Raw genomic sequence first — 278648 nt, 5'->3', positions numbered from 1 at the left:
CGGTGCGGGCGCCAGGAGCTCTGGCTCTCAGGTCTCCGTGTCCCCCTCCACCAGTGTCCGGAGTGGCTGAGGCATCCAGAGCAAGGAGACTATGCGATGCTTCAGTGACAGCCTGGCCTCCTGCCTGGAGAGGGTGAGGAGCCTGGAGGCTGATAATCAGAGACGGAGGCTGGGGAGCAAAATGGGAGGAACCCCAGATCAGAGACAAGGGGCATTGCTTCAAGACCAGAGACAGAGAGCGAGGCTTTCAGGGAGGAGCTGCTGTTCATGAAGAAGAACCACGCAGAGGAAGTAAACTGTCAGATTGCCAACTCTTTCTTGACTGGGGAGTTGGATGCCCCCAAATCTCAGGACCTCAGCAAGATCATTGCCCTGACAGGTTTGGCTCAGTGGCTAGAGTGTCGGCCTGCGGACTGAGGGGTTCCGGGTTCGATTCTGGTCAGGGGCATGTGCCTTGGTTGCGGGCACATCCCTAGTGGGGGGAGTGCAGGAGGCAGCTGATCAATGTTTCTCTCTCATCGATGTTTCTGACTCTCTATCCCTCTCCCTTCCTCTCTGTAAAAAATCAATAAAATATATATTTTTTTTAAAAAAAGACCATAGCGGACAACTGGGCCCAGGATGACAAGCTGGCTCAGAAGAACCAAGAGAAGCTAGACGCGTACTGGTCCCAGCAGACTGAGGAGGGCATCACAGTGATCACCTCGGAGGCCGCTGAGACAGGGGCTGCTGAGAGGACACAGAGCTGAGACGTACGGTCCAGTCCTTGGCGATTGACCTGGACTGGATGAGAAATCTGGGAGAACAGTCTGGGGGAGGTGGAGATGCGCCACGCCATGCAGATGGAACAGCTCCACGGGATCCTGCTGCACCTGGGGTCAGAGCTGACCCAGACCCCAGCAAACAGGCAGTGTCAAGTCCAGGAGTACGTACGAGACCCTGCTGAACATTAAGATCAAGCTGGCAGCTGAGATCACCACCTACCAGCACTTGCCGGAAGAAGGGCACCTCTTTGAGGGGCAGGAGGCCAATAAAAAGTTCAAAGATCATTGAACATAAAACAAGGAAAGAAAAAAGAATACAGCAATCTTAGAGCAGCCACCTCTAGAGATGAGTCTGACATGCATTATCTCATTTAATTCCCATCTGGGGAGTAGGTATTATTATACCCATTTTACAGAAGAGGAAATGGGTTCCACGGGCTTAAATAACATGCCCAAAGGTTGCACAGCCCAAAGGTAGTAGAGCCAGGTTTTGAATCTGGGTAGCTGCTGCTTTAACCACTGCCCCATCCAGGGGAAGGGTAGGCAAGGGGCTGTTGTGCAGGGCACCTACCCCCTGACCCTGGCAAGGACAGAATCAGTTGGTCTGTTTGACACTTTGGGGGACACCTGCTTCCCACCGGTCCCTTCAAAGGGCCTCTCCCCAAAGGTTCCTCAGACATGAGCTCACCTTCCCTCCTGACGGAAGCGGCTGGCATTACTGAAACAAACGGGAAATGTCCTCTCACCTGCTTGCCTGGCCGCCCACAGCTGCTGTTGCCCAATTGCCTTTTGGCCAGTCTGGGAGGAACAGCTGTAGCCAACCTGATTTCCTGGGAAGATCCAGCCCCTTCTGCCCGCCTCCTTCTCTCAGATCCCATCCTCTCCTTGACTCCCCTGGACATTGGCCCAAGAGCTACTCTGGGCTACTCTTGTACCCGGGTCCTCCCTGCCAGATGTGGACTTCTTGGCCTCTTGGTCTTGATGCCTGCCCTTGAGAAGCGGGTCCAGGCATCTCCCCTAGAGAGGGGAGGGCTAATTACAAGTGTCAGGGGTAGTGTAATTAAAGCCTTTGACCAAGATTGTGGGAGGAGAGTCTTGGTCTTCCGAGAGTGTGTGCAAGTGCCCGTGAGAGTGAGTGTGTGAGTATGTGGGCGTATTGGTGTATGTGTGCATGTGTGTGTGAGCATGTGTGGACAGGAGAGGGTTTGGGTATGAGTGTGAGGGTGCCATACTTGGCAGTGGTAGCGAACATAGACTAAGGAGTCAGCCTAAAGTTTTTGAAATTTCACTTCTTAGAGTCTCATGTTGCTCATCTGGAAGATGTATAAACCTACCTACTTCAGAGATCAAATAAGGTCATGCATGTAAACTACATGGGCCATGACTACAGAATGCACTTGTTAACTCTCAGCTGCTATTATAGTTACACATGGTAGAGCCAAAGGAAGCAACATCTGGGGTGGGTGGGGCATTGGTATGCACGGGCACTTCATTGGCCCATGGAGAGAGAGAGAGAGAGAGAGAGAGAGAGAGAGAGAGAGAGAGAGAGAGAGATGGTATGTGTCACTGGACAAGGACCAGGAGGCCTAGAGCATGTCTGCCTCAGGCTGGCCATAGTGTGTGGGTTCTTGACCTCAAGCAGGAAAGATTTCACAATATGAGTCCAGGTGATTTTGCGAGCACGTTTATTAAAGCTGGGGACAGTGAAAAACAGGAAGGGCTTAGGGTGGAAGAAGCATCAGGAGGGAGCCTAGGCAGTGCTCTGCTCTGGCTCCCTAGAAACCTTACAGGAAAGAAATGAGCCTGGGTGGGGCTGCTGTCAGCTCATCGGAAAGTCTGAGAAGAAGGGGACCTTGGGGGCAGGTTCAGGGGGTAAGCCTGGGGCAAGCTGCCGCTGCCCACTGCTCCCCTGGTTGCAAGTCTCGTGGGGACCCTGAGAGTTTAGGAGAAAGAAAGTAAAACGTTCATGCCCCAGAACAGGCGTGGGTGCTGTAGAGAGACCCCCAGGGGGGCCTTTGTCTTAGGGTTTTTACCTTTCTTCTGAAGGCAGATGAGCACCTAAGTGGAAGATCTTAGTGGAATATTCACCAACTTTTCAGGTGCGTTTTTAGTATGCGAATGCATTGAAATGAGCCCATAGAGGAGTTTGGGGTTATTCTTTGGTCGGCTTTACTATTTCACTTTTATCTTGGGTCTCTCTGGCTCTACTTGGGTTTTTGTTGTGTGTTCCCCTAACTTCAGCCATCCTTGGGTTTGCCTGACACAAATAGCATGAACTGGGTGTCTGTCCTCTGTCTCCTCAGCCAGGGTGACTGAAGCCATGTATTCTCTGGTTAGGGAGGACAGGTAGAAACTATTTGTTCTCAAGTGTCCTTGGGGAACATAAGGTCTTATGCGTCACCAGCTGGCTGTGAATTGTTCAAATTGTTTGACCTTGTTTAACTATCTTGTCTAATTTTCACCATTCCACTTGCCCAGGAATTTTCCTAGTTTCTTACTGTCCTGCCTCAGAATGAATAAGTATTTTGCATATTGTGTTGGACCTCGGGGCTACAGACACTGTGTGGTGGGCATAACATGTCATGTGTGCCTGACTCAGTGGTTGAGCGTCGACCTACGAACCAGGAGGTCACGGTTCAGTTCTCAGTCAGGGCATATGCCCAGGTTGTGGGCTCCATCCCCAGTTGTGGGGTGTGCGGGAGGCAGCTGATTGATGATTCTCTCTCATCATTGATGTTTCTATCTCTCCCTCTCCCTTCTGCTTTGAAATCAATAAAAATATATTTATAAATAAATAAACACATAAATAAATACATAAAATAAAATGTCATGTGTGCTGTATGTAAGGTTCTGTCTGTACCTGTGTGTTACATGCCATTTGCAGGCTCTGCATGTTCAATGTGTCGCTAGAATATATGTTCCAAGAGGGCAGGGATGTTTATACAAAACAGAGAGTGCCTGACACAAAGCAGGTATTCAACAATGAATGAATTAATACATAATGCGTGAATGAAAGTATTGGCAAGTTCTATGTTGCGTGAAAGTCTCTGGGTGTTGGCTGGTCCCTGTGTGGCATGCGCGGGTTTCCATGCATGACTCTAAGAAGTTGAACCCTTGTGCCTGGGGTGCAGACAGGCCCTGCGGGCTGTGTGGGCTCTGTGCCCGGGGGTATGTGCCCAGCTAGGGGCAGAGAGCTCAGAACTGGGTGTCGCTCATCTATGACATGCCATGTGAGCAGAGACCTGTGGGAAGGGTAGTGTGTGAGGTGACCGGAGGGTGTGGGGTAGTGGCAGCTCCTGGTCTTTGGTCATGTACCTGGTGACACCAACTCTTCCCTCTCTTCCTGTTCCAACCCGGAGTCCTTCCCGCTCTGGGTGACTGGATGCTGAGAAGGAAAGTTCTTCGGTGAGTCTTATAACGCGGCACTGAACAGTGGTATTTATAGTGACATAATAAGCCCTAATGGAGATGGAATTACCCCATAAAGGCCCCAAAGAGCCCTCAGGGCCGGAGTGCCACTGCAGCCAGCGCGGCTCTGGTGCAGGCAGGTGGAGCTGGGCGCGCTTGTGTGTGGGTGCCGCCTCACCTGCTCACCCCACCTACAGCCCACCAGCCTTGTTCAGGACTTGGCTGGGGGCTGGGGCAAGCAGAGGGCAAAGATAAATGTTCAAACACAAATTTCACCTACCCCACCTTTGCTCTGTGCCTGCCTCTGGTCACAAGAGAAAAAAAAAAAAAAAAAAAAAAGCCCTGACTGGTTTGGCTCAGTGGCTAGAGTGCCGGCCTGCAGACTGAAGGGTCCCAGGTTCGATTCCGGTCAGGGGCATGTACCTTGGTTGGGGGCGCATCCCCAGTGAGGGGCGTGCAGGAGGCAGCTGATCGATGTTTCTCTCTCATCAATGTTTCTAACTCTCTCTATCCCTCTCCCTTCCTCTCTGTAAAAAATCAATAAAACATATTTTTTTAAAAAATCCTTATAGTCAATACTTAGAAAGCGCTTCCTCCGGGCCAGGCCCATTCTAGGCACCACACTGAGCCCTTTACTTCTCATCATGGCCCCATGAGGCGGGCACGGTCACTGTCCCCATTTTGCAGAGGAACAAACTTGCTTGTGAAAGTGGGAGCTGGCATTCTAGCCCACAGTCTGGATCCGGCTCCCACCCTCACAGGTCCCTCGCTTGTCCACTGCCTCTCGGAGCACTGGAGCCCACAGGACCCAGAGAAGCGTCCCCCAGCCTGGAATGCTGCGCCCGCTCTCTGATGCCACAGAGCCTTCAGGCCAGTCTAATGGCCAGCTCCCAGGAGCTTGAGCCCCGGGAGCACCCGTACCACATGGCCCCCTGGACCCTGGCCTCAGCCAGCTGAACTCTGCCTTCCAGAGCCTCGAACTGTCTCCCTGAGAGAGCCCGTGAGCTCCCCAAGGCAAGGAGTGAGTCAGACATCCCTTTGCATTCCTGGCACCAGCTAGTGCGTGTACACAGGAGTCATTCAGCAGGTGCTCACCCTGGATGGTGACGCTCGAAATCAGTCCCCTCCATGTAGTTCAGTTCACATTTCTTAAAGGCCTACTGTGTGCCACGCCGCTCTCACCATAGTGAACTCATTCACCCCTCCCCGCAGCCCTGGCAGGAGAAGCCGGTACCGTCCCTATTTTTGCAGGTGAAGATGTGGACCTGGGAATGGTTTCACCCTCAGGACTGCTGCTGGATTAAATGAGGTTATATATGTAAAGGCCTAGCACAGCCTCTGGCATACTCTAAGTGCGTGCTAAATCTTAGCTATTATTACCTTCACCGTCAAAAGTCACATCTGGCCTGCCTGATGTAGCTCAGTGGTTTTGTGCATGGACCTATGAACCAGGAGGTCATGGTTCGATTCCTGGTCAGGGCACATGCCCGGGTTGCTGAAAGATCCCCAGTGTGGGGTATGCAGGAGGCAGCTAATCAATGATTCTCTCTCATCACTGTTGTTCCTATCTCTCTCCCCCTCTCCCTTCCTCTCTGAAATCAACTTAAAAATATATATACATGTATATTTCTTTAGAGTCACTTCTGAAAAGCCAGCTGAGATCTCCCAGGTCAAATAAATCCCAGCTCTTCGCCCGGGTCTCCCCTTTAGGCAGGGAACTCCTTGAGGCACAGGGCCCCGGTTTTAACCCATCTTGCCATACAGCAGGCGCTCACTAACTGTTTGTGGGTTGCACACACATGGGGCTACCAGGGCCCCATCTTTTTCAAAAGAACACATTCCCAAGTGGCAGCTGCAGAGGGAAGCTCAGCGTTCGGCGTTGCAGGTGAGGTTTTTGGCGTGAACTCGCCTGAGCAGTTAGTGAGGCCGGGGAGGAGAAACTTAAAATGTGGGCTCCCGCATTTGGAGGGGGGCCGCGTGGGAGGAAGCCCTCCCATAATTGCGGGGCTTCCCCCACCCCCAGAGCTGGGTTAGAGGCTGCGCCGCTTCCTTTGGGGGTTGCTGGAGCTTCCTGCAGCTTCCTGGGACCCTTTGAAGTGGGTTCCGGACAAATCCTGCCCGCGGGGCCTGGATTCGGGGCGGGGCCTCCGGGCGGGGCGGGGCCTCAGCCTGAGCCCGCAGCTGGGGGGTGGGGGTGGGGTTCCGCCGCCTCTGTCGCTGGGGCAGCTCCTCCCATTCACTCCTGGATCCAGGCTTTCACCCCTCATTCCATTCCTCTTGGCCTTCCCTTCCCCACCTGGCCACATCATCCTGCCCTTCCAAACTCAGCTTAGACCCCCTCCCCCTTCCCCAAAGCCTTCCCTGACCACCCATCGCTGGCCTTTCTCCCTCCTCTGAGCGCCAACCTTTAACCAGGTGTTCTAAAAATCAAGGTACATAAAGACCGCGTGATCTCACTCATTTGTGGAATGTAAAGACCATTATAAACTGATGATCAAAAATAGATACAGAGGCAAAGAAGCATCGAACAGACTGTCAAACTGCAGCGAAAGGCAGGGGAGGGTTGGGGGGGTGTGGTAAGAGATCAACCGAAGGACTTGTATGCATGCATATAAGCATAACCAATGGCCGCAAGACATTGGGGGTGGGGGAGGGGTGGGGGTGGGGGAGGCCGGGGGAAGATCAGTGGGGGAATAAAGGAGACACGTACTATTTGTAATACTTTAAACAATAAAATAAAATTAAAAAAATAAAAATAAATCAAAGTACAGGGCCTGGCTGGTTTGGCTCAGTGGATAGAGCGTTGACCTGCAGACTGAAGGGTCCTGAGTCAGATTCTGGTCAAGGTCCTGGGTTCGATTCCGGTCAAGGGCACATGTTGTGAGTTCAATCCCCAGTGGGGGGCAGGAGGCAGCCGATCAGTGATTCTCTCTTATCATCGGTGTTTCTATCTCTCCCTCTCCCTTCCTCTCTGAAATCAATAAAAATATATTTATTTAAAAAATAAATAAAATAAAAATCAAAGTACAGGTAGTGGCCCACTTGTTGAGCCCTGATTTTGAGCCAGGCCCTGGGCTAAGAGCTTTGCAAGCACCACTTCATCTCATGCACACAAGCACCCTGAAAAGGAGGGACTCTACCCTCACGTTGCAGGTGACAACTTTGAGGTTCAGAGGATTCAGTCACTTGCTCAAGGTCAGAAGCCTGAAGGGGCTGCCCCGGTGGCCTTACCTGAGTTCCAGGGTCCCCTGGGGTACTCTGACTTGCCAGGGGCTTTTCCTACATTTATCTTTTTTCATCCTCACAACAGTGCCTGTGAGTGGCATGTTCCCCATTTCACAGACAAGGACACTGAGGCTGATTCAGATAAAGGGACTGCTCAAAGTAAGTGCACAGGCAGGATTTGAATCCAAGCCCACCAGGCTGCACCCATTGCTCCTAAGCTAACTGCGTGAGTGACCTCCCTGTCTTTCTCCTCCCTGGTCCCCTCCCTGCTCTGTGTCCCGATGGGCCAGCCTGACCAGCAGAGTCCCCCGGGCAGATGTGCTGAGGAGGCTGGGGCTGTGGGAGGCCAGGGGCTCGGGCACCTTCTGGCTTCCCGGTGTCATCACTTACTGTGCGGCCCGAGGGCGGAGCTTCACGCTCACTCAGAGCTTCTGTTTTCTTCCCGATCAAGTGGGGGTAAAAATAATGCACTACCCACCTTGTGGGGGAGCCATGAAAGTGTGAAAGGCTCCTGGCACCACGCCTGGCACATGGCAAGCCCTCTGTAAATGTCAGCTGTGATTATTTTTATCACTGACACCATATTTGGGGGCCCGGGCTGGCACAGTACCTGCCAGGTGCCACCCGCTTCCTGAGCCCTGACAGTTTGGCGGTTGGCCTGCTGGAGGCTCAGGAGGGAGAAGGGAGGAAGGGGAGGGAAGCTGTTCGGTTCCTCTTCTGAGACCCTCCAAGTCTGACCCCTCCCGCTCCCTGATAAACCCACCGGGACCAACCCAGCCCCCAGGGAGGGGCAGGGAGCACACATTCCAGGCGCCCATTCCCTCACCCATCACCAGGCCTGTGTCCTCACAGTTCCACACACACACTGGAGAGTGCTGAAAACACAGCACATGTCTGCACACACACACACACACACACACACACACACACCCCTTCCCCACACGCAGGTCTCAGGGGATCTGTAGGGACCACCTCAGGACAGGGTGGGGCTCCTACCCCACCAAGCCCCCCCTTCCTGCCTGTCTCCCTCCACGTGTCCGTCCGTCTCTATCAACCAGTCAGCCAGTTCCAGTGGGACCCTGGTCACTCCTCCCCTCCCCACCCACCCACCCATCAATCTGTGAGTCCGTGTGTCTGCCTGCAGCCAGCCCAGCCGTGAGCAATCCATCCTCACCCAGTCCTATGCATCATCTGCCACAACCGCCCCAGCAAGGCCCCTTCCCCTCTCCCAGCAGGGTCTCTCATCACTCCTCTGCCACCCCTACCCATCCATCCCCACCCCCTCATCTGTCTCCCTCATCTGTCAGTCTGTCTGTCCATCTAGCCATCCTGACTTCCTTCCTTCCCCCATCTGCCCGGCCCCTCTCAGTCCTCTGTGTCCCATCCATCACTTTCAAGACAGCCCTTCCCAGCCAGGTAGTCACCTCCTGGCGGCTCCCGGCTGTCCATCAGTCTGTCCCCCGGCCCATCCATCCATCCGTCTGTCATCCCATCCATCATGCCACAGTCACTTGTCCATACTTGCCACCAATCACACATTCCCAGGTTGGGCCCCCTGAGGTGGGTGTATGTGTGTATGGACACACGTGTTCACATCGGTAGGTGGTGGGTATCTCTGTGGCCTCTGACACCCACTGTGTTGAATTCTGTGCTGAGCCTGAGGGGACTAGGGACTTGGACACAGCCCAGGCCTGGGAGTCCCTGCCTGAGGCCATTCGGTCCTCTCCCCCTCCTGGTCCTGCTGCAGAGAGACATACCCCGAGGGACAGAGACAGGAGGTGGAAACGTGGAGGGAGCCCCGAAAAGCCCCTGAGCGAGCCAGGCCAGGTGGAGAGGCCGAGCCTGGAGGAGGCAGGAGGGAGAGAGGCGGAGCGAGACAAGGGAGGTGGCGGGCCTGGAACTCGGGTGCCCTGCGGGCTGCAAGCTCCTGCCCCCCGCCCCCCCCCCCCACCTGGAGCGGGGCGGGTGAATAAGGGGCCGCGCTTTGTAGAGGCGGGCGAGGCAGGGGGGCTGGCCAGGCCCTGCCCCAGGACACCCCCCCTCGCCGTCTCACACCCTGGCCGCCCCGGCTTCCGGCCCCGCAGGTGCTGCCTTTGAGGGTCGCCGCGCGCGGTTTACAGCCCGGCCGAGCCCCTTCCCCGCTGCGAGGAACCGCCGGTGCACCTTGTAAAAGAGGGGGGGCGCGGGAAGGGGCGGCCCGTCGCCATGGGAACGGGGGCAGCCCTGGGGACGGCGAAGGGGGACCGGGGCACCCTGGTGCGGTGGGCGGAGACACTTGGCAATTAGTTTGCTTGTTCTTCCCCTCGGATCCCAGCCCAGCCTCCCTCCCAGGTCCCCCTAACTCCAGCCGCCCCGTTAACACCTCCACCTGAACCCAGGCCTCGCGGTGCCCAACAGCAGACATAATTAGTCTAAGAACCGCGCACCTGCTGAGCTTCCGCTCTGTGCCAGGCAGCGGACTGCGCGCTTCACACCCGTCGCCAGGTCCATCATCATCGGGCCTCCTACCAACCTCGAACCCCAAGCGAGCGGAAAGCTACCCCGGCAGACAGTCCGCTCAGGCCTCCCGGCCAGAAAGCTGCCACCTTCTTCTGCCCTCAGTTTCCCATCTGTAGAGGGGAAGGGTGTGCTTAGAGCTCGCCTGCTGACCAGCCAAGGGCAGGCGCTAGACCCAGGCTTGTCTGGGACGGTGGACGGAGTGTAAAATCCTGACCTTGAAGGTCTTTGGATGGAACACGCAGGCTTCGGTGTATCCTGGCGCCTGCACTTCAGGCCCACTCCCATCCTGTGATCCTGAGCGGGTCCTCCAGGCCGAGCCCCTGATGACTCAAGAGCCATCTCCAAGGGGCCTCCAGCTCCAACATGCTGGGGAGTCTTAGGTCATCCCGAGTGTGACTTGCTGTACTGCCTCCCCCCTCTGACTAGATGCTCCTGGGAAGATGGGCTGTGCCTCTCCCAAGGGCAAGTACATCTCTGCCTGCCCCCCAACCCCTCCAGGTCTGTGGTCGCCAGAAATTCAAAGACCCGGGTGGCTGACCGCATCTGCCCATGGACAAGCACATCCTGGGGGTCCACCCAGCACCTGGTCCTGCCCCTGAGACCTGGGGTCCATGTGACGGGGCTCCTGGTGAAGAAATGCAGGCTCTGCTATGGAAACAGACAACCTCATCCCAGACCCTCAGACTTTCCCCAACACAGGCTCAGAGAGGGGCCCCAGGACCACCTCCCGGGGAGCAACCACACAGAACCATCCACCTTCTGCTTAGTGAGCTATGCCCAGCGCCCCCAAAATGTGGACAGCAGTCCAGTGAGCTGGTTGTGTTCATGTCTACTTTGTAGAGGGGAAACCGAGTCTCCAAGAGGGAAAACCAAATCTCAATATCAGGGGTGAACTTGACTAAGATCACCCCCAATTCTTTCTCTGGCACCCCGCAGCCTGCCTCTCTGTTTGTCTCCCAGCACACCCCATTCTGACTTGAAACTGGCTGCTGACTCTTCATCTCCAGGTTGGGGTGAGCATCTTGAGGGCAGGGAAGAAGGTTTGGTTTTGCTTTGCTTTGTTTTAAGTCTGAGGCCCCAGGGTCCGGCCCAAGGCCTGGAACATAACAGGTTCGGTGAACACACCTGATACTATCTGTTACCTTCCACACTCCAGGAAGGAAGGCACTGCCTCCCAGTCAACCCAGCCAGCATTTATTGAGCATCTACCAGGTCCTGGGCACGTCACACACATCACACTTCATATAGACCAGCTTATAGACTGGACCCCTGTCGTGTGACCTCTCAATGGCTATTCATGTCCCCATTTTACAGAGAAGGAAACCAGGGCTTAGGGCCAGAGTTGGCATTTGAAGCCAGATCTGCATGTCTTTCACACACAACCTTGCCAAACTGGCATTTTCCTAGGAGAGAGGGTAAGGTCCGCACCGAGCCTGCCTGGGGCCTGGCTGACTTGGAGGTCCACCCCAGAGACAGAAGGCTGCTGGTGGAGGAGTGAAGGCTCCATGTGGGGTCCTGGGAATCCTGCCACAGCCCCCCAACTTCACATACAAAGTATGTGCTCTCCCATGACGGTTTACAAGCAAGGATGTGTGGGCATGTTGCATGTGAGGGGGGATCTGAGCAGGGCTGCATGGGCATGTGTGTGTGCCCAGGTGAGTGTGCAGGAATGCATATGTGCCCATGTCTAAATGTCCCGGGGAAGGGGCTGTGGGGGAGGGAGGGCTGGCATAGGCTGATAGTGTAGATCCAGGTGTGCGTGCCATTATGATCCTCATGGTATCCTCAGCACCAGCTTAGGGAGGTGAAGGAACTTGCTCAACTAACGTGTCTGTCTGCGTGTGTGTGCAGGTGTGTGTGTGTGTGTGTGTGTGTGTGCATGCCTGAGCGGTGGGCAGGGTGGGGTGTGCAGGGTGGGGTGAGGCGGGAGGGCTGCAGCTCCAACCCTATAATAGACCCTCCCTGTCTCGCCGCCGGGAGGAGCGAGCAGTAATAACTGTTTTGCACAGAGGATCCACCTCATGTCACAGCCTGAAAGGTGCCTCTCGGCCCGTCTGACGGAGACCCCCTCCCCAACCCGGGCCTGACCCCAGAATGATCCTGGGCGGGGGGAGGGGGGGTGAGGGAACTGGGAGGGGGGCATCTCTGGATCCTGCCTGCTTTCCTCATCTTCAAAAGGGCCTGGCCAGGCTCAGCAGGTGAAGGGCCAGAGCGAAGCAGTCCTGCCAGTTAGCATCGGCCTGCCTGCCTCTACCTTCAGACTGTGAACCCACCAAGGGAAGAGGCCAGAACTCCTCCAGCAGATTGGGTTGCTGTTGTTGTTTTAATATCTTTTATTGATTTCAGAGAGGAAGGGAGAGAGAGAGAGACAGAAACATCAATGATGAGAGAGACTCCTCTACACCAGGGAGCCACACGGGGGATCGAGCCTGCAGCCCGGACATGTGCCCTGATTGGGAATCGAACCAGAGACCTCCTGGTTCATAGGTCAACGCTCAACCGTTGAGCTATACTGGCCGGGCTGGCCTGGGTTTTTTGAGGAATGGAGTGTGTGCCCCTCTCAGAGTAGAGACATTCCCATCAGACTGGGACCTCCCCCAGCCCATGAGGGCTAGGGCGCACACCGCAGAGGAGGTACCACGGCTCTTCCTCTTTCAGCCCTGACCCCCCAAGTCACTGTCATCTTTGAGAGTCCCCTCCCCCTAGGCCTGACCGGGAGCCAGGGCAGGGGGACAAAACTGCTAAGGAGTCTGGGAATCAGCCCCCGTCCCTCTCCCCCGCCACCCTTGCCCAGCCGGCTCCCACGGACTTTGACCACCCCTTATTTCTCTTATCAAAAAGCCACCAAAACTAGCCATCGAAACTCCTGGCCTCCTGGCCTCCTGACCCCCTCACCCCACCCTGCCTGTGCCCTCGTCTTCCCCATCCTGGCACCCAGTGCCCACACCCCATCAATTCTGTTCCAAGGAGGACGGGGCGGGAAAGAACTGGCACCACAAGACCCCTCCAAGGCCCCACCCCTCCTGGCACCGTCCCTCCACCACTCTTTTCTATTTGTTTGTCTTTAATCCTCACTTGAGAAGTGAGGCTATTTTTTTCCATTGATTTTTTTGCAGGGCGTGTGGAAGAGAGGGGGGAGAGAGAGAGAAACATCCGTGTGAGAGAGACACATCCATTGATTGCCTCCCACACGTGCCCCGACTTGGGGGCAGGGATCAAACCTGCAACCCAGGTAGGTGCCCTTGACCAGGAATCAAACCTGAGACCCTCTGGTGCGCAGGCCGAGGCTCTAACCACTGAGCACGCCGGCCAGGGCTCCACCACCACTCTTGCTTCTCCTGAGGGGGGTGGGGTGGGGTGAGGTGGTGCCCACGGCAGTGCCCATAAAGATACAGGAATCTGAAGGCAGCAAGAAGATCAAAGTCTGGCCGCAGGGTGAGACCCATTCAGAGGAAGTGGCTTGTCCCTTATCAAGAGCAAATAGTGCTGAGGTGGAAGCTGTGGGGCACTCACCGCCTTTCCCCATCAGGGCTTGGGCAGACCCGCAGCTGAAAGCAGCAACGTTGGGAATCTGAGGCCCGGGGCAGGGCTAGTCCAGGCTCTCAGAGCCAGGCCAGGCGGAACAGGCCCTGCCATTGCCCGCCACTCACTCACGGGCTGCCTGCACGTGAGCGGTGGAGGGTCGCCAGAGCCAGCCAGTTTTATTACAGGAGATAAGAGAACCGGGCCAAGCAGCCAGCGCGGCGCCTGGCACATCGAAGGCGCTTAGGAAAGCACAGTTGCCTGAGGTCCAGTCTGAAGTCCTCACGCTCAACCTGAGCTCACTGCCCCCCGCTTCTCTGCAGGGGGGCAGGGGGGTGAGAGCGGTGGAGGGGGTGGGGAGTGGGGAGTGGGGAGTGAGGGGGCGTGTCTTGCCTCCCCCATGCAGACCTCCTCCTCCTCCCCCTACTCCCAGCCTGTGTCCTCAGGTGTGAACCCCCAGGCACACCCCCTCCCATTCAAGGGAAGTAGAGCTTCCTCTTCCCCTCCTGCCACCGCCTGGCCTTCCCGGTGAGAGGGATTTGCGGAGGGAGTGACGGGCTGCCCAGCCTGCTGACTCAGCGCTGGGAGCGGGCCTTGCTTAGCAACAGGCCCAGGCCCTGGGCAAACAGAGCCTGGGGCGGCCACACCCCCACCACAGGAATGCGGCAGATTCCTGGGGGTACAGTGGCTCTGGGCCTGCAGTTGGGGGTGGGGCAGGTAGGCACCTTCCTCTGCCACCTTGGCATGGGGTGGGGGTGGGGGGATGTTCTCAAACCAGGTTCCAGGGCCCCACAGCCACCCAGGCCCTCAGGCCAGCCAGCCGGCCGAGGTCCGGCCCACAGACAGGGCCTGGCATCCTGAGGGAGGGGGAAGGGGCAGAGTGGGGCCATGAGACTCTGAAATCTCTATAAGCTGTCTGACCTTGAACAAGGCCTCTCTGAGCCTCAGTTTCCTCATCTGTCAAGTGGGCAGGAAAGAGCAGCAGCCTCCTGGGAACTACGTGAGGGTTAAATGAAAGCACGCAGGGCACAAGCCCTCAGTAGCAAGCCCACGTCCCCGGGAGGGGGTGCTGGGGCCCTAAAGGGAGACTGACCGAAGCCCAAGGAGGGAGTTGTACCTCCCTGAGGCCACACCCCAGGGCCCACCGGCCTGTCACTCTGCTCTTCCAGTCCTCTACGCCCTCCCACAGCCACCACTAGCGAGACCCACTCCCCCTTCCCGCCTGGGCCAGTCCGAGTCCCAGGGCTGTGAGCACCCCCAGGTCCCACTCCCAGCCCTGCCAGGGGCAGACTGGCTGCAGGAGGCGGGTGGGGACCCTGCCCTTCCTCTGCCCTGAGCCCAGACCGGGCATTGCCTGGGGCAGGGCCAGTGCCACTCCGGTGCTCACTCGGCCCCCAGGGTCCCACTCAGGCGGTCAGGGGAAGCCCCACAGGAGACCCACTCCCTTCTGTGCCAGCCCCTGCCAGCTGGTGTCCCACCCCCCACCCCCTCTGTCTGCCTTTGTCCTCTGCCTCTGGAAGAGGCCACAGGACAGGGTGTCTTCAGCACAGAGGAACCATGTCGCATGAAAAAAGCCCTGACGGGGAGCGGGGTCACCTGGATTTGCGCCTCGGTTCTGCCTCTGACTTGCTGTGTGACCTTGGGCAAGTGCCTTCCCCTCTCTGGCCTTCTATTTCCCATCATCCCATCCATTGCCATGAGGACTCCACAAGATCAGGAGGTGCCCAGCACATAGTAGGGAGTTCCATGTGAGTCCCCCAGCCCCTCCAGCTCGCCCCCGCCTCTCTCTGTCTCTTTAATCCCCCTGATCTGCCCGCCTTTGATACTCCTGTCGGTGGCTGAGCCGGGTTCTGAATAGGAAGCTGAGGGCTCACAGCCGCGGGGAAGCAGGCAGGAGCAGAGCCTGCCAGGCCTGCCCGCCGGAGGGGACTGTGGGCCCCTTACCATTCACCACTAAGCCTGGATCCGGACGCCTTTGTGCCAAGAACAAAACCCAGAGGATCAGCTGTTCGCAGACCTGCCTCTCTCAGCTCCGGAAGGGACCCGGAGCCCCGGCCTGAGGGTAACTGTGCTCTCTCCATGGGCCCTGGGATGCCAGGGTGGCCCCAAACCCCAGACACTCCCCACTACCCCAGGGTGTGGGGCTGTGGTGGGTGAGCAAATCTGGATTCAAATCCCACATCTTACTCATCATGAGACTTGGGAAAGTGCGCTGACGGCTCTGAGCCTCAGTTTCACAATCTGTGAAGTGGACAGTGTGCTGGCCCGACCTCATGGAGTCTGAGGCTGACATGAGATGATGTGTTGCGTGCTCAGCAGTGCCTGGGGCCCGGAAGGTGCTCTACAGACTGTCGCTGCTGTTGGGCCACCTTCATTCTTGCCTGGAAACGAACGTGGAGCTTAGGGCAGATCAAATATAGGGTCTGAGTGCAAAATACAGGGTGTCCCCCCAACGTTTAAAAATGTATATACACATTGATTATAAAGTCAGTCTTTATTAACATTCAGCTCCTTTTCAAGATTTAAAAGAATCTACAGCAATGAATGATTTTTTGGTCGATGCCTGTTTTCACACCGGTCCCGGCACAGCTGATGACGCAAAGCGGTGGAATCACAACCATCAAGAATCATTTCGTTCCGTATTTGTGCGCCCTCCATTCGTCGACTGTTTTGGTTTTGCGCCGTAAACTTTACCTTTTATGTATCCCCATAAAAAGCAGTCTAGTGGCACTTTAGGATAAAGTTTCTTTGTTCAAAGCCTACTAGTAGTCTGGCTTCCCCCATTATTTCAAATCAGTTAAACCTGAAAAGGAGTGTAAATTAAGTGAGTTACCAGCTGTTAAAGTGTGCATACATTTCTCGAGGACACCCTATATAGGTGGTGTGCGTGTGTGTGTGTGTGTGTGTGTGTGTGCGCGCGCACACGAGCGCATGTGTGTGACCTGGGGCTCTAAGCAAGCCTGACCAGGTGTCCTGGGAGACAGCCCCTGCCTGCTCTGCCTCCTGTAGCTCCCTCCACAGTCCCCTGGCGCATGGCTCACCCAACCAAGTGCCTGGGCCTGGGGCTGCAGGGACCTAGACTGTGTCCCTGAAGAGGCGGGGTGAGGGCCTCGGAGCCTCTGGGGAATGCGGGACCCCTGCTGACCAGGCCCCCAAAAGTAAAGCGGTCCCTGCTCAGGCCCTCCTCCTGGCCGCAGTCCTTGGCCTGGCCCTCAGCCCCAGGCCTCAAGGTGGCTGTTTGCTGTCAGCCAGATGGCCGAAGGCTTAGCAGGGGGAGCCCCCGGGGCCCTGCTCAGGGGTCTCTCCGGGGACCCCCAGCCGGAGCCAGCCTCAGGGGACAGGCAGTGTGGCAGAGGCCACCGAGAGCAGGCCCAGCAGCTAGTAGCTGAGTTTCCCAGGCAGAGGGCCAGAGGCCTGCGGTCACGCTCAGCCGGGGCCTGGGCTCCGGCCAACCGTCAGCGGCAGAGATTATTGGGTCGGTTTTATTTTAAACAAAAAACAACGTTGAGTGGAAACATGTGTCCCTTCTTCTCCCCCTGGCCAGCTCTCCCTCCCTTTCTCTCTCCATTTCGTTTCCAAATATTTCTCTTTTTTGGTGCCTCTCTTTCTCTGTTTGTTTTCCTCTGTCTTGCTCTATTTCTGTCTCTATCTCTCTCTCTCTATCTCTTGATTTCTCTGCCGCTCATCTCTTCCTCTCCAGCTTTCAGGGGTCAGGAGTGGCACGCTTGGGTGTGGCCCAGGCCCCTGGCATTGCCACCTCCTTGCAGATGAGGTGTGGGGGGGGGCGGGGGGGGCGGGGGTTATGGCCCCAGGCAGGAGTTCTGCTCGGGGAGGGCCGAGTCCCCTCCAGGGCACCGGGTGTCAGAGCAGCATGGGCTCCAGGGCCCAGCTCCTCCACCCTCCTGTCCTCCTCCTTCCAAGCCCCAGCTTCCCCGAGACCCACCCTTCTTGCGTTTCGTTCCATACCAGCATCTAGAAGTAACTCTGCAGCTTAAAACAAGTTTTCAAACCCCTGCTCCCGTCCAAACCACCCATTGTGCAGCCAGAGAGATTGGTGGCAAGGGGACCATAACTTGCCCAGAACCACACAGAGGATTCGGGGGGGGGGGGGGGGGAGGTGGGCGGGCCCAGTTCCCCACTGAAAGCAGCACCACAGACCCCTCAGCAAGGGGCGTGTCCCCCCACCCAGATTCACAGTCACACCGCTCTCAGGTCCGGGGTCTTCCAGGGGGTGGCCAGCTTCTTGGGGAGGGACCAGCTTTCCCTGAAGTGGTCACCAGCACGAGTGTCCCCCTGAGAAATCACAGGCCTTGGCTGGTCACCTTGCCCCAGGACAGCCATGTGGCTGGACCCCTCCCTCCAGCCCTTCTGCTGCTCACCAGGCAGCAAAGAAGAGAGACCAGCCATCCAGGCATCGGGTCCAGGTCTCTGCTCAGCCTCTGAGTCCTTGTGTGCCTGTGCACGTGAGCCTTCCCCTTGCTGGCCTCAGCTTCCCCACCTTTGTTAGCAGGAGGCTTGTCTCTGCCACTAGGCGCCTTTCTCCCTAATGTTTTGTGTTCTCGTCTCTAGAACCCCTGGCCAGGAATGCAGTCTTCGCTCCCAGCGTGAGGCTGACCCTTCTCACCGTGACCAGCTCCCCTCAACTTCCAGGATCACTGACCCCTGGGTACAAGCACCTTAGATGCCACAACCAAGAGGAGAGACGCGGAGTGGGGGGCGTCACCATGACCTGGTACCCGATTGTCAAAGGTGTGCCCCTGGGGGGCCCAGGGCACTCAGGCAGGGAGAGGAGGGGAAGGGGGAGGGATCCCAGGGGGTCCCTGCCTGGGTGGCAGAGGGGAATTTCTCCCCTCTCCTGTGGTGCCAGGAGTTAAGCCAGATAAATGAGGGGGATTAGCCAACCTGGGGCAGGTGAGCCTGTCTTTCCAGGTTTGGGCGAACTCTGTCATCACCACTGGGCTGCTCTGCCCGCCCCTTCCCCGCCCCCCAGCTTGGCTGCTGGAAGTGGCCCAAAGGGAAGGGCAGGGGGCTGCCTAGTCACCTCCTCTAGGCATCCCAGGAATCCTTGGGCCAGGGGTCAGGAAGGAAAGAGGCGCTGCCCCGGAGCCCAGGGATGGGAAGGGGATGAGGTACCCCCAACATGCCCCAGGGGCTCAAAGGTGTGGCCTTCCACCAGCCTTGCTGCTCTCCTCACCTCTGGGGAGGAGCATGGAAGTGATTCCTCTCATCCTCGCCCGCAGGTAGGAACCATTCGCCCCTACTTTACAGATCAGGAAAATGAGGGGGGGTGGGGGAGGCTTGCCCGAGTGCACACAGACCCAGTGACTCAGAGAGAGCAGGTTGATACATTCTTATGGGTTTTGGGAGCCAGGTTTCATGGGTACCTTGAAATCAACTGTGAGCGGAAGTATTTACACCACAGCAATCGGCCAATGATACAAATCTGGGTGTTTTTTGTTTTCGATCAGAGAGCGAGCTGTTAAACATTTAACAGCTCACCACTAGCTGGAGGCCACAGCTTTTATAGTGTCTCAAAAAGGTCCCCAGTTTAGAAAGTTTAAGAGCTTAGCAAGACTGCTCCCTTGTCTCAGGACCTGCGACAGATCTGAGCCTGTCTGACTCCAAAGCCAAAGAAATTCCTCCCTTTCCCTCCTGACGCCAAGGGTTAGCTTCCCTGTCTACGCCACCATGAAAACTTCCTGTCCAGGGCAAGAAACTGTCCTGGCTGTCCCTTGGAGCAGGGATTAAAGGTATACAGGGTTCAGAGTGCAGGGCCAGCATGCCCTGCCCTCAGACACCGTGCGCTCAATTCCATAAATATTTACCAAGCACCTCACTTAACCTCCCTGAGCCTGTTTCTTCAGCTACAAAACGAGGCTCTTCAACCTGACAGCAGCCAGCCGTCTATTCATTCAGTTAATGGCTCCCATGTGCCAGCCGATCCCTCTCTGAGTCCTGGCCTGCCCCTGGCTTCCTGTGTTACTTTGGCCTCGACTTTCCCATCTGTACAGTGGCATCATCTGTGAGGGTTCCTTGCAACCTCTCTCCCCATTTCGGGGGGAGGGGGTGGTGGTGTTGGATCCCAGGGGAGGCTGTTGGTGAAGCAGTGGTTGTCAGGGTAACGAGCCCAGCTGGGGACACAAAGCATCAGCAGTGGCTCACACCCTGGACACAGAACACACCTGTGTGAGTCATGCCAGCAGGGTCCCTGCTTCTGTTTACTTGATTGCGGAGTTCAGAGAGCAGGGAGAGTCTGGGACACTCCGGCCGGACTTCCAGATGGGGCGACAATACAGTCACAGCTAATATTTGGCGAGCACTTGCTATGCGCCGGGGCCTGTGTGCTAAGCACAGCTTTATCTCATTTAATCTTTACAACAAGCTCAGAAGGTATGATACCCATTCCTTTCGAGAAGGAAGCTGAAGCCCTGAGCAGGAAGTGACTTGACCAAGGTAACTCATTCATTAAAAAAAAAAAAAAAGAATGTGTATTGATAGGGAGTCATTGTCTCACGGGGAAGGAATTTCAGTTCGGGATGAGCAAGAGTTCTGCGGAAAGTGGCGATCATTGCAGGACGAAAGGAATCTGCTGAATGCCACTGAGCTGAGTACTTTACAGTGGTTACATGGTCAATTTTATGTATGTTTCACCACATTAAAAAAATCAATTACCAGTGTCTTTATTGATCCCCAACCACGTTCCAGGCACGTGCTGCTGGAGGCCGCGGACGGCAGCGAAAAAAGCAGAGGATGATGCCTGCCTTCGTGGGGCTGATATCCTGGAACAGGGGTGACCGAGCGCGTCCTGTGGGCGGAGGATGGACGGCTGTCCGTCCGCCCTGTGCCATCTGGTGGCTGTTTGCCACATGTGGCTACCGAGCACTTGAAATGTGGCGAGTGTCCCTGAGGAACCGACTCCCGTTTTACTTCATTTTAATTAATTACAATGTAAACAGCCACCGTGGCCGCTGCCCGCTGACCTGGCCAGCGCCGTTCCACTCCGTCCCGTGACAGTCAGCCGTCGAGCCGGGTCAGACCCCAAGGTCATCGAACGCAGCTTTGTCGGATGCAGGCTCCTCCCCGCTGAGGTTCAGCTTGGACCCCCTTCCCCGGGACCCCAGGGGAGCGAGCTGAAGGCCCAGCTTCCCCGGCTCCACCTGGGATCAGAAACGCAGAGGATGGGCCTGGGCCCAGCGTCTGTATCTGTCAGGGGCTCAGCACAAGAGGTCGAGTTGGAGACTCGTCACCCGCCTGGGGCCCGGCCTGGGCCTGCGAAGGGAGTGCCCCCTCAGGGCTTCCCCACCCAGTAACCCAGCCCTGCAGCGTCCTGGCTGCCAGCCGGGGGTTCCTGCCCACTGTTCCCGGAGGAGCAGGGCCATGGCCTTGCCCTACTCCAGGCAGAGGGCCCGGGGAGGCTCCTGATTCCCCCATCTCATCTCCCCAGTCTCTGGGGCCCCCCCAGTCAGTCAGCTGAAGGCTGGTGGGCAGCGGGAGAGAGAGGCTTGGCCTGGTGCCCCACCCTGCAGACCAGCCTGGTCAAGCGAGGGGAGGAAGGAAGCAAAGGCAGGCCAGGGGCCTGGTGGGGACAGGGGTGGGAGTGACGCAGGCCTCAGGAATTTGAAAACAAACATGTAGCCAGCGAAGGAAGAGGCTGCTGTCGTTGCTGAGCCAGATGGGCCCAGTTCCCTCCCTCCCGGGACAGGCAGGAGTGAATCCCAGCCCTGCTGGCCATGGCCCCTGTGCCCGGTGAGTTTCCACTCCACCAAGGGGATGGGAAAGCCTTTGGGGGGTATGGGGCTGCTGGGCGCTGCCCGGACACCAGAGCATCCTGGCTGGAGTGAGGAGAGGAAGCAGCAGGGAGCAGGGAGCTTCAGGAGTATCCAGGAGGCCCAGCAACAACGGGCTGCCTCATCAAGCATTTATTGAGCACCAGCGGTGTACCAAGAATTCAGAGACAAGAGTACTCCGCAGCTGGTAAGGGAAGCAGGCACAGGGGAAGGTAATACTGAGAGAAGGCCAGGAGCCTGTGGGCCTCCTGCAGAGGAAATCAGAGAAGGCTTCCTGGAAAAGGTGGCACCTGAGCTGAACCCTGAAGGACAGAATCTTATTAATCTCACCCCTCCCTCTCCCAGAGCCAACACTCAGTGAGTAGATGAGTGAGCAGGTGACTAACAGATACATGGAATGAAGAATGAATGATCCACTGAAAAATGCGAAGTCTAAAGTCTCAAGGTCCAAAGTGTAAAACCCATCTTCTCACCCCTCAGCTATGAACTCCCGTCATAGCCCTGGGGCTATGCTCCCGTTTGCTCCCCAGAGACTCTGAAGCCAGTCTGCATGGGTCCAAGTGCAGACTCAGTCACTTACCAGTTGTGTGACTTTGGGCACCGTTACTTAACTTCTCTGTGCCTGGGGCGGGGACGGAGGGTAGGGGTGTCTATTCTCTGTAAAGTGGAAGGAGTAATAGTGCCTATTCATAAAGTTTCAGTGAAGACTGAGTGAGTTCAGATTAGTAAAGTGCTAAGAACAGTGGCGGGCATGTAGTGAGAGCTGCATAGGTGTTAGTATTCCTTAGGTATTAGCTTATTCATTACTCACTCACTCATTTATTCACTGATTCACTCACTTATTCAACCCACCGTTCACACAGTTCCTCTTCACTAGTTCTTTGTTGAGCAATCCCTGTGCCCCGGCCCTCGCCTCCTTGCCTTCTGAGCCCCCTTGACCAGAAGCTGCCTGAAGCAGGGGTGACATGCTAAGGACCAGGGTGTGGGCCCCCCTCCTCCACCAAGGGCTCCTTGGCCAGGCCTCCGAGTCTGGGGGTGTCCGCTGAAGCCCTCCACGGGGCCGCCTTGCCCACTGACCTCTTTGACAGACTGGATTCTTCCAAGTCCCAACCTTGCTCAGCCGGCGGCCGCTGCAGTGCCCACTCCCAACCCACACCTCAGGCCCCGCTAAGCCAGGAGCCCCAGACCCGGGCCACAAGCCGGCTCTGCCCGAGCCAGGAGCCCAGAGAACGCTGCAGCCCGATCCCATTTCACAAGCGCGCAATTAGAGCTGAGCATCATGCGTGCGGAGCCTGATGATCGCGTGCTGATTAATGTTAGATGGGCGAGCAGAAGGTTCCACCGTTTCCTTCTTCCCACAGGCCCTGGGAGAACAGGTCATGCAGGCGGAGAGTCTGTGGAACCATTTCCTGCTTACTGGCACCCTGCTGGGCACTTTCTACCCTTTAACAGCATGGCATGACTTGAATCTCATCGATGGGGAAACTGAGGCTCAGAGAGGTCAAGGGACTTATCCAAAGACACACAGCCAATAAGTGTGGCTGTGGGATGCACACCCAGGTCTTCTAACACCTCATCTAACCCCCCAGGAACAATCAAGGTTGGTGTGAGGGGCTGGGTTTGGGCATGAGGTGATGTTTGGGCCAGAGGGTGGGTGTGGCAAGAGAGAAGGAGAGCGAGAGAGGCAGAGCCAGGCAGGAACACTGGTGCAGGGCGGGTAACGGGAGCCTGGCCAGGTCCGGGGCTCCTGGGCAGGCCCCGCTGGGCCCTGGAAGCAGCAGGCTCACCCTGTAGAGCTGCCAGGGTGATACCAACTCGACCTGCCAACTCAGCGATTGCATCGGTTTTCCTGGAAAACAGCAGACGCGGTGGGGGTGTCCAGGAGGGAGTCACCTGCTTGGGAAAAGGAGGCGTGGGCAACCCATCGTGCCCTGCAGCTCCTCCCCCAGCCAGTCTGTAAGGACTCACCTCCAGGGGCTTGGGCCAGCCCCCTACTGCGACCCCCACACCACTGGACCCAGCAGCCAGGGCTGACGGTGGAGCTGAGTCCAGCGTTCCACAGGGACCCTAGTGACCAGGGCTATAGCCGCCACTCAGCCGAGCCCTAAGCCTCCCCGGGCACGTCCACGCCTGCCTCCTGCAGCGCCTCGTTTCGCCCCACCCTACAGGGGGCAGGTGTAGACGCACGGAGGCAAGGTGAACATGACACCTTTTGGTGTCACTCTTCTTAGGAGGAGGCCCTGGGTCACAGCTTTAGGGACATCAAAGACCTCCACGGGGTCAGGTTCAAAGCATCCCCCTGCCCAGCTGGGGACTTCACTTGGGATCAGAGGAGGTGCACCCCCAGCGCACAGGTGCAGGGCGGGGCAGGGGCCCCGTCACAGGCATTTGTCACACCCTGGAGGGGATAATAAGATGATCCTCGCACCAGGCAGGACGTGACAAAGGGAGGGAGGGGAGAGGCACCGGGAGGGAGAGCCAGGCAGAGGGCCTGTGGGCAGCTCAGCCCCCCTCTCTGAGCCTTGGCGGGGAGCTGGTAAAGGATCAACGCCTGACTCTGGTGTAGGGTGAGGACGGGTTCAGGGGGCCGATGTCTGTAGTGTAAACACTCCTAACGCGGCCAGTTTCCAGCACCAGCACCAGTTCACATCACCGAATGCAGGGCGGGAAGAGCCGGTCGGAGGGTGCTGCCCCACCACGCTCCCCATTGGGGTCTGCCCACCTGGCAGAGCCGCCTGAGGCCTGGGGGGCTGGCGACACGCCTGGGCTTTGTGAGCTGGGACTCCATGCAGAGCTGGGGGAGGTGGCCCTTGTAGCAAAGGGCTTCAGAGAGTCTCCCTCACCCCCCAGTCAAGCGGGCCAGGGTTCAAAGAGGCTCTTCCGCCTCTGACTTGCTGAGGGACCTCAGGCAAGGCTCTCCCCGTCTCTGAGCCTGGGTTTTCTCCTTTGTGGGGCTCTGGGTCCAATTCAGACACTGCCCCCCCCACACACACACCTGTATTCAATAAACCGGAAGAACCCCCGAGTGCCCAGCCCATGCTGGAGCCCCCCCAAAAGTCAGAGAACACTGTCCTCAAGGTGCCAACCGTCCAGGGGGAACACAGAGATGGTGACGTGCCCTGTGACGCTGCTGCCCTGGGGGCCTGGGCAATGGGGACAGAAACGGGCTCCGGACCCAGCCCTAGGGCCAGCGGGGAGATTCCTGGAGGAGGGGCCATGGCCAGCCACCACCTTGTTTGTCAGACCTTTTCCTCTCGGGGCTGAGGTCAGGACTGGGCATATGATCCTATTTCCCTGAAACCATGCCCTCCCTTGCCCCCGATCCGCCTGATGCCCTGGGTCCCCACCCACCTGCACAGCTAAGCATCAGGAGGTCTCAACATCCTGGAATGCGAGGAGTGGATAGGGCACCACCCTCAGGCCCCTTGGGCCCAGCCCTGGGTGTTGCTGCCCCCTGGTGGCAGGCCTGGGACGGATACTGCTGCCACTGGGGGAAACCAGTTAATGAAGAGCAATTACCATAAAAAATAAATGATGACATTCATCACTTTAGTTTGTAATGTGCCTTCCCAGTCAATCAAAAGCTGCACAGAGTAGACTGAAATCAGATGGGGATTTACGTCCTGATTCAGTTTCCAGCTGGTTGTGTGACGTTGGGTAAGTCCTATCACCTCTCTGAGCCCCAGGCTCCTCATCTGTAGAACAGTGACCAAAACAGGGCTGTTGTAAGGATTACATGACCTGATGCGTGGCACAGAGGTTGGACTGAGGCAATAACACCACCGTCGTTATAACACTTGCCAATTGGCCATGCCCCACCTCCCCTTTGCACATGCTTTTTGCAAAGTCCTTTCTCAAGCTGTCACGTCCATCCTTGGAACCTGCATTATTTTTTTAAAGTTGTTTTTTAAAATTTTAATTTTAATATATTTTATTGATTTTTTACAGAGAGGACAGGAGAGGGATAGAGAGTTAGAAACATCGATCAGCTGCCTCCTGCACACTCCCTACTGGGGATGTGCCCGCAACCAAGGTACATGCCTTTGACCGGAATCGAACCTGGGACCCTTGAGTCCGCCGGCTGACGCTCTATCCACTGAGCCAAACCGGTTAGGGCTGGAACCTGCATTATTTTTTTTTCCCCCAAAAATTTTTTAATATATTTTGCCAGAACTGGTTTGGCTCAGTGGATAGAGCGTCGGCCTGCAGACTGAAGGGTCCCAGGTTCGATTCCGGTCAAGGGCATGTACCTGGGTTGCGGGCACATCCCCAGTGGGAGATGTGCAGGAGGCAGCTGATCGATGTTTCTCTCTCATCGATGTTTCTGGCTCTCTGTCTCTCTCCCTTCCTCTCTGTAGAAAATCAATAAAATATATTTAAAAATTTTTTTAAATATATTTTATTGATTCCTTACAGAGAGGAAGGGAGAGGGATAGAGAGTTAGAAACATCAATCAGCTGCCTCCTGCACACCCCCCATTGGGGATGTGCCCGCAACCACAGTACATGCCCTTGACCGGAATCGAACCCGGGACCCTTCAGTCCACAGGCTGAGGCTCTTTCCACTGAGCCAAACTGGTCAGGGCTGGAACCTGCATTATTATTCCCAGGTAACAGGTGAGGGGACTGAGGCTCAGAAAGGGAAGCTGCTTTCCCAGAGCATCGTGGCTTGTACGTGGTAAAACCGGACGCAAAGCCAGGTCTGCCCGACTCCAACCTCAGTGCTCACTTCCCCACACCCCACTTTGGAAAGGCGAATGCACCTGAGAATTCCCTGAGTCCTTATTGCCTCATCGAAGGAAGAGGCACAGCTCTGCCCCCTTCAGCTTCTTCCTCCACCTTCTCCCACACCCACGCCACCATCTAGAATGCCAGGCCAGCAGCTAACCCTTCCCTCCTTCCTGACCACGCCCCAGCCCTCGGGGCAGCTCGTGAGCCAAGAGCTTGAAAGCGGCTTCCGAAGGCCGTCCTGTCCATTGCCTGGCCCCACGCCCACCCCAGCGGTGACGGCGACTGTTCGTCCTGTTCCTCACGCTGCTCAGGGGAGGAGATGCCGCAATGGCCTTCCCGCCCGTGCAGGTGTTTGTCACAGCCCCACAGGCAGGAAAGTCTACTTTTTGTCTAACCAGAGTCCCTCCTGCCAAAGCCTCAGCCCACTTCCTTTTGTTCTTTCCGTCAGAAATACAATCTGGGAGGACAGTTGTGACCCTGGAATGGGGAAAGGTCACTCAGGGACAGGAAGTGAGAGCTGAGCCCAGGTTCAAATCCAGGTCAGGGTGGCAAGAGTGGCCGAGCCAGTCTCCTGGTGCTCAGGGCGGCCTCAGCCCAGGTGGGGCGGCCTCACCCGCAGCCACCCCTGGTGTGAGCCGCAGGAGCTGGGCGAGCTGGGTGCCTGCAACTCAGCCACAGCCTGCAGGCACCAGGAGACCCCCTGCCCCTGTGGCTCATGCCGGGGGCTGGAGTGGGAAGCAGAGCAGGTCTGGAGCGTGGAGAGCTCAGGCTCAGGATTCATGTGGGGCTGGGTTCGAATCCCTTCAGAACATCTCTGTACTGGGCCCTGCACTGGGCACCCAGGCCACAGCCAAGGTCCCGTGGACGGAGCTCCTGTCCTCATAGAGCTCACAGTCCAATGGGGGATGTGACAGTAACAGATTAATAAATGAACAAACAGGAAACTGAGGGTGGGGTGACCCCATTTGCCAGGGTGGTCAGGGAAGTCCCCCTGAGGAGGTGGCATTTCAGGGGAGGCCTGAATAACAAGCGGCCAGACTTCAAGATCTGACGGGAGAACATTCCAGGGAGATGCACAGCCAGGGCAGAAGCCTGAGACTGGAATGAGCTTGGAGTCTGAGAAGACCAACTAGAAGGACAGCCGGGCAGCCAGCCTGTGTGGGGCGCCAGGGTATGGGCCTGCCCAGTGCCTTGCTCTCTGATGTCAGTTTCCTTTCCTTCTTTCTTTCCACCTATTTCTACTAGAGGCCCGGCGCACGAAGTCGTGCACGGGTAGGGTCCCTAGGCCTAGCCTGCAATCAGGGCCATCTTCCGCCCGCTCGCCAGTCCCCAGTCCCACCCCACCAACGACACCAATGGCCCGCGGTTCCCCGTTGGCCATCCAGCGATCGGAGCCTGCAGGCTGGGGGTGGGACTGAGAGGGGGTCACTGCACCTCACAGCGACTGGTCGATCGGTTGTTCTGGTGGTTACGCCGTTATGGTCACTGGCCTTTTATTATATAGGATTGATTTCAGAGAGGAAGGGAGAGGGAGAGAGAGAGAAACATCAATGGTGAGAGAGAATCACCGATCGGCTGCCTCCTGCACGCCCTCTACTAGGGACTCAGCCCACAACCCACGCATGTGCCCTTGACCAGAATTGAACCTGGGACCCTTCAGTCTGCCGGCTGGCGCTCTATCCACTGAGCAAGCCAGCCAGGGCTGATGTCAGTGTTCTTATCTGTAAAATGGGGTCTCCAATACTGCCTACTATGGAGACAAACAGAGGCCTCCTCCCAGGGGGGTGACCCATATCGACTCCATCAAGGGCATCCTTCAGGGTTTCCTCTCAGTACCATCCCCCAGCCCGAAGCTGCCCCCACCACGCACACAGGGGGCTCCCCAACCATTCCAGAGTCAGGCATGGAGGGGCTTTAAGTCTCGCCCAAGTGCATTGCACGTCACAGTTTACAAAGTGCTTCCTCCGGGCCTTCCGCTGCCCTGCAGAGTTGGGTTCCTGTGGAAATCTTTGGAGTCAGCTCTGGCAAAGGGTCTGGCAGGCCCTGGCCCACAGCAGGTGCTCACAGAATGAACTTTTAAACTCAAAGGCCTTTCTCACCAAACTTCCTCCATCTGAAAAAAAGGTTCATTTTCCTGCCACACAGACCCCTAAGCCCGGAAGGCTCTGGCTCACAGCTAAGCTCTGTTGGGGTCGAAGGCAACTCTCCATCAAAAGCTAGAAAAAGTATTGGAGCAAGAAGGGTCTGTGGGTCCTCCCACAGGGATACAGAGCCGGAGCAGGCCAAGGCCAAGGTCGGGTCAAGGCGGTAAGCCACCGACTCCTCTCTTGCTCATGTCTCCTCAAGTCGCTGATTCCCAGAGGACAGATCCTGGGTCTTGACTTGGTCACGTCCCTGATCTCCCACCTCCGTTTCGGCTCTCGGGACGTAGCTTGGGTGGCACTGCCTCCAGGAAGCCTGCCCTGACCCCCTATGAGAGCTGGCTGCTCCCTTATTTGCCCACCCACAGCGCCAGGGTTTCTCCCACTAGGATACTAAGTAAAGTTTCTGTCAAAGTTTAACTCCCAGGCATAGAAGTGCAGACCTTACGCGTGCAGCTCAATGGGTTGTCCCAAAATGAACAGCCTGCGTAGACAGGAGGGGGTTGGCACTGGGTGGGGTGGGGCTGCAGGAAGCCATTGAGATGGGCTCCTGAAGTTACATGGTTTGGAAACTGGCTGAACAGACAGCCTCAGGGGGCAAAACCCCTACCACAGGCATGCCCGCCACCGCCTGTCCTGCCCAAGCACCCCCCCCCACCACCACCACCCACTCCTTCTGCAACAAGCAAAGGCAGGGCCCTGGGTGCTAGGCCAAGGCCAAATAGCAGGGCAAGGCCAGCAGGGCAGGGGCAGGTCCCGCCGAGAGAGGGGCTCTCCTAACATGCCTCGCTTGCATCTGCCTCCGGGCAGGTGAGGAATGAGGGGAGAGGGCCTGGTGTACCTCAGGCAGCCCTGCTCTCCCAGAATGACAGCATGGCCTCAGAGTCAGCGCCCCCCCACCCCCCAGCCCAGCCCCCAGGGATCTAGTCCAGATGCAGGTGTCGGCCAGAATCCAGATCCGCCAGGGCAGGTGGAAGGCAGGAGGGCTTGTTTCCTCTGCTTGGCTGACCTCGGCTCCCCCCGTCCCACCCCCACCCCCCGTGCAGACTGAGTGCTGGACAAGCAGAGGCCCCTTGGTCTTTGCTCAGTACAGGGATCCCGTTCTTGGACTTCCATTCTCAAGAGACAGAGGCCTCGCAGCCTCACAAGGGCCCCATACTCTGGCCATGCGGCCCTGACACAGTAAAAGCCACCACTTTTGGCAACTTCTTGTGGGCCAGGCACTATGTCACCCTTACTTCACAGTGGCTCCACACAGGAGGGGCAGTTATCACCATCCCCATCGTGCAGACACGCTAACTGAGGAGCAGAGCCATTGTCTGGCTTAGAATCACGCACAGACAGGTATGTCCTACCTCTGTCCAGGAGGAGAGCAAGAAGCCATGACACCTCCATAGCAATGAGCACGCCCAGCAACCAGATCTTGGTTCCTAAACACCACCCACCAATCAAAGGAACCACACACCTTAGGGAAACGGCCGATTCCACCCCGGAGGCAGGGAGACTACAAGATGAGCTTGGAGCATCTTGTAGTGCCAGGAAGCAAGGAAATGCTCAAAAAGCAAAAGGATGGGAGGATGTCACACAGACACAGGAGCTCATCGGAAAGCACGGCCAACGGCCAACACTGGAACAGTTTACACAATGAGGTCAGTACCTTGGTGTGGAATTATAACCCAGAGATAAGATAGATAAATTCACGGGCCCACGCTGATAGAAATAAATGATTGGTTGAATACATGGGGGCGGGGGCCAAATCTTTCTTTCAAGAGAATTCCAAATAATATACGTAGATCCATCCTCCAGAAGGCGGGGCCAGCCCCCCACCCCACCTCACACACACTTCAGCGGGGGCCCCACTTGCCTCCAAGGAACAAAGCCTGGCAGCCCTCGCCGGTTTGGCTCAGTGGATAGAGCATCAGCCTGCGGACCAAAGGGTTCTGGGTTCTTTTTGAGTCGAGGGCATGTACCTTGGTTGCAGGCTCCTCCCTGGCCCAGGCCCTGGTCCTGGTCGGGGCTCCCGGAGGAGGCAACCAATTGCTGTGCTTCTCTCACATCGATGTTTCTCTCTGTCTCTCCTTCTCTCTTCCACTCTCCCTAAAAATCAATGGGAAAATATCCTCGGGTGAGGATTAACAACAATCACAATGTGGCAGACACCAGCTTAACCATGTAATCAAGGTTAACATACCAGTAAGAAGTCACATGCCCCCTGAGATCATGTGATGAGAAAGGCACTGGGCCTGTGGTATTCTTGCCCCAAAACCATAACTCCTGTCTAGTCACGAGAAAAACATCGGATAAACCCAAACGGAGGGACAATCTAACAAAATACTGACCAGAACTCCTCAAAATCAGCAAGCTCATGGAAAACAAGGGGAGGCTGAGAAGCTGTCACAGGCCAGGCGAGACTAAACGCAGTGCGGGCTCCTGAACTGGGTCCTGGACAGAAAAGGGACGTTCGTGGAAAAACTGGTGAAATCCGAATACAGTTGGGAGTCAGCTAATAGTCATGTACCGATGTTGGTTTCTCAGTGTTGACAACTGTTCCATGGCAATGGAAGATGTTGACAGCAGGGAAAACTCGGAGGGGTGTATGGAACTCTCTGTACAATCCTTGCAACTTTTCTGTAACTAAAAGCTTTATTTTTTTAAAAAAAAAAAAATCACATGGGGAATAAACATCTGAACCAGAATTGAAATTCCGGTGTGCCCGCCTCCTTAGCCCACACACTCCACCCTCCTGAACCACCTCGGGTTAGAAAGGGACCCCCAAAGGTTTCTACATGGGCGTGAGCTTCTCCCCATTTGCCCATGTTTGCCCTCTGGGACCCCCCAACTCGTGTTTTCTTTGCTCCGCCACCTCCTTGAGAGGGCTGAAGGGCGCTCCCATCCCCCCAAAGTTCTCTGTTCCCTGGTCCCTCCACTCTCTTGGGAGACTTGGACTCCGATGAGTTGGCCTCCCCAGCATTTACCCTTCCTTTGCAACTGCCCCTGATTCCTCTTGCGGATCCATTCAATTTCAGGGCAGACAATTCCCTAATCTGGCTCCAGGGATATAGAGCACATGGCCTAGCCTTAGGTCCATCAGCACACACCACCCCCTGGCTTCCGTGGTCAGCCCAGAGGTAGCCACGTAATCCAAGCTCGTCCAATCAGAGAGGTCTTGGAGAAAGGGGGTGGAAGGGGGAGACAATTCTCTTCTTCCATGTTGGATGTGAATGAAGAAGCCCCTCAGAGCCTGGCCAGTGTGGCTCAGTGGTTGAGCACTGACCTATGAACCAGGAGATCATAGTTTGAGTCCCAGTCAAGGTACATGCCCAGGCTGCAGGCTAAATCTTGCAGTGGGGGGTATGCAGAAGGCAGCCAATCAATGATTCTCTCTCATCATTGATGTTTCTCTCTCTCCCTCTCCCTTCCTCTCTGAAATCAATTAAAAAAAATTTTTTTTTAAAAAAGAAGAAGCCCCTGGGAGCCTAAGGATAAAGTTGATACCAAGAATAGCAAAGTAGAGAATGTAAAGAGTTGAGTCCGCCAAAACCGGTTTGGCTCAGTGGATAGAGCATCGGCCTGCGGACTGAAAGGTCCCAGGTTCGATTCCGGTCAAGGGCATGTACCTGGGTTGCGGGCACATCTCCAGTAGGGGATGTGCAGGAGGCGGCTGATCGATGTTTCTCTCGCATCGATGTTTCTGACTCTCTATCTCTCTCCCTTACTCTCTGTAAAAAGTCAATAAAATATATAGAAAAAAAAAAAAGAGTTGAGTCCTCAGTTAGAACAATGAGCCACTGGATCGAGCCTTGCCTGAAGTCCACCTTGACGCTACACTTCTCAGATATAAGAACCGTGGTAGACGGATAAATAGTCTCCCAAAATACATCCACATTCTAATGCCTAGAACCTATGAATGTCATTTCATATGACAAAAAGAAAAAAAAAGCATGGGTCATTGTAGATGGGACTTAAGACTTAAGAAATATAAGGTGGGTTTAAGTTAAGAATTAAGAATCCCGGTGGGCCCCAAATGCAATCACATGTATCCTTATAAGAGGGAGGCAGAGAAATATTTGACATGGACACACAGAGAAGGCAATGTGACCACAGAGGCAGAGGCTGGAGTGATACAACAGCCAGCCTAGGAATGCTGGCAGCCACCAGAAGCTGAACTAGGCCAGGGACCCTTCTCCCCAGAGCATATCTCCACTCCAGACACCTGGACTTAGGCCCAGTGATGCCAACTTCAGACTTCTGGCCTCCGGCACCGTGAGAGAACAAATTTCTGTTGCTTTACATCACCTACTTCGCAGGAATTTGTTACAGAAACTGTAAGAAACAAGTGCAAGAACTAATACATTCTCTTTACTATTTAAGCCTATTTGAATCTGCTCTTTTGCTAACAGCAGCCCAGAGCAGTCTAACTGATACGCAGCCCTCTCTCACCCTCCTCTGGTTAAGAGGGGAACTCTACCAAAGGGGAATCCCCAAGGGGAGGCAGCCCGAGACCTTCCTGATCTTTAGCTGGGGAAGTGGGGCGTCGGATGGCTCACAGACTCCAAGCAATGGCATGATGGGAGTTTATTTACAGACAAGTCACAACCAGGACCCACACAGGCTCTGACCAGAAGACCCCAGATACACAGGCTGCAGGACCCATTAGTACCGGAGCCTTTCCCGGCCAGGCCCCTGGTGCAGGTACCAAGAGTCAGGCAGGGTCAAGGACACGGAAGACAGAAGGCCCCAATCCTTGCCAGATATCAGGGCCCCCGGTTGCGGCCCCCATGCCAGCGGAAGGAACCGCCCTCGGCCCTGAAGAGCGGACACCGAGAAGCAAGGGAACAGCTGTCCCCTCGATGCCGGGCCACAGAGCAGAAGTCCCAGCAGCAGAGGCTTGGGGAACGGAGACACTGCAGGTCCCCCCCGGACCTGTCCCGGAGCGGGCACGGAGCGGCGGTCCCGGCCACGGCTGCCCGTCACGCAGGGGGCTCCCCCAGTTTGCTGGTGGCACTCGTGATCCGCTTATTCTCCCGGAGGTTTCGGAGGCGGGCGCTGAGGCTGCTGATCTCTTCCACGTAGGCCTGGGGCACCCAGCCCTTCTCGCCGTCTGCCAGGCGGACGCCCTCCAGCCAGCCTGGGGGCACACAGGCCAGGAGCAGCATCAGTGGCATCCGAGGGACACCAGGGCCGGGTTGCGAGGGGACGCCTAGGCCAGTGATGGCGAACCTATGACACACGTGTCAGAGGTGACACGTGAACTCATTTTCTTGGTTGATTTTTCTTTGTTAAATGGCATTTAAATATATAAAATAACTATCAAAAATATAAGTCTCTGTTTTACTATGGTTGCAAAGATCAAAAAATTTCTATATGTGACACGGCACCAGAGTGAAGTTAGGGTGTTTCAAAATGCTGACACGCCGAGCTCAAACGTTTCGCCGTCACTGGCCTAGGCCCTGTTGCAAGCCTCGTCTGCACCCCTGGGGCCGAGGTGACACCATCTCAGCGTCTCCCAGCCCCAGGAAGGACCCTGCCTCTGGCAGTCTCGTAGAGGAACTTCTGACCTGTTTTTCCCGACATCCTCAAAGAAGGGTGTTTCCCGCTCTCCCCCGCCAGTCACTCTCAATCCTACATCTTTACAAGTAGGAAGTTCCTCCTGTTGTCTAACTTCATTCCTGCATGCTGTGGCTGATCAACACTTGCGTAACCTTTCCCTGTGATGTCATAGCCATCTAGCTACCTCCTGCCCATGAGAGCGCCATCGGGAGGCCCTCCCAGGAGGCCCCTCTCACCATCACTGGTCCGGGTCCTCACTGCCAGGATGTCAGTCTTCTCCAAGGTCAGCTCGTCCGGCTGCAGGGCCTTGTATGTCCGGACACACTGAACCTGGGGGCGGTCTGACAGCCCAAGAGAGACTGAGAGTCCCCAGGGCATGATGGGGTGGGCAGGGAGGGGCAGAGGAGGAAGTAAGGGGGCGGGAGGGTGGCCGCTGCTGCTGCTTTTCCTCTACCCCTCCCTACCCCACCCTGCCGCTCTTCTCTCTTACCCTAAACACAAGCCCCAGGAGTCCAGTCCCTCCCAGCTTCCGTTACTGTTGCTGCACCCAGAGCTCTCTCCTCCCCAGCTCAACACCTTGTCCTGACCTCCAGGACAATGTCCAACTGCCCACCGGAAACCCCCCACAAAGCAGTAATGGCCCCTTCAGTTGCCCCCTAATGCTCCCTGGTGCTCCCTCCAGACCATCCTCCTCAACTGGGATTCAAGCCACATCGCTCCCCGGTTTATAACCCTCCAGGGCTCCCTGCTCCTCTTAGAATAAAATCCAAAGTCCTCCCCACAGCCTACAAAGCCCTGTGTGGTCTGGCATGGCCCCCTTGCTAACCGCCTCTCCTTCCCTCTTCTTTCCCACTCCCCCTCGCTCATGAAGCTCAGCCACACTGCTCACCCTGCTGTTCCCAAACGCTCGAGCTCCCACCTGCCTCAGGGCCTTTGCACTGGCTGTCCCTCCTCCCAGGAGTGCTCTCCCCCAGATCTTTTCATCTCCTCCTGCCCCTCCTCATCTTTCAGGGGCCTTCCCTGAGCACCTCTTTAGAATGGGAAGCTCACCCCCCAACCTGAGCAGGATTCCTAGCTCAAGCCAGAGAATCTGTACCGGTCCAGACCCTCAGCTCTTCCTATCACACTAGATGGGCTGGTTGTATTGGGAAAACCACACAGGCCTGACTCGAATCTCAGCCCTGCCGCTTACTAGTTGGGTGAACTCAGACAAGTCACCTTACCTCTCTGAATCTCTGTTTCCTAACCTGTAAAATGGGCTTCTATGGGGATGAAATGGGAGGATATAAAAGGCTTTGTCACCTCCAGGGTGCTGTCTGTGCACGCGGGGGTCGGCCTGTCCTATGTGAATTCTGCCCATCCTTCAAGGTTCTGCAGAGCCACCCCTGACTCCCCCGGGCAGCTGAGCTCTCTCCCTGTAGCCCCGCTGGCCACCTGGCACCCAGGATTGGAGGGAAGGGGGAAAACAAGGTACCCGGCCCAGGGGATGTGGGCCTTCGAGGGAGGAGGGTGGCAGCTGCTACCTTCCCCCTCACTGATGACCTCCTTGTCTTCCTGGGGGCTGGAGGGGCACATGGCAGAGATCCACCGCTGCTTCTCACTTCTAGAAAAGGGAGGCCAAGAGATCACAACATGCAAACTGCCTTTTCCCAGGGCCAGGGGGGTGAAACAGCTGGGAAACAGGGTATGATCCAGACCCACCCAGGTCACATATGATGCCCACCCCAGGACTCACCTCACAGCCCTGTTCCCACAGCCCTGTGCCCTACTCAGCTCTGTGCATAAGAACAGAGCAACCCCAGCCCCCCGCCCCTCCCCGGGTGCCAGCTCTGCCCAAGGCCTGCCTCATGCGACTGTCCTGAAGCCAGAGAGAAAAGGCCAGCACCTGCCTGGGACGGGTCCTCTCTCCCCAGCCCCCGCCCACTCACTCCGTGCGGGCCCTCAGCAGGAACTGGTGCTTCGTGTGCTGCCCATGCAGGAGCTGAAGGAGGAACACGTGGCCAGGGATGCCCTGGGGCTTCAGGCTCAGGTCCTTCACCTGCAGCTCGGCCATCTTGGCGTGGACAAAAACGGCAAACTTGCCCAGCCTGCAGGGCCGGGGAGGCGAGGTCAGCCTGGCCCGTGCCCAGGCCCCCAGGCTCCACCCTCAGGACCAGCCAAGTTCTGATTCAAGGGCGAAGGGGTCGGCTGCCCCTCTAGCACCCTCCCCCAGGAAACTCGACTGCGCAGGGCACCACCTCCCTGGCAGCCAGCAAAGTCCGCACGAGGAATTGGGAACTCCGTTCCTACCAGATCACTGGCAGGTGGAAGCTGAGACCAGCCTCTGACCCCAGGCATGTTGTCAACTTCTCTCTGAGCCTCTGCCCTGAGCCTGTTCTAAGAGCCAACTGGGCAGCAACTCCGATGAGACCTCGGCTCTGTCTAGTGGGGTCTCGCATCAGACACACTGGGGCTCCTCCTGACCCCTGACTATCAGCTCCAAGAAACTGACAGTAATAAGGGAGCCTCCTTACCAGGGAAATATCTAGAGGGCACCAGGGAGTAATCCACATAGCACGCCTGGCACAGAGCAGGCGCACCGTGAATGCTGGCTGTTCTCATTGTGACTCGGGGAAGAGTTGGGACTCCAGGGCTGTGCTCTGATTGGCTTAAGCTCAGAGCAGCTTCAAACCCTTTGTACATAGTCCAGCCCTTGATTCTAGAAGATGAACTTGCCTTTCCTGCTGGAGCCTCCCAGGCTCAGGGTGCCCTGGCAACACCGCTCGGTGCAGGCGGGGGCTCCCAGGCCCAGGGATGGGCTGGCTGTGGGCCCATTCATGGGGAAGAAGGGAGCCCAGCTCCAGTCTACCTCCCCCCGCACCGTGCCCCGACTCACTCCTTCCGTCGGGAGAGAAGCAAGCAGTCATTGAAGAGGTGCAGGTAGACCGCCTTGCTGGACAGCTTCAGCTTGGCCGGGGGCGCCGCGGGCAGAGGGGCCAGCTCCACCAGCTCCCCGTGCCGCACCAGCCAGCGGGCCTGGGAGATCAGTGGGAAGATCTGGGCGGAAGGAGAAGGCAAAGAGGGAGAACACGTCAGACCCGGGGCAGCAGGGCAGAGAGCACCGACCAGGGAGGGGGGGGGGGGGGCAGCGAGGAATTGGCCTGCAGCCCCCAGGGAGGGAGGGAACAAGAGCTGCCCTTGGTGTGCCCACCCGCCCGTGTGGGCATGCACCTTGCCCTCAAAGTGGATCTTCTTGCTCAGGTGGATGAGCTCCTCCGTCCTCTTCATGGACTGCACACTGGCGTTGCATTCTTGCACCAGCTGGGGAGGCCATGGGTGGGTCACCTGCAGCCCCACGACCCCGGCTCCCAGAGCCCAGCCTCGGACGCCCACCTGGGGGCCTTCACAGACACACCGGGGCTCTGGGGAGGCCCTTGGGAGCCAGCAGGCCCCTGCCCTGCCCAGCTCACCTCCTTGAGCGCATTGAAGGCCTTGGTGGCCATGTCTTCGTCTTCAGAGCCCTGTGCTGTCCGCTTCAGAATGTTCTGGAGGGTGGGGTCGGTTCAATGCGGCAGGCCATGGCCTCCCCCCGTGCTCCTGCCCGCCCATGGGTGCCCGCCCAGAAGGGGCTGTGGAGGTTCACAGTGGCATCTCCTTGGCCCAGCCCTCACTGCTGCCTGTGCCCTGCAGGTACCTCCACCAGCATCTTGAGGCGGGTGATCCTCTGGAACGGCAGGATGAGGAAGGAGGTGAGGGGCAGGCGTTGGCACACGGGAGACTCCTCTAGGCGAGCCAGGATGCCAGGGAACTTGGGGTTCTCCAGGCTGGAATTTGGGGAGGGGCCTGGGGTCACAGTTGGGTCTGGACTCCTGGGGTCCATGACCCAGCCACCCCGTGGTTCCTCAGGTGCTTTCTCAGCACATCCTTCCTGCACTCGGGTCACAGAGCCCTTTACAGGGACCCCCTCCCTCACAGGCCACCCTTCCGCACCCAGGCCTCCACGCCTACTCCCACCGAGAACCTCTCTGTCCTCCCCCCTTCCCGAGGCCCCAGCCCTACAGCAGGCGCTGGTAGGTGCGCTCCTGGTAGGCCTGGTTGGTGACGTAGGGCAGGTAGACCCGGCGGAAGGCAGGGCAGTGGTGCAACACAATGTCACACACGCTGAAGCGCAGGACATCTGCCTCCAGTCGCTGCTCCAGGTCCTGCAGGAACCTGAGGGGTCAGCGAGGGGTCAGCGACAAGGTGAGACCCCAGGCCTAGGAGCCGCACCAATCTCATCCCCGCCCCCCACCAGGCCAGGCCAGTCCCTTACCTCTCGCTGGTGCTCTTGACCTCGGGCAGTTTGGAGAATAGCCACTGCTTGTCCTGCGCCCCCAGACACTCACTCAACTCAGCTGAGCCCAAGAAGTGGCCTACGGCCACCGACAGGCTGTGGATGTATGAGGCCTCGGACGTGATCAGCTCAAACTTGGCCTGAGCAAAGGCAGACGAGGGGTTGAACCGCCAGACTGGCCCACCCGGACGCCTTCTCTTGGCCCTGGACACCATCTCTTGGCCCCCACCCCTGATCTGGTGCCTGGTGGGGTTCAGGACCCATCTCCTGCCCAGCACAATTGTTCAAACCAAACTGGAGCCCTCGATGGGGCCCCTCGCCCTGGGCTTTGGGCCCTGCCGGTCATCCGATGGCCCCGCCCTCTCTCTGACCCGCCCCTTCTCTAGGCCCCGCCTGGTCCCCCGCCCACCACTCGGTTTCGTTAGGGTTGCCTCCGCAGCTTCCCGGTCCAGGCTTTCAGCGATCCCTCCCCCTCTGGCCCTGCCCTGCCCTATCCTAGGCCTCGCCCCCGTGGACCCCGCCCCTTCGCCCCGCTTCTCCACTGGCTTTCGGCTCCGAGGCTCCTCCGACTTCTGCAGCTGCCAGGCCCGCCTGGTCAGGTCCTAGCAGCCACCTGGGCATTGCCCGTCCCCTCGGTCCCGCCCTCTGCAGTTTGCAGTCCCGCCGGCCCCCGGGACCCCTGTGGTCCGGAACCGCGCTAAGTCTCCGGACCAGGTTCTCCTGGCCCCGCTTCCATATAGTCACCCCAACCCCTCTGCGCCTCGGGACCCCCTCCCACGACTGGCAGCTCTGCGGGTCCGCGCGCACCTCCTGCAGTTTGCAGTCGCGCAGGCTCAGCGTGGCCAGGACGCCGCTGCCCCGCACGTCGGGGATGTCCTGCCAGAGCGAGAAGGTGGAGCCTCGCGCCGAGCGCTGCGCGCGGAAGGAGCTGCTGGGGGAGAGGTTGGCGCGCGGCGGCCCGGGCCCCTCCTCCGCGCCCTCGGCCTCGTCCCCCGGGGCCTCCTCCTCGCGCTGCTGCCGCCGCAGCTCGCGGGCGCTGGCCACGTCGCTGTATTCCTGGTAGAGGACAGCTGGGCGGGGACAGGGCGGGGAGGCTGTGGGCGCCCGCCTGCCGCGGCCCGGCTCCTCCCGGCCCCCCCAGGGCCCCCCTCACTCAACAAGCAGCGGGACAGTGAATTCATTCATTCATTCATTCATTCATTCACTCACTCACTCACTCACTCTTTCCATAAACACTGCTTGAGCACCAGCTGCGTGCTAGCCCCGGAGCTGGGGACTGAGATCCCGTTCTCTCCCTCTCAACTCTCGGAACCCCAGCTTCCCGGCTTCCCCGGACCCGCAGCCCCTTCCTCCTCCGCCCCCTCCTGCGTACAGTTAAGGAGGAACCGTGACTGGCGTCGCTCGCTGGCGCTTCTGGAACCCTGAGCCGGCTCTTCCTGCGATTCCAGCCTAGAGAGAGAGAACGTCGGGGCTCCGCCGCGTGCGCCCCGGACTCAGACCCGACCCTGGTGGGGAGAGGTGCTACCTGGACGCGGGCCCGCTGCCGTGGCTCCCGCTGGGGTCCACAGGGGCTGCCGTCGCCGCGCCGTCCACCCTCATCTCTGCGCTGCGCGGCTCCCTGCCAGACGCTTTCCCTGGAGAAGGCGAGAGCGGAGGGTGGGTGGCCCTGGGCAGCGGGGCGCCACACTCCAGCTGAGCAGCACCCAGCCTCGCGTGTCCGGTGCGTGAGCCTTGCTCCACCCGGCACCTGGCTCCCGGGCTGCTCTGAGGGCCAAGGGGAGGCGAGGTACCTTCCCGGGCTGCTCCGGCGCCTGCCCCGTGGGCCAGGGCTCTGGCTGCGGAGTGCCGCCCCAGGCGCAGGGAGGAGTGCAGCCGGGTCATCAGCTCAGAGGCCGAGAAGCGCCTCCGCTCCGGCCCCTCCAGGCCCCCTCGGGTGGGCCCCGCCGGCTCTAGAGGCCGGGGCTCCTCTGTGCTCAGAGGCGGCTCTGCCCCCTGGCCGGGCTCCAGGAAGACAGCGTGGGCCTCGGGGCTGCCAGGGGCCTCTTCGCTCTGGTACACCCGCATCTTGCGCCCTGCAGGTGAGGTGAGAGCACAGGCTGGCGACCGCGGAGGTCTCTCCCACCTCCTCTCTGCCGCTGCCCTGTGGCCCTGAGCATCTGGGCAGCATGCCCAAGTGAAAGGGCACTGCGTTTACTGAGAGCCGGTCCCCCGAGAAATGAAATCAACAAGAGGGGCAGCGGGAACACAGTGCCTGGCTGCAGTGGGCAAAGGGTGGGCAAAGGGCCACGGTGCCCAGGACAGCCACTCACTTGCTGTGTGACTGCAGACAAGGCATTCCCCGTCTCCCTGAGTTCCAGTTCCCTATCACGAAAACCTACCACTCGTCCTGCCTGTTTTGGGGGACTCTGGGGCTTAAGAGTCCTAAAGAGCCACGCAACCTCTCCCCTACTCACCCCCCTGGGCCACCCCCACCCCCCACGCCCCCATCACCCAGAGTGACTCACAGGCTGACTTCTTCTCCGAGCCATGGCTGGCCCGGCGCTGAGGCTGTGGGTGCTGGGGACTCCAGGGTCCCTCCAGAGGTGGGGGCTGGGCACTAGGACAGTGTGGCCAGCTGCCAGCCCTGCTGGGCCGCATCCCCCCACTGGGAGAGATCTCGGTGTCTGGGATTCCTGGGGACGGTGACCATAGCAGCCCTTGGAGAGGAGCAGGGGTCCCCAGGGACCAGCGGCTGCCAGGAGCCTGCAGCTCCTCTGGGGTGACAGGGAAGAGATCCAGACACACAGAGCTTGGGGGCTGCAGGGCGGGCAACTCCACAAAGGACAGACTCTCCTGCTGGCACACAGCTACTGGGTGGCAGGCAGTACCAGGTGGTCCAGCCAGGTGGGGCTGGAGGGTGGCAGGCGGCCCACAGTCCATTCCTCCTTTGCTCTGCCAGTCACCTGGGCCTGGAGGGGAGAAGATATCAGAACCAGACACAGGACAGCAGGGCTGGCCAGGAAGCCACCACGTGCTGGAGGCCTGGACAAACCCTTATGTAGACATGTGTACACACGTGTGTACCAGCTCGCTCACACACCTAATGATATAGGAATCGCTAATACTTACCTGGCATTTAATGAATGACAGGCCAGGAGCTTTATACATTGTATCTCATCTAATCCTCACAACAACCCTGAGTTGATGCTATTATTATCCCCATCCTACAGGTGAGGAAAGTGAGGCGCAGAGGTATTTGGTGAATGGTGGAACCGGGATTCAAACCCAGGCCGTCTAGCTTCTGAGTCTGTGCTTTTAACCACTTTGTGCATTTTCTTACTCTGACATATGAGCAGATACACAGATACATACACTGTCATGTACATCCACACACATTTTCTCCCAAGTACACACACACTGACATACACAACTTCACAGATACGCTCAGACCTTTCACATTCACAGGCTCACACATTCACACACTTCTTTACACAACTACACATTTTTCACACACAGGGACCCGTCCGCTATTCACATGTCCACTCCAGCTTTCTCCCACTCCTGTTCCACTCACACGCACACACCAGGATGCAGACACAAACACACAGGCCTAGGAAGTCCTGGCTTTGGTGTTACCCAACCTCCCTTCCCATGCCCAGAGTTGCAGCTTTCCGTGCTGAGTGGTGCCCACACCCATGCCAAGCTGGCTGGGAGAGTCACAGACTGGCAGGCGCGCCACCAGGCAAATCAGGCTGGGCACTCCCAGGAGCAGGACAGGGAGGGGTCCCGGCCCCCCAGCTTGGGGTGAGAAGGGTGTCTCCCCCACCCCGGCTCCCAGCCACAGGATCAGGCCAGGCTGACCGGGTCCTCCCTGCATAGGAAGTCACCCCAGGGAGGCTGCTGGAGCCCCGGGACAGGCCTAATGACCCAGGGGTCCAAGCCCCCACAGCCCTGGCCCTCTGCCGGCGGCCCTCCTGCGCCCCTCACCTCTCCAGCTGAGGCTGCTGCTGATGGTCGGCGCTCCGGCAGGGGAAGCCCTCTCTCTGCCCAGCTGGCTGGGGGAGATCCCACCCAGACAAAGAGTTTGATTCATCAAACCCTGTGGTGAGGCAAGCGGTAGGGAGGGAGGGAGGGAGCAGGCAGCGGCTGGGCGGGGGCCTACCCTAGCCTGGCCTCGCTGTGGGCAGGCGGGGCAGCGAAGACCCCCCCCATCCCCAGAGGCCCCTCAGGCCAAAAGGGCAGTGCCCAGCCTGGCAGGGCCAGGAGGCCCCGGCGACAGAGACACAGAGAAACAGAGACCTTTCAGCGGCAGCTGAGACACTGAGACCCAAATTGCTGAGACTTTTGGGGACGCAGAGATGGAGACAGCGACGCTGACAGTTTCAGACAGACCGGATACTGTGAAGCCCAGAAAAACCCAGGGAGACAGATGGAGGAACATGTCGTGCCCTGCGGGGCTGCCAGTCCAGTAGGGGAAGCCAAAAACGAAAACAGTTACCATCCAGGTTGGCAAAAGCAGAGCCAGAGGGACCATCAGAGCAGGGTGCTGGGCTCGACTGACCTGCGCTGTCCAGGAAGGCTTCCTGGAGGAAGTAAGCGCTAACTGTTCTGACTGAAATATCTAGGGACCAATACACAGAGATTAGGGAGAAAGCTTTGGCCTGAGAGAAACAGTGACCGTGTCAGTGACCCTGGGAGGAAGGGAGAGAGGACCCAGTGCGGACAGCAGCATCTGTGACTGGACCCCACTCTCTCTGCACCCAGCCTCTCAGCTCTTTTTTTATTGATTGATTGATTGATTGATTGATTTCAGAGAGGCAGGGAAAGGGAGAGAGAGATAGAAACATCAATAAGAGAAACATCAATCATTGATCGGCTGCCTCCTACACACCTCCTACTGGGGATGGAGCCTGCAACCCGGGCATGTGCCCTGACCGGGAATCGAACTGTGATCTCCCGGTTCGTAGGTCAACCTTCAACCACTGAGCCACGCCAGCCTGGCGCTTTAGCTTGTATATTAAACCTCTGTCCATCTAAGCAAGTCTCTCAGTTTCCTCATCTGGTAACGAGGACAGTCATGCCAAACACTAATATGAGAATTAAGGATAATATAGTAGGAGCTTTGTCATTGATAGTCATTCTTCTGAGTGTTACTAGTCTTTCTCCAGTCAGGGGCTATCACACAAGTGGGGAAACTGAGGCAGTGAGGGTGAGACATACTCTACTTTGTAGAAGCATCTGGCAGGAGACAGGGGACCACTGTCCACTCAGATCTCTTTCTCTCCAGGAACCAGGAGCCCTCAACACAGAAGTCCCACTTGCTTCTGTGGGCACAGGCATGCAAGAACACTCGCATGGAAGAACACACGCATGCAAGAACACTCGCATGCAAGAACACTCGCATGGAAGAACACACGCATGCAAGAACACTCGCATGCCCCCGCTTCCTTGTATTCTGGGAGACTTTCCCCACTTGGGTTCTGCAAGCTCCTGAAGGGCAGGGAGGAACCACCCACTCCCCTGTCAGTTGCAGAGATAAATGAGCAAAACATGGCGCCCTCGGGGCAGGAACACCCCTCCTGAAGCCTCAGGGGAGAAGGCTGGGTGGTGGAAAGCTTTCTTAGGGGAGAGGGGCTGGAGGCAGGTCTCTAGGGGGGAAGCAGGGTCCAGGCCAAGTGGCAACAGGAATGACCCATCTAGCTCGGCTGCTGGCCCTGTGACCTTCCACTCTACCTCGATGCTGGGGACCCAGGAGGGGCGAGCTGTGTTTATATTGTGTGTAGCTCATCTCTGCTGGAAAAGAAAAAAGCTTCAAGAAGAGAACTGGCCAAGGGAGCAGGGATATTACCTGCCCAAGACATGACCGCAGGAGACTCTAGTGCCCACTCGGCCAGCCACAGTCCTCCTGGAACCCGCAGGGGAAAACCCCTGCCAAGGTTCAAGGCCCAGTGTGGACATGAACAAGTTGTGTGACCCTAGGCAAGTCTGTCCCTGGGCCTCAGTGTCTCCATCTGTAAATCAGGCCCCTCCGCAGGATGAGAAGGATGGTCAGGGGCTCAGAGTCCATCCAGTGGGCACTGCTAATCACAGGACAATGGATCCACTTGGCAAGGCTGGCAGAGAGGGTCTCTGGGCACTACCATAGTCCAGGGAAAGCACCTCTGGCCTCCTGTGCCCAGCTTTTCCCTGCCCCTTCCCTAGTGCCCGTTGCCCTGGTGCCCAGAGGAGTAGGGACCCAACAAGGCCCCTCAGCCCCTAAAGGGACAAAGCCAAGCGGAAGGTCATGGCTGGAAAGGGGATCCCGGCCCAGCAGGCTGTGGAGCCCCAGGAAGCCACAGTGAGTGCGGCGGGCAGCACAAAGGACTCCCTCTGGAAGACTGGCGGGAGAAGGATGGGCTGCTGGCAGCCGGGTGGGGCCCTACCTCAGCCAGGGAGCTCCTTCCGGTCCAGCCTCCGGCCCGGTCCAGGGCTCCAGGCCACCCTGGGGGCTCTGGGGTTGCAGCCAGGTCCTCAGGGGGCGATGTCAGCATGGCCCCTAAGCCCGGGCAATGCAAGCTCCTGGGTATTGTGTGGGGCAGGGAGGGGGGAGGTGAAGGCGGAGGGAACCTCGCAGGCGGGCAGGCGGCTGTCTCAACGTGCCTGCTCCCCGCCCCCCTTCCCCAGAACCGGTTTGGCCAGTCTGGGGTACAAGAGGGGGGCTGGAACAATGGAAGTCCTATGCCCAGGAGAGGCTCTGAAGGACCCCAGACCGACACCCTAAAGATGGGGAGGCACTGCTTTTCCTCCCAGGAGACAGGTCACCTTCTTCTAGAGCTTCCCAAATGTGAGGCTGCTCAAGACTTCCCTTGGGCTGGGGAGCATCCTGGGGCCTTCGCAGGGAGCCTCTCAAGCCTTGGACTCCTCAGGGACCTTGAGAACTCCTTGGTGAGCTGACCTCCCTGAGCCACTACAGCATCTATAAAATGGGAACCCTCATCTTTATGGTTGGGAGATGGAAATCATGAAGGTAGGTGATGTGATGCATCTGCCATCATCCCGGCCAGTCCTTCCACATCACCGCTCCTCATGAATAACCCATCTCATCATCTCTAACAGCCTCCTCCTCCAGGAAGTCTTCCCAGACTCTAGTCCACACCCAATGAGCCCTCCATAAACCAATTCAAACAGCCCAAGCAGAACCAGTGCCAGGGAAGGAGGGCCTACTCTGTGCCTGCCATGCAATGTTCCCAACCTGGGGAAGGGGAAGCTGCTTTCTCCCTCATGCTACCTGCCATTCCTCTGAGCATGCAGGCACTTCTGTAGCCACATGAATATGTACATACCAACTAATATTCATGTTTCTAATAACTCATACTATACACTCACTATGTGCCAGGCCCTCACTGTTCCAGATACTGTTACAACTCTCACTTCTGAGATGAGGACATGAGGCTTACAGGTTGTAATGGGCATTATCCCATTTAAATCTCTCATTAGCTCTATGAAGTCCGTATCCCAGAGATGATGAAATGGAGGCTCTAGGGATTAAATAATTTACTCAAGGTCATGCGGCTAATAAGAGTCAGAACTGATGTTCAAAATCCAGGTCTGCCTGACTCCACCACCAACCTGTGTCTTTAATCACTGCCCTGTGCCACCGCGCCAGGCTTTGGGGACAACCAGCTGGGTCAGTGATGGCGAACCTTTTGAGCTCGGCGTGTCAGCATTTTGAAAAACCCTAACTTAACTCTGGTGCTGTGTCACATATAGAAATTTTTTGATATTTGCAAACATAGTAAAACGAAGACTTATATTTTTTATATTTATTTTATATATTTAAATGCCATTTAACAAAGAAAAATCAACCACAAAAATGAGTTCGCGTGTCATAGGTTCGCCAGCACTGAACTGGGTGAAGTGTTTGAAAGTCTGCTGGGAGGTGTCTCAGCTGACCTAACTAAGTCCGTTATTATTATTCATACCCTACAGGCCTTAATGGACATATGGGGCAGGGCGTCCAGGCCCCAGGCCCCAGTGAACTCTCCCCCTATCAACTGGTGACCATTCAGTTCAAAATGAGAAGGTACCTCCACTCCCTCATATTCCTCTTGCCCGCCCTCCTCCCCCCAGCATCGTCCCATAGTGAGGAGACACTGCACACAGGTGATAGGGACAGTGTCCAGGGAGAGTCACCAAGCTGGGGCGCAGGGAGGTCTATTGCAAGCATTGCACATAGGGCAGGAGAAAGGGGGCAGAGAGAGGGAGGCAGGGCAGGACTGGGGGTCTTCAGGGAACTCTAACTCTCTCATCCCAGCTCCCGGTGACCTCGAGGACGCTGGCCAAGGTACTGTCCAGACCCCGGGCCGGAAGCAGAGAACCGTCATGAAAGGAGCATCCCTGGGGACCTAGGGTCCTGGAAGGGCAGTCCTGCCTCACTCGCTCCTGCCGCCTGGGCTCTGGGGCAGAGAGCCTCTGCGGCAGCGAACAGAAAGCACCACTGGGTCAGGCTGAGTAGGCTGCCCCCAGACGGAGCAGAGCAGACCCGCGCCCAGATAATATTTAAAAGAGGGCGTGGCGTGGCGTGGTGTGGGCGGGGCTAGGAGATAATTAGAGGTAATGCGGCCCAGTCCTCCCTCTTGGAGAGGACAGACCGGAGGCGGGGAAGAAAGCTGAGCTAAGGCCCGGGGCGGGAGAGGCGTGGCCAGAGGCAGAGGGGCGGGGTCAGGGGAGAGGGGCGTGGCCAGGGTCCCCCGGCCCTCTGACCAAAGCTGCGCCTCGCGGTTGCCCAGCGCCTGTTGAGCCAGGTAGCGCTCTCGCTTTACCTCGGTAGCCAGAACGGCTGGCACGTCAGGCACGAGCCAGGCGAGGAGGCGCAGGAGAATACCACGTGCTGGGGAGAAGCGGGGGCCAAGGAGAGAATGACTCCCGAGCAACCTTAATTCACAAGGGCTTACTGAGTGCAAGACACTATGCTGAGGGTTTTCCGGGTGCTGGTTCATTTAATCCTCACAACTCTGGGAGGCAAACACAACTACTACTCCCGTTTTACAAATGAAGGAACCGAAACGTAAGCAAGTTGTCATTTGTCCGAAGACAGAGGTATCACTAGAGCCCTTAACACAGGACCCTGTGAGAGGCAGGGCTAGGCAAAGGGGGTCTTGAGCAAGGCTGAGGGACATGCTCCCGCTTCCTCCAGGTCTGTAGCCAAGAGGTAATGGTGGTGGTGGTGATACTGACTCACTGAGCATGTACGATGTGCAAGTGCTTGACACTGAATCTTCGTAACGATCCGACGAAATAGATCCTATCCTGTAACATTTCCCCGTGTGCAGCCCGTCGGCGGCAGAGCCTGAACTTGAACCCAGGTCTGTCGGACGCTGAGCCTACCTCGAAGGTGATGGTGGAGCCCAGCGCACAGCCAGCAGCTTCCGGTAGAAGAGAGTGAGGCTCCCTCCCCTGCGTGGAGGACTTGTACCTGGGTTGCGGAGGGCGCGGGGTGCTGCCAGGCTCTGGATTCCTCTCCGGGCTCTCCCGCCCCTGCCCTGGAGGCCTGGCCCTGAGCCTCCAGCTCGGCCCACTCATCCGTTCCCCAGACTCGGCTTTCTGCCCTCCCAGCTAGGCCCCGCCCCACCCCTCCCAGACAGGTCCCGCCCTCTCTGCGACCCGCGCCCCGCCCCCTGCAGCCTGACACCCTCTTCCTGGGCCAGAAATACCCCATTGGCTTCTCATGGGTTGAGCCTTAGATTTGGGCCATGGTCCCAGAGGCCCTTGGGAACGCCACCTACTGGGTGGCGTGGTTGCCCTTGGCAAGGTAGTCTGGAGGTGCGGTTGCCAGGCTGCGCTGTTCCTACTGGTACTGGAGACCTGGCAGTCCCAGGTGAAGGCGCTGGGGAGAGCTTTCAGGGCTGGAAGGTCTTCAGGGCCCAGTTTCACCCCCTCCTGGCACTCCCACAGGCAGGATGAGCCTAAGCCTCAGGGTCCTAGCCCTCTGCCTCTATTTCCCAATCTCTGCCCGGATTTCCAGCTCCAGCCTCCATTTCCCTCCCCCTGAGCCTCCCTCCCAGTCTCTGGTCTCCATTGCTCCTGACCCTGTATTCCACTCCTTTGCCCCACACTCGCATTGACCGCGACCAAAGCAGGAGCAGCCAGATCCCAAAGCCCTGTGCCTGCTCAGCACTGGCGGCCGGAACTCACACCCGAACTTGTGGGTGTCCAGTGGGATCTCCACCCATTGCTGAGGAGGGCAAACAGGGGTGCCAGTGGGAAGGCCATCACAAGGATGGCGATGAAACTGAACTGCAGCCCCGGGAGGGGGAATGTGTCCCACAAACCTGTAGATCACTGCATCTGTGGGCCATATGCCCTCCTGCTCTGGCACCAGGTCACAGCTAAACTCCATACTGAGGCCGACCCTCTCCCCACTATGTTCCTGATCCTCTGGCCTCCCCCTCACTGGGAGCTAATGCTGGTGACAGGGCTGCTGGGGGGACTTGCCCCCTCCCCACTAGCCCCAGAGGGCCACTAGTTTCCAAGGGCTTGTGGGACCATGGCCCACATCTACTGCTAAACCCATGAGAAGCCAATGGCCCAGGAAGAGGGTGTCATGCTGCTGGGGACAAGTTCTCTGGATGATTCTCCCTCCCATTCCCACCAAATGACAAGGGCAATTTACACAGTAATACCACCTCCTGCGAGCCTAGCCCTTCAGGACTCCTAACCAGTCCTTGTTAAAAACTGGAAGCTCCCCGAGGGAATGAAAAGCTCTGGCTTACTTTTGGGTCCCCTGCATCCAGTCCAGGGTGCTCAGTGAAAGGCCAGCACAGAGATGGCAATGACCCCAAACTGCAGCAGGGAGGAGTGAGTAAATGAATGCAGGTGTTAGAATTTCACATCTGCTCAAGGAAGAGTTCGTGTGTTCCAGTTGAGAAAACTGAAGCCCAAGGAAATCAAGAACCAGCTTCAAGGTCAACAAGACGCTGATAGAGAAAAGTCTGGAGGCTCAAGGATGCTGTGCTCTGCTGGATCACCTCCTTGGGAGGCAACAGCTTCAGAGGGTAGGGGCTCCTCGCTGCCTCTGAAGAATGTCACATAGAAGGGAGAGGAACAGAAATGGATAAACTGGAAGATGAAGACTTTGAAACTGAAGGCATCTCCATGGAGGGGCTGGATTCTGTACATCTCTGGGCAAAGGGCAGAGCTGGCCACAGTTCTATTGGGTGCAAGGGGGCTGGCTAGACAGGAAAACATTTGGCAAATCTCTATAAATGGGGGCACACGTGGAGGTAGATGACAACCCATCAAGTCAGCTCATATGCTCTGTCCCCAACTCACCTCCCCCTGATACCAACCATGTGCCCCTGGCCAGCCCAGAGATAACCGGCTGGGGTGTGAGGTAGCTGAACAGGCTGGTGACACCAATGCAGGAGCTGCAAGCTCTGAGTTCCCAACTGATGCCAGGACACCACCGCGACCCCCTGCCCTCACTCACCCCTCCTGGTGAGCTGCTCAGCCAGTGAGGTGCAGACCTGGCCCAAGAGGAGGGTCAGTAGCAGTGCTGCAGGTGTTGGCAATGTTGCCAGCCCAGGCAGAGGGACAGCCATCAGCAGGGACCCAGCCATGTGATGGAAGGAACCTAGGGATCCCCACATTGGGCCTGGGGCTGGAACAGTGCTCCCACCCTCCGTCTCCCCCAGGGGCACTTACTTGGGTCATGAGCACGGGTTGCCCACATGGGACACCGCAGGGCTTATGATGCTGAGGTAAAAGACAAAAATCACCACCACACAGAGCTGGGGGCCGGCAGGGGGCGCTGTCAGAGCCACAGGGCAGGTCACCAGGGTCCCAGTTGCCCCTGGAGGGGACTGTCCTTCTAGAGGAAGGGCCCAAAGCCCCCTCACCATGATGAGGATGGCTGCAGAGCCAGTGAGTAGGCGGCAAAGGCGGGTATGGGTGGGAAGTAGGGTTCCTTCAGGCCTGTCACTGAGTTCTGTGCTATCTGCAGGGCTGGGACAGCAAACTCTGGATGTGAGCACTCCTGTCAGAGGGGTAATAAATGCTCATCCCAGGGCCCAACAAGCTGGGTGTCATGACCCTGGGGTGGGGGAAGCTCTCCACCTTATCCTTCCTGCACAGGGAGCTCTGGAAGGAAGGGAATGAGATCTAATTCATTTTTGCTTCTGCAGGGCCGTTTCCCCCAGGGCCTGGCTAGGAACCTGTGGATGGATGGATGGATGGATGGATGGATGGATGGATGGGGAAGTTAACAACAAATGTGGGAGAGGCCTGAGTAGCCTGATGGGTGAGTGAGCAGCCGATGGACAGATGGGTAACTAGACAGGAAAACAATTGGCAAATCTCTATAAAGGGGTGCACACGTGGAGGTAGATGGGCAGACTGGTAGATTGACGGACGATGGCTTGGTGGAGCGGGGGCAGATGAAAGCGTGGATGATGGACATAGGATGGATGGGTGGATGGAGGAGTAAATAGCACCTAAGTTTGTGCAGTGACTACTGACTGACTGCATCCTGCCATGCAGTGGATACTGGGTATGTCATGGTGACCAAACTGGGGAGGTGGGTGGCCAGGCTCCAAGTCCCAGCCCCATTTTCCTCCCTGCTCCGTTCTTTCCCAGGGAGATGGCGAAGGAAAATTGTTGACCCTTGATTTGGGTGAAGGTGGGTGATGAGCGATGCTCTGAGTGGAGCAGTGCTAACCAGGAGCCTGGCCTGCCCTGTTCTGTTGTGGGGAGGACCTGGGTTGTTTCTCCAGAGTAACCTTCTGGCCCTTAGCAGAGATGGTACCCAAGAAGGATCCAGAAGCTTCCTTCCTGGGGGAGTTTTAAGCCCAGAGATAACTGGCTGGGATATGGGGTAGCTGGCGCTCACAACACAGGTACCTGTAGCTGGAGGCTCATATTCAAGCCCAGAGAACACCTTCACCGGGTCCCACAGTTTGCTGCTGCCCTGGTGGGCTAAGACCAGAGGGGACCAGGCTGAAGGCCGGCTGCTTGGGAGCAGAGCTGGAGGCCACAGTGGGAAGGTCTATGGCCTACAGGCTGTGCCACCGTGAGTCCTTGTGTCCTGCTCGGGGACATTCCTTCTCTAGGGTATGAGATAAGCTCAGGCCTTAGCTGTGAACCAGAGTTGGTGGTAAGAAGATGCTGGTCAGTCCTTTAGGCCCTGGAAGGGCTGGCAAGCCTATGGACAGTGCCCAAGGTAGACAGATGTGGCAAGTGCTAGGCAGGCCGTCCGTGTGCTCAGGAGTGTGAGCAAGGGGTATGTATGAGCCTCCTGTGTGTGCCAAGAGGGGCGGGCATTTCAGGAGTGCTGGTGTGTGTGTACACATGATCACATGTGAATGTGGCTGTGCAAAGCTGTCAGTGCTGACTTCTGAAGAGGGTCTCCAAGGGCAGCTGGATTTGGAGGTCACTATACCTAGACCTCCAGGGCCCTGCCAGCTGGGTTAGACTCAGGCCAGGCCTCAGCCCAGGGGTCAAGCTATGGAGCCAGTGCAATATCATAAGGGAGTTTCAGAAAGTTTAAAGGTCCTTACCACCTTCTACCCCTCCACCCTCACTTTAGCCTACATTCACCAGTGTCAGGTGAGACACAAAAATGAGCATGTTCAGCCCTGGCATCGTCCTATGTACAGAAAGGTTGCTGGTTCAATTCCCAGAAGGGCACATGCCCAGGTTGTGGGCTCAATCCCCGGTAGGGAGCGTGCAGGAGGCAGCCAATCAATTTTTCGCTTTCACATGGATATTTCTCTCTCTCTCCTCCTCTCCCTCTCTCTCTAAAAAAATCAATAAAAATAAAAAAATATTTTTTAAAAGAGACAAGTACTTTTTTAAAAAATGAGCAAGTTCACTCATCTTCCTGCTCCTGTCCTTGCTGGCTTCCCACAGGGCAGAGCTGCCCACAGGCCAACTCACTCCCTGACCCCACCTGGTCCGTGATGCTTTCTGATTCCCCCGACTGGCAGGGCCCCTGTCCTAAGCCTAGCCTGACAGCTTCACGATCAAGAAAGGCACCGCAGCCAGAACCGGTTTGGCTCAGTGGATAGAGCATTGGCCTACGGACTCAAGGGTCCCGGGATTGAATCCGGTCAAGGGCATGTACCTTGGTTGCGGGCACATCTCCAGTGGGGGGCATGCAGGAGGCAGCTGATTGATGTTTCTCTCTCATTGATGTTTCTGGTTCTCTATCCCTCTCCCTTCCTCTCTTAAAAAATCAATAAAATATATTTTAAAAAAAAGAAAAAGAAAAAGAAAAAGAAAGGCACTGCAGAGTGAGGGGCTCACCTCCTGGACACACAGGAGGACATTTTTTCCCCAGCCTCCCCTACAACTCCATGTGAGCATGTGACTAGGGGTTGTACAACGGAATATGGACAGAAATGAGGCACACCACCCTAGGGCAGGTCCACAGAAACCTCCTGGGTGACCTCTCACTTGCACTCATTGCTCTGCTCACTGGATGGTGATGCCCCAGGGCAAACAGGGAAGCCATGTGTTGAAGATCTCAGAGCCTGGGTCTCTGAGTGAATGCATGGAGGCAAGACCCCAAAGCCACCTTCATCTCCACCTAAGGTGAGACATAAGAAAAAAACTTCTAGAGGCAAGCCACTGAGACTTCAGGGTTTTCTGGTACAGCAGATGGTATTACCTCAACTACAGGTGGGGCAAAAGGTATACAGTTGTGAGCATGTGAAACACAGAGTTTATTCTTTGTATTACTATTTATTAATTACTAGAGGCCTAGTGCACAAATTCGTGCACAGGTGGGGTCCCTCGGCCTGGCTGGTGATTGGGGCTGATTGGGGCCTTCTTGGGGCCTTCTTGCCCAGTCCTGATCAGGGCTGATCGGGGACGGCTGGAGGTAGGGACATTGGGAGGTTGGTCGGCCGCAGCTGTGGGAGCACACTGACCACCAGGGGGCAGCTCCTGCATTGAGCATCTGCTTCCTGGTGGTCAGTACGTGTCATAGCAACTGGTCGACCGGTCGTTTGGCCGACTAGTCGTAATGGTTGCATAGGCTTTTATATATATAGTCTTATTTCCCATAAAAAAGCAACTGTAGCCGAAGCTGGTTTGGCTCAGTGGATAGAGCGTCGGCCTGCGGACTGAGAGGTCCCAGGTTCGATTCCGGTCAAGGGCATGTACCTGGGTTGCGGGCACATCCCCAGTGGGAGATGTGCAGGAGGCAGCTGATCGATGTTTCTCTCTCATCGATGTTTCTAACTCTCTATCTCTCTCCCTTCCTCTCTGTAAAAAATCAATAAAATATATATATTTTTTAAAAAAGCAACTGTAAACCTACTTTTGCCCCACCCTGTAATACTGGCTCTTGATTGAAGTCACTTGAGGTGCAGGGCCCAGCTGAGACCCCCTCTCTCCCCAGTCATCTTATCTTCCCTGTGTGCTGCAGAAGGGGAGGGACAGCAGGAGGTTGGGGAGATGCTGGAAATCTGGGACCTGCCCATGCAGTTCTTCAGTTTCCAGAGCCTGGGCCCCCAGGGCCAAGGGAGAAGGCCAGAGGACCTCAAACCACTGCCCCACAAAGCCTTGTGCCTGCACCTCATGCCATGAGTTCTGCAAGGAAAGTGCTGCTGGGGCAGAGTCTTCACAGGCCACCATCCTCCCTGACCAGTCCTCAGGCTGAGATCAAGGTTCCTGACCAAGCCCTAGGTCCTGGGTCCCATCCCCTGCTCTGGGTCACCTGAGAGTCAGGAGTAAGGACCACAGGTACCACTCATGTCAGCCGGGGGCATTCTCTGCAGGGTTGGGAATCAGGCCAGCTGCTACCTGGTCCTGGTGCCACAGGTGCTCCGCCAGGCCATTGAGCACATGGGCAATGTCAGCCAGCCCAGCCCGCCCATCCAGCGTGCGCCCATCTGCCAGCCGCCGCCCTGGCACACTCTTAACCCGCAGGAGGGGCAGTTCCCAGGTCTGCCGGAAGGCTGTGAGGTCACGCTCAGGCACGTCTGTGTGCATGTACTGGTCAAACCTGGGGAAGGGTTAAGGAGCCTGGCCAGGTGACACTGCTAACCATCCCATCACACCCAGCCTCTCCCTCCCCCCTGGAGCCCCACACCCAGGGTCTGAGGGAGATCCTGTTGCAGGCTTTAAGATAGAGCCTATGGGGCTGGACCCACAGCTGGGCAGAGGTAGGCTGCATGTCTTGCCAGGTGTGGCCTCTGACAGTCCTAGGGGCCACCCAAAGGATACTTGGAGCCAACGACCATCCTGACGACACCAGGGGCCTCGCCTGCTATGCGGATCAGCTGTCCAGGGAGGTCTTCGAAGGAGGCACGGTCGGTGAAAGAGAAGAGGAAGAGGAAAGCGTCCGTCTTCTCCTTGCAAGCCTGGGATGGAGAGGCTCGCTCAAGGCTGTACCCCGGGACCAGAACCCTCCTGTCCGCTGCAGGGCCCTGAGAAGTCTCAGCACAGCCCCTCCTTTCACAGACTGGGAAACTGAGGCCCGAGCAGTGAGTGGCCGCGATCCAGTCCCCAGCGCCAGTTCAGAGCTCTCCCAGCAGGGGCAGCACCCTCAGCCCATTCAAGCCCAATTCTGGCTCCTGCAAACCAAGCAGGCCGGGCTCAGAGGCCCACCTGGGACAAGCAGCCCCGCGGGGACCCACCCAGGCCCACCAGCCTGCTCACCGGCAGCATGTGGTCGAACTTTTTGAGCGCAGACTCCCCGCAGTCCCAGAACTCAAAGCGGAACATGACGACACGCTCACTGACCTGCAGCTTGGCAGGCCAAAATACCACGGTGGTCTGGATGCCTGGGGAGGCCCGGGTCAGCCACTTAGCGTGGGAGAGGCAGAGGGGGAGAGAGGTGGGGGCCGGGAAGGAACTGGAAGAATACGTCCCTGCCCTCGAGGGTCCAAGTCTGATGGGGAAAGCACAGTCCCGGCCTGGGAGAATTCTCAGTCTGAGGGAAGCGGACCTGCCCTGGAGGAGCCTCCCGTCTACCAGGCAGATAGAGCCCTCGACCCAGCAGCCATGACAACCAAGTTCCACTCATAGGTACAAGGGGACCCAAAGCTCCCAGGACACTGGAGGATGTTGGAATGTGATGGTCAATCAGCATCCAATGGAAGGAAGCAAGAAAAGCTTAGTGTTTTCTGAGCACTTGCCTTGCGCCACCTCAATGCTAGGCATGTTACCACCACTATCCCTAGTACCAACCTCCCAACAACCCCGTGGGATGGATGCTATTATCCCTGTTGGACAGAGGAGCCAATGTAGCTCAGAGAGGTGACTTTCCAAGGCTGCAGAGTAAATGCCCTCATTTACTGGTTCAAATCCCAGATTGTGTGCTCCAGGGACAGTCTTTTCTCCACCCCAGGATGGACTCACCAGTGGTCTCATGGTGTGCCACGGGCACCTCCAGGCCAGCGAGCTTGGCCACCAGCGCCGTCTTGCCCACACCACTCTTCCCAGACACGAAAATCTTGTAGCTGGCCGTGTCAATGGCCACAGCCGGGGGCAGCACTGGTCGCTCGAGCAGCCCTGGGGCAAGAAGGGAACCATGTGGGGTCAGGTGGTCCCACCCAGCGCCTTGCCCCATCAGACCCTGGGTGGGACAACTTCCTCTCTAAGGGCTTTTTCAGCGCCAACCACCCGTGGTTCTCTGTACTCATTACCGAGGCCTGGGACACAAGCAGCATTCCTGGGTGAGCTCTGCTGAGAACACTGCTCTGTGAGCTGGGCCAAGCCCACTCCAAACAGCACCAAATTATGTTTTTAAGTTTGACGCATGAGATGGTTTGTATTGATATTATTATCACATGTCCTAGATTTCTCACATGTAAAGGTAAGGGGTTTCATAATTCTTTCCTCAGTAGAGAAATATCAGCAAAAGCATTCTCAATTACTACAAATAAACTCCTTACAGTTAATATATCAAGATCTTTACAGTTTTTTAAATTGACTTTAGAGAGTGGAAGGAAGAGAGAGAGAGAGAGAGAGAGAGAGAGAGAGAGAGAGAGAGAGAGAGGTGGATGTGAGAGACATCGATCAGTTGCGTCCTGTGCACACCTTGACTAGGGATCAAACCCACAACCTGGGAATATGCCCTGACCGGGAATCAAACCCACCACTTTCTGGTGTGTGGGATGACACTCCAACCAACTGAGCCACATCAGTCAGGGCTATGCATGTTTTTAATTTAAAACTTGCAAAATAAAAAAGTCTAAAATGATGCTACATCGATAGGCACAGGACCTCAGAGTCCTCCGTTGCGGGATGCCCTCTCATTCTCTGGTTTGAAGCTTTCTAGGGCTCTGTCTCCCCTGGTCAGAGCCGGACTCTCACAGCCCATGCCAGGCCCTTCTGCTGGCCTGTCAGCCCGGCCCCGCCTAGGGAGTTGGCTTCATCCTGGGGAACAGGAGTGTCTTATCCTGGAGCGAGCAGGATATGAAAGAGGCTTGTGTCTCCTCGCTAGTCTTAACACGTCTGTGAGATGTGCTGCGGAGAAGGTGAAACCGGAGTCTGCTGTGTCAAGTGCCCAGCAGAGGGCCTGGCATGGGGTGAGGGCTCAATCAACAGCCTCTCTGGTGACTGTAGTTTCTGGCAGGGTTTCCCCTGTTTCCATGATCCTGGCTCTCATGGTGGAATTAGCTCTAAGGTGAGTTCGGGGTGAGGGCCTCAGGGATAGACCAGAGGTCCCAAGGCTGAGGAATGCAGTGCCAAAGGCCCTCACTGCCCTGATTCTCTGCGCCCCGCCCCCCCTCCCCACGTAACACTGTTCTCCCTAAGGAATGGCAAGTGACAGGCTGGGGAGTGGGGGTGGGGGAGGGGAAGGGGTTACTTACCAAACACCCGCCTGCGGTTCTTGCGCAGGATGCAGGTCAGGCACTCCTTGCCCTCGGCGCTTTCGTGCCAGTCGGGGACAATCACTGAGCCAGGGGCGGGTGGTCTGGCCATGGCTGGGCACCGGGACGGGGTGGGAGATGGCAGAATGCTGAGGGCAGGGGAAAGGAGAGCGTTACTGTCCCAAGCTGGACCTATGAGCCCTCTTCACCTGCCCCCTGTCTCCGCGAGTCCTAGCTCCCTCCTCGGGTGGTGGAGCGGAGTGGAGCCCACCGTTCTTATTACCCCGTTAGCATCTTTCGAGTCTACGCTCCCGTCACTGTCCTGGGGGGTTACCCATCCCCCTCTACCTCGTATTAGCCAGAAAGTGTAATTCCATAGTCCCTTCTACCCCGTATTTCTCCCTGGGGGCAGCCATCCCAATATTGCCCCGAGGCCATTTACACAGCTCCTTCCTCCCCGGTCACCTCCTGGAGAGGTCACACCGCCCTGCTTCTCCTCTGCCTCCTCGATACCGACTTCCGGGGCTCCCAGCCCTCACCATCGGCACCCCCTGCGCGCCCCTTTAAAAGTCCTTCCCACGCTCCTGCTCCCCCTCCAGCCGCCCAGTCCGCTCGGCCTGCTTCTGCGGCCCGCAATCCTCTTGGCTTTGATGAGCTTCACCAGGCCAGGTCCGGGTGCAAGAGGCGCATGTGCGGAGTGTTGCCATGACGACGCGGGGGGCGGAGTTGGGTTGCCTGCTTCGGGGCGGGGCTGGAGGGTTGGTCTCTCCTACGTCGGTGGCTACCGCCGCTCAGTGACATCTTCTGACCATGGGTCCTCTTCGTTGCTGAGTCGGAGCCCTCGTCTTTCCTCTGAAACGTAATCAAATCCCCCTTCTGCAGGAGGAGAGGGTCCACTGCCTCTCCGTGCCGGTTCCCTCTTCTATAGAGGGGAGGTGAAATACTATTTCCTCCTAGGATTCTTTACAAAGCGCCCTGTCCACAGCAGTGCTCGGTGTTATTATTGTCATCACTGCATTAATCCTGCTCTGCAGGGCCCCGAGATGAGTTCAACACCGCTGCCTTCACGGGGGTGGGGGGTGGGGGGGGGGAAGCAGCTCAGGGAGATCAAAGGACTTGCTCAAGATCTTAAAAATGGCCAAAACCGGTTTGGCTCAGTGGATAGAGCATCGGCCTGTGGACTGAAAGGTCCCAGGTTCGATTCCGGTCAAGGGCATGTACCTGGGTTGCGGGCACATCCCCAGTGGGAGATGTGCAGGAGGCAGCTGATCAATGTTTCTCTCTCATGGATGTTTCTGACTCTCTATCTCTCTCCCTTCCTCTCTGTAAAAAATCAATAAAATATATATTTAAAAAAAAAAAATCTTAAAAATGAGTCAGAGGCCCACTGTCCACTGTGATTGTACCTTCCAGTCCGTCCTTCCTTCCTTCCTTCCTTCCTTTTCTTTCTTTCTTTCTAATATATTTTTATTGATTTCGGAGAGGAAGGGATAGAAACATCAATGATGACAGAGAATCATTGATCGGCTGCCTCCTACACGCCTCACACTGAGGATCAAGCCCGCAACCCAGCATGTGCCCCAACCTGGAATGGAGCTGTGACCTCTTGGTTTATAGGTCGACGCTCAACCACTGAGTCACACCGGCCAGGCTCTTCCAGTCATTTATTGATCAATTCACTCCATTCATTCAACAATAATTACTGTGCACCTACTATGTGCTCAGCCTGGTCTCTAACTGCTGGGAATACATGGGCGAAGAAGTCCCTGCCCTCCTGGAGCCAAGTTTTGGCACTGAGGCCATGAACCACTGGCCTGCTACCCAAAGGCGTGTGTTCAGTTAAATGCCTGTTGGCTGGACAGGATGCAGGTGGGGCATTGCTGAGAGATTGTCTATTACACTTAATTTTCCCAGTGTCCTCTTGCAGTGCCTTTAGGTAGGGCAAATCCCTGTTATGTAAGGAGTACCCTATGAGCCTTTACTGAAGGCCAACAGAGGTTGCCTCATTTAATTCTACAGAGAAACCTGTGTAGGAAATATTATCCCTCTTTTCTTTCACAGACAAGGAAGCTCAGAAACTACACGATTGTCTGAGGCCACACCACACAGGTGGACAGTGGAAAACCAGACTCAGAACCCAGGGTGTGAGGACTCAGAAGTACTAGTATGTACCTTTTCTGCCAGAGTGGACCTTATGTTTTTAAAATTTTGCCCCAGCCACTGGAGGGCGGCTCCTAGTAAAGCTGGAAGCAGCCAGAGGACCGAAACCCACAAATCACAGAGGCCCATTATATCCAAGAGGGTGGAGGGGACGAGGAGGTGTAAGGCAGGGCACCTCCTTCACCTGCTTCCGCAGCAGCTGGGCAGAGATACGACACATGCATAACCACTCCTACAGGATTCTGTGCGTGAAACTTGCCCCCACTCCCCGGTCGCTCAGTGCCCCTTCCTGCAGTCCTTACGGGATCTGCCGGGAGGCAGGTTATTCACAGCCATCGTCTCTCCACGTGCCAGGGCTCAGAGCTGACTTACCTCTGGGTTTCCAGGCTCCACATCCAGTCCTGTGCTCGCTGGCCTCGTGGTGGAGGGCTCAGGGAGAGTGTGAGGAAATGGAGCAAGTTGGCAGAATGAACTCGCCAGTTGACCTGGAGGCCAGAGAAGATGTGAGGTCTTCACGCACAGAGAGGGAGGCTGGTGGTCAGAGGAGCTGGTGGCCAGAGGGTTAGCTTTTGGAATCAGTCTTCACTGCCCTCAGGAGCTCATGGGGCACCAGGAACTCATTCCAAACATGGATTCTTGGGCTCCATCCCCCAGATTCTGCTTTGGGGTGTTCGATGAGTCTGTGAGCCGCACCTGTAAGGAGAGCGTTGGGCAGCCGGGGAAGTTAAGCTCTGGATCCGTCTGCTTGAGCTGCCATAGCAGATTACCACAGACTGGGGGGCTTACACAACAGAAATTTATCTTCTCACAGTTCTGGCAGCTAGACGTCCAAAATCAAGGTGCCCCAGGGTTGGTTTCTGGTGAGGCCTTTCTGCCTGGCTTGCGGGAGGCTGCCCTCTCCCTGTGTCTGCACGCACTCTTGGTGTCTCTTCCTTTCTTTATAAGGACACCGGTGGTAGTGGACTCGGGCCCCACAATGATGACCTCATTTAACTTTATCTCCTTGAAGACCCTATCTCCAAATAAGTCATATGGGGGCCCTATCTGACTTAGGGCTTTAACATATAGATTTGGTGTGTGTGTGGGGGGGGGGAGGGGGGGTGTACACAAGTCAGTCCATGATAGAGTCAACAGACCTAATTTAGATAAACACTGCTGCTGGGGACAGGAAGCCAGACAGCAATTGGTACCTGGGAACGAGGTGGTTAGGAGTGCATTTCAGAAGGAAGCTTGTGAACCATCTTGGTCTAGTGAGTTCCCCTCTCCATTGATTTTTAGAGAGAGTAGAAGGGAGAGGGGAACAAGGGAGAGAGAGAGGAGAAGTGGGGAGAGAGAAGGAGAGTGAGTGAGAGAGAAACATTGATGTGAGAGAGAGATATCCATTGATTGCCTCTCACATGCACTCGGACCCAGGCCTGGGATTGACCTGCAACCCAGGTTCATGCCCTTGACAGGGAATTGAACCCAAGACCTTTCAGTGAGGGGGGTAGGGGGGGGAGTAGGAGGGCACACTAACCACTGAGAAATGCCAGCCAGGGCCCCTGGCCTTTTCCTGTTCCTTTAGGGCAGGAGTGGGGAACATCCTTATAAAGCTCGCGAAATCATTTCATCTGGCCCTGCCAAGGCATTAGGAGTGAGTTAATTAAATGTTTGACCAAACACAGCAGGCTAATGTATAAGTTGATAGTTTTGTATGGCCTGAGAATGATGTTATAAATATCCAAATGGCCCTTGGCAGATAAAAGGTTCCCCATCCCTGCTTTAGGGCTTCTGCATTGCAGTTCCCAACCCCTGAAGCTCTCTGCACCGCCCCCAGGAGCTCACATGGACGCTGCTTCTCCCACTCAGGTCTCTGGGTGAATGTCACCTGCACAGAGAGTCCTTCCTTCTCCACTGCTCAAGGATTTGCCCCGGGACCCCAGGCTCACTCTTTCATATCATTCTGTTCTTGGTCCTGAAATTTAAAAATGTATCGTCTGTCTCCTTCACCGGGGGCATAAGCTCCGTGAGGCTTGCCTCATCGTTTTGCTGTTATATCCCTGTACTAGTTTCCTAGAGCTGCAGTAACAAAGTACCCCAAGGTGGGAGGCCTCAACATTTAGTTCTGGAGGTTAGAATTGGATATCAAGGCGTTGGCAGAGTTCATTCCTTCCGGGGCTGTGAGGGAAGCTGTCCCAGGCCTCTCTCTCTGGCTTGCCTGGTGCCATCTTCTCCATGTCTTCACATGGCCTTCCCTCGGTATGAGTCCGTGTCCATATTTCCTCTTCTTATGAGGAGAGCAGTCACATTGGTTTAGAGCCCACTCTAATGACCTCATTTTACTTTAATCATCTCAGTCATGATCCTATTCATGAATATAATCACATTCTGAGGTACTGGAGGTTAGCATTTCCACAAATGAACTTTTCAGGGGCATAATCCGGCCCATAATAATCCCTACTAACGTAGAAATATGTCTGAAATATAGTAAAAACTTACTAAAAATGTGTTGACTGACAAACTGGCTGTGGCTCCAGCTTGGAGAATGGCCTGAAGAGGGTGAGCCTGGGAAGACAGTGGGAAGCAGCGCGAACATTCCAGGTATGAGTGGATTAGGACATGTATTTGTCAGATATTCCTGAGCACTCGTGCCCGGCCAGACACTGGGAGGAAGTAGTGAGATGCGGACCGTGCCCTTGGGCATGCCACACTTGGGAATAAAGTCAAAGAACCAGGCAACTCCACTTAGAAGCGGGGCCAATTAAAAATGTCCAGATTCCATTTTTAAATACAGGATTTGGAGATCCTATATTTCATGTCCAGGGAGTTCTTTTGAGGCTGCAATATGCCAGGCCCAGGATGACAGCGTTTGTGTCCTGGACCTGGACAGCCTTGTGTGTCTGCCACTCCCCTGCCTCAAAGCCTCTGAGCACGTCCCACTGCACCTAGAGTCACGCCTGTGTGTCTCGGCACACGCTCAGGGCACGCATGCTGAGAATGAGCAAGCCCCAGGGTGGTCCTACGCCAGAGATGGCGAACCTTTTGAGCTCGGCATGTCAGCATTTTGAAAAACCCTAACTTAACTCTGGTGCCGTGTCACATATAGAAATTTTTTGATATTTGCAACCATAGTAAAACAAAGACTTATATTTTTGATATTTATATGTTTAAATGCCATTTAACAAAGAAAAATCAACCAAAAAAATGAGTTTGCGTGTCACCTCTGATACGCATGTCATAGGTTCGCCATCACTGTCCTACGCTCTCCTGGTCTTCCTATGGGGGGTGGCAACCCAGATGCCAGGCTCCGGGCCAGGAGCTTCCTTCTTCCTCCCAGGCTTCTGGCTGGTAAGGCATGGCCCTCAGCCCTCCTTCTCTTCTCTGCATGGGGTAAGCAGACAAGCTCCCTGTGTGGGGCACAACATACTCCACTGGCCTCTTAGACATTTACTTAAAACAGCTTGGCTTTGTGTATGCGGACAGGGCCTGGACCCAAAGCCCAGCCCCGTGGGGAAAACACTGGCTTTCCCACAGGTGGGGGCTGGGGCAGAGAATGCTGGCAGGCCAGCCTGGCAATGGTGCTCAGATGCACGGCAGATGCCAGAGAAGGGGTCCTACCCAGGCTTTACCAATAGAGGTCAGGGGAAAATGGGCATTTTTTTCCTCCAGTACATTGTTTCCTTCTCAAGGTTGCCTCTAGCAGAGCACCCAAGACTCAAATTCTTTCACAGGGTGCCCCCAGGTGGTTTTTTGAGGAATAACACCCACTCCATAAACTAACAATTATTGCTGGTTCCAGCTAAAATGCTAACCTGTGAGGCTGGCAGCATCATTGCTATTTTAGTGATAAAACTGAGACTCAGAGGTGGTCAAAGTGTCAGGGCCAGCTTTTGAACCAAGGTCTTTCCTGGTCAAAAGTCTGTGTGCCCTTTTCCCTGTCCTGCATTCTTTCTAGGAAGTCCTTTCAGAGTCCACAGAACGTCTCAAGGGTTGAAAGAGTGGTCCCTTGATCCCATTCTTTTTTTTTTTTCCTTTTTTTTTTTTTTTCAGAGAAGAAGGAGGGAGAGATAGAAACATAAATGATGGGAGAATCATTGATTGGGCTACCTCCTGCATGCCCACCGGGGACTGAGCCCGCAACCTGGGCATATCCCCTGACTGGGAATCGAACCATGACCTCCTGAATCACTGAACCACGCTGGCCAGGCTGGTCCTGTTCTTGATCTGATGCATAAATCACCTGTCATCCCCTCGCACAGAAGTTATCACTCCCTGATTGAACACTTCCAGCAATGGGGAAATCATTGCCTTGCAAAGAACCCACAAGAATGTTGAACTGCTTTTGTCGGTGCAGTGTAGAGGAGTGGGTAGGAAGTGATGGCCATAGAGAGCCGAAGGCAGACCTCAGCTGGGGATGCTCCCCTCTGCCTGGTGGAGGCGAGAAGGCACAGCAGAGCAAGGGTCAACCCCAATCAAGTGTGGCAGCACGATAAGCCGGCCAGCCTGCAGGGTGTCGAGGCGATGCCTCCTGTCGTGCCTGGACCTGAGGGAGCTCAAAGCCTGGTCTTCCCCAGGTCCCCTGGGTGAGGATGTGAGGCAGAGTCTCAGGCTCAGAGTAGTGACATGTGCAAGGCCTTGGTCCCGTCAGTCAGTGAGTCCTGCACGGCCTCCCCCCAGAGCCAGCTGGAGGAGCTGCGAAGACCCGAGGAGAAAGGACAGTCTGGAGCTGCCCTTCCCCTAGCTAGATGCTGTAACTTAGACCCAAATGCATGGGAGTGGCCAGGGAGTGCCGTGCTAGGTCTGTGAGGCCTTGGGTGAGTCATGGATCTTCCCTGAGCTGTATTCTTGACATTAAGGTTTCCACCCAAATCAGCAAGTCCTTCTTCTCTGCTCCCACACACCCTCTGACCTGGAGCCAATCACGTTGCTGCTTTCCCGTTCTGATCTCCTTCAGAACAGAAACATGCTCAGCGGTCAGGAGCGTGGCCTCTGGCACAGGCAGACTGCGTTCGGATGCTGTCAGGGAGCCATCAGGACTGACCTCTGGGCTGGGCATGTGGAGTCTTCCCCAGGCACCGATGTTTCCTCCTTCTCAGGACCACCAAGCATCACTGGCACCCTATGCACTGCCTCCTCTACAACATCCCATAGACTGGCAATCCAGACAATGCTTGAATTCCTCCAGTGATGCCAAACTAGTTCCACCCATTACACAGAGCTCTGACTGTAACAGCTCTTCCCACTGACCCTGACATCTCTTTTCTAGAGCTTCCAGCCCCTTGACCTTGTACAGCCCAACCCTTCCTCAAGGGCAACTGTGGAAGCATTCGAAACTATCATTTACCCCCATCACCACCAACTCAGTAGCTGTCAGCACATGGTGCTGGGCCCTCTGCACCCAAGGCCCTCCCTCACGTCACAGTCTAGTTTGCTGTGTGCCTCAAAGCACAGTGAACAGCAGAGACAGCATTGGACCACATGCTGTTAGAAATGGGAGTTTCATATTGCAGCCTGGGACAAGAGCTGTAGGCCTAGAGCAGTGGTTCTCAACCTTGGCTGCACATTAGAATCACCTGGGAATCTTTTTAAAATCCTGATTTCTGGGCCTCATCCTCCGGAAATTCTGTTTCTTTGTTATCGGATGGGGCCACAACATTAGTAACAAAGGAACAGAATTTCTGGAGGATGAGGCCCAGAAATCAGGATTTTAAAAAGATTCCCAGGTGATTCTAATGTGCAGCCAAGGTTGAGAACCACTGGCCTAGAGCTTGAGCCTGGGACAGGTTGATGTTCAATATGTACTGAATGAAGAGAAAGCACTTGGCACAAAGACCCAGGGGTATCGCCAGACAATTGGCACATACTCAGCAAATGGCTTCAGGGCTGTAGCCATCTGTTCTTATGGTGTCTGGCTCCTCCCAGGCCCCCACACAGGTGGGCACACTTATGTCATCAGCCCCCAACTGATACTTCCAGATTGGGAGCTAACTAAATGTGCCTTTAAATCCAGGCAGAAGAATGTGCTGGAGGCCAAATTTGACTGGCAACCCAAAGAATAAGTCTAAAAGGGAGATTAAACAACTGAGACAATTCTGACCTGATTTATGGCAACAGCTGCTACTTACTGCTCTCGAGAAGCAAAACCCTCTGAGGTTCTCATGACATCTAAAAGATGACCCAGACAACTGTGGACACACATGATCCACAGCACGGGCATGCTAACAATGGACACACTGGGCTCTGCTTTTCCTTCAAGAGCTAATTATAAGAGCCACCATTTTTTGAGCAGCTACTATGTGCCAGGCACTGTGCTAGTGTTTTTCACATCCAACTTCAGTTAATACTCATGATCCTATAACAGTGGTTCTCAACCTTGGCTGCACATTAGAATCACCTAGGAATCTTTTTAAAATCCTGATTTCTGGGCCTCATCCTCCGGAAATTCTGTTTCTTTGTTACTAATGTTGTGGCCCCACCCCATAACAAAGAAACAGAATTTCCGGAGGATGAGGCCCAGAAATCAGGATTTTAAAAAGATTCCCAGGTGATTCTGTGTGCAGCCAAGGTTGAGAACCACTGTCCTATAAAACAGAAACTATGTTCACGGGTAAGAAAAGTTGCATCACAAGGCTGTCGTAAACAGGGGAAGGCAGGGAGTAGAGCCCAGGCCTGCAGGGCTTCTGGCCTGTGTTCCCAATCACCACTTGCTATGCTATTTCAAGACCCTGGAGCCTTGTGTCGCCACCTTTCCTTAGGCCACTGATGGTGCAGATGTCAACCTGGCCCCTGGGTCTCTGCTTCAAGCTCATCACCTCTCTTGGGTCTCCACTGCCCGGTACTGAGGGTCTGAAACACCAAGTCCTTCAAAGCTGACTGAGAGCTGCTTTAGCATTCAACGACCTCGTCCTCAGGGAAGAGCAACTCTCCATCTCTACCCCCAAACACAACCTTCCTGAAGCAGAGAGAGCTTTCCAACTACTCTGCTTCCAACTTTAACTTCTAACCTCAATTGCTTCCCATCACAGTTTTGTTTCTTGTCTACCAATAAAACAGTTAAGACAATTCTGTCCATTTTGTTTTATTTGTTAAATTGCTAAAAAGTCATCAGGGAAGACAACAAAAAAATGAAATTGACAGTGATTTAAATATCAATGAAATCAAATCCACTTTTCATTCCTACACCATTATGCGCCTAAAATGAGCATCTCAGGATAGGCCACCCGGACCCCTGAGTTGTATGGGAAACATCACTCAGCACCAGCTTTGCCAGGGCACACAGGGGGGTGCGCTGACATAAACCCTGGTTGGTGGGAGGGGAGCTGAGCAAGGAGAGAGAGTACAGATGGAGGCAAAGCCTCAGGATTGTTCTCACTTGACAATGATCATGGTGAGGGAGCCACTTACTGGTGACCATGCAGAACATGCCTTCTGCAGTCTGTGGGAGGCTGCACAGGACCCAGGCCTCAGAATTCAGCTTTCTTGCCCCCGGATGTGTTCGGATCCTCCCCACTGACTTGTGTGCTGGTAAGAGACCACAGATAATGCAAAGCAGAGCACATCACCATGCCAGGATCACCACAAGGACAAGGACAGACAGACAACCCAACCAGGAATATCACTTTTAAGGGGAAGGAAAGAAGCAAAGCAGAAGAAAACCCAGAAAGATAGCATGAGATAGAAGGGAAACATCCCTTTGTTCTCCATCAGCTGGTGGCTTTCTGTTCTCCAAAGCCAAGATTTCTTGTTAGTTTTCTTTCCTCCCCTTGTTTCTTTATTTTAAAGAGTTCCAACTCAGTTCCTAGGATAGTTCATGGTTTCAGCTCTTGATATAAAACTCAAACATTAAAATAAAATCAATCCAGAAGGGTTGAAACGAGAGCAAGCCCAAGATGGCCTTACAACTAAATTTAAGCTTGTTTCGACACCTGTTTGTGCATCCAAAATGTGGGGTAGGTGGGGACTGTGGAGCCCACCACCCAAGTGTACAACATGAACAAAAAGACAGAGCCCTCTCTGCCGCCCAGACTGCAGAATGAGAAAACAGGAAGCTCTGTCCACGAGGGTAAGAGACTAAAATTCCCACTGAGGGCAACAAGGTGGTGGGAGGTCAATATGATACAGGGGCTCTCAAAGGCACACTTGCAGGAATGGAAGGGGTTAAAGCTTCAAGTAGAAACAAAATGTACTTTAAATACTTAAATACTGATAAATATTTGCTTTAGGTGCTCCTGAGGGTTAAAAAAAATATGTTGTCTCATTTTTCTCAGTGACTTTTAAGACAAAAATTGGCCTCATATCAAAACCAGAGTTGTGGTTGAACCTGGTCTGACTGAAGCATCGCGGTGCTGCAGAGACGGCCACCTCAGCTGAGCGCCTGCAGTTCCAGCACGGTGGCTTCACAGGCCTGCGGAGGCAATCGCCTTGACTGTGCGGAGTCGCTCTCCCAAGGTTCACGCCCACACTGCCCAGGAGTCACCAAGACAGACACCACTGGGTGGAGACGAGGCAGATTTTTCGTAAAGGGCTGTAAACGGACAGTCTGGTTCCAAGTGGTGTGGGTAATACTGGGATGCCAGGGAGTTCTGAGGAGCCGGGTTACTTTCTGAAGGGATCCTCTCTGTTACCTGCCTCCCTGGGGAAAGCAGGAGGCATCAACAAATTAACAGTTGGCTTAGGAAGGCCACAGGACAGAGGGAAAGATTACAGAGTTGGAATCTGCACTTTCAGGCTTCCAAATACTTTATATTTAAATAGAACTGCGTTTGGAGGCACTGTCCATGCACAAGTGCAATGTCATAAACATGGTTCAGCAACATCAATAATGCCAAAATTGCTAATCTTCTAGGCTAGCTTTCTCTCGATCTAACAGTCTTTGCCAAAGAAGGACCGGCAGCAGCCCCAAAGCACGGAGTCTGGAAAGCTAAGTGCTGAGCTGTGAGCAGCTGGACACCATAGTTAGTAGGCACATGGTAGTTCCCTCACCCAAGGGAGCACATAGAGCAGTTTCTGAAACACACATCCCTCCCTGTGAGCTGCCCCTTTCCTGGGCTTGGCACCACGGGGACTTTCCCACCAAGACCACATTGTAAAAGCTGATGGCGAGGGAAAAGGACTCAACATGATGTAACAGGAGAAAACATACACATCAGACAGCCTGCTGCGTGCTGGCTGAAAGCCAGGACCCAGGGCCAGCTGCAGCAGGCTTGTGCTTGGGAAATGTGAACAAGAAAAAGGGGAGAGTGGGGATGGGAAATGCAATGTTTTGAAATTTAAATCCTAAAGACAAAATAAAAATCCTCTTTCCATTGATGAGAAATCACACACACAAAAAATAAAAATCCATATTGAAGTGGTTCCAATGTGCCCAGGCCATAGTTTTCGAGACGATGTATCACCAAAGGTGGTTGCATCTTATCTCAGAAATGACATGAAAGTAAAAAGCCAAGCCTTGTCTGGGTGACACATGAATGAGACCATGACAGGAGCTGCTTCCAAGGTCAGGCATACTTTAAAGTGGTCAAGCACACGTTATTGAACCCAATCACCGGTTAATAGCCAGGCAGAAAATGCATGTCACGACAAGGGCAAAATAATTTCTAGAAGAAAATGTTACTGGGATTCCCTTTCAGGATCAATTTCCACATTTTATAAATATGGACGGATGGGCCCACTGTGCTTTGGAAGTAAAAAGCAGCTCGTAAGGAAAAACAGTTTCTTCTGATGCTTCAAGTATCTCTCACGATACTGGCATTTGGAATTCTCTACTGGCCCCTTAGTGACACCAGAGAAAGTGTTCCAGAAATTTCTAAGATATTTCTCTGGGCACTTGAGCTTTATAAAAGAAAACAAAGAAATGAGAAAGGTTTTAGGACATTAAAAAATCTGCCTATGAAAAAAAGGTGGGAGAAGAAAAGGCAGCTTCTGAAGATCCAGTTTTAAAGGAAGGAAAGGAGAACAAATGTGGTTTTTGGCAACTTGCAACCAAATGTGATTGTCAGGATATTTCATAAAATCAGACACCAAAATGTTTTCTGAGACACGGAGGGAGCACTCAGAAGACCAGTGGATACTAGGTGGACAGGTGTCGCTGCACACACATTGTTTCACGATGGTCCGGGCACGCGAACGTGGAACAAAATCCCTTGCTGGGTAACTGCCCTCCGTCACAAAGGGCAGAATGGGGCCAGCCTTAGGGCATTACTGCGAAGAGAGGTTTTCACAGGTCCTCTGTGGTTTTAAGAGAAGGAGAGAACACTTTTCTACAGGTTATTCTTACCCTGCCAGCACCTGAAGCACGCGAATCTGAACCGCTACCTGTGCATCCTGCCTTTCTTTTTCTAACTCTGAGAAGGCCACATAAAGATTTACAGGGGGCTCTTCAGTTTCTGGAGGAAAGTTCTGATATTAGTCTGTTCCCTAAATTCTTGGTCTAGTTATCAGCAAAGTAGAAAAGGCAGCACAGCCTCTGCTAAAACACAGCAACAATTTTATCTGAACCAGGACGGAGATCTCTCCCTCTTTGTAAACAGAGTTGGCTATATAATATACATTTATATATATATTTTTTCCTAATGGAGATTTGATCCCAGCCTGGAGTGAGTGAGGTTGGAAATTGGGGTTTTGGTTTATGGGAGTAATTTTGTCCTTTGTTTTCCTAATTCTCAGTCCAAATGCTTGCCCGCTGGAAAATTCCAAATTAAAAGCCACAGAAAGGGAAAGGGGTTTAGAACATTATCTCTTTGCTCGCACAAAGTACAAGGCGTTTGTTTTTGGATAGTACTTCACATTCTGTTTCTTGTCCATCAGTCCTCCAAATATGATGAGCTCACCCCTGCCCTGTACCACTGTATGCAGGCTGGTTTCAGGAGGTCCAACCACAGAACTGCTAGTAAATACTTTCCATTTGACCCGCCCCTTCTCCTTGGTGTCTTTAATGTCCAGCACATACATCTGCATGGGCTTGCAGTTCATACTCTGGTACAAGGGTTTGCCAACATTGAGGGACTGTGGAGGGTGGTGGCCCAGGCGGCGGGCAATGGGAGGTAAGGAATGTCCATCTCCTTGGGCTGGCCCTGGCCGGGGAACGGGCACCGTTTCTCCACTGCTCAGGTTCTGACTCCCAGGGGAGCCTGGAGAAGATCCCAGAGGAGGACTTAGTGCTGCAGAGGCTGAGGGGCCCTTGGACGACATTGCTTTGATGGCTTCTAGGCTCCGGCGAAGGGCACCTGGGGAGACAGCTCCTGCAAGGGCGCTGGCCACATGTGGTGGGGTATGCACACCGTTCGTCTGTTCAGGAAGGTGTCTCATGCTTCCCCCAGCTGTCCTGTTGTCCACACCATCCATGTGATTGCTACTAGAAGCAGGTTTCAGGTCCCAATTCAGCTCTATTGATCCTAATCTCAGATCTTTCTGATCTGGTAGTGATCCTCGTCGAGGAGCTAAAGAAAGTCCCATTTTTAGGTCATATCCTTCAGTGGTAGATGGAGTGCTAGGAGATATGGCCTGTACAGGGCTGTCCAAGGAAGAGCCACCTACAGCTGCTGTTCCTGGAGATAAACTCCCACCATTGAGGACAGGAGAGCCATCTCCTCTGGCTGGGGAAAGGCTCCCTTCCCGGGAACCTGAGGGGGTCTGCCTCTGAGCTCTGGGTCTCAGTGTCCCCCAGCGGCCGTTAACACACGGAGCTTCATCCATGCTCCTTACTGGAGACTGAGAGCGGTACTCTCGGGTTTCAGGAACCAGGGCTGGAGGAGTGGCACTGATAGGTGATGGGCGAGAGTTCAAACTCGGGCTGAGTGGCGCTCTCCCACTGGGAGCCTGGCTAAAGACCACCACACACTGTCCCACCTGGAAGGCAAAAGACTTGTGCTCACTTCTGATCATTCATTCAACTATCAAACATTTATGCATGACCCGGGCATTTCATAGGCGCCTGAGATACAGAGATGAAAATAATGTAGGCTGCTTTCTAGGCTAAAGGGGAGATGGACGTGTGCTATTACTAGAATTATGTCTACAGAATAAAGATAGAGTGGAGGGGAGTCATTTTTTGTTGGGGGTTCCTGGGGAAAGTTTTATAGACAAAGAGATGCGTAAAGCTGGGACATAAAAGCATGGCCGGGGCCGCTGAGTTTTCTCTTCTAGGGATTCGTATACGTGAGAAACTCCCAAGGGCCACGGTTAATGTCCACCTATTTTGTGACATCAAAGTGTTTTCATTTTCCTTACAAATTTGCTTGGAAATCTGACAATTAATTTGGTTTCACAGTTTAGGATCTCCCCTCCTGCTGGCCTGTCAGTTCCCCGCTTACCCGGCAAGCTGGATGGCACCACAGTTCTGGGGCCCCATGATCTTCATTTTCTACCTTGAGTGGCTGCCAGGCCCAGGGACCTGGGTGCATGTGCAACAGCCAAGCATCCTTGAATAGCTGTAAGAGAAGGACCAACAATAGGACTCAAGTGTGATTCATGTTACAAAACACACACACACAGAACTGGAATCTCAAAGTTGTGCTGTCTGGTCTAGAGAGGGTATGGGCTATTCAGAAAGAAAAGAAAAATCTTTGGTTATTCATTCATCCCTGCCTTTATTCACTCATATATCACCACTGGCAGGAACAAGAAATTGTTCTTGTGACTCATTAATTGATTTTAAGTGGTTCTGAATTTTGCCTGTGGTTGTACATGCGTGCATGTGAGGGTAGGGAGTGGGGAGGTAGATAATACGTATCCATAACTTTCTGAACCTGCATTCTTAAAATGAATTCCATGTGCACTCAGACAGCTATCAACCTGCCTTTCTGTCCCATCCCTCCTTGAAAGAAATGACAGCAGCAAACCTTATAGCCAAAAGAGGAAGTGAGAGTAGGAAGAATATAGGTATAAATATTCAAGAGAAGAATGTCACTGATTAAAATTACCCACCCCACCCCCCAAAAAAGCAGAGAAAAAGGCCAGAAAATACAAAGACTATATACCCAAATGGGAAAGGTACTCTCTAAATGAAAATGTCACAAAAACAATCCTATAAGAGGAGAAGGGGAAGCAAGTTTGAACACTTAGCAGCAGGTGCATCGGGAATGCCACAGCAGCAATACTTACAGCATTGGGACCGCCACACCCTCCAAGGATTAAGATAGTTGCATCATCTATGACAATCTGGGGACAGGAAGAAATTTAAAATAAAACTATAAAGACAGAGGCATCTGACCTCCTATGCTTCAGTTGTATATGAAAATAGCCTTCCCCGCTCCCAAATGAGAGGATTACTTCTAATAACCATAAGCTCTCCATTCTCCCATGTCAAATTTGATCCCTGTGAACAAATGATGAGTCACCTGAATGGATATATTCTTTTTTGATCAAATATTAACATAAGAATGTCAACCACATTAAATGCAGGGTTCTCTTAAGAAGTGAAACAGCAAAGTAAATGCTTTGGGGAGAGGCATAATTATAAAGCCACTAAAAATAAATATAACCCATTAGAAGTTGAAAAGCAAATACCAGAAAAATAATGACAAATTCTCTTTTGGCTTATGCATGTTGGCATCTTACCAGATTCCCTCTCCTCCCTCTCCCATCCTAACAGAAAGATGCTACAGTATTTGCTAAATAGTTATTTTAATACCTGAGATTGGCCACCTCGAGGATGAGGACTGGGGCCAGAGATGTTTGGCTTGGACCACGCCCACTGCTCAAGGTCTAGGACCCAGACATCATTGCTCCTGTAAGATAAGGACATAAAAATGAAGGAGGTGGGAGCTACTGATATAATAAATAAAGTTACATTTATAAAGATGCCCCACAAAGCTCATAGTTAGCACTTAAACTATATTTTTTTCTGCTCCTTTCCCTGGAACCCATCTCAAGACCTTCAAACCTTTGTTCTTTCCAACTCACTCTGAAGTCACATACTAATACCTAAAGAGTTAACTGATGATAGCAGGAAATAGCTACTGGTCAAGATATAGTCTTTCTTTTTTAAAATTTATTGATTAATTTTAGAGGAAGAGAGGGAGGGAAAATGGGAGGGAGGGAGGGAAGGAAAGAAGAGAGAGGGGGGGAAGGGGAGAAGAAAGAGAGAGACAGAGAGAGAGAGAGAGAGAGAGAGAGAGAGAGAGAGAGAGAGAGAACATCGATTTATTGTTCCATCTAATTATGCATTCAGTGGTTGATTCTTCTATGTGTCCTGCCGGGGATCAAAGCCACAACCTTGGCGTATTGGGACGATGCTCTAACCAACTTAGCTACCCGACCAGGGCCAAGATATAATAGTTTTTCAAAAGTAAAAACCAGAAGGAAGAAAAAAAAATTATTCAAGTCAGCTCTTTCATTGTTAGGAGAAATTGATTTATCGATTCTGGCTACAAAAAGTAATTTCACCATGGCTAATGAGAGCTGTGGTTTTATCAAAGACAAACTGGCATCTCCAATCCCCAAGGGAACAGTATGGCAAGGACAGACTCCTAGATGGCAGTGAATATTTCACAGTCCCCTCTATGAGGTCATTTATTCACACTGGGAACACAGGAATAAGAGCACCAATACCTTAAGCCTTAAACCTCCTCACCTGGAGGATAGCTCACACTGCTAAACCAGATAGTGATTCAGATGGAGTGTTCTGGCTCTTGACTCTGGCCTGAGTTGGCCAGAGGTGGAGAGGACAGTGGGTATGGAGAACAGCAGAAGTGTGTTAGGCCTGTCACAGTCTTCTTGCTCCTACCCACTCTTCCACCTCATCCCATTTGGAGAGTGAACCATTCCCACCTGTCTTGTTAATCTACCTCTTTCCTTCCCTAAAGCCCCAAAGAGCATGAACTGGTTCATAAAGGACAGGACTCTCTGTTCCTTGGAAGGTGGCTTTCTGTAGGCACAGACAGAAGCAGACAAAGTGGAGGTTCCATCAGAATTTGATCCCACCAAATAGAACCACATACCAAACAAAGATAGACTACACAGACCTGATTCTATGAAGCAAGTTTTCATCTTAGTGATATGTGACTAGGCAGGGGTGGGCAAACTTTTTGACTCAAGGGCCACAATGGGTTCTTAAACTGGACCGGAGGGCCAGAACAAAAGCATGGATGGGGTGTTTGTGTGAACTAATATAAATTCAAAGTAAACATCATTACATAAAAGGGTACGGTCTTTTTTTTTTTTTTTTAGTTTTATTCATTTCAAACGGGCCGAATTCGGCCCGCGGGCCGTAGTTTGCCCACGGCTGGACTAGGGGATCAAAAAATGAATGCTAGGGTGTGATAACTAAACGGATTCATCAGAACCATGTTCACGAATACTGACCCTGACTGTTATTCCCAGGAGTGTTTACCTTCAGAGTGACAGGAAGCAAATCAATATACTTACATTTGCCGGGATCCTAAGGAGCCACCAAAGACAATCATTTTATCATCTATCACACAGGAGGAATGGCCGGCCATGGGAGGTGGCCCATGGGTCGTCACAATGCAGTTCCACCTAATATAAAGACAGGAGGGAGCCAAGAAGTCAGGAATCATCTGGATCCACAGCACTCCTGGAAGCTTAGTAGCCAAAACTGAAGAGTTCCCTGTTCTTCAACAGGCTCATTCATTTTTCTTGAAAGAGGAATTAATCTCTTCTACTTTTTTTCTTTGAAATAAGGGTTCTTAACTTTAGATTTTAAGGGTCCTGGAAACCTAAACTGTAGGCAAAATCTATAAATATGTAAAATTATTTTTCTGGGAAGAGTCCATAGCTTTCATCAAATCCTCAAGGAGATTTCTATACACAAAAGAGACAAGTAATCCATTCATTTAAAACATTTTATTCCAGATTGAAAAGATCTTATCTTTGTGGCTTACCAGTTTTTAGAGGGTGAGTAAGTGTGTATTTCATCAAAAAACCTCTCAGGTTGGTGTAGAGGATAAGGGCTTGGCCGTGTCCAGCCACCAAACAGCACCAGCAGGTCCTTGTACACGACCAGAGTCGCTCCGGCTTTGGGGGAAGGATAGGACCCTGGGAAAAGTCAATAATAGCATAGTTAGGATTCAGGTTCTTACAAGCCATGGGTAGGCTGTCTATGGGTAAACTTTCCCTGGAAGAGTAACAAAACGGGAACCAATTCTACAAAGAATAAGAGAAAGGGGGAGATAAAACTGGGTTTGCAGGTCTGAGAGAAAACCATCACCAATTTATACATCTTTTATAATTAAAACAGAGAAACCTGAGTTAGAGGGAAGTTAGCCTCTCTCAGTCTTTTTTTGCTCACCTGAAATTGGAATCAGAGTACCTCGATTATTAGATTGTTTTGTGTATTAAATACTACATTCAAAGCACCTAGCACAGTGCCTGGCACATAGCAGGTGCTCAATAAATGTTGATTCTCCTGCCCATCCCTTTACTACACCTAATGGAGAGCACAAAGGAAAGAATGTAAGGGATCCAGGGAGAAGTATGTATATATAGAGGCTAGGTACCTGGGTGCCACTTAAAAATAACTGCTGCCGCCCTAACCGGTTTTGCTCAGTGGATAGAGCGTCGGCCTGCGGACTGAAAGTCCCAGGTTCGATTCCAGTTAAGGGCATGTACCTTGGTTGTGGGAACATCCCCAGTAGGAGGTGTGCAGGAGGCAGCTGATTGATGTTTCTCTCTCATCAATGTTTCTAACTCTCTATCTCTCTCCCTTCCTCTCTGTGAAAAATCAATAAAATATATTAAAAATAAAATAAATAACTGCTGCTGGGGGGGGGGGGCTATAGGGAGGGTAAGGATACATATGTAATACCTTAATCAATAAAGAAAGAAAAAAATAACTGCTGCTACCAAACATAGGTAAAAAAGGAGGTAGAATGCAGTCCTCATTTGTCCTATGAGTGAAATGTTAACACAGTGACCTCTAGGCCCTTAGCTATGGGCCTCAGTAGCGCCAATGGGAGCAGACTTTCAAGGCTTGACATGAGGAATTCCAATGAAACTGTAGGCCTCACAACAACAGTGGCTACTAAGGCCCTCTAGGCTGGACCTCTGAGCTAGCTATGTTCACTAAATTTTGAAACAACAGAAATTTGGCTTATGCTGGAAAACTTTAGGGATAACAAATGTCCCACAGGAGCATAATTCTCAGAGTTTTTGTCTTTGAAACAATTGCTATTTCTTTCAATCCCTTACTCTACATGCCACCATTTGTTTTCTGAAGACCAAAGTATTTTATCTCAAAATCCAGATGTCAGGAAATTTGTTGTTGCTGTTGTTAAAGATACAGGGTCCATTTTTCAAAGGAAATCTTAAGCAGAAGGAATCACAATAGTATATTAAGCTGATAGCAGTTGAGGTGTTCCAATTTGGGTGGATAGCTTGGCCTCCTCCTTCAGCAAGAGTTATGGGAACATGGGTTGAAAAGTCCTACTCACGCTGCTTTAATGGTGTCAATTACAGTGTCTGAGGTTGAAAACGTAGAGCAGAGGACTGTCTTCCTTGGGATCCAACTTACGAGTAACTTTACATAATTTACTGAGAAGGTACCAGTCCTCAGAATATGGAGTAAGTAAGCATCTAAGAATACTTTGTGGCATCAGCTTTTTTGAACATTTTCCTAATAGAATAGACATTAAAGCAACAAGATCTCACCATGGAAACAAACCTTCTCTAGGAACAGCTCTTGTCAATCAGTTAGTTCTTACCTCCTATCCCACAGGAATCATGACTACTCATGATCTGTTGTCCTTCATAGAGTCTCATGATTTCTGGTTAAAAATTTCTACCTTTCTAAGAGGAAGCTCCCTAGCCCACCGAGAATCACTAACTAAATATAATGGCCTAGTTAAAATGCTTTTGTTACCCAAAGATGATTTCTTTTATGAAATAACAAATAAAGCTTCAAGTTCTTGTCCCTACCCTGGAACTCACAAGTTCTGTGAACAAGTTGGAAAAGTAAAGAATATATCTATATATACAGACTTCAGCAGAAAAACCTTCCAGAATGAAATTTGGATTTGAGATATTGAAAATCCTGGCTTTTAAAATCAAGTGTATAAAGTGAAGCAGCCGACCTAACGGTCCATTAAATAACAAAAGCATAGAAACAAAAAAGTTATAATGTAAACTGGGCAATTTGCATAAAAAAATTTGTAAGTGCATATACTTTAAATCAGCAATTTAATTTCTAAAAGTTAATCTAATGAGATAGCTTGACAAACAAAAAAAGGATGTTCATTTGCAGTGTTTCAATAGATAAAGGAATATCCATATAAAATAATATTATGTGACAATTAAAAATATTATGTGGCTCTCTGTATCTGTCTTAGAATAATGCCCATGCTCTATTAAGTAAACACTAAAAGGGGCAAAACATGGAACAATAACAGCTAACAGCTGATGGGCACTACGCTTCTGGCACAGTTCCTAGTGCTTTACACATAATTAATTCACTTAATCCTTTCAAAAACCCTAGGAGATAGTAGGCACCATTACAATCTCCACTGATAGGATAAATAAACTGAGGCACAGAGTGGTTACCGTCCTCAGGACACACATCCAATGAGTGTCAGAGAAGGAATTTTAATCTAGGCAAATTGAGCCCATTAAAAATAATCTATTTTCCTATAGGAGTTCATTACACATAAAGAAAGTCTAGAAGGCCTATAAATAGTTGATCTCTCTGAATGGTAGGATTACAGATGATTTTCACTTTCTTCTTTATAAAAGCTTTTCTGTACTGGCTGAATTTGCAAAAAGTGATACATGCAACTCTCTTTTCCTGCACCTTACCTAAACTCACTCCATTTGGTGAAGGCCTTTGTATGAGTAGAGTAGCTTCTCAATCCCTTATTCAAAATTCATTTGGTGACAATAAACTTGACCTAAAATGACGAGGCTATTGATAGTCTATTTAATCTACTCAGTGTGAGTATTCACTACGTGTTGATGCAGAAATATTAGTAAGTTTGATTATAGGGTGCTGTTCCAGACTCCACCAGAAGCATTAGAAAGGCATATGCATCATATTCCAATTCTAAAATAGAAAAATTCTGAATTCCAAAATACAATTAGTACCAAAGGTTTAACATAAGGAACTATGGTTAAGACCACAAGTGCTAACACCAGCCTCCCTGGGTCAGATCCCAACCCTGCTACATAACTAACTGTGAAACTCAGGCCTGTTACCAAATCTCTCTCTGCCTCAGCTTGTGTGTCTATAAAATGGAATTAAAGGACAGCATTTGCCTCATAGAGTGGTTGTGAAAATTAAATGAATTAAGTCATGGAATGTATTTATAACAGTGCTTGGTACTGTAATTGTTATTAAAGCAAATTAATATTAAGTTAATAACAGGTCAATTAGTCATAGACCTCTGACAATATGGCCACCTACATGGCACAGTTTATGAGAAAAGAAAAGAACTGGACATACTTAATTACTAGTATATAGTTAGAGTATTCCTGGCAGAATAACTTATTTTACTCAAGAATTATAACAAATAAAATTGTAACTAACATGATATGAAAGGGAACTTATCCCAAGTCCCAGGAACGTAAATAAAGTGCATCAAATGTGATGTGGAAGCAAAAATCAATGGTTAACATAAGACTAGATTGGATTTGTTCTTTTCATGTGTACTAGGTGTTTCCTGTAACACCTTTTAAAATAAATGATCAATGAATTTTCAGGATAGCCCTCATTTATTTGGGCAGGCCTTTAAACAGCCCAAAAGGCCCTTTACAGGCACCGGCTTTTGGCCGGGAGCCGGTCCATGCTTGCTGTTTCAAGGGACCTGGCATATATGGCATACTGTTCTTAATATGTTTGCTCACCTTCTTGGCACTATGTGTTTTAACCAAGGTCTCTGAGAAAGGTTGTTTCCCCAGGTAGGGATTTTCCCCTGAAGTTAGGGAGGGAATAAAACCTCTTAACTAAGTGCCAGGCGGGTAATTAATCACTTTAACTATGAACAATCATGCTTAAGCTACATAATCTTTACTTCCTGGAATGGAGATAAGAAACGCCCTAACCTTTGGAATAGAGATTGATAGGATTGGAATCAACTGGTATAAATACAGATGTAACAAGACAGAAAGACACAGAACTTAGAACACAGAACTTAGAAGACAGAACGCACACAGAACCTAGAGACAGAAGAACTTCGCTGGAGAGAACAGGGCAAAAGATCCTGGACTGAACCTGACTACAGAAATTGGCAAGAGAAGCTGACTAGAACCTGGTGACTGAACCTGGCTGGAGAACCTGGACAGAACCTGGCTGGAGAGCCTAGCGAGGGAACATGGCTACAGAACCTGGCTGGAGAACCTAGCAAGAGAACATGGACACAGAACCTGGCTGGAGATCCTAACCAGAACTTCGCTGGAGATCCAGAGCAGAACCTCTCTGGAGATCCAGACCAGAACTTGGCTGGAGATCCTGGCTGGAGATCCTGGCTAGGTTGCTGATCAACTGAACACTGTCTCTGTATCCTTCCTTCTTCGCTGACTCCGTCCACACCTTTGGGGACCCCTGGACCCGCTGGCGTTGGACCCCGGCAGCCTTTAAGTCTCCCAACAGGTCAGCAGCATCACTCCTAGATCCATCTGTCTCGAGTAAGCCTTGAATTGGCCAGCACAGGAGGTGGACGAAGCTGCACTGCCACCAACTAAATCACCGATTCCTACTCGTATGAGCCTCTAGAGCAGTGGTTCTCAACCTTCCTAATGCCGCGACCCTTTAGTACAGTTCCTCATGTTGTGGTGACCCCGAACCATAAAATTATTTTTGTTGCTACTTCATAACTGTAATTTTGCTACTGTTATGAATCGCAATGTAAATATCTGATATGCAGGATGTATTTTCATTGTTACAAATTGAACATAATTAAAGCATAGTGATTCATCACAAAAACAATATGTAATTATATATGTGTTTTCCGATGGTCTTAGGTGACCCCTGTGAAAGGGTCGTTCGACCCCCAGGTTGAGAACCACTGGGTCTGAAACTCTAGAGGATCTGAAACTTCTCTTTCTAAAGAATCCTAGAGAGTCATCAAGTGCCAGATAAGTAACATACTCTGGTATTCCTAGATAAACATTATTTTCATTTTTCTATAATAGTTCTTATTCTGTCTTTTCATAAGTGTCACTAGAACCCTCGGCTGGTACCTGGAGGAAACCTCTCTGCCCTTGCTGGGACCCAGAAAAACCATAAGATGCTCCTACTTATAACTCCTTTCTGTATCCCTGGTATAGAAAATTACTCAGCTATACTGGCTCCCCAATCCCTAACTACTAAGTATGCTATAAGCAGCCCAACTCAGGGTCAAATATATATCCTTCTCAGAGTAAAATGTGCTGAATCTTAGTCTATAGGACGGCTTATACTACCACTACCACCAATCAAATCAGGACCACTTTTCAAATTTCTGAGAATACTGACCAGGACATGGTCCTTACTCGCAGAGAAGCCCTTGACTGAACAGGGCAAAGTGTGTACCATGAATAACACTTCTTGCTGTAAAGAAGTTTTCTTCAGCTTGGCTAAAGAAACGGGCTTCACAATCTCTTGCCCCAGAGGTCTGGGCATCAATTAAAGATATAATACCATCCCTGTTAGCTACCTCCCCTTCTCAGACCTTGGTTTATACTGTTTTTATTACTCATCTTTAACCATTACCTATTTAACCTTTGGTATGTTTCATATCCTCCCATCTAGAAGCCCTAAAGCTACAAATGGTCTTCCACCTGGAACTGCAAATGGAGGCCGCTATATCCATCTTCCGTGGACCCTTAGATCGCCAACTTCCAATAGGACCCTGACTGCTGTCCTCAAACGACAGCCCAGTTGTCAGCAGGAAGCAGCCAGACAGACACCCCTGTCCCTAATGGCAGTTGGGGTTTCCTAATCGAAGGGGGGTCTGAAAGGAATTTTTAGGGGTGAAATAGGCAGGTTTAGAAAATTTTAGGAATTAAGGGTTTCATGGAAAAAAACACAGAGCTACAGAGTTGCAAAATGGTACATTGCCATAAGACAAGGGAGCTGGGAGCAGCAGAAGTTACATTTTCATATGATAAGGGAGCTGGAAGTAGCAAAAGGTAAACATCCTATCTAATAAAGGAGAAACATGGTAATTAGCCATACATCCACTACCCTTCCCATTGGCTAATCAGGGCGATATGCAAATTAACTGCCAGCCAAGATGGCAGCCGGCAGCCAGGCAGCTTGAAGCGCACATGAGGCTTGCTTGCTTCAGTGACAGAGGACTCCAACGTTCTCCACCTGCCGCTGCCGGCCTCTGAGCTTGCAGTTTGAAACATTGTTACAAATATAGAAGCTAAACAAAACCCCAGAAACCTGCTTTCAGCCAGCCGGAATCTCAGAGCTGGAGTTGAAACAGTGCTTCGATATAGAACCCAAACAAACCAGATACCTGCTTTCAGCAGCAGAGGCCTAAGAGCTGGAGCCAAGCCTCAGAGCTAAAGCTGGCCCAGAATAAAAAGAAAAAAAGAAAAAAAGGAGCAGTTGGGAGCTTCAGTCGCCTGCCAGCCTGAAAACAGCCCTCAGCCCCTCACCCAGACTGGCCAGGCACCCCAGTGGGGACCCCCACCCTGAAGGGTGTGTGACCAGCTGCAAACAGCCATCATCCCCTCATCCAGGCTGGCCAGGCACCCCAGTGAGGACCCCCACCCTAATCCAGGACACCATTCAGGGCAAACCAGCCGGCCCCCACCCATGCGCCAGGCCTCTATCCTATATAGTAAAAGGGTAATATGCCTCCCGGCACCGGGATCAGCATGACAGGGGGCAGTGCCCAAACCCCCTGATCGCCCTGCGGCTCTATGTGTGATAGGGTGTGGCGCCCCAACCCCCTGATCGGCCCTGCTCTGTGTGTGACAGGGTGCGGCGCCCCAACTCCCCAATCAGCCCTGCTCTGAGCCCGACCAGGGGCTGCACCTAGAGATTGGGCCTGCCCTCTGCCACCCGGGAGCAAGCCTAAGCCAGCAGGTCGTTATCTCCTGAGGGGTCCCAGACTGCGAGAGGGCACAGGCCCGGCTGAGGGACCCTCCCCCGCCACCCCAAGTGCACAAATTTTTGTGCACCGGGCCTCTAGTTTATAAAATAAAGGGAGGAAGAAAGCCCATGGGGCAGTGATGGCAAACCTTTTGAGCTCGGTGTGTCAGCCTTTTGAAAAACCCTAACTTGCCGAGGCCAGTTTGGCTCAGTGGATAGAGCGTCGGCCTGCGGACTGAAAGGTCCCCAGTTCGATTCCGGTCAAGGGCATGTGCCTGGGTTGCGGGCACATCCCCGGTGGGGGGTGTGCAGGAGGCGGCTGATCGATGTTTCTCTCTCATCGATGTTTCTAACTCTCTGTCTCTCTCCCTTCCTCTCTGTGAAAAATCAATAGAATATATTTAAAAAAAAAAAAAAGAAAGAAAAACCCTAACTTAACTCTGGTGCTGTGTCACATATAGAAATTTTTTGATATATGCAACCATAGTTAAACAAAGACTTATATTTTTGATATTTATTTTATATATTTAAATGCCATTTAACAAAGAAAAATCAACCAAAAAATGAGTTCGCGTATCACCTCTGATGCGCGTGTCATAGGTTCGCCATCACTGCCATAGGGAATAGGAGAACAATAAGGGTGAAGGAGGGAACCTCGCGTACTTCACGAGAGACTTGAGCTCAGAAGTTGCTATAGTGACCAAATCAAAGGGGAATAGTGACCACTCAGAGGGGATATTGAGGTACAAAAAAACTGCAGCCTTTATAAATTGTAGGAAAAAGGGACTCAGTGGGACTCTGTACTTGTTCTCCAATAAATTTCCATCTTTGCTATAAAAATAAAATAAAATAAAATAAATAATCAATGCCTGGCCAGTTGGTTGAGCATCATGCCATGCACCAAGAGGTCAACAGTTCAATTCCTAGTCAGGACATATGCCTAGGTTTTGGGCTCTATCCCTGGTGGGTACACAGGAGGCAACCAATCGATGACACTCTCTCATTGATATTTCTATCTCTCTCTCCTTCTCCCTTTCTCTTTCTATAAAATCAACAAAACATATTTTTTAAAAAATATCAATACTTTATGAGGCAAAGCAAATCAATATTTACCAGTTCTGGGTTCAAAGACATTACAAATGTAGTATAAGAATACTTACCTCTTAAGGGGAAAAAACTAATCATAGAATTAAGGAGTGTTGGGCCCAGCGGGCCTGGCTCAGTGGTTGAGCATTGACCTATGGACCAGAAAGTCACGGTTCAATTCCTGGTCAGGGCACATGCTCAGGTTGCAGGCTTGATCCCCAGTAGGGGGCATGCAAGAGGCAGCCAATCAATGATTCTCTCTCATCTTTTATGTTTCTATCTCTCTCCCTCTCCCTTCCTCTCTGAAATTAATAAAAAAAATTATATATACTTTTCATTGATATAAAGAGCGTTGGTAAAACACAGTATGTATAATCAAACCAGTGAAAATTCTATATATTAGACCTGCACCATCCAATACAGTCAACATTAACCACATGTTAGTGGCTATTGAATTGGAAAGCACAGATATAGAATACTGCCATCCTATATAATAAGAGGCTAATATGCAAATAGACCGAACGGCAGAAGAACCAGAACAACCAAACAACCGGTCACTATTATGTGCACTGACCACCAGGGGGCGTGCACAAAACATGGTGGGCGTTGGCCACAGCCGGATCGTGAAGCTGGTGGTGGTGGTGGGGGGGGAGGGCACGCCAGACCAAGGTGGGGCACTGGTCGCTGTCATCGGGGCAAACCTCTGGTGGTTACTGAAAATTCTTTGCTCCCATGTGCTGCGGTCCCGCCCGGCTCTCGCACCTGCTGCCGACGCCGGCCCCGCTCGCACCCACTGCCAGTGCTGTAGCCCCCACTCGCACCCACTGCTGACGTACAGCACTGGTCCCAATCACTCAGCACCATCAGCGGGTGTAAGCAGGGCTGGTGCCGTCAGCGTGTGAGAGCAGCGGCAGCGGGAGTGGGTCTGCCAGCAGAGGGGACTGGGGGCTACAGCAGGAGGGGCCAGGCAGGGGCACGGAGGATGGGCCGAGACCCATCCGTGTGCCCACTGCAGCCTTGCAGCCCACAGTTCCTTTCAACATGCATGAATTTGTGCACTGGGCCCCTAGTCATTACATAAAGTTCTACTGGACAGAGCTACTTTAGACAAAGGATTTTAACTTTATAAACTGTGCCCATGTTTACAGGAAATGGGGAAGGTGGTAGAGTTGAGTGGGTAATTTAACTTCTAAGAGACATTACAATTACTGCTACTTATAGCTGTTACTACTGCTACTGCACTAAAGATAATGACAATATTTATTGAGCATTTACTATACGCTAGGCACTTTTCTAAGTGTTTTGCATGTATTAAACTAATTTAACCCCTAGAGTGCCCGGAGCGCCATCGCACTCCTCCTGTCTTTTGCCAAAAGTGCCGGGAGCTCTATCGCGCTCCTCCTGCAGTGTCACTATTAGATGCTAATAGTTCACTCTTTATTGACAGATGGCACCTAAGTGCAGATTACTTATGATGCCGAATGTTTGTAGTTCTAAAATTGACCACTGGCATTTATCTGCCTAATTTTTTTACAGGTACTACGATTTTATGAAGTTTACTCAGATTTTGTAGCCCTAAAACTTCAAAATGGCGTCCAGTTCTAAGTCTGCTTTTATTAGTGATGATGATATTGCTAAATGTGTCAATTCTTGCTGTGAAGATGACGATTTTGTGGAAGATATTGGAGAAGGGTGTCCCTCTATTTTAACATTATATGTTTTGTTCAAATATTTTTCTACTAGTATTTTATAATACAATCAGCAAACAATATATGTCAAAGATGAAAACAAATGTAGTAAAGGTTTCCTTAAGTTTTTGAATATGTAACTTCATTTACTTGGGATTCATAATTTTTTTCCTAAACTGCTGTAAAATCAGCAAAAATGCCTTGGCAATTTTAGCATAGTTCCTAGGATATTGGTTGGCACTCAAAGGGTTAACCCTTCCCAAACTCCTAGTTTTATTCCCATTTTACAGATGAGAATACTGAAGCAAAGCTCACTTAAATAACTTGCCCAAGGTCACAGAACTAGTAAGTAGCGGGGCCAGAATTCCAATCCATTTTCTCTGGATTTAAAACTCATTCTCTTAACCTTTATAACAGACTGCTCTTCATGCATACAGATACATTCATTTCGAGTAGTTGTCACAAACAAGTCAGATACCTTACAGTGGTTCTCAACCTTCTAGCCCTTTAAATACAGTTCCTCATGTTGTGACCCAACCATAAAATTATTTTCGTTGCTACTTCATAACTAATGTTGCTACTGTTATGAATCGTAATGTAAATATCTGATATGCAGGATGGTCTTAGGCTACCCCTGTGAAAGGGTCGTTCAACCGCCAAATGGATCGCGACCCACAGGTTGAGAACCGCTGCCTTAGAAGGTATGAGTGCTTTAAAGCTGAAAGAGCAGCTCTTTCCTAAATCTTTTTTTTTTTTTTAAATATATTTTATTGATTTTTTACAGAGAGGAAGGGAGAGGGATAGAGAGTTAGAAACATCGATGAGAGAGAAACATTGATCAGCTGCCTCCTGCACATCTCCTACTGGGGATGTGCCCGCAACCCAGGTACATGCCCTTGACCGGAATCGAACCCGGGACCTTTCAGTCCGCAGGCCGACGCTCTATCCACTGAGCCAAACCGGTTTCGGCACTTTCCTAAATCTTAATTAGGTAAGCTACAGCCATAGAGTAGACAGAGAGATAAATACATTGAATAGAAGGCTATTCTTATGACCTCTTTTTCTCCACCAGGCTCTGGGTCACACTCTGTCACTACGACAGCACCCTTTACTTGTTCTCTGGACTCTCCAAAGGAAAGGTAAACTGGGGAAAGTGACCATGATAAACGAATTCTGAAGGATGATCTTGGGTAAGGGCTTTCCAAAATGACTTTTCAATATGTTTATATTGTAGGAAGCCAAAATCTCTCCCTCTACTTACCCCAAGGAGTGGGAGAACTCCTTCATCCAGCATTTCCAAGGTCTGTTTTATGTCACAAATAGAAGCTTTAATTTCAGTATCTTTACTTTCAGAGTCAATGGTGTGAGTCCTTCATAAAGAGTCTCTACTTTTATTATTTCCAAAAATCTACATATTTTATATTTTGAATTTGTTTAAAGCAGAGCGGCTTTACTTCCCCTTCCAAGTATCTTTTTAAAAATATATATGTTTTTATTGATTTTTAGAAAGAGAAAGGAAAAGAGAGAAACATCAATGACAGAGAAATGTCAACTGGCTGCCTCCTGCACGCCCCCTACTGGGGATTAAGACCAAAACCTGGGCATGTGGCCTGATCAGGAATCCAACCAGTGACTTCTCAGTGCATGGGACAATGCTCAACCAACTGACCCACACCAGCCTGGACACCTTCCAATTAATTATCTTAATGCAAGGTCCAGATCAAAAGAATTAAATTTATGGTGAGGTCAGAGAACTTTAGTAACTTCTATACCTTAAATAGCTTCTTTAGCCAAATGGAGTTCTGGAAAGCAAACAATAAATATTTAATAGATTTTTTTTTTTGTGGGGCGGCGGGGGGGACAGGGGACGGGAGAATACAAGAAAATTCATGTTCAAATTACATACTTTTATTCATTGTTTTAAAGTTCTAATTACTAATAAACTTTCTAAAATAAAACCCACATGACCATACATTCTTAGACCAGGGAAACAACTAACTTAGACATGGAATAGCCCTCAATAAAACGTCAGGCCCTGAAGTTTGAAGAATCGCACCTATGTGCATGCAGCTCATTCCATACAGTAGCTAAAATGATGTCATGCAGTTGTTTAACAAATTACTATTAAAACACACCCCACTACTACATTAGAGACTGACTGATTTACTGAAAATCTTGTACAATATAGGGTACTTTGATAACAGCAGACCATCCATAGCTAAAAGGCCCATCATCATCACGGTGACATGAAATAAACACCCTCCCCTCAAGAACAAATTAAAGTTTTACACTCATTAGGACATTTCTTGGCCTGCTTTCAAAATATTGAGGCTACTGGGCCTCTACACAAAGTCTAAATATTGTTGTATCACAAAAGTAGAGGAAGAAAGGGTGTTGCTCCCATGTAGCTTCTCACCAAGCACCACAGGACAAAATGTGCCTATATCAAGATCGGACGGACATGTTACTCAAGCCTGTTCCTCCAGAGCCAATGTTCTCCTCACAGGCTTTATTCCCCAAACATAGCAAAGGCCTCCTAATCAACACAGCAGATATGATCAATGGAGCAAATTCAAAACAAGGCACAAGCCAAAAAGGCAACTGTGGGAAACTGCATGATCAGATAGGCACTCTATACACAGAACTAGGATTCCTTAAAATTGCTAATTGGTTCAGCTGTTTCCCAAGATTCCTATGAATCAGAAGAAAGTTTCACATGCAAAAGACAGTGGTAGAATTACAAGGCATTCTTGTTTACTTTTGCAAAGAATATGGCAAAACAGTGAAGCAATTCCTAATTCTGGTTTGGTTTCTATGCCATTTCCCCACAATTGCAGTTTCTATTCATTCAGATACTAGGGCTACAAGAGTAGCTCAACTGACACAAGGTAAAATAAGAACATGTTTTCACTGGGGAATGTAGTTTATGCATGACTAAAAATTATTTTTATATCTATTTATTATTAGTTTATTAAGATGTTATAAATAACTAGAGGCCCAGTGCACAAAATTTGTGCACTGGAGGCCTGTGTGTATATGTGTGTGTGTGTGTGTGTGTGTGTGTGTGTGTGTGTCCCTCAGCCAGATGTGCACCCTCTCGCAATCCAGGAGCCTTCAGAGGATGTCTGACTGATGGCTCATCCTTAGCGCTGCCATGGCTGCTGAGCTCACCAGCCCTGAGTCCGGCTTCTGGCTGAGTGGCGCTCCCCCTGTGGGAGTGCACTGACCACCAGGGGGCAGCTCCTGCATTGAGCGTCTGCCCCCTGGTAGCCAGTGCGCATCATAGCAACTGGTCGTTTGGTCAATTTGCACATTGTCCTTTTATTATACAGGATTATATAGGATAGTTACATTCTCCTACAGATGTAATTCTTTTTAAAAAAATATATATTTTATTGATTTTTTACAGAGAGGAAGGGAGAGGGGATAGAGAGTTAGAAACATCGATGAGAGAGAAACATCTATCAGCTGCCTCCTGCACAGCCCCCACTGGGGATGTGCCCACAAACAAGGTACATGCCCTTGACTGGAATCAAACCTGGGACCCTCCAGTCCACAGACCAATGATCTACCCACTGAGCCAAACCGGTCAGGGCCAGATGTAGTTCTTAAACTTTAGCTACATCAGAAGTAGTTGAGGTCTAGTTACAATAGGCTGCTGGGACACCCTTCTGAGTTTCCTATTTAGGAGGAAGGGGTGGGGTCACAGGTTGCATTTCTAACAAGCTCCCAGGTGATTGGTGTTAGGGGACTAGACTTTAAAAACCATATTATATAGCGTTAAATAATCCTTGAGTGCACCTGTTAGACAATGCTCCAATAGGACTTAAGAAGGCATGCAGTCATCCTTTTGCCTTATATTCAAGTTTAGATGATTCTTCTTCCTTTTTTTTAATCTTCACCTGAGGATATTTTTGTATTGATTTTTAGAGAGAGGGAAAGACAGAGAGAAATATCGATGTGAGAGAAATATATCGATTGGTTACCTTCTGCACAAGTCCCAACCAGGGCCCTTGACCGGAATCAAATTCGGGACCCTTCGGTCCACAGGTCGATGCTCTAGCCTCTGAGCCAGACCAGCTAGGGCTAGATGATGATTCTTAACCCTGAATCGATCCTTAATCTATCCCGTGCATCCACGCTACATATGACTATATAGAAGAACCCTTTATTTGGATAGCAGAGTAAGGATGAGGATCCAAGGTCAGTTTTCCTTGACAAATGCTTTGATTGAAGGGGCGCTGAAAGGAACTATTTTAACATTTTCAATATACAAACATTTCCCTGGTTGGCCTCATCTACATGTCACTGAACCCACACTCTATAAAATAAATTTTAAAATGTGGCCGAAGCCGGTTTGGCTCAGTGGAGAGAGCGTCAGCCTGTGGACTGAAGGGTCCCGGGTTCGATTCTGGTCAAGGGCATGTACCTGGGTTGCAGGCATATCCCCAGTGGGGGATGTGCAGGAGGCAGCTGATCGATGTTTCTCTCTCATCGATGTTTCTGACTCTCTATCTCTCTCCCTTCCTCTCTGTAAAAAATCAATAAAATATATTTAAAAAAATAAAAATAAAAATAAAATAAAATGTGTTCCACCTACTGGCTTTCTGGCAAATCACTTTAAGACTTACATATAACAACATAAGTGACTCTGAAAATAGAAAGATTTAAAACTAGAAATTAGGGACTTATAAGAGATAAAGTTTGAAAATAAGAAAACTATGAGCATGAAAAATTTAACTGTGGGACTCACTAGCATGCCAATGAGTCCAGAAGAAAGGTTCTGGACAAAAACATCTCCACTTCGCTCATGAAATTGTGGAATGTTTTCGTGTGTTTCCTTTTAAAGGGAGCATGGTCTAAATTGCTTCTTAACTGGCAGTCAAACATTTTTCCCTGAATACTTTCAAATTATGTTACAGAAATGATGCCAAAGGGGACATTAAAGAATGAATAACGGTACTGACGCTTCAGTTCATATTCTCCATTTCATATTAACAACCTTCACATGTACTGACTTTCTCAGGGTAGGTCCAATGAAAGGTATTCACTCCATATGTACTACACTAGTCCTCTCCACACAAAACTGGCCTTGAGGGCAAAATGAGACCAGGCAGATCAGATTAACCAACAACCTTTCCTCACAGTTTCTTTTGTGTGGGTATTTTCCTGTACCAGTGAGGAGCCTTGAGTTGGTGTGTGCATGGGAGAGAGCTGTGGGGAGAGATTAATTTTGCTGATAGGACCCAAGCTGGGTCTTGGGAAGCTTATCAAGTCTTGGGCTAGACAGAGCTGTCATTATGGTGGTGTGTGAAGAGACTGACCTTGATAGAACTAACAGTTCTCATAGATATAACGAAATTCAGGGAAAAACTACATAAGTAGGCAGGAGAAGAGGATTCTAGCCCAGGCTCTGCTACTAAATGAGTCTTAACATTTTCGCACAATCTTTAAGAGACCCTTTAGTTTTTCTTCAAACTACTGGAGTTAACATTTAACTGCTTACATCTCTGTTTTAACGTTATAGGTAACACTTGGTAATGGAAACAAGAAAAGCGTGTGTCACAATTTTCTGATTTGAGGAATAAGGAGGTAAAAGCAAACTGAGAACACTTCACAGTTCATGAGTATAAAAGACCCTTCTTGGGCTGTAAACATCTTGAAGACAAATAACTATTCAGAATGGTCTCCAAAGTAGGCAGCCAGGACCACTGGGGTTCTATCTAGAATAGGTATCAATTTCTCTTCTGATGTTGAAAATACTTCCATGTTAATATCAATGTGGCCAATAATAATTACAATAAGTCTTTGCATTTAGATAGATGCCCACAGAAGATACAAAAACATGCTTATTGTAAAGAAAGGAAGTAGGAGGCAAATATAAAGTTATTCTTTGGCAAAGTCACTACAGAAGCTCTAACTCCTGCTTTCTAAGACTTGGTTCTAGTCAAGTGTGCTCTTTTAACTTAGCCTAAAATAGGGATTTAAGTTAGTCCCAAAGGACATGGTAGTGGAATCAAAAGAAATATATCATTCTGCATAGATGTGGCTTTTTTCAGGATCTCTGCCAGCACCATCTCTCTCTCTTTTTTTAAAATAAATCTTTATATATATATATATATATATATATATATATATATATATATATATATATTATTGATTTTTTTACAGAGAGGAAGGGAGAGAGATAGATAGTCAGAAACATCGATGAGAGAGAAACATAGATCAGCTGCCTCCTGCACATCTCCCACTGGGGATGTGCCCGCAACCCAGGTACATGCCCTTGACCGGAATCAAACCCGGGACCTTTCGGTCCGCAGGCCGACGCTCTATCCACCGAGCCAAACCAGTTTTGGCAATTAATAAATCTTTATTGTTCAGGTTACAGATGTTCCTCTTTTTTCCCCCATAGCTCCCCTCCACCTGGTTCCCACCTCACCCCATGCCCTTACCCCCTGCCATTGTCCTCATTCATAGGTCTAAGATTTTTGTCCAGTCTCTTCCCGCACCCCCCACACCTCCTTCCCCCCAAGAATTGTCAGTCCAGTCCCTTTCTATGCCCCTGCTTCTATTATATTCACCAGTTTATTCTGACTTAATTTTTAGGTTCACTTGTTGATAGATATTTATTTGTTGTCACTTTGTTGTTCATAATTTTTATCTTTACCTTTTTCTTCTTCCTCTTCTTAAAGAATATCCTTCAGCATTTCATATAATCCTGGTTTGGTGGTGATGAACTCCTTTAGCTTTTTCTTATCTGTGAAGCTCTTTATCTGACCTTCAATTCTGAATGATAGCTTTGCTGGGTAGAGTAATCTTGGTTGTAGGTTCTTGGCATTCACCACTTTGAATATTTCTTGCCACTCCCTTCTGGCCCGCATGGTTTCTGTTGAGAAATCAGCTGACGGTCCTATGGGTATTCCCTTGTAGGTAACTGAGTTTCTTTCTCTTGCTGCTTTTAAGATTCTCTCTTTGTCTTTAGCCCTTGGCATTTTATTTATTTATTTATTTATTTATTTATTTATTTATTTTGTTTAGGGTTTTTTATTGTTTTTTTTATTATTATTATTATTAGTTAAGGTATTACAAATGTGTCCTCATCCTCCCCATTAACCCCCAACCTCCCCCCCACCACCCGCCCTGAACACTGATGATCCCATCCCCCTGTTGTCCATGTCCATTGGTTTGGCTTATATACATGTATACAAGTCCTTCGGTTGACCTCTTCCCCTTACCCCCGCCCTCCCCTACTTTCCTTCTGGGGATTGATAGCCTGATCGCTGTTTCTCAGTCTTTGGATCTGTCCCTTTTCATCAGTCTATGTTGTTCTCTATAATCCACAAATGAGTGAGATCATGTGGTATTTATCTTTCTCTGACTTAGCTATGATGTGTCTTGGTGTGGTCCTCTTTGGATTCCTCTTATTTGGGATTCTCTTCACTTCCTGGACTTGTAAGTCTATTTCTTTCATCAGGTAGGGGAAGTTTTCTGTCATGATTTCTTCTAATAGGCTTTCAGTATCTAGCTCTCTCTCTTCTTCTGGCACCCTGAGAATTCGGATGTTGGTACGTTTGAAGTTGTTCCAGAGGCTCCTTACAACTATCTTCATATTTTTTGATTCTTTTTTCATTTTGCTTTTCTGGATGGGTGTTTTTTGTTTCTTCGTATTTCAAATCTTTGACTTGATTCTTGAGTCTGCTGTTGGATCTCTGTATATTATTTTTAATTTCAGTCAGTGTATGTTTAATTTCTGACTGGTCCTTTTCCATTTTTTTGGCATTCTCATTAAGATCCTCGAAGGTCTCACTAAGTTCCTCGGAGGTTCGTAGAAGATTCTTGAGTAACCTTATAACTGTGGTTCTGAACTCTATGTCCTCCATTAGTTTGCTTTCCTCCATTTCTTTCATTTGTGACATGTTTCTTTGTCTCTGCATTTTTGGCTGACTGTGATGACCCACTGTGTCTACAGTGGAAGAACTGCTGTGCTGGAGACACCCTTATGGGGTAGGACTTGCTTCAGTGGGGCTTTGGTGCTCACTGAGTCTGTTTCTTGAGTGTGTCCCCTATGGATGTGAAGAGTTGAAATCTAGTGTATGACCAGGGGTACCCTGGCTCCTGGATCTCCAAGTCAACCACTATGTGAGTCCACCCAGCAGGAGCCACAGCGATATTAGCAGATTTCTCCTCTTTGTTTGGGGTTTGGAAGTTTTGGAGTTCTCTGACCCAGCTGCAGCTTGTTAGGTTAGGCTGCAAAAGTGCAGGTGATTCCTTTGCACCACTGTGCACAGCTGGGGTGGGGATGTAAATTGAGTGGGGCGGGGTCTCAGAGAATCACCAGGGCGGAGCAAGCAGCAATGGCTGTCATCAGCCGTCTCCACGACTCTGTGTCTCTGCGTCCCTGAGTCCCGCGCCCCCACAGCAACAATGATCCCTGCGAGCAGCTCTGCAAGAAAGTCACCCTTGCTTTCCGACCCACTGCAAGACAGACCAGTTTCTCCCCATAGGAGTCTGGGACCCCAGAGTCTCGCTGTAAATGAGTTCAGTGCATTCGAGAGCTTGTATCCCTTCCCGATTGAAAAAAACTGCGCACCAGGTACAGCCGCCTCGCGTGCGCCTCTGTACCTCTGTTCTTGGCGCCTCTGCAACTCCTACCCAGTCTCAATGCACTTTTTTCTTTCCTTCTAGTTGTAGAACTTCCACTCAGCCAGCTTTCCCGTGGTTCTGGATGATAGCTGTTTTGTCTTATAGTTGTAGTTTTAATGTTGTTGTGGGAGGCAGCACATACAGGTTTGTACCTTATGCCGCCATCTTGGTTCTCCTGAACCAGCACCATCTCTTTCCAAGTGGGGCTAAAGGCCTTCCTAGGAGGAGTGGATGGGGAGGGGACATCCCTTGTTTACCTCAATTAGCATTTAGCACACTGTGTTGAAATTATCTAGTTAGAGTCTCCCAATAAGATTATATGTACTACTAGAGGCCCGGTACACGAAATTCCTGCACTGGAGGGGGTGTCCCTCAGCCCAGCCTGCACCCTCTCCAATCTGGAATCCCACAGGGATCGGGCCTAAACCGGCAGTCAGACATCCCTCTCACAATCCAGGACTGCTGGCTCCCAACCACTCACCTGTCTGCCTGCCTCACTGCCCCTAACCACTTCAGCCTGATCAACCCCTAACCACTCCCCTAACAGCCTGATCAAAGCCTAACTGCTCCCCTGCCGGCCCGATCGCCCCCCAACTGCCCTCCCCTGCTAGCTTGGTCGCACCTAACTGCCCTCCCCTGCAGGCCTGTTACCCCTAAAGGCCCTCCTCTGCAGGCCTGGTCACCCCCAACTGCCCTCCCCTGCCAGCCTGGTTGACCCGAACTGCCCAACCCTGCAGGCCTGGTCCCCCCGCAACTGCCTTCCCCTGAAGGCCTGGTCACCCCAACTGCCCTCCCTGCAGGCCTGGTTGCCCTCAACTGCCCTCCCCTGGAGGACTGGTCCCACCCAACTGCCCTCCCCTGCCAGCCATTTTGTGCGAGGGCATGGTGGTCAATTTGCATATTACCTCTTTATTATATAAGATGCTAGAGAACAGGAACTATTTTTTCTGAAAAAGTTTACTGAACTGAACCAACTCATGGAAGCAAATGGTTAGAACCCTCATGAGTTGGGATGTAAACTGGTTCCAGTTAATCACAACCTACACTGGAGGCATCAGTGTGCCTTTCAGCAGGGGAAAGGTTAAGCACTTCGGAAGTTTAATTATCCCACACTCTTTTTTTCCTTTTCTTATTTTATTCCTCTATTGTAACATGACCAGAAATTTACTGGTTGATATAAAAACAACTAACTGATATAAAACAAAGCCTGTCTGGATCTCAGGCTTCAGGGCACATATTTTTATTATTAAAACTAGAGGCCTGGGGCATGAAAATTCATGCACTGTAGGGGAGGTCCCTCAGCCTGGCCTGCCCCCTCTCACAGTCTGGGAGCCCTCAGGGATGGGAGGTGACCCGGTGATCAGGGGAAGGCGATGCCCCATCACACCTCTGCTGCTGCAACTGCCAGCAGCGCAAGCCTCGGCCAGCCCTGGCTACTTGCGCCTTGAGCCGGGCAGCTGGGCAGCCGCCATCTGAGGCTTGCCTGAGCCTCGGGCCGGCCCTGGACAGCTGGGGGGCTGAGGGGACTGGGGGACTCTGGAGGCAGGTGCACAGAGCTTGCCGCACGCCTGCCACCTTGGTGGGGCTAAGGAGACTGGGCGCCGCCATCTTGTGGCTGTGGGCACCGCCATCTTTGAAGGCATGGCAGTCAATTAGCATATTCCCTCCTTACTGGCTGTGGGCACCGCCATCTTTGAAGTTATGGCAGTCAATTAGCATAATCCCTCCTTATTGGCTGTGGGCGCTGCCATCTTTGCAATGGTGTGAGGGTCAATTAGCATATTCCCTCTTTATTAGATAGGATTACTGTATTATGTTTCATATGAACAGCTGTAAACCTATTTTTGCCCTACCTGGTATATTTGGACATCAACTATAAGATTATATTGTTCATATTGTCTATTTTTTTTTAAATAGTAAATTTTATGTTTGGTATATTTTACCACAATAAGACAAACCAACTGTAGACATAGTGTGATTTCAATAATGAAAATAATAGATATAGGAGATAAGAGTGATTACTATTATATGATTATAAACATAACTCCCTGGTTTTTAACAGAACATCCAAAACAAGAGGAACTTTTATAATGGGCACAAGAAACTTTTAGATCCTATATAACTATATATGCCACAGGCAGGGACAAACGAAATTCCCTATTGGCATTGTTTTCACTTCTAAACAAACCCACACAACAGACCCATGCTGTTTGATGAATAGGGTAGCACTTATCAGCTAAAAATTAACAACATGAAAACCAGTAATAGTTCCTTGTTACCATTTCAAGTAGACTTTTGATTCAATTTCTGGGGAAGGAGAGGAGGTCCAGAGTCTCAGTTTAATCTGATAAATTGTTAATTGCAGTTCTAAGCGGGTGGGGGTACTTTTTGTAAGTGGCTCTGTTTAGAAGTGAAAACAATGCTACTAGTCATACAGTGTCTGGCCTGGTGTCAAAACAGGAAAATCCTGGTTAGACGGGAGAGAGCCAAACTGAAATATAGCATAATCTTATTTATTCTCTCCCCCAAAGTATCAAAAGTTTACTCAGATTTGTGCTATGCATTTTCCCACTCTTCTCTCCAGCAGGAGAGAATATGTACCCACCTTAGAAAAGCATGTATTCTGGAAAAATCCCAGGATCTGAACTTTATAAACAAACAGGAAGGATTCCTTCCTTTCCTAGGGGAACCCACTGGCTCTGCGCTCATTCACATCTCCCGAGACCACCACAGATCCAGGCTGTTCCAGGATTGCATGGGGCTAAAGGAGACAAGGAGAAATCACCAACTCATAAAGAAGATTAACCAGGACCTGGTCCATGGATCTGGAAGAAGCTAATACAACAAAGAATTTAGCCACCTAAGTAACATCTTATGCCTTCTTCATAGAGATTAGCATATGTAAGTGGTATTTGGGTAATTGGGTGTCTTCCTTCTATGAAAATTAAAAAAATGTAGGTGGAGATTCAAATACTTCATAGTTATTTTCATCAAATATATAATCTTAATGAAAACAATCAGCCTTAAAAATAAACTGTAACAAATTGTTAACAGACTCCTAATGGTTAGTTTGCTACTTTTCTCCTCACAGATCAGATTTCCTTTCAAATATAAGTCCTGGCTCTATACATATTTTATAACTTATTTTAAACATCCCATCTAGTCTCTTGCATTACCAGTTATTTTCTTCTTAGTTCTTTATGTTTTCTTTGTATTGATTTATCTGTTTATTCTGTCTTCCCCCAGTAGACCCTGCTTCTTGTTCACACCTGTATCTTTAGTACTTATAACAGCACTGGGCATAAACACTCAATAAATAAAGGCATGAAAATGAATAAACAAAGCAATGAATGCAGTCACTTTTTAAGCTTTGAGAACTGGAAGATAACTTATAACCACTCTCCACTCCTTGTCTAGTACTTCATTTTCTACATCCCTCTCCATCTGAATATTATATTGTATATAATCTTAACAAAAATTATGAAAGGTTGATATTATCATCTCTACCCTGAAGGTGACGCAAATGAGATGTTAAATAATCTAAAGTCACCCAGTTACTAAGCAACAGAGATCTGGATGAAAACCTGTGGTTGCCTGGCACAAAAATCATGCTCGTAATGGTATTACAAACTAGCCTCCTTCCCTCTCACAACATATTCCTCCCATCACTTTAGGTCATGAGGTTCTTAAATAATGAATAGTACCTTTAATTATTAGCCAAATAGTCTTTCCTCCCCAAATCTCAGATCTTCCTAGTAGAGCAGGACTAAGTGAATGGAGAAATCTCTGGGATACTTACATCTAAAATATTTCTTCAGGTTAAGTAAGTCTTAAGTAAGAAATGAGTGCTTATGGCCACAAACAAACTTATATAACCCAAGTACCCATCAATAGGAGAATGGTGTAAAAATAAAGTGGTATATTCACATTGTGGAACACTCATAGCATTTAACTACTGATAGATGGATCTCAAAAAAAAAAAAAAAAGATGAATCTCAAAAAAGAAAGTTTGAAGTCAGAATAGTGGTTACATCTGTGGAGAGTGGTATTAGCAGCAGAGGGGGCATGAGAGAACTTTTTGAAGTGATAAAAGTATTTTGTATCTTGATCTAGGTCAGGGTTGGGGAACCTTTTTTCTGCCAAGGGTTATTTGGATATTTATAATATCATTTGTGGGCCATACAAAATTATCAACTTAAAAATTAGCCTGCTATATTTGGTCAACCACTTAGTTAACTCACCCCTGATGCCTTGGCAGGGCCAGATAGACCAAACGACTTCTTGGGCCCACGGATCAGGTGCTCCCCACCTGATCTACGTGATGATCACATAGCTGTATACATATGCAAAAAGTCTTTGAGTTGTACACCTAAGATTTGTTCATTTTACTATATGTAAATTATGTCTTAATAAAATATTATTAAGAAGAATGGCTAGTTCAAAGCTGGTAGAGTGAATTATAAACCCTGTTTACACTGTTGTCACATGCCATCACCTACTACTTTCACCAGTAAACAGAAATAGCAGCAACCCATTGTCAGAATTAAAATTCATTATGTGAGGTCTTCAAAAACACATTACTCACTTAAAATGCACCTACCCTATAACTCATAGATGTAACTCAAACAGTTAGCAACATTTCAAGATTGGGCTATGGGATTTCAGAAAGCTTATTAAAATGGGAGAGAAGGCAAAAAAGAGCACAGTATAAAAGCCAACACCTCCAATATAAAATCTATAACCCATAATCACTACCAGAGAAAACTATGAAAAAGAAGAAATTATCAAGGCACTGCTTTTTTGAAAAGTATAATTAATTAAAGCATTGTTAAGAGTTCATCTCCCAAAGAAGAAATGAAAGGTAACTACTGAGATTTGAAAAGACAAAGAAGCCTCCCAGAATTCAAGTTAATATTTTTAAGTTAATAAATGACCAATCACAATTCTCATCCACCTAGAAAAAACACCCTGTAGATTCTTTACAAAATCTCTTCAAATTCACAAGAGCTAGAAAACTTGAGCAATGGGCCTGATCCTGATTATATAGAGAATAAAGATCAATGTGCTCTAGGCCTGAGGATATATGGCACTGCTGAGTATCCTGGAAACCAACAGTCATTCATGGGGAAGAAGTTAGAAATGACTTCTAACTTCTTTTGCGTTCTCCCAATTCGGATTAGATTTCTACAATTTCATTCAAACATAAAATAAAGTTAATATATCTGTGCATTGGGGATATACAGGGATAGGGCATCAAGCAAAATGAAGTTCATTGTAGTCATAAAACACAAAGTGCTGTGGTGCGATTATGTGGATATCTGAGAATAAACAGAGACACTACAAAGTCTGAGAGCAACCAAAAATTGCTTGAGATGGTAGGCAGACAGGATCACAATGTAAGATATGAAAGCTCAGAATTCTAAGGACAGTCACTGCCTGTTCTCAGCGACATTCTGGATTTCTGTCTCAAATAAGAAAAGTTTTAAAGGGTTTTAAGAAAGGAGAGAAAGGGCTCATGAGTTGGACCAAATGAATAAAAGTTAAAGGATGCTGGATTTTCAACATGGAGAGATAAAGCTAAGGTCAGATTTTAGTATATTTTGGTAATCAATACATTTGATAATCAAGAAAAGATCTGTAAGGTAGAATTAACTGGCTTTCACATTCACAAAAATATTAAAACTGTGAGCTCAATGATCTGCTTTTAGAACAGAGAATAGAAACTTGCAGTGTATTTGAAAGGCAAGTATATCCTCTGGTTACATGGTTCAGTATTTACCAGTTGATAAGCATCCACTTCTCACGCATCTACAGAGACCTGGCATTCTCATAACATATCTGCGTATAATGGTAATTTTAAAAAATGTATAAAGTGCTTTAATGTAAAACAGAATCTAGACAGCCAGTTGGCCTGGAGGTCAAATCCCCCTAATATTAACTACAACAATCAAGGCTTAACTACAACAAGACTGCGCACAAAGACCACTAGGAGGTGCACCAAGAAAGCATAAAAAATGCGGAGACAAAGAAACAGGACAAAACTGTCAATGGAGGATATTGAGTTCAGAACCACACTTTTAAGGTCTCTCAAGAACTGTCTAGAAGCCGCCGATAAAGTTATTGAGATCCTCAAGAAATCTAATGAGACCCTCGATGTTGTGATAAAGAACCAACTAGAAATTAAGCATACACGGACTGAAATAACGAATATTATACAGACTCCCAACAGCAGACCAGAGGAGCGCAAGAATCAAGTCCAAGATTTGAAATGCGAAGAAGCAAAAAACACCCAACCAGAAAAGCAAAATGAAAAAAGAATCCGAAAATACGAAGATAGTGTAAGGAGCCTCTGGGACAGCTTCAAGTGTACCAACATCAGAATTATAGGGGTGCCAGAAGATGAGAGAGACCAAGATATTGAAAACCTATTTGAAGAAATAATGACAGAAAACTTCCCCTACCTGGTGAAAGAAATAGACTTACAAGTCCAGGAAGCGCAGATAACCCTAAACAAAAGGAATCCAAAGAGGACCACACCAAGACACATCATAATTAAAATGCCAAGAGCAAAAGACAAAGAGAGAATCTTAAGAGCAGCAAGAGAAAGAAACTCAGTTACCTACAAGGGAATACCCATACGACTGTCAGCTGATTTCTCAACAGAAACTTTGCAGGCCAGAAGGGAGTGGCAAGAAATATTCAAAGTGATGAATGCCAAGAACCTACAACCAAGATTACTTTATCCAGCAAAGCTATCATTCAGAATTGAAGGTCAGATAAAGAGCTTCACAGATAAGGAAAAGCTAAAGGAGTTAATCACCACCAAACCAGTATTATATGAAATGCTGAAAGGTATCCTTTAAGAAGAGGAAGAAGAAGAAAAAGGTAAAGATACTAATTATGAACAACAAATACGCATCTATCAACAAGTGAATCTAAGAATCAAGTGAATAAATAATCTGATGAACAGAATGAACTGGTGATTATAATAGAATCAGGGACATACAAAGGGAAAGGACTCACTATTCTTGGTGGGGAAAGGGGTGTGGGAGATGCGGGAAGAGACTGGACAAAAATTGTGCACCTAGGGATGAGGACAGTCGGAGGGGTAAGGGCAGAGGGTGGGGTGGGAACTGGGTGGAGGGGAGCTATGGGGGGAATAAAAGATGAACAAATGTAATAATCTGAACAATAAAGATTTACTAAAAAAAAAAAAAAAAAAGAATTGACCAAAATAAATAAATAAATAAATAAAAAGGAAGATAGGTGCTAAAAAAAACAAAACAAAACAAAAAAAAACAGAATCTAATGATTACGGGTATACTAATACATTCTAAAAAATTCCGCATGCAGCTATTTCAATGACAGCATTGACACCTGGGACCTAAGCCAAGGGAAGAACTAGGTCATCTTTCCCAGAACAGACTCTCCTGTGGGCTGTTTTGGGTATACCTGGTGCCAGGTACCAGTTGCAGACTCGTTTGTTTGTTTTGACATTTCCTGATGCCATAACCCAAGGCTCAAGGAGGGCAGTAGAGAACCGAAGACTAAGCTTTTTCATTAGACACAGAACAGAAAGCTTCATCCATAGATCCAAGAGCCCTACGTGCATAATTTTTAAGGTATCATTTACATAGTCAGAAAAACAATGATACTGTGGGCAGTTATCTCTGGACAGTTCTAGCACTTTCCAGCTGCTAAGGATGTCCTGGCTTTCCTACAGATATCCAATATAACCAATACTTTTTCCTGCCCCTAACTCCAAAAGTAAACTAGCTTTGCTGAAGGATTACTCAGTGATTTTGGAAGATGTGATTATTCTTTTAGGGAATAGTCTTAAAGGAACAAAATTATTTCCATCAGAGCTTCTTATTCTGTATAGCTAGAAAGATCTTGATTGTGTTAGGTCATAATAAGAGATATGTTGTCTGCTCTGGCCTATGTGGCTCAGTTGGTTGAGTGCCGTCCTATGCACTGAAAGGTCACCAGTTGGATTCCTGGTTGGGACACATGCCCAGGTTTGGGGCTGGATTCCTGGTCGGGGTGTGTGTGGAGGCAGCCGATTGATGTTTCCACCTCACATCGATATTTCTCTCTTTTCTCTCCCTCTCCCTTCTTCTCTCTCTGAAATCAATAAAAAACATATTGAAAAATAAAAGATATGTTGTCTTCAACATCCTGCTCCCCACCAAAAAATTTGAAGAGGCAAGCCATATTGATGTTAAAAAATTCTCTAAGCTGTGAAAAGGTTACTTCAGATGACATACTTTCTGCTCATTATCCTTTCCTGATTCTGATGGTAGACATACTGGCCGGAGAGCTTAGCTGTTCCCCCCAAATTCAATGGAATATAAAGGAACAAGGGCAACTACAAACAAAGAAAAGGAAATTACAGGAAAAGAAAGAAAAATGCACGACAGAAAAGAATTTTAAACGAAGGAAGGGGAGTAATTTTACAGTGGAGAAATCTAATAAACACTATCTCAGGTGATCAAAGTTAACAACAGGGATAAGTCGTATGGACAGTATGTACCCTTGATATGATGTGAAGAGAAGGGCACTTTACCTCCATGGACTTCCTCCCCAAAACTTGTAATTCTAGTCTAACCACAAGAAAAACATCAGACAAACCCAAACCCAATGACAGTCCAAAATATATCTGACAGTACTCCTTGAAACTATCAAGGTCATCAAACAAGGAAGTCTGAACTACTGTCACAGCCAAGAGAAAAATTAAGGAGACACGAAGACTAAATGTAATATATCCTGGAAGGGATCTTGGGACAGAAAACGGACATATTTATTTTTATTTATTTATTTTTTTAAAATATATTTTATTGATTTTTCACAGAGAGGAAGGGAGAGAGATAGAGAGAGTTAGAAACATCGATAAGAGAGAAACATCGATCAGTTGCCTCCTGCACATCCCCCACCGGGGATGTGCCTGCAAACCAGGTACATGCCCCTGACCGGAATCGAACCCGGGACCTCTCAGTCCGCAGGCTGACGCTCTATCCACTGAGCCAAACCGGTTTCGGCCATATTTTTTTTAAAAAAAGGAAATCTGAATAAAGTATGAACTTTAATTGATAATAATGCATCAATATTGGTTCATTAACTGTTACAAATGCAATATTAAGACTAGATGTTAACAATAGGGAAAACTGGAGGTGGGGTAGATGGGAATTCTCTGTTCTATTCTAAAATTAGAAAGTTTATTTTAAAAAATGGAGAAATATGAAATAAATTATAGAAAAGATTAAACTACTCACAGCATGGCATAGTAGAAAATACAAGACTTTAGAGACAAAATCTTGGGTTTCAATCACTGCTCCATTATCTATTGGTTGTATGATCTTTAGTAAATTACTAGGTGATTCTCCGAGCTTTTGTTTCCTCATCTGTAAAATGGATATAATAGTAGTGCCAACCTAAATGGGTTGGTTTGAAGGTTAGAGAGTATGTACGCAGAATCTGGGGTAACCAACACCCTACCCTCAAAGCCAGCCGTGGGCAAACTACGGCCCGCGGGCCGGATACGGCCCGTTTGAAATGAATAAAACTAAAAAAAAAGACCGTACCCTTTTATGTAATGATGTTTACTTTGAATTTATATTAGTTCACACAAACACTCCATCCATGCTTTTGTTCCGGCCCTCCGGTCCAGTTTAAGAACCCATTGTGGCCCTCGAGTCAAAAAGTTTGCCCACCCCTGCTAAGCCCTCTCCATAAGCATTTCCTCTGACAGTAGACCACTACTGACTGACTAGGGTAAAAGCAGCAGCTAAGATTGCAAGGAGCAGCCATCCTTCTTCCTTAACAATTGTTTGGCACGTTATACACCTACCTAATAGACTGTGATAACAGAGTGAAGTCACAGACTGCAAAATAAGAAAGCAAGATGTCTTAGGGATCCAGGATTTCCAAATTTAGCTAGGTTTAGAATCAACTGGGACATTTTCTCTCTCTCTTTTTTTAGAGAGAGTGAGAGGGAGGGGAGGGAGAGAGAGATATCATTGAGAGAGAGACACGTCGATTGGTTGCCTCCCTCACACACCAGACCAGGCCAGGGATCAAACCTGCAACAGGTATGTGCCCTTGACTGGGAATTGAACCCAAGACACTTCAGTTGGGGGGGGGATGCACTCTAACCACTGAACACCACAAGCCAGGGCAATTTTCTCTTTTTCTTAAAAATACAGATCCATTACCCTATCCCCAATCCTTTGAGATTATGTGAGTGAGTCTGCTGTGAGGCCAAGGAATCTATAGAGTGGGCAAAAATAGGTTTATAGTTGTGAGTATGCAAAACACAGTTTATTCTTATATTATTATTTGTTAATTACTGTATAAGTAGAGGCCCAGTCCATGAAATTTATGCAGGGGGGGGTGTGGCGCCCTCGGCCCAGCCTGCACCCTCTCCAATCCAGGACCCCTTAGGGGATGCCCGACTGCCGGTTTAGGCCCAACCCGTGGGATTGGGCCTAAACCGGCAGTCGGAAATCCCTCTCACAATCCTGGACTACTGGCTCCTAATCGCTCACCTCCCTGCCTGCCTGATCGCCCCTAACTGCCCCCCACGTTGCCCCCAACTGCCCCCTCCCTGCCACCCTGGTTGCTCCTAACTGCCCCCACCCCCTGCTGGCCTAGTCACCCCTCACTGCCCCCCCTGCCAGCCTAATCGCCCCCAACTGACCCCTGCCAGCCTGGTCACCCCCAATTGCAACCCCCCTACCAGCTTGGTCACCCCTAACTGCCCCCCCGCCGCCTGGTCGCCTCTTACTGCCCCCCCTGCCAGCCTGGTTGCCCCCAACTGCCCCCCTCTGCTGACCTGGTTTCCCCTAATTGCCGCCCCCCCCCCGCCCCCGCCAGCCTGGTTGCCCTCAACCGCCCTCCCTGCTGGCCTAGTCGCCCCATGCAGCCTGCTGTTCAGACATTTGGTCGTCCCTCACTAACCCCCCTGCTGGCCTGGTCATAGGCAGCCATCTTGTGAGGGCGTGAGGGTCAATATGCATATTACCTCTTTATTATATAGGATTTTCCATATAAACAACTGTAAACTTACTTTTGCCTCACCCTGTATATATATATTTTTTAATTTAAATGCATTTTATTTTTAGACAACCTACATGACATGTTTTTTTCTTAAAAACAATGCCTCCGCTCCAAATGAATCAAGGTCAAAATAAATGAAGAGCTCAAGATAACATCAGTCCCATTTGTCCTAGTCTTGGTGTGTGGATGAAAAGCAGCAGCCAGTTACCATGAGAGGTGATGGAGCCAAACTGCCCAATTTGTTAACATTTTTCCATTTCTAAACCATCCTTAAAGAAAATCATATATGGGGTCACACCATCCTCACGGCAGTCCAGCAGAGCAACCATGCTGTCTGGATTCATGTTTTCACCAATAAAGAACTGGTAGGTTTCGAAATTGGCAAGGATGTGCTTGATTTGTTCTGCAGCCTCTGTCATAAAAGGCTTTACTCTTTCTGGTCTCTGTTCTTCAACCTTCCCTTTGATTGATTTCATGTAATCTTTGGTGTACTTGTTGTCGGCTTCTTTTGTGAAGCTAGTTTCCTGCAAGTGATGGTTCATGACAATGTCAACACCAGTGATTACTGTGCTTTCAGTACCTTCGCCCTCAGGGCCTTCAGCGGAGGCATTTCCACCATTAAGCCAGTCATCAGTGTTACCCTCTGTCCCACTGACCATTTTCCCTCTACCTCCAGGCACAGCCTGTCCACGATCTCCCAGGTCTTGTAGATATCGGATAACATCTCATCATGGCTGATGAGGTCCCGGTAGATGATCATGATGGCGGCTGGAAGGAGATGGAAGCGCTGCCTTAGCAGGAGCGCTCGGTGCAAGCGTGGTGCAGCCGGAGCGGCGCTGGGGGGGGAGCGGGGAGCGGGCGGAAAAGTTCACCCTGTATATTTTAAGTAAGCTTCCCAGTGATTTGTAGAAAAGTGAACTGCTATATGGTTTTTAGACCAGTGGTCTTGTCTCTTCCTCTTTTTAGAGAGAAGGAAATCGAGACCCAGAAAGTGAAGAAGTGATTAGGTTGAGAGGCAAGTAGCTCGGGAGTGGCAAGGCCAAGATTGGGACAAGCATTTAATTTGTATATCTCTGTCCTTGAGGGTGTTTGTAAAGGGCCTGAACCACAAGCCATCACTTGGAATTGCATGTGTGACTAAAAGAGAAGAAACTCGAAAGAAAAAAATAAATCCTTGGGAAAGATGATTCTATGGGGAGAATGTGGTGGGAAAATCAACTGAGCTCCAGGACTAGTTAACTGAGATGACAGGCTGAGCTTTAAATCTTTACCTACCATTTATAGACTCTCCCAATGTTAACAGACTCTCCTAACTGAAATGGGTGTGGGCTAATATTTAAGACGTTTTGAAATCAGACCACCACTCTAATTCCAAGTGTAAGAACTTCTACTTGAAAACTTTATCTTGATTTAAAGCTACCAAAAAAGGCTGTGACTTACGATATTACATATTAAACAGATGCCAAAATTAGCCTCAGTTTGAATAAAGGGCATTTTAGAAACAGTGGTTTAAACATTTGTCTTTTGAAATACCTATCCCAAGAACTACTCACTTGATCTGGGAATTGACCACAGACTGAGTCAAACTAACTGATTAAGAATTAAGGTGTTACTTTAGGATAATACCAGAAGGGGAAATACTCAACTTCCTAGAATCACCTGGCAAAGACTACAATGTACACAATTGTACATTCATAAGCACTGGCCAGGATTTCCAACGGCTTCTGTTCTGTCCTACCCTTTTTTTTTTTTTTTTTTTTGATAAAGCAATCAGTAGAGAACTGCCACCAGCTCCCAGATTTAGCCATTCACCAGCATACAGTAATCATATATTCCTTTCCTGTTCCTTTGGATAAACAGTAAATGTTCCCATTTATGGCCAATCTCTCCACTTATATAGTAGATTCTGCCCTGCTCACTACTCAAGGACACCACTCTAACAATTCTTCCTTTCAATCCAAATCATTCCCAATAGCATATAAACAAGCCATATAACCTGCCATCTTAAAAAACACACAAAAAAACCCTGTTAATCCATCTCTACTTAGCATCTCATTTCTCAGCTCTCCTTTATAGCAAAATTCTTCAAAAAAATTAATGTACTGCTTATACTACTGTCTTCAACTCCTCTCTTCCCGTTCTTATAAAAAAAATAGTTTGTTAATTTTTAGAGAGAGAGGAAGGGGAAGGGAGAGAGATAAAAATTGATGTGAGAACACAACATCAATTGGCTGCCTCCTGCATGCCCCCTACCACGGACTGAGCCTGCAACCTGGGTATGTGCCCTTGATCAGGAATTGAACTGGCAACCTCCTGGACAATGCCCAACCAACTAAGCCACACCAGCCAGGGCTCTTCCCATTCTTTTATAACCATTCCAAATAGACTTTCTTTCTTACCACTCATTGAAAACACTCTATTAGCCCTATCTGGTTTGGCTCAGTATATGGAGCGGCAGTCTGTGGACTAAAGAGTCCCAGGTTCAATTCCGGCCAAGGGCACATGCCTGGGTCACGGGCTCAATACCCCCCAATAGAGGGCGTGCAGGAGGCAGCCAATCAATGATTCTCTCTCATCATTGATGTTTCTATCTCTCTATCCCTCCCCCTTCCTCTCTGAAAATAAAAATATTTTTAAAAAATACTCTTAAATTCAAGGTCATTCTCGGTCCTCATATGACTTGACATGGTTGATTATTTCCTCCTCTCCAGAAAACACTTTCAAGTATGGTGGCTTCCAAGATGCCACATTCTCCTGGTTTTCTCCTACCTCTCTGGTGCTCCTCTTCTAGTCTTCTGCTATTTCCTCCCTGATCTCCAAATGCTGGAGTCTCCCAGACTTAACCTCCTCTTCTTCACTCACTCTCTTAGTAATCTCATCCAGTCTCATGGCTTTAAATCCATCTGACACTAATGAATCCCTCTTGGCTCTCTAGGCAAATGTCTCTAACCTGCACCTCTCCCTGGAACTCCAGACACATAATGTGCATTTCAGCATTAATATGTTTCAAACTGAACTTTTTCTCTCTCCTGTACTTTGACAACCTTGACCACCCATAGTCTTACCTATTTCAGTTAATGGAAACGCCATTCAAATGCCCAGACAAAAATCCTTAGAGCAATCCTTTAAAAAAAAGATCATTTAAAACTAGAGGCCCAGTGCACAAAAATTCATGCACTGGTGGGGGGGTGTCCCTCAGCCCGGCCTGCCCCCTCTCACAGTCTGGGAGCCCCCAGGGGAAGTCCAGCTGCAGTCTGGCCTCCCTCTGCGGGAGGCGACTGGGCCGATCAGGGGAAGGCACCACCCCCATCACCCCGCTGCTGCTGCCACTGCCAACCCTTGGCCCTCACTTCTTAGCACTGGCCCTGCCCCCCGCCCACTGGTGGCTGGGGGGTGATCTGAGGCCAGGCCAGCTGGGGTAGGGGCTGTGGGAGGTTGAGGCACAGCACCCCATCCAGCCTCTGTGGAGGCGTGGTGCCAGGACTAGGCCCATGCTGCTGCCTCTGTGGCTGTTTCTGCGGAAGGTGCAGCACTGGGACCGGGATCTCACAGCCCCTTTCCCTGCTGCTTCTGCAGAAGGGACTGCAGTGCTGGACTGACCCGCACCGCCAGCCCTTGGCCCTTGCAGGTACTGTGGCTTTGTCCAGAAGGACGTCCAGAAGACGTCCCATCTATCTGGTCTAATTAGCATATTACCCTTTTATTAGTATAGATTGATTTTTTTTTTTTTTAGAGCGCGAGAGAGACATCAATTGGTTGTCTCCTGCATGCCCCCTACCAGGGATTGAGCCTGAAACCTGGGCATGTGCCCTGACCAGGAAATGAACCAGCATCCTTTCAGGATGTCCAGTGCACAGGACCCTGCCCAACCAACTGAGCCACACCAGCTAGAATCTCAGAGCCATCCTTGACTCCTATCTTTCTCTCTTTTTTAAAAATATATTTTTGTTGATTTCAGTGAGGAAGGGAGAAAAAGAGAGAGGTGAGAGAGAATCACTAATTGGCTGCCTCCTGCACGTTCCCTACTGGGGATCAAGCCCGCAACCCAGGCATGTGCTCTTGTCCAGAATTGAACCTGGGACCTGTCCATCTGCAGACAAGGCTCTATCCACTGAGCCAAACTGGCTAGGGCATCTCCTCTCTTTCTCTTTCTCACTCCACATCCAAACCGTGGGCAAATCCCATTGGTTCTAGCCAATCTATCCAGTTTTTATCTTTTTGTTAACATACCAGTTCAAGTCTCCATCATTTCTCATTTCTCACCTAGATTACTGATGCCACCTCTTAACTCATCTCCTCATTTCCACACTTGCCCCCTTACACAGTCTTCTCAGAAACCCAAATGACCAGCCATTTCACTCTGGCCTTTACAATGACCAGAAAGGCTTACATGAATGCATCCCTCTCCTTCATTATTTGTCAAACCTCCTCTCCAAGTATATTCCCCTTTGTTCACACTGTTGCAGTCACACTGGATTTCTCATGATCCCTTGACTATCCCAAGCACACTACCACACCTGGATCTTTGCACTGGTTATTCTGTCTGGAATGTTCTTTCCTTAGATATCCACATGGTTCACTTCTTGAACCCAGCAAGTCTTTGTTTTAACATCACCTTCTCGATGAGGTCTACCCTGATCACCCTAGATATAACCACCCCCCCAGTCTAGAGTCCTCCTTACCATGCTCTAGTTTTGATTCAATAGCATTAATCATCTTCTATTACATACTTGTCTTTTTTGGGGGGGAGAGGGCGATTGGTTTATTCTGCTTAATCTGATACAAGAATCATGGCTAAAATGGTCTTAAATAGTCTTGAGTGGCTTATCATTCATGGGCAAAAATGTATAGACAGAGAGTGGAAGGGAGAGGAGGAGTGAGATAATCCAATTAGCGCTAATGCCAGCAGTGGTCCAACTGGAAGTGTGTGATAAGGGCACACTCACCATCAGTTACATGTCCTGCATATGTGTGCCCTCTCTTCCAGGAGGGACAGCGTTAGAGCTCGTGATGATTTATTTGCAAGTGGTAGGAGGAGGCTTTACAGAGCAGAGACAGTATGCCCTGCCCCCTCAATGATAAATGGAGTTAATGAGACAGATCTTCAGGCCTGCCTGTGGCCCAGGTTCCAGTTATCTTCGAGGCAAAAGGGAAGGCGCTGTTATGCAAACAGGCACACGCACACAGAAGCATGCATAGCTGCACCTGCGCACCCATACACACACTATATTTGTCATTTTTTATATCTGTGTTCTCTCATTTAAATTTAATCTCCATTAGAAGTGGACTTTTGTCTGTTTTATTAAGTCATGTATCCCTGGCATCTAAAACAATACCAGGCACAGAGTAGGCAATCCATAATTATTTGCTTTATGAACAAATGAAGGATGAGAGAAGAATTAACTGAACAAAGGAAAGACTATGCTGTCAGTTAAGGGAAGTCAAGCCCTGTTTTAAATGTCAAACTCTCAAAACAACTAATGACTTGATACCACCACTTAAATTTTGAAATGTTTTAAAATGAAACTTCTTCCAAATATTTATTCTCCACATCAGCAAATACTAACTACTTAGCTGCATAAACCTGAAATATAAGTCAGCCTGTATGACCCTCTCATCCTCCCATATCCAATCTATACAGAAGCCCCATTAATTTTAACATAAAAGTTCAGCTCAATTTCATCCACTTCTATCTCCTCTACTAGGACTCTAGTCCAAGCCATAACAGTCCTCACCTGTACTATTCTGATAGCCTATCTGTTCTCTTTTATTTTCTCGCCTACTTCAATTTACTTCCTTCATAGAAGCAGAAGTGTTCTTTAAAATCCAAATCCTATATAATAAAAGCCTAATGTGCAAACCGACTGAACAGTGGAATGACCAGTCGCTATGACTCATACTGACCACCAGGGGGCAGATGCTCAACACAGGAGCTGCCCCCAGCCTGCAAGCCCCAGGCCAGCCAAGGTGGGTGCCAGCGGAGGCCCCCAATCGTGCCACCAGTTTTCCCGCAGAGGGAGGTGACTGGCAGCAGTGGTGGGGGGCAGGGCCAGCAAGCGGGTGGCGCCAGGCCAGCCAAGGCGGGTGCCAGCGGGGGCCCCCAATCGCCTCATCACTTACCTCAAAGATCAGTCCTGATCGCCAGCCAGGCCTAGGGACCCCTAGTTGGGCCATAATGCTCCTCTGCTTAAAATCTCAAATGTTCACAAAATTTGGTCTGTAAGTGAGTTGGCTCCTGTCTACATATCAACTCCATCTGTGCCACTCTATTCCTTGATCATTATGCTACATCCACAAAGGGCTGATTTCAGATCTTCCAGCATGTCTGATTTTTTGCTGCTCTTGAGTCTCCGCACATGCTGTTCTCACTTCCCTCCACTCTTCATCCTTCAGAACTCAGTAAAAAATGTTGCCTCCTGTTTAAAGTAGCTCTCCCCCTCCTTGTATCTCATTCCTTGTTTGTTCCCTTAATAATTTCTCAATTTGCTTGTTTTTTGTTTCTTCCCCACTATAATATAAGCTCCATGAGGGTAGGGACCACAATAGCAAGTGTAAAAGGTAGGATATAGATGCCTCTTTGGAAATGCCTGAGAAGTATAGCTGTATGTAGGTCTCTCTCAGCTCTAAGAGCTGCCATTCCAACACTCATCACCCTCCAGATGGAGCATGTGTATGATTTCAAAAGGAATTAATAAAGACAAGGTTTCATTGCAACTCACATTAATTCCAACTGCTATGGACCAAACTATATCTCTCCCAAAATTCATATGTGAAAGCCCTAATCCCAATGCAATGGCATCTGGAGATGGGATTTTAGGGAAATAATTAGGTTTAGGTGAACTCATGAGTGGTGGGGCCCTTATGATGGGATCAATGTTCTTAACTAAAAGAAGAAAAAACACCAGGACACTCTCTCTGCTATGTGAGGATGGAGCAAGAAGGCAGCTGTCTGAAAGCCAGGAAGACAGCCCTCACCAGCACCCTGATCTCAAGACGCCTAGCTTCCAGAATGGAGAAATAAATTTCTGTTGTTGAAACCAACCCGTCTATGTATGCTATTTTGTTATGGCAGCCTGAGCTGACTAAGTAAGACACCAGCCAAATAAGAAGGCTCCATTCACAATATAACCAAATAAACATGTAAAAAGATACCTGGCACAGTAGCAATGTCTATCAAGATTCCCACCCCATACTGTTCCACTGCTTGTTTGATGTTCTTCCCCAAATAGCTACATATTTGAAGACTAAATACTGTTAAAGCTATTGCTTTAAATGCTCATCACTTATAAATACTCAAATGCTAGAGGAAGACTTCACAGCTGGTACGAAACGGTGTTGAGTAGCACCTTCCCTCAGGCACACTCCCCTCCCCACCCTCCATGCACTAAAACGGGTGACTCAGGCACACCAAGACATAGCAACACTGTTCTATTCGCAACGACTCACTGATGTTTCAGTTAGGAAGTAATTTTGGCTGGGACTCATGACAGCATATAGAAACATTTCCTCAGGCAATCTTCCCATGGGATTTCTGTCTAAATGAGAATCTCAGGGGCTCTTTATTAAACTGTTTGTTTGCTTTTCTTTTTAAGTATAGACATTTCAAAAATCTGAGTTTCCCTCTAAAACTAGGTTCTAATTGTAGATTAGAGCGGTAGAGCAACTAGATTCTTTGAGATACTTTGTTAGAAAATTACTTTAAACATTCAGGAGCTTACAGGATTTATAAAAGGAAACAGGCTAACACTGTATTTTTAAAAATTCAGTTATTTCTCTGATACCAAGTCAGTTATTACTCTGATACTTTCTACCTTGGAAATCTCAAAACACAGTCTTAAAAACAGTGGCTTTAAAAAAACACTGGGGGGAGGAAGGGGAGAAAGATAAAAACAAAACACCACTCATTCCTATCTATTAGGGAGAAATAAGGAAAAATAAGCAAAGTAGTTGGCAACAGGTTATGAAGATGCCAAAGTCAGAGAGCTCCACTTTACAAGACAGAGCTACACCTATGCCAAATAATCAGAAGTATAAAGTTTGGTTATAAAACAGAGACAGGCAGTATGAGTATTTTGCAAATGGAACAATCAAAGCTGTTCTGGGGACACCAAGTACAGGCAATAAGTTGGGTAAGCTGAACAGACTCTACATTTTAGAATCCTTGATTCCAAATATTAATCAATATTGTACTAAGTGCAATAGGAGACAAAGGGCTAAAAAAGGAAACTTTCCAATATACAAATTTCTGAGGGCCCTAAAATAGTACTAACTCTCAAAAAAAATTTTTTTTTCAAAATTTTTTTAAAGATTAACACTTGTTCGTCTTTCTAATCCTATATGATAAAAGCCAAATATGCAAATCGACTGAACAGTGGAAGGACCGGTTGCTATGACACGCACTGATCACCAGGGGGCAGATGCTCAATGCAGGAGCTGTCCCCAGCTCACAGGCCCCAGGCCAGCCAAGGATGGGTGCCAGCAGGGCCACCCCCGCCCCCATCACCCTGATGGTCGCCCCACAGAAGGAGGCAACCGGCAGCGGGGGGCGGGGCCAGTGAGTGGGCAGCGCCAGACCAGCCAAGGCAGGTGCGGGGGGAAGGGGGGGCCCAATCGCCCTGCCGGTAGCCCCACAAATCAGCCCTGATCGCCGGCCAGGCCTAGAGACCCTACCCGTGCACAAATTTCATGCACCGGGCCTCCAGTACTTTTAATAAAGAGCTTCATCTGTACAACAGCAAGTCCCACCTATGAATCTCCACTGTCAGTGTGCTCCTCCCTCCTCTATTTGACTATTGCAGGGGGTAGGTATAGGAGCTCAAAGTTTGGGGAAGCAAATTGCAGCTGTTTTGATTCCTGGTCAGGGCACATACCCAGATTGTGGGCTCGATCCCCAGTGGGGGGCATACAAGGGGCAGCCAACAGATGTTTCTCTCTCATCAATGTTTCTATCTCTCTATCCCTCCCCCTTACCCTCTCTCTAATATCCATAAAATATTTTTTTTTAAAAACATGTCTTCTTACTCTTAGTCCAGTGCCCTTTCTAATACACCAGGTTGCTTCCCATTTAATAATCAAAGTAGTAGCCCTAGCCAGTTTGGCTCAGTGGCTAGAGCATCGGCCTGCGAACTGAAGGGTCCCAAGTTCAATTCCGGTCAAGGGCACATGCTTGGGTTGTGGGCTTGATCCCCACTGGGGGACTTGCAGGAGGCAGCCGATCCATGATTCTCTCTCATTGTGGATGTTTCTCTCTCTCTCTCCCTCTCCCTTCCTCTCTGAGATCAATAAAAATAAATATAAAAAAATAAATTAAGGCCTTCACTTCTTAAAAAAAAAAATCAAAGTCGTAAATCAAGGCTGAAATAAATAGGAAATGTGCATAAGAAAAACCTGAGTCACCTTAGTTCTGGAGTGAATTCCAAACTTGAAAAGCCAAATGACTACACAATGGAATACTATGCTGCAGTAAAAAAGAACAAATTCTTACCATTTGCAACAGCATGAATGAAACCGGAGAGCATTATGCTAAGTGAAATAAGCCAGTCAGAGAAAGATAAATATCACATGATCTCACTCATTTGTGGAATATAATGAACAACATAAACTGATGAACAAAAACAGATCCAGAGACAGAGAAGCATCGATCAGACCATCAAACCTCAGAAGGAAAGTAGGGGAGGAGAGGGGTAAGGAGGAGAGATCAACCAAAGGACTTGTATGCAAGCATATAAGCCTAACCAATGGACACAGACATCAGGGGGGTGAGGACCTGAGTGGGGGGGGGGGTGAGGCAATGGGGGGCTAAAGTCACATATGTAATACCTTAATCAATAAAGAAAAAGTAAATAAAGACTGCAGAGAGAGAAAAAAGAAACCTTATTTTGGTTAGTCCTTTTCTGAAGAAAACAAAAAAGCCAAATGAATATTTGGGGAAAGCCGGCCAACAAATCTAGCAGAATACTTCATACTCAGTGGGCTCTATTTCTCTATTACATCAGCCCCTCAAATCTTTTAACTGTGCCTTTTCAAACTGATACAACTCATGAGTGCAAAAACAATGTTTTTGTGTTTTTTTACCCCAAGAAAATTTAGGTTAAAAAAAAAAAGGAGAAAATAATCACGATTCTTTCTGCCAGAATTCTGGCATAGTGGGACTATGCAGGAACGCATCTCATGTGGAATCTTCCCACACTCGAGTTGTTAAGAGTAACCAGCAGAGGCATGTTCCATACACTCCCCAAATATCTGAGCTGGAAACAACAAAAGATATTCAGAGATCTTAGCCCTGGGACAATAGCTCTGTCAGTCCACTACAGTTCTCAAGACTCTGTGTTTTTGCTCTTCAATTTCATACCAAAGAGCATGTTACACCGCACAAGTACTTGAGAAAACCACACAAGTGAATTCACACAGTAATATATAACAATTTTGGCAGGGCACCAATATGAATAATAAAATATAAATTTTTTTAAAATTCAAACACCTTTACACAAGCATATTACCTTTAGCATTTACATAGCATATTGGACAAAGAACCCGGGGCCCTAATAACCTCCCTTGAGACCAACACCAAAAAGGATTGCGGCCCTAGCCAGTTTGGCTCAGTGGATAGAGCGTCGGCCTATGGACCGAAGAGTCCCAGGTTCAATTCCGGTTAAGGACACATACCTAGGTTGCAGGCTCCTCCCTGGCCGGGCCCTGGCCAAGACCCGTACAGGAGGCAACCAATCCATGTGTTTCTCTCACATCGATATTTCTCTCTGTCTTTCCCTCTCTCTTCCACTCTCTTTAAAAATCAATGGAAAGATACCCTTGGGTGAGGATTGGGAGAAAAATAAAAGGACTGGGCAGTTTCCATGCAAAGGGAATTACCTGGTAAGAAGGCAAAGATGAGCATTTTATCTCTTACCTGAAGCCAAAGGTCGGATCCACTCTTTGCTATTCAGGTCAAGTCTCCAGAGGTCATTGAAAGCAGCATTGCAGCTGCTTTGGGTACAGCCTCCAAACACATACATAGACTGATTAGCATCATAATAGCATGCACCTAGAAAGAAAACAATAAATAAATAACTGATGTTTAATTTTGAGGCTCCTTTAATACCTTAACTATAGCCCCTATCTTTCAAGGACCAATTATTTCACAACTCTTTTACCAGGTACCAATTTTCTATAACCAGCCTGTTCTCCTCAGATTGGTCAGTATCACGTTAACCTTTAAAATAAGGCCCAGAGCCTTAGCTGGTTTGGGTCAGTGGACAGAGCAGCGGACTGAAGGGTCCAGGGTCGATTCTGGTCAAGTGTACATGCCCAGGTTGCAGACTCGATCCCCAGTGGGGGGCGTGCAAGAGGTAGCCAGTCAATAATTCTCTCTTATCATTGATGTTTCTATCTCTCCACCTCTCCCTTCCTATCTAAAATCAATAAAAAAAATATATTTTAAAAAATAAGGCCCAGAGAAAATGTTATTTCTGAGCACACTAAAGCAAAGTGACAATGATGTTATTAAATAAGACAGTATAACCCCAGCAAGAGTACACAAGAATTTAGATGTAGGGTGCTCAATGAGTGAAATTTCAGCACAGCTGCATAATGAACCTATATCTGCATCACCTGCTAGGGTTAGGGAAAGATAGTGCTAACAGATGTACTGTCCCCGCATTTCTCTCCTCCAGTCTTCCTCTTATCGTTTTTGTTTTCAAATGAAAACCAAAGCACAAACCAATAAACAAATCTTTATATGAAGGAGAATGACAGAAACTTTTTTTTTTAATATATTTTATTGATTTTTTACAGAGAGGAAGGGAGAGAGATAGAGAGTCAGAAACATCGATGAGAGAGAAACATCGATCAGCCGCCTCCTGCACATCTCCTACTGGGGATATGCCCGCAACCAAGGTACATGCCCTTGACCCGATTCGAACCCGGGACCCTTCAGTCCGCAGGCCGACGCTCTATCCACTGAGCTAAACCAGTTTCGGCAAGAATGACAGAAACTTTTAATCAGTGCCATGAAATAACCACACATAAAGACCAATGTAGCCCAGCCGGCGTGGCTCAGTGGTTGAGCATCGACATATGAAACAGGAGGTCACAGGTTTGATTCCCTGTGCACGTGACAGGGTTTCGGGCTCGAACATCAGTAGGGGGCATGCCGATCCATGGTTCTCTCTCATCATGGATGTTTCTCTCTCTCTCTCCCCCTTCCTCTCTGAAATCAATAAAAATATATTAAATTTTAAAAAAAAGAACAATGTAGCTCAGAGATATCAGGAATAATATGGACACGCTATAAATGAGAAAAAAAACCCATGAAAGTCATTAAGCTCCTAGGTATAACCAGAAGCCAACAAGACAGGCTAGGTCAGTGATGGTGAACCTATGACACGCGTGTCAGAGGTGACACATGAACTCATTTTTTTGGTTGCTTTTTCTTTGTTAAATGGCATTTAAATATATAAAATAAATATCAAAAATATAAATCTTTTACTATGGTTGCAAATATCAAAAAATTCCTATATGTGACATGGCACCAGAGTTAAGTTAGGGTTTTTCAAAATGCTGACACGCTGAGCTCAAAAGGTTTGCCATCACTGGGCTAGTTGGTACTGAACAGAAAACCAGTGCTGTAACACTGAAAAAGCCACAAGGTCTCTGAGAAGAGCCTTTTTTTTTTATTTTTTTTTATAAAGATCTGATATTTATTTATTTATTTCGTTAAGCCTCATCTGAGGATTTTTTTCCATTGATTTTTAGATAGAGTGGAAGGGAGGGGGACTGAGCTTGCAACTGAGGTATGTGCCCTTTACAGAGTTACATGGTCTCGACTGGAATCGAATCCAGGACCCTTCAGTCTGCAGGCTGACACTCCAACCACTGAGCCAAACCAGTTAGGGCAGAAAAGCCTTTTAAATTAGTTGATTATATACTAATTAAATATATACCTCACCAATGGGCATCATTCTGAAGAAAAGAGGCAATGATTACGAGAGGTACTGTTCCTTTAAAATTAGGAAGATCAGAGCTAGAATCTAGATAAGAGGCTTGAGAGCTAAGTTCTGTTACCTTGCTTCTTTCTCACTAAAACCTCATTTAGTCTCTATCCCTTGGAAAAGATGACCACACTCCTCATACTCTTGCATTTAACATCCTGGATCTCAGGAAGAAGGCCGAGCAAAACTTCCCTTTCTATTCATTTCATGCATACTAGTGGGGAAAAAAAGACCTCTCAAAGTTCACGTGAAACTAGGCTTAAACAGTTAAGGGTCACATAAAAGGAAGGGGAAAAGGAAAAGAAATTGAGAGATTCAACCCACTAGTGCAGGGTTTCAGTGATCGTTCAGCTTATTTATAGGTCTAGTTCGATTTAGCATGCCACTGTTTGTAAGATCTCTTCGGAACCCTGGCACCACTTATTCAAGTTCAGAAAAAGGGAAATGCCTCTGCTATAATTACCTCTGTAATATGTACTAACTCTGGGAATAACTCTTCCTTTTTTTCTTCTTAAGTGAGCCCACCCTATAGGCTTTTTAAAGAATCTCTACACTAGAAAGGCCAAGTCAGAAAACTGCATGAGTTAAGAGCCAATAAAGCAGTGTGTTTAGTCACTTACACCCAATAATCTCAATCAGTGGAAGAAGTACATCCAAACCATCAGACCTCTGACACTGCAGTAATGGAGCTGCACACTTTTCAAATTAACAAAGAAATTAAAGAGAATAGAGATGTGAAGAAATGAAATACTATCGCCTGGCCGGCGTGGCTCAGTGGTTGAGTGTCGACTTATGAACCAGGAGGTCAGGGTTCCATTCCTGGTCAGGGCACATGCCCAGGTTGCAGGCTCAATCCCCAGTGGGGAGTGTGCAGGAGGCAACCAATCAATGATTCTCTCTCATCATTGATGTTTCTATCTCTATTTCCCTCTCCCTTCCTCTCTGAAATAAATAAAAATATATCCTATCTAATAAAAGAGAAACATGGTAATTGGTGTACGACCGCTACCCTTCCCATTGGCTAATCAGGGCAATATGCAAATTAACTGCCAGCCAAGATGGCGGCCGGCAGCCAGGCAGCTTGAAACTAACATGAGGCTTGCTTACTTCGGTGACGGAGGACTCCAACATTTCCCGCCTGCCACTGCAGGCCTCTGAGCTACAACTCTAAGGAACTATGTAACAAATATAGAAGCTAAACAAAACCCCAGAAACCTGCTTTAGTCCGCTCCGGGCTTCAGCCAGCAGGATCGCAACACTGTAAGCAAAGGCCAGAAACCTACTTTCAGCAGCGGAGGCCTAAGAGCTGGAGCCAAGCCTCAAAGCTAAAGCTGGCCCAGAATAAAAAAGAAAAAAAGAAAAAAGGAGCGGTTGGGAGCTTCAGTCACCCCCAGCCTGAAAACAGCCCTCAGCCCCTCACTCAGACTGGCCTGGCACCCCAGTGGGGACCCCCACCCTGAAGGGTGTGTGACCAGCTGCAAACAGCCATCATCCCCTCACCCAGGCTGGCCAGGCACCCCAGTGGGGACCCCCACCCTGATCCAGGACACCCTTCAGGGCAAACCAGCCGGCACCCACCGTGCACCAGGCCTCTACCCTATATAGTAAAAGGGTAATATGCCTCCCAGCACCGGGATCAGCGGAGCCGCGAGGCCTCCCAGCACCGGGATCAGCATGACAGGGGGCAGCGCCCAAACCCCCTGATCGCCCTGCGGCTGTGTGTGTGACAGGGGGCGGGGCCACAACCTCCCTATCCACCCTGCTGTGTGTGTGACAGGGGAAGGCGCCCCAACACCCCCCCCCCACGGGCCCTGCTCTGTGTGTGACGGGGTAGAGCCATAACCTCCCCATCGGCCCTGCCCTGAGTGTGAGAGTGGCGGCACCCCAACCCCCTGATCAGCCCTGCTCTGTGGGTGTTAGAGCACGGCACCCAACCCCCAAATGGGCCCTGCTCTGTGCGTGACAGGGGGCAGCGCCCCAACCCCCTGATTGGCCCTGCTCTGTGCATGACAGGGTACAGAGCCCCAACCCCCCTGATGGGCCCTGCTCTGTGAGTGACAGGGGGCAGTGCCCCAACCCCCTGATTGGCCCTGCTCTGTGCGTGACAGGGGGCAGCGCCCCAACCCCCTGATTGGCCCTGCTCTGTGCATGACAGGGTACAGAGCCCCAACCCCCCTGATGGGCCCTGCTCTGTGAGTGACAGGGGGCAGTGCTCCAACCCCCTGATTGGCCCTGCTCTGTGCGTGACAGGGGGTGGTGCCGCAACCTCCCCATCGACCCTGCCTTGAGTGTGACAGGGGACGGTGCCCCAACCCCCCAATAGGCCCTACCCTGAGCGTGACTGAGGGTGGCATCACAACCTCCCGATCCCCCTGCTCTGTGCATGACAGGGGGCGGCGCCCCAACTCCCCAATCGGCCCTGCTCTGAGCCCGACCAGGGGCTGCACCTAGGGATTGGGCTTGCCCTCTGCCACCCGGGAGCAGGCCTAAGCCAGGAGGTTGTTATCTCCCGAGGGGTCCCAGACTGCGAGCGGGCACAGGCCGGGCTGAGGGACCCCCCTCCCCGCCGAGTGCACAAATTTTTGTGCACCGGGCCTCTAGTATACATATAAAAGAAATGAAACACTATCTAATCACCAATAGGCTCACACCTGCAAAATAGTCAATATATTCCCAGAACTCAAACACACTAGAATGGTATATGAAGATTTAAATGATCTCACAACTTCCACTGACTGTATTTGTCTTTGAAAGTAACTTCTAATCTATATCTAAATCAGTTTTTTTGTCCACATCCCAAAAACAAAGTCTACTGAGAAGTAAAATCCTATGAAATTACATTGCCCATGCCTCAAATTAAAAACTACAAATAGCAAAGGATCAAATTAGATGACATTAGACAAACAAAAAGAGTAATTACTGAAGCCACATTTTAATCTCCACTAAAGGAGCTAAATTAAGATATTCTGGTCTTCTCATACCTTTCTTAAACTGACTATTTCAACAAATGGGAAAATTTTGAACTGAACCAACTAGTGCCGGGCAAAAAAAGAACATTCTTTTCCTCTTGATAATCCATGCCTCCAGAACAGAAATTAGCAATGTCGTATGGCTTCTGAAACCTTAAGTTGTGTCCATTTTAACAATGTTTAATAAACAAGTTCATGATTTCATAACTAAAAGAGTCAGAGCTCATTTATGTCACACCATTCCTCACACATCAACTCTTAGCAGCTGCTTCCTTCGTGTAGCAAAAGAGTACAGTGCCTTTATTTATCAAAGAGGTAGCAAACATTCTTCTTCTCTATTTGGATTGAAAACCCAGCTGGCAGCTGGGCCCCATGAGGTTCTTAACCACGTGTATTTTAATCCTATACTAAAATAAGGCAGTCGGCATTTTCCTGCTTCTCTTTGAGCAAACAAAGGTTTCTGCAAGAGGAAGGCACAGCCCAAACTCCGCAAAGATAATAGGACTGAAAGGACAAGTTTCACACATTTTATTTTCAATGTCCAGCAGTCAATTATCAACGAAGCTTGGAAAGGAAGGGAGTCAATTTAGGCAGCTAAGTTTAGAACTCAGATATAATGGAATGAGAAAATGGCCATCAATAATACACTCAAATATTTTAGGCATCCTAATGAACTTTGTTTAATGTCTATTTTTATTTAAGACACTATATGTTGGTCTGGGTGGGGGTGGGGAAACCGGACAAGTTCAATGGGTCTTGTAGAAAAAAATAAGAATTTAAGCAAATACCAGTGCTCAAGTAGTCATTTCCCTTTTACCAAAGTTCTCCACCCAAAGAGAATATTTTTCTTTCAGAACATCTAGACCATTGGAATGTGCCAAACCAAAGTTACAGTTCATAGTACAGTATGAATACTCTGCTAAGAAATAACATTAAAAATGTTTATTCCAATTGCTAAACCTCTTCAACCTTTGGAAATGGGCTTGATTGTTCCATGAACAATTATTGCAAGACACATCCCGCAAATTAATACCTAATAATCCCTATTCAAAGGCAAGTCAAATATTCACAATTACACAAACAGCAAGCAAATGACTCTCAGCATTCTGAATACTTCCCTCCTATATTACATTCCTCTCAAGTGTAAGATCTTCCAGGTGTTTCATATTTTCCATGGTGCCTGGTAGTCACTCAATAAACGTCCACTCTAACTTCTGCACTTCCGGTTGTTAAAGTCTCTTTTGTTTCCCCCACTTGTCTCCAGAGAAAGGGCCTGAGGCATTTATCCCATGCTTAAAGAGACTATGCTGTCATGTGGCTCACATCCACAAGCCAGGACATATTTGATAGGGCCTGTAATTACATAACTATGGAACAAGCAAGGTTGGTTACCCAGTCTGGGCCTGCTGGCTATTGCAGGAACACAATTTGCATGTGTGTGAAATGACCTGACCACATCTGGAGCCTAAACACTAAAACTTTTTTCAAGGCATGATGCTGGGGACTCAACAGACCACTACATCCTTCTGAAAAGGACACCCTACAATCTGAAAAGGACCGCCTACATTAATCAAGGCTTGCATGATTGGTCATGAACTCACCAAAAAAAAGGGGGGTGGGGGAGGAAGAACTGGCTTTATTTTACTTCCCCTGCCTTTTCTGTCCCAGATATTTTTTATTATTTTTTATACTTAGGAAAGAAGCAGTACTGCTCATATCTCTGTTACATTTAATTTCACAGAATTTAATAAATTATCAACTATGATCATTTTGCAATTTAAAACATAGTTTTTAGCAAGTGTTCCTTTAATTCAATTTCCTAGCAACTCTGTGGCATAAGAACTTGTCATACACATTTTACAGATGAAGAAATTAGGGTGAGAAGGGTCAAAGAACTTGCTTCCCAAGTCCAAAGTTCTTTTGCATGCAGTCTCTCATATATAGGTAATTATGGTAAGACACAGATGATTATAAATAACTAGATGCCCGGTGCACAAAATTCGTGCATGGGTGCAGTCCCTAGGCATGGCAGGTGATCGAAGCGTGAGTGTCTGGCATAGAAGAGCAGGTCCCAGCTGACCTCTGGGCCCTGGGCAGCACCTGGGCCACCGCACGCCCCCCTCCGCCTGAGTCATGGCGCCCAAGTCCCCACGCAGAGATGCAGTGAGTGTGGCCAAACGCTGCAGGCCAGGGCGCAGTGTAGGCCGCCCAGCGGCGTGCATGGAAGCCAGGCAGGCAGCACGTTCTCTCCCAGCCGGCCTTGCAGACCATTCCTGCACGAACCTACAGGGAGCCCAACCAGCCCCTGCAGCCCCGGCAACGGTGGCCGGGTTAACCTGAAAGAGGCTGTGCAGGTGTGTGGTAGGATCCTCACGGGTGCCCAGTACCTGAGCACCTGAGCATGGGGGCTTCCCCAGCGTGCAAGCCCTGGTGTCCTAGGGGAGGGAGAGCAAGCTCAGCGGACACCCGCATTCTCACTGCACCTCCGTCCCCGTCACCCCCATCCCCAGGTAGCCAGTGAGAGGTCGCAGCGCGTGGCCAAAGCCCGCCATTTTCCGTGCCGCCCCCTGGTGGTCAGTGCACGTCATAGCAAGGGGTTGAACTCCCGGTCTCCCGGTCAAACTCCCGGTTGAATGACTGCCCAACGGGACAATTTGCATATTAGGCTTTTATTACATAGGATAAGAGGAAAGTATGAAGTGTATTAGAGGAGTATAAGCAAAGGAAGAAAGCGCTTAATCACCATGGTGGGGAATTTGAGAGTAGTTTTTGAAGAAGATGGCTTTTGGCTTTGTTTATTTCTGAGATAGGTTTTAGAGGATAGGACATTTTCAGTAAATTAATGAGGGGCAACCAAGACTGGTATAGCAAAAGAGGAGGAGGGAAAGGGAAAATGAAATCAGGGCATCCAAGGAAAGAAATGAAGTAGTGAGTTTAAGAAATCACAAGGAGTCTTGTGTGGTCTGACTGCGTAAGGAGGCAATAGCAGTGAGTTAGGCTGAAAAGGTAAGGTGGAGCCTTGAAAGCCAGATGGAGTGGAAACTTCTACACGTAGTGCAAAGAGACTGAGGCTTTTTGGAAATGGAATGACAAGGCTGGTTTTATATTTCAGATTTGCTCTGTTTCCCGACAGGAGCTCCTGTCATTTCGAGCATGCCAATTCTTTATATATAGGATCATCCCAGTCACTGCAGGACATTTGCCTGGTCTTTGCCTACTAAATGCTTATAGTACTTTCTAGTCGAGACGATAAACAATGACTTTACATATTTCCAAATACCCTAGGAGGTGGCACTGTCCCCAGTTTTAGAGATGATTGCCAACAGTGTCTAGTCCAGATTCAAATGAAGAGAAAAGGAAGGCAAGAAAACTATTTAGACAAAACTTAGGAAAGATGGAATGATTAGATTATACATGGGAATAATGGGGAAACAAAGGAAACATAATGAGAGAGATTGCTAAGACAGAACAAAATCAACAGGATTTTACTTTTATTGTTGAGAGAAAGAGAGGAACTGAGAATGAATCCAAGTTTTCAAGCTTGTATAATTGAAAGCATGATAAATGCCATTAACTAAATTAGGGAGAGGAGAAAATTTGGAGGGTACTACTGAATTCGGCTTTTAGCTGACTAAACATGGAACATCTGTGTATCTCTACGGCACTAGGAGCAAAGAATTAGAAATGCAGATCTCGAGCTCAACATGAGCTGAGAATAAGAAATAAAGTTGATCTCAAGGTATAAATACAAGGTTGAAAGAGGAAGAAACTAAGGAAAGAAATTCCTTGTTTTCAACCCGTTTTGAAAACTGTTATCTCTCTGTAACAGTCCTCTTTAGTTCGCCAGTTAGACAACATGTAGACAGATGGAAAGAAACATGAGAGGCCAAAAGAGACAATAAGACACAGAGGCACCTCTTTAAAAAAATCTATGGCACCTTTTTTCAGATTTCAAGTAGATATGAAACAATTTTTAAGTAAAAACAACTATCAAAACCCACCAATCTCCGAAATTCTGGGAGCTTACTCACTGTACTATTCCTTTCTATTTCCCCCTTCAAATAACTGCCTCTATTTTATGATACTTGTTCAAAAGCTAGTTAACTGAGAAAAAGTTTTTCCCCTTTTCTCATCAGAAAGCTAAACTATGGCTATGATAAATATTCATCTCTGAATATTTCCTACTCTGGTTTTTATTTCACCTAGATTCATTCTATTTTCCTCACAGTTTAAAAATCTAAAAAAAGAGCCAAAACCGGTTTGGCTCAGTGGATAGAGCGTCGGCCTGCGGACTGAAAGGTCCCAGGTTCGATTCCAGTCAAGGGCATGTACCTGGGTTGCGGGCACATCCCCAGTGGGGGATGTGCAGGAGGCGGCTGATCGATGTTTCTCTCTCATCGATGTTTCTGACTCTCTATCTCTCTCCCTTCCTCTCTGTAAAAAATCAATAAAATATATTTTAAAAAAATAAATCTAAAAAAAGAGAGAAACCAAGATGGCGGCATAGGTAAACACCAAAGTTTGCTGCCTCGCACAACAACTTCAAAAATACAACTAAAAGACGGAACAGACATCATCCAGAACCACAGGAAGGATGGCTGAGTGGAAATTCTACAACTAGAAGGAAAGAGAAAAGCTTACCGAGACTCAGAGGAGGAGCGGTGCGGAAGTAAAATACTAAGGTACAGAGGCGCACGAGGAGCAGGCTGGTGGCTGAGGGCGCAGTTGTCTTTTGCAATTGGGAGGGAGTCTCAGGCTCTGAGTTCCAGTTCTGGGCAAGTCTCTGGGGACCCACACTCAAACAGGAGAAGCGGGACTGTCTGGCATCGGTCGGAACTCGAGGGCAGCTTTCTCTCCGAGGTACTTGCAGCGGTTGCTGGGACACTGAGAGGCAGAGCCTCTGGGGACAGGACTGAGAGCAGCCATAACTGCTAGCCCCGCCCTGTTGATCCCGTGAGACCCACCCTGCCCAAGCCCTGCATGGAGGCTTTTGCTAGGTAGCCTCAGGCAAAGGCTAGATTAGCACCTCCCTTGAGACCAGGAGCGAGTGTGCCCAGTGGTCAGAGTGGGACCATCCAGTTTGCACCTCCTCGGACCCTTAAAGGACACACTCAGGGGGCAGACTCAGTGAGCACCAAAGCCCCATTGAAGCAAGTCTTGCCCCGGAGGGGTGCCTCCAGCACAGAAGTTCTCCCACTGCAGACACAGCTATTTCTCACAGCCAATTGGCCTGGAGGTCAATTCCCCCCAGTGACAGCTACAACAATCAACGCTTAACTACAACAAGACTGTGCACAAAGACCACAAGGGGGTGCACCAAGAGTGTCCTCCTCAGGTAATTGGGGAGGCTGAACCACTGGGCCCTAGAGGACACTTAGCACAGAAAACCACTTTATCAACACAGGGAAGCATAAAAAAATGCGGAGACAAAGAAACAGGACACAAATGACAGAAATGGAGGAAAGCAAACTACTGGATATAGAGTTCAAAATCACAGTATTAAGGTTTTTCAAGAACTTTCTAGAAGCCGCCGATATATTTAGTAAGACCCTCAAAAAGACTGGTGAGACCGCCAATAAATGTAGTGAGATCCTCAAGAAATCTAGTCAGACCCTCAAGGTTATGATAAAGGACCAACTGGAAATTAAGCATACACTGACTGAAATAGAGGACATTATACAGACTCCCAACAGCAGACTAGAGGATCACAAGAATCAAGTCAAAGATTTGAAATACGAAGAAACAAAAAACACCCAACCGTAAAGCAAATGAAAAAAGAATCCAAAAATACGAAGATAGTATAAGGAGCCTCTGGGACAGCTTTAAGCGTACCAACATTCGAATTATAGGGGTGCCAGAAAAAGAGACAGAGCAAGATATTGAAAATCTATTTGAAGAAATAATGACAGAAAACTTCCCCTACCTGGTGAAAGAAATAGACTTACAAGTCCAGGAAGCGCAGATAACCCTAAACAAAAGGAATCCAAAGAGGACCACACCAAGACACATCATAATTAAAATGCCAAGAGCAAAAGACAAAGAGAGAATCTTAAAAGCAGCAAGAGAAAGAAAGTCAGTTACCTACAAGGGAGTACCCATATGACTGTCAGCTGACTTCTCAACAGAAACTTTGCAGGCCAGAAGGGAGTGGCAAGAAATATTCAAAGTGATGAATGCCAAGAATCTACAACCAAGATTACTTTATCCAGCAAAGCTATCATTCAGAATTGAAGGTCAGATAAAGAGCTTCACAGATAAGAAAAAGCTAAAGGAGTTAATCACCACCAAACCAGTATTATATGAAATGCTGAAAGGTATCCTTTAAGAAGAGGAAGAAGAAGAAAAAGGTAAAGATACAAATTATGAAAAACAAATACGCATCTATCAACAAGTGAATGTGAAAATCAAGTGAATAAATAATCTGATGAACAGAATGAACTGGTGATTATAATAAAATCAGGGTCACAGAAAGGGAATGGACTCACTATTCTTGGGGGGGAAAGGGGTGTGGGAGATGCGGGAAGAGACTGGACAAAAATTGTGCGCCTATGGATGAGGACAGTGGGGGGGTAAGGGCAGAGGGTGGGTTTGGAACTGGGTGGAGGGGAGCTATTGGGGGGAAAAAAGAGGAACAAATGTAATAATCTGAACAATAAAGATTTAATAAAATAAAAAAAAAAGATTCAAATAAAAAATAAATAAATAAATAAATAAATAAAAATAGCTCCTTGAGAGAACTAAAACCACAGCAATAGTTTGGCCTGTTCCTTTGATCTATTTAGATCCAATTCAAACAAAATAATGAGTTATAATTATTTATTAAACTATCTTCTGCATACAGAGTATAACAGATGATCTGGAGTAGCCTCCAATGATCCTCACTTCCTGGTATTTATACATTTGGACAATCTCTATGTGACCAATAGAATACAGCAGAAAAGACAGTATTCATCTCAGAGATTAGGTTGTAAAAGACACCACTGCTTTTGTCTTGGTGTCTATCTCTGTCTCTTTCAGATCATTTATTCTGTGGGAAACCAGCTGCCCAGTCGTGAGCAGCTCTAAGCAGTCTATGTTAGTAAGGAACTCCTCCTGTCAGTTACTTGCTTGAGCTTGGAAGCAGATCCCCCAAGGCCCCAGTCAAGCCTTCAGGTGACTATCGCTTTGGCTGTCAACTGACCGCAACCTCGTAAGAGTCCCTGAGCCAGAATCTCCTAGGTAAGCCACTCCCAATTTCGTGACCCTCGGGAACTCTGTGAGATAATAAATGCTGTTTTAAACTAAGATTTGGGGTATTTTTTACGCAACATGGATAACCAATATACTCTCCTTCCCCTCAAGAGTTCAAAATATAGTTTTGTGTGTGTGTGTTTTTAATACATTTCGTTACTGATTTCAGAGAGGAAGGGAAAAGGAGAGATAGAAACATCAATGATGCTCTAACCGGTTTGGCTCAGTGGATAGAGCGTCGGCCTGCAGACTCAAGGGTCCCAGGTTTGATTCCGGTCAAGGGCATGTACCTTGGTTGCGGGCACAACCCCATTAGGGAGTGTGCAGGAGGCAGCTGGTCGATGTTTCTCTCATCAATGTTTCTAACTCTCTATCCCTCTCCCTTTCTCTCTGTAAGAAATCAATAAAATATAGTTCTTTAAAAAAAGAAATATCAATGATGAGAAGGAATCATCGACCGACTGCCTACTGCACAAGCCCACTGGGGATCAAGCCCGCAACCCAGGCATGTGCCCTGGGCCAGAATCGAACCTGGGACCCTTCAATCTGCAGGCTGATGCTCTATCCACTGAGCCAAGCTGGCCAGGGCAAAAAATAGTTTTTTTTAAAAAGACACATACATATAAGCTAAAAATGAAAGACATTAAGTGCCAAATTAGAATTCCAGGCAACATAAACATAAGCTCAGAACAGAAAAATATTTCCTATGGGCTAGAGAGTTGAGAAAAGGTTTCATGAAGGAGCTAGAACTTGAACTGAATCTTCAAGGAGAGGCAAGCTTCTGCTAAGTGGATGGGAATACTCCAGGAAAAAACAAGTATGACAAAGTGATACTTGAAAGAGGAGAGCTCTTGGGAAAAGTTGGGAGATGAAGTGGTGAATTTAGACATAGGTCAAAAGAAAAAGGGCTCTGAATATCAGACTAAGTTTAGCTTTTATCTTGTAGGCAATAGACAGGTACTGAAAGTTTCTGAAAAGGGAAATAATATAATTAAAGCAGTAATTATGAGAACTTTCTAAAAGGCACTCCTCTCCCTCGGTGAGCTCTCTCTTTGCAGACCCATTAATAAATGCACCTTTACTGGCCTATAATATACATCTCAATTTCACTTTGATGGAAGGATATGAATCACAATAGAATAAAATGTGTCTACAAAAATCAATTAAAATAGAGTTAATTCTAGAATAATTTTAAAACTCTATATCTATTTGCCAGGACATTTTATTTGTAATTTTACTATTTAAATTTATATTTTATAATCAATAATCTTCACATTCAAAAACTCTGTGTGACTCCAGGCAAATTCGTGTTTGCTGAACATACACTAAGTTAAAATAAAGAGTTATTGTAAAACTCTGGAGCAAAATCTAGAAATACTCTCGTGTATGTTGTTCCTTGGTTTTCGTCTTACATGATGTCAGATGTTTAAAAGTCTAAGCATAACACCTTGACCTCTTTGGAGTAGAAATACTACAAAAAAATCAATGAAAAGCAAAATATAAAATTATACCAAAGTACCAACAATGTATTTAGGCTCATGTTCTTCCCTAATTCTGATTGTAAAATTAATGTAAGTCCTCATTTTACATTCTCATCATTAAAAGGTCAGACAAAATACATGTTTCCAAAGTAGTTTTTGGAAACACAGGCAGGGTGGGATCTGCTTTCTCAGTAAATACTTACTGTGTGAGAACCGCTGAGTGATCGGGGTTCCAGGATAAGGGTAAGTCCGACTCTCCCACTGAATGTTTCCTTCCTGAACAGCCTTTATGAAACCATGATAACACTGGTGAGCTACACCTAAAGACAAAAGTAACAAAGGCCTCAGCCTAGACACTTCACTTGTAAATCAAATTATTAAAACCATTTAAGTGTTTTATAATTTTATAAAACATAAGTCTCTTTGAAAAACTCCAAATTTCTTTGATTTTCCATTCAAAGAAAGAAAACAGAGACCTGGCCTGGCAGCTTAGTTCATTAGAGCATCGTCCCGATATGCCAAGGCTTCAGGTTCAATCTCCGGTTAGGGCACACACAAGAATCAACCAATAAATACATAAATAAGTGGAACAACAAATCAATGTTTCTCTCTCTCTCTCTCTCTCTCTCAAAATCAATAAATAATTTTATTTTTTTTAAAAAGAAAGAAAATAAAATCATAGAGTTTTAAAACTGGAAGATCCAATCCTTTCATTTACCAAGTTCAGGAAGGTTAAATGACTTGCTCAAAGTTACAAAATTAGCTCACTCTGTAACTCTGCTCCCCTTTATGTTATATCATGATGCAACACATCAAAATAACTGGTGTTATTTACTACAAAGTAAAGGGACTGGCAGACAATTTAGCTTAGTGATAAAGAGTATGGTAAAACAGTACCTGGAATATAATAGGTGTTCAGTAAATATCTATCATTAGGCCATGGCAACTAAGCATTCTCCATCTTAAACAAGGAGATAATAATTAGTTTATAATGGACTATTATTATTTATAACTGAATTATTTATAATTAAGAAAGTCTGTTTTAAAAAGTCAAAGTGTGCCCAGCTTGTATGGTTCAATGGTTGAGCACTGACCTATGAACCAGGTCATGGTTTGATTCCTGGTCAGGGCACATACCGAGATTGTGGGTTCAATCCCTGGTGGTGGGAGGGGTGTACAGGAGGCAATCTACTGAGAAGCAATTGATTGATATTCCCCTGTCACACTGATGTTTCTCTCTCCCCACTATTCCCCCTCTCTAGAATCAATGAAGAAAAACAAACAAACAAATATATCCTCAGGTGAGAAAATCCTATATAATAAAAACCTAGGTGGCGTCACGTATGATGTCATCACAAGATGGCTGGCAGGGGAGGGCAGTTGGGTGCAACCAGGCCAGCAGCGGAGGGCAGCTGGGGGAAACCAGGCTTGCAGGAGAGGGCAGTTGGGGGCGACCAGGCCGGCAGGGGAGGGCAGTTGGGGGCAAGATCAGGCCGGCAGGGGAGGACAGATGAGGGCGACCAGGCCAGCAGGGGAGGGCAGTTAGGGGTGACCAGGCTGTGGAGGAGGGCAGGTAGGGGTGACCAGGCCAGCAGGGGAGGGCAGTTGGGGGAGATTGGGCCGGCAGGGGAGGGCAGTTGCGAGCGATCAGGCCGGCAGGGAAGCAGTTAGGCATCAATCAGGTTGGCAGGGGAGCGGTTAGGGGGCGATCAGGCTGGCAGGCAGAAGTGGTTAGGGGCAATCAGGCAGGCGAGCGGTTAGGAGCCAGCAGTCCCAGACTGTGAGAGGGATGTCCGACTGTCCAACCCGGCAGTCGGACATCCCCCAAGGGGTCCCAGATTGGAGACGGTGCAGGCCGGGCTGAGGGACACCGCCCCCCCCCCCCCCCGCACGAATTTCGTGCACCGGGCCTCTAGTAAATAAGTAAATGCCCGATAATATGTTCATACATGTGATTAGATCAGAGCCCCTCATCCATGATCCTTCCACCTCTATTTAAGAGGTGAAACCATCTATTTCCACAGGGTAGGGAGCCAATCTCTCCTGAAGAGTCCACTAACTCTTCTGACAGAAGCAGGTTGTGCATACTAGTATTACTTGTTATAAGCAGCTTCAACAAAGCTGGTCCTTAGACCTCCAGGATAGAGTTGGATAAGTGACAAGACCCACATTCCCCATGAGAACCACTCTGATGCTAGGAAAAGCTTTTAAGGCTGATTCTTACGTACAGGTTTTTCTCTTTCATATTTCTGGCTGCCTTGCTCCACCAGAAAAGAAGCAATTGATAGAACCCTTTAATCAAAGATCATTCAACTGGCTTGGTCATCTTTATTTTTTTAAAAAAGGGGTGGGGGCTTTCCACCTAAAATAGAATGAAGCCAAATAACTGCTATCGATTAATTAAAAATAAAATACAGCCAGTAATTTCAACATTTAGCTAAAGTTGAAATCTTGATTAGAAAACAGAGAGGAAAAAGGGAGAAACTCATTTTTAAAAGTAAAAGATATCCATAAGGCCTGTGTTGTTTAGAGATAAAATCAAGGGGTAAATGCTTTCACAAATCCCTATTTGCCACAACTAGCCACTTTGAGAGATAATATGGTATCATCATGGACTTTAAAGACAGACTGCCTGTGAATCTTTGATCCTCCGTTTAGTATCTGTGTGACTGTGGTTAAGTTACTTACCTGTGCCTCACTCAGTTTCTCCATCTATTATAGCTTGCTGAGAGGATTGTAAGCAGTTACAATAGTGCCTGACAATGGTAAGAGCTATATTAATGTTAGCTATTACTGTTATCCCATATCCATCCCTACTTTGCCTGTTCAAGAACAAGACAACTTACCAGATCAACTCTAAGAATATGCAGAAGAAAAACTGCAAACTGATTAAATACTATAGTATTCAAGCTGTTCATAAAACTATTCAGGATAAAAAGAAAAGGGAAATGTACAATATTAACTAACACTAAATTTCAGAACCATAGTAAATTTAAGAAAAAAAAGAGAAAAAAGCCCTGGCCAGGTGGCTCAGTTAGTTGGAGCGTCATCCAGTACACCAAAAGGTTGAGGGTTCGATTCCCAGTCAGGGCACATACCTAGGTTGCAGGGTTGATCCCCAGTTGGGATGCTAGGGAGGGAGGGGGGGGGGGGCAATTGATGTTTCTCCCTCACATCTTTTTTCTCTCTCTCTCCCCCTTTCTCTCTCTCTCCAATCAGTTAAAAAAAAAAAATAAGAAAATTAAGGAGAAAATAAAATTTAGAGTTTAAAAATAATTCACTCAAACGCATTTTAAATAAATAAACAACCTTTCCACATCCCACTGTCCCCCAGTACCTTTGATAAGTCGATACCATTGTTTGCAGACAAGGGCTGCAGTTTTGTGTTCTTGGTATGGTGAAAGAAAGGATAGGATGTATTCCAAAACCTCTTCAGGCAGCTCAGACATGGACCTATTATGTCTAGTCTCCTCAACCTCCAATATTGGTTGGGGCTCCTCATCTTGCTCCATTGTCCCTTCTAGCACAGTTTCTTCTTGGTCCACCGCCATGAAACTGTCATCTTCACTGTCCGAGGAACTGGCCATGACATTCACTCGACAGCTATTGTGGGAAAGAAACAAACATCAGTATACACTGCTAGCAGCTCTGAAATAACGTAGGCAAGTGCACCCAAGTTGTTCAGGATTTGTTTGAGACCCTCACTATGAAATGTGTTCTCTAGCACTTTTATACACTAGTTGTGAGCCACTTTAATTTGAGAGGCACAGCTCAAGCACCAAGCCCATCCCAAATAACTAACAATCCCTTAAGGCTTCTGGTTGTATTTTTTTCTCTCCACTGAAAACTATGATAGGTACAACTATACTAGTAAAGCCAGAAAACAGGTTCTCTAACAATTCCCCTGACTCAAGGATCTGACTGGAAGATAGCAAAGGGAATAACAATTAGCCTCCCTTAGCCAGTAACATAATTTAAGACCTCACACTCAGAAGGAAAAACTAACTGTGGTGCTACAAAGAGTAATAAGAATATTCTGAGGCCCTAGCCGGTTTGGCTCAGTGAATAGAGCCTCTGCTTGCGGACTAAAGGGTCCCGGGTTTGATTTCGGCCAAGGGCACATACCCAGGTTGCAGGCTCAATCCCCAGTAGGGAGCATGCAGGAGGCAGCCAATCAATGATTCTCATCATTGATGTTTCTATCTCTCCCTTTTCCTTCCTCTGAAATCAATAAAAATATATTTTTTTTTAAAAGAATATTCTGCCGAAACCGGTTTGGCTCAGTGGATAGAGCGTCGGCCTGCAGACTGAAAGGTCCCAGGTTCGATTCCGGTCAAGGGCATGTACCTGGGTTGTGGGCATATCCCCGGTGGGAGATGTGCAGGGGGCAGCTGATCGATGTTTCTCTCTCATCGATGTTTCTAACTCTCTATCTCTCTCCCTTCCTCTCTGTAAAAAATCAATAAAATATATTAAAAAAAAAAAAAAAGAAGAAGAATATTCTGTCCTAGCTGGTTTGGCTCAGTGGATAGAGCATTGGCCTGTGGACTGAAGGGTCGCAGGTTCGATTCCAATCAGGGGCATATGCCTGGGTTGCAGGCTTGATCCCCAGTAGGGGGCATGCAGGAAGCAGTCGATCAATGAGTCTCTCTCATCATTGATGTTGCTGTCTCTCTCTCCCTCTCCCTTCCTCTCTGAAGTCAATAAAAATATATTTAAAAAAGAGAATATTCTGATGTGATTTTAGATATAATAGTTTCTAGCTTTTACACAAGACAATTCACTTAAGAGGATAATAAATAGTACAAAAATAGGTCTAACTAGCTAAAATACCAAATACACAGCAATATTTATACTAGAAAACATCATAACAGATCCAGGAAGTAAAAAACTGGAAATAATACAAATGCCCCTCAACAATAGAACACATAAATGTGGCACATTCACAATGGAATGCTCAATGGCTCAATGGATAAAGCATCAGCCTGAAAACTGAAGGGTTCCGGGTTTGACTCCGGTCAAGGGCACATACAACAAGGAGCCACAGGGAAACACACAGGTAAGTCTCAACATGATATTGAGCAAGAAAAATTAGAAGAGTACATACTACATGACCATGCTTATGTCAAATTCAAAATTAGGCAAAATTAAGCTGTTGCAAGTGAGGGTAGTGGGTTACTTTTGGTAACTATTGGGCAGCTCCTGGGGGTGCTGGTAAAGTTGTTTCCTGATTGGGTAATGGTTACACAGATGGGTTCAGTTTGTGAAAAATTCACCAAGCTGGATACGTAATGCACTTCTCTAAAGTTTACTAAAACACGCCATGATCAAGTTACCTCTAGTAGAGGTAATTAATTTTAAAAATTATTATGGGTGATTTTAAATTTTCTTCTTTGTGCTATCATCTGTATTCCCTAAATTTTCTACAAAGAGAACATGTTAAAAATGAAAGGCGCGCCGCCCGCCTCTTCAGGCGGTGCGGGAGGAGGAGTCCGGCCACTGGGCTCTGGAACCCCTCCGCGCCCACAGTAGGGCCTGGCCTCCCCGGAGCGGGTCCGAGTGTCCGAGGGGTGGGGCCAGGCGGCGACCGACCACGGAGGAGGTCGTGGGAGCGGAAGGCCTCACTGCCTGGCTCTTTCCTCCCTTCCCCCGTGGTCGGCTCCCCACTTGCCCGCGCTGGGGCCAGGGATCTATGCGGCCCTCGGGGCCGGTCAGGGGGGCCGGGGCCTGCGTGGGCCGGCCACCGGGCCCCATGAGGCATGGCCTGGCCGTGCTGCTGGCGGCCTCAGGCATCGACTCCCCGGCCCACAGCGGGAGCCCAGCGCGGGCTGCCACCCGCCCGCTGCCCCCCGGACTGGGCCCCAGTGCGGCGGCAGCAGCGGAGTGGGGCGCGTGCCCTAGCCCGGGGAGGCCGCCGTGCTGCAGTGCGCCGCCCCGTGGGCCAGGCCTGCTCCGAGCGGATGCTGCTCCACCGGCCGCACCCCGTGTGCTGGGCCTGTGCCACCCAGACGAGCCGCTGTGGGAGTCCCGGTCCGCCCGCAGGCCGGCTGCAGGTGCTGTGCGGGAGGGCCATCCTGCCTTGCGGTGTGTTCGAGCGGCAGCAGCGGGAGCCAGGCGAGGACTGCGCCCTCCATCTTGCCTTGGGTCCTCCATTTTGGGACAGAGCCATGTGCTTCTTCCCAGAAGAAGCCACTGCTAGCCACACCCAGGATTTCTCTGGACTAACCAATAATAATCAAGGGAAGTGCACGCCACCACTATGACCACATCCTGTACCGACTGGCACCTGGCCAATCGGTGGGGCCCACAGTCCCCTCTCCTGCCCTCACTCCACTCCCCTATAAAACCCTCTGTCCCATCAGGCCTCCCTCTCTCGGCCACTGGACTTTCCATTGTGTCGGTGGGTCTGGTGAACGGGGAGTGCAAGCCGGCTTGCATTAAAAGGACTCTTTGCTTTTGCATCGGACTGACTGGCTCCCTGGGGGTCTTGGGAACCTTGAAATCTGGGCACAACAAAAAACATACACACAGGGCTCAGCCAGTGTGTCCCAGTGGTTGAGCGTACAGCTATGAACCAGGAGGTCAGGGTTCAACTCCCAGTCAGGGCACATGCCAGGGTTGTGGGCTTGATCCTCAGTAGAAAGCATTCAGGAAGCAGCCAATCAATTATTTTCTCTCATCATTGATGTCTCTCTCTCCCCCTCTCTCTTCCTCTCTGAAATCAATAAAAATATATTTTTTAAAAAACATACACACCGCCCTAGCCCATTTGGCTCAATGGATAAAGCCATCATCCTGAAAACTGAAGGGTTCCGGGTTTGATTCCCATCAAGGGCACATGCCCAGGTTGCAATCACCAGTAGGGGGCGTGCAGGAAACAGCCAATCAGTGATTCTCTCTCATGACTGATATTTCTCTCTCTCTCTCTCCCTCTCCCTTCCTCTCTGAAAAAAATATATTTTAAAAAAACCTGGCCGAAACCGGTTTGGCTCAGTGGATAGAGCGTCGGCTTGTGGACTGAAAGGTCCCAGGTTCGATTCTGGTCAACGGCATGTACCTGGGTTGCGGGCACATCCCCAGTAGGAGATGTGCAGGAGGCAGCTGATCGATGTTCCTCTCTCATCGATGTTTCTAACTCTCTATCTCTCTCACTTCCTCTCTGTAAAAAATCAATAAAATATATTAAAAAAAAAAAAACCTGGAAGAATGAGCACATTCAAGAAAATGAAAACATAAAACTAATGAAATTGCTTCCAAGACAATTTGTCTACCAAATTAGCTCATGATACGGCAATGTGTCTTAGAAAGTGGTGCTAGAATCTTGATGATGATGAACAATTGGCTAACTGGAAGTAGTGGAGCAGTCTAAATCCTCCCAGTTGGGGGAAGACGGGGTAGTGGTGAAGAAAGGACACCAGCAATTCCCTCCATTCCCCCAAAGTTAAGAAGTACTGTCATAGATAAACTGTAAGTTGTATTAGATCAGCGGTTCTCAACCTATGGGTCGCAACCCCTTTGGGGGTCGAACGACCCTTTCACAGGGGTCGCCTAAGACCATCAGAAAACACATATATAATTACATATTGTGTTTGTGATTAATCATTATGCTTTAATTATGTTCAATTTGTAACAATGAAATTGGGGGTCACCACAACATGAGGAACTGTAATAAAGGGTCACAGCATTAGGAAGGTTGAGAACCACTGTATTAGATAAAGGATCCTAGGTAGTTAGCCCCATCTGCCCCACTATGGGTGAGCTGTTTTTCCCACACTTAACTGCTAGAGGGAAGGCCTTTCCATTTCCAGCCCTAACTTCTATCCAAAAAAATATAATCATGTAAAATATAAAACAAAAATTTGAATTTTTTCCTGGCCAAAAAAAAAAGCTGCCCCTTTCTACTGGAAAAAAAATTACTTCTTATATTCCCTCTTATTCTTTCCCCTCAAGTTATTTTTTATCTCCCATTGGCTATCTTCCCAAATTTATTGATTTTTCTCGCATTTTTAACATCTACTCAGCCCTGAAATTCACCAAAGAATCCAGAAAAACCAATTCCTTGAGTTTGGCTGTATTTTTCACATTTCAGTTAATCACAGAACCTCAAATACAGATGTTCCTTATACAACTTTTTTTTTTTAATTCTCACCGGAGCATATTTTTCCATTGATTTTTAGAGAGTGGAAAGGGGGAGGGAAAGACAGAGAGAAATATCAATGTGAGAGAAACATATCAATTGGTTGCCTTGTGTATGTGCCCTGACCACGTCCAGGGAGGAGCCTGCAACCTAGGTACATGCTCTTGACTGGAATCGAACCCGGGACCCTTAGGTCCGTAGGCCGATGCTCTAGCCCAGCCGTGGGCAAACTACGGCCCATGGGCCGGATCCGGCCCGTTTGAAATGAATAAAACTAAAAAAAAAAAAAAAGACCGTACCCTTTTATGTAATGATGTTTACTTTGAATTTATATTAGTTCACACAAACACTCCATCCATGCTTTTGTTCCGGCCCTCCGGTCCAGTTTAAGAACCCACTGTGGCCCTCGAGTCAAAAAGTTTGCCCACCCCTGCTCTAGCCACTGAGCCAAACTGGTTAGGGCTCCTATACAATATTTTGACAGATTGTGAGCCTAGGGTCTGCTTCAGAACAAACTGAATCATAAAAACTGCAAAAGGATATTTTCATTACTATTTTTACCCCCAAAACAAAATAAATCTGTTTGGCTCCATAAAACAATTTACTTCTTTTCCAAATCTCAAATTAGCAAATCCAAAGAAAGGGCTCACACTTTTGTTAAATCGTTTTAAGCAATTGTCACCATTCAACCATTTCACTGCCTACACAAGCATCAAACCCTATGCCCCTGAGAGCATGCCTGCTATCTTGGCCGTGAACACAGATGCCAAAGACACAGGGATGGGCTCAGATGCAATGCCTAATTACATGCGCAGCATCAATTTGCACAGCCCTTCATTTTCACTTTCTTGATTAGGTAATGAAATCATCACTTATATTCCCAGAGGACATAGAGGCATTCCGAAACAGTTTTTCATTTTTTCATGCCAAAAGAAGCCCTACAAAACATTTCACATGTAAGTGTATTTATTTAATGAATGTGATTTTCATGAAAAGCCTTTAAAAGAAATTTTCTCACCCTTCACATTTGTGTTAGGCCTTCTCCGTTTCACCAAAGTGAGAAACCACAATTTGAAGTCAACTTACTGGACTACTGAGGGCAGAGACCATTTGCCTAGGCACCTGATTTTCTATCACTAGACATTGAAATGAGCCAAGGTTTATGGACATTTCTACTCACAAAACCCTTGTGCTGACTTCACATTATTTTATAATAGAAATGACATCATTAGTACATCCAGGAAATAGCAGATCCTACCCTTATATGTCACTGGATGTTGTCAAGATATTTTATTGGTCAGAATGAGTATACTTCTATGGTTCCTTGAATTTTGACCTTTTAAGGTGTACACTGGCTGGTCTGAGAGTCTGCTGCCAGACTCATGACCCATACCACACCCAATGCCCCCTTGCTAATTCAAGAAGAATGGTACTGAAGAAACCACTTATTAGGCCCAATAGTATTTTTTTCCTTTGAAAAAATTACTATACTACATCAACTACATTCAAACCAGTTTTGAAAATCCTTCTGAAGTACAATTAAGGTTAAGATTCTGAGACCAGGAGATTTGGCTACTGTTTCTAGCTGCAATGTTATGTGACCCAGCTAAGTAACACAGAGTAAGATAGGAAAACCTCTTTATCCCTAAGTAATGAAAGTTCCCTACCTACTTCATAAAGATTTTATAAGAATAGCAGATATCGCCGAAACCGGTTTAGCTCAGTGGATAGAGCATTGCATCGGCCTGCGGACTGAAAGGTCCCAGGTTCGATTCCGGTCAAGGGCATGTATCTTGGTTGTGGGCACATCCCCAGTGGGAGCTGTGCAGTAGGCGGCTGATCGATGTTTCTCTCTCATCGATGTTTCTAACTCTCTATCTCTCTCCCTTCCTCTCTGTAAAAAATCAATAAAATATATTAAAAAAAAAAAAGAATAGCAGATATCAACAAACTACTCTGAACTCAAAAGAAGTACACTGTAAAGAGTTAAAACAGATTCAAAGAAATTCAAGATGGGAATGAGAGTACTTTGTTTTTCACTTAAAAGTAATTGCTAGCCCCAACAGGTTTGGCTCAATAGATAGAGCGTCGGCCTTCGGACTCAAGGGTCCCAGGTTCGATTCCAGTCAAGGGCATGTACCTTGGCTGCGGGCAATCCCCAATAGGGAGTGTGCAGGAGGCAGCTGATCAATGTTTCTCTCTCATCGATGTTTCTAACTCTCTATCCCTCTCCCTTCCTCTCTGTAAAAAATCAATAAAATATATTTTTTAAATAAGTAATTGTTAGTCTTAGTATAATATTTGATTAATTGTGCCGTGCTTTCTGTACAACTGGACATTTGACGATCCTCTTGGAGTAAACACATCTTTCTGAAAATCAGAATACACTTTACTGACCTAAAGGGAAGCTGAAGATTTAAAATGCAATCAAACTTACAATCTCAAAGTTAAAAAATGCAATTAAGGGAACTTACTGACAGTAAAACAGAGCACTCAGACCCAACTACGGAATGCATGGCTGGACTGAATGGGAAGCACCCAGTCATCCCTCAGCATGAGGACTTCTGCAGTTTCAGGGCAAAGCAGCAACCTTGCACAGATACCATTAAAAACTCATGAAATTACTCACCTCAGCAGCACTGACGTGAGTTTAAAAGTATTAAATGTTACTCTTGAAAATATAAATAACTGTCGAGTGAGGATTTAAAGACCACAATATGATTCACTCTAAGATGATAATAAACCTTCGTATTAATATACTATTATTACCATCATTGTACTAAGTCAAATGAAAAAGTTATTAAAAAGTGGGAAATGGTGCCGTAGCCGGTTTGGCCCAGTGGATAGAGCATCGGCCTGCAGACTGAAAGGTTCCAGGTTCGATTCCGGTCAAGGGCATGTACCTTGGTTGCGGGCACATCCCCAGTAGGGGGTGTGCAGCAGGCAGCTGATTGATGTTTCTCTCTCATCAATGTTTCTAACTCTCTATCCCTCTCCCTTCCTCTCTGTAAAAAATCAATAAAATATTTTTTTTTAAAGTGGGAAATGGTAAAATATAAATTTCTACCTTACTGCAGGCATTCAACAAACATAAAAGGAATATCTGCTATATGTGAAAATACTGTGCTTAGATTCCCACGGGAATTACAAAAAGAAGATAAGCCACTATTTCCTCTCAAAGAGAGTAGCCCAGTTAGAGCCAAAGACAGATGTGTGATACCAAATGAGAAGCTTTAATAGTCCAGGAAAGAAAGCGATGGCTTCCAACTAGGGTGAGAAGGAAGTTAATCAGAGGCAAGCATTTGAGCTCTGAAGAACAGTAGGATTCAGAGAATGAAGTGGGAGAAGGTAAACGGATAAAAGATTTTAAAATTACTGTCCCTTGTACCGATATTCCTTGCCACTTACAGAATTACCTTTAGGACAAAAGGTAAAAACTATTTTTTACTCCATGTGTGATTTATCACACGCACATACTACTTAATATTTTATCTACATTAACAGAAGCTCATAATCTGAGACTCCTTAGATCACGACAATGTTTTGACAAAAAAAATCTAGAAATAGAATAATTTGGCATAACTATTGTTGCTATCAGAAAACTGTGAGCTATTTTGACAAGCAAATTCAGAGAGCTATTTCTATAAAGCATTCCAAATTTAATAACAGATATCAGCTGTAGTGAGGGTTTTTTTGTTGTTCTTAATCCTCACCCAAGGATCTAAAAATCAATTTTTCCATTGATTTTTAGAGAGAATGGAAAGGAGAGGGAGAGACAGAGAGAAACATCAATGTGAGAGAGATACATCGATTGCTTGCCGCCCACATGCACCTTGACCAGAGCTGGGGATCGAGCCTGCAACCGAGATACGTGCCCTTGACGGGAATCGAACCCGGGATCCTTCAGTCCACAGGCTGACGCTCTCTCCACTGAGCCAAACCAGCTAGGGCTGCAACACATTTTTTCAATGATTAAATTCATCAATATGTTATACCAATGGTCAGCAAACTCATTAGTCAACAGAGCCAAATATCAACAGTACAACGATTGAAATTTCTTTTGAGAGCCTAATTTTTTAAACTTAAGCTACATAGGTAGGTACATTGTTATTAACTTGATTAGGGTACTCCTAAGGCTTAGGAAGAGCCACACTCAAGGGGCCAACGAGCTGCACGTGGCTCTCGAGCCGCAGTTTGCCGACCACGGTGTTATACAATTAAATTTTCCCTTAATGAAATAAAAAAATAATTTCCATAAACTACACAGCAGTATACTTTATCATTGTTTACAATGGCTGATATTAAATGAAACCACTTTATGACTATTACACAGTAGTAGCAGAAATGGACCAATTCTCAGAGCCATTCTCTATATTCATATGTAGCAGCCAAAGAATAACTAAGCATAAATGGTCAAGGAAAACATACCAGCCAAAGAATTACTAAGCACAAATGGTCAAGGAAAATGTAGCAGCCAAAGAATTGCTAAGCATAAATGGTCAAGGAAAATGTACTACTTTCGATCATCAATGGAGATATTCTAGGTTCTGCAAATTCTATATGGAGAACCATACATTTTAGGTTCAGGAAAATGTTTCATTTGGTGGAAAAAGTGTAATGTAACTGTAATATCCAAATTTACATTTTATGGAAGCTTGCATATTTAGATTTTAATATACAAAGTATAGAATAATTCTGATTCTAATAATTTTTTAAAGTATATTTTTATTGATTTCAGAGAGGAAGGGAGAGGGGGAGAGAGAGAAATATCAATGATGAGAGAATTACTGATCAGCTGCCTCCTGCATGCCCCCCACCAGGGACTGAGCCTACAACCAGAGCATGCGCCCTTGACCAGAACTGAACCTGGGACCCTTTAGTCCACAGGCCGATGCTCTATCCACTGATATTCTCTCTCATCATTGATACTTCTGTCTCTCTCTCCCTCTCCCTTCCTCTCTGAAATCAATAATTTTTTTTTAAAGAAAATAAGAAAAATGCAAAAGGGGCAAATAATTACACTGTAACAGTGTATTAACTCAAAACTGACTGCATCCGGCAGCAGAAATGTTCAGAGCACAACTATCTCTTCCTCTATGCTCTCACAATACTAAGTATCTGCCTGCATACTAGCAATTACTATACACTAGTCCCCCCTTATTTGCTGGGGATATATTCCAAGACCCCAGTGGATACCTGAAACTTCAGGTAGTGTCAAACACAATATATACTATGTTTTTTCCTATGTGTACATACCTATGATAAACTTTAATTTATAAGTTAGGCACAATAAGAAATTAACAACAATCATTAATATAATAAAAGCCTAATATAACAAAAGCCAAACTGTCCCCTCGGGCAGTCGTTCAACCAGTAGTTCAACTGCTCGCTATGATGTGCGCTGATTACCAGTGGGTGGCAGTAGAGGCGCTGCCGGCCCTGATGGGCCCCAACGAGAGCTGGACTGCAGCTGGATGGTGGAGCAGGTGAGCAGGCGGCACCAGGCCAAGATGGGTGCGAGCCGGCCCGATCACCCTGCCGATCGCCCAGCAGATGGCGATCAGCGGTGGCAGCAGGGGGTGGGGAGGGAGCTGGGCGGGGGCCCAACCCCAATCAATCGCCTCACAGGCAGGATGGTGGAGCAGGTGAGGGGGCAGCACCAGACCACAGCAGGGTGCCAGGTGGGGCTGCGGGGCTGCAAGGCTGGGGGTGCAAGGCTGGGGGTGCAAGCTGGGGTCAACCCCCACAGGCCACTCCAAGGGACCCCATCTGTACACGAATTTGTGCAACAGGCCTCTAGTCCTATATAATAAAAGTTTAATATGCTAAGTGTCTGGTTGTCCGTTCAACCAATCGAAGCATAATATGCTAATGATATGCTAAGGCAGCTCAACCGCTCGCTATGATGTGCACTGACCACCAGGGGGCAGACAGTCAACTGGTCGACCAATAGCTATGACATGCACTGACCGCCAGGGGGCAGACGCTCCAACCAGTAGGTGAGCTTGCAGCTGGGGTCCAGCTGATCAGGATTGAGCGAGATGGGATGGACACAAGCTGGAGCCCTCCCGCAGTCCCTTCCCAGCTGACCAACCTCCCGCGTACCTCTCTGGCCCTGATTGTGCACCGGTGGGGGCCCTTGGCCTGGCCTGTGCCCTCTAGCAATCCAGGCTAAGGGATCCCTCCCCCTCCCACCCCCGCCCCCAAGTGTGTGAATTTCGTGCACTGGGCCTCTAGTAACTAATAATGAAATAGATTATGACAATATTCTGTAATAAAAGTTATGTGTGTGGTCCATCTCTCAAAATATCTTATTGTACTATACTCACCTTTTCATTTAAAGGATGCACTTTACAGCTTCTCTTTGTCATATCCGAATTGCCAGCAACATTACTTCTTGCACTTTGGGGTTATTATGAAGTAAAATAAGGGTTACTTGAACACAAGCACTGCAGTAACACGACAGCTGATCTGATGATGGAGGTGGCTACTAAGTGCCTAACGGGCATGGAGCATTTATAGCATGAATATGCTGATCAAAGAGATAATTCACGTACCAGGCAGGATGGAGTGGGATGGCTTGAGATTTCATCATTCTACTCAGAATGATGCACAATTTCAAACTGATGAATTATTTATTTCTGCAATTTTCCATTTAATATTTTTGAACTCTGATTAACTGCAGGAAAGCAAATCCACGGATAAAGAAGGACTACTGTACTGAAGCTGTCTATGTCTCCTCCTCTCCCTTCAGGGCACAACAGAAAATAATTCTATTTCCTGCATCCATATAAGCCCTCAGCAAAAGGCTGCTGAATGAATAAGCAAACACAGCTTTATGAATTCATTTTAGAGCCAACAACAAAACCTAAATGTTAACTCATATTCTGATGGAAAAACACTGAACCTTCATATGAAAAATTAAAATTAAAAATAAAATCAGAGTTCAGATGGTTAAAGACAAAAGACAAAACTAGAAGAGGGATGGTAAAAATGGGGTATAAAATAGGATTTTTTTTAAATTCTTATTTACTGATTTGAGAGAGACACATCTATTTGTTGTTCCACTTATTTATGCATTGATTTGCGAGAGAGAAACATCCATTTGCTGTTCCACTTATCTGTACTGCTGGGGTCCAACCCCAGCAGGTCCAGGGGTCCCCAAAGGTGCGGACGGAGTCGGCGAAGAAGGAATGACACAGAGACAGCGTTCAGTTGATCAGCAGCCTAGCCAGGATCTCTAGCCAGGATCTCTAGCCAGGATCTCCAGCCAAGTTCTGGTCTGGATCTCCAGCGAAGTTCTGGTTAGGATCTCCAGCCAGGTTCTGTGTCCATGTTCTCTTGCTAGGTTCTCTAGCCAGGTTCTGTAGCCATGTTCCCTCACTAGGTTCTCCAGCCAGGTTCTGTCCAGGTTCTCCAGCCAGGTTCAGTCACCAGGTTCTAGTCAGGTTCTCTTGCCATGTTCTATCCAGGTTCTGTAGCCAGGTTCTGTCTCTAGGTTCTTTTGCCATGTTCTCTCGCTGGGTTCTGTCTCTAGGTTCTGTGGCCAGTTTCTGTCCAGGATCTTCTGCCATATTCCCTCCAGCGAAGTTCTTCTGTCTCTAGGTTCTGTGTGTGTTCTGTGTCTAGGTTCTGTGTCTAGGTTCTGTCTTCTAAGTTCTGTCTCCTGTTGTCTTGTTACATCTGTATTTATACCAGTTGATTCAATCCTATCAATCTCTATTACAAAGGTTAGGGCGTTTCTTATCTCCATTCCAGGGAGTAAAGATTATGTAGCTTAAGCATGATTGTTCGTAGTTAAAGTGATTAATTACCCGCCTGGCACTTAGTTGAGGGGTTTTATTCCCTCCCTAACTTCAGGGGAAAATCCCTACCTGGGGAAACAACCTTTCTCAGAGAGGTGACCTTGGTTAAAACACATAGTGCCAAGAAGGTGAGCAAACATATTAAGAACAGTATGCCATATATGCCAGGTCCCTTGAAACAGCAAGGATGGACCGGCTCCCAGCAACTAACTCCCTGTTCCCTCCTCTCCCCTGGCAACTACCATTGTACTTTCTGTCTCCATGAATTGGACTACTCTAGGTACCTCATGTATGTGTAATCATACAATATTTGTTCTTTTGTGTCTGGCTTATTTCACCTAGTAAAATGTCTTCAAGATTTCATTACCATTACGTTACTTTTAAGTTAAATAAAATGTGAAATTCTAACCCATCCATCATTATGATTTATTAAGCATGCTTTTGGAAGAGAGAACTGTGTTTACTGAGAAAAAGAGGTGAGGAAGATAGACAAATAGAATCTGAAGGACCCACAGGAACGTAAAACTTCAGATTCACTAATAAGGAAGAGAGCAGCTTGTTTGATCTTCACTAGACCAAATAATCTATTTGGAAAGATGTTACTAAATATCGCAGAGCGAAAGCTAAGAAAGCAGTCTTGCAAACACAATACTGCTTGATCCCAAGACAAGCCAAGATACTGTTGCTTTTGGGCAAGAAACAGCAAGGCTAACTAGTTTAGAAAAAAAAAAAAAAAGCTTTAAGAAGAAATACTGAAATACAAGAATAAATTCCACTTTCCTTTGACTTTCATCTGAAAAGCCAGCAGATAGGAGAGGCAACCTTTAGTAAAACTATATTTATGAATTCATAACTAACACCAATCTTTCTCCAAACAATACAATAAAAGGTTCATTCTGAAAAAGATTTCTTATTCTCTAAATCACAACACAAATTAAACATTTAAAGTGAAAATAATAAAGGAAACAAAAATTTGGAGAAGTATGACATACTAGTGAGTTCCTTAAAGTAGCTGAAATAAAAACTAAAACTTGTTTGCGTTTATAGAAATTAAATGAACTACCTCAAACCTATATATTACCAAAAGATAAGAGAAAATACGTTACTGTCTAAGTTACTGTCCAGAGTAATAAAATTTTTCTCAAGTAACTATTGCTTTATATAATAACTAGAGGCCTGGTGCATGAAATTCATGCAGGGGGGCGGTGTCCCTCAGCCCAGCCTGCACCCTCTCCAATCTGGGACCCCTCAGGGGATGTCCGACTGCCGGTTCAGACCCGATCCCACAGGGATCGGGTCTAAACTGGCTGTTGCAGTCGGACATCCCTCTCACAATCTGGGACTGCTGGCTCCCAATCGCTCGCCTGCCTGCCTGCCTGCCTGCCTGATTGCCCCTAACCGCTTCTGCCTGCCAGCCTGATCAACGCCTAACCACTCCCCTGCCAGACCAATCGCCCCCAACTGCCCTCCCCTGCCATCCCGGTCATCCCCAATTGCCCTTCCCTGCCAGCCCGGTTGTTCCTAACTACCCTCCCCTGCTGGCCCAGTCGCCCCAAACTGCCCTCTCCTGCCGGCCTGGTCCCCCCCCCCACCCTAACTGCCCTCCCCTGCCGGCCTGGTCACGCCTAACTGACCTCCCCTGCCGGCCTGGTCCCCCCCCCCACCCTAACTGCCCTCCCCTGCCGGCCTGGTCACGCCTAACTGACCTCCCCTGCCGGCCTGGTCCCCCCCCCACCCTAACTGCCCTCCCCTGCCGGCCTGGTCACGCCTAACTGACCTCCCCTGCCGGCCTGGTCGCCCCTAACTGCCCTCCCCTGCTAGCCTGATCGCCCACAACTGTCCTCCCCTGCCGGCCATCTTGTGGCTGTGGGCACTGCCATCTTTGAAGGTGGAGGCCTTCAATTAGCATATTCCCTCCTTATTGGCTGTGGGCACCACCATATTTGCGACAGTGTGAGAGTCAATTAGCATATTCCTTCTTTATTAGATAGGCTATCTGCACATTTATCAGTTTTATATATATAAACAAGCATCAAAGCACCACAAGATACTTCCATCTTTGAAGCAAAACACAGACAGCAACACTGGAAAAAATTAAATAAAAACTTGGAAGAAACTTTACAAATTAAAAAGTAGAAATTTAGCCCTTGCTAGGTAGCTCAGTTGGTTAGAGCATCATCCCAATACACTAAGTTTGCAGGCTCGATCCATGGTCAGGATACATACAAGAATCAACCAATGGCCCTAACTGGTTTGGCTCAGTGGATAGAGTGTCGGTCTGAGGACTGAAGAGTCCCAAGTTCGATTCCGGTCAAGGGCATGTACCTTGGTTGCGGGCACATACCCAGTAGGGAGTGTGCAGGAGGCAGCTGATCAGTGTTTCTCTCTCATCGATGTTTCTAACTCTCTATCCCTCTCCCTTCCTCTCTGTAAAAAAATCAATAAAATATATTTTTAAAAAAGAATCAACCAATGAATTCATAAATAAGTGGAACAACAAATGTATGTCTGTCTGTCTCTCTAAAATCAATCAATAAGAAAATAAAAAGTAGAAGTTTAATACAGAAAAATCAGAATCAAAAGCAAATGTGCTCCCTGGCTGGGTGACTCAGTTGGTTGAAGCATCACCCCATATACCAAAAGGTTGCAGGTTCAATCCCCAGTTAGGGAGCATAGGAGAGGCATCCAATCGATGTTTCTCTCTCACATCTATGTTTGTTTCTCTCTCCCTTCCACTCTCTCTAAAATCAATAAAAATGTATCCTTAGGTAAGGACAAAAAAAAAAAAAGCAAATGTGCTTTCCAACAGATGCATGAGTAAGAAAAGGCAAAATTAAACATAATTTTACAAAACATCCTATCTAATAAAGACGGAATATGCAAATTGACCATCACTGCATGACAAATATGGAAACACCCACAGCCAATAAAAGGGAATATGCAAATTGGTGTGACAAAGATGGCGGCGGCTGGGCTGGGACGCTTGTGTCGTCGCCATGGCAAGCGTTCCGCCCCGTCCCGGATGCTCCGGGCCTCTGGACAGCGCGCAAAGGCGGAAGGTGGCTCTAGGCTGGAGCGAAGGTGGTGCCGGCAGCCAGGGGGAAAGAAGGCCTATTCTTACACAAATCTTTGTGCATCGGGCTTCTAGTATACTTGAGGCCCAGTTCATGACATTCATGCACTGGGGGTGTGGGGGCATCTCAGACTGACCTGCACCCTCTCCAATCTGGGAGCCCTCAGGGGAGCCCTCTCCAATTCGGGAGTTTCTGTCTGTCTTTGCAATCATATGAGCAAATTGTCTGAGACACCAACTCAGTTTGGTTTGTTGCTCACAGAATAATAGAGGCATTTTTATTTTCTTTGCTTCATTGGTGGAGATTTCCTGTAAGTTTTAGGATATCTTCCCTTTAATTTTTCCTAGACACTCTGATTTTACTTATGTCTCTCACCTTTGCTTTCCGTCCATCCCCCACCGCAACAGTAACTTGCTCCAGGCTCACTTTGCTCTAGTGCAGTGATGGCGAATCTATGACATGCGTGTCAGAGGTGACACGCGAACTCATTTTTCTTGGTTGATTTTTCTTTGTTAAATGGCATTTAAATATATAAAATAAATATCAAAAATATAAGTCTTTGTTTTACTATGGTTGCAAATATCAAAAAATTTCTACATGTGACACGGCACCAGAGTTAAGTTAGGGTTTTTCAAAATGCTGGCACACCGAGCTCAAAAGGTTCGCCATCACTGGTCTAGGAGATCCATCTGCCACCAGAACTACGATTCCCAGCATTCCTGGTGCTCCCCACGCTCTGAGCTTCTGCTTCCAGTCCTGGGGCTGCCATCAGAACTACTATTCCCATGCATCTGTTGGAAAGCACATTTTTTTTTTTTTGTCCTTACCTAAGGATACATTTTTATTGATTTTAGAGAGAGTGGAAAGGAGAGAGAAACAAACATAGATGTGAGAGAGCAACATCGACTGGATGCCTCTCCTATGATCCCTAACTGGGGATTGAACCTGCAACCTTTTGGTATATGGGGTGATGCTCCAATTCCTGGTGCTCCCAACGCTCTTGGTTTTCCCTCCCTCCTCTCTGTCCCATGGCCTCCCACTCTGCCAAGTCCTCCAAGCTGCCAGCTCTCCCTCTCTGCTCTCCGCCCGGCGGCTTGGGGGGGAGCAACCAAGGGAGCCATGTCCCCTCAAGCCACCGGCTCTCCCGCTCTGCTCTCCACCCGGCGCCTGTATGCAAATTAACCCACCATTTTGTTGGGTTAATTTGCATACACACTCCTGATTGGCTGGTGAGTGTAGTGGAGGGATGGTTAATTCACATGTTTCTTTCTTATATTAAGAAGATAATAAAACCCTAATATGCAAATCAATTAAACAGCAGAACAACAGGTCACTATGACGTGCACTGACCACCAGGGGGCAGACACTCAATGCAGGAGCTGCCCTGATGTAGGGCAGCTCCTGTGTTAAGCATCTGCCCCCACCCTCAGCCGGCCAAGGGGGAGGTGACCAAGGCGGTGATCGGGGGGCATGGCCGGCCAAGGCGGGTGCTAGTGGGCGGTGGCAGGGGGGGGGCAATCGCCCCACCTGCTGGTCACCCCGCAGATGGCCCTGACCACTGGCCAGGTCTAGGGACTCTACCCTATATATTGGGAACAGTCCCTTAGATTTAAAAATTAAAACCTAGCAAGGCTACTCTAACACTGAAAAAACAGGATGATACAGCGATGACATACATGGACTCTGGTTTGCACATTTTTTGGTCAGCCCTGATTATGACACTTACAACTGTGTGACAAAGCCAATTACTTAACTTTTCTCTGCTTCAGTTTTTCCACCCATAAGATGGGGAAAATGGTACTACTGCCTCAGAAGGATCATGTTATGTACTACTTTTTATAATCAGGGCAAAAAAATGTAGCTGCCCATACAACAGCAAGATGCCTTTCACCTGTATAAAAAGTATAGTCACTGGTACATGCAGTGTCCCGGATTGCAAGAGGGATGTCCAACTGCTGGTTTAGGCCCGGCATCCCCTGAGGGGTCCCAGATTGCGAGAGGATGCAGGCGGGCTGAGAGACTTTCCCGCCCCCCACCCCCCGACCCATGCACAAATTTCATACACTGGGCTTCTAGTTTAGAATAGTACCACAAGAAACAACATAAAAATAGGCTGTATGCCGAAACCGGTTTGGCTCAGTGGATAGAGCATCGGCCTGCGGACTGAAAGGTCCCAGGTTCGATTCCAGTCAAGGGCATGTACCTGGGTTGCGGGCACATCCCCAGTAGGAGATGTGCAGGAGGCGGCTGATCGATGTTTCTCTCTCATCGATGTTTCTAACTCTCTATCTCTCTCCCTTTCTCTCTGTAAAAAATCAATAAAAATATATTTAAAAAAATAAAAATAAAATAGGCTGTATGAAAAAAAAAAAAAAAGCTGTATGATGAGCATATACTGGGTAATTTTTTTTTCTGTTAATCTTCACCCGAGGATATTTTTCCATTGATTTTAGAGAGAGTGGAAGACAGAGAGAAACATCAATGTGAAAGAAACACATTGATCGGTTGCCTCCTGCATGCACCCTGTCCAGGGTCCGAGCCAGGGAGAGCCTGTAACCGCGGTACGTGCCCTTTACCAGAATCGAACCTAGGACTCTTCAGTCCACAGGTTGATGCTCTATCCACTGAACCAAACCAGCTAAGGCATAATGGGCAATTTTTAAGTTACTTGTATGTAGCTCATATCCTTCAACATGTTAACAACCTATCATACCACAGAAAATGAACAAACACATCCCCTCCACTTTTCTGTCAAACACAACCATTAAGCATTCATTTTCAGTTAAGACACAGATCATACATGTTCAACTAATACTGATCACTTAAAGATTCCATTCAACCTAAAAACTCATAAAATTTTTGCAATGTAGGCAACAACATGAAAATTAGTTATAAAACTACCACAGCACTAAGATGAGAAACTGGTAATGGGATACAGAAGTTCATTATCAAAGATATTAAGCTTCAATTCACACAGATTCTATAAAATAGTTTAATATAGCTCTGGCTTAAGTGGTCAGTTTCACCCAACTTTTACTTATTTTACTTATTATTGGAAGGAGGAGACAGTACTAATAACCACTTACAGTCAACATTCTGAGTGACAACTAAACATTAAACGTGATCAAATTAAAATCATACAGTGTTTCTTGTGCCAGTTTATAAAACAAAAACAAAAGCATCATCACTCTAAGTTAACACCATTCAATAATCTGAGATATTTTAATTGCAGCTGCAATGTTTGTGTTAGTTGCCTGAGTGTATGACTCACTCTCAGAAAGGTTCTCCCAAGACTTTTGGATTTTTGAGAATGCAGAAACCATAACTGGAGCATACTGTGTGGGAAGTGTCATGACAGTGAATGAATAAAAGGAGAAAAGAACTCATGATATAATTTTTGAAAAGTTTTTTATAAAAAGCAAATCACTTACAAAAGGCAGATTTTTCTGCAGAATAATAGGAAAGGCACTGAGAATACTTGGTGGGTTGGATTCAGGGCACTTATACTAGAATTAGAGGCCCAGCGCATGAAATTCGTGCACAGGTAAGGTCCCTAGGCCTGGTCTGCGATCAGGGCTGATCTCCCTGCCCGCCACTGCCACCACTTGCCCTCTGTGTGTGGGGCGACTGGCAGGGCAATCGGACCCCAGTGCCACCTGCGACCACTGCCACCCGGGAACCCTGGTTCCCGGTTCCCCATTGGGCAATTGGGGCTCATGGGCTGGGGGCAGCTCCTGCATTGAGCGCCTGCCCCTAGTGGTCAGTGCACATCATAGCTGACTGGTCATTCCACTGTCTGGTTAATTTGCATATTATGCTTTTATATATATATATAGAAGATATACAGTAACTTACTGGTGTCCTTGTCTGGCTCAACAACTAGACTGTGGGCAACCTAAGACCAAAAGCTGTATGGTCTTAGAAACATTAGTACCAACTTTCCTAAATGCCCAGCACATAGAGCGCCCTAGATAGGTGTTTTCATAAAACTGATTATTGAATAATCAATCTTACATTTGCCTTTTATTTTACAAAGCAGTTTTACAAACATTACCTTTTTTGCGCCACAAAACAATCTTGTGAAGTGGGAAGGGCATTATTTAACCAAATGGCTTTTGTTTTTATAAAGAGTTGTTAATTCACTGACCTACACAACCCTGAGACCACAAAGATAATCACATGTTTATTCATTATTGTGATGCCATCTCCTTGGGACTTCCAACATTCTTGTAAAACCCAGAGGATTTGCTAGCATGTTCTGTGCTGGCTCTTCACCACAGGTAGGAATCACACAGCTTCAAATTTTACAGAAGGGTTTTAAATACATAAAATAGTGTTTAAAGACGGGTCTTCTAGAAACCAGACATTAAGAAGCATCCTAAGTTATTTTTCCTGACCCTGTTCTTTTTGAGAAGGGAAGGAATTACAAAAGGCAAAATGCTGGAGAGTGAATGATGTCATGATTGTCATGAAGTTGCATCAATACCTAATGATGATTTAGCACAACAACGCAACACATTATGCCAAGAAGCATAATGTCAAACCACCAAGGTGTTTTACTGCATTAATTTCATGACTCTTTATTATTAGCAAATTGAAATAGAGAGTGACTCTCCAATTTTCTAAGACAGAGAAGTTGTTGGTTCAGGTTTATGTCCTTAGCAAAGGCACTAAGAAAATCTATAAATATCTATGGAGATGGCTTTAAGAAAAGGTAAAATCGCTGATATTAAGCTAACAGTTGTCATTTTAACAATTAAAAGCTTTATAAAATAGACAAAACACCCCTGGATCAATGTAGATTGAGTAATATATTTATACCAGGCATGTCGAAGGCAGTCACAGGGTATAAAATAACTACATACAAATGAAAAGATACCCAATCAGATTACACAGATGAATAGGTCAAAGTTAGGAACTTGGCACAGAGCATCATTATTCACTGTCAAAGCTACAGAGTGAATGCTGAACGTTCAAATCCAAATGATGGCACTTCCCCTGAAAGTAGCCTGTCCACATGACGTCATCATTTTAAGCACAGCAAAAACACATTGAGGTTGCAAAAGGTGCTTGGAGTGTCCAACCCAAAGCCATCCCCCTCCACCATCCCCCACAGCACAATTCCAACGGAGGCCATCAGCCCTCAAGAAAAAGACCACAAGACGTCAAACCGACTTCCCTCCTGAGAAAAACGACACCAGCCTTTTAAACGAGCATTTGGACAACAAAAAGTTGTTCTCAAAAAGGAACGAGCACAGAACAAGGTCCCTGCCAGCGAGCGAGACCCGGTAATGGGTGTGAATCTTCACCCCGCGCCATCAGAATCCTACCACAGAAAAGTCCCAAAGCGTGGCAATTAAGAAACGAAGCTTTCCTTTTTCCTGGTAAAATCCGGGAGATTTTACAGACAACAAGCAACGGGCTCTTCCCAATCTTAACCATCCAAAGGTTTCAAATGAGCGAGGACTTCATGAGCACGGAAGTTACTCTGCAGGGACTGTGAAGACCTTTTTTTTTTCTTTTTTTTTTTTTCATTCGTTTACAAATCCATCCCCACCCTCCACCGTTGCCAGTGCCCAGCCGACTCCGGCAGAGGGCTTCCCCGGCCACAACGTGGATGGCTATCGCCACCCCCGAGACCCAGTCCCCACGTCGCCGGGGTGGGGAGGGACGCACTCGGGAAGCTCAGCGGTAGGTGCTTGTGTTTTATTTTTTTTAGGCCAATTCCAAAACCTGCCCTTCGCAGCTGCAGCCTGGGCGATGCTGGCCCCTCGCCGCAGCCTCAATTTGCGAGGGCACGGACTCTGGCTTCTCGGGCAAGGCGTTCAAGGTTCGGGGGTGGGGAAAGGTTACCTGCCGTCCCTACAGCCATCCCGGCCCGGGTCACACACCCAGTCGTGGCCCCGGGGAGGGGGAGGACCGCCCCGGAGGAGAGGGGCCGGGCTCACTCCCATCCCCATGGCTGGAGGAAGGGCTCTCCTCCTCCTCCTCGCCTAACCCAGAGCGGCCGAGGATGACGACTGCAAGGTCTCCCGTCCAGCCGGCACCGACCACCGCGCGGGGAGCAGGGCCTGCGCGGGACCCGGGGTTCCCACTGCCCGCTGCGGGCCCGGGGCATAAAGGGCAGGAGGCGCCAGCTCCCTGCCGCGGCCCCGGGAGGGGAGAGACCTCACCTGGCCCAGCCCGCGCCACGCTCTCGGGTTAGCTCCGCTGACGACAGCGGTGAGGGAGCCCGGGCAGGGCCAGAGCAGAAGCGCTCCGCCTCAGGCCGTGCTTGCCGCACTCGGGGTTCCTCACAGCGGACCGGACCCCGAGCCGCCCGGAGCCGCCATCTTCCTCCACTCAAACGCCGCCGCCGGGGCTGCTCAGGCCGGGAGAAGACAGCGCGGAGTGCGCATGCGCGGGGCCCAGCGCGGAGGACACGCGCGCGCGCACACGTCGGCGGCCGGGGGCGGGGCCGTTTGGGAAAGAGGCGTGGCCCCGGGCTGAGGGTCTCCGGGAATGCAACCAGCCTCGCGGAGCGCAGCAGGAACGGAGAAACATCGCGCTTCCGCGCCCGTCTTCCTGGGGTCTCTCTCTAGAGCCAACCCAGGTCAGCACCCACCCTTCTTCTCAATGCCTGGGGCAACTGGCTTGAGACCGCGATGTTAGGCAAAAATTAACCCATTGTACGCCTGGGGGCCTGATGTGGAAGTTGGACGTGCCATTGGATGTTAACTGGAGGGAAATTCAGTTCCTTGGTTGTGCAAGCGAAGCCTCCCTTAACTATAACCACCACTGTGTGACATGTGACTAACTCCATTATTTTCAGATGAGTAAACAGGCGCAAAGAAATATCTCCTTTTCCCAAGGCCACACACCTTAAGGGACGGGAGGCAGGATAGGATTTGAAGTCAGGCTTATCTGGTTCTCAAGCTCCTGTACTTGCCACTATCGCTATCCCCAGGCTAGACAGCGGGGTCCAGCAAAATCCCCCTTCCTCGGTAGCAATCTGGTGCGTAGGTGAGAATCTTCATGGATCCATCGGGGCAGCAAGTGATCTAAGGAAATGCCAGAGATACAGAAGCCCTTGTACCGAAAACCAAAGGAACCTTGAGGTGCCAGCCCACCGCCCTGGGATATCTCTTGGGACACCGCGCTGGATCAGATCCCAAGTCCCCTCTCAAATTGGGATAGCATTGCACTAACGAGCAGACTTGAGTCATCCTAACTTTAGAAATCACTAGATCTGTGTCACCAGTCCCACCACCCCTAGTGTAGAGCTCTGTGTCACAAACACTGACCGGCTATTAAGTGCTTCCTTGTAAAAATGTTGGTTCTAGGGCCCATCTTTAGAACCTGCCTCACACTTTTTCTAAAGCTCCCTAGGGATTCTGACCCCAGTTAGGCTTGGAACTCCTGGATCATGTTAGATCAGGTTGAAATACAGAACCACTTCATTCTGAATCTCCTAGATTAAAGACAGCAGGAATTTTTAGTCTGTTTTCTTCACTATTTTATCACCTACTATGGAGACTGGCACACAGTAGGGACTCACTAAATATTTAATGAATGAATGCATGAACTGGGAATTTAACAACTAAGAGGGCAGGCAGTCAAATATTTAGTGAGCACCTACAATGTGCCAAACCATGTGATACATATAGTATCCCATGTGATATGTGATAAATGAAACTTTAAAAATTGCTGCCCTCATGAAGGGCCCCTACAGTCTACTGAGAGGCAAAGCTGGGGTCAGAGGCCAGTCTAGGTTCAGAGGCTAGGCAAAGCTCCGAGGCCAGGATGTCCTTGCTTGGTTAGGTTAGGCTCCAAGGTTAGGCTCAGCTCTCCAAGGCCCCAAGGATCAACTAGGCTTGGCTCTCTGCGGCCCTGAGACTAGGCTCTATGGCTTCCAGGCTAGACTAAACTCTGAGGACAGGCTGTCCTCCATCAGCTAGGCTAGGCTCCTAGTCCAGGTTGTCCTTGCTGGCCAGGCTAGGCCCTGAGGCGAGGCGAGGCTCTCTGAGCTTCTGAGTCTAGGGCTCTGAGGCTAGCATGCATCTTTAATGACGTCATGCTACGCATTGATAAGTCACAGGCTCTGTTCTTGTGTTGGCAGTGGCAACTTACAATGAGTCTAAAGGTCTGAGCACCAGACTGGCCTGCAGGGAACAGACACTCATTCCAAACGCCCCACCTCGCCCCCCAAATTCCTTCTGAATTCCATCGTGAGGCAAGGATTGGTTTTATTTGTGTGTACACAAACTACACAGAATTATAAAAACATATTTACAGATGTTCCACAGTGCTATAATCCGGAGCAAAGAAATACCTCCTTTTTTATAAAAGTACATTTTTATTGATTTCTGAGAGGAAGAGAGAGACAGGAACATTGATCAGCTGCTTCCTACACAGTCCCTCCAGGGAACTGAGCCCACAATCCAGACATGTGCCCTGACCAGGAATGGAACCAGCAAATTTTAGTTTACAGGATGACATCCAAACAACCGAGCCACACCAGCCGGGACAAAAAAAAATCATACTTAAAAAAAAAAGTATTTCCCAATCCCTTAGCTACCTGGTAACTTCTTTCCTCCACTGAGATGACTACTATTACAAGTTCCTGATATCTTTCCAGACATGCATACACAAACACACATATACACATATAAATAAATACACATAAAGTAGCAGCAAACTATACACACTACTCTGTACCTTGCTTTTTTTTTTTTTCTTTTTGAAGTACAGTCCCTCAGGTCATTTGATGTCAGCATATTTAGAACCATCTAAATTTGTTAACTAATTGCATTCTATTCCTTTGTATGGAGATACCATACATCTTTAAAACAAATCTTCTAGTAATAAACATTTAATCTGTCTTCATGTCTTTGTGATTATAAACAAAGTAGCAACAAATATCCTTATGTATTTGTTATACCTATAAGCAAATGTATCTACAGAAAAATTTACTAGAAATGCAATTACTGGGCAAAAGGCACATACATGCATTTTAAAAATTAAAATATAAAAATCCTCACCTGAGGATATTTTGTCTATTGGGGTTTGTTGGGTTTTTTTTGAGGGGGGGGGGCGTTGACCCTTTGATCCAAGGCCAACGCTCTAACCACTGAACAACCAGCCAGGGTGCCATTTCTTTCTTTCTTTTTTTAAAAAAATATTTTTATATTGATTTTAGAGAGGAAGGAAGAGGGAGAGAGAGATAGAAACATCAATGATGAGAGAGAATCATTGATCGGCTGCCACCTGCAAAGCCCCCTACTGAGGATTGAGCCTGCAACCCAGGCATGTGTCCTTGACTGGAACCAATCCCGGGACCCTTCAGTCTAAAGGTGATGCTCTATCCACTGGCCAAACCAGCTAGGGCAACCATTTATTTCTTAACACAACTGTCCATATAACCTTAGTTTATACATCAGATGGAAACTTTTCTCTCTATGGGCTTTATTCTTATAGTCCCCTCACATATCAGAGTGTTTTTTGCGGTGCATCTGTTCTGAGTGCCTGCTGTTCTGAGGGCAAGTCTCTAAGTTCCAAACATAAATGATGCATCAAACATATTTTACAAGAAAAAGCAGCTCATGTTTTAGGGTCTCTGCCACTGCAGGGGGCTTTCCGCCTGAGAAAGAAACCACCACTTCCTCAATTTGGAAGCTTACTTAGTCCCATCTTTTCATTCTACAGATGAGGAAGGGACTTGCCTACGGTCACAGGGCGCCTATTTGATTTACTAGGCCTGGCCTCCAGATGGATTGCTCATCTGGTGAAACAAAGGCTATTTCCTTTCATCCTCTCGGATGATCTTCAAGATCTCTATCTTTCTGGCCTCCTAGAAAATTCAGTCCCAGGAATGCCCAACTAATTCCTTTGTTAAGGCTCATTGCCAAATATAACAAAATTGTAAGAAACTATCTCCCTCTGCTGGTAACATGCTATTACGACAAAACCTAAAACTACTGAGAGTCAGTTGCATTTATGAAAATCACACCTTAAGAGTGAGACTTAGGTGATGTCTGATAGACAGTTTCCACCACCTTGCCTTCGCCAAGTCTCAATCAGGATAATTCACTTAAAAGAATGGTTCACAGGAGAATGTATTCAAAGTAAATATAGCCCTAACCGGTTTGGCTCAGTGGATAGAGCGTTGGCCTGTGAACTGAAGTGTCCCAGGTTCGATTCTAGTCAAGGGCATGTACCTTGGTTGCGGGCACATCCCTAATAGGGCGTGTGCAAGAGGCAGCTGATTGATGTTTCTCTCTCATTGATGTTTCTAACTCTCTATTCCTCTCCCTTCCTCTCTATAAAAAAAATCAATAAAATATATATTTTTAAAAAAACACAAAGTAAGATCAACTAAAGGACTTGTATGCATGCATATAAGCATAACCAATGGACATAAGACACTGGGGGATAGGGGATGCTAGGGGACTGTCTAGGGCGAGGGGATAAAATGGACACATATGTAATACCCTTTGTAATACTTTAAGCAATAAATTAAAAAAAAATAAAAAATAAAAAAAATAAAATAAAAAAACACAAAGTAAATATAGTTCCAGAGAGTGAAAAAGACAAAGCCCTTTATCTTTGGGTAAATTGGTCAGATTGTTAATAATATTTTAGACATAGAAAATTAGAGTTGCTAGTGGAATATGCATGTGGAGATGCTAATAGGAAGTCTATCTATCTGGATCAGAAATACCAGGTCAGTTCAGGGCTGGAAATCAAATTTGGGATTTTTTAGCATACAGCGGGTAGCTTACACCATGAGCATCTAAGTACAAACAGTGGACCGAGGACAGACCCAAAGATGAACAATATTTCAGAGACAAGAAATCATGAAACCAGAGAATTAGTAAGCACATCACTTTAACTTCTAAGTGAAGATTAGTAACATTTAAAACATGACTCCAATTTATTATAATCATAACTATTAGGAATACAAATTGCATAATTTCGAAACAGGAAGCTGTTCCTTCAGGAAGATGAATGACATGCTGTAAACAGATTGCAATTCAACTAACTTGATTATAGCAGCCAAATGCAACACTACTGAACGGCACATTTTTAACACTGAGCGGCCTAACATGAAACATGTCAGTGAGGATAAAAACATGGGGCTTGCCTCTTACCCTGCTCTTGTGGTTTGAGAAAGAACGCACCATCGGAGATGTAAGGATTATAAATCTACGGCAGGCAAGCCCCATAACAACAATAGGCAACCTTGAGAACTCCTACTATGGGTTCAGCGCTGTTCTCAGCTTTTCAGCATACATAGCACCTCCTCACAACCTGCTTTTGAAGAAGCCACTACTATTATTATCTCCTTTTTTTTTTTTTTTTACATTTGGGGAAACTAAGGCACAGAAACCTTAAGTAACTTAAATACGATCACACAGCAGTTCAAGTTGGAAGTTTCTGAAGTTGAACTTTAAAAGTCCAAGGTCCCCACTTCTATGTTGGAGAAAAGCAAAACAGAACATGGTTTAGGAAGATGCGTAAATACATTTTTGAGGTAATGTTAATGTTTGTGTCTGTCATTAAAGACTCGGAAGATCTTTAGTAGTTCTGGTTGCCTAGCTCAGATGCAATATTACCAGCTAACAGTAAAGTTTTTTACCTCCCAGTAGACGATATTGTTAACTGAAGCTTGGAATACTGCTTAAGAAATACTGTTATCATTATCACACTATCAGATAGAAATAACATGTTTTATGCATCAGCAAATACTTTTCATTCTTTGTTGAGGTATAAAAATATTTTCCGACTTTTGCAAAAAAACAACATGCACTCTATAAAAGCTGCTTAAAAACTCAAAAAATGTTGTTCAGTCATTGACTGCCCTTAGAAAAAATGGTCCCAAAGATCACACTTCCTGTCCTCGAGACGATTCACGTGGAGTCCATTCAGCGTAACACTTTGCCCTTAAAAAAAATGGCAGCACCCTAATTTCCTCGCCCTCTTCCAAGATGGCTTCCTTGACAATCCTGGACCCTAAGCCTGGCTCCTCTTCCGGGGCTTGGCAGGGGGCGGGGTCCATTGAGTAACTTGCGTGCTGGAGCCCGCGACGGATGCGCGTATCAGGGCGCAGGCGCGGGGAGGGGGTTGGGAGGAGGGGAAGCGGCGAGTAAGATGGAAGATGAGGAGGTCGCTGAGAGCTGGGAGGAGGCGGCAGACAGCGGGGTAAGGAGGAGCCGCCGCCCTGGGGCAGGGCCGGGAGGGACCCGGCGTGAAGGAAGCCTCCAGGGAGTGGGTCTGAGGATGGTTATCCCCAAGGAAGGGACCCACACGCCGGGCCGGGGCTGGTGGAGAGGCCCCGGTCTCTGAGCTCTGGGAAGGCCTCTTAAAGGGGCCGCGTTCCATTTCTCCCTCCACCTTTGCCCGGTGCGCCTCCTTCCGTCCCCCGACGTGCGCGTCACTCGGGGCGCCCCACCCGCCACCCAAGGCCTCTTTTCTGGGCCCCCGCGCCCGCTCGCTCGCCGGGGCCCCTTTGACCCTTCCTTTCCCGTCGGACTCTCGCCTGAGGCACCATTTTATAAAGTTCATGTGCTTTGATGAGGAGCGACACTGTGTGTCGTGGTGGGGCGAAGCGGGTGGTGGTGGGGTGCGGACCGGGGCGGCATGCCGGTCTCCGCAGAGGGGCAGGAACGGAAATAGTCTCTGGGCCCCTCAACTCTCTACTAAAAATCCCCCACTGCTCTGCGCTCTCCGCCACGGTGGGCGAGCGTGGGTTTTTTCCTTTCAGTTTTACTCTGAGAGCCCGTTGCGGACAGGTCTCCCCAGGGGACTCCGCCCGAAAGACCCTCAGCCCAGCGGGCAGCCCGTCTCCCCGGGGACCCAGCCAGCGATCTGAGCCCAGAGGGAGTGTGCTCGCCGGGGGTCGAGACGGGCGGGGTGCGATGTGCAGCGTAACGTGGCCGCATTCCAGGGAAAAGAAGGGGAAATAGTGCTCGCCTTGCTTTGGGGAGTTTTCATTGACTTCCAGAAGCTGTAGGAAAGGAGCTTATCCCAAGCCGGAGCAGCCTAATTCTCTTGGGTCCCGGATTCATTGGGCCTTTTCAGCGTCTGTGGCTTCATGATGACCCGTGGGGAGATGGGGAGATGTCTTTTTTGGCCTCCTCGTGTTTGTGTCTGCTCAGGGCAGGCTCCAGTGACAAATACCTTAGCAGCGGTTCTCAACCTGGGGGTCGAACGACCCTTTCACAGGGGTCGCCTAAGGCCATCGGAAAACACATATAGAATTACATATTGTGTTTGTGATTCATCACTATGCTTTCATTATGTTCAATTTGTAACAATGAAAATACATCCTGCATGTCAGATATTTACATAACGATTCATAACAGTAGCAACATGACAGTGATGAAGTAGCAACGAAAATAATTTTATGGCTGGGGGCCAGCACAACATGAGGAACTGTATTAAAGGGTCGCGGCATGAGGAAGGTTGAGAACCACTGCCCTGGAGGTTTCCGAGCTGGGAGAGGGGCGTGGGAAGCCGGGTGTGCGAGGGCCGCACCGGAGCTGCGTTTCCCTCTGCAAGTGCCTTTCCGGGCGCTGGTCAGCTCGGGAAGAGGCCGAGAGAATGACCCTCGCAGCGGTGGGTGATTCCGGGAATGTGGACACTTGGCTTTGAAGTTTTTTTTCTGGTGGTTCAGCATTTCCCTCACTGGTGTGTGTTTGTCCACGTAGCATGATTGAGAATTTGAAGAATTCATGCGTTCAAAAAGTAGTTAGTACAGTTCTTAGGGACTGACTGTCGTCTTTGGAATTTGTCTTGAGTAAGGAGAGCAGTTGAAAGATGCTGCCGGGAGCAGCAGGTGACATCTGGGTGTTTATTCAGTGAACAAACATTTTTGAGTGTCTGCTGTGTGCCCGGCAGTGTGTGTGCTGAGCAGTGACTTTGTGCCAGAGAATGCAAAATTTCCGGTAGAGGCATCTATCGCCTACCACTCATAGGAGTGAATCATTCGGGCACCCCTCATTCCAGCCCTCTGCGGAAAAGCGTGGCCTGCATTTTGAATGTGACTCAAATGATCAATTTCTTGAGCATCTTAGCCTTTCTTTGTTTTCCTCCATCTATTTTTGAAGGGACATGAATTTCTCATATGAAAGGTGTAAGAAAATGGAAAACAAAAGTGAATGAAGGATTCAGAAAGTGGGGATTACTTTAGTTTTTAGGATGCGTAAGTTGCTTCGAGATCAGATAGCCCAGTACTGCATTTTACAGCTAACTACTAAACCCTAGAGATGTAAGGTGTAGCTTAAAAATTTCTGGTGCTTGTCCAGTATTCTTTCTACTATGTTTTACTTTAGTAAAACCCTTTAAAAGTTCTAGGTACAGAGATGGAACCCAAACCTTGCATCATTGAGCAGTCACTACCAAAATGCAAGATCTCTTATATTATCTGTTACTTACGTGAGCCATTGCAACAATCTGTAGAGGCACTATTCTCCTTTAAAAAAAAGATATTGATGAGAGAGAGAGAAACATTGGTTTGTAGTTCCACTTGTTTATGCATTCATTGGTTGATTCTTGTGTGTGCCCTGACCAGAAACCAAACCTACAACCTTGACATATGGGATAACACTGAACCAACTGAGCTAATGCACGGGGACCATTGTCCTCCTTTATGAACAAGTAAACTGAGTCTAGGCAGTAACCTGTTCTGCTCAAGGTCACGCAGATAATGAGTAGGGAAGCTGGGGTTTGACCCCAAGCCTGTCTGACTCCAAAGCTGGTTTCTTTCTCTAGTATTTTGCTGCCTGGGGACCCGGGGAAGACTTGAGAGTTGGGCATTAACTTTCATTTTTAATGTGTTTACCTCAGACTTATATTTGAAGGCTCTTTCTTTTTTAATGTTTTTATTGATTTTAGAGAGAGGAAGGGAAAAGGAGAGAGAGAGAGGAACACCGGTGTGAGAGAGAAACATCTATCAGCTGCCTCCTGCATGCCCCCTACTCGGGATCGAGCCTGAAACCTGGGCATGTGCCCTGACTGAGAATCAAACTGGTGACCTTTTGGTGCATTGGATAATGCTCAACTAACTGAGCAACACTGGCCAGGGCTGAGGGCTCTCTTGAATTTAATTCCCTTTTAAAAATCCACAAAGGGTCTTATAAATGTGCACTTTTGAAGGAGAGGAACCAGGGAGGGGGGATTGGAGGGGGTGGTACCCATCCCATCACTGGGAAACCAACTGACTATTACATGTCTATCAGTTGCATGTTTAGTCTTAACTTCAGGTTACCCTACCTCCCAATTGATATATGGTAATGAACATTAAGTTACTCCCTCCTTGCAAATACAAAACAAAACAACAACAACAAAAAAATCTGAGTCCTGACAGGTGTATGCACTGAAAGGTTGCTGATTCAATTCCCAATCAGGGCACATGCTCAGATTTCGGGCTCTATCCTCAGTAGGGGCTGTGCAGAAGGCAACCAATCCATGTTTTACTCACATCGATGTTTCTCTCACTCCCCCTCCCTTCCTCTTTCTCTAAAAATCAATAAAAATATTTTAATTTTTTTTTTTAATTCTCACATGAGGATATGGTGGTTTTTTTAAAAATATGTTTTTATTGATTTTTAGAGAGAGAGATAGAAACATCAATGATGGGAGAGAAACAGCATTGATCAGCTGTCTCCTGCATGCCCCATACTGGGGATTGTGCCCACAACTGGGGCATGTGCCCTGAACTAGTGACCTCCTGGTTCATGGGTCGATGTGAGTCACACTGGCTTGGCAGGATATGTTTTTATTGATGAGAGAGAGAGAGAGAGAGAGAGAGAGAGAAAGAAAAACATCAATCAGTTGCCTCCCATGTGCACCCTGACTGAGGATCGAACCCACAACCTAGCTATGTGCCCTGACCGGAAATCGAACCAGCAACTTTTTGGTGTATAGTATGATGTTCCAACTAACTGAGCCCACCCGGCCAGGACTGTTGACTAATTCTTCAAGTGAACATTCAAACTTTATAAAATCCAGAGACAGTTGTAACCCTTGAAAATAGAGGCTTTTGGTGATCCTTGTCCTTCACACAAAAATGTTGACATTATGTTAGAATTTCTCTCTTGTCAGGACACCTGAGGTCATTGTTTCCTGCATATCTTCAGAATACTCAGTACAGTACTATTGTGTCATTCCAGGAAGACTAAATTTGAGAAACATCCAAAATATTCTGTAAATAGGCAGCTTTTTGCTTTTAGTTAGTATGGTGAATGCTTCTCTAATATAAAATTGTGCCTTTACCTGTTTCCTCCCAAGGAGTTACATCCCAATCAAAGGACAATTCAAGAAACATAACTTAGGCCCTGACCAGTATTTCTCAGGGGATAGAGCGTCAATCTGTGGACCAAAGGGTTCCAGGTTTGATTCTGGTCAAGGGCACATGCCCAGATTGCGGGCTTGATCCCCAGTAGGGGCCATGCAGGAGGCAGGCGATTAATGATTCTCTCATATCATTGATGTTTCTCTCTCTCCCTCTCTTTTCCTCTCTGAAATCAATAAAATATGTTTTTTTAAAAGGGGGGGGGGAAGAAATATAAGTTAGGAAATGCTTCTTTTTTTTAATATATTTTATTGATTTTTTACAGAGAGGAAGGGAGAGAGATAGAGAGTTAGAAACATCGATGAGAGAGAAACATCGATCAGCTGCCTCCTGCACATCCCCCACTGGGGATATGCCTGCAACCCAGGTACATGCCCTTGACCGGAATCGAACCTAGGACCCTTCAGTCCGCAGGCGGACGCTCTATCCACTGAGCCAAACCGGTTTCGGCAGGAAATGCTTCTTTGAAAGTATACTGCCTTTGGGAGAAATGCAAATATAAAATTGAGTTAATATTGATTCTAACTCTAAATTGTGTCCTCTGTTTTAAGCACATCTCAGGGGACAAATAGAGCATTTTGTAATTGGAAGTTATCTTGGTGCTCGCCCCCAAAATTGTATCAACAGTTTGCTCTGTTTCTGTTGGTTTGAAGCTTTATTGTAAGTATCCTGTTGTTTCCTAGTCCATCTTGTTGGTAATGAGATAACCCAAGTATCCTGTTGTTTCCTAGTCCATCTTGTTGGTAATGAGATAACCCAGTCCTGGAGGAAGGCAGGTGGTACTTAAGTGAAATTGGATTGGTAATTACTGTAAAGCATTTTCTTGCATCTCAATAGTTGCCTTTTATTCTTTTTTACAAAGGCAAGTCTTGTAGCAATTAGAAGATAATCTTTTGGACTAAGAATTCAAATTTACTTTCTGCCTTCATTGAGCCAATCAGCTGAACTTTACCACATCATTGTATAGGTATAAGCCTGTAGAAGGTGTCAGTAAACATTGAATACCTACTGTGTCCCAGGCACTTGGGCACAGTCCAGTGGAGGGCCAGACAGGTAAGGCATCACCAACTTGGAAGATGAATAGATGGGGTACCATGGCTGGCATCTTGTAGAGAAGGTGATGCCTAAACTAAGATTCAAAGGACCAGTTGACTTAAGCAGTATTAAGTTTGGGAGGAACAGGTAGAGTGTAGTGCCGATGCCTACGTAGGCAAGGAGGCAGTGAGGGAAAGAATCCAGCATTGGGAGAGCCAGTATTTCCTTCTGGCTGGAGGGTAGGGTGTTGGCAGGGCTGAGTGGAAAGAGATGAGGCCAGAGAAGTATGCAGGGCCAGATTGGGAAGGGCCTCCTTGTACTTGGTTCTGGGGAGCTTGGGCTTTTCCTGAAAGCAGAGGGGACCTTTGAAGGCTTTTTTATTTTTTAATATATTTTATTGATTTCAGAGAGGAAGGGAGAGAGATAGAAACATCAATGAGGAGAGAGAATCATTGTTTGGCTGCCTCCTGCACGCCCTCCACTGGGGATCGAACCTGCAACCTGGGCATGTGCCCTTCACCAGAATCAAATCCAGTGCCCTTTAGTCCACCGGCCGACGCTCTGTCCACTGAGCCAAACCGGCTAGGGCTTTCTTTTTCGTTTTTAAAGCAGAGTAGTAATATAGTTAGATTTTAATGTAAGAGATAAGAACTTTGATTTACTTCTCTTTCTTTAGGGAAGAGGCTGTTCTCTCTGAAGCATGGCTACAACCACACTTAGAGGAGTCTTCAACACTGCCTGTAACTGCTGTCGTTATGGAATGTATACAGTAGCTGTGGGTAGTGGGCAATTAGCAGTTATTTCAGGGCTGCCTGGTGCTGATTTCCTTATGCCTGTCTTTGTAGTAAAGAAGGCACTTAAGATTTGTGTATCTGAAAGCACAAATCCTGAAGGAGCCATTTCTAAGCTGTTCCTGGTCCTTTTGGGAAGATCGAGTGCTAGAGACTGTGAAGTCCTCCACGGGGGCTTTCTATAAAGCAATTGGCCAGTTTAGACATGATTGTGTTAAGCAGTCTGTCCCTGGAGCTCTGGAAAAAGATCGGTTTTACTGTGATTTCAAAGAAAGGAGGATAATGGCTTTTCACTAGTAACTTCTCAGCTCTTTTCATTGAGGCTGCATGGGGGGGCCTGTTCCCAGCATGCTCTGACTGTCAAGAGAGCTGCCATGGTTGCTGTGAGTTAGAAATTTGGGCAGTCACAAGCCTTCTTGCTTTCCCTTCTATAACAGGAAAGCACTTAGTGGATTGTTTTAAAACTTTTGGTAAAATTCTGCAAGAGAAAGGTACTTTTATTTAGATCTGATGACTTCAACATACTCTTTCTTTCCACCTCTACACTGTGGTGCTCTCCTCCCTCCCCTGCCCCCGCCACACACACACACACACACACACACACACACACACACACACACCACCTTTACACTGTGGTGCTCTCCTCCCTCCCCTGCCCCCGCCACACACACACACACACACACACACACACACACACACGCAGTTAAACGGCAGTTTCTGGCTGTATCAGGTAGCTAGCCTTCACAAGGTGTAGTGTGTTCTTTCCTGCATACTTTCCCACCAGGAATAGAAAATTTTTCCTGTCAGGACAACTACTGACTTGTTGGTTTCCTAGGAGAAGATTGAGTTTAGCTACTGTATCTGTGGCCAAAATGCAGAAAGAACGGGTTTTTTAAAAAGTAGTAACTGTAGAGATTTCTCTGCCTAAGTGTTTTTAACTCTGCTAGCCTCTGCCGAGCATGCTTCCCTTTAATGTGAGGTCTATGCAGGATATTGTTGTGAAGATAAAGGTTAAAACCAACTACCACAAATGTTACTAATTACCACAATTAGCAACAAATCCCAATAGTGATACAGTGTGTAGATAAAGACTATTATCACTGAGGGTAGAATATTTCAAAAAGTCCCTCACAGTAGGTCTTCCTCTCCCCACACCAAAGCTTCCTTATAAAATGAACACAGGCAATAAGTAATTCTTTTCTAAAAGGAATAATAAATATGTACTGTTAAAATTACGTTCTTCAGGGGCATGGTCCTTAGAGGAGCTTGTACAGGGCCGTGATGACTGGAGCCTGGAAAGGCCAGAACTTCCACCACTCTTCATTGACTAGAGAGCCAGATTCCCACCCCTCATGTCCTGGCCTTCTTGGCTTATAAAAGCATTTGTGACCCTCCAGAGGTCAGTTGCTTCTGCTATCTAGTTGCACATCTCACTGGTGAATGGACATTGCCCATAAGCCTGCAAGCTCCCAAATCCCATAGGCCCTTTTTTATTGTATTTTTTCTTTTTCTTTATTGATTAAGGTATTACATATGTGTCATTATCCCCCCATTGCCCCCCCCCCACATTCATGCCCTCACCCCCCTGTTGTCTGTGTCCATTGGTTAGGCTTATATTTTATTGTTTTGTTTTGTTTTGTTTTTATTGATTTCAGAAAGGAAGGGAGAGGGAGAGAGAGATGGAAACATCAATGATGAGAGAGAATCATTGATCGGCTGCTTCCTGCATGCCCCACACTGGGGATCGAGCCCTCAACCAGGACATGTGTCCTGACAGGGAATTGAACTGTAACCTCCTGGTTCATAGGTCCATGCTCAACACAGAGCCACACCGGCCCCCACAGGCCTTTTTTAGATGGCATCTTGAGGGCTCATTATAGGCCAGGTAGACTGCAGTTTTACATTCATTATCCCATTCAGTCTCAGTGGTCTCATTGGGGTGTAGATTCTATTGCTCATAGTGTTTGGGAGAGGAAATCACAGGAAGTATTCCAGCCCTGGCTGTTGGCTTCACTCTTAGTGACTTTTTTGTTTAGTTTGTTTACCTCTGCTTCTCAGCAGATAATTACATAGTTAAGCGCTTTAGTATGCTTAGTTGTTAGTTCCTTTGAAGTATTGTTTGTTTCTCTTAGGCTTAAGCGTGACCCCTGCTTCTGTAGCCTGGATGATGAGCTGATTAAGTTTTGTGTCTCTTGAGGAACTTGAACTCAAGAGCCAAAAGGACAATGCTGCTTTTAGTTGTAATAGTAAGATCAGTGACTGCAAGCGAGATAGACACTGATTGAAATCTTGACCATAGATGGGAAATAACTTTTTAACTTCTGGCCAGTGGAAAGAGACAATATAAATAATTTCTGCTCCGCTCTCTTGAGAAGACTTAACAACTCTACGATCTTAGGACCTCTGTATCTATAGTTGCAGACTGGCAGCCCCTGGGTATTTGGCCTAAGATTCTGGGGGCTTATTTCTTAAGTATTGAATACCTTTACCTGGATCTCAGTTGCTCTCCTCTCCTCCGCAGCCCCTCTCTCTACCCCCTCCCATGCTACTGTCTGTTACCTATTGTGTCCTGTTCTGCTGGCTTTAGCCCTGGAGACATTGTTTGCTGTCCCTGCTGAGTACCTTCAATGACTGCACCCTTGGGTGTTTGAATAAAACCTAGTAGTGGGGAGAAGGTCTGGTGACTTTGTTCCATCCCCCAAATCTGTTTGTCTGTTTCTTATGGGAGAGGAGCCTTGCTGTCTTCATTTTATAAAAGATAGCAAGGGTTGCCGAAACCGGTTTGGCTCGGTGGATAGAGCGTCGGCTTGCGGACTGGAGGGTCCCAGGTTCGATTCCGGTCAAGGGCATGTGCCTGGGTTGCGGGCACATCCCCAGTGGGAGATGTGCAGGAGGCAGCTGATCGATGTTTCTCTCTCATCGATGTTTCTAGCTCTCTATCTCTCTCCTTTCCTCTCTGTAAAAAATCAATAAAAAAATATATTTAAAAAAAAAAAAAGATAGCAAGGGTTACTAGTCAATAATCTTTCTCCTCCATGGCAATAGAAATCAGAAGACTAGGTTCAGGGTTCAAATGCCAGGTCTGATTTTTGGACAAATCACTGCCTGCCTTTCTCTCAGCTTCATTTTCTCATTTGTAAAATTGGATGGATCTGCCTTGCCTGGTGTTGAGAGTTAAATAATGCATCATTCACAGGCAGATGAGTGTGAGGGACATTGTTCCCTTGCTCTCCATTCACTGACAGTGTGGCCTCTGTCCAGTTAGGGTGGGAAGTTCCTAAGACTGGCTGAGGGCTAATATACTGTTTCCGCTAAAAGTTGTATTACTTAGTGTTGTATGAAAACCAAAAGGGGAAAAACAGTAATGAACCTGAAGAAAGAGGAGCCCCATTAGACTTTATCCCCTATTTTATTCCAGAGGTAGGGCTCACCACCATTACTCCCACCCCTCCTCTGCTTCTTGTTTGTTTAGCCTCACCCGAGAATATTTTTTGCATTGATTTTTAGAGAGATTGGGAGTGAGGGAAAATGGGAGTGGGGGGTGGGGGGGAGAGATTGATCGATCAATGTAAGAGAGACACATCAATTGGTTGCCTCCCAAACGTGCCCCAACCGGGGCTAGGGACGAATCTGCAACCCAGGTACCTGCCCTTGATTAGAAATCGAACCTGCGACCCTTGGGTGCAAGGGCTGACATTCTAACCACTGGGCAATACCGGCCAGGCATGCTCCACTTCTTTAAGGTAAAGTTGGCTGTATGGATTCCCTGCCTCATGGAGACCCTTTGAAGAGTCACTCAAAGCAGAACAATACACTGTCTCAATATGGCAGTTACAAAGTTTTTGAGGCCCTCCAGCCTATGATACATCTAAATTGTTAGGCCTGTTCTCTGCTGAAGAATTACATCCTTGTGGGTACTCTTCATAGATTTAAGGTCTGGACTTCCGATTTCAGCTCCTGTGGTCTGCTCCTTGGCCTGGGTGCGGGCAGGCTGTATTACTTGTCAGCCTGTATCCTACCTTATTCATTCCTGTGGCACCACCAGCCACTCTTCCGAATGTTTTTCCTTTTCCCTTTTGAGGTTTAGGGTTCAGTTCTGTTGCTTGCTAGTTGAGAGGCTTTAGGCAAATCACTTAACTTCAGAGCATGCCGCAAGGCTGCTGTATATCCCAGGGGTTGTGGTGCGGATAAGAGGTGGTAAAGGGAGGACACAGTGTCTTCCTTACACATACCTCTGGCAGGTACTTGGAGAATGCTGCTGCCACCACCACTGCTGAGAAATTCCTAAGGCAGCCTTAGCTCTTATTTTGAATATGAATAGTGTCTCTGATTTCAGACCCAGATAGACCGATTTCATATTCTGGCTTCACAAATATTACTTTCTAGTCACTAAAGATGGACAATAAACAATAATGTTCTATTTATATATATACATATATGTGTGTACTATACACACACACACACACACACACACACACAATGAAGAAAAATAAAGCAGATTAAGGGCATATAAAATGACTGGCAGGGGTGCCATTTTGTAAAAATAAATGTCTGAGGCGGCCTCAAATAAAGATAGGCAAAGCGACCTGAAGGAAGTGAGAGTGCACGCTGCACAGAAGCTGGCGGAAGTGCATTCAGGCAGAGGGAGCTGCCAGTGCAAAGGCCCTCGGACTGGAGCATGTTTGTTTTACCTGAGGAACAATCGGGGCCAATATGATGGAGTGAATTTTATTTTACATGAAAATTACCTCAGTTATAAAAAAGGGGCTCCTAGCTGGTTTAGCTCAGTGGATAGAGTGTCGGTCCGAGGACTCAAGGGTCCTGTGTTTGATTCCGGTCAAGGGCATGTGCCTCAGTTGCAGGCTCCACCCCCAGCCCTGGTTGGGGCGTATGCAGGAGGCACCCAATCCATGTCTCTTTCCCTCCCTTCCACTCTCTATAAAAATCAATGGAAAAAGATCCTCAGGTGAGGATTAACAACAACAACAAAAAGTATAAAGAAATAGGTGAAATCAATTAAAATTTTCTTATTTTTTTAAATATATTTTTTATTGATTTCAGAGAGGAAGGGAGAGAGAGAGAGAGAGAGAGAGATAGAAACATCAACAATGAGAGAGAATCATTGATTGGCCGCCTCCAGCATGCCCCCCACTGGGGATTGAGCCCCCAACCTGGGCATGTGCCCTTGTCCAGAATCGAACCTGGGACCTTTCTGTTTGTAGGCTCTATCCACTGAGCAAAACTGGCCAGGGCTAAAAAAATTTTAAATATGTTTTTTTATTGATTTCAGAAAGGAAGAGGGAGAGAGATAGAAACATCAGTGAATGGAACCTTCAAACAGACTAACTTGAATATATATTAAAAAGTCAGCTGATGAATTTATGACCTAGATATCCCCTGTAGATCCTCTTGTCTCTCAACTTACGAATTCTACTTCTTTTAACTTACCCAATCATGTTTCTCAGGAGTTGAGTTAATTCTTTGAACCTTGTGATGATCTTGAAGCATCACTGTGGAATCAAACCTGGCGTGATGTGACTGGTGCTTTAGCCAGGGAGGTAGGGTAAGCAGGAGCACTGGCGATGGCCAGCCCTACCAGGCAGGACACTGCCACACCACTGACGTAGAGAAACAAGACAGGGATGAAGCAGAATTGAACTAACCAATGTGAGAGTTGTTTAGAAAAGTCTCTATGGATTGTACATCTGAACTTGAAAATAGCCAGTGATGCATTTTAAAGGTACAAGGACCTTCCTTCCTTCCTTCCTTCCTTCCTTCCTTCCTCTCTTTCTGTCTTTCTCTTTCTTTTTTAAAATATATTTTTATTGATTTCTGAGAAGAAGGGAGAGGGAGAGAAAGATAGAAACATCAATGATGAGAGAGAATCATTGATTGGCTGCCTCCTGCACATCCCACACTGGGGATCCAGCCCGCAACCCAGGCATATGCCCTGACTGGGAATCGAACCGTGACCTCCTGGTTCATAGGTTGACGCTCAACCACTGAACCACGCCAGCCAGACGAGACCTATCTGGTAGTTTTAGACCAAATCCCATCCAGATGCGTGGTGTGGGAGACATAGGTGCTTTGCTGGGGAGACCGCTCTCCCAGGAGACCCTGTCACAAGCAACCCTGTAGCCAAGGGAATGGGTGCTGATGTCCTGTCCAAGAATTAAAGCAATTAGGACCAGCATGGGCACTGCCTGCTATGGTGGAGTTCAGGGCCAAGCTGTGTTGGAAGTTATTTCTGTCTTCTGTTGCTTCACAGGATCTTCATTTTTCTTTTCTTCTTCTTTTTTAAAATATGTTTTTATTAATTTTGGAGAGGAAGGGAGAGAGAGATAGAAACATCAATGATGAGAGAGAATCATTGATCGGCTGCCTCCTGCATGCCCTCCACTGGAGATTGAGCCCACAACCCAGGCATGACCAGGAATCGAACCATGACCTGGTTCATGGGTCGACACTCAACCACTGGGCAACACCGGCCAGGCTACTTTTTTCTAAAATGGTGGCATTGTGTTCATCAGGACCTGTCAGGCCCTGGCTCTGAGAGTCAGCCTTGTTCTACTCTCAGGGCTCATGTTTCTTCTGCAGAACCCCTACTTGTAGATGTGTGCTTCCCAATTTGGGAGAGCTGGACAAGGCCATATGAGCCTGTGGGACATAGTGGTTCACACAGCGCAAGAGGATTCCCTATTCCTTGAGTCTGAGAGAAAAATCAGAAAATGTCATCTTCTGAATTGCCAACTGACAAAGGCAAATTATCTGAGAGAAGCTACATAGTAACTATTGCTGATAAAAAGGGGTTATTTTCTAACTCAGCTGGTGCCTCTTAGACTTCCATTCACTACAAGATGACTGGATTCTTAGGGGTCTGTTAGTTGCATTGGTGACCAGAGGATTCTGGTTATCAGAGAGGGGTGCGATGGTGGAGTAGGACTTTGCTCCTTTGGCACCATGGAGGAGGCCCTGCGGAGCAGGCAGCAGCAGGTCAGGCACCCACTCCCACCACCATAGTGTAAGAGGTGCAGATTTAGGTTCGTTCACTGTCTCTTGTGAGATTGGCTAGTTTGAATCAGTCCCTAGGGCTTCATCACCCCTGGGTGAACTGATAAAATCTGTTTCTTGAACATTCAGGTCTGGACAGGACATCTGTGATGGTGCTGTACTTGCTGTACTTTGTACTTTGCCTGTTTATTTCTCTTCTCTCCTTACCTTTTTTCATCCATCTCTTGCTATTGCAGGAGCGACCCTGCCATTGTAATCTGCCTGCCCTTGCAGGTACATTCCTATTCTCTGTCTCCTTCGTTCCTCTTGAAGATTGTGGCTATGTTACAAATTAGGCTGTTTGAGGAGTCCCCAACCTTGCTCTTCCCCTCTTATGCTTCCATCCCCTAACTTTTGCCAGAGGCTCACACAAGCATCATCACTGCAAGGTTAAGGTCAGCAGCAGGCAGTGAAGCTGTGCTTTTTCCTCAGGTGAGTTGAATTTGCAGATATTGACATCTGCTATCATTCACCTTGCGGCTGTGGCCTCTCCTTTCCTCCCGCAAGGTACTTCATGATATCCTGCCTCCACTCTTTCCTCTGGTTTCGCTTTTTCTCTCAGATCAAGAAGTAGACCTCTCATTTTTGTAGAGGGGTAGCCCCACAGGGCAAGTGATACCTGTGTTTGATAACAGATCTTTTGTTTAGGGTTTTGACCCAAGGATAGGAGGCCACCCACTTACCAAAGCACAGAGCACTCCTTCGCTTCTGCAGTGTGCTCAGTGCTACTTGGCAAAAAACAGAGTCTTCCCAGGAGAAGCCATAGGAAGTCAAACTTTTTTAGCACCTTGCCTCTGATGTGCTTATGCCCTGACACTTGCCTTGTGCCGTGTGACCCTCAGAGCAAAGAGTGATGAGCTTATGGCTTTCTTTCACTAGCCATGGAGGTTCAGCTTCTAACACAGGAGGAGCCTTGACCTTGGGCTGGGGCTCTGTGCATCCTTGTAAAAGGAGAAGGTGCCCTTCCGTAGTACGATTCCTTGTTGGGGCCCACTTCTAGATGCTTCCTCACAAAACACTGAGGACTCTTTAATCCCATCGGACTGTTTGCATCTGGAGAAGATGGATATTCTCCTTGTAGTGCACACTGTCGGAGAGTTTCCATTCGATCCAGCTCTTCAGAGAACGAGTCCGAGAGCAGATTAATTGCCAGTCCTTATCCCAGTAGAGAACGGACTGACTCATGATACCTGGATAGACTCCAGAGCGAGATGCAGTGCCCTCTCCCGCTGCTGGCAGAACACTCCCTCTCCTGCTTGGACGGCTCTGAGCTCACTGGTATCCAGTGACCATCTGGAAATGGCAGGATCAGCTTTCCACCAGAGCTGCCGGTTTATATGCCACTCTAATCTGATGGAAGAATTCCTCAGCTCTGATAACCTGTCCTGTCTGATGGGTTGGAGTTTGATGGGAGTGTTAGTTATCAGTGTGCCAGGGGCCAGTGTGGAATTCAGGGGAGAGGAGGGAGTGAGGATCCGTGGCTTTACCAGCATTTCCATGGATTTGAGCAATTGTGAGCAGCATCGGGTAGGGCTCCAGAAGCTTTAGTTCTAGGGCTACCTCTTCGGTGCCTCATCTGTGACCTTGGGTAAGTTCCTTGACCTCTCCGAGCCACATCACCCTCATCTGACAAACATAAAAGCTACTTTGTCTATCACACAGGGTTGGTGTGAGCAGAAAATGAATGGGAAAGTGTATGATAACCATAAAGTATCATATTGACGTAGGCATTACTTTTATTTATTTTTTTAAATATATTTTTATTGATTTCAGAGAGGAAGGGAGAGGGAGAGAGCGATAGAAACATCAGTGTTGAGAGAGAATCATTGATTGGCTGCCTCCTGCACGCCCCACACTGGGAATCGTGCCCGCAACCCAGGCATGTGCCCTTGACTGGAATCTAACCTGGGACCCTTCAGTCTGCAGGCCAACGCTCTATCCACCAAGCCAAACCAGCTAGGGCGTAGGCATTATTTTTAAAGCCAGTAGTTTTATATTACATGCCAAGGATGCTGGTCATGTTCTAGTTTGGGGACAGAGGCACCTTTACTTAGAAACGGCCCATCTGCCCTCTTAAAGGGCTTTTCTACACTCAGGTTCCATTTCCTGGGTCTGGGCAGATTCCCTATTTTCCCTAGGACCTTAGAAAGGAAAGGTGATGAGGCCCCTCAAATTGAGCTAATGTAATGTGTATTTTACCACCGTTTTAAAAAAATCAGCTAATGTATTGGGCCCATTTGCCTATATGTCTTATTTGGCCCTCACAGTGATATTGAAAGCAAGAGTTCATGTAGCAAAGTTTAAAAATGTATAGTTTTCCCTTAAAATCTTGATAGGTTTCCTAAAATAGCAGAGCAAGTGCTCTTTAGTGCGTTTGTAGCTAGCCCCTTCACTTCCCCACTGTGCTCCCTACGTACGGAGTTCGGAGTTCGGTTACTGGCCTGTGGAGGCATTTAGTGTTAACCCTGTTAAAGGTATCTCAGGGAGCCTAAACCCCTCACATGGCAAACTTTGCATTTTGTGGAGGAACTTGAATAGGCAGTGTCATTTTTAGATTGGAGCAAAGTGATACATTGTGAAACTTTAAAACCATAAGTTATTTGTGGTAAGCCTTGAAAAGCCCTTAAAAGGTAATGGACATTAGACTAAGGTAAGACAATATTTACTTAGGCAATATCACTGGTATTAATTTTGAAAAAAACTTAGGAGAATTATAGTTCTGACAAACTGTGCTTTGGCATAGATTTTCTCTGAGTGTCTGTCAGTTCACAGAAAACGTCCAGGCCATTCCCTGACTCTAGGTGCCCCTTTTTCATTCTGTCAGTAAACAGTCACTGGGTACCACCCTGTGTTACAAGTTTGAGTGAGAGGTTTTTCATTCTAGAGGTTTCCTAGCCAGAGGGTTCATGGTACCTACCCTCAGAATATAGTCTGCTGTGCTTGCCTAAATATATTTTGGGTCTTTCATAAAACAAAATATTTTAAACAACTTAACACCAATCAAAATGAGTATCATTGTCAGACTGGATTTAAGTCTAGGTTCATGTTGTTCATAGGAGACAAAAATAAGGACATTGGAAAGATGAAAACTAAAAGAGAAACATATTCCAGGGGAATACTAAACAAAAGAAAATGGGCACAGTTTTATTAATACTAAACAATAGATTTATTTTTAGAGAGAGAAACATTGATTTCTTGTTCCACTTACTTATGCATTCATTGGTTGATTCTTGTATGTGCCCTGACTGGGGATCGAGCCTGCAACATTGGTGTATCGATCGGGTCAATGAGCTACCCAGCTTAGGCCTAAACAATAGATTTTAAGGCAAAAATGATCACTTCATAATAATAAACTGTTTAATTTACTGGAAAGAATAATTCCTGGTCCTTCACATAGTCAGTAGTTCAAACAAATTAGTAAGAATTTAGAAGATTTGAACCATACACTTAACCAGCTTGAACTGCACCTATAACTGCAGAATACAGTCATTCTCAGGACATGTAGAGCATATGGGCCATTCACTCACAATCTCAGCAGATTTCAAAGACTGTACTAAGGCAGTGATTCTTAAAATTTTGCAAGTAATATACTCCTTTGAAAAGCCCATGTATCTTATAAGTTAGGGTTTCTGAACTTCAGCACTACTGACATTTGGGACCAGATAATTCTTTGCTGTGGGGGCTGTTCTCTCTATTATAGGATTTTTACAGCATCCCTAGCCTGTATCCTCTAGATGCCAGAAGTACCACCCTTCCAGTAGTGACAACCCAAAATGTCTCCAGACTTTGCCAAACTTGCAAGGTTGGTTGGCACTATCAACCTTGGTGGAGAATTGGTGTTACAGATCTTCTCTCCAGAGAAATACATAATTTTGCATACAATTTCTTCCCTCTCCAGTATCTAGATCAGTGATTCCCAGGTGATTCTAATGTGCAGCCAAGGTTGAGAACCACTGATCTAGATGGTCTTGCTCTCACTGAAGATAGTTTAGTTGGGAAGTTTTGTAAGAAAAAGCAGCGGGTCAACCAAGGAGCCTGGACGTCTGGTCTGTGCTCTTTCCACAGCGTCCAGTGTGTAGGCTTCATGGAGTTCCTGGTGCTGAGGGTCTGAGGCTTGAGACTGCCATGGAGTTCCACTTCTGTTTTGTTCTAGGCCTTTTGCTAGGTGCTAATTACAGACAATTCATATCCATGACAGTGAAAAAAAATAAAATGTGATGCATGAAGGAATGAAAAAGGGAGACCTTATCTCTGAGGAGCAGGCAGTTTAACTATATGGGACCACAGACCTTACAAAGGAGAGGTGGACAGCCAAGCTGGGTTTTGCAGGATAAAAAGGAGTTTGCAAGGGGGAGGACATTGCAGGCAGGTGGACCAGCACCCTAGGTTCTGGGGGTTAGTAAGAGCTCAGTGTTGCTGTGGTGTAAAAAAGAAACAAAAGATAAAGAAAGGTTTGGGTGAGGTGTGCTTAGGAGCTTGGACTTGATCAGTCAAGTAGTTGAAGTATTTGAAGTGGGGAAGTGACACCATCAGACGTGTTTGAAAAGGTGGTTTGAGTGGCTCTGTGAAGGACAGCGGGGAGGCTAGGAGGCTCGTGGAAGGCAATGCGAAGAACCCAGCTGAGTGATGAGGCCTAGAACTGTCACTGCGGCTGTGGGAACGGAGGGAGATGAACCCGCAAGGAGTCAGGTCCCCAGACCCCAGAGTTTAGTAAAGGGAGCTCCACATCCATTGTTTCGAAGGCCACAGTCATGTCCCTGGCCAGAGAGGACACTGCCCTTAGCTCTGAAAATAAAGGCGTAAGTTTTTATTTGAGAGAGATTTTTTTCCACTTTTTATATACATTTTTTTCCTCTAGGAAATAGACAGACGGTTGGAAAAAAAACTGAAGATCACACAAAAGGAGAGGTAAGGCTACTGTCTGGTCTGAGGACTCATGCTCTCTGCCTTCTGAGAGCCGGGCAGTCAGTGGTGGTCTCCAGCTGGCCCTTAGGGTTAGCAGGTCAGGCTCTTGGGCAGTGAATCCTTCCCTCAGCATGTGGTGGCTTGAGGTTTGGGAGTGAGGCTGGAGTTTCCTCCCTCAGTGTGCACCGTGTGAGGTGGTTTGATGAAAGTGGGCAGGTGACAAATCAGAAGACTTGGGTGTAGGCTTGGCTCTGCTCCCCATTGCTCTGATGTTTGGGACAATCCCCCCCACCCCCACCCCCGGTCTGGACATCAGTTTCTTTCTCTCTACCATGAGGTTGGACAGATGATTTCTCTGGGCCTTCTGTGACTTGGTGGCTTAGGGCGTTATGGGTATCCTGGAAGAAAAGATTCTCAGAACTTCTTAGACCTTGAGGGATAGCTTCATCCCCCAGCTTCAAAGCAAAGGCAGTGGGTTTCCAAAGCAGGTGGAAGGTGACTTCAGCAGTCTGTCTTTGGGCTCAGGTAACCTGCCAGCTTCCCACAGGGACAAGGGAAGGAAGGAGGAAGAGAGGGCCTCTCTGGACTTGCCTAATGGGCTGCACAGATATTCCCCACCTGCCTGCCCAACAGCTTTCCTGGTTCCCTTCCTCTTAGATCAGATTGCTCGCTCCTTGTCTGTCCGCTCTTCTCAGCAACTACACTAACCCCTGGTTACAGTCCCCTTGCCATGCCAGTCCTGTCCTGCCCAGAACTTACTGTAGTTCCCCTGACAGCAGCTGGGCTCCTCCAGTGCCTACCCCTCCTGACAATCAAGAGTCTACTGACAGCCCCGTGGGCTGTCCGGTTCTGAAGAGAAGCTAGTTGACGGCTCTGGGAGGATCTTGGTGGCTGTTAAAGGGTGGTCATTCCTGCTTGGATCCCTTTCCCCTGTTGCTTTTGTTTCTTTTCCTTCCTATGTTGTTTTCCACCTCTCCTTGTGGACACATCGCCTGATGTGCACATCCACCAGCCTTGGACAATGCTCCCACTGCCAAGCGCTGTTTCTGGGATCGTCCTTCACCCCACCCCCGCCGCGTGCAGCATACCAGAGCGCCCCGGTGAGGGAGGGGTCTCTGCTCAGGAGCTCTTCTGAAGAGGTGATCCAGTTGTTTGGTGTAGCTTGTCTCTGGGAGGCACAAGTCACCAGAAGGCTGAGGCAGTTTGGTAAATCCTGTCTTGGTGCCAGGCAGGGATGGCGGAGCGGGCTCCTTGGTAGTTTGGTTTGAGCACATGTGGTGGGAGACCTTGTTGGGAGTAAACACTTTGCTGACCCCAAGCTAAGGGGCTCCCACCACACCAGCCTGTTAACACTCTGATCTGTGTAGGGAAGTTGGGATTTTAACAGAAGTCATTGGATTTTGGACCTGAAATATTTTGCCACAGGGGCCATGTAGTGGTTGATGTAATTGTAATGAACATGAATAGAAGTCCAAGAAAATGAGACGGTGTTCCAGCCCTCTTGGTCTGGGGTTAGGTCTCAGGAGCAGACCTGTGGATTGTGTGAGCTTATGGCAAGGTTGCTCTTTGAGAAACCTTCCTCAGGAATGAGAATTCTGATGTCTGGTCAGAGACCAGAGAATAATGAATAGAAATAGGAGGTGGAAAAAAGTAAAAATAAATTAAAAACGGGGCAGGGGGGAGAAATAGGAGGTGTAGGAGGAGAAAAGTGATCAGGAATGGGTGTGGGACATGGATGGGGCCTCTTCAATCAAGGATAGGAGTTGTGAAGCTGTGTTTGCTCTTTGTCAGCAGGAAATCCAAATCTCCTCCCAAAGTGCCCATTGTGATTCAGGACGATAGCCTTCCCACCGGCCCCCCCCCACAGATCCGCATCCTCAAGAGGCCCACCAGCAACGGTGTGGTCAGCAGCCCCAACTCCACCAGCAGGCCAGCCCTTCCTGTCAAGTCCCTAGCACAGCGGGAGGCAGAGTACGCAGAAGCCCGGAAGCGGATCCTGGGCAGCGCCAGCCCCGAGGAGGAACAAGAGAAACCCATCCTCGACAGGTGAGTGTAGCTGGCAGGGCTGACTGTGGACCACCCCACCAGGCCACGGGGAGGAGGAGGAGGGGTAGAGGAGGAGGAGAAGAAGAGAGCTTGGCTGCAAGCCATTGTCTCTCTAACTATTCACTTGGCAGAGAAGAAAAAGTCCATTTCCTTTAGTCTTTCATAGTAATATCAGTCACCCATTAACCACATGATTTGCAGAGAAGCAGGACAAAAGCAATGGCAGGAGCTGGCTCACTCTATTGAGCTTTGGGTTAGGAGTCTTTACCTTGGCCCAACGCTCTGGAAAGTCTGTGCTCATGGTTCTGCGAAGGATGTACTTACTGTCCATGGTCACTGCCTCTGGACAGCGTGGCCCTTGAGCACTCCCCCTGCCTCCAGATGAATGATGGTGAGTCAGACCCGGGGGACGAGTGCTACAGGTGCCAGAGGTGGACATGGGCCACCTGCCCCATTGAGGAGCTTTCCAGCCTGGAGGTGCTCCGAGTCCACTTGCCAAAGAAGCAAGCTCAGGAAGCCAGAGTTGGCTCATAGCCATTGTGACTTCTGCCCCAGCTGCAGGGGTGATTGGTTTTAAGATTTGGGGTCCTCTTTTCAATCCTTTTTCAGGCCTCCCTCTGATCTTCTTCCCTTCAGGCCAACCAGGATCTCCCAACCCGAAGACAGCAGGCAGCCCAATAATGTGATCAGACAGCCTTTGGGTCCTGATGGGTCACAAGGCTTCAAACAGCGCAGATAAATGTGGGCAAGAAAGAATGCTGCCGCCGTCACCACCTCCTGGGTCGTCCGCCACGGGTCGCACTGCCGTGGCAGACAACTGGACTTGAGCAGAGGGAAGGACCTGATTAACTTGCACTGTGATCCCTTTTGCTCCTCCCACTGTGACCTTGAACCCCATGCACTGTGACCTTCCCCTTTTCCCCCTTCCCACTGTGATTGGCATGTCTACAAGGGCTGTCCCAAGTCAATGGAAAGGGAAAGGATGGGGGTTAGGGGACCTAAGAGAGTCAGACAGTGCCACTTGGCCACTTGGGGTAAAGCCAGTGCCAGCAATAACAGTTTATCATGCTCATTAATTTGGGATTTCAAAACAAATGAGAACTCCCATCCACCCACCCCCAAGTGCATGTCTTCGTCACTTAAAAGCAAGTTCCATTTGAAAATTATCCTTTCTTTTTTTCTTTTCTTCCTATTTTTGTTTGTTTATACAAATACTGATTTGCAAGAAAAAGTGCATGGGAAGGGTTTTAGCAGTTTAATGAATTTTTAATTAAGAAAGGGTAGTTTGGTAGTCTACTTAAAAATGTTTCTGGGAAATTTACTAGAAACATTAACCAATAGGTTTTTGGTGAGCTTAGCTTCTGTATTCCTACTGCCGCCCAGAAAAGGGGCAGGGCTCTGTAGCCGCCAGGACAGATGAGCACCCCATGCCTATACCTCCCTCCCCCCAGCTAAGTCCCAGGGCATCATGGCCCTACCTGGAGACTGGGCTCGTTCTATAGGCTCAGAGAGCCTGGGGAGGGTGCCAACCCCACCTCTAGTATTTTGGGAGACAGGGAAAGTGAAGAGACTTTCCCTTCCCAATCCCCTCAGGGTGGTTTCCCTACCAGCCAGGCTTGCTACTTCTAGAAGAGAGCAGGGAGTGAGACTGCACTCCTGAGCTTAGAAGTAAATGATGCGAGGCTTGCTCAGTATTTTGCTGTCAGCACAAGGAAAGCCAGGAGAGAGTCTGGCTCCAGGGCTCAGCCTCCTGCCTAGTGCGGTCAGAAGGTGTCTGTGGAGTGCCATCTCCAGTGATGGCAGCAGCTCGGCAACGATAGCTGGTACATTTCCTTTGTGAAATCACTACCTTGGGAGCACACCATTCTGAACACATATGGGGAAAGACAAGCTGTGCATTGCAGATTGGTGATGACAGACTGGTTCCCCACAGTCCTAGGCTACCCTTCACCCTTTTTCCAGAGCAAGGGCCTGGAATGAAGGCAGTTTCCCCTCTGTCCCTGGAGCCTAGGGATTTGCTTTGGCTCCTTGAGGTGGAAGAGACGAGGAGGGCGGCTGCCCAGAGCAGCTCTGTGTGTGTCCAGCCTGGCCCTCTCAGGCTTTCTCTGGTCTCTTCTGTTGCACTGCGCCTTATTCCCCAGCCGGCCAGCCAGCCAGCCTCCCACTCAGTGGATGAGTTTTGGAGTGGCGGGTGTGATGTTTTTGTGATGAGGGCAGCTTGTGGTGGCCAAGGTGGCAAGCTAGGTTTTGGAGTCTCACTCTACCTTTGGTTCCCCTGGCTCTTGGCCTTGCCCTGTGGGAATGTAGGCCTGTGGGAATGCAAGCCATGTCCCACTCCATTTGCCCTTTAGAAGGAAGGGCCAGCTGCCAGTGAATCAGCAGCTAGTCCGCAGCACAGTCTCGTAACTGTGTGAAGCCAGGTAACTGTCTCCGAGCAGAGCTGGAACAGAGAGCTTCAGTCAGTAAGAACCTACAGGTTGTTGAGTTGTGACCGTAGACTCTTCTGGCAGGGAATTACCTCCAGGCGTGGGCAAGGGAGAAGGCTGATTGCTGTCTTGATAGTTCCACTGCCCTGACCAAGTTTCCTCATTCTAAATGTGTAGTGTCCATCCCTCATGTAATAGTGGTTTCTGGCCCAAAGGGAGAAGGGCGCAGAGGTAGGCCAGATGGAAAGGCCAGAAGTGCTGATTGCCCAGCCATTGGACCACCTGTTCTTGCCCCCGCCCCTAATGGAGCCAGCGGGAAGACTGGCTGATGGGTGTCTGTGGATGAGGATATAGTAGGGACTGGTGCTCCCACCTCCCTCTGGCCAAAGATGGGGCTCTGCCCACTGTGTGCCTGTACCTCCTTGGCTTCCCAGATGGAGAGGTAGCAAATTTTTTAAAAAGAAAAACGAAAACAGTGAACTGTTGTGTTGGGGGAGGTAGGAAGGGAGATGGGAGAACGGTTTGGGGTGGTGTGTGTGTGTGTGTGTGTGTGTGTGTGTGTGTGTGTGTGTTGGTAGTTGTCTGTAACTTTCCTTAAGTGCTTTTTTTTTTAACTTTTTTAAGTAAGCTGCGGGCTTTGGCTTAGAAAACCCCGGGGGGGTGTAGGGGGCAGAAACCTGAGGCTGCTGCCCTTTATCTGCCTTCATGGTACTGTCCCTTTCCCCCAGCTCCTCCCTGACCCCATGAGCCAGGCCTCAGACCTTCCAGCTAACTGCTTCCCATGAGCCACTACTCTGTTGTCAGCCTATAACCAAAGGAGCTGGGGGTCTGGGCCTGGTGACCAACCCTTCTCAGCCCACTCAATCAGGGTGCTCCCCACCTGCAGGCAGGAGGCAACACCCTATCTGCTACCATCAGCCCCTTCCAGAGCCCACTGCCCTGCCCTGCCCTGTCCAGTCCAGCCATACCCTGCTCTGCCCCATCTGGGGATGCTCTGCTCAGGGATGGGCCGGTAGGGCTACCCCAGCCTCCCTGCTAAGCAGAGACTCTGGAAACCTCTGGGGTCCTGTTTTCTGGCCATGTGATTCCAAGGGTGCACATGGGCCCCTTGGGTGTCTGAACAGAAGGGCATGGGAGGGAGGGCTGCACCCCTGCAGTCCTGCTCTGCTGATCTAGCGGGCAGCTGCCCACCCCACCCCGCACCGCGGGCTCCTGAGTCGGCAGATTAAGCATTTTATAAATTGTATTTTAAATACATGTTTTAAACTTGTCAGAGCCTTGTCCTCATTTCAGTCCCTGGCCTCCTAACTTCTTGCTGTGGCTGCTTATTTAACCACTGGGAGCTACCTCTGCTCGGTCCCAGGGAGGGGCTCGCTCTCTGTTAGAGAAGTAGGTCTGAGGTGGTATGTGTGTTGGGGGGTAAGGACCCACACCCTTAGGCTCCAAGGGAAGGGGACCCCTAGGCCCTGGGGCTCTGTTGGTGAGAACATGGGTGAGGCCCTTCCTGCTCTTCCATGGGGTCTGCCCCTTTCAGGGGTCTTTCCCAGGTACTTCCTTATGTTCCCCATTCTCTTTGAGCAAGGAGGGAGAATTCCTGCCCTTGGGGGGCTCTTAGTCCAAAAGGAACACCTCAGCTCAGCTGAGGAAAATCCCAGCTTTGTCCTTGAGAGTACACAGGGCCACGTCCAGCCAGAGCCCCAACCCTGGGCAGGGTTTTGAGGTACATCTTGCTTTAGGGGTTCCCAAGCCTAAGGGAAGCTGGGGCCCTGTGCCCTGAGAGCCCAGTGGAGGGATGAGAACCTGGGTGGGGGTCTTTCCTGGCACCAGGAAGCAGGTGAGTGCCCAGAGGGCAGGGGCCCCAGCACCAGGCACAAAGGCTGACGTTCTTGGTGTTTATTGGCTTACCAGGCCACAAAAGCAAAATCCAGCTGTGGTCCCTGCCTGATGACCTATCTGTCTGCAGGTCTTAGACAGCTGTCCAGAGTCAGGACTCTGCAGGGTCAGTGGGTTCGAGCCGGCACAGAGCTGAGCCACTTCCGGCCGTCAGAGCTGTGTTCCCTGGGGAGAAGGGTGGGAGGAAATGCTCCATCTCCATGTGCCCAAGGGGAGAGGACGCCTTCCCTGGGAAGCGATGAGCCAACAGTCAGGCTCAGGGGCCTGACTCCAAGTCCAGATCGCTAGAAGGGGAATGCTGCAGGGGAAGCTTCGCCCTACCCAGCTGCTACGTCTGTTTCCTGCTACACCTAACATGGAACCAGACTTGGGCAAAGGACTTGAGTGTTAAACCCCCTGATGAGAAAGGCAGGTAGTGCCAGCCTAAGAGAAAGATGATATGTACCACTGAGTCCTGGGCACAGGAAGGCATAAGTAAGTACCCTGACTCATGAATAATCCACTTGGTGCACAGTCCTTCAACAAAGGTTAGTTTTTTCCCCCCTTTGTCTTTTTTCCTCCCCGGAGCAACAGTCTCCCCGGCATCACTTCTTAGAAGGATGGATTCTTGGCTTAGGCCAAGGGCCTAGTAAGGAAGGAGGTGGATGGGCCTGGCTGGGGCCCTGGCCCTTTGGGCACCCACCTGCTTCCTGGAGATCCTGACTGGAAGTAGAGGCTATGAAAATCAGTGCTCGGGTTGGTGGGGGTGCACTGGTCCAACATGTATTGGCCGCCCTGCTTCCGGCCTACCGTCTTCTTGTCCAACCTCGGGCAGAGTGGGATGCAGGGCACCTGGGCGTAGGGGCTCTGCAGGTTGACAGCTGGCGAGGGAGGAGGAGACAGGAGAGGGAGATGTTTCAGAATACACCCCAGCCTTGGGAGGCAGTCGGACCCAGGTGAGATCCTGACTTTGCTACATTACGAGCTGGCTGAGTTTGGGCACATTACCTCTCCAGGCCTCTATGTAGGCTGGAGGTGATAGTGGTACCCACCTCACTGTGGAAGATGAGGATTAAGGGGATAGTATGTGCAAAGCGTTCAGCTAAATGCTGAACACTGCATAAGGGCTAATAACAGCTGAAAAAAGCAGATGTCTTCTGTGATGGGTCCTGGCAAAGTCTGGTTGGCACACTCCAGACTTTGGAAAGCTCCTAGCCCATCACTTGGCACTCAGTAGAAATCTAATGGTACCTACCATTATGGGAGGCCGCCTTGCCCAGTAAAAAGAGCACAGGTTTTGGAGTCAGAGCTGGGTATAAACTCCCCTTTCTGACGTGGTGGCTGTGGGGCCTTGGACAAGTTCCTTAAACTTACCCAGTCTCAGTTTTCTGTAAAATGGGGTAAATATGTGATTATGGGGATTAAGTTCTAATGCATCTGCCAAGGACCTAGCGCAGTGAGTGATGCCAATGGGTGCTCAATCGATGAGCTGGGAGCGCTGATCACCTGGCTCTTGGGACCAACCTGTGGTCAGGGCTGAGGCACTGGGAAGAGTCCATGTAGAAGGCCTGGTCAGCGGGCTGGAGATTGGGTAATGACTGTCAGCCCGCTGACTGACACAGTTAACCCAAAAGGGGGAAACCATGTCTGTCAGCCTGGTTCTGACTTCGTAGGGGCCCAGGGAACGAGGCGAGATGTGCAGGAGAGCAGAGCCCCCACCATCCCCAGGGCCCTCACCGTAGCTCTGCTGCTTCAGCCGGTTCAGGATCCTGAGGACCCTTCGTTCTGGGACTTCCAAGCCGTCTGCCTGCTGCAGGTTGCAGGGAAGCTTCTTCCGGGACCGCAGCCGGCCTATGGCCGATTCCATCTCTCGGGCCTTAGAGGTACCTTCCTTGAGCTTCTTCTGGTAATAGCTGGGGAGGCAGTGCCCACCCAGCTCAGCCTGGCCATGTTTAATTCACCCTCCTCTTCCCTCACTCTTCCTGGGGGCCTGTTCTGTCTGGCCAGCCCTGGAGCAGGAACACAGGCCCAGGAGTTGGGAGACCTGGGTTTTAGTCCCAGCTCTGCCATTTACTTCCTGTGACCATGGGCATGTCATTTCTCTGCTTTAAGCCTCAGTCACAGTCACCCCTGCGTAAAATGAGGGGAGATGGTTATCTTATCCCTGTCACTGCAAGTCACTTGACTTCTCTGAGCTTCAGGTGTCCCCCGGGTGAAAAGGATCAAAAAGTCCACACGTTATAGGGTTAAATGACTGCCCATCAAGCACTCAGCAAAGTGTGTGGTCCATGGGAAGAGCTTGGTAAATGTTACCCTTGATTTCTGTCACTGATATTTGTACTTAGATGTGCGAGTGATCTGTGCAATTAACTCCAGATCATCTTCCAGATTTCAGCTTAAGGGCAATCTCTTCCAGAAAGTTCTCTCTCCTCCCGCCGACTAGCTAGGCTCCCACTGTGGACCCCAATAACCTGTGCTTATTCCATTGTAACCCATAGCCTACTTTATTTTAACACATCACTACTTGCGCCTTTTCTCCACTAGACTGCAGCACCATTCATTCATTCATTCATTCATTCCTTCAGTAAATGTTAATGGATTGTTTACAATGTACTGACCACTCATCTAAGTACTTGGGAAAGAATGGTGCAGGGTATACTTATTTAGGGTCCCTGATCACAGTCCTTCGGCCCCACCTCTCACTGTAGCCATTGCCGCAGCAGCCACTTCCACCAGGGCTTCCACCAGGTATGCTCAAGCACAGGCTGACATGATCTTGCCTCAGGCTTGAGCCCCTTGCTTCCTGCCCCAGAGCTTCTCTGATCCATGTGCAAACCAAAGTGCAGGGGAATTAAACACCTATAGGGGGCCACATTTGACCAAAGGAGCCAACAGCTGAAGTATACTGGCTTCTCTCCCCTGACTGGTTCTGAGCCACCATTCTTAGTCTCCTCAATAGCACATCCTGATATTGGCTTCTCCTCCTTTGCTGTTCATGTCCCTTCCCCATCCCATTCACTGGAATTACTTTCTAAGTCAACTACCTAGGCTCATAGCTAGTGGAAGAGTTAGACCATAAGTTAAAAAAAACACACACACAATACCATGTCAGTAGTTACAGGTGCTCTAAGGGAAATTCAAAAGTAGGTAGTGGGTTGTGATGAGGAGCTATTTTGCTCACAGTGGTCAGCAAAAGTCTTGGAGGTGGTGGCATCTGAGCAGAATAAGGAGAAGGAGCTACCCAAATGGGTATCTAGAGGGAGTGGCATGTGAAAAGGCCAGGAGGTTGCAAAGAGCTTGGTGACCTCTAGGAATAGCAAGGAGGCAAGAGGGGCTCAAGACTGGTGTGTGAGGGAGAAGGGGAGATGTGGGGAGCAAGATGGCGAGGCCAGACAACCTGGGGCTTTGTATAAGTGGTGTTGGGAAACTCTTAGGACTTAAGCTGATGGTTCTGCTAGGGCCTCTGCCTATCCCTGGGGCCTGGAATTTTGGGGTTTATTGGGCTTCCCATAGGGAAAATAGAAAATGAATACCAGAGCCCTCACATGGAAATTGGATCTAGATCTCTGTGTAAAACTGGGACCTAAAAAGGCAGTGCACCAAATAAAAAATGGACTAGAAAATAACTTCACCCCACAGAGACCAGTAGGACATGAGCAGTGTGTGCACAACTTTGTCACAATTTCAAAGGAAATTGCCTACTTCCCAACTCTTCTTTTCCCCCTCCCTGTGGGCTTGAATTCAGGTGTGTTGCTGGTAACTTAGCTTAGGATCGACCTAGGGAATGGTGGGAAGAAACTGGGTGCTTGGGGGGACCTTGTCTTCCTGCCTGCTTCCTCCAGACTGTCAATATAAGAGAGGAATAAACTATCTTGTTTGAACTATAGAACATTGGGTCTATTCCTTAACTAAGACACCTGGAATTCTATACCCAGCTAACCTATTAAGTAAGTTTGAGGGTAGAAAAACACTTTCGCAGATTGGCAAAATCTCAAAAATTTCACCTCCCACATATGCTTGCTCAAGAAGCTACTGAAGAACACCACATGCTTTCGAAATGAAGGCATGAACCAAAAAAAGAAAAGGAAGATGTACATGCAGAAAATGGGATCTAACACAGGAGAGAGGCAAAGGTAAAGGAAGATAAAGGGAGATCCCACAATGGCAGTGCAACTGCCATAGGACAACTAGTTTAGATTGGATCTCTATAGCTTAAACGACAGAAATTTTGAGGGCCGGCATACCTGTTGTTGAAGTACTATTGCCTTTATAACCCCAAAAAGTTACTGGGCAAACATTTTCTCTTTTAGGAAAAAAACAGAGTAAGACATGCAGCAAACAGAATCCTAATTAGAGGGAAGGAAGAAAGGGTTCCTAGGATGACAAGCTCCCAAGGTGGCAGTTCTACAGCAGGCCTAAAAAGATATCCTAAGCAAGAAGAATGGAATTATTTGGAACATACCTCCATCCAAGAAAAAGGAACACTAGGAAGGTGCAGAAATGATCAGTGAGTTAAAACAAAACAAAACAAAACAAGGCAATAACCCATTTTAGGAAATTTTTAAAAAAGGAAGTGAAATTGTAGTATATGAATAAAAAACCCAAATACTTAGTAAAAAATGATGCTATATTGGAATGGGGAGTGGGAAGCTGGTGGGATAATTGTATTAGCTAAATCCTTACCATCATCGGAAGTCAATAAAAGTCTAAAAATCTAACCAAAATATCGTAGTATATGCATATTACTTAAAAGTAAGGAGGGAGCCAATGCTTGCCTTTGGAAGAAAGACTTCAAGGAGTGGGGGGTATGATATATCAGTTGAGTATTAAGCAAAAGGAAGTTGGTATAGCCATACTAATATTTTAAAAACTAGGCCTTAAGACAAAATGCATTACTAGAGACTAAATTATAAAATGTTCAATTCATCAGGGAATACAAAATTCTAGACATGAAATGTAAAGCAAAACCTAATATAACTACTAGGAGAAATAATTCCACCATCACAGAAGTGTTAATAAGTAACTATTCCACTCTGCCATTGTAGCATCAAAGAATCCATAGATGATATGTAAATGAATGGTTGAGGCTGTGTTCTGATGAAAGTTTATAAAAATAGATCAGGCTGTATGTGGCCTGCGGCCCATAGTTTGCCAACCCTTGCCTACTGTAGACCTTCCCTGAGACTAAAATCCCAGGAGAAATAACATTTGAAGTTGAGTCTTACCCAGCTAAAAAGCTTAGGAGAAATCTGGACTTTTCACAATTATGCCCTAATAAAGTAAAAAAGCAAGCCTACACAAATTCATGATAATCAGCTAGTAATTGAGCTGCCTACAAGAACAAAAATTAACACTTATTAAAGGAATAACAGAATCTAGTTTTTAAACTATATCATTCAAAATGTCTAGGAAGTAAGAAGTCACCAGACTGTAAAGAAACAGGAAAATGTGGTGCATAGTAAGGAGAAAAACAACTCATAAATAACAATCCTGAGATGGCCCCGATGTTGGATATAGTAGACAGCAGCATTAAAGGAGCTATTAAAAATATGTTCAGATAATTGAAGGAACATGTGATCTTAATGAATGAAAAGAGAAACAAACTATAAACATGAAACAAATGGAAATTCAAGAACAGAAAGTATAACTAAAATGAAAAAGTCATTGAATGAGCTTAAGAGCAGATTGGAGATAACGGAAAAAAGGAATTAGTAAACTTGAAGACAGATCAATAGAAATCCAATTTGAAGAAGAGAGGGCTGGGGGGAAGACAAATGAACAGAATTCTGTTCCTGGCCATGATGGAACAACTAGTACTGAACTTGTCCTAGTGCCATAAATAGATACATGAACAAAATACATGATGCAGTTGTCTGATACTGGACAACAGGCAGCACAAGAATGATCTATGAGAGGAGAGAAGCCATGAGGTGAGCCTTATGATCTCCCTGGAATTTTTTCTGGAGGTGCTTCCTAGACTGCAGGGCAGGAACTAATATCCCAAGCAGAAGACAATTAGGTAAGGAGACAGACATTGGAGTTTAGAAAGATGGAGGCCATCTTTAGTGTATCAGAATACCAAAGAGAGAGAAAGTTGCAAAATATGCATGGGGTACTCTAATGTGTGAACCACCAATCAGATCCCTCCTTCTAAGACTTAACTACCCTCAAGAGAGCCAATCCATGCCTTGGCTTTCTCCCACCTTCATGTAATCTTCCGTCCCCTCCTTAATTTCAAATGCATAAAAGAAGCTGCAAATTTGTCATTCTGCAGAGCATTTGAGATCTTGCTCCCCGGCATATGTCATCAGTTTGGCTCAAATAAACTCATAAAAATTCTCTAGGTTTGGGTGTTTTTATGTCAACATAAGTGTACTAGAAATTGTATAAAAATTTCTGGAAATCTGATATGCCTTGGTATAATGTTATCAGTCATAATTACAGTTATCTTAAAATGCTGTACATCACAGACACAATCAATTCTCATCAGATCTTTAACCTGGCCATTTTAAGTCTTTCCTAATTCACAGTTATTGTTTTATTGATTCTTCTCTGAAAGCCTTGACAATTAACTAAAGGTAAAAATACTTCAAGGAAATTTTTGCCAGACTCTGGTAAGTACTCTGGATTATAGGTCTCTGATAAGTTTAAGATCATACCACTGAACTGGGTGAGAATCTTCAGAATTCTGATGAAAAAGGTGATGGATTCATAAAACTGCTAACTCCAGATAAGAAGAATAGAAATCAGTTACATGAGAATGACTAATGAGGATGATTGTAATTTTATGACGTTTTTTGTTTGAAACATTGTTGGTTCCTTTTGCTTTGCAGATTTAAGAAATCCTTTTTCTCATTTAAGCTGCCTATAACTAATAACAATTGATAAATTATACCTTTGTAAACAAAATGAAAACAACTTTTTCTCCTTGCCTGATCCCTCTAGAACAGTGGCTGGCAAACTGCGGCTCGCGAGCCACATGTGGCTCTTTGGCCCCTTGAGTGTTGCTCTTCCACAAAATACTGACTTCTGCGCATGGGCCACGAAGTTTCAATCGCACTGTATGTGCGCACCCGCACATGGTATTTTGTGGAAGAGCCACACTCAAGGGGCCAAAGAGCCGCATGTGGCTCGTGAGCTGCAGTTTGCCAACCACTGCTGTAGAGCAGTGGTTCTCAACCTTCTGGCCCTTTAAATACAGTTCCTCATGTTGTGACCCAACCATAAAATTATTTTCGTTGCTACTTCATAACTGTAATGTTGCTACTGTTATGAATCATAATGTAAATATCTGATATGCAGGATGGTCTTAGGCGACCCCTGTGAAAGGGTCATTCTACCGCCAAAGGGGTCGCGACCCACAGGTTGAGAACCGCTGCTCTAGAATTAAAAACTCTTTGGAATATTTTTATTTTCCTAAGTATTTTTATTTTCATATTAATATAGTTACATAAATTTAATAAGAATCTATTCTCCTTGTTATAGAACATATGAAAAATATTGTTATCAAGGTTTTGACACTAATGTCATGTTTTTTGTTGTTAATCCTCACCCAAGGATATTTTTCCATTGACTTTTTTAAAGAGAGTGGAAAGGAGGGAGAGAGACAGAAACATTGATGTAAGAGAGAGACATTGATTGGTTGCCTCTCACACACGCCCTACCCAGGGCCAGGGATGGGATCGAGCCTGCAACTGAGGTACGTATGTGCCCTTGTTGGGAATCAAACCCAGGATCCTTCAATCCACAGGCCGACACTTTATCCACTGAGCCAAACTGGCTAGGGTGGTAATGTCATATTTGAAAATGATAAACATAGATCAGATATGACCAGGCAGTTTTAAAGAACTAAAGTTGACTTTATGGAGGTACTGCTTAGAAAGTACAGCTTAAAATACTGCCTGGTACCTGAATTTCAGAGTTCCTGGTTTTATAGGTCAGTAAAGGTCACTTCCTGGCAAGCTGAAAAATCTCAGGACATTTTTGGGGACCTCAAGAAAAGTAGAATTCACCCAAGTCTATATGTACTGCAGGCTACATCTGATAGCAAGATGATGATGATGATGAAGAAGAATAAAGTATAGTACACCCTGGTTGGTGTAGCTCAATGTCTGTTAGAGCATTGCCAGCGCACCAAAGGGTCTCGGGTTCAATTCCTGGTCAAGGGAACGTTACCTGAGTTGCACATTTGATCCCCAGCCCCAGTCAGGGCACATGCGGGAAGAAGCAACCAATGGATGCGTCTCTTTTTCACATCAATGTTTCTCTCTCCCTTTCTCCCTTCTACTCTCTCTAAAAATCAGTAGAAAAAATATCCTCAGGTGAGGATTAACAACAACATCAAAAGTGTAGTTGACATATAATAATTAATTTCAGGTGTACAACATAGTGGTTCAGTATTTATATTCCTTACGATGTGATCACCACAATCAGTCAAGTAACAAAGTTACATACAAAGTTATTATGCTAATATTGACTATTTTCCCTATGCTGTACATTTCATCCTGTGATTTTTTTTTTTAAATGACTGGAGGTTTGGCCTGGCCAGTGTGGCTCAGCAGTTGAGCATTGACCTAGGAACCAAGAGGTCACTGGTTCAATTCCCAGTCAGGACACATACCCAGGTAACAGCAAAAACGAATGAAATATGTCAACATTTGGAAGGTACACAGTATTTTCCAAATGACTAGTGCGTATTACAAAAGTATTCATGGGAAAAGACCCATTCAAACTACAAGGCTGACCAATAGATGTTTATTTTCAAGAGTCTGAAAACTTCATTGCTCTGATTTCAGATTTCATATTGCAAGCAACCTTTAAGACACTACCATTTGTCAAATTTGGTGTAGTCTCAAAGAAAAATATCCACATCATTTGTGGCTATTAAATGAAAAAGCTATTAAAAATATTCCTCTCCAATTACATATGTATGTGAGGCCAGATTTGTTCATATACTTCAAGTAAAACAACATATTGCAACAGATTGAATGCAGAAGTAGATACGAGAATCCAGCTCTCTTATGCCCAATGTTAAGAGATTTGCAATATTGTAAAAAAAATGTCATTCTTCTTACGGACCTGTTTTGTTGTTTTGGAAAACAGTTATTTTTCATTACAAATAAATAAATGAACAGGTGCCAAAACACTAGGTGCTATTTCTCTGTCCCCAGCCCCCCCCTCCCCACAGCCAGCCCTACTCACTTGGTGATCTCTTCTAAGGCTGCCTCAGGTAAGGCCAGCATCTCCACCAGCAGGGACAGGATCTCAAAGAGCAGAGTGTGGGGGTTCGGGGGAGCCGTCAGGGCGTTCTGTTCTGGGTACATGGGATGGTGGCTGCCATTACCACTTGCTCGCCCTGGGTGCACCCCACCCCACCCACCTGTTCCCTGGTTCATCCCTGCTCACCCACGGAGCAGAAGAAGCGCTTGGTGTCTGTCATTACGGCCAAGAAATCTTTGAAGCCCACGTGACCATCTCCTGTGGAAGCCGGAAGAAGACAGGGTGGGCAGGGGCCTTCCGAGCGGCTCCAGGCATGGCAACCTGGGCATGATTATTAGTATTTACTCATTGAGTCTGATTATAAAAGTAACGTATAGGTGACCAGCTGGTGTGGCTCAGTGGTTGAGCATCAATCCATGAACCAGGAGGTCACGGTTTGATTCCCAGTCAGGGCACATGCCTGGGTTGCAGGCTTGATTCCCAATAGGGGATGTGCAGGAGGCAACCAACCAATCAATGTGATTCTCTCTCATCATTGATGTATCTATCTCTCTCCCTCTCCCTTCCTCTTTCTGAAATGAATAAAAACATTTTTTTAAAGTAATGTATAGTCAATGCAAAAAGCATGGTGCACCCAGGAGAGTAGAAGGCAAAAATTACAAAAGTTACAAGCTCCCAGAACTTGAATCCAAAGGCAGTAATCCGAGTTCATATCCCAGGCCCACCACTGACTATTCATGTGATCTTGGCAAAGTCTCTTAGCATCACTAAGCCTTACTTTTCCCAACTAGAGGTGAGGATAACTATAATACCTATCTCATGGGAGATAAAATGAGGCAAAGGGCTTAGAACAGGCCAGGCATATAATAGATGCTCACTAAACGTCAGCAACTATTATTTTTTAAATCATTGGTTATTTTTAAATATATATATTTTTTATTGATTTCAGAGAGGAAGGGAGAAAGAGAAACATCAATGATGAAAGAGAATCATTGATTGGCTGCCTCTTGCACCCTCCTCCCCCACCGGGGATCAAACCCACAACCCAGGCATGTGCCCTTGACCGGAAGTGAACCCTGGACCCTTCAGTCCATAGGCCAGTGCTCTATCCACTGAGCCAAACCAGCTAGGGCATCAGCAACTATTATTATTACCATTTGATAGTCATTGCATGAGAATACATATGCATACATATACCCACTTTGGCCTTCAGGGCCCCACTAGACCTGTCTCCAACCTCCCCTAGTGCCCAGACCCTCCAGCACTAACCTGCTCTCCCACCAGGGGCCACGTCCCAGGCTGCTTCCTCGTCCTAGAATTTTCTCCACCCCCTCCAGCTCCTTTACTTAATACTTTCCCTTGACCATCCTATCCTCAGAGAAGTCAGGTCTACCCAGGTCAGATGCCCTCAAACACTCTCCTAAAACCCCCATACTTCAACCACACACTCAGAAGATCTGGAATGTAATGGAGGTTCTTTCTGGGAGGCAGGAACTGGGCCTGTTGTGTTCGGCACTGTCTTCTGGGCTTAAGACAGGTAGGTCTTAGCAACTGTTCTCTGAACTACCTGACGAATGAATGAATAATCTCCAGTCCTTAAAGGCCCCTCTGGGGGTGCTCAATTCTTATTCCCATGTCACAGATGAGGCCTGATGCACAGAGAAAAGAAGCCTGTTGCCAAGGGTCACCAAGGGGCCACGCTGGGATCAATTCCTGGCTTGAGCGTGAAGATTTGCATTTACGCGGTGATGGAGGAAGCTGTGGTCAGAAGCCCGGGCCCTCCACAGCCCACTGCTCCCCACGTCCTGCGTCTAGCCAATCAAACCATGTGTAACACTAGCAGCTAATGCCTTCTGGACGCATTCTCTGTCCCAGGTGTCTGCTCAATGCTTTGCCTGGATTATCTCATTAAATCTTTTCAGCACAGATGCGTATCGCCATCAGCTCCATTGTACAGATGGGGAAACTGAGGCCTGGTAAACTTCATTGACTCATCCAAGATCATCCAGTTGGTAAAATCACAGGGGAATGTCCGATGAAGCATGCACAAGGGCCCACAAGGAAGGGATCTCAGGTCACCGTACACCTTGGGGCGAGGAGGTAGGGCTTGGTCATCTCAGTCACCAGAACTGGCACTGAGTAGGTAGGTGCTCAGGGAGTATTACCTTTCAGGTCCAGTGCAAAATGAAAAGGCAGAAAACATTATTAAGAATTTCTAGACTGTCCCTGGCTGGGTAGCTCGGTTGGTTAGAGCATTGTCCCCAATATGCCAAGGCTGTAGGTTCGATCCCTGGTCAGGGCACATACAAGAATCCACCAATGAATACATACTTAAGTGGAACAACAAATTGACGTCTCTCTCTCTCTCTCAAATCAATAAATAAAAATTTAAATAAAATTCTAGACTGTGACAGCAGTGCATTAAACCAAGGGCAGGGCCTTTTACCTCAGAGTCCTGTGCCACTAACTGGACTGTACAGGTCTCCCAGGGCCCGTGGAGCTGGCCCTGCCTGGGACTTGGGAGGAAGCCTCCCCTCACTCACCATCAATGTCAGCACTCATCAGGGCATCCTCCACCTGGGCCGGCGTCAGGGAGATGCCCACAAGGAGCAGGACGTTCTGCAGGCTGTGTGCGTCCACCACGCCAGGGCCATTGAAGATCTCAAAGTAACTGTGGAAGGCTGGGCCGGAGTGGGGTGACGTGAAGGGGGACATTTCTGTTTCCACCATTCCTCCCCTCCCCCCTCCAGCCACCCTCTTGCCCAGTGTCCTCTACTAGCATGGCCAGGTGGCAGGACAAAGGAACTGAAAGCGTGCAAGTGGAGGGGTGTGGTCCCATCGACTCACTCCACTCTATACAAGGTCAGGCCAAGGGCTCAGCTGGTGTGGCAGAAGCTAAGCTAATTAGCAACCTTCGCTTTGCACCAGGAGCACCCCTCTGTGTGCCAGGCACCGTGCTAGGCTCTCTATAGCCAGGTTCTCGTTTAAGTCTCACGACAGCCTTGTAAGAGTAGAATGCCTTTAGCCAGTCCTTTAACCTTTAACCAATGCCTTTAACCTTTTGTGAGGTTGGGGAAACTGAGGTGACCCGACAGGCCTTTCTGACTTGGGTGCTCTGTGGGCCTTTATCGGCATGGACATGGCTTCCAGGCTTCAGTTATCTGGACCCGAGCACAGGACCAGGAAGGATGCCGAAAAAGCCCCAGAGCAGTGCCAACTGGTACAAAAGCCGTGTCCTTCCTGGTCAGAGCATGTGTGGTGTCTGGTTTCTTAGCTCACAGCAAAATGCGGGTTAGCATCAACAGACCCAGTACGAAGACTGGCTCTGAATTACTGTCGTGGGCCGAATTGTGTCCCCTAACCTCAAATTCCCGTGCTGAAGCCTTAAGGCCCAGTACCTTAGAATCCAATCTAACTGGTGTCCTTATAAGAGGAGGAAATTTGGACACACAAAGAGACACCAGGCATGTGCTCACACATACGGGAGACCATGTGAGGACACAGGGAGAAGGCAAGCCAAGCAAAGAGGCCTCGGAACACACCAAACATATCAACATCATGATCTCAGACTCCTGGCCTCCAGAGCTGGCCTGCCCTTCTCTGAGCCCCGGTTTTCTTCTCTGTAAAATGGACATAACAGCGCACCCTCCAAGAGCAGCTGTATTAATTCCGTGCCTGGCACATAATGGACTCTGTAAGTCTGTAAGCCTCTGACACAGAAGTGACTCGGGGGGAGGAGATGAGGCTGGGGTTTGGTGACGTGCTGTGAGCAGCCACATTGAAAAGGGGGAAAAAAACAGAACAACTCTCAAAAGCAAATCCCATCGTCCAAAAGGCAGGGCAGTTTGGAGCATCAGAGCAGCGTAGCCAGCTCTTTCCTCACCAGGTCGGGTCGAGGGTGGTGCTGGGAACCCTGGGTCTCTAAGCCAAAAAGGCATGCTGCCCATGAACTCTACTGGAGGAGGTGGGGCAGCGGGTCCTGTACTTAGGAAAGCCCAGCCAACAATGGCTTAGGGCAGTGGTTCTCAACCTTCCTAACGCCGCGACCCTTTAATACAGTTCCTCATGTTGTGGTGACCCCCAACCATAACATTATTTCCGTTGCTACTTCATAACTGTAATGTTGCTACTGTTATGAATCGTCATATAAATATCTGATATGCAGGATGTATTTTCATTGTTACAAATTGAACATAATGAAAGTATAGTGATTAATCACAAAAACAATATGTAATTATATATGTTTTCCGATGGTCTTAGGCGACCCCTGTGAAAGGGTCGTTCAACCTCCAAAGGGGTCGCGACCCACAGGTTGAGAACCACTGGCTTAGAGGGTCTTAATGCAGGAAGGTGTGAACTTCAAGGAGGGGGTCATAGGGAGCCAGCAAGCGCATTCAAGAAAGGCAGAGGAATGGGCGCTCTGGCCAGAGGGTCCAGGCTTTGGGAGGAGTGAAGGGTTTGGGGTGGGGGGAGACGCACACCCACTCCTTTAGGGCCAGGCTGATGAGGCCACCTCTGGAGCCCACAGAAAGCAGTGCTCCCTCCCCCTGCAGCTCAGTAGGTGGGGTCACAGGGTGTGTGTTCAGAACTTGTACATTTTGGGGTGGGAGTGGGAAATGGAGACCAGTCTAGGACAGCCAAGCACCCTGGAGGCTACTTCTAAAGAGGACCAATGGAGTGGGCTGGGGGTGGGGAGTGGAGGCTGGGGGGGTGGAGGGAGGCAGAAACGCCTCCAAAACCTGAAGTGCTTGGCAGGCTTGCTGCCATCACTCAGCGGGGTGACTGTGGAACTGGGAAGCATACTGGACCCCAAGCGAGAGGACCCAGCGTGAATTCTGGCCCCCCACCCAGCAGTGTACGTGCTTGGGTCAAGCTCCGGCCCTGCACGGTCCCCCAGCCAGGCACTCCACTGGGTCCACTGCACAGGGCTGGGTGGGCACAGGGCGGCGGTCTGGTCTGTAAACCACCCCCACCCCAGGTCTGTGAACCCCAAAGGACAGAGCGTTCTGAGGCCCCTGCAAGGGCGCCCCTGGCCGGCCTCACCTTCCTCTTGCTTCAGGGTGAGGTGCTCCTCCCAGTTCTGGTACAAGTTTAGGAGGCAGTGTTCTTCCAGGTCCTGCCTGCAGAGGACAGACCGGCCGGGTCCATATCCAGCCGCCTGCCCTGCCCACGGCTGCACCCAGAGCCAGGGCAGGGCTAGGGGGGAGCCGGGGCAGCATGGGCAGGGCCCTGGGCGAGGCTTTGAGGGGTCAGAGAGGCAGTGACCAGAGGAAGAGCGGGGCGGTGGTGAAGGACACGAGGGAGGGAGAGGGGTCAGAAATGGGAACGGAGACCTAGATATGGGGGCATAGAGCTGGGAGGGAGGACAGAAATGAGGGGAAGTGGAGAGGACACACAGGAGGAAACAGACAGGGCTACTGACAGGGACAAGAGTCTGGGAGAGAGATGCCAGGGACAAGGGGACAGAAGCTCTGAGCCTCTCTTCGGGGGGCTCCTACCGTGCCTTGACTTGGGCCAGGCTTCTCTCGCTGCTGTGGTGCAAGAACACTGTCTTTCTCCAGCCCAGGTCCAGGGTGGGCGCTGGCAGGACTGTGGCAGGTACAGAGGCCGGGACAGGGGCTCCCACAGCCGCAGGGATGGGCCCAGGGGCTGGCGACCGGACCCAGGATGGGGCCATGGCAGGGGCCGAGGCAGGGGTCTGAGGCAGTGTCAGGGGCAGGTTTGAGGCTGAGTTGCCAACCGGGGCTGAGGTGGGCACGGGGGTCAGGGTCTTGGGGGCCTTCCGGTTGGGCAGGGCCCGGGCCTTGGCGGCCCTCCGATGCATGGCCTCCTCCTCCTCCACCTCCAGCAGGCACTTCATGAAGCCCTGCCCGGTGCTCCCGAGGCTCTGGGCTCCCGTGGTCGCTGTGGGCTCCCGCGGCTGCTTCGGGGCACAGCCCGGCTCCCTTCTCTCTCCAATGTCCCTCACCTCCTGGGGACAGAATGGGGGGAGGACGTGTGGCCTCCAGCCAGCCCCACGGCCCGGCTGCACAGAGTTCCTTGGTGCCACCTACTGCCCAGGGCATCCCCACACGGCCCCTTCCTCTCTGGGCCCTGGAGCCCGTCGCCCAGACCTCACATGCATCCCAGAGGCTCCCTCCCCGGTGTCCCCAGCACTTGACTCGGGCTCTGCCGCCTCCCAGCCTTCTGAGCCGCGGTCTTGAGTTCCTCTGGGTCCCACCACCCACTTGTGTCCTTCCCTGTGATCCACGCAGCCGGCAGTGGCCTGACCAGAGACAGCCTCAGGGCCTTGCCCGCCTCCTTCACCCACATCTACCCAGCACTCGGCATAGGGGGGCACTCAATGAACTGCCACTCCTTCCTTCAGCAGTCCGACCTGCCCCTCCCATTACAGCCATCCTGCCCCTCCCCTCCCATTACAGCCACCCCTCACCTGCCCCTCCCATTACAGCCATCCTGCACCTGCCCCTCCCACTACAGCCACCCCTCACCTGCCCCTCCCATTACAGCCATCCTGCCCCTGCCCCTCCCATTACCGCCATCCTGCCCCTGCCCCTCCCATTACACCCATCCTGCCCCTGCCCCTCCCATTACACCCATCCTGCCCCTGCCCCTCCCATTACACCCATCCTGCCCCTGCCCCTCCCATTACACCCATCCTGCCCCTGCCCCTCCCATTACAGCCATCCCTCACCCTCCCCTCCCATTACAGCCATCCTGCCCCTGCCCCTCCCATTACACCCATCCTCCACCTGCCCCTCCCATTACACCCATCCCTAACCCGCCCCTCCCATTACAGCCATCCTGCCCCTGCCCCTCCCATTACACCCATCCTCCACCTGCCCCTCCCATTACAGCCATCCTCCACCTGTCTCTCCCATTACACCCATCCTCCACCTGCCCCTCCCATTACAGCCATCCTGCACCTGTCCCTAGCCCATCTCCAACCAGGCCGTGCCCTGCAGACTCCAGCACAGTCTTTGCTCTCAAAGATGCAGCTCTTGCCCTTGCTGGTTTGGCTCAGTAGATAGAGCGTCGGCCTGCGGACTGAAGGGTCCCAGGTTCGATTCTGGCCAAGGGCACATGCCTGGGTTGTGGGCTTGATCCCCAGTAGGGGATGTGCCGGAGGCAGCCGATCAATGATTCTCTCTCATCATTGATGTTTCTATCTCTCTCCCTCTCCCTTCCTCTCTGAAATCAATAATAATAAAAATAAATTTAAAAAAAATGCAGCTCTTGCCACACACCCTCTTTTCCTAAAGCATCAGCTCTACTTCGCCACCAGATTGCTCCCATCAGCCTGTAAGCATGCCACAGTATCTTCCTTCTTTTTAAAAAATATATTTTATTGATTTCAGAGAGGAAGGGAGAGGGAGAAAGAGATAGAAACATCAATCATGAGAGAGAATCATTGATCAGCTGCCTCCTGCACGCCCCCTACTGGGGGATCAAGCTGTAACCCTGGCATGTGCCCTGACCAGGAATCTAACCTGGGACCCTTCAGTCCATAGGCTAAAGCTCTAGCCACTGAGCCAAACCGGCCAGGGCTATCTTCCTTCTTTAAGAGAAAAATAGTCTCCTGACACCACAAACCTTCCAGCTACTATCCCAGTTTTCTCCTCTGATGCTTCTCGCCTTTCAGTGACACATGAGGTCAGATCACTGGCCCAGATGCATGGCGCATGGCGAGAAGAGTGCTGTTGTGAAATGACATCCTGGGGGGGAGGGGGAGGGCAGCATGGCCGGGGAACAGCAGAGGACTGCCAGGAGCTTCCGACATTAGTGGTCATTGCTGGAGAGTGAAGCCCATCAACAAGGCAGGGTTTTTCTCCAGCCGTGCTGAGCTGCTCATGTGCAGGCAGAGGGTAAGTGGGTGGCTGGTTTAGCCAGGGTTGGGGTTGGCCAGTGACTAGAGCAGAAAGGGGCAGGGGGCAGGTGAGGACTGTGCATTCACAGGCTGCCCAGAAGTGGCAGAGCTGGTGGAGAGGGGGTGCTGGGAGGGGAGTGGGAGCCCCCAGATGTTCAGGGAAGCGTTGGATTGTATGCTGTGATCGAGAGCAAATGGGTGAGAAAAAATCTATGCCAGTGTGGGAAAAGCCACGACACAACCTGGGGTGAACACAAGGGCTCCAGGGTGTAAAAGAATCCTTGACCCCCCCCCTAAGATGCACACATATACAGATGTGCAAACACACATGTACATGCATGCACATGCATGTGCACACTCACACAGGCACACACCTTCCCCAGTTTGACTCCAAATACTGTCCCATTTCTGCCTCTGCCCCCTTCCTCCTCAGGAGCCCCTCCACCTCTCCCCGTCCCCACTCTGGCTCTACTTACTGGTGGAGGAACAGGTCCCGGTGCTGGCTTGGTCTCCGCAGCCTTGACCCTAAACAAGGGAGAAACCCCAGTGGGGGAGGGGCTCAGTTTAAGGCATGGCCCTTGCACCCCCTTCTCTCAGCCCCCAGGACCCTCAGGTCCACCATCCCAGCATCACCCCCCTGGCCTTTTCATCTCAGAGGGGCTCCCATTCTCTCACACACCCCCTGTGGGGCATGACCCATAAAGTGCAGGCCCACAGAACAAACAATTTTAGTGTTAGAGCCATTGTACAGATGGGGACATTGAGACCCAGAGAGCCATGACCTGCCCCAGGCCTTCCACCAGGTCAGGAGCAGCCAGGACTAGAATTCACCTCACCTGGAATGCAGCAGAAGAGCCATCTTGCTGGGTCAGGGAGTGGGTGGGGGTCGCATCAGGGGATGGCTTACCCTTCTTTGGGTGTGTTAGGTCCTGGCGTGGATGGCGGGAAGGAGTTGCCAGTCTTCTCCGGAGTTGTGGGCATTCGGGGCATTGCTTCCTGAGAACCGTCTTTGTCTCCCCCTGGGCCAGGCTCTGGCAGGGTCCCCTGTGGCCTAAAGTATGGGGTGCCTGCCTCCTTGAGGGGCTTGTCTTCCAGGTACTGTCCACAACAGTCCAAGGTGCAAGAACGCTCTGCTGTCTGCACTATATCTGACCCATATGCTGCCTGGTGACCTGGGGTGGGCTGACGACAAGGACAGCAAATGGGGAGCCCCATCCTGGCTGATTTTCGACAAAGGTGAAAATTCAGCAGAGAAGGGCAGTCCTCAGCAAACGGTGCTGGAATGATTGCATAGCCATGTGCCAAAAACGAGCCTCGGTCCAACACTCGCACCGTTTACAAAAATCACTCACCGTACCCTAACCATCTCTCACCAGGTCCCACAAGCTAAGACACAGCTTCTAGGATATCCTGGCGTAAAGAAACCTGTTGGAGCTTTGCTGAACCCAGCATGTCCCAGTGTTAATTGTATGCAGGGCCCCGCTTACCTGCTTCCTGCCTCAGGCACCCACTGACATACCACAGGGCCACCCTGGAAACACGTCTTAAAGGCTTGCTATGGACAATCAAGACCAATGGAATATCCCAATGACCCACACAGACTGCGTGCTGGGCATCTCCGCAGCACAGAGAGGAGCAGACACAATGCACCAGTGGGGCGTGGGGGGCCCCTTCGCGTCCCTGTGGGTCAGTCATTCCCTGCCTTCCTGCCCAGTTCTCCACAAACATTACCTGGCACCTCTTGGGGGCCTGACCCTTCCCTGTCCCGGGGTTCTGCTGTCTCTCCTGCAGGTCCTTGGTCTCCTGCCCTGAGCCCTGCTGCTGCAGCCCTTCAGGTGCTAGGGAGTCCCTGGAAGGCAGCACCCCCAGCTCACTTCCTGGCTTGGCCTGATCCTGGCCTACTTGCAGCTCCTCGGGCGGTTCCTCGGGGGCCCAAGATGACAGCTTCTTCCTGGGAGAACAAAGGGACTTATCAGCTCCTGGACTGGGGCATAGTTTTATATCCTCACTGGAAGATTCATGCACATTGAAAGTAAATTAATTAGAAGGTGGCCAGCGGGGCAGGGCGGGACTGGGCGAGACAGGCCAGACACGCCCTGCAGCCAACCTTCCATGGTCCCTCCTTTGACCCAGGAGCCTTTGACCCTCCTGGCCGGCCTGCACCTGGGATGGCACCACGGCTCAAAGGGTGTCTGCAGAATGAGCGGGGTCCCTCTGGCAGGTGGGATCCCTCAGTCTGGGCTGCGGGGATTGGGCTGAAACCGGCAGTCCAACATCTCCCGAGGGGTCCATGGATTGCAAGAGGGTGGTTCTTGGATGACACACCCCGGAATTGGGCTCCCTCTACTCTGGTTCCGGGCGTGTCACCCCAAAAACCATAACTGCCAAGTCACCACAGCTTGGCAGCTCCTGTGTTGAGCATCTGCCCTCTGGTGGTCAATGCGTGTCATAGCTACCAGTCAGCTGGTCGAATGGTCGCTTAGGCTTTTATATATATAGCTACTTCTTTGTAGTTCCCAGAGCACTGGTGCAGGACCAGGCACAGCAGGGGTGCATACTTAATGCCTGGGAGAATGGATGGATTGACATGAATTCCCCAAATCATAAACACTTTGATGTCAATGTTTAAGGGAGTTAGGACTTACTATTCTTATTATTTATTCTTTTTAAGAAAAATTAAAGGGAACTGGAATTTAGAGAGGTTGAGAGACTCGAGCCTCGGGTCAAAGAGCCTAAGGGGACAGCTCGGGGTTTGAATCTGTGTCTATGGGTGTCCCTCGAATACTCTAGAGCAGTCCCCCCAGGCTTCTCCCTGTGGACATACACACATATTGGTAATGAGGATTTAATTAATTACCCTCTGCAAGTAATTGCATTATTTCACATGGTTAAAATTCTACTGCATCTACAGTTTTTCATTTAACAGTATAGCCTAAATTTTTCCCATGACAAAAGTCTTTTATAAACATGCTTTTTTATAAAAAGTCTTTTATAAACATACTAGAGGCCTGGTGCATGAAATTTCATGCACAGGTAGGGTCCCTAGGCCTGGCCAGCAATCAGGGATGATCGGGGCCTTCCGGCTGCTGGCCAGGGCCTTCCTTCTGGCTGCCAGCCAGGGCCTTCCTTCAGTCTGCATCGCCCCCTGGTGGTCAGCGCACGTCATAGCGAGTGATCAAACTTCCAGTCTCCTGGTTGAACACCGCCCCCCCCCCCGGCACTTTGCATATTAGCCTTTTATATATATATAGACTTTCTAGAGAATCATAATTTACTTAACTGTTTCTCTATTTGAGCATTTAGGGCATGTGGGCAGTTCCAATCTTTTAGTGTTTAAAAAAATGTGATGGTGAACATTTTTCTGCATAAAACTTTGCCTGACTCTCCAGTGATTTCCTTAGGGCATATTTCTGGAAATGGGTGGAAGATGGTTAGAAGTCAGTTTATTTATTTTTTGTTAATCCTCACCCAAAGATATTTTCCCATTGATTTTTAGGGAGAGTGGAAGAGAAAGAGAAAGACAGAGAGAAACATCGATGTGAGAGAAACACATCCATTGGTTGCCTCCTGCACATGCCTTGACCAGGGCTCAGGCCAGGGAGGAGCCTGCAACCAAGGTACGTGCCCTTGACTGGAATCAAACCCGGGACCCTTTGGACCTCGTGAGGGATGCTCTATCCACTGAGCCAAACTGGCTAGGGCTAGAAGTCAGCTTAAACAAATTGCCCAGTTGTTCCAGTAGAAACAATTTCTATTTCCGCCAGCATGGTATGCAGCACGTGTCTCCGGGGACTCAAACCCGGCTTTGATGGAGTCCCTTAACTTTTCGTGGAGAAGAGATTACTTAGAGGTTTTTGGTTATAATCAAATTTAAACAACAAGCTAAGCAAGCTTCACTATTACTGTTTCCCAAGTCTTTTCACTTTGCCTTTCTCTGGCTCCCTCTTGACTTGCTCTTTTTTGGAAAGAATACATTCTCACTGCAGACAAGTTTAAAACATATACCCAACATTTGGAAAACAGTAACAATAATTCCATGTAAACGTATGTTTCCTTGTCTCTCAGCCTCTCTTTTGTTCCTTTTTTAAAAAATTAATTCAGTGAATACATATTTATTGAGCAGCTACTATGCACCAGGCACAACCCCAGGCCTGAGGAATTCGAGGCGGAGCAGAACAGAAGCGTGTGGCCCAGCAGGGGAGCTCAGACAACGGCTGACACACTTATTCAGTGTGATTTGTGCGAAGAACCAGTTCAGGCGCTGTGACTGGGAGGGTCCACCTTGGTCTGGGAGTACTCCCTCCTCCCTCTCTGCGCCCCCCCCCCCCCGTGGGTCACAGGGCGTTCTCTCCTGCGCCTGCTCTCTGGGAAGTCCCCAGCTCACCCTAGGTCTGCCAGGTGTCTCTGCTCCTGGGCCCTGAGCTCCGGAGGCCCCTCCTCTGATGCTTCTCTGTGTCCGGGCGGCTTCTCGGGCCTTTCTGGGGCTGGCGAGGGCTCCCTCCCACTGCCCATCCCTGCAGCATCTGGAAACTCCACCTGGAACAAAGATGCTCTGTGAGCACCCATTCTGGAGGGATACCCCCCACTCCCTGGGCGTCCTCCTGGCCTCGGGGACAGGGAGGTTCTGTGCCTACCTGGGGAGTGTGTTGGAGAGAGGAAGAGCGGAGACAAGAGGCAGGGAGAGAGAGGCTGGGTGCAGAGCCAGCCAAGCTGAGCGGCTGTCGGGCAGTACTCGGCTCTGACAGAAACCTGGGGTCCTGAGTATTACCTGGGCCGAGGGTCTCCTGCCCAGGAAGGCTTGACAGAGCACCCGGGGGACTTGGGGACCCTCACCAGGTCCCAGCGAGGCTGCCACAGTTTCCACCATTTCAGAGCTCAGGCTCTGAAACTGGGCTGTGGTGCCCCTCTTGGTCTGTCACTCCTGGCTGGGTGACCTTGAGCCAGTGACATAGAGCCGGCTCCAAGCCTCACCTGAGTCAGCAAAATCCAGACAACCCAGCTCCTCCATCACTCGATGATAAGTGACATAAGATTCTGATGTGAGCCAACACTAACGGCGCCTACCGGAAGGCAGGGCCTGTGCCAGGTACCCAGGGATGTCACCCAGTTGGTCCTCACCATGACACACATGAACTGTGGGGCTCAAAGGGGTGCAGTGCCTTGCCCAAGGTCACGTGGCTGGTTGAGTGGGGGAGCTGGACCCCATGACTGTGCTGTTGGAAAAATGGATGGCGGGGTGAAGGAAGCCCTGACTGTTTGCCTCAGCCTCCCTTCTAGACCCTCTCACGCCCTCTCCTGCCCCCAAGCGAAGCCATGATTTATATCAGGGGCCACAGAGAGGGGGCGATACTTCACCCAAGGGAACGTTGAGCTTTTTTATGGTGACATTTCGGGCTCTGGGGTAACGAGATAGGACGGCAAGTCTCCTCTGTGCTCACAGTTTGTGCCACTTGACACTAAAGAAATTGATGGAAGGGGGCTGTGGAGTGCGTTGAAGGCTTAGGACGCAGGCTGGGGGCTGGGGAGGGGCCTGGATGGAAACCTCCAAGAGTTGTCAGGGGAATAAAGGTTATAAGGGGAGCTGGAGGCACCTAGTAGAATAAGCAATTCTTGGTTTGCTCCTGCAGCATCTCTCTGGCAACAGAAGCCAGCATCCTTTTTATGGGAACCATTCCTTCTCTATTCTGTCAGTGGGACTCAGTGGACCTCTGGCTCCATTATGCCAGGAGATCCAGGCCACTCTGCCTGCCATGGTGGCTGGTTCTGAAATAAGCACGTGAACATAATCTGGGCCAACGGCAGTGATGCCAGGCTTCCCTGAACCCTTGCAGAGGCTCTCCTCCTTCTGCTAAAGTCAGAAGACGTAAGCGAGGAAGATGTACGCCTGGAGTGGCCAGGGCAATACTTGCCATCTTGCAGGGAGAGCCTGCCTGGGAATGGTACAGAGGAAGGCGGCGCCTAGAGACACTTGTTCGGCACCTTGATCCAGCCATACCTGAAGTCCACTGATGGATTTGTCAGTTACCCAAGCGGATGTGTTCTTCTTCCTGCCTACTCCTGTTTGAATTGGGTTTCGTGTCCCTTATAACTGGGTCTTAATTGAAGCAGTTGCGGGAGGAAGCCGGGGCAGGGAAGGGGAAAGGTGTTCTTGGGAGCAGAGAGGTCAGAACATGAGGTACAGGTTCTTACCTGGTTGACTCCTGATATGGCAGGCTCAACACCAGCACTCTTTCTGGCAGTCCTCAGGCCAGGACTTGGCTGGGCCCCTGGAGACTTGATCGTATCCTCCATGTACATCTGGGCATTTCTGTTGTCCATTTTGCCAAGGCCAACGAGGGTACCACAGGGGAAATCCAATCAAAGTTCTACCTAGCCCCTGACCTAACCACCTCTCCAGGCGTCTACATGCAGCCTGTAATGTAGGGACCCTCCCTGCTCAGGGGAAGAGGCCTGGCCTGACACAGGAGGGGCACACAGCAAAACCAGAGAGGTAACCACATGCAACTTACCCACATATTTTCCCTACTTCTCACAACAACTCTGAGGAAAAGGAGACTCTAGGAAGCAAAGTGACTTGGCCAACCTCCAACACTAACTAGGTCACAGAGCAGGAATCGAACCACGGCCTGTTGCATCCCCTACAGCAAACCCATGCCCTTTCCCCTACAGCAGCATTTCCTAATGGTGTTCTTTGGAATATGAGTTGCACAAGGTGTACTGCAAGAAAAGGGTTCTTGTAGGCCAAATGTGTTTGGAGTGTGCTGAGTGGAAATTAAACAGGCTCTGTCCTGCAGGACTTGTCAGAGCCTTTAATATGCTAGCATGCATTTTAAAGAGAGCCCAAGAACATCATGGTTGCTGCTGCTATAGATGAAAACTCTTAAGTTCTTCTTGGGGCTAAGGAAGAGGAGTTGGGGCCATCTGTCTGTGGGGGACCCTAAAATCTCCAGTGACAATATGTAGTTCATCAAAGCACCCCCACCCTGCCCTGGACACGTCCCTTTCTAAAGCCTTTCTGAGCGTCTCTCCTGCCTCTCCCATCTAACTTCACTTTCTGCCGTACCGCCCTCCCCTACCCAAACATTCTGCTTTAATCTAGGCAGACTCCTGCAATCCTAATGCCTCAGCCCCCCAGCCTCTGTGCCCGCCTCCCACTTCTCGGTCCCTCCAACACCCCCCACCCCATCCTTCAAGCTCCTGCTTCTTTTCCGAGCTTCCAACCACCTCAGCCCTCTCTCCAGCCTCTGAATTCCTTTGAGGCAACATCAACACCATTTCTATGGGCACATCATGGACCCCTTTTCTAGGGGTGAATCCTACCCCTCAGTGAGACCGTGTGACCTTGAAGCTCTTGGTGGGATTTCTTCCACTTTAAATCACGGCTGGCCAGCCAGCATCCATGGAGGGACCTTCTCTATGCTGGCCGCGTTTGCTATCCACCCTGTGAGGTCGCTGTGTTGGTCCCGTGTAAGGCCCCCCAGGAACGGCCTGAGGAGCTGAAGATCTCACGTGCTGGATCTTTAAAGGAATGCCAGGACACCAAGGCTCAGAGCAGCTCAGTGTCTTGTCCAATACCACGTGGCTGGCCTGACCAGCATGGCTCAGTGGTTGAGCATCGACCTATGAACCAGGAGGTCACGGTTCGATTCCCAGTCAGGGCACATGCCCGGGTTGTGGGCTCCATCCCCAGTGTGGGCGTGCAGGGGGCAGCCGATCAATGGTTCTCTCTCACTGATGTTTCTCTCTCTCTCCCCCTCTCCCTTCCTCTGTGAAATCAATAAAAATATATTTGGGGGGGAAAAAATCCCACATGGCTGGCCTGCAGAGGAACTGGATTCAAACCCAGGCCCGTGGGACTCCCCAAACTGCCTATCCCGCCAAGTTATCTTGCCTCGAAAGCAGCTTACGCCCATGCAATCCACAATTGTCTAACGGACATGTGCTGGTGCCGGGCACTGTGCCAGGCCTTGGGAATGCACCAGGTGTTCTGCTGGCTCACACGCTTTTACCAGAAGCACAGAGGAGGAGCCCCTCACAGCCGCTGACCAAAACGCCCCCTCCCTCCCTCTTTCCTCCCAACCTTGTCTGCCCCCCAGTCCTCCCTGCAATTAGGCTTGCACCCCCACAATGCAAGCAAGACCGCTGCTCCCAGGTGACCCCGCACCCCAGGCGGCAGCTCGAGGCTCCCAAAGGCCCTAGGCTCTCACTTGGCGTGAAGAAGTCAGTATCGTGACCAAGTCCTTCTGTCTTCCCTCGGAGCGCCTCTCTCCTCCCCGCCTCTCTCCCATCAGGGCTCCCCAAGCATTCCCAGGGGTGGTGACCCCTGGGGGAAACCTCCCGCCAGGCCCCTCAAACACGCCTCCCATTGTTCACACTCCTACCTCAGAAAGCGCAGGCTCAGTCTTGGAATTCTCAGGCCCCAGTATTCCACCAGCTGAAGTTTTGGGGGGGGGTGGGCAGGGGCCCCAGAGGGCGTCCCCATCGGAAGCTTACAAACCAAGAATCTGGGCAAGAAGGGAAGCCCCACCTAGCAGGAAGGCATGGAACCTGAGGACAGAATCGAGGGGTGTGGTGGCAGCCATGGACTGTGCCCACCCCCCACCTCATTCAGGCCATTTGGTGCCCCTTTTCCCACAGCTGTGCTGAGATTTAATTCACATACCATACCCTCACTCGTTTCAAGTGTACAGTTCAATGGCTTTTAGTATATTCACAGAACTGTGCCAGCATCACCCTTAGAGGATTTTGTCACCCCAAGAAGAAAGCCCACACCCCTTAGCCATCACCTCAACCCTCGCACCTCCCCCCGCCACCACAATAACTCCAGTAACTATCTGCCATCGTAAGAAATTATTACAATAACATGACTATTCTCCCTAAGCGGTACATTACATCCAGACGACTTCTTTTTCAGATAACCGGAGGTTTGTACCCCTTATTACCCACCCCCCTCGCTTTTTACCCATTCCCCCATCCCCCCTCCTCTCTGGCAACCATCAGTTTGTTCTCTGTATTTATGAATCTATTTATTCATTTGTCTTGCTTGTCAGATTCCACATATCGACTTTGTTCTTTTCCAAGATCCTTTTGGCAGCCTTGTAAGCGTTTTCCCCATCTGAGAAAGGGGGCATTTCTCTTAGAAATGTCTAGGATGGTAGGAAAATACCACAGAGAAAGCTGACGAGTGACCTGTGGTATATATTTCTGGAGGCCAGCAAGGAAGCTGCTCGCATCAAACCCGCACCTTGGCCCTGCGCCTACCACACAGCACCCGGAGGAATCTCGGCGAGAGGAGGCACCCTGCTCACTTCCTCGCACGGGGGAGGGCGCTGCTGAGCCCCTCCTCTGCCTGGCGGGCCGAACTGAGTTCCTTGGCTAAACACCGTAGGTAACCGGTGAGGAGCGGTAGGTCCGGGTATTGTCAGCAGCAGAGGTTTAGGAAGAGATGTCAGGAATGACTGTCCAGCCTGGGACTGGGATTTGAGGGTAAGGCAAGGGACTGTCTGACCTCCAACTAGACGGCAGTGCGGTCTCCCTGGGCTTGGCACTCCTCCAGGGGCCTCCACTACACACCGAGGACAACAATCCGTGCCCTGCCCACCTCACAGGGCTGGTCCTGTCAAGACCACCTCTGCCAATAAACAAACAAACAAACAAACAAAAAATAAAATTACAAACAGCAGCAGCAACAACAAAAGATCGCCTCTTTCGGAGAGTGTTTCTCTGACTACCCCAGGCTGAGCAGGGTCTCTTCTCTTTGCTCCCTCAGCCCCTGGGAGTTCCCTCCATCAGGCACTTCTCACCCTGCATTGCAAAGGACTTTCCCCCTGTGTCTCCCACGGTATTTGAGCTCCACGAGGGCAAAAGCAGGGTGGGGCTCATCTCCGTGGCCGCATCACCGAGCACCTGCCCCTGGTAAGTGCTCAACGCCCCTCGTCTTTGTTGGCGGGAACTGAACCGCAAGTGCTCTGAGTACATTGTGAGACGTGCTGCCCCGGCACAGCGTGGCGGTTCCCTTTAGGTTCATGAGGGCAAGGTTTCCTACCTGACACAGCCACCGTGGGCCACCGTCACACGGCTGGGCCTGCAGAGTGACGGATGGAACTTGGTGCTGATAGCAGGTATCACCCCACAGTTCAGCTCTCATGAGCTGGATCGAGACGTTCTCAGAGCTGGAAGGTCCTCGGACTCCATGGGTCCAGGGGCTTTACTCCTGGGATGCCCGATTTTCCCCTGTGTTGCTGGGCACATACGGATACAAGGAGTCAGAGTGTGATAGAGAAGACATGGTGGCCCAGCCCCAAATTGGCATTGGGATGCAGCCAATTGAAAACACACACACACACACACACACACACACACACACACACACACGAGACACACTCATTCATTCATTCACTGAGCTCTTACTCTGTGCCAGGCCCTGTGCTGCTGAATCCAGGGATCCACAGGTGGCAGGGACAGGTTCCCACATCCAAGAAGCTCTCGGTTTAGTGGAACAGAAGACGTAAACAAACGCTGAGAACGGGAGGGGATAAGATTGTCCATGTGGGAGTGTGGCCTCCCCTCCCCTCTCCTCTCAATCGCTCTCCCCTTCACCTTCTAAGGGAAGTTCTGTCCTTGCCACCCCAGAAGGTTAAGAAAACGAGAGGCAGGGCCAAAGAAGTAGGAGGAAGAAATCTCATCTTCTGGGTCATTGCTCAATGTCTCCTTTGCTGTGGAGAATCAGGGTAACAAGCAGAGTTGAAATTAGAGGTTAAGTCAATTCACCTGAAGGTGTGAGGTGAACGTCACGACCTCCAGAATGGCTATTCCCAAAGAAAATGGAAAATAACAATTATTGCCCGGCCAGCATGGCTCAGCGGTTGAGCATTGACCCACGAACCCGGAGGTCAATAAAAATACATTTTTTTAAAAAAGAGAGAAGCCCTAGCCGTTTTGGCTTAGTGGATGGAGCGTCGGCCTGCGGACTGAAGGGTCCTGGGTTCACTTACAGCCAAGGGCACATGCCCGGGTTGCAGGCTTAATCCCCAGTAGGAGGCATGCAGGAGGCAGCCGATCAATGAGTCTCTCTCATCATTTATGTTTATATCTCTCTTTCCCTCTCCCTTCCTCTCTGAAATCAATAAAAAATATATTTTAAAAAATTAAAAAATATATATAATGAGAGAGAGAGAGAGAGGGAGAGAGAGAGAGAGAGAAGAGAGAAGAACCTTACTTTCCAGAGAAAAAGGAGGAAATTGGGAAGGGGTGCTTTGAAAGAAAGTCGTTGGAGGAAAGTGCTGAGTTCAGGGTGGTGATTGCTTCTCATAGATTGAATTTCAAGAGTTCCCATTGGCTGGGCTTGTTGCTGGTGGGTGGGGGGTGGCAAGGAGAAAAATCCTCCTTCCCCTACTGGGGTAGGAGAGGTCCTTCCTTGTAGGAATGCAAGGTAGCTTCTTCCTGTTAGGGCGCATGATTGAGGTGGAATGATAGTGTGTGAAGGCTCGTTCTTCTGGCCTCTTGTTATGCGAAGACCTAAGGTCCGAGAAAAACGCAGCATATTGTTTGTGGATTCTAAATGCATAACCGGGAGGACTGACTGCGAAAGACATGGGTATATTAGGACTTACATGCGACTAGTGGCAGACCCATGAAATTCTCCACCACACCAGTAGCAGCTGCCACAGGTGAAGTTTTCCATCAAGTCCCATTTGGCCTGTGGATGGGCCACACCTGGAGCAGGCTGGTGTTATTGTTTTACTGCAGCCCAGACTTTCCCAATGCAAGGTTGTATAGAGAACAGAAAACAAAGCAAAACAGGGCAGGCGGGGGAGTTTTCCATCAAGTCCATGGGTGAAGTTTTCCATCAAGTCCCATTTGGCCTACAGGGGAGGTGCCCGCAACCAAGGTACATGCCCTTGCCCGGAATCGAACCTGGGACCCTTCAGGCCACAGGCCGACGTTCTATCCACTGAGCCAAACCTGTGAGGGGTCTCCGGCCTTTCTTAGACCCAGGACTGGCCAGGCTCCCAAGGTCTCCCAGTCCACGTACAGATGGCCTCACTACATTCCCACAGGGTGGGAGGGGTAGTTGGGGCATGAGAAGAGCTGCATTCCCATTTACCATATACATCCTGGCTCCACTTTAAATGGGGTTCCTTTTGTTTAAAAATATATATTTTTTTAATATATTTTATTGATTTTTTACAGAGAGGAAGGGAGAGAGATAGAGAGTTAGAAACATCGATGAGAGAGAAACATCGATCAGCTGCCTCCTGCACATCTCCCACTGGGGATATGCCTGCAACCCAAGCACATGCCCCTGATCGGAATCGAACCCGGGACCCCTCAGTCCGCAGGCCGACGCTCCATCCACTGAGCCAAACCGGTTTCGGCTAAAAATATATTGATTGATTTCAGAGAGGAAGGAAGAGGGAGAGAGATATAGAAATATCAATGAGGAGAGAGAATCATTGATTGGCTGCCTCCTGCCCACCCCACACTGGAGATGGAGCCCGCAACCCTAGCCTGTGCCCTGACCGGGAATCGAAGCGTGACCTCCAGGTTCATAGGTCAACGCTCAACCACTGAGCCATGCCGGCTGGGCTTAAATGGGATTTCTTTATTCAGTTTCACACTTATGTTACTAAACTTTGCTGCTTTGAATACAACTCTTTGTTGAGTCTAGGCCACAGGAGGCCCTGGGCACGTGGGTTAGGATAAGGGTGGCCGGGTAGGGGCATCCCACTGAGCATGGTGGGTCAGGTATGGATTTCTCTAGGAGGAGAAGCCTCAGTCGAGTCTTAGAGAGTCAGGAGGAGGAGGCAAAAGGCTGCAAGAGAGAGTCTTCAGGGTGGGCTGTGCAAGTCGCCACAGCTTTGAATCTCGGGCAACTGGGTCCCAGATGTAAGTGTCCAGGCGTTAGGGACAATCCACAACCAGACAACGGTGGAGTCAGTGTTGACGTTTTCTCTGCGGTCCACGAGGCCTTGTGGGAGAGGGGAGTCCCCAGAGAACCCTGGTTCTCATCAAGCGAACTCCTGGGTCCGCCGTGTGTCTTGAACCAGGGTTTCCAGCAGGGGGCGCCCGGGCGCGCGGGCGCTGGAGGCGCTGGAGGCGCTGAGACCCGCGAGTTGCCACTCTAGCCCGACTCGGGTCATAGAGTCGAGCCGCTTCCGGCCCCCGGGCTGGAAGGAGCCGGAAGTCTGGCGGGCTGTGGGCATCGAGATGGAGGAGGGCGAGTACGAGTCGGTCCTGTGTGTCAAGCCTGAGGTCCACGTCTACCGCATCCCGCCGAGGGCCACCAACCGTGGCTACAGGTGACCGCCGCCGCCGGGCCAGGCTAAGCCCGACTTACCCCCTTCCCTCTGCCCGACACGCCCACTGTGGGAGCGGAGGACGGCCCCGGCCGGGTGAGGGGCGAGCGGGGATGTCTAGGTGATGCTGCGGCGGCCCCCGGTTGGTGGGCAGAGCAGGGATGCACCGGCTCCCCGTGGCGCGGAGGGCGCTAAAGCCTGGTCTCGCGCTTGGGGACCCGATGGCTTCCAGGTGTCTTAAAAGTGGTCGGCGGTGGTGGTGGTGTCACCAACCTTTCTCTTTGAAAGCTCGCCGACGGCCTCGAAGGGATCCTGGGCCACCTCCAGTGGGGAGGGGCCCTCTCCCCGGCGGAAACCCCGGAGGGGAAGGAAGGGAGCCCGGGACCGGCCAGAAGGACCGCTCCGGGGAGCTTAAGGCCGATGGCGAAGCCAGGGACCCCCTCCCTGCCCAGCTCCCGTGGCGTGAACGTCTCGCCTTCCCCCAGCCTCGGCGGCTGGGAGGAATCCATCTGCGCTTCTCTGGCGAAATGTTCCCGAGACGAGTAAACACACATGTGCTCTTACATGCGGGGTGTCTGGAAGGAACGGCCCCGCGGGCGCGGACCGGGGTCGGGTGGGAGGTTGCAGGGACTTCCTGGCACTGTATACCTTTTTGTCCTGTTGGCATCGTGCATCGTGCATCGTGTATGACCTATCAGAAGAAGACGAACCCTGTTAAAAGGGGAAAAGATGTACCTGGTACAGACGACCTAGCTTATGGCTGGCTGTCATGTGCCACTGGGCGGGTGGGTGGCTTTTGAAAGGCAGCGTTTGTTCAAGTTATTTGGAAATACAGAAATCGGGACTGGCCTGCACCCCAAGAATGACGGAGTGTCGACAGATCTGGCTTCTTGTTCATTTCCGATTGTGTTAACACAGGCTCATAGCCCACGGTTTTATAGTGAACAGATGTTTTATGGAACACCGGCTACGTCCATGATGCGATTTTAAAATTGTATGAAAGCCACCGTAGTAGCACCAAAAACACATTTGCTTTCTGTCATCCAGCCGGACCTGGGCCACCAAACCAGGGATGGTCGTCGACCCCCATGCCCTTCAGTAAAATAGGTTTGGCCCTTCTTGGACCCCGGGAAAGCCAGGATACCAAGTGTCAGGGCTGGCTGGTTTGCCATAGAGGAAACTGTCGGCCTTGCACTTCAACTTCAGAGCTCTGCTCAGCCTGAGTCTGAGGCCTTTTGCCCCAGTAAGAGGAACTGAAACGGAGTCCGCTGACTTGTGAGTTGAGTGTCTGCATTTGTGTGGCCTTGCAGACAACCCGAGGCCACAGTTATGGTGTCTCTCTGGCATCACACTTAGGGACTTCCACGGAAAGGGTTGTGAAAACACCCAGGGCTGTTGGCTATTTGGGGGTTTTACAGAGTTGCTTTCTGCTTTAAAAGAGCCAAAAGAGGCCATTGCGATAGGTCCATGATTTCCTGGATTTCTTTCTTTTTTTAAATTTCAGAGATAGGAAGGGAAAGGGAGAGATAGAAACGTCAATGGTGAGAGAATCATTGATCAGCTGCCTCCTGCATGCCCCTTACTGGGGTAGGAGCTGGCAACCCTGGCATGTGCCCTGAGCGGGAATGGAACCGGGACCTCCTGGTTCATGGTTCGACGCTCCGCCACTGAGCCGCACCCTGGGTTTCTTTCTGTCCAGGATGCCTTTGGAATGTTTCTTCAACATCCACTCACTTTTCTCATGTGGACATTCTCTTGCTCTCCTTTTCTCTGCTAATGATTGCTCCCCTCTCTACTTTTCTCCCAAGTTGGTCTCAGTGATCCCACATGGTCACTCTGACCACCACAGCCTAGCAGTGTCCTAAACAAACAGGTCCCAGGAGCTACTTCCTCTACGGAAAGAAAACTGGAAGTCCTTCCTTAGAGAAGGTCTCTAATCTAGAACCAAGGTCAGCACACAGAGCCACTGTGTTTGGTATGGCTCACACGCTGAGAATGGTTTTTCCGTTTTTAAATAGTTGGGGGAGTTTTTTAAGAAGACTGTTTCATGATGTGAAAATTATAAATTATATGAAATTCAGATTTCGATGTTAACAAAATGTCCCTGAAATACAGCCACACTCAGGCCATTTGGTTACTACCCTTCGAGCACCAATACGCCATGTACTGGGTATGGCTGTCTCACGGTTAAATGGCAGAGCAGTTGTGACAGGTTGTGTGGCACTTTTTAGAGCAAGTTCGCCAGCCCCTGGTCTAGAGCGAGCAGCCCACATGCCCTTCCCATCCCCACCCCCGGCGTCGGAGCGATGGAGCGGGAGCCTCTGGCAGAGGCTCAGTGGTTTTTGTCCCCTTAGGGCTGCGGAGTGGCAGCTGGACCAGCCGTCATGGAGTGGCCGGCTGCGGATCACTGCAAAGGGGCAGGTGGCCTACATCAAGCTGGAGGACAGGACCTCAGGTAAAGGCAGGGGAGGCCTGCTCGGGGCTGAGGCGCCATGCCTCCCACTCTGCGAAGGGAGAGGCAGCCCCGGCCTGATGAGGCCTCTCGGGGGTCATGGGGACCTGTTGTGGAAACCAAAGACCAGAGTGCACCGTTAAGCCTCCTCCATTCCCTCACCTTTAATTGTAGTAGCCACTGTCCACAAGCACCAAAGGGGGCATTTCTTGCCAAGCACCTGTTCTTTTGGGGGGGTCCTTAAAAAAATACTAATTTTGGAGCCCAAGGAGAGGAGACCTACAGGTTGGTCCCAAGTGGGAACGCCTAGAGGTTGCCTTGAGACACGCTGGGTGAAGACACAGCCCTTTGCCGCTGAGCTCTGCTGCTCAAGAATTCTGTTTGCCGACTAAATGGTGACTCCCCAGACCAACCACGCCCATTAACTGAAAGAGCTGGAACTGCCTCCTTAGCTCTTTCTGTGGCGAGAGGACGAGCCAGGCTGGGCGGTGTTGGGGTCAGCTTTTAGGTGCCACTTTGGGGAAATCGTTCCGGAAGCCCTGTGCCACCAGTGCCTCCGGGTGGGCTGTGGAGGGCAGTACAGCCTGGAATAGCCCAGCCCCCAGAGCAGGGATCCGGCACAGTGCCTGCTCAGTCAGGTGCCTCGACATTCGGTCCTCTGTTTTTCTAATATGTAGAAATTTTTCTTCGTGCAGTGGCATAAAGTGCAAAGACTCCTAGGCAAATGAATTCTCAGAACTGTGTCATTTGTGTCTCAGCTGTGGGACCTTGGACGAGTCACATGATCTCTGGTGCCTTGGCTGCCTTTTTGTGGAAATAGGGTTCGCATTAGTTCCTACTTCACCAGGTTCTTGGAAACCCATCCAATTGCTGTGTGAACTAGAGCATGGGGTTGGCTGGGTGAGTATTGTCTGCAGAGGAGGTAGAGGAGACAGCTGCCATGGCCAGGCCAGAGAACTCTGGCTGTGAGATTTGCTGGGGTGTGCCAGGTGGTGTCACAAGGGAATGGAACACCTGTTCCCTTGGGAACTGACTTTAAGGGAACCACCTAATGTAATAGCCAGTCACTGCTCAGGATCAAGCCTCACCCAGGATGCTCTTAGCTTGGCGTCATGCCTACTGGGTCATGTTTGACTCTCGCTTTCCAGTCACTCGGCCAAGGATTCTCAGCCTCAGCACTAGTGGCATTTGGGGCCAGGGGAGTGTTGTGGTCTGTCAAGTCAGATTTAAGATATTTAGCAATATCCCTGGCCTCTACCAACTACATGCCAGTAGTTCCCCTACCCCCAAAGTTGTGACAACCAAAAATATCTCCAGACATTGCCAGAAGTCCCTTGGGGGAAAGGGAGGTAAAACTATCCCTGATTGAGAACCACTGCTCCAGGTTGAAGACGTCCAGGTGAGTCCCGGATGCCCCGGTACCAAACGGGTGGGGCAGAGAAATGAACCAGAAGCCGCGGACTCTGGGCCCACAGATTCTGATTCAGCTCACCCTGGATTGCAGTCACCTCTAAACCACAGGTTTCAGTAGAAAATATTTGGCTCAATATTTAAAGCACCAGCAAAGATCAGCACACGGGGAAATGATGCCAGTCATAAATGCTCACAGAGTGTGTGTTGCACTGCACCCCGGAGAGCTGTACTTGACACGGGGCTGCATTTCGCCAGGGCTCCTTTTAAAACCAGTCCCCCTTGCTCTGTCTCTGAGACTAAATCGGCCTGCTTCAGGTTCTTCTATGGGTGCAAGAACGTTCTCCCTCATTTCCGCTGGGTTCCCCGGCTCCTCTCCAGTCCTGCGTCAGGTACCAGGTCTTTTCCGAAGGTGTGATATACCTGTCCCAGGGCCCTCAGGGTGCAGGCAGGTATGTAACTGTGTAAGACAGATGGAACAGGTGGCCAGATGGAATGGTTAAATGAGAAATACTAAAACTAAACCGCATCTGACTTAAACCTTTCGTTAGTTCTATTTCTATGTCTTCCCGTCAGCCAGAATGGATTTGATTTGAATCCCAGAGTAAGGTTTGTCCATCTGCCTCACAGGTTAAAGGCCCCAGTGGGATATAGGAACATCAGGTTGGAGTGGGCTCAGGGCTCACCCTAACTTGTGCTTTCAGGGGAGCTCTTTGCTCAGGCCCCAGTGGATCAGTTTCCTGGCACAGCCGTGGAGAGCGTGACGGATTCCAGCAGGTACTTCGTTATCCGCATCGAAGATGAAAATGGTACGTGAGGGTCTCGGTGCTTCCTCCTCTTGAGAAAGTTTCCCTGCCTCCACGTGGGACTGATCACGTGTCCTCCTCTAGGACGACGGGCGTTCATTGGACTTGGCTTTGGGGACCGAGGTGATGCCTTTGACTTCAACGTTGCATTGCAGGACCATTTCAAGTGAGTGGTTCGGGACTCAAGTGCTCATGCCTCCTCCCTGCTCCCTGGACAGAATGATTTCCCAGGTTAGGATCCCAGGTGGTGGTGTGCGGTTTGTCTTCCAGCAGAGCCTCAGGACAACTCACTTCTCTTCTGGAACAGGCCGGCCTCTCTGCATCCTTCCAGGCCTCCTCTCTGCTTTGAAGTCATGTCCTTTTCCTCAGGCCCATCTCTGCCACCTCATTCCGCTGCCCAGACTTTGAGGGGGGTCACCTTTCTTCCCTTATAAGCCCCTGAGCAGCCAGAGTCTTTGTCAGGTTCCTGTGGCTTTTCTGGGCCTGTTGCTCTGATAGGCTAAGTGGTGCTTGGATTCCCAGGCCACCCAGCAGGTGCCCCGGTGGTCCTTTCTGAAGCTCAAGGGCAGGGCAGGGAGACTGCTTCCTGCCTTCCGCAGGCCTCCGCCTCTGGCTTCCAGCCAGGGGGGAGCGCGTGGCTGCTCACAAGCAGGCCTCTCGGGCTCTTCCCTGTGCCGGGGCCCTTGCCCCGGGTGGCTGTGGATGGCGTTTTATGGAAGACCTTTGTGTTGCTCCCTCCTACCTAGCATCTGTCGTGTCTCACCACCTGCTTTATGAGCCCTGGGGTGGGGCGAGGAGTGGAATCCTTATCTTAGTTCTCATGCCAAGTGCTGGGGAGTAGAGGGCCAAGTTCTCAGATTGAAGACCAGCGTTAGGACGCTCTACATAAGTGATCTCATTGAATTCTTAGAACAGGCTTTAAGACGTAGACTGTTCAACCCGTTTTGCTGATGTGGAAACTGATATGCGTGCAACTACTTAAGTGTCACAGGCGGGATTTGAATTTAGGCCTCACTCCCCAGCCTGAGTTCCTCCACCATCTGCTGCAATAAAAGCCTCCTCCTGGACTGATGGCAGGTGGTAGTGAAGTGAGTGTGTGGATGCAGAGCAGCCGGTCTTTTCCTCACCTGTGTCTTCCTCCCCGCAGGTGGGTGAAACAGCAATTTGAATTTGCAAAACAAGCCCAGAACCCAGACCAAGGCCCCAAATTGGACCTAGGCTTCAAGGAAGGCCAGACCATCAAGCTCAACATTGCGGTGAGTCCCACCCTTGCTTGGCTGTATTGGCCATGACCAGATGATACTGGTGGCCACCGCACTGAGCCCAACCCAGAGCCCATCCTCTTTCTCACAATTCAGCTCGTCAGCCCCGCAGGTGTTTATGGAGCAGCTACCTTGTGCCAGTGACACGTGGGGGTGAGTGAGAGGGCCCTGCTGTCCTCTCAAGTAGAGTTGAGACGGGCAAGTCAAGATGTGAGTACAACGTGGCTGGAGAGGCTCTATGACCTAGGGATGTCCTCAGTGCCATGAGCTCCTAGAGGAACGGTGTGTATGTAGCCCAGAGTTACGAGATTCTTGGAAGGCTTCCTGGAAGAAGTGACCTGTAAAGAAGGGAGGAAGGGTCAAAGGGTGACTCCAGAGGAGGGAACAGCATGTGCAAAGCCTTTGCGTTGAGAAGGAATATCCGTCACTCGTTGCCAGAGCTGGGAACTTTGTCCTGGCTGTTACAGTGGGGGTCAGTGTGCCCATTTCAAGCTGCGTCTTGGCCTTACCCCTTGAGTAAGGAAGCTTTGGGGGTGCTGTGGGCAGGAAGACATCAGGATGGGCACAGGGGGTCGTGGGTACCTTCTGCTGGTGGTGTGGTCCTGGCTCTCTGTGTCTCTGTCCTGAGCTGCCCTGCTTCTGGCTTTTCCCTATTAGTTGCTATTGGACTGGCGAGGTTGCCAAGACTTGGCCTTGATCGACTACGGGGGTGGAGTTGAAATAATTTGGGGGAACCAAGGACCACATGGATTTGATTTTGAAGAACCTTTGTAACCCTAAAATAATGCTCTTCCTCTTGACTTACTATCTCTTTCTCCTCTCTTCTGCTTCGTGCTAGTGATGATTTGGGACCTTGGAGTTATCTGGCCCTTAAGAGAAAATGCAGTGGACTGGTTGGGTGTGATTCTTTCTCTTGCTGGGAGGAAACTAACATAACTGAGCAGCTGTGTGCCAGGTAGTGTTTTCAGGCACTTTCTCATGAATTAAATATTTTCTCCTTTTACAGGCGAGGAAACGGAGTCTTGGAGAGGTTACAGGACTTGCCCAGGGTCCTAGAGCCAGAAACAGCCAGCCTCGCTGGACTCACACTGAGCTCTGAGGGCTTTTGACTTGGGGCTGTGGTCGTAGCATTTGACTAAGCTGCTGCTTTCCTTACAAGTAGGGATCCAGGTCGTCTTCATCCTTGTAACTCCTCCAGATTTCTGGCTCATGCTTGGTGCTCAGATTTTTGCTTTTTTTAATGTTTTATTGAAGTACGATACGCATACAGAAAAGTGCAGAGCTCAGTGAATTTTTAAAACCGGAATTTACCCACACAGGCCCACCTCCAGATCAAGAAGCAGGTTATCAGCGCCCTGTACGCCCCTCTCCTGCTCTTCCTAGTAACTACCTACCTTGAGTAACCACTGCCTGACCGAATACCCTGAATTTTGTTTTTAACTTTTATTAATTGAGTCATACACTCTGTACCCTATTGTGTACAACTTCTTTCTTTTACTGATGTATTTGCGAGGCCTCCACACTGTTGCATGAATCATTCTCATTGTGGTGGCATATCCCATTGTGAGAATGTATCCAATGGCTTACCCCTTTAACTGATGGTGGACATTTGGGTAGCTTCCAGTTTGGGGCCATTACAAGTAGTGCTGCTGAGAATGTTCCAGCGCATGTCTCTCGGGGCCCAGACGTGGGCATTTCTGTTGGGGGTGTGTCTGAGGGGAATTGCAGGGACATCACTTCAGGTGCCCAACTTTCTACAGTTTCTCAAAGGCATTTACCCACTGGACACTCCCACCAGCAGCGTATGAGTGCTCTTTTTTTATTTTTTAATATTTTTATTGATTTTTAGAGAGAGAGGGAAAGAGAGAGAAACATCCATCAGCTGCCTCTTGCATGCCCCCTACCTGAGATCAAGCCTGCAATGCGGGCATGTGCCCTGACCAGCAATCAACCGAGCCGCACCAGCCAGGGCACTGTACTAGTATGCGTCTTCTGGTTGCTCCATACCCTTGTCAGTAGTTATGTTCTATGTTTTAGCCATTCTGGTGGGTACATCACGGTGTATCATGGTATGTTTGATTTTGCCTTTTTCGATGATTAATAATTTCAGGTGTTAAAATTAAATGTGTTTGTGAGAACTTTAGAATTGTGAGGCGTTGAATACATCTCGTAACAATGGAAGTGCTGGACGGGTCTTGACCATCTATCTGTTGGTTTTACACGTTTGGGACTGGGGTCACCTTGGCCCTCCTTGTGGGGTTTTCTGATAGCGGTGGGGCTCCAGCAGAACTGACTGGTTCACATTCTTCTCCTCTCTTTAGAACATGAAGAAGAAGGAAGGAGCCGCTGGGACTCCCCGAGCACGGCCCGCCAGCACAGGAGGACTGAGCCTGCTGCCCCCTCCCCCGGGGGCGAAACCCTCCACCCTCATCCCTCCCCCTGGGGAGCAGTTGTCTGTAGAGGGGTCCCTCGCCCAGCCAGCAGTTGCTCCCGGTTCAGGTCAGTGCTTGGGGGTGATTGTACTTGCTGCCAAGTCTGTGCCTGTGGGTTCCTCTCCCTGCTGGCAGCTGATTTTCCTTCCTTCACTCATTGATCTGTCGTTTAGTAGCTGTATGTGACCAGCAGGAAGGTGAGCACAGCACAGCTGATCCTGCCCACACTGGGTATAGGGTTCCTCTGTTCCCCTGATTCCCACCACTTACTCTTAGGGTGTCTTGTCTGTCCTTCCCTGTTGGGCAGGGACTTCAACTCATTTGTGAAGGCATCACATGGTCCCTGGTTCTCAGAGGCTGCTCAGTGAGTATTGAGTGAGTGGGTGATGGAGACACAGTCTGTGTTCACAGGGCACTGAGAGCTAGTAAGAGACAGGAGTCACTGCCAGCCCTCAGGATCGGGGGGCGGCTTCACGAGACAGGTCACATTGAGCCGGGCCCTGATGGAAGGAGGTTGGGGCAGGGAACACTTGGGACTCCATTCAGAGAGAAGAGCAGAAAGGCTCAGACTTTTAAACACCTGGTGTATTGAGGGAGGTGGATGCAGCACAGGAGCGCCAAGGTGAGTGGTGAGAAATGAAATTGGACATTTCGTTTGGAGCAAGGCCATCGGGGTGCTGAGAAGCTGAGAGGCAGTCCCCCCAGCAAGCTGTGTGGTGCGTGTTCCAGGATGTAAAGAATGCCTTCTAGAGACCCCGGAATTCCAGAAGTTAGTACCTAGAGCAGGCCTCTCAGCCCAGCCTCCCCACCCTGCCTGATGCCCTGGCCGGCCCCCGGCTGGGTGATTGTTACCAGCCCACTTTCTCCACACACTGCCCACCAGCTTGGAGGCAGGATCCAGGCAGGAAGCCCGCTTTCTTTCCATCCCAGGCTCGTGGACACTGGCTCCCCTATCTGGAGGTCAGGCTTCCAACTTCAGCCCTTTGGGGAACACCCAGCCCAGGAAGTGGCGGGAGCAGCAGGCAGCGAGCCCCTGCCCCGCCCCAGGGATTATTCTTTCAGCATTGGTTCTCAGTGAGGCCACAGGACCACCTGCCTGGGCATCGCTGGGGTCGGGGCCAGGAACCTGCGTTCTTCATGTTATTTGTGTGTGCACTGAGGTCTGGGAGCCACTGTCTTAGGCTTTCCCTCGGTTGCTGGTGCCTTTTTAGCAGATTACATGAAGAACCTGCTATGTGCCAGGTAGCATTTTAGGCCCTGGGGATACTGTGAGTATAACACCAAGTCCCTGCTGTCAAGGGTTTATGTGCTGATGTGAACAAAAGGCAATTAGCATGTCTACAAACTAAATGGTGTTGGATGATAAGAGTCATGACTAGCTGATATTTACTGAGCATTTACTGTATGCTCCAAAACCAGACTGGCCGAGTTCAAATTCTAGCTTATCAGTAGTGTGATATTCAGAGAACTGCCACTTCTCATCTGTAGGATGGGGTAGTAATGATACCTACAATATAGGTCTCTTGTAGCGATCAAATGTGATGTCCCTTATGAACACGGTAAGTGCTCACATTTGTTAGCCCCATTTTACTAATGTTATTGTCACTGTGCTGGGCCTGTTCTCAGCATTCCATATAAATTAGCTTATTTAATCCTTAGGCAGTCCTGTTCTGTCACTGTTCTGTCTCCATTTCAGACGTAAGGAACTGAGAGTTAGTGGTCTGCGTAAAGTCACACAGCTGGCCCTGGCGAGTCTTCCCCAGGCACTGTGGTGAGGTTCCGAGGAGATAAGGGATGATAAGCACGTGGTGAACTATAAAACTAAACCGTTGAGGGCCTGAGTTTTATCTGGTCTCCGCCCAGAGCAGATTAGAAATAACAGATTGGTGGGAGGGCAGAGGATGGCAGGCACAGGGACAGTTGGCAGCACTGTCCAGGGAGGTGCCTAAAACGCACAAAAGCAGGCACTGAGGCCCCATTGTGCCACCCACCTCGGCAAAGAGGTGCACAGAGAGCAGCTTCTGTGGTGCCTTTTCTGGATGGCTCTCCCGACCCCTAATCAGTTTAGCTCTCAGGACTTGGCACACGTCTGACACACAGTTGTCTTAGCTGGATGATCCCGACACTGGACTGAGGGCTTTGTGTGAAGATGATCTTGCAGTTTGGGTGGGCATTTTCCATTCAAGAAGCCAGGGCAGGAGATGGTACTCTTTTTTTTTTAATACCCGAGGAGTGAGGATATTTTTTCCATTGATTTCTAGAGAGTGGAAGGGGAGGGGGACAGAGAGAAACATCAACGTGCGAGAGATACATCAATTGATTCACTCTCACATGCACCCCAATGTGGGGCAGGGACCGAACCTGCAACCAGGTACATGCTAACTGGGAATCGAGCCCACGACCCTCCAGTACACAGGCCGATACCCCAACCAGTGAACCATGCCTGCCAGGGTGAAAGGGTAAATTTTAAACAGATTTTCAATATAAACTGTTAAAAAATAGGGTCAACTTCAGATATGTGTGACAGATGGTGTGTGACCCGCCCTCACTGGCACCCCTCCCCTCCACCTTGTATGTGGCTTTCTGCTTTTTCTCCAGGAGCCCTCAAGGGCTCATGAGAAGATGGTAGAAATGTGGCAACTTGTTGATGTTTAGTTGCCCAAAAGCACGTCTCTGTGTGTGTCCTTCTCAGCCACTTGGAATCAGGAGACTGATTTCAGGGTCACTGAGAAAACCAGAAAGATCTCTGACTCCTGTCTCCTCTTCTCTTCCTACCCATCGGACTTGGCCACATCAGTAGGAGGCGCCACTGTGTCCTGGCCGCAGCCCACGCCTGCCACTACTGCCACCGCCGACATCTGGGGAGACTTTGCAAAATCCACAGGGTGAGGAGTCACATTCTCTGGTGGGACAGAGCCCAGAGCACCGCATGGGTGGCGCATCTCCCTCCAGGAAGGCTTTTTGTTGCTCCTCTGCTAGGTGGCCTGGAGCCGCCTCCTGCAGTTCTTTCTGGCCTCCACACTCCCTCATCAAGTGCTTTGGCTTGTTCCCAGCACCTCCTCCTTCCCTCCTGGCCCAGCCCGCCCAGAGCACTGCACTGAGATTTAACCTGGCTTCTAGCCCTGGCCTCTCCTTCCGGGACCCCTGAGGCCCATCCTTATGCCTCTCTGACCCCATAACATTTCAAGCCTTTACCTGGGGTCGGGGTGAAAAGGTGCTAAAATCCTACTGCTCCAGGCTCTAGGACAGGAGTCAGCACACATTTTCTCAGATAGCAAATAGTTTAGAATTTGCCGGCCATCTTGTCTCTGTTTCAGCTACTCCATTCTGCTCTTCCAGCTCAAAGGCAGCCACAGACAATATGTAAATGAATGGCTATGTACCAATAAAACTTTATTTGTAAAATAAGGGGGGTAGATTTGGTCCCCGAGCTCCAGTTTACTGACCTCTGCTCTAGAATATTCAGAGCTGACTTCTTGAGAAGATGGCAGAAATGTGGCACCTTACCGATGGAGCTCTCATTGTCCAGAGAGAAGCCACCTTTTATCTGCTTTGTGGTTTCAAACATCTAAACCCTCTCACCCCTCCCTGTCTTCCCTTCACAGGGCAACTTCCAGCCAGACTCAGCCAGGCACCGACTGGGTCCAGTTCTGAGCTGAGCACAACTCTTCTTAATCCTCACACAGCTTCTGGGAAGGAGCTGCCTCATCTGGGCCGAAGGAAGGAAGACGAAGCACTCCCTGGCCAGCCTCTGTTTGGAGCATGGCTCTCTCCTCTCTTCCTTGCCTGACTCTCTTGACAGACTGAGCCGTTAGGCAGTAAATTGTCACCATGTCACACTGCTCCTGGGACTTAATTGTGCAGCCAGAACACGAGAAGACAAGCTCCAGGATCCCTGTCCCTGCTGCCCTCTGACGTGAGCGAGACCCAGACGACCACTTCCACCACAGTGACCTGTAATAAACACAGGCCCCCAAAAGCAAAAGACGGGATTCAGTGTGCTGCCTGCATTCAGAGGAGCCCTTCTCGGGGTTTACCGGTGCCTCGGGACCCCTGTGCGCAGGGGAGCTTTCTGCACTCCCGCTGGCTGCAGCCCCTTCCGGCAAGGCGCCTTCAGAGGAGGGCTTCCTTCTGGCTTCTAGCAGGTTATAGGCTGCAGCTTGAACAGACAATCAGAAGGGAAATTGGGAGCATTAACCAGCTTTCTAGAATTTTTAATATTTGCTTTGCTCATGGGCTGATCTGCACTAACTTTTACCTTTGCAAAAGGAACCGTTCCTGCAGTGTGCCCCGGAAGGGCTTCTGAACACATTCCTCACCGTGGGCCGCAGGTGCTGCCCTGAGCTTCAGGCAGCAGCGTTCATCTCAGCCACGTGTCCTGGTTTCCTGTCTCCCAGGTGAGGTAGGCAGTGCAGAGCCGAGGCAGGCGCTGGAAGCCAGGTGGAACAGTGTTTGGGCAGGAAAGTGGAAGCTGCTCTCTTGAAGGTGGGGGTTCAGCCTTCCTGGCAACTCGGGGGGTTCCCAGGCTCACGGTGCAGTTCCTGGTGGACTGGAGTTTTCTTGGTTTCTTAAGGGCCTTGTTTGCAGACAACCTCTTACTGTCTTTTCTCCTTCATGGACTGTACATGACAGAGCTCAGACTGAACTTTAGTTTTGCCTGTATTGCTGGTTTATATAAAATAATTTTATCTGAGCACACCTCTAAAATTGCTTTTATCAACATACTTTACCTCTTGATGAAAAGATTTCTCTTGTGAAGAGTCAAGATGATGAACTGAAAAAAGTATTGGCCATTTTCTGGGGCCAGTTTTCTAAGATAAAAAAATAAATATTTTTACTTCTGTCAATGTATGTCTAAGGCAAACCTGTTCTTGGGGCATGGCCCCTGAACCGTCCAGGATGCTAGGACTAGCTAGCTCCCAACCACCATTCCCCATTGATCACGTGTACAGGTTAAAGTCTGGGCCAGGGTCTCAGGTTGGCCAAAGTGAGAGAACTGGGCCCTGTTGCTCTAAGGTAACCAGTCCCTTCTTCCCCATGCATCTATAAGGGTATAACCTTTTTGCCATCCTGGGACATTCTGGTCTCCTTGCCTCCTAACATGGGCGGGGGCCCTGGCCCACCATGACCTCCCTGTGGAAGCATCTCCCTAAATACTAAGGGCATACAGGCATACGGAGGTAAAAAAATAAAGTTCAAAAAGGCCATGGCACTTTTTCCTGAGGGTTCTGTAAAAACAATGTAGTTGTTATTTCTTATTATGGACATAACCACTTAGTATAGGGAGAACAAAGAAAAGTAGAATTGAGGATCCTCGTGCCCAATGAATAAGGTTAAGGAAATTGCATCAATGGACTCTAAGGAGGAGAAAGCTTTGTCTATTTCCCATCACTTCCCTTTTTTTTTTTTAAATATTAATTTTTTTTTTAAAGAGAGGAAGGAGAGGGATAGAGAGTTAGAAACATCGATGAGAGAGAAACATCGATCAGCTGCTTCCTGCACACCCCTTACTGGGGATGTGCCCGCAACCAAGGCACATGCCCTTGACCAGAATCGAACCTGGGACCCTTCAGTCCGCAGGCCGACGCTCTATCCACTGAGCCAAACCGGTTAGGGCTCACTTCCCATTTTTCTACATGCTTGGAAGCTGAGAATGAGGAAGTTTAGACCTAGGGGGATCCCTTCTTCGTTAGCAGTACAGACCATCAAAGGTAAGCACTTGGGTTCTGGAGACAGATCTGGGCTTTGGGTCTAGGCCAGTGGTCGGCAAACTCATTAGTCAACAGAGCCAAATATCAACAGTACAACGATTGACATTTCTTTTGAGAGCCAAATTTTTTAAACTTAAACTATATAGGTAGGTACATTGTTATTAATTAGGGTACTCCTAAGGCTTAGGAAGAGCCACAGTCAAGAGGCCAAAGAGCCGCATGTAGCTCGCGAGCCGCAGTTTGCCGACCACGGGTCTAGGCTGTCTCCTGGTTAGATGTGTGGCCACAGACTCCTTCCTTAACCCAAGTATCACTCAGATGAGGCATATAAAGTGCTAGCAGGTGCCCATCATATAGTTTGGTCTTAATCACCTTTACGTGGATAGTAGCGATTGTATAATGCTTACCCTGTGCTAGATGCTGTTCTGTGCACTCAACATAAAACTCATTTCATCATCCCAGTTTTACAAATTATGAGACTGAGGGAGGGTTAGATTATGTAATTTGCCCAGTCACATAGTTACTAAGTGGCAGAGGTGGGATTGGAACCCAGGCAGTCTGGCTCTAGCATCCGTGCTTCTAATCAAGTTGATATACTTAGGCGGTGCTGCCCACAGGGCTGGCACATACGACCTGCTTAATACGTGGAAGTTCCCATTCCCTCCACGTGGATTAAAGCAATAAATAATATGGCAGGTGTTGAATGACAGGCCAAGGGGGGGTCTTTATTCCATAGGTCCGTGATTTTCAACCTTTTTCATCTCATGGCACACTAATTACTAAGATTCTGCAGCACGCCGCCCAGCGGGTAGCTCGGTGGGTTAGAGCATCATGCCTGTACACTATTGTGGGTTCGATCCCCAGTCAGGGCACATACAAGAATCAACCAATGAATGCATAAACAAGTGGAACAACAAATCAATGTCTCTCTCTCTCTCTCACTCTTCCCCCTTCCTCTGTCTCTCTAAAATAAAATAAGCTATCCATCAAATCCAGTTAACCGGAACGCCTGAACTCGAAGCCTCCAGGTTAATGTGGTTTTGCTGATGGTGGGCAGAGTCCAACCCAGCTTAGCGCCCGGATTAGGCAGGCTCTTGGCCCTAGCAACCTAGGGGAGTAACTCTGTCACTTGCTTCCCAGTTACCTGAGTTGCAGATTTAGAATCCACTGCGGTGAGCAGGTGAGTACCCAGCACACCTCCCTTCTTGGTAGTTGGTCCGGGGGTCGCTGGACTGGGCACCACCTGGTTATGGGGCAGGGTGACTGGTGGGCAGCGGCCCTGGGGATTCAAATGACCATAAGGCAGGCTGAGCTGAAGCACTGAGCACAACAGGGGACCCAGCCCCAGCATCGGGAAGCCTCCCAAGGGGGAGGCTGGTGAAAGTACCTGCCTCCCAGCAGGAGCCTCCTTGGGCTCTGGAGGTAGGAGGGTCAAGGAGAAAGGAGCCGTGTCTGCTGCCCTCCAAAAATCCTATGTGATTATAGGAAAGATGGCTTGGAAGCCCCCGAAACTCCTGCTGTGTGTCCCTGGGCAAGTGACTGCTCCTCTCTGAGTCTCGGTCTCCTCGCCTGTAAAATGGAAATAATCCTAGAACCCGCTTTGCAGCATAGGTCCTGCTTTGCAGAAATGTGCAGGGGGACTGAGGACAGAGTGAGAAAATATAAGAGGAAGCAGCGGCACAGTGCAGTACCAGCCAGTAGAGGCTGCCTGTGAGGGGCAGGGACTATTCACCAAGGGAGGCCTGACAGCAAGGGCCCGGTAGGCCCGGGCATCACGCAGGCATTCTGGAGGGAGGGGCACGGACGGGTTCCTGGTGCGATGAGGAACACTCTGGAATGAGGGCCCTGCAGAGCCAGGCAGGATCAGAAGCGGACTGGTGAAGTCATGAGCCCCTTAGAGCCTGGGTAGGGACCCAGCAGGTCAGGGGGCACCAGACAGGGTGACACAGACCTGGGCCATGCTGGGGCACCTGGGGGCTGGTGGGACCTACTGGCAGAGGCCAGTCAGCCCCCTCTAGGCTGAGCCAGAGACACCTCCTAACCTTGCACCCCTCCATACTCCAAGCCCCAGGGGTTGAACCAAATCTCCCTGACAAACAGCTCTCTGCCCTGGCCCAGGCCACAGCCTTGCCTGCGCCATCCCTAGGTCACAGAGCCCCAAGGGCACACTGGCAGCCCCTAGCGTGGTTTCTCAGATGTAAAAAGCAGGCTCCTCTTTGACAAAGATTAACTCCTGGTCGCCCTGCAACAGGGAAAGACAGAACCATCAGCCACAGGCCTGCTACTGTTCTTTCTGGGTATTTATTATTTTCCAAACACAAAATCATAAAATTCAACTTCCGTTTTCAAGCAAAGCACAGCCCTCCCTCCCTCCCTCAGCCGGGGAGTTGCAGACCAGCCTACATTTTTGAAGTGGATGATTTGCCTTCAAGAACAGAGGTAGGCAGGTAGAGCCTAATGTATTGTTCCAAATAGAAACGACACTGGTCAGTCCTCTAAAGCAAGGTTTCCGCTTGGCTTTATCCATTCCAGTTGGCACATGAGTTTGTGAGAAGGAAGGGCAGCAGATGGGGTTCCATTTCACAGATAAACAAACTGAGGCCAGAGGCCCTCATCCAAGGTTGCGGGACAATCAGGAAAACAAAGACGTTCTCCCTGCAGGTCAAGTTATTGGAGCCTCAGTATTGCTACTCTGGGCTCCGAGGGGGCAGGCGGGCGGGAATGCTCCCTCGGGCTGCTTGGGCGATGGGTTGAGGCCAGAGCTTAGTCTAAGGCCAGGAAGCAGGAGCCGAGGCCAAGGCCGCAGTGGGACTTTGCAGCTGGCTGTGGGTTCCGATTCTGCTCTGCCACCTTGCAGCTGCGGGACGCCGCTCCACTTGTTTAATCTTCAGTTTCCCTTTTATGCAAAAGAGCTAATAATCCCAGTTTGCTGCGTTGTGGGAAGCAGTAAATGCGACCGATGAAGAGCCCTCAACAAGTGCCCGCCCCAAGTAAACGCTCTATAGACAGACCCGGGGGCCAGCCGGCGGCGACTTCGCCCCCGCCCCCGCCCCCTGGCGCGCCCTGGGTCGCGGGGACTCCGGGACGCGGGGAGGCGGGAAGGTCGGGAGCAGACTCCGCCCCCCGCCCTCCTCCGTCCCGCCCCCCCTCCCGGCTGGATCCGCTTGGACTCCGCGGCGGCGGCGGCGCGCGAAGGTAGGGTCGGTCTGCGCGCGCTCCCGCGGGCCAGAGTCGCGGGCACGCGGGGTGCGCGGCGCGAGTGGAGGCGGCGGCGCGTGGGCGGGGCCGCGGGCGGCGGCGGCGGCGCGCGGAGGGCGGGGAGGCGGCGGCGCGCGGAGGGCGGCGGCGGTGGCGCGCGGAGGGCGGGAAGGCGGCCGCGCGCACGGGCGGGCTGGAGCCGCGTCCCGGGCCCGGGGCGCTCAGGGCGCGCTCGCTGCACCCGCCGCCGCCAGCCCGGCGGCCCGAGCGCGCGCCGCGGGCCCTGCGGACATCCTGCCGCGTCCCGCTCGGATCCCGCCCGGGCCTCGCGGGCCGGGCTGGGCGGGAGGAGGCAGGGCCTGCGGGCGCGGCGGCCTGCGGGCGCCCAGTGAGCGCCCCTCCGCTGCGGGCTTCTCCTCGCTCCCCGGGGCAGAGCTGCGGTAGGAGACCCTTCCCCACGGTCACCGCGAACAGCACGTCCCTTCCTGCGCCGCCTGCGGGCCGGGCGCGGTGCGGGATGTCCTTTCACCGGCGGAGCAGCCCTGGGAGTCGAACGTGGCTCCATTTTCGGGATGAGGAAACTGAGGCCCAGGGCGGCCAACTGGGTTGCCCAAGACGACACGGCCCGCGCAGGGATTTGGGCCTCCACTCCTTGGGTTTCTCAAAGTGGGGCCTGAGGCCCCCGTGCCAGTCTCTGTGGTTGGCATTTTGAACGGGCCCCGCGTGATTTTTACGCAGACGCTCGAGGACAGTGCTCTGCCGGCCCTGTGGTGACCGGGCTCCCCAGCTCCCTCTGAAGCCAGCACTTGTCTGGACGAATGGGACACTCGGGAGGTCCCACGAGAGTACCTGGTGTCGGTTTTCATCTGAGATTTCCTCTTTTCCTTAGCGGGGCTCACAGCAGTTGCTTAATAAATAAACCAGGAGCAGACCAGAGGTTAAGGGTAGACGGGCTCCCCCTGTCCCGTCTCTGTCCAGCCCTGGGGATGGGCACCCCTCCTGGAGACTAGGCGCCCCTCCCACCCAGGAGTCCTCTGGGGGACAGGCGGGCACTGCCTGGTTTTGCCCCGGCTCCTGGGACGCAGCAGGTGTTGGATATGTGTTCATTGTAGGTCCTTCCCAGACCCCAGGCTGGGGGCAACCTCACCCTTGGCCAAGACTTGCCCAGTGTGATCTTGCTAAAGGCCATGGGTATTGTTTCTTTTTTAAAAAAAATTTTTTTTTTATTATTGATTTTAGAGAGAGAAAGAGATAGAAACATCAATGAGAGAGAATCGTGGATAGGCTGCCTCCTGCATGTCCCCTGCTGGGGACTGAGCCTGCAACCTGGTCAGGGCACACTGAACAATGACCTCCTGGTTCATAGGTGGATACTCAACCATTGAGCCACACCAGCCAGGCAGAGGTGACATTTTTGAGCCAAGATTTGGTTGACAAGCAGGAGTCAGCCGTGCAAGGCAGAGAGAAGAGCATTCCAGGCAGTGAAAATGGCAGGTGCAGAGGCCCTGAGGTCGGAGACTGTCTGGTGCAGTGGTTGGCAAAGTGCCACTCGCGAGCCACATGCGGCTCTTTGGCCCCTTGAGTGTGGCTCTTCCACAAAATACCGACTTCTGCGCATGGGCCACGAAGTTTCAATCGCACTGTACATGCGCGCCCGCACTGGTATTTTGTGGAAGAGCCACACTCAAAGGGCCAAAGAGCCACATGTGGCCTGCGAGCCGCAGTTTGCCGACCACTGGTCTGGTGTGTTGGAGAATCAAGAAGGCCAGCAGGGCCCTAACCAGGTTGGCTCAGTGGATAGAGCATTGGTCTGTGGACTGAAGGGTCCCAGGTTCGATTCCGGTCAAGGGCATGTACCTTGGTTATACAGGAGGCAGCTGATTGATGTTTCTCTCTCATCGATGTTTCTAACTCTCTATCCCCTTTCTCTCTTTAAAAAATCAATTAAAAATATATATATAAAGGCCAGCAGGGCTGGAGTAGGTAGGACGAGCAGGGGGAGAGAGAAGGAGGTGATATGGGAGAGGTGGGCCCGGGCCAGATCGGGCAGGCCTGTTTGCTGTGGCAGGACTTTGAAATATATTTTGAATGTGTTAGGAGGCCGTTGGATTGGGGAGCCTGTAGGGTGGAGGTTGAATAGAAGAGGGGCTCGATCTTGATAGTGTAGGAGTAGACTGAGGTAGGGGACGAGAGAGCAAGCAGGGAGAGCTCTGAGGAGCCATCTCAGCCGTCCAAGCAAGAGGTGGGTTGTTTTTTAATCCTCACCCGAGGATAGTTTTCCGTTGATTTTTAGAGAGAGGGGAAGACAGAAATAGCTATGTGAGAGGAACACTTTGATTGGTTGCCTCCTGCATGAGCCTAACCGGACCCAAGCCGAGGAGGAGTCTGCAACCGAGGTGCATGCCCTTGACTGGAATTGAACCCAGGACTCTGGTCTGCAGGCTGATGCTCTATCCACTGAGCCAAACCAGCTAGGGCGAGATGGCTCTTTTAATACCACACACCAGAGACCGAGGGTGGTGCCTGGCACACAGTAAGCACTACACATAGTAGCCATGGCTGTTTTTTGTTTAAAACTTTGGAACCAGGCATAACTGGGTCCTCCCCAGCCCCCACCCCCACCCCCCGTTAAGCTTTTTTTAAAATTTGTATTTTCTTTATTGATTAAGGTATTACATGTGTGTCCTTATCCCCCCATTGCCCCCCACCTCCCCTGCTCATGCCCTCACCCCCCTAGTGTCTGTGTCCATTGGTTATCCTTACATGCGTGCATATCAAAGTCCTTTGGTTGATCTCTCCCCCTCCCCCCCACCCTCCCGGCATAGCTGGGTCTTACCTTGTCCGCTGGCTTTAGCCCTTCATGGATGGGTGACTTTGAGCAAGTTACTTAACTCACTCACCGAGCCTTAGTGTCGTCAGTTGTAAAGTGGGTAGAACAGTGTCACATCACAGGGCTGCCGAGGATGTTAGTACAGATGCAGAGTTTCGGGAACAGGGCCTGGCTCACGGTTGGTTCAGTATTTTTGTTATAATTTCTAGCCAGCAACCGGAGAATAAAAGAGGGATGCGTGGGCTTGAAACTCATGAGTAATCCTTGATCGATTTTTTTGCTAGTTCTTACCTCTAGACCTACAAAAAAATGGCGGAGGGTCTCCTGTGTACCAGGCACAGGGTCTAGTTTGGGTGCTGGGAAGACAGTAATACTAGTGATAGTAAGGATAACACAGGCCGTAGCTAACACTTGTCCACTATTTAACAGTGTGTAGAGATTAAGATATTTCTAGCTGAGCCCAGGCAGTGCGGCTCATTGGTTGCGCATTGATCTAGGAACCGACAGGTCACGGTTTGATTCCCAGTCAGCGCACAGGCCTGGGTTGCGGGCTCCATCCCCAGGGTGGGGCCTGCAGGAGACAGCCCATCAATGATTCTTTCTCATCACTGATGTTTCTATTTCTCTCTCCTCTCCCTTCTTCTCTGAAAGCAATAAAAATATATTTTTTTAAAAAAAGATATTACTAGCTGATAGTAAAACCCGGAAATCTCTAAGGCTCAACACAACAGACATTAATTTCTTGCTCGTGAAAAGCCCTGTTGGATATTTGACCGGTGGCTTTCTGCATGGTGACCCAGACCCCTTCCAGCTGGTGGCTCTGGCCTTGGGACCTCAACATTATTTCCTTCTAGCTGGGGGGCAAGCAAGGAGACACACAATTCCTCATGGAGGATTTTTAAAAAAATGTTTTTATTGATTTGAAGTGTGAGAGACAAAAGAGAGAGAGAGAGAGAGAGAGAAACACATATTCATATGAGAGACAAACATCCTATCGGTTGCCCCCTGCGTGCACCCTGACCGGAGATTGGACTGGCAACCTGGGTATGTGCCGTGACCAGGAATCAAACCCACCACCTTTTGGGGTACAGGATGACACCAGACTGACTGAGGACCCGGCCAGGGCAGCTCTGTGCTGTCTGTACTCAGAGCTGAACCTAGTTTGCCCACCCCTGTACATTCTTAAAAAACTGGAAAACTCTGGCCTTTTCTGTGTCCTGGATGCTGACTCCGTCCCCTGAGCTTGGAGGGCTCTAGGACCCAGCAGTTGGGGAGCGTGTGTGTGTGTGTGTGTGTGTGTGTGTGTGTGTGTGTGTTGAGAGTCCTTTCCTCGTGGTCCCTCCCCTCCCTTCCCTACCCTTCCCCCCTCTCCATTCTTTCCCTTTCCTTTCTCCCCCACCCCTTCCCCTGTCCACTCCCCTCCCCCTCGATGTCCTAAGTCTTCCTTCTGTTCCCTTCTGCCTCCCTTCTCTCCCCTCCTCTGCTTTCCCCTCCCCTCTCCCCCCACCCCTCCCACCCGGTGGTCACATGGGGGCACGGATTAGAGCGTAATCTGCCCAGTGCTCAGCACTGCAGTCTGGCTGTGGGGTGGACTGTGTGGACTGAGCTAGTCTGGGGCCTGGGAGAAGGGCCTGGAGAGGGGTGCCCGCAGCCTCCCCCCATGAGCTTGGGGCTGGGGGTGTCATTGGAGGCCCAGCTGGCACTGGAGACCGTTATCCAGGTGGGTCCTGCGGGCTGTGCCCACCCCATCCAGTTGCCCTGGAAGGAGCGGTGAGGAGTGGATGCATCTTGGGGGTCCCGTGGTGGGAGAGGTGTGGTGGTGAGGTGCACAGGGGCTCCAGTTTGCACCCCCAGCCTGACTGGACTCAGGGTAGAGGGGTATGCAGGGCTCAACTGCTGTGGCTCCCTTATCCCAGTGCCCTGCGGAGGATGGGGGTCCCTCCTCCCAGATTTTGGGGTTAGGGTGACTTATGCTGGCACGCACAGTGGGGTCCTCACCTATCTGGGTTGGAGCCAGCTGTGGGGTTTGGTTCTCTGGCCCTGGAGGAGCCTCCTTTCCTGGCAGGGGGCACACAAGCGTGTCCTTCCTGGGGGCGGTTTTTGCGATTCTAACTCCCAGGCTTCTACCCATTTGGGGGATCTCCTGACGGTCTCCTGGGCACCCACATTTTGGGCGACTGGACTTTGCTCCTTCCCACTCAGGCCACAGAACCCAGGGTCCCAGGTTTCCCTCAGACCCTCTCTTTCCCCACAGACCCTGGGGAGCAGCGTCCTGGGGCCGGGTCAGGAGACCGGCCTGAGTGTGCAGGACCCGGCCCAGGACTGTCAGCCCGCCCACCTGCCTGCTCTCCTCAGGGAAATCGTCACCCGAAACTTCTCCAAGCCTGAGCCCAGGTACCATCCTGCCTCTCCCCTGCACAGCCGCTGCCCACCTCCTCCCTCTTCGCACAGCCCCTGCTCAGTAGTCATGACAACGATAATGACTGCAGCTTCCATGTCTCCCCACTGGGAGGCAGGTACACCCGTTTTACAGATGAGGAAATGGAGGCTTAGAGGTGTAATTTGCCCCATGTGTTCCCCACGTTTTGCTGCTAAAAGGCAGGGCTGAGCACCCCCTCCTTGCTGCAAAGACTTAAACCCCAAACGCCATATTCTCTCCCAGGGAAGGTGTGAGCTGGCTGAACCCGAGATTATAAGGGGGGGGCGGGCAGTTCAGCTTAGCTCAGGGCTTTGTAGAAATCCAAGCGGGGGGTGGGTGGTGGTACTGTCCATCTCCCTTCTCCCCCTTGCCCCCCAGGAAGGCTGATGGGCCCCTGCTCCTTCTGGTGGGTGGAACTCACACCAAATACACGGTTTGAGAGTCTGGGAGGGCACCCTCAGTCCCAGCTGGAGGTTGCAGCTCTCCTTGGGGGTGTTCCTGGTGTTCCTGCCATGGTCCTTGTCTAACCTCAGCCTCCTTGGGGCCCCTGGGAGCCACAGACAGGGACTTAGAGAGCCGAGAGGCCTATGGCATATGTCCAGTTCCATCAGGTGGAAGGGAGCCCACAAAATGGGGTTCCTTTTCCCTGTGGCCTCTCCTTTTTTCCTCTACTTCCTCCTTTTCTTCCTTAGAACCTGACCAACCTGAGCCCTGGTCTCAGAAGTTACGTGCTCTCCTGGGCCTGGTTACTGTTCCACCCATTTTACAGATCTGAAAAACTGAGATCCAGAGAATAGTAGTAGCTGCAGAAGGAAGGAGCTAGAACTTGGGGCCTAGTCTCCTGACTCCTAATGAGCCTCCTTCCTGTACCTCCTGGGCCGGCTGGGGCCACACCAGCTGTAGTTGTGTCCACTCTAAGCCTAGCCCTAGGCCCGTGGCTTTGCCCACCTTCCTGTTCTTCGTTTGTGTGACCTGGTGCTGGGTCCTGGTCCATCTTCCTGCCTCCACTGGTGGGTAGGGCACCTGGAGGGGAAAGGGAAGATGTCCCCCTGGACCCAGCTGGAAGCTAACCACATGCCTGCTGTCCCTCTCCAGCCCTGCTGTCGGCCACAGAGATGGCATCAATGCTGTCGCTGCAGGAGGAGAACCAGTTGCTGCAACAGGAGTTGTCCCGCGTGGAGGACCTGCTGGCCCAGAGCCGGGCCGAGCGTGATGAGCTGGCCATCAAGTACAACGCGGTCAGCGAGAGGGTGGGTGCTGCCTGGGGGCTGAGAGCTGAGCCAGCTGCTCCCTGATGTGAGGTCAGGGAGATGTCCAGGGCAGGCCTGCACACTGGGCAAAAAGGTGCGCCTGGACTCAGGCCGGCCTGGGTTCGAACTGTGGCTCAGCCAACTTGGATGGCCTTGAGCAAATCACTCTGCTCTTGGAGTCTGTTTTCTTTTCTTTTTTAAAATTGATTTAAGAGAGGAAGGGAGAAGGGGAGAGAGATAGAAACATCGATGATGAGAGAATCATTGATCGGCAGCCTCCTGCACGCCCCACACTGGGGATTGAGCCTGCAACCCAGGCATGTGCCCTGACTGGGAATCGAACCCTCACCTCCTGGTTCATTGGTTGACGCTCAACCACTGAGCCATGCCAATCGGGCTCGGAGTCTGTTTTCTGTAGTGGGGATGGGTTTGGGGCTTCACCCAACAGTGGCTGGGCTCTGCGGCAAGACGGGGGTAGGCACAGGCAGCCACACTCCCCGTGGGGGTGAGGCCCAGCCATGGCAGGCGAAGCCAGGCCTGCCTCCAAGTCCAGACGGGTTCACTTCCCCTGGGAACCTGTGCCTCAGGCTTGCGGGGGTCCCAGGGCCTGGCCAGGAGGCCGGTGTGGCCAGGGCCAGAGGTGCAGGTTGTCCTCTGTACACTGTCCTCTCTGGACCTCCAGACTCCTAGGAGGTGACCCTGGGGAGTTGGTGGTGGCTGCACGTGGTGGAAGAGTTGCGTGAGGGAAGGAGAATGTGTGTAGATGGAAAATGCGTGCGTATTACTAACAGTCGTAATAGCAGCCACCATTTATCGAATGCCTACTGGCCAGACAGGTGCTGGGTGCTTTACATGTAATGCACCAAGGGTGGGACCATGGTGATGCTCATTAACAGAGGAGATAATGGAGGCTCAGAGAGGGAAGGCACTGTGCTTGGGGTCACACAGCCAATTAATGCTAGTCTCTCGACTCCCAGCCCAGGGCTCTGCATTACCGCTTTGTTTCTTGGGGGTGGGAAGAGACAGTTGGGCTGGGAGTCCCAGGGGGCAGCTGGCCCCTGAGAAGCTGGAAGGACCTCAGACGTGACGTTCTGATGTTGCAAATGGGAGACTGAAGCTGCTCAGGGTCCTCTGTGTGGTACCAGGACCCCGGCGCTGACCTGCTCAGGGAAGAGGGCTGAGCAGTTCTGAGTGTGGCTGTGGGCTGTGCCTGTGTCCTGATGTCTGCCCGCCCAGACAGGCCCCTGACTTGTTGGGACTTGCAGGGAGCAGGCCCCAGCACGGGATAGCTCAGAGCCGGTCTTCCCAAGGTTTGCAGGGGGTGTGGAGGGCCAACTGGCTCCAGTTCCACATTGTCGGTGATGATGGGGCCCTGAGCCAACCCTCTCCCAGTTTAGGCCTCTCATCTTTTGGCCCCTGGCACGCTGCCAGGCTCATGGGGGGCTGCCTCTTAAATGCCAGGTTCTGGCTGACAATGAAGCCAGCACTGCCCCCCTGGCTGGCAGGAGAAGGGAAGAAGAGGGAACAGGCGACAGGTTCCTTTTTCTACTAGGACACAGCTGCTGGGGCTGGGGCCTCAGCACGGGAGTAGGGGTCGGCGTTAAGTCTAGAAAATTCCACCCTGTGGCCAGGGAGACCCAGAGTAACTTGTAGAATGAACCTGGTGCTTGACTGTCCTCGGGGAGATGGTGTCAGTGCCCCCTCACCCCCCCGGAGGCAGGGATTGCATGAGCATGACCTCCGGGCCTTTTCCGGGGCGGTGTGGGTCACAGAGAACAGCAGAGCCTGGCGATCATCTATTGCAGGTGGGGAACAGACCCAGAAATGAGTGTGATGGGCCCAGTGGTGGAGCTGGGGTGAGGCCCCTGGCCTGGGCTCCGAGGGCCTGTGGCACTGTCTGTCCCTGCTGCCCCCTTGTCCCCACGCTGCAGGTGGCAGGCTTGCCCCTGTGGCCATAACTGTTGCATGTGGGCTAGGTTGGCGGGCCACAGCATCCCTGGGAAAAGAGAGTGGAGGTGAGGTAGGGATTTGTGTCCTGTTGATTGCATGTAGGGAGACAGGCAAAGGGTTCCCAGCAGCCACCTCCAAGTTCAGAAGGAGGCCCTTAAACTCCCTGTGGAGCCCCCCACCCCCACCCCATTCTTCCTGTCCCTGAGGAGCAGGTGTTGGGTGAGGCAGCTGGGATGGGAAGGAGGGAATAGCCACCCCATGGATTCTACAGAATGGGCCCCCTGGGCTCCCTGTGTCCATGGCAACCTGGATAGAGTGACTCGAATAATAACGGTACTAGGGCAGTGGTTGCTAGGGGAGACTGTAAACTTCTTTCATCCCTGGCTTGGTGATACCCTTCTCTCCTTTTGAATTACTAGTAAAATTGAAAGGCTGTTTTGTGAGGGTGAAGTTGGTGGAAAGGGGTGAGGTATGGTTGGGAGTGACCCGGGCCTGGCTCTGAGCACTGGGGAAGCAAGTGGAATACCTGACGACCGCCTGAGCCCCTCTAAATCACAGGAGCAGATAGCGCCTGGCCCAAACGCCTGTGTAAAACACACAGCACAGGCCAGTCAGACCCACACAGACATACACAAATGCACAAACACACCACTGCAGACTCTGCACCCACGGCCAGACACCACCCCGTCCCACCCAGGTGTGGCATGTCTCACACAGGTGCACGGTCACAGCAGTGATGTATCCATCCTGCGCACAACACAGCACATTGTCTCACATGCTGGGGACACACACAGCCAAAAGTCAGCACAGAGAACAGTCACCGACACACACACCACAGACACTCAGAGCCCAGACACACGCTCCAACTCCCAAACATGTGAACACACGGGTACACACAGACGTACCCACCTGCACCACGATCTAGACCTGCGACCACAGACACCCCCTCTCTCAGGTCCCCCGAAGGCCTAGACACGGAGACACTCAGGGTCCCAGGTGGAGACAAATGACAAAATACTCCCCACTCACCCCCGTGAGATACACCTGCATCGAGGCACAACACACAGCATTTCAGTGCCACCGCCCGCATGCTCGGATGTGGACACTGCCGGTCCCCTGACTGAGGTGGACGGCTTGCACACACTGGTCACAGGCCTGCAGCCCAGCCTTCACAGAGACCTGCGTACCACCTCCGCCCACACCTTCAGACCGAGTTGTTCCCCCAACTTGAATTGAAGCCCCCACCAGCCCCTCCCTGTGGGTGGCTCCAGGGGCCACAGTCACCCTGCCCCAGTGCTGTCCTTGGGGGGAGCGGGGAGGCAGAGAAGAAGTTGTTTCCAGCTTTCCCAGTGGCTCCTTAAGCGTCTCCTGGGCGCACTGGATCAGTGCAGGGAACAGCTGGAGGGAACCGGCACCTGCCACTAACCTGGCCCCGTTATTAGTGTGGGGGAGAGCAGCTGTCTTCGCCGTTGGCTGCCCTGGGACTGGGCGTGGGTGGACGTGTGAATGCCCTGCCCAGGCTGTAGACGGTGAGTGTGGGCTGGTGCCAGAGTCCACGGGGCTGGGCTGTCTTCCTGTTGGCTCGCCCTGGGCACTGTCGCTCCTGTTAGTCCCACTCATCCTCAGTTGCTTCCCCCACAGGTGGAATCTGAGGGGCCCCCTGGGACCAGCAGGTGCCTAAGGAGGATAGAGGGTTCCAAGGCTATTGGAGCAGCCAGAGCCAGGCAGGCCTCCTTCCTGGGCCTACAGGGCCTGACGATGGAGCGGCTGCAAGGCACCTAGGGGTGAAGGAAGGGCGCTGGCAGCAGAGGCTTCCCATGAGGTCAGGGAGAGGTGGGAGCCTGAGGCCGGGCCGGGGCTCAGGCATTAATAAGCCACACGGTATAGAACATGCGTGTGCACCTCTTACAAATCTGAGTGCTGCATGTGAGGGAGTGGGGACAGGCCGGGGAGTTCATCTGTGTCACCCTGGGGATGTTTGACACCGCCTGTGTGCCTTATGTGTGTGCATGTCTCTAAGCTCAGTAGGCATGCATTGATGCCTCTGTCTGAATGTATTCACATGTGCTTATGCCATTAATTCATGATCTCAATGAACATGCCACTAACACTGCTGTAGGCTTAAGATACAATGGGAACAACAGGCTTTCCTGAGCTCACTTGGGTTTGGGGTGGGAAGACGTGGGCACGGATCTAAGAATCATCAACCACAGTGGGGTTAGTTGCTTTGGAAGAGAGGCTCACAGTGCACCAGGGCCTCTAAGGTTTACCCCAGGTGCGTCTTCTTTGTGTTTTGCATGCGTATGTTTGTGTGTCCATGCATGCCCCGTCTGTGTGTCCAGGCATGGCTGCCTTAGGCCATGCATACGTGCATTGCATCCAGGCTTGCCCAAATGTGCCTGCAAGGCATTGTGGGTCTGGGCCAAGCCTGGTGCTCCCTGCAGAGGCCTGTGTCTGCCTTCCCTGGAGACGGAGGACTCTCACCCAGGGCCCTTCCCTGCAGCTGGAGCAGGCTGTGCGGCTGGAGTCTGGGGAGCTGGAAACACAGGAGCCCAGGGGGCTGGTACGGCAGAGCGTGGAGCTGCGGAGGCAGCTGCAGGAGGAGCAGGCCTCCTACCGGCGAAAGCTGCAGGCCTACCAGGAGGGCCAGCAGCGGCAAGCCCAGCTCGTGCAACGGCTGCAGGCCAAGGTCAGGGCCGCCCACTCCTGCTCCTGCCTACCCAATGTGCTTGCTCACTCTGCCCTGCCCCCACCCCCTGGGGCTAACCATTGCTCACCACCCATCCCCAGATTCTCCAGTACAAGAAGAAGGGCTCAGAGCTGGAGCAGCAGCTGTTGGAGAGATCCACAGAGCTGGAGCAACAGCGGCTGAGGGTGGGTGCCAGGTCAGGGCAGGGCAGGGCAGGCCCTTTCCTCCTCGTGCCCAACCTGATGCCCACTTCTCCCACCCAGGACGCAGAGCACAGCAGAGACCTGGAGAGCGCCCTCATCCGCCTGGAGGAGGAGCAGCAGAGGTGGGGCACCCAGCAGGAAGAGAAGATGGCTGGCAGGGCGGTCCTCTCCAACCATGAGCCCATTGGTCCCTCTTTGTCCCACCCAGGAGCAGCAGCCTGGCCCAGGTGAACGCTATGCTCCGAGAGCAGCTGGACCAGGCAAGCTCAGCCAATCAGGCTCTGAGAGAGGACATACGCAAGGTGACCAGTGACTGGACACGCAGTCGGAAGGAGCTGGAGCAGCGGGAGGTGGCGTGGAGGCGTGAGGAGGAGGTGGGCACAGGGTTCCGGGAGGCCAGTGGGGCCTGGTGGGTCCAGCCTGAGCCAAGGGGAAGCGTCTTTGTAGAGTGGAGAGGACTCGGGCTTCGGGAGAAGGAGCGGGAGGCCCTGCTGGCCACAGAAGCCCTTTAGGAGAGGTAAATAGTTGTCATAATCATAGTTGGCCTTGATTGCACATTCCATGTGCTGAGTATTCATTTCTTCCCTATTTCTCAGAGTAACTGAGCATGGTAGGTGCTGTCGTCCTCATTTTATTTTATTTATTTATTTTTTTAATATATTTTTATTGACTTTTTACAGAGAGGAAGGGAGAGGGATAGAGAGTTAGAAACATCGATCAGCTGCCTCCTGCACACTCCCCACTGGGGATGTGCCCGCAACCAAGGTACATGCTCTTGACCAGAATCGAACCTGGGACCCTTGAGTCCACAGGCTGACGCTCTATCCACTGAGCCAAACTGGCCAGGGCTGTCGTCCTCATTTTAAAGAGAGGTTAGTAACCTGCCCGGCCAGGCGGCTGGGGTGCAAACCTCAGAGCCAGCACTCTCTGCCCTTCTCGCTGCCTCTTGGGACTGCAGCGCCATTGAAACCCGTTTTCCAGTGCCAGAGGGAGGCTTGGCAGTGAGAGGCTGGCAGTTTCGACACAGCCCTGTGTGCAGGCCCAGACCTGACCCCCAGGAAGACCCCCTCCCTGGGCGACAGTGCCTCCCAGATGGTCAGAGCTGGGGCAGAGCGGGTGGCCCTCCCCGCAGCCCCTCACTCCCCCTGTCTTCCCTCCAGTCCTTCAACGCCTACTTCAGCAGCGAGCACAGCCGCCTGCTCCTCCTCTGGAGGCAGGTTGTGGGCGTCCGGCGGCTGGTCAGCGAGGTGAAGATGTTTACCGAGAGGTGAGGTCCGGCTGGCGGAGGGGTGACGTGGGGAGATGCTGCAGCAGCACTGGGGGGCACCCACTTTTTTTTTTTAAATATCATTTTTCTTTCCTTTTTTAAAAAATATTTTTATTGATTTCAGAGAGAAAGGGAGAGGGAGAGAGAGACAGAAACATCAATGATGAGAGAGAATCATTGATCGGCTGCTTTCTGCACGACCCCCATTGGAGATCAAGCCCACGACCCGGGCGTGTGCCCTTGACCGGAATCCAGCCTGGGACCCTTCAGTCCGCAGGCCGATGCTCTATCCACTGAGCCACACTGGCTTGGAGGGGCACCCACTTTTTAAGCTGAATTCAGCTCAACTCAGTTGAACTTCAGTCCAACCCAACACAACTACGGCGGGGCAGGCCCTTGGAGATGCAGAAGCAACTATAATAATGAACTCTTATTATGATCGTGACAGTCAACATTTACTAGGTATTTCCTCTGAGCTAGGCTCTTTGTACATTTCATTTCATCTCATTTCCAGCATCTCTGTGAAGTAGGAATAGTAATATTTCCCATTTTACAGATGAGGACATTGAGGCTCAGAGAGGTAGAATGACCTTTCCAAGGTCACATGGTGGTAAGTGGCTGAGTCAGGATTGACAACTGCTTTTAATCCACTAGAATATTCAGCTTCTACTACCAAGGACCTTACCACCTCTAGCGATAAAAAGAAATAGACCCCCCCCCCCAAATTCTAGACCAAGGAAGTGAGTGATCAGTGACATGAAAGTGGAACAGAGAATGTCCTCAATTCACACAAGGATGGGAGGGTCAGAAAGATGCTTCATAGCGGAGGTGGAATTTGCATTGACCTCAGGGATGGGTGGGATTTTAACTGGCAGAGCTGGGGCACTCCAGACAGAGTGTACAGCCTGAGCAAAGGTGTGGAGGCGGGAGAAATGGCACTGGGGGTGGGGAGGTTGGAGAGAGAGGCAGGTGAACAGAGCGGGCTAGCAGGGGGCTGGAGGGGGCTGGCGTGTTCTGGCAGGGGGCTCGGTCCTGCTTGGGCTGAGCAGGTGAGGCTGTGGAGAGAGCCCAGAGACAGGGAGACCAATTTGTTTCCTTTTTTACATTAAAAATGTATTTAACGATCTTTTGTTAAAATATCAAATATTTAGTGTGTCCAGATTCCCAATGGGCTCATCAATGTCACAGATGGTTTGCTTCACTGCTCGTCCTGACAGTGTGTTTGAATCAGGACCCGTAGATGTTCACAAAATGCGACGGGCTGATTTGTCCTTTAATCTCTGTTATTTGTTCAGGAAACTGGGACAGTTGTCCGAAGTTTCCCACAGTCTGGATTCTGTGGTGTCATTTAACACCTTTGTCCCCTGTGGTTCTTGTAAACTGGACGTTGGATTTAAAGCTTGATCAGATTCAGGTTCAGGGGGGTTTTTTGTTTGTTTGTTTCTTTGGGTTTTTTTACAAGACTTCTTCGTAAGTGCTGGGTGCTCTTTCATCAGGAGGCCCCGAATGCCTGGGCGTCTCTGTGCACCGGCAGCCTCAGATGCTCAGTGCCAAGCCCAGGCATTCATCAGGGCTGCAAGATTGTGATCATCTCCCGTCACTCCTTCCTGTCTCAGCTGGGATTCTTCCGTAATGAGTCACCTCCTCTCCTTGCGTTAGACACCCAGTGGTACCATTCATTCAGGAAACGAGAGGATTTAACCCATTTGATGTATTTAAAGTATGCTCTATTTTTAATTAGCATTTAAAATTTTACTTTTTAAAAATTTGATTTTAGAGAGAGGAAGGGAAAGAGGGAGAGAAACATCGATTGAGGTGCCTCCTGCATGTGCCCTGACTGGGGATCATGTGCCTTATCTGGGAATCTAACCTGCCAACTTTTGGTGTATGGGATGACGCTCCAACCAACCAAGCCACACTGGCCAGGACCTAATATTTTACTTTTGAATAATTCATATATTCACAAATTCCAATTTCAAAAGGGTGTATGATGAAAAGGCCCCCTCCAACCCCTGGCCTCAGACACTCCTCTCCTCTCCCTCCTGGAGGCAAGCAATATGCCTTCAGGCTTCTTTTTTACAAGCAAATACAGCAGATCTCTCTGTCTCTGTCTCTGTCTCTCTCTCTCTCTCTCTCTCTCTCTCTCACACACACACACACACACACACACCCTTTTATATATTCTTGTTAGAATTTCATCTTTGCAGTTCTTGAAGGTGCTTTTTATTTTCTTCATTTATTTTAGAGAGAGAGAGACATCGATTTGCTGTTCCACCCATTTTTGCATTCATTGGTTGATTCTTGTATGTGCCCTGATGGGGGATTGAATCCGCAACCTTGGTGCATTGGGGAGACGCTCCAACCAACCAGGATAGCAGCCAGCGCTTGATGCTTTCTTCACCGCATAGTTCTAACTGAGTTACAGTGGGAGTGGTTGCATTTCAGGCTCTGAAGAGCTTCCCCATTCGTTTTTCTCGGCTACAGTTATCCCACAGAATGGATGTGTCATGTTGTGTTTAAGAGCAGTCCTTTTGATGGCCATTTAGGTTGCACCAGCATTTTTGGCCTGAGCATGCTGCAGGGCATCACTTTATACACAGGCCATCTCCCATGTGTTGAGGCATCTCTGTAGGATAAATTCTTAGAAGTGGAGTTGGTGGGTCACAAAGAGCCCATCAGTTAGTCGTTTTCAGAGCGCTTTCTCACTGCCCTCAGCTGTGGTTGCCCTCCCAGCAGTGTGGGGGAGGGTCTGTTTTCCCATAGCCTCACCCACACGGTGCATTGTGTGACTTTCCCCCCATGCTAATGGTGACAAATGGCATCCCAGTGTAGTTTTAATTGACGCTTGGGAGCCCACCGCCATCCCATCCCTGCTGTGTGTTCTCTCCACCAGAGATCTGCTGCAGCTGGGAGGGGAGCTGGCCCGGACCTCACGAGCCATCCAGGAAGCGGGCCTGGGGCTGAGCGCGGGCCTGCAGCTGGCCGAGAGCCGGGCCGAGGCAGCCCTGGAGAAGCAGGCGCTGCTGCAGGCCCAGCTGGAGGAGCAGCTGCGGGGCAAGGTGCTGCAGGAGGAGGGCCTGGCCCAGCTGCAGATGCAGAGCAACCTGGACAAGGCCGACTTCAATGCCAGGTGGGTGCCCGTAGGTACCACGTGAGGCAGGGGCGGAGGGGTCTGTTCACTGGGGACGGGCTTGAGCTCAGCCAGTCTTCCCAGACACCCCTGTTGGGAAACTGAAGTCCAGGGGGCTCTTGCCCAGGGCACAGCACAAGCAGTTCAACCTCTGATACCAGATTTCCTCCCAGCTCCTGCAACCTCGACAAGTCTCAGGGTGCCTCCCCAGGAGACAACCTGGGGGGCAACCTCATTCTCATTTACAGACGGAAGTGACTTGCTCAAGGTCATACAGCCAGGGAAGTGAATCCTGGGGTCCCTGCCTCAGGTTTGGGGAAGCGTGCAGGACACAGAGCTGGAGGGTTGGAGGACAAACTGGGGAGAGTCTCCCATTCACCTCTGTTGCTCCCCCACCTCCAGAGTGACAGAGCTGGCCCTGACAGTGGAGCGCCTTCAGAACCAGAACCTGGAGAAGGATCGGGTCAACAAGGCCCTCACGGAGAAGCTTGAGGCCCTGGTGAGAGGCCTGCCCTGGAGGTGTGGCAGGGCGGGATGGGGCACTGACCAGACCCGTGGGCACAGGCTGAGGGCCGGGCTGTTGGGCCACCGTGGAGCTTCCCACTCAGACTGGATCACCCTCATTAACTGAGCATCTAGTGTGTGTGAGGCTTAGTGTGAGCACATTGAACTCTTATCCCATTTCATCCTCTCAGCAGCCCTGTAACAGGATCCCCTTAGACCAGTGGTTCTCAACCTTCTGGCCCTTTAAATACAGTTCCTCATGTTGTGACCCAACCATAAAATTATTTTCGTTGCTACTTCATAACTGTCATGTTGCTACTGTTATGAATCGTAATGTAAATATCTGATATGCAGGATGGTCTTAGGCGACCTCTGTGAAAGGGTCGTTCGACCGCCAAGGGGGTCGCGACCCACAGGTTGAGAACTGCTGCCTTATACAGATGAGAAACCCGAGGCCCCAGAGGAAATACTTGTCCCGAGACTCAGTCTGGGGAGTCAGGACTTGAGCTCATGCCCGTAATCTGCTAGTCCCGGGCTCTTTCTCTTGGAACTCAGCTGCCTCCCCACCCGAGGGACACCCCTCAAAGGTGCCGGCTGGGTTGGTCACCCTTCTGTGTGGGGCCAGGCCCCGTTCTATGTCCAGCTCTTCCCCAGTAGGCTGTGTGACCTGAGGTGGGACACTGCACTTCTCTGGGCCTCGTCTGTTCAGGGCACTTAGTGCTGCTGTGAGGTGACCGAGCGGCTGGACTATGGCCATGGCCTTCGAGGCCGCCTGATGGGTGGGGCCCAGGGAGGGAATGAGTAGGTTTGGGATTAGGGCACAGACCCTGACCACCCTCTCCTCGTCTCTTCGCCACGACTCCAGGAAGCCCTGCAGCTCCAGGAGCAGCCCGGCCTGGACACAGAGGAGGGCGAGGGGCTGCAGCAGACCTTGAGGGACCTGGCACAGGTGTGAGGTGGGAGGGAGCCGGGAGAGGCCAGAGGGTGGGAGCCCTGGGCAGGGCAAGGCCAGGCAGTCCAGGGCCGCCAGCTCCTCTGGTGGCCTTGGCCAGAACTGCCAGTGGTTGGGGAACCTGTGGTCGTGCCTGCGAGAGGTTCAGGCCCATCTGTGAGAAAGGCCCAGTGATGTCTTCCCAATACATGGGAGGCCGCACCTGGCGGGCTGAGGGCTGTGAGCTAGCGGGAGCGGAATCAGGAAGCCTTGCTGGAAGGGGGCTCAGGCTGTGCTGCAGATTTGGGGATGAAGCTAGTCACATGGCCGCTGCGACCCCTCTGCCCCTACTGGGCGTCTTTGCCCAACTAACCTCCCTACTGCCCCACCCCTCAGGCCGTTCTGTCCGACATGGAGAGCGGTGTCCAGCTAAGTGGCTCCGAGCACACCGCTGATGCGTCAGACGGCAGTCTGCGGGGGCTCTCGGGCCCCCGGACCCCGTCCCCATCAAGGCGCTCCTCGCCCGGCCGCGGTCGCTCCCCGCGCCGAGGCCCATCCCCAGCCTGTTCGGACTCCTCCGTGCTCGCCCTGATCCACTCCGCCCTGCACAAACGCCAGCTACAGGTCCAGGTAGCAAGGGCCCAAGCGTCCTGGAGGAGGGGTTTGGGCAGCCCAGGGGCGGAGCCAGTGTTCTGGGGGCGGAGCGTGAGCATCCCAGGGTGGAGTCAGAGCCCTGAGACAGGAGTCAGGGTTCTTGGAGGTGGCTGAGAGCTCAGGGGTAGAATCCGAGCCCCGAGTGGGAGGGGCTTGGGCAGCTGGGGGCGGAGCCTGGGGAGGGAATGTACTTAGGCTGGATTTGCTGGGGACCTCAGGGAGATGGAGGCGCAGAGTCCAGGTGGAGGGCTCAGCATAGGGAGTGGAAGCCTGGCCACTCTCCTGCCTCAGGCCTAGGCCACCGAGTAGGCTGCGGTACGTCCCTGGAGCTAGCACAGGAGCAGGGGGCTCTGAGGGCTCAGTGGCTCCCCCAGACTCAGGGGTTCCCACGCCACAGGACATGCGTGGGCGCTACGAGGCCAGCCAGGACCTCCTGGGCACACTGCGGAAGCAGCTTGGTGACAGCGAGGGTGAGCGCCGTGCCCTGGAGGACCAGCTGCAGCGTCTGCGGGACAAGACCGATGGGGCCACCCAGGCCCAGGAGGATGCCCAGCGCGAGGCCCAGCGTCTGCGGAGTGCCATCGACCTCCTGAACAGGTGCCTGGGAGGTCGGAAGTGGGGGCCTCGGAGAATCAATCGGTGTCTGGGCCCAGCACCAGCCCCAGCCTGGAAGCGTGCAGATTTGCACCAATATGGTCCTAACGAGCCATGTGTGTATGTTTTCTGGCAGTGAGGTAGCAAACGTTTCCTGTACACCTACTGTGTGCCAGGCTCGTGGCCAGGCATTTTATGTGTATAATCTCCAATTAGTCTTCCTGCCAAAGCTTGAGAGGCTTGTCCAAGCTCACGGGGTGTGGCCGGGATAGGAATTGGAACTGAGCAAAACCAATGCTGCCCGTGCCTTGGAAGGAGAGGCTTTTACATTATGTGCACAACGGACACCTCACTTTGCATTCTGCTATTTTTACTTACTATCATGGTGTATGTTTTTCCACCTACTGCTAGCTATCGTGTCTTGTATGCTTAAGGCAGTGGTTCTCAATCTTCCTAATGCCGCGACCCTTTAATACAGTTCCTCATGTTGTGGTGACCCCCAATTTCATTGTTACAAATTGAACATAATTAAAGCATAGTGATTAATCACAAAAACAATATGTAATTATATATGTGTTTCCCCATGGTCTTAGGCGACCCCTATGAAAGGGTCATTCGACCCTCCAAAGGGATTGTGACCCACAGGTTGAGAACTGCTGGCTTAAGGGCTGCTACTTGAAGTGATGAGGCGGGACAGTGAAAGATATGACCACCATCGGCCCCCAGCCTGAGCTGGAAAACCCAGCTGGCTCAGGAGGCACCCTCCCCATTGCTTGTGACTGCTGGAGTTGGGAGAATGGCACCACCCTGCAAATTGTCCGAGCTCCCAGTTGCTGCCTCCCCCTGTCCTGCTCTGGCTACCATGTGCTGCTGGCCTGAACAGCAGGAAGCTCTGAGACCTGGACAGACCCAGCTCCACTGGGCCTCCCAGACGGGGGCTGGGGGGTTATAGAGGCATTTCTGGTCATATGGACTAGCAAGCTGGCAGCACAATTGCCCACATATCTCAGGAGTCTAACCTCTTCAACCTGGTGGAGATAGTGCCACTGCCTCCGTCTGTTCCACTGAGCCCCCAAGTGGGCAGTTTGGGGGAGGAGGTTCCCTCTGCTGGGATGAGTCAGCTTCAGGGAGAGGTAGATGAAATGAGTTGGCCGTGGGCATGGTCAGGGAAGGCTTCCTGGAGGCACGTGCCTTAGAGGACGGAGGCTGTGGCTCACGTGTAGGACGGCAGCATGGCTGTTTTCCCCGATGGGAGCAGCCCCAACATCCCCTTCAGCTCCTCTACCCCTGGTCCTGCAGGGAGAAGGACAGCCTGGCCCATAGCCTGCAGGCGGCCCAGCAGCAGGCTGAGGAGCTGCGGCAGGAGCGGGAGAAACTACAGGTGACACAGGAGGAGCTGCGGCGCCAGCGGGACCAGCTGGAGGAAGAGAAGGAGGACACGGAGCAGGATAGAGCGCGGGCACGCAGGGAGCTCGAGCGGAGGTGCGTAGCTCCTGGCCTCCCTGCCAAGGCCACGTGAATGGGCCTTGGGGCTCCTGACAGTGTCCCTGGGGGCTAGAGAGCACCTGGCCTCCTCCCGTCTTGAGAAGCCCTCCGGTGTAGGGTCTTCTGATCAGTCCTGGCTCGGTAAACAGGCTCAGGGAGGGACAGTCACTTACCTGGGATCCGAGAACTGGAGGAAGGAAGCGTGTGGCTGGTAATAACAACAATAATTAAAATACCAGTAGTAATATTAACATTATTTTTAAAAATTAAAGTTACAGTAATATTAGTGTTAATATCATTTTAAACAATTAGATCATCTTATTTAACCCTCAGGATAACTCTATGATATAGGAGCTGTTATTAGCCCCATTTTATGGATGGTAAAACTGAGGCACAGAGAAGTCATATAATTTCCTTAAGGTCACAGCTAGTTAGTAAAAGCCAGGATTTGAACCCAAGCATTCTGCCCATCACTCTAAAGAGTTAACCTCTTTTTTTTTTTTTTTTAATATATTTTATTGATTTATTTTTACAGAGAGGAAGGAAGAGGGGTAGAGAGTTAGAAACATCGATGAGAGAGAAACATCGATCAGCTGCCTCCTGCACACTCCCCACTGGGGATGCGCCCGCAACCAAGGCACATGCCCCTGACGGGAATCGAACCTAGGACCCTTCAGTCCGCAGGCCGACGCTCCATCCACTGAGCCAAACCGGTTAGGGCAAGAGTTAACCTCTTAACCACTGCACTGTTTACTTCTCTGAGACATAAGTCCTAATGATAGCCAGTACATTATTCTTGTTTCTAAAGGCCCTTGTGGAGCTCTGTCAGGCACTATCCTACATATTTCGTGTCTCCTTAAGTAAGTCATGTATCCTTGTAACAACTTCGTGAGGCCCATTTTGCAGATGTGAAAACTGGGACCCAGAGTCACAGAGCCAGAAGGCGGTGACCCTGGCTGTCCTTCTGGTAAGGCTCTTGCCACCGGGGCTCCTGCCCCAGCCCTGGCCCCCAGCCTGTTCCAGATTGGCTGGCTGAGGGAGACGCAGGGCAGGGAAGTGACAAGGGGCACCCCCCCCGCCTTCTGTCCCACAGCGTTAGACAGCTGGAGCAGCTGGAGGTGAAGCGCTCAGGGCTGGCGAAGGAGCTGGTGGAGGTGAGGGAGGCGCTGAGCTGTGCCACGCTGCAGCGGGACATGTTGCAGGCTGAGAAGGCCGAGGTGGCCGAGGCGCTGACCAAGGTGTGTCCCTGTTTGCCCCACAACCAGAAACCTACCTCCGCCCTGGGCCCCAGACCTTCTCACCCTGGCCACAGACTGACCCCTATTTCAGGCTGACCCCCGACCCTGATCACAGGCAGAACCCTTCCTTCTGGACTCAGGCTAACCTTTGACCCAGGCCACAAACCAACCTCTGACCCCAGACATAAGTGAATTCACCTCTATTAGTGGCCGCATCCCTGCTTTTCCAGACGCTCCTGGGCAGTGCCTGTAGTTCAGGTCATCCAGGCCCATCTCTGGTCACGGGCCTGGGGTCTGTGAGGATAGGGGCACAGTCCTTAGCGAGTGCCTGCCCCACTCCCTGTAGTCTGGGCCCTGAGCAGTGCCACCCCCGAGCCCCCCCTGGGGAGCCCTCTGCCCTGCTCTGCACAGCTCTGCGGTGTGCGGCAGCTTTGAAGTAGCTTCCTAGACGCTGGCCTCTGCCGTGATTTCTCACCGTGCGCCTCCCTTGTCCCTCTACCCCGTCTCTGTCTCTTGTTTCTCCCCATCTTCCATGTCTCTGCACATCTTTTCCCATCGCTCCCGTCTCTGTCCCTCTCGCCATCTCTCCCCACCTGTCTCTGCCGCCCCGTTCTGGCCCCTGCAGGCTGAGGCTGGCCGCATGGACCTCGAGCTCGCGATGACCAAGCTGAGGGCGGAGGAGGCCTCCCTGCGGGACGCCTTGTCCAAGCTGAGCGCCCTCAACGAGAGCCTCGCACAGGACAAGCGGGGCCTGAACCACCTCGTCGCCCAGGTATGTCCCCCTCCTCGCCCCCCTGTGCTCCCCACTCAGAGACCCCAGTGGGCGTCTCAGGCCCAGCCTTGGCCCACATCCTGCCTCGCTGTGCACCTCCCTGAACACCTCTGTCCCCGCACCTCTGTCTCGCTCCCTGCCTCTTTCTGTCCTTCTGTCTCTGACTCTGTCTATCCTCTCTTTCATGGTCTGAGAGAAAAGAAGTTCTGCAGACCTTTCTCCCTTCTTCCCTCTCCCCCGTGTCCACTGCCCCTTCCCCGAGGGAGCCTCCCTGGGCTGTCTGTGATAGGTGGGCGGGTGGCCCTTGGTCCTGGGTGGGACCCCTTTCCCCAGGTGGAGGGGCTGGGCTGATCTGCTCACTCACCCCCACCCCGACCGGCCTCACAGCTGGAGGAGGAAAAGGCAGCCCTGCTGGGCCAGCAGCGGCGAGTGGAGCAGGAGGCCACCCTGGCGAGGGAGGAGCAGGAGCGGCTGGAGCAGCTGCGGCTGGAGCAGGAGGTGGATCGACAGGGCCTGGAGGGCTCCTTGCGGGTGGCAGAGCAGGCCCGGGAGGCCCTGGAGCACCAGGTCCCCACACTGCGCCAGGAGCGCTGCCGGCTGCAGGAGCAGCTGGCCCAGGTGGGTGATGGAGGATGGGGAGCAGGTGGGGCCAGGGTTCTAGCCTCCCAGCCTCCGACACCTGTCCTGGGTAACTCGCAGGCTCAGGAGCCTGAATATGGGCTTAGGTTCAGCCCCACCTCTGCTAACTGGGCCCTACTCCACCTCCCCATGCCTCAGTTGCCCCATCTGTGACACGGGGCCAAGCGTTCTTATCACAAAGGGTTGTTCTGAAGAGGACGCCCGTGGAAGCACTTGGCAGCTGAATCACCTCCCAGTAACAATCTCAATGGGATGATAGGTGGAGAATTTTAGGACTGGAATGTGAGACTTGTTGGGACGACATACTGGAAGGGACCTTAGGGTCTTAGGGACACAGTGACCTTTATATGGCGTGCGGGGCTCCTGGGAGGGGCCTCTATGGGCCACGGCTGCAGGGAGCAGGGCCGTGTTTCCATTCTGAGGCTTGCAAAGCAGCACTCCTTTGGTCTGTTTTATATACTCAGCTTCTCTGGAAGGTCAGGGGCGTAGAAAGGGTTCTGTTATGACCCAAACTGAGTGAGGACCCTCATGTGTGTATGTGTTGCAGGTTCAGAGAAGTCTGTGGTTTGTCCAAGTACACACAGCACATCAGGGTGGAGACTGGGCTTGAACCCTGCTCTCCTTCCTGTTAGGCCAGGGCTGAGTCAGGCCCAGGGTTGGGGTCCTGCATGGTGGGCAGGCTGGGGGGTTATGGGGGGGAGTGGAGGGTGCTCACAGTGCCTGGGTGGGTGCCAGCTCTCCCGACAGCTGAGCGGGCGGGAGCATGAGCTGGAGCAGGCACGGCGGGAGACACAACGGCAGGTAGAGGCGCTGGAGCGGGCGACCCGGGAGAAGGAGGCGCTGGCCAAGGAGCGGGCCGGTTTGGCTGTGCAGCTGGCGGCAGCTGAGCGTGAAGGCCGAACCCTATTGGAGGAAGCCACACGCCTGCGGTAAGGCTTTAGGCTCTGCCCAGCCCACTGGGGCGGGTGGGCGGGGGTCTGCCTGGGGCCACCAGCCGCACCCTGGCATTGGCCCACACACAGTTGCTGAGGAGCAGGGCTTGCCAATGCGTCCTGGCTATGGCTCAGGCTTCCCCAGGGAGCATGGGACCGGCTGGGCAGGTAGGCTGGCACCTGGCCCACGGCTGGCCACGCCCTGGGATCCACAGTTTCCTGGGGCCCGGGAGGCCGAGTCCTGAGGCCTGAGGGATTGTGTGCTGCAGCTTGGAGAAGGAAGCCCTGGAGAGCAGCCTGTTCGAGGTGCAGCAGCAGCTGGCCCAGCTCGAGGCCCGTCGGGAGCAGCTGGAAGCTGATGGGCAGGCCCTGCTTCTGGCCAAGGAGGCCCTGACTGGTATGGGGGGGCCAGGGGTTGGGTGAGGAATACCTGACTCTAACCCAGACTAACCTGTCAAGGTCTGGGGTCTCACGGAAGTTGGGAGCACTGGCTTTGGAGTCTGGCTGACCTGGGTTCCAATCCTGCCGCTGCCGCTTAGATCTGAACTTTTTCGAGCAATTCCCTTCCCCCCTGGGCCACAGGTTCCCCATCTGACAGTTAGAGGTGATTGCCAGCTTTCTAAGGCTGTTGCCAGGAAGGCGTGAGGCAAGCATTTGAGGCCTCACAGCTCCTGGCTCAGCCAGCGGTGCCTGCTGCTTATTGTCATCAGGGCGCTGAGAGAGTTCCGAGTTCTCCGTGGAGCCGTCGCTGCTTTTCTGAGCGACTCTCTCGGCCCTACAGTCCCAGCCCCACTTCTCTCCACACGCCCCACCCGGTTTCTTGGACCATGAAAATTAATCTTCCCGTCCTCGTCCACCTGAGCCAGACAGAACTAGAAACGGAAATGCTGAAAGATCGGGGGGGGGGGGGTTTAGATTGTCCACAGTGGGTGTACCCTCCCCGTGGTCCCTCCATTAGTGCTAACAGCCCACCTAGTTTGTCTATGGCAATTAGTCATTAAAGGAGACGCCTCATGGAAAGCTGTGCAGCTTTGGGAAATTGCCTATCTCCTCTGAGCCTGCATATCCTCATCTGTAAATGACCCATAGTAAGCAATCCACAATGGGGGTTGCTTTCCTCCCCATTTGTGGGAGCCTCCCCATCAGACATTTCATCCCTTTGATGCCATTCCAGGGAGGGAGGGGATGGGGCAGGGCCCGTGGGCTCAGGCAGCAGATGGGAAAACTGAAGCCCAGGGCGTGAGGAGCTTCTCCAAGGGAACCCAGCTGGTACCTGGTGGGCCCTCTCTCCTCTGGGGTTTTGCCTACATGGCTCACCTGGCCTGAGTCTGCTGGTCCACAGGGAGGTTCCGTTCCGACCCAAGTCTGTCCCCTCCCGCTATCCCTGTGCAGGAGAACTGGCAGGCCTCCGGCAGCAGATGACAATGGCAGAGGAGAAGGCGGCTCTGGACAAGGAGCTGATGGCCCAGAAGCTAGTGCAGGCTGAGCGGGAGGCCCAGGCCTCTCTGCGGGAGCAGCGGGCAGCCCACGAGGAGGACGTGCAGCGACTCCAGCGAGAGAAGGTTCGGGTAGCGGGGTCAGGGTGGGCGGGGCTCTGCTCTATCTCCTCTGTGGTCTCAGGCGAGTCATTCTTCTCTCTCTGCCTCGGTTTCCACCTCTGTGAAACAGAACTTTATTTCTGTTCCGGAGGCCCTGGGAGCAGCTGGGAGGAAACACTGGGGACTCCTTATCAAACATACAGATTCCAGGCCCTGGATCTGGTCTAGCCCTGGTGATCCTCATTCAGGAAGGCACTTTCATTTGTAAGAAGTGCTGTTTGCATATGAAGGACCACTCTAGGACCTGAACACATAGTGCGAAAGGTGAGGGGCCAGGTCACTACAAGACAGAACAGAGCTGTCTAAGAACACTGGCTCTGGAGTCACAGGCCTGGGTTTGGATCTGATCTAGGCCAGACTGCAGGATGAGTTATACTGGTTATGTCACCTATGGTCTCTGCCTTCATTTTCCCATCTGTAACGAAGGGGTGAGTATAGCACAGGGGATTGTGAGGATGAGGTGAGATAACCCATATAAAGGGCTTAATATAGTGACTGGCACTTTGTAAATGCTGAGTAAATGCTGGTTGCTATTTTCACGTAGGAGGAGAGAACTCGGGTGGACAGGGCTGCCTGTGTCAGAGGGTCAGGCTGTCCTGCAGGACTCCAGGGGGCGCCATGTGTCGTCTTGGCCTTGGCCTTGTAGTATCACACTTGTCCAGCAGGTGGCAGTGAAGCACTGGAAGTTTCACAAAGGTGCTGGCACTGCCCTCAGACCCTAGGTGGGGCGTTCTTTGCCTGTAGGTTCTACCCACCCAGTCCCCAAGGAGCAAACTCCTGTGCAGTCTTTACTCTCCCTGCCCCGCCTGACTTGGCCTCTTCATGTCACCAAATCTGTACTCTTTCCTGCTACTCTGCCACCCGCAGCCCTAAACCCCTTTTATTCCTCACAGCCAACCCAACTCCCCTCAACCCCTACCTGCAATCCAGGTTCTTTTTTCTCAGTTCCTGAACAACCCTAGTCTACAATTTAGATTGCTCCTCATCGCTCTGGCTTCAGGCTCTCTGTTGGCCCTACTGTCCTGAGCCAGGCCCACCCCTCCCTGGTTGCCGCCCTTGGCTCTGGCCCCATTGCTCACCACGTTCCCCTCGGGGTCCACACCCCAGTGACCCTTACATATTATGATTTCCCTGTGTGCCGTGCTCTCTCCTCCCTCCAGGCCATCTCTGGGGCTGTACTCTGGGCCTGAGGTTCTTTCCCCCCCTTTTCCTGCTGACTGCTACTCGTCTCTCCTCCAGGAGACATTCTCCAACCCCCAGACCAGGGCTGCTGCTCCTCGGGGCTCGTGCAACCGTGGCTTGTCCCAGCCACAGCCCTTAGCAGCCACCCATCTTGTAGTTTCCTGATCACCTGTCTCTCAGGGTCTGGGGTACAGGTGGCCTTGCAGCCTCATGGGTCACATGTGCTTGGGCCTGGCCCCCAGGAGGCAGCATGGCGGGAGCTGGAGGCAGAACGGGCCCAACTGCAGAGTCAGCTGCAGCGGGAGCGGGAGGAGCTGCTGGCCCGGCTGGAGGCCGAGAAGGAGGAGCTGAGCGAGGAGATCGCTGCCCTGCAGCAGGAGCGGGATGAGGGCCTCCTCCTGGCTGAGAGTGAGAAGCAGCAGGTTCGTGAGCCCTGGAGGGGCCCGGGTTCTGGGGCTGGTTCCCGCTTAGCTACCCAGCAGCTAGGAGCTAGGAGTCCGTAGCCATGCCTGGTATACAGTCGGAGCCTACTGAGTGGTAGCCTCAGTTGTGACACCATGAGCACTGGTTGCAAAAAAGCTGCCCCACGTTTTCCCATCTCCCCTCCCACCCAGGCTGGGCATGGTGTCCCCATGGCTGCCTTCTGAGCAGTCCCCACAACACCCACATGTATCAGCTGACCCTCCTCAAAAAGAACTAACTCCCGACTTTCCATAACGTCATGAGGACAGGGCAGACTGCATCTTTCTCTTCTCTTCACCAGCTCTGTCACCCTGGGCGAGTCACTTTACCTCCTTGAGCCTCTGTTTCCCCGTCTGTAAAGTGGGAATCACGGAGGGCCCTGCTTCAGGGTTGCTGTAGCATGTTAGTGAGATATGGGTTGTGTCCATGTCCAGTTACTGTTACTCTTGTATCCTTTTCTGGGGCTTTAGGAGGAGTGAACCTGTACCTCTGTCCTGGGTCCACCTATGGTGACCCAGTCATGCCCCCAAGTCCACAGTGGGCACAGTTCCCAGGGCAGGGTGGGGGGAAGGCCCAAGCATGCCCCCAAGATCAACTAACCCCCCAGGCCCTTCGCTCTCTGCCTCTGCCAGGCCCTGTCGCTAAAGGAGTCTGAGAAGACGGCGCTGTCAGAGAAACTGGTGGGTACACAGCACAGCCTGACCGCCATCTCCCTGGAGATGGAGCGACAGAAGCGAGATGCTCAGAGCCGGCAGGAGCAGGACCGGGTAGGTGGGCCTCCGTCTGAGCCGGAGACACAGCCCTGCCTGGAGGAGCCCCTGTCTGAGGGCGAGGCATGGCTCTGCCCTGGGGAAGCCCCAGACTGTGTGGGAAGCTTCGGCCCTTCCCCGGGAGTCCCCATCTGAGGGAGGTAGCACGGCTCTGCCCAAGGGAACCCCTAGTCTGAGAAAGACTAGTTATGTAGACAGCACTCTCTAGGCATCAAGGGACCACGGAGGGCCTGGCAAGCCAGCGGGAGGGGCCGTGCTTGGTGCTGAAAGTGGGGTGCTGGGGAAGGGGACACAGCACCATCTGAGGAGCCCATCTGTCCTAGGGCACCATGAACACCCTGACATCCGAGCTGCGGGACCTGCGGGCCCAGCTTGAGGAGGCTGCCGCGGCCCATGCTCAGGAGGTGAAGAGGCTGCAGGAGCAGGCCCGAGACCTGGGCAGGCAGCGGGAATCCTGCGTGCGCGAGGTGAGCCCTCCGCCCCACACCCTTCCAGGCAGCACCCCCTACATGCTGCTGGGGGCCTGGTTCGGTGAGGGGCCAGAAAATTGTAAGGCTCTTTCCTGCATTCAAGGGCAAATGAACAGCCAGCTGAGAAAGGAGGCAGCAAGCATGTATTAAGTACTTGTGATGTACACGTGGGACTGGGGCACTCAAGGTGGTCCCTGCCCTTTTGGCATCGTCCAAGGATGATCCTGATGATTTCAGACCCAAACACTGCTGACTCCAGCTTGCTTTGCCCGAATCATAACTCTCGCCTGTGGTCTGAGTCTATGCAGAGGGATGGGGCAGGTGCCCCCTGGCCTGGGACCTGGAGATGGGCTGGTTTCCACCAAGGTCCCGGTTGGGTGGGACCCGACTCCTGTCCAGTGACAACCAGGGTCCTCACAGGCAGAGGAGCTTCGGACTCAGCTGCGCCTGCTGGAGGATGCCCGTGATGGGCTGCGGCGGGAGCTGCTGGAGGCCCAGCGCAAGGTACGAGAGAGCCAGGATGGCCGTGAGGCCCAGCGGCAGGAGGCGGCCGAGCTGCGGCGCAGCCTGGGTGAGGGTGCCAAGGAGCGCGAGGCCCTGCGGCGGTCCAACGAGGAGCTGCGGGCTGCCGTGAAGAAGGCCGAGAGTGAGCGGATCAGGTGGGGAGACAGGAGGGACCAGCCCGGAGTCCTTCACTGAGCCCTGACCTTCACACTGAATTTTGTCCGTGGAAGCTAACTTCACCCCCAGGGTTCAGGGGAAATGGCACAGGTGGGGAGTTTTTGCCCTTGAACCAAGCCAGGCACTGATGGAAGGGGAAAGGTGGCAGCAGGCAGGGTTGGGTCCAGACTCTGACCCCACCTGGTGGATCTCCCTGGAGACTCAGTGCGTGCACCCCTACCCCAGCCATTGGTCCGTCTCTCCCAGCTGAGGGTCTGGGCCCAGCCCGGAGGGGTCAGCTCAGGACAGGGCCACGTGGGCAAGCAGCACTTGGGCACCTTCAGACCAGGAGCCAGTCGGACCCATCCCAGGAATAATGGGAAGGGACTTCTGTGTAGAGCCACACTATATCTTCCTGGAACCTAGGCTGCCTCTGACCCCTGCCCTTTTCAGCCTGAAGCTGGCCAATGATGACAAGGAGCAGAAACTGGCGCTCCTCGAAGAGGCTCGGGTGGCCATGGGCAAGGAGGCCGGGGACCTGCGGGCCGGGCTGCAGGAGGTGGAGCGCTCTCGGCTGGAGGCTCGGAGGGAGCTGCAGGAGCTGCGGCGACAGGTACCCTCCGCACGCGGCACCCTCCCCGGGCACTTGCTGTCTGCCCTGAGCCAGGAGCACCCCCTTTCTGGAGCCAAGGGCCCTCCGTATGTAAAACCAGGGGCTGAAACTATAATACTGCAAGCTTTGAGCATCACCAACACCCTGGGCCAGGTGGGGCTGTGGGTGCTGAGCCTGGGTCCTCGGTCCTACCTGTGTCCACTCTCTCTCAGATGAAGATGCTGGACAGTGAGAATGCCAGGCTGGGCAGGGAGCTGGTGGAGCTGCAGGGCCGCCTGGCACTCGGCGAGCGGGCAGAAAAGGAGGGACGAAGGGAAGCCCTGGGCCTCCGACAGAAGCTGCTGAAGGGCGAGGCCAGCCTGGAGGCCTTGCGACAGGAGGTAACTAAGTGGGTGGCGGGCTGCCTGGAGGGAGAGGGTCCTCGTAGGCAGCCAGGCTGCTCTGTGCCTCTCTCCTCCCTCCCTCTGCAAGGAGCAGGCAGGAACTCTAGTGCTGGAGTCATTCTGAGACCACTCCCCAGCATTTGTCCCTAACCGATTGCTTGAGAATCTCCCCTAGTTATCTATACTTATAAAAGGGTATTATGCTAATTAGACCAGACATCTTCCAGACATCCTTCCGGACAAAGCCACAGTGGTGGGACTGAGGCAGAGGCAGTTAGGGGCGATCAGGCTGGCAGGGGAGAGCAGTTAGGGTGATCAGGCCAGCAGGGGAGAGCAGTTAGGGGATCAGGCCAGCAGGGGAGAGCAGTAAGGGGGATCAGGCTGGCAGCAGAGAGCAATTAGGGCAACCAGGCTGGCAGCAGAGAGCAGTTAGGGCAACCAGGCTGGCAGGGGAGAGAAGTTAGGAGGATCAGGCTGGCAGGGGAGAGCAGTTAGGGGGTTCAAGCTGGCAGGGGAGAGCAGTTAGGGAGATCAGGCTGGCAGGCAGAGTAGTTAGGGGCAGTCAGGCAGGCAGACAGATGAGTGGTTAGGAGCCAGCAGTCCTGGATTGTGAGAGGGATGTCTGACTACCAGAAGTCAGACATCCCCTGAGGGGTTCTGAATTGGAGAGGGTTCAGGCCGGGCTGAGGGACGCGCCCCCCACCCTCCCGCATGCATGAATTTTGTGCACTGGGCTTCTAGTAATAGTAATAATAACAACTGCAAGAACTGTGTAGCAGGAGTGGGGTGGGAGGGGGGGGAATTCTGTAGGTAGAACCAGAACCTTGTTTGATTCTCCCAGCAGCCCCATTTTACAGAGAGAACCAAACACTGAGGCTCAGAGAGATAAGGGATCTACCCAAGGTCACACACATGTAGGTCTGTCTGAATCCAAAGTCGCTGTCTTTTCTGGCTGTTTCACTGCATTGAATCTACTGGGTGACCTTGACTGAGTCACTTAACCTCTCTGTGCTTCAGAGCACTCGGGGCACAGGGGCTAGCACAGCAGGGGAGGTATACACAGAGATCCTGGCATCCAGGCGCTGCTCAGTAGCAGCGACACTGATGACTGGGAGGAGTTGACTCATTCTCTGTACCAGAGAGCTGTGTGCGTGTGTGTGTGTGTGTGTGTGTGTGTGTGTGTGTGAGAGAGAGAGAGAGAGAGAGAGAGAGAGAGAGGAAGAGAGAAACAGAGAGAGAGATCATGAACTCCATCAGTAAACAGTTTTCAGTGCATGCCCCCATTGTGTGGCCTATTGATAAACTGTGTGCTCTGAAAGGCCGCGTAGTCTAGCGGTGCAGAGAACGCCCCTTGGAGCCAGAGTGCCTGGCCTTGAATCCTAGCTCCCGGCTTACTAGTGTGGCCTTGGCCTAGTTCCATCACTGCTCTGAGCCTCAGTTTCCTCATTTGTGGACTAGAGATGATTCACAGGGCAGAGCTGATAGTTTTTGGAAAGTGCTTAGTGCCTGCCATTGCTAAGTTCTATCTATGCAAGCGCTAGCTGTTAGTTTACTAGTAATAAACTAGTGGGTATGTGCACAGAAGGAAGAGATACATTCTAATAGTCCCTCCCACACCATGGATGGACCTCACCTGCTTGGATGGAGACCACTAAAGGAATAGGTCTTGTGCTCCCCACTTTGGGGCGGGGCCGGGGGGGGGGGGGAGGTGAAGAGGGGACTCTAGGCTAGACCTGGGCGTCAGGATGTAGGGTTGGGAGACGGCCTTGCTGGCTCTCACCTTCTCACCTCCGGGCTTCGCCCCTGTCTCAGCTCCAGGGAGCCCAGCGGAAGCTGCAGGAGCAAGAAGGCGAGTTCCGAGCCCGCGAGCGAGGCCTGGTAGGCAACCTGGAGGAGGCGCGCAGCGCGGAGAAGCAGCAGCTGGACCACGCGCGCAGCCTGGAGCTGAAGCTGGAGGCGGCTCGGGCCGAGGCTGCGGAGCTGGGGCTGCGGCTGAGCGCGGCCGAGGGCCGGGGACAAGGCCTGGAGGCCGAGCTGGCCCGCGTGGAGGCCCAGCGTCGTGCGGCGGAGGCCCAACTGGGTGGCCTGCGATCTGCCCTGCGCCGGGGTCTGGGTCTGGGCCGTGCGCCCAGTCCCGCCCCCAGTCCCGCCGTGCGGCAGGCGCTTGGCTCCCCAGCCCGCAGCCCACCCACCCGAGGTGAGCGGAGCGCCAGAGCCGGGTGGGAGGGGAGAGCGGGAGGCGGGCCTCGAGGTGTCCCCGCCCCCCACGATTCGGTCTGTTCTCCTGAAGACCCACCCTAGGCTGGGCCCAATCCTCCTTTGATTACCAGTCTCAAGACCCGACCCCCTCGGCTGGTCCCAGACTCCTGGCGGAGAACCACCCAAATGCACACCCCCCTTCCACCCACAGTGGGTAAATGTGGGGCAATTTGGGTGTCCCGTGGCGGAGGCTGGAGGATGCTAACAGGCTGGAGCCCATCCTGCAGTTCCGATGTTGACCTCTAGGTGCCGCCCTGTCTCTGTTCATTCTGCCCCTCCCGGTTCTGTTGCTCATCCCCTTCCCAGCTTTGAGACCAAGCAAATCAGTTAGCAGCTTTGAGCCCGCCCCGCCTGTGAAGGGGGGAATTGGTCCTCACCTCTCAGGGAATTCCTGTGAGGATGGAAGGAGGTGACCTAGGGAAAGCTTTGGCCTAGTGCCCGCACTCAGTACAGGGAGATGTCAAGGTGATGGAGTGTCCACACTTGGGCTGGGCCCTGGGGACACAGCCGTCCAGGCGTCATGGTCTGGGTGGGAGCAGGCATTGGAGCCCCACGAGGGTGGGATGAATTCACCCCAACACAGTCGTGGGGAGAGAAGGGAACAGCATGTATGAAGGCCATAGTGCTGGAAGAGAGAATATTCTGGAACATGGAGCTGAGGGTGATGGGGAGTGGCCAGCTTGTAAAGGGTGAGAGGCTCAGACTGGGCGTGAGCAGCAGGGCCTCTAAGTGATGGCATGGAAGTTGGGCTGAACTGAGGGCTGGTGAAGGGTGACAGGAGGGTGAGGGGACCCGGTTTGTGCTACGGGCTCACGTGGGCTGCTGGGCATAGCAGGGTTGGGGGAGATGTGCTGAGAGCCTGCAGGCACCATCCTGGCAGGAGAGGCCATGTCTCCTGCATCCCTGAGCAGGTCTCCTCCTCCAGGAAGTGGGGACGGGCCCAGTAGCCCCAGCCCCTTGGAACGTAGCCCTGGATCTGAGCCACCGTCCCCAGGACCTGCTACCTCCCCAACGTCTCCAGATCTGGACCCAGAGGCCGTGCGAGGGGCCCTCCGGGATTTCCTGCAGGAGCTGCGGAGCACCCAGAGAGAACGGGTGAGGCTGGTGTGAGGGGCCGGGTAGGGAATGGGTGGCTGAGACCTGGGAGGGGCTGCAGGTTGTCAGAGCAGGGGTCTTCCCCTTCCCCTGACCTTGGGACTGCAGGATGAGTTTCGGGCCCAGACCAGTGCCCTGAGTCGCCAGCTGGTGGAGATGGAGGCCGAGAGGGACAGCGCAACCTCGAGGGCAAGGCAGCTGCAAAAGGCTGTGGCCCAGAGTGAGGAAGGTGAGTCTGACCCCGGGCCTTTGCTTTGCTCTCGTGTGCTCTTGGCAGCGGAGCTGGAAGGCTGTGGGATTGCCCTGAGCGGCTCCTGCATCCCTGCCCTGGCCACTGTGACCAGGAGCATCACACCCTAAATGACAGTTGGGGGCCGTCATTTCTGGGGGACCCTCCTTGATCAGGCTCACCCCATGTTCAGACTTACAGACCCTCAAAGACTCAGAGAGGCAGGTCCCATGGTGAGTGGAGGGCAGGCCAGGTCTTTTGGGGCCTGGGTCAGGCATTTGGGCTGTGCCTGGCCAGGCCTCACCCCTGGGGTGGGGGCCACAGCTCGGCGCAGCGTGGACGGGCGGCTGAGCGGGGCCCAGGCGGAGCTGGCGCTGCAGGAGGACAGTGTGCGACGCAGCGAGCGGGAGCGCCGGGCTGCCCTCGACCAGGTGGCCGCCCTGGAGAGGAGCCTGCAGGCCACCGAGAGTGAGCTCCGGGCCAGCCAGGTAGGCAGGGCTGAGGGCCAGTGGGATGAGGGGAGGATCTGCTGTCTGAATAGGTGTTTGTAAGTCCTACTGTGTGCATGCATCTCTGTTTCTGCCTGGTCTCAGCACCCATTGAAGTGACAGTACTCGGGACCTCTGTTCCCTTCGTCTCTGTAGAGCCACATGAGTGATGTTCTGGGGGTTTTATGTGTTTGCTGGGCATCTGTATGTGGGGGGCGGGGGACGGGGGGTGGGGGGCAGGGTGCACAGGCCCTGATGGTGACAGTCCAAGCTGCCAAGGACTTGAGACCCCAGCACAGCCATGGATCTGGATCCCCTCTGTTTCCTCCTCCCCCCTTTTCTCCCCGGCCCTCCATTACTGCCCCCACAGCCCACCCTCTGCCTCTGGCTCTAGGCCCAGCTTGAGCTGGGTTGTTGTGTCTGCGGCTCCAGCGCTGGCCTTGGGCCCAGCCACAGGGGCCGCGGGAGGAGGCCAGGAACAAAGCTGGGCAGGAGCCAGCGTGGGGCTGCCGGGTGTAGACCTGGCAGGGTTGGGGAACTGAGCAGGGCGGGAGAGGGGCCAGGCCTGGCGGGGGTGTGTGTGTGGGGGGGGGGCGGGTGGTTGTAAGAACACCCCCTTGACCTGCCCTGTCTCCAGGACGGGTGACAGGGATGGAAGGACCCCAGTCTGTCTTCCTGACCTGTCCCCTCTCCCCAAGTCTCCTTCACAGTCTGAACTCACTTGGGGGGAGGAGCATCATACCCTAAAACGTGCGGGGGCCCAGGCCTCCTGCCCGACTCAACTCAGGTCACACTTGCAGCTTGGGGGACCTGAGGGATGCGGCAGGGGTCGGGTGGGGTGGGCTGGACAGCTGGGGCCTGAGCCCTCCCCCACCCACAGGAGAAGATCAGCAAGATGAAGGCCAATGAGGTGAAGCTGGAGAGTGACAAGCGGCGTCTGAAGGAGGTGCTGGACGCCTCTGAGAGCCGCACCATCAAGCTTGAGCTGCAGCGGCGCTCGCTCGAGGGGGAGCTGCAGCGCAGCCGCCTGGGCCTGAGCGACCGGGAGGCCCAGGCCCAGGCCCTCCAGGAGCGGGTGGACTCCCTGCAGAGACAGGTGGGTCCCCTCCCCCCGCGCAGGCCCAGTGCCAAGTGCTATACGGGGACTATGTAATCCTCCCTGTGAGATAGTATCATCCCTGTTTCATGGATGGATGAATAGAGGTTCAGGAGGTGATGTCATCGCCCAAGATCATGTAGCTAATAAGAGGCAGAGCCCACATCAGAATTTAGGACTGGTTGATGGCAGAATCTGCACTCATGGGAAGCATGCTGGAGAAGCTGGAGAAGTAGACTTCACTCATTTCCTATTTTTTTTTTAAAAAATATATTTTATTGATTTTTTACAGAGAGGAAGGGAGAGGGATAGAGAGTTAGAAACATCGATGAGAGAGAAACATCGATCAGCCGCCTCCTGCACATCTCCTACTGGGTATGTGCCCGCAACCCAGGTACATGCCCTTGACCGGAATCGAACCTAGGACCTTTCAGTCCGCAGGCCGACGCTCTATCCACTGAGCCAAACCGGTTTCGGCTCATTTCCTATTTTTCCCTGCCTGCCAGGAAGCTCATCTCTAACCGGACTGTTCAGTAATTCTGCTAGCCCTGCACAATCCCCCACCAAAGTCAAGAACACAGAAATTCCAGGGTTGTGGTAGATACTGTTCATTCTCGTTAGCAGAGAGGAGAGGGGGATGAGAACAGAGAGGAGACCATGGCGTCTGAGACAATCGGGTTGATGGTGCTGTGGGTGGGGGTAGTTGACCCGCAGTGGGACGGCCTCGGTGCGAGTAGGCTGAGCCAGTAGGCGTGCATGGGAACAGTGAGCATCAGTCATGAAGGCCTAGAGAGAGGGGAAGGGTTTGGCTTGGGTGGGACCTTTCTTGTGGAGGCCACAGTGAGAACAGCCATTTTCCCACCCTGTCACTCCTGCCAGGTGGCAGACAGCGAGGTGAAGGCAGGGACTCTGCAGCTGACAGTGGAGCGGCTGAACGGGGCCCTGGCCAAGGTGGAGGAGAGCGAGGGGGCCCTGCGTGACAAGGTGAAGGGGCTGTCGGAGGCCCTGGCCCAGAACAGCGCCAGCCTCAGCAGCACCCAGGACAAGAATCTGCAACTGCAGAAGGCCCTGACGGCCTGCGAACATGACCGCCAAGTGCTCCAGGTACAGACGCACTCCAGGGTCTGGCTGGGATGGGCCCAGCAAGAGAGTTAGTTAGCCAATAGACAGGCTTGGAGGGGTCTGGTAGAAAGCCAGCCAATGAGGCAGTCAGTTGGAAACCTCAAGGAGCCAATCAATGAGAGGGAGGGGTGGGCTTAATAAGAGCATCAGTCAGTAAGAGGAGGCTCTGCTGGGTGGTGGGGGGCCAATAAGAGAACAGCCGACTAGCACCCACTTTGAGGGACCTAGGTGCAGGGTTAGTGGGCGAGACAGATGGGTTCTGGGAGGGTCTTGGTCTTCTATAGCTTAGTAGAGGCTGTGGGCCAGTCCCGCTGTCTGGCTCACCCTCCAGGTGAGAGGACACCTCTTTTATGGGCTGTGAAACTGGCCTAAGATACCGAGTAGAGGGTGTGCCCAGCCTGGCACCATCAGCCCCTGTCCCCCAGGAACGGCTGGAGGCTGCTCGGCAGGCGCTGTCCGAGGCCCGGAAGCAAAGCGGCGCCCTAGCTGAGCAGGTGCAGACGATGCGGGGCGAGATGGCGGACCTGGAGCTGCAGCGGGCAGAGGCTGAGGGACAGCTGCAACAGCTGCGGGAGGTGAGGGCCAGGGGGACCCCTTCTGTCGCCAGGATGCTGAGGCCCTCAGGATGAGGTGGGGACCTTCCCACCTACCTTAACCTCATCCCAAACCCAGGCCCGGTCCCCTGGGAGGAGGAGCCCCCACAATCCACAAGCCAGGGATGAAGCATGGAACCCCCATTATAGAGATGGAGAAACTGAGGCCCGAGAGGAGAGCTGTCTGACCTCCGGAGAGTTTCCTGGTGTGGGCCTCACAGCCGCCCTGCCGAGTTAGTGGGCTTGGCAGGCTGGCATTGCCCTCCCCGGGCTTCAGACGCACTCACTGAGGCCCAGAGGAATGAGGGGCTTGCTGCTCCCATTGCAGGTGCTGCGGCAGCGGCAGGAGGCTGAGGCTGCGGCCCTGCACACGGTCCAGAGGCTGCAGGACGAACGGCGGCGGCTGCAGGAGCGCCTGGGCGGCCTGCAGCGCGCTCTGGCTCAGCTGGAGGCTGAGAAGCGGGAGGTGGAGCGGTCAGCCCTGCGGCTGGAGAAGGACCGGGTGGCCCTCAAGAAGACGCTGGACAAGGTGGGCTGCTCCCCAGGACCCTCCCCTCTCTTCCTTTAGGGCATAGCCATGGTTGGTCCAGCTGCATGTCACTAGGGTCCCTGGTCCTTCTGCCTCTAACCTAACACTCTCCCGGAGCCCTCCACTTCCCGGCACCCTGCTCCCCTCCTGCTCTCCCCACCTAGGTAGAGCGGGAGAAGCTCCGCAGCCACGAGGACACAGTGCGGCTTAGTGCCGAGAAGGGCCGCCTGGACCGCACACTCACGGGGGCTGAGCTGGAGCTGGCCGAGGCCCAGAGGCAGATTCAGCTGCTGGAGGTCCCGCCCCTGCCCACCCAGTCCTGGGCACCCCATCTCCCTAACCCCTGCCCCTGCCCCTGCCCCGCCCCAGCCTCAGAGTCAGGAGTTCCTGATGGCTCAGCCAGTTCAGAGCCCACAGCCACTGAGCCTGGACCCTAGGGCTCAGAGTGAGGTCCCAGAGGGAGGGGTCCCCCCAAAGCTGAGAGAAAGATGCTGACGGCCGGTTAGCACCCGAGTCTGTGTGTTGATGTGTGTTGTGGACATGTAGAGGCATGAGTGTTCATGGGTATATTCTGGTGCTTAAATCTTGCACAGATGTGGCAAGTCTGAGTATTAACAATATGTTATATCTGTATGCGTGTCTGTGTACAGATGTCTTCAGGTATGTAGGAGTATTAGGCTTTTGCACATATGTATACACCCAGGTGAACATGCTTTCTTTTGTGACTGTATGTATATATGGGCCTGTGTTTGAATACACCTGTGTGTGTGTGTGTGTATGTATCTGAATGGGAGTCAGTAGGTACCCTCATCACAGACCAGGAGGGCCAGGGGTCAGGAACAAACAAGGATCTCTCCTTCATCCCCTGCCTGCACTGGCTTTGCCCCAAGGGCCTTGAGGCTCCTGCCCTGGGGAGGTGCCTAATACCTCCTTGTGCATATACCACATACACACACACACACACACACACACACACACTCACTCACACACACACACAAACGGGGTCAGACTCTTGACTGGCCGCCTCTCCTGCAGGCCCAGGTGGTGGTGCTGGAGCAGGACCAGAGCCCAGTTGAGCTGGAGGCACTGGAGGCAGAGGAGCAGCAACAGCTGGAGCTGCAGCAGGAGGTCGAGCGCCTGCGCAGTGCCCAGGTGCAGACAGAACGCACCCTGGAGGCGCGGGAGCGGGCCCACCGGCAGCGGGTGCGTGGGCTGGAGGAGCAGGTACTCAGGCCTGACTGGGCCCTGGCCCCTCCCTGGGGGCTGCAGCATGGCGTGTGATGCTGGAGAAGGAAGAGAAGGTGGAGGGGGAGAGGGCTGGGTGTGACCTCTGGGGTGTATGCCACCTATGGCATCCAAAACGGAAGTGGTTGGGTGGGTGTCCACCGTGGCTGAACACGAGCTGAAGTGCTGTCGTTGGAACTCAGTCCCCTGCCATGGCTCTGGCTCTAGGCAGGCCCTCTCCCTGAGCGCAGGCGGCCTCGGGAGCTCCCACTCAGGTTGTTCCAATCCAACCACCCTTGATCCCAGGCCTGGGGGTCGGGGGGACGAATGGAGCAACAGCAAAGGTCCCAGGGCTGCTTCTCATTGACCAGCTTCAATCCCAGCCCCTTACTGACCGTGCCACCTGGGCACATAGGGCAAGGCTGGTTCGCTAAGCCAGGCCTGGGTCTCGCGAGTCAGGCTAGTGCCAGGCCCATCTGAGTGATGAGGGGATGGGGTGCCCCAAAGAGATGCCGAGCATAAGAGGAAGGGGACACCTGACTACACCGTGGGATAGAGTGAGGAGGGAAGGAAACACCCTGGTTCTAAATGAGGGTTTCCTCCCGGGGTCCCAGCTGCAAGCACCCCCTTTCTCTGCAATCAGGCCGAGCACCCGGGCTGGCCGGCCGGGCAGGCTCCACCTTCTCTCTCTTCTCCAGGTGTCCACACTGAAGGGGCATTTGCAGCAGGAGCTTCGGAGGAGCTCGGCGTCCTTCTCCCCCGCCTCTGGGCCCCCAGAGAAATGAGCCCTTTCCCGGCCGGTACCTGGGGCAGAAGAGGGCCTCCTCTCCAGCACAACCCACTCAAAGCCTGGGCCTGTCGGGGCCACCAGAGCTCAGATGGGGTGAGGATGAGCCGAGGTGGCAGTTCTGGGAGGTGGGGGACTCCAGTGCAGGCCCGACCCAGCAGTGGCTTCTCAGCATCATGAGGGCCATGTGCCGTCTGTGGGCCCCCTCAGTCCGGCCCCTCCCCGGGTGAGCCACTCCAGACTCTACAAGGTCCTCGCTGAGGGGCTGAGCCGAAGCCAGGGGCAGGGTGGCCGGCCCTGGAGCATGGGCTCATGGGAAGCAGGAGGGGTGCCCAGGCCTAGGGCAGGGGTCAGAGACCCAGGCCCTACCCTGGCTTCCCAGGGGTCTCTCTGCCTTAGTTCAGAGTGTTTGTCAGGAAATCCCTTGGAGTTCAGAGTCCCTGTATTTTTGTACCTTTTTATAATGTTAACTGTTCAGAACTGTTTGTGTTTTTTTACAAGACCCTATTTTCTAAAAATGGTTTTGTGCCGACGTGTTTTTTTACTGTCAATGTGCGTCGACCACCTGGTAGATGGGAGGGGACACAGGTAGGGCCTTGGGCAGGAGGGAGGGGCTCCGGGAGGCCTGTGGAGCTTACCACCCTCAGCATGTCCGGGTGGGAGGCCTCCCGGGTCCAGTGCCACCCGCCCATTTAACAGAGGGGGGTGTTGAGGCTTGGAGTGTGGCCCAACCTGTGCGGCCTGACTCCAGGCCCAGCTTTCACATCCCTTCCTCAGCCCCTCCCAGGTGAGGCCCACCCTCTGGATACTGATGGCCCTTGCAGGCTGTGTGGGGGAAAATGCGGGCCTGGGGGTGGATGGGGGGTCCTGGCTCAGCTGAGTGAGCTTGGGCAAAGGCGCTTAACCTGTCAGAGCTTGGCTGGCTCACCTGTGAATGGGAACCTGCCCCACAGGCTGTCGGAGGGAGGCATACTGGCTTGCCCTGTTTGCCCTGAACGGCTCCTCCCACAGCCCTTGATCTCAGCGCCCACCTACCTTGACCTCCTGCCTTACTCCCTATCCACACCCTTATGCTTCCGGCCTGGGCTTGCACCCTCTGATGGGGGACTCGGGCCCTGATAGCAAGAAAGCTGTGTTCCTGAACCTTCTATCTACGCTGTCACCTGGGGGCAGCTGCCATGCCATCTGGCAGGTCAGAGCTGATGCCGGTGAGAGGGGAGGCAGGACTGGGACAGCAGACGCAAAGCTGAGGTCCCTGGACGGTCCCTTCTCAAGAGGCCAGGGAGCCTCAGCGTTTCTATAACAAGACCAGGGCGGCACCTGGCCACCACCCGCCTTGTGTTCTCTGAAAAATGAGTGAATCTTTTGTAAAAACTTGTTTTTAATTTTGTATAAAACAGGTGGTCTAGGCCCAGGGGCTGTAGGAAATCCAAGCAGACCAGCTGGGGGGAGGGGCACAGCCTACCTCAGGGTGGAGAAGGCACTTGGGAGGCCCAGTCCCACTGAGGCCCGGATGCCCCCCACCTGGGGGTAAAGACTGGGCAGTGGGGAGCCCCCATTGTGCCTCTGGGGTGGTCACAGCCTGGGGAGGGGCCTGAGACAACCCCCTGGGCCGCAGTCCACTAACTTTTGACAGAATAAAAGGAAGGTCAGGCGGGAAGGAAAGCACCAGGTCAGGCAGGGCCCGAGTGCCCCGGATCTGAGGAGGGGCCGGGGCTCGGTGCCAGCTGCACCCTAGCAGCCCCCGCAGCTGCGAGCACAGGAGGCCGCCACGGATTGGCACAGGCCGCTGCTGGCCATCACCCCACATTTGGAGAACTTGTCCCGACACAGGTCAGCTGTTGGGGGGCAGAAAGGAGTGGGGGTCAGGGTGGGGCTGGGTGATGGGAACTGCTCCCCACTCTGATTTCAGGATTCCCTGGAAGTGGCCCCCCACACAAAGCACGTGTTTATAAACATCAGGTGGTGGACAGGTGGATGGATAACGCAGGAGCGGGGAGAGGTCAGAGGTCGGGGCGGAGGCTGCCTACCTCGGAGCAGCTCCTCGTGGGCGCAGACTGTGCGGACACAGATCTCCCTGTTGATGACGTACATTCTGCGGAGGCTGGGGGAGGAGGCCAGGGAGGTGTCAGCCCCACCCTGGCCCAGCCCCCTGGGAGAGTCTGGGCAGGGCCTGGTATAGGAGCCCTGGAGTCCGGCCCCCAGGCCAGGTCTCAATCCCCAATCACTCCAGGATTTATTATCTTTCCCCGAATTTCACGAATTTCACGGGGGCTGGCATGGGCCGCCCTTTTGCTCCCTCCCCCTCACCCGGCCTGTGCTCACCTGTAGAAGCACACCTCGTTCAGACACTGTTTGCAGGGCTTGTGTATGGAGTAGAGGCGGGTGCACGGGTACTGCTCCTCGCGGCAGTCTGGGTGACAGGTGGGATCAGACTGGGGGGCTGCAGCTGAGGGCCCAGAACTGGGGGGGAGCCCCCAACTTTGCCCACCAGAGACTGGCTCTCATCTCAGAGTCTAGGTACGCCCTGCACCCTCTGGCCCAGACACACACACACCCAACACATGCACACACAGTGTTGTTGGACCTGAGGCCGCCCAGTTTTATACAATGTATTTATACATACGGACTCCTGTATACAGATTCGCACCCACACTTAAGAAGGATATAGTCACACATAAAAGTCAAACACAAATCCATACCCAACACACGGTCACAAGTCCACACCCACCTCACAGGAGCACGCTGCACTCTGAGCTCACGAGGGTCTGACGGGATCCCTCAGTCTGGCTCTCGGGCTCTTGGCTGGGCAGCGTGGGGCCTGCTGAGCCAGCCTTGGCTTCCTGCCCCTCGTCACCTGCCTGCCAGAGCACTACCGCCGGCAGGAAGGGAACACGCTCCCTGCCGCGCCCCAGCGCCTGGGAGCAGAGGTCCCCACCGGAGGCTGCTGCCAATTCAACCTCAGGCCAGGCCCAGGGGGCTGGGGGACTGCCCAGAGCTGCCTAGGGGGGCCGCCTAAAGCAGGCCTCCTGCCCCCCACCTACCCGGGCAAGAGCACAAGGCCTGGCAGTCTCCGTTCTACCAGCGCCCCACCCCACTTCCCCCGACTCCGGGGGACAAGAGAGCTCTTACCCAGAGGCCCCGGCTCTGTGGGCTCCGTCTCCTCGTTTCCTGGCTCTGGTGTTGGGAGAGGGGCAGGCAGAGATCATTGAGAGAGGTCACTGCTACCCCCCCCCCCACACACACACAGACCCCCACTCCCAGGGGTGCCGCCTACCGAAGGTGGGCGCCGGGATGACTTCCTGCTGGACTTGCTGCTGAGACTGGAACTGGAACTGCTCCTCAGAGGGCCGAGGAGTGGCCTCTGCAACAGGACATGATAAGGCGGCCTGCTCCCCCCCCAGATGCCCACCCGTCCTGTCCGGCCCCTACCCTTTACCTTGATAATCATAGTAGTCCGGGTTGTCTGAAAACAGAGATGAATGAAAATTGGTGGAGGTCAGGCTACCTCCCACCCCCAGGGGCAAAGGAGGTCACCACTGAGCCAGGGACCTCCCCCTCCCCCCACCAGGTCCCTGGCTGAGCTTGATGACATGGCAGGGGTGGGGGCCCCTGGGCGGGAGGGCAAGGCCTTACCGATCTGGTCACCGTAATGGGTGTACTGGACGTGGTCTGGGAATGGCGGCAGTGGGTCCAGGTCATATTGCCCCTGAGCCAGCAGGCCTGCCGTGGGGAGGGAAAGCATGAGGGGGTGCCCCATGGGGACAGCAAAGGGCCCTGAGACACTTTTGGGGAGGTCAGACAGGCATGTAAAAGAGACTCTAAGATCCTACAGCCAGACTCTTAGATCTACAGGATCCAAACTCCTGCCTCAGCCATTATGGCCCTTACACTCCCTGGTCCTGTGTCACCTCATTGACCTCATCCTGCTCATCTCCCCCATGCTGGCCTCATGGCTGCTCCTGGCACTCAGCACTCTCCTGCCTGCCTCAGGGCCTTTGCACCTGACTCTCCCAGGCCTGTGATCCTGGTTACCTTCTCCTTTAGGTCTTAACTAAAATTTCAGCTCTGCTAAGAGGCTCTCGCTGGCCGACCCATCCTTTTCTATCTCGTCCGCCTGCTTATTTCTATCATAACACTCAGTACAATCTGACATTTATCTACTTGATAACATAGCCCTCCCTTCCCTAGACTGGAAGCACCATGAGGGCAGGCGCTTGTCTGCCTGGTTCATCGCTGCATCCCCAGGGCCTAGTCCAGTGCCTGGCACATAGTAGGAGCTCAACAATTATCTGTTAAATGAATGCATGATGGACCAGGCAGGGCCTTTTCAGTCCCATTGATAACTTCTCACTTGACCAATAGGGACCCCTCTAAGGTCAAAATTGTATAGGGGGTTGAGCCCCTAATGGGTCTAAGCCCCTGCCTTGGGTACCCCCAACTCCTACACATCAGCTTCTGGGAGGGTCAGGAAAAGGAAAGGCATGGACTCGGGGTGCCAGGTGTGTGCCCACTTTCCAGAATCCCCCTTGCCTGCCGCTTGGGCGGCTGGGGTAAGGGCCCAGGAAATGCCTCAGGCTTTGGGAGGGGTTGGCCAGTCCAGTCTGAGGTCCAGGAGGCAGGAGGCCCTGGGACCCAGGGAGCTGAGTTCTGGCGAGAGGGCACAGCAAAGACTCACTGCCATCCCCCTCCCCTGCAAACCTCAGCTCACTGCTCACCGACAGAAGGGGGGCCCCATCACCAGGAACCACTCACCAGGCAGGAATAGCAGGAAGAGGTAGGCTGCTCTCATGGCTACTCTGTGAGGCGGCTGGGCTGGTGTCAGAGGACAGCTGGAAGAGGAGGGCAAACTGTATCCCAGGGCACTAACCCGGGGCTGCCGAGCCCACCTCCGCGCCCCCCCCCCCATGCAGCCTGGAGAAGGAGGCACCCCAAATAGAAGCCAGGCATATGGAGCGCCCAGAGTCTAGAGGAGGAACTACTTTGGAGAGATACTGAACGTTCGAGTGCCAAGGGACAAGACCTCCAACTTGGCTCCAGGGCTGATCTTGGCAAATGGACAGACCCTATCCTGCCCTGCTCAGCAAGGGGACATTCCTAGTCCCCCCAGCCCTGACCCTGCTCTCCCTGCCACTTCCATGCCCATGCTCTGGTTCCGCACCTCCCCAGGCGTCTAAGGCACCGATGGTGTGCATCCTGACCCCGAGCCCCCTACTTGGGATCCCAGCCTTATCCCGCCAACATCACAGCTCACCACATGCGTGCACGGGCCCCAGGGGCCCCTACGGCAGTCAGGCCTGGCCAGGCCTCCCACCCCTAGAAGAATCCTCTCCTGCCAGGCCTCCCAAGACCTGGCTGTGCATCAGACTCATGAGACTGTGGTCTGTTTGTCTGCAGCAGCAGGAAGCACTTAGGGTGGAGCCTGAGGAGGGCTACTCTGGCTCCTAGAAGGGCAGCGCTGGAGGGGACCATGCTGTCACCCAGTCTAGGGGTGCTGTACCCCTGACACTGTATGACAAGTGCTGTGTGTGTCATTTTGTGGGGACAGAGCAGTAAGTCATGGCTTTCCCCAGGCTCGTGAGGTTAAGAATTCCTGGTTGAGTGCAGCCTCCAGTCCTTGGCCCCAGCGTGGCCTTGGCTGAGTCTACAGGTCCCCACGTCCAGTCCCAGCTCAGTGGAGGGCAGCCTCAATCTGTCAGCTTCTGCTGGGAGGGTTGGGAGGGAGCCCAGGGCTCATTTATCCAGGAGCCACCCGCCCCCAACACAACAAAGGGAGTTCCTCCAGACAGCTAACCAGAAACCTAACTTTGCCCCCTTTGCCCCGGGGGTGTTACCAGGGAGAGGGGAAGAAAAGGGGCAGAAACGGGCATCTTGCCCTCCTTCTTCCCATCCGAGACTTCTGGGACTTCCCTCCGTCTCATGGTCTCATGTGTTCATCTCTCCCTTCCTTACCGCTCACTTCAATGGGGTGAGGTGGGTGAGGAAACTGATGGGGGGGGGGGGTGGGGCGGGGAGTAGATGAGACTCATGGCTCAAGTTGCCCCAGAGGCAGGGATCTGGCTCCCCACACCCCCATTCTGACAACCCTGGCCTCCTCCTGGTAAGGGGGCTGAACGACCTGGACCCCTCCCTTCCTTGCAACTCCCGACAGGGCTACACTAGCCCATTCACGCCCCCCCCCCCAACCCCCCAGCTGGCGGCAGCTGTCACCGCTGGGGAGGAGGCCCTCCCTGAGTTGGGGCCTAAGGGGCCCTAAGAGGTGTATGTGTGGGGCAGCCTCTGTCTGTCCCCAAAGCCCCTCCTTGGGCTCTCAGCCCCCTGCAGGGAGCCGTTTCCTCCCCAGAAGGTCTGGCACCCAGGCCCAGGCTTCATGGGGGAAGGGGCCCCGGGGCAAGGGGTGTGGCTGTAAAGGGGAGAGTCCTGCGGGAGTAACGCATCCTCCCACGGGACATCTCCAAGCACTTCCAGGCGATGGGCTTTGGGGGTGCGGGGGAGACCAGGACCTGCTAGGAGGCTGCCCACACCTTCCACAGCGCGGGCCCCTCCCCTTGCAGGCGGGGGTAGCGGGCCTACCCGGAGCCTCGCCCCAGCTCAGTCGGGGAGGCTCTGCCCGCGGCGGCCGGGCTGGGGTCCGGCGGGAGGAAACCAGATGTTGCGGCCGCACAGCTGGGAACAATCAGCGGCGGCCCGCTCCGCCGGCCTCTCATCTCCCTTTGTCTCCCCGCTCCCGGGGTTCCTGCGCGCACCCCACCCCACCCGCCACACTCCCACCTCCCAGGGAGAACAAAAGCAGCCCCCGCCCCTGACGCCCCCACTTCTGGCGCCCCCCAAACTCGGGCTCCCCTCCCTTCCCAACTCGCGTCCTCCCTCAAAGCGATCCCCAAACTTTCCAAGTGGCCTCTTAGCTTCTGCTCAGATGGCCGGGACCCGGGACGCCAGCAGCTGCCCCCAGATCGGGGACTCGCAGAGCCGCGCACCGCCCCCCACGGCCCGCGGCGCCGGACCCCCGCGCGCTCCCCGCGGAGGCCCGCAGCCCGGCCCGCGCCTACCTGGCCCGGTCACTCCGCCGCTGCTCCGCGTCCGCCGCCAGAACCGCCCCTTTGCCCGCTGCGAGCCCCCCTCCGGGCCCCCGACGGCCGGCGTCCGCCTTCCAGACCCGGATCCGCTGGGTCCTAACGCGAGAGCCGCTGCCCAGGTCGCCGCGCCCTCGGGTCCTCCACCGGCTTCTGGGGGGCGGACCTGGGGCGGGGGAGGCGCCCGCGGAGCGGCCCTCGGGTCTGTTCAACACCTAATTGTGCAGGACGCTTTCTCCTTACCTCCCATCGCATCCGGCCCGCAGTCAGTGGTACCCATTTTGCAGAGGGGGAAACCGAGGCTCATAAAGCGGGTCCCCCGGAGCCGCTCAGCCAGAAAAGAGCCTTGCGCTCCCCACGCTTCTCCCAGCTTGGAGGACACTCCCTGGCCGGCTTTTGCTCCTGCCTCTGGCTGTGCCTTCTGGGTCGGCTG

General features: G+C 50.8%; 8 protein-coding genes and 1 pseudogene across 16 annotated transcripts; 3 read left to right on the top strand and 6 right to left on the bottom strand.

Annotated features, from left to right (window-relative positions):
* Positions 1 to 32640: 32640 nt before the first annotated feature.
* ARHGEF19 (Rho guanine nucleotide exchange factor 19) lies at positions 32641 to 41956 on the bottom strand. The gene is made up of 16 exons (XM_081087674.1): positions 41905 to 41956; positions 40443 to 40886; positions 39729 to 40010; positions 39464 to 39572; positions 39311 to 39387; positions 38746 to 39008; positions 37918 to 38078; positions 37665 to 37817; positions 37300 to 37429; positions 37076 to 37150; positions 36837 to 36926; positions 36502 to 36662; positions 35555 to 35713; positions 35150 to 35229; positions 33863 to 33967; positions 32641 to 33204 (listed from the first exon to the last, which is right to left on the bottom strand). The coding sequence occupies exons 2-16, from the start codon at positions 40855 to 40857 to the stop codon at positions 33047 to 33049; spliced, it is 2418 nt and encodes an 805-aa protein (XP_080943800.1). The 5' UTR covers positions 40858 to 40886; positions 41905 to 41956; the 3' UTR covers positions 32641 to 33046.
* A 10573-nt stretch (positions 41957 to 52529) lies between these two features.
* Positions 52530 to 57383, bottom strand: CPLANE2 (ciliogenesis and planar polarity effector complex subunit 2). 3 transcript variants are annotated; one of them, XM_081087713.1, is made up of 6 exons: positions 57257 to 57383; positions 56718 to 56866; positions 55261 to 55413; positions 54559 to 54683; positions 54124 to 54260; positions 52530 to 53902 (listed from the first exon to the last, which is right to left on the bottom strand). In XM_081087713.1, exons 2-6 carry the CDS (start codon positions 56827 to 56829, stop codon positions 53653 to 53655), a joined length of 777 nt encoding a protein of 258 aa, XP_080943839.1. In that variant the 5' UTR covers positions 56830 to 56866; positions 57257 to 57383; the 3' UTR covers positions 52530 to 53652. The 3 variants fall into 3 exon arrangements, with proteins under 3 accessions (XP_080943839.1, XP_080943840.1, XP_080943841.1); XM_081087714.1 differs by having other exon boundaries at positions 52530 to 53892; positions 57257 to 57373; XM_081087715.1 differs by lacking the exon at positions 54559 to 54683 and having other exon boundaries at positions 52530 to 53892; positions 57257 to 57373.
* Positions 57384 to 69329: 11946 nt separating this feature from the next.
* On the bottom strand, positions 69330 to 154358 carry FBXO42 (F-box protein 42). 2 transcript variants are annotated; one of them, XM_081086469.1, is made up of 11 exons: positions 154156 to 154333; positions 132304 to 132569; positions 129864 to 129927; positions 129170 to 129286; positions 115207 to 115341; positions 74699 to 74852; positions 74223 to 74333; positions 72487 to 72583; positions 71958 to 72014; positions 71168 to 71284; positions 69330 to 70703 (listed from the first exon to the last, which is right to left on the bottom strand). In XM_081086469.1, the coding sequence occupies exons 5-11, from the start codon at positions 115310 to 115312 to the stop codon at positions 69588 to 69590; spliced, it is 1758 nt and encodes a 585-aa protein (XP_080942595.1). In that variant the 5' UTR covers positions 115313 to 115341; positions 129170 to 129286; positions 129864 to 129927; positions 132304 to 132569; positions 154156 to 154333; the 3' UTR covers positions 69330 to 69587. The 2 variants fall into 2 exon arrangements, with proteins under 2 accessions (XP_080942595.1, XP_080942594.1); XM_081086468.1 differs by lacking the exon at positions 129864 to 129927 and having other exon boundaries at positions 154156 to 154358.
* LOC308516556 (translationally-controlled tumor protein-like) lies at positions 104349 to 105296 on the bottom strand (annotated as a pseudogene). Its single transcript has one exon. The product of its transcript is annotated as a translationally-controlled tumor protein-like (transcript).
* Positions 154359 to 160088: 5730 nt separating the features above from the next.
* On the top strand, positions 160089 to 183839 carry SZRD1 (SUZ RNA binding domain containing 1). Of its 3 annotated transcripts, XM_081086474.1 has the most exons (4): positions 160089 to 160162; positions 178050 to 178099; positions 179888 to 180142; positions 180779 to 183839. In XM_081086474.1, exons 1-4 carry the CDS (start codon positions 160112 to 160114, stop codon positions 180879 to 180881), a joined length of 459 nt encoding a protein of 152 aa, XP_080942600.1. In that variant the 5' UTR covers positions 160089 to 160111; the 3' UTR covers positions 180882 to 183839. The 3 variants fall into 3 exon arrangements, with proteins under 3 accessions (XP_080942600.1, XP_080942602.1, XP_080942601.1); XM_081086476.1 differs by lacking the exon at positions 178050 to 178099 and having other exon boundaries at positions 160093 to 160162; positions 179891 to 180142; XM_081086475.1 differs by lacking the exon at positions 178050 to 178099 and having other exon boundaries at positions 160093 to 160162.
* A 729-nt stretch (positions 183840 to 184568) lies between these two features.
* On the bottom strand, positions 184569 to 207844 carry SPATA21 (spermatogenesis associated 21; the record flags this gene model as incomplete). The annotated part of the gene is made up of 13 exons (XM_081086121.1): positions 184569 to 184626; positions 185144 to 185321; positions 186178 to 186353; positions 193642 to 193753; positions 193846 to 193917; positions 196203 to 196340; positions 198703 to 198779; positions 199158 to 199630; positions 202003 to 202051; positions 202434 to 202624; positions 203258 to 203477; positions 205911 to 206062; positions 207716 to 207844. 13 exons carry the CDS (start codon positions 207842 to 207844, stop codon positions 184569 to 184571), a joined length of 2025 nt encoding a protein of 674 aa, XP_080942247.1.
* Positions 207845 to 214720: 6876 nt separating this feature from the next.
* On the top strand, positions 214721 to 228033 carry NECAP2 (NECAP endocytosis associated 2). Of its 3 annotated transcripts, none has more exons than XM_081086472.1 (8): positions 214721 to 214827; positions 217179 to 217279; positions 219391 to 219495; positions 219577 to 219658; positions 220640 to 220748; positions 223076 to 223253; positions 225987 to 226071; positions 226792 to 228033. In XM_081086472.1, exons 1-8 carry the CDS (start codon positions 214736 to 214738, stop codon positions 226838 to 226840), a joined length of 801 nt encoding a protein of 266 aa, XP_080942598.1. In that variant the 5' UTR covers positions 214721 to 214735; the 3' UTR covers positions 226841 to 228033. The 3 variants fall into 3 exon arrangements, with proteins under 3 accessions (XP_080942598.1, XP_080942597.1, XP_080942596.1); XM_081086471.1 differs by having other exon boundaries at positions 225984 to 226071; XM_081086470.1 differs by lacking the exon at positions 225987 to 226071.
* A 10426-nt stretch (positions 228034 to 238459) lies between these two features.
* CROCC (ciliary rootlet coiled-coil, rootletin) lies at positions 238460 to 271672 on the top strand (the record flags this gene model as incomplete). Its single annotated transcript, XM_081085281.1, is given in 34 exon segments — positions 238460 to 238594; positions 243048 to 243233; positions 243335 to 243631; positions 243634 to 243810; positions 244597 to 244703; positions 247597 to 247833; positions 248236 to 248332; positions 249203 to 249286; positions 249665 to 249898; positions 250320 to 250519; positions 251816 to 251998; positions 253095 to 253239; positions 253865 to 254011; positions 254399 to 254629; positions 255386 to 255579; positions 255852 to 255979; positions 256975 to 257144; positions 258605 to 258784; positions 259457 to 259591; positions 259918 to 260061; positions 260485 to 260723; positions 261178 to 261337; positions 261550 to 261717; positions 263533 to 263917; positions 264905 to 265074; positions 265183 to 265303; positions 265628 to 265791; positions 266672 to 266887; positions 267767 to 267991; positions 268435 to 268584; positions 268931 to 269131; positions 269296 to 269427; positions 270167 to 270355; positions 271054 to 271672. Coding segments are annotated over 34 exon segments (6018 nt in total). The 3' UTR covers positions 271141 to 271672.
* An 837-nt stretch (positions 271673 to 272509) lies between these two features.
* MFAP2 (microfibril associated protein 2) lies at positions 272510 to 278369 on the bottom strand. The gene is made up of 9 exons (XM_081088176.1): positions 278192 to 278369; positions 275898 to 275974; positions 274779 to 274865; positions 274582 to 274608; positions 274420 to 274506; positions 274275 to 274319; positions 273468 to 273555; positions 273173 to 273246; positions 272510 to 272980 (listed from the first exon to the last, which is right to left on the bottom strand). The coding sequence occupies exons 2-9, from the start codon at positions 275932 to 275934 to the stop codon at positions 272877 to 272879; spliced, it is 549 nt and encodes a 182-aa protein (XP_080944302.1). The 5' UTR covers positions 275935 to 275974; positions 278192 to 278369; the 3' UTR covers positions 272510 to 272876.
* Between the last annotated feature and the right edge of the window lie 279 nt (positions 278370 to 278648).

Source organism: Myotis nattereri, assembly GCF_964212035.1.
Source record: "Myotis nattereri genome assembly, chromosome: 3".
In the NCBI taxonomy this organism is placed as follows: Eukaryota; Metazoa; Chordata; class Mammalia; order Chiroptera; family Vespertilionidae; genus Myotis; species Myotis nattereri.
The sequence above is the reverse complement of the archived record's forward strand: the minus strand, read 5'-3'. Positions and strand labels throughout refer to the sequence as shown.

What these genes read in the sequence shown, in the direction of transcription:
- CPLANE2 (XM_081087713.1), bottom strand. Translation starts at nt 56,829, where the DNA reads ATGGCCAGACCACCCGCCCCTGGCTCAGTGATTGTCCCCGACTGGCAC. An exon ending in GAACCGCAGGCGGGTGTTTG is followed by an intron (nt 55,414 to 56,717) that starts GTAAGTAACCCC and finishes TTCTTGCCCCAG; the next exon opens with GGCTGCTCGAGCGACCAGTG. An exon ending in AGGATGGTCGTTGGCTCCAA is followed by an intron (nt 53,903 to 54,123) that starts GTATCCTTTGGG and finishes ACCCTTCCCCAG; the next exon opens with GTTTGACCAGTACATGCACA.
- ARHGEF19 (XM_081087674.1), bottom strand. Translation starts at nt 40,857, where the DNA reads ATGGACTGTGGGCCGCCTGCCACCCTCCAGCCCCACCTGGCTGGACCA. An exon ending in GGCAGCGGGCCCGCGTCCAG is followed by an intron (nt 39,388 to 39,463) that starts GTAGCACCTCTC and finishes CTCTCTCTCTAG; the next exon opens with GCTGGAATCGCAGGAAGAGC. An exon ending in GCGACTGCAAACTGCAGGAG is followed by an intron (nt 38,079 to 38,745) that starts GTGCGCGCGGAC and finishes GCCTTTGCTCAG; the next exon opens with GCCAAGTTTGAGCTGATCAC.
- FBXO42 (XM_081086468.1), bottom strand. Translation starts at nt 132,553, where the DNA reads ATGGCCAGTTCCTCGGACAGTGAAGATGACAGTTTCATGGCGGTGGAC. An exon ending in GATCCGACCTTTGGCTTCAG is followed by an intron (nt 74,853 to 115,206) that starts GTAAGAGATAAA and finishes GACTTTTCCCAG; the next exon opens with GGTCCTATCCTTCCCCCAAA. An exon ending in GGTGCCATCCAGCTTGCCGG is followed by an intron (nt 70,704 to 71,167) that starts GTAAGCGGGGAA and finishes TTTGCCTTCCAG; the next exon opens with GTGGGACAGTGTGTGGTGGT.
- NECAP2 (XM_081086470.1), top strand. Translation starts at nt 214,736, where the DNA reads ATGGAGGAGGGCGAGTACGAGTCGGTCCTGTGTGTCAAGCCTGAGGTC. An exon ending in GCTGGAGGACAGGACCTCAG is followed by an intron (nt 217,280 to 219,390) that starts GTAAAGGCAGGG and finishes TTGTGCTTTCAG; the next exon opens with GGGAGCTCTTTGCTCAGGCC. An exon ending in CCGCATCGAAGATGAAAATG is followed by an intron (nt 219,496 to 219,576) that starts GTACGTGAGGGT and finishes GTCCTCCTCTAG; the next exon opens with GACGACGGGCGTTCATTGGA.
- SZRD1 (XM_081086474.1), top strand. Translation starts at nt 160,112, where the DNA reads ATGGAAGATGAGGAGGTCGCTGAGAGCTGGGAGGAGGCGGCAGACAGC. An exon ending in AGGAGGCGGCAGACAGCGGG is followed by an intron (nt 160,163 to 178,049) that starts GTAAGGAGGAGC and finishes TTTTTCCTCTAG; the next exon opens with GAAATAGACAGACGGTTGGA. An exon ending in AAGATCACACAAAAGGAGAG is followed by an intron (nt 178,100 to 179,887) that starts GTAAGGCTACTG and finishes GCTCTTTGTCAG; the next exon opens with CAGGAAATCCAAATCTCCTC.
- MFAP2 (XM_081088176.1), bottom strand. Translation starts at nt 275,934, where the DNA reads ATGAGAGCAGCCTACCTCTTCCTGCTATTCCTGCCTG. An exon ending in GGACTACTATGATTATCAAG is followed by an intron (nt 274,507 to 274,581) that starts GTAAAGGGTAGG and finishes GTCCTGTTGCAG; the next exon opens with AGGCCACTCCTCGGCCCTCT. An exon ending in AACGAGGTGTGCTTCTACAG is followed by an intron (nt 273,247 to 273,467) that starts GTGAGCACAGGC and finishes CTCCTCCCCCAG; the next exon opens with CCTCCGCAGAATGTACGTCA.